The 280,245-nt window shown below is 42.1% G+C and overlaps 8 protein-coding genes and 2 long non-coding RNA genes across 35 annotated transcripts in view; 4 read left to right on the top strand and 6 right to left on the bottom strand.

Moving 5' to 3' along the window:
- The first annotated feature begins 13,843 nt into the window (after positions 1 to 13,843).
- On the top strand, positions 13,844 to 29,761 carry RSPH3 (radial spoke head 3). The gene is made up of 9 exons (XM_083606232.1): positions 13,844 to 14,032; positions 16,967 to 17,054; positions 18,078 to 18,222; positions 19,022 to 19,167; positions 20,890 to 21,093; positions 22,202 to 22,364; positions 23,219 to 23,305; positions 25,096 to 25,241; positions 29,577 to 29,761. Exons 1-8 carry the CDS (start codon positions 13,908 to 13,910, stop codon positions 25,215 to 25,217), a joined length of 1,080 nt encoding a protein of 359 aa, XP_083462358.1. The 5' UTR covers positions 13,844 to 13,907; the 3' UTR covers positions 25,218 to 25,241; positions 29,577 to 29,761.
- A 6,542-nt stretch (positions 29,762 to 36,303) lies between these two features.
- Positions 36,304 to 38,474, bottom strand: LOC310760371. The gene is made up of 3 exons (XR_014546933.1): positions 38,364 to 38,474; positions 36,563 to 36,612; positions 36,304 to 36,471 (listed from the first exon to the last, which is right to left on the bottom strand). It is a non-coding gene; the product is annotated as an uncharacterized lncRNA (long non-coding RNA).
- Positions 38,475 to 58,349: 19,875 nt separating this feature from the next.
- EZR (ezrin) lies at positions 58,350 to 94,834 on the top strand. 2 transcript variants are annotated; one of them, XM_083605818.1, is made up of 14 exons: positions 58,350 to 59,096; positions 60,940 to 61,036; positions 73,993 to 74,076; positions 78,707 to 78,802; positions 80,275 to 80,549; positions 80,699 to 80,782; positions 81,757 to 81,903; positions 85,210 to 85,306; positions 87,666 to 87,829; positions 88,795 to 88,925; positions 89,944 to 90,104; positions 91,478 to 91,570; positions 92,349 to 92,600; positions 93,394 to 94,834. In XM_083605818.1, the coding sequence occupies exons 2-14, from the start codon at positions 61,025 to 61,027 to the stop codon at positions 93,556 to 93,558; spliced, it is 1,761 nt and encodes a 586-aa protein (XP_083461944.1). In that variant the 5' UTR covers positions 58,350 to 59,096; positions 60,940 to 61,024; the 3' UTR covers positions 93,559 to 94,834. The 2 variants fall into 2 exon arrangements, with proteins under 2 accessions (XP_083461944.1, XP_083461945.1); XM_083605819.1 differs by lacking the exon at positions 58,350 to 59,096 and adding an exon at positions 59,332 to 59,488.
- A 370-nt stretch (positions 94,835 to 95,204) lies between these two features.
- On the bottom strand, positions 95,205 to 128,103 carry SYTL3 (synaptotagmin like 3). 9 transcript variants are annotated; one of them, XM_083605809.1, is made up of 18 exons: positions 127,513 to 128,103; positions 126,463 to 126,621; positions 124,661 to 124,890; positions 121,973 to 122,439; positions 120,990 to 121,199; positions 119,977 to 120,041; positions 117,332 to 117,386; positions 114,271 to 114,337; positions 113,071 to 113,143; positions 110,098 to 110,225; positions 109,461 to 109,598; positions 108,745 to 108,923; positions 106,219 to 106,321; positions 104,332 to 104,502; positions 103,613 to 103,739; positions 102,478 to 102,586; positions 100,176 to 100,381; positions 95,205 to 96,640 (listed from the first exon to the last, which is right to left on the bottom strand). In XM_083605809.1, the coding sequence occupies exons 4-18, from the start codon at positions 122,080 to 122,082 to the stop codon at positions 96,510 to 96,512; spliced, it is 1,872 nt and encodes a 623-aa protein (XP_083461935.1). In that variant the 5' UTR covers positions 122,083 to 122,439; positions 124,661 to 124,890; positions 126,463 to 126,621; positions 127,513 to 128,103; the 3' UTR covers positions 95,205 to 96,509. The 9 variants fall into 9 exon arrangements, with proteins under 9 accessions (XP_083461935.1, XP_083461936.1, XP_083461938.1 ...); XM_083605810.1 differs by having other exon boundaries at positions 121,973 to 122,434; XM_083605812.1 differs by having other exon boundaries at positions 124,661 to 124,747.
- A 329-nt stretch (positions 128,104 to 128,432) lies between these two features.
- DYNLT1 (dynein light chain Tctex-type 1) lies at positions 128,433 to 134,299 on the top strand. The gene is made up of 5 exons (XM_083605829.1): positions 128,433 to 128,638; positions 130,278 to 130,319; positions 132,759 to 132,882; positions 133,107 to 133,184; positions 133,905 to 134,299. The coding sequence occupies exons 1-5, from the start codon at positions 128,612 to 128,614 to the stop codon at positions 133,973 to 133,975; spliced, it is 342 nt and encodes a 113-aa protein (XP_083461955.1). The 5' UTR covers positions 128,433 to 128,611; the 3' UTR covers positions 133,976 to 134,299.
- Positions 134,300 to 136,503: 2,204 nt separating this feature from the next.
- TMEM181 (transmembrane protein 181) lies at positions 136,504 to 165,545 on the bottom strand. 5 transcript variants are annotated; one of them, XM_083605820.1, is made up of 18 exons: positions 164,964 to 165,545; positions 159,367 to 159,411; positions 157,786 to 157,889; positions 154,886 to 154,941; positions 153,614 to 153,704; positions 153,125 to 153,255; positions 152,267 to 152,374; positions 151,925 to 152,005; positions 151,390 to 151,489; positions 150,383 to 150,513; positions 149,748 to 149,839; positions 148,903 to 148,960; positions 147,023 to 147,125; positions 146,867 to 146,918; positions 145,502 to 145,584; positions 144,899 to 144,988; positions 144,439 to 144,505; positions 136,504 to 142,906 (listed from the first exon to the last, which is right to left on the bottom strand). In XM_083605820.1, exons 1-18 carry the CDS (start codon positions 165,107 to 165,109, stop codon positions 142,828 to 142,830), a joined length of 1,617 nt encoding a protein of 538 aa, XP_083461946.1. In that variant the 5' UTR covers positions 165,110 to 165,545; the 3' UTR covers positions 136,504 to 142,827. The 5 variants fall into 5 exon arrangements, 4 of the variants coding, with proteins under 4 accessions (XP_083461946.1, XP_083461948.1, XP_083461947.1 ...); XM_083605822.1 differs by lacking the exon at positions 164,964 to 165,545 and adding an exon at positions 162,982 to 163,107; XR_014546166.1 differs by lacking the exons at positions 159,367 to 159,411; positions 164,964 to 165,545 and adding an exon at positions 162,982 to 163,130 and having other exon boundaries at positions 136,504 to 143,325; positions 143,626 to 144,505.
- Positions 165,546 to 167,116: 1,571 nt separating this feature from the next.
- Positions 167,117 to 263,676, bottom strand: TULP4 (TUB like protein 4). Of its 5 annotated transcripts, XR_014546157.1 has the most exons (16): positions 263,430 to 263,676; positions 234,066 to 236,372; positions 197,167 to 197,295; positions 196,383 to 196,544; positions 190,315 to 190,495; positions 186,840 to 186,974; positions 185,870 to 186,036; positions 185,208 to 185,432; positions 183,735 to 183,969; positions 182,917 to 183,061; positions 180,795 to 180,939; positions 180,340 to 180,433; positions 179,383 to 179,526; positions 174,912 to 177,568; positions 170,614 to 172,770; positions 167,117 to 170,532 (listed from the first exon to the last, which is right to left on the bottom strand). XR_014546157.1 is itself a non-coding variant. In XM_083605791.1 (15 exons), the coding sequence occupies exons 2-15, from the start codon at positions 234,315 to 234,317 to the stop codon at positions 172,654 to 172,656; spliced, it is 4,788 nt and encodes a 1,595-aa protein (XP_083461917.1). In that variant the 5' UTR covers positions 234,318 to 236,372; positions 263,430 to 263,676; the 3' UTR covers positions 167,117 to 172,653. The 5 variants fall into 5 exon arrangements, 4 of the variants coding, with proteins under 4 accessions (XP_083461917.1, XP_083461919.1, XP_083461918.1 ...); XM_083605791.1 differs by having other exon boundaries at positions 167,117 to 172,770; XM_083605793.1 differs by lacking the exon at positions 263,430 to 263,676 and adding an exon at positions 263,134 to 263,309 and having other exon boundaries at positions 167,117 to 172,770.
- LOC310759047 lies at positions 201,154 to 218,394 on the bottom strand. Of its 2 annotated transcripts, none has more exons than XR_014546169.1 (4): positions 217,970 to 218,394; positions 204,680 to 204,771; positions 202,996 to 203,092; positions 201,154 to 201,796 (listed from the first exon to the last, which is right to left on the bottom strand). It is a non-coding gene; the product is annotated as an uncharacterized lncRNA (long non-coding RNA). The 2 variants fall into 2 exon arrangements; XR_014546170.1 differs by having other exon boundaries at positions 204,680 to 204,795; positions 217,996 to 218,394.
- Positions 263,677 to 273,160: 9,484 nt separating the features above from the next.
- Positions 273,161 to 276,532, bottom strand: GTF2H5 (general transcription factor IIH subunit 5). The gene is made up of 3 exons (XM_083605830.1): positions 276,410 to 276,532; positions 275,078 to 275,135; positions 273,161 to 273,811 (listed from the first exon to the last, which is right to left on the bottom strand). The coding sequence occupies exons 2-3, from the start codon at positions 275,110 to 275,112 to the stop codon at positions 273,631 to 273,633; spliced, it is 216 nt and encodes a 71-aa protein (XP_083461956.1). The 5' UTR covers positions 275,113 to 275,135; positions 276,410 to 276,532; the 3' UTR covers positions 273,161 to 273,630.
- Positions 276,515 to 280,245, top strand: part of SERAC1 (serine active site containing 1) — a 25,312-nt gene continuing 21,581 nt past the window's right edge. For 3 of the 8 annotated variants that reach the window (XR_014546164.1, XR_014546165.1, XM_083605803.1), the window contains exons 1-3: positions 276,583 to 276,785; positions 278,447 to 278,538; positions 280,123 to 280,159. Coding sequence is in view for 6 of the 8 variants with exons in the window: in XM_083605803.1 (XP_083461929.1) it covers positions 276,691 to 276,785; positions 278,447 to 278,538; positions 280,123 to 280,159 (224 nt within the window). In the remaining 2 variants the exon portion in view is untranslated. Of the gene's footprint in view, positions 276,786 to 278,446; positions 278,539 to 280,122; positions 280,160 to 280,245 lie in introns of all 8 variants that reach the window. The other 5 variants (XM_083605804.1, XM_083605805.1, XM_083605806.1 and 2 more) reach the window with 5 other exon arrangements.

The following is a 280,245-nucleotide window of genomic DNA, read 5'->3' as shown; positions in this document are numbered from 1 at the left end:
TAAAGTCATAAGGTGTTCTTGGACAAATAGCTGTCAGTGTTAAAATGCTGCAACGGTTATTAGTAACTTGCAAAATGCACATGGTGATGACAGGTGGAATACATATGGAAGCAAGGTCTGTACTGCAGAGTCTCTTGGGTTGGTGTAAAATTGCCTGACGCCGCTCCCTATGGTTTCTGTGTCAATAGAGCCTGCACTACTCATTGTCAGGTGTTAAATATGTCTCTGGAAGGTTAGTTACACCGTGTGTCTGACTGTGGGCTCCTTCAGACAAACTACTTATTGAGCCAGTTACAGATAGGTAGCCGTGTTGGTCTGCCATAGTCAAAACAAAACAAAATTTTTCTTCCAGTAGCACCTTAAAGACCAACTAAGTTAGTTCTTGGTATGAGCTTTCGTGTGCATGCATATGATACCAAGAATCATGCATATGATTCTCATACCAAGAACTAACTTAGTTGGTCTTTAAGGTGCTACTGGAAGAAAAAAAAATTTTTGTTTTTACTTATTGAGCATTCATCCTGCCCTGCTTGCACAGAGGTTATACTAAGCATTCTTTGTTTGCAGGACAGTTATATGACATCCTGATTGGCTTGTGGGGTGTTTATGTGTCTTCCCAGAATTCATTCATCCCACACTTTTCAGTGCATTTTCCCATCACTTTCCTAACAGCAAAAAGCAAATTTCTTCATCAAAGTGGATTTGTTGCACTAGGGTGACAGAGCACATTAATCCACTCTAATTAAATTAATGGCATGCGCTTGAATTCCTCCCACAAAACGGTAACATTCTGAAGGCAGTCTAGCTTTGCAGAAATGCAACGAAACCCTGAGCTATACGGATATGAGGCAATCTGCTGGCTCAGTGGGGTAACCCACAAGATTGCCTTCATTCACGATAAGAAGGGTGCCGGAGAAGGTGAGGAAATCGCTTCCGTTTCAAACTGCTTAATCCTCATGTGAAGCAAAGCATTATGGCAGGAAACTAAAAACCAAGCTCAGCCTCGGCTTTTTGTTTTCTATGAAATCTGTTGTCAACATCAGCATTTATCTTTCACAGTATATCAACAGGGGATCCAAAGTTCTTTATCTGTGTTTGTTAACACTTCACCGGACAAGGTCATTTCTTAAATTATTTTGATTACAAAGTCCCATCTTTCATACAAGCTTACAGTTACATGTTCCCAAGGATTTCTTTGTCACAGGAATGACTGCCCTCTAGGATGGTGACTCACAAGTAGGATTGCAACACTTTCCTCTATATTTCCTTGGGGTTTCAAGACACAGCTTTGGTTGCTATGGTGATGTGTTTCCTGATTCATATCTCCCGTTCAGCTTGGGTATGATCAGTTCTTGTTTTCTTGTAAGCACACACACATACAAGCACGCTACTGAGATACAGTTGTTACATCCACTTTCTGACTGGCAAGGTACTAGCTGAAAGGACCGGTTGTATGGATGAAGCACAACTCTAAAGCCTTGGAGAGAGCAAGTCAACAGGCAGAAACAGCTAAGAGGAAGAACAGCAGGTCCAAGAGGCTCCAAGGAGTGGCAGTGGGTCTGCGGCTGAAGCATGGGCCTCAAAGGATGCCCAACAGTGCCAACACCTTCTGCACACAGCCACCATTGGCTTCACATGGAAATTGCATGGACTCACCAAGTTATGAACCAAGGCCTCCACATTGTTATTGTTGTTTAGTCGTTTAGTCGTGTCTGACTCTTCGTGACCCCATGGACCAGAGCACGCCAGGCACTCCTATCTTCAACTGCCTCCCGCAGTTTGGTCAAACTCATGTTGGTAGCTTCAAGAACACTGTCCAACCATCTCGTCCTTTGTCATCCCCTTCTCCTTGTGCCCTCCATCTTTCCCAACATCAGGGTCTTTTCCAGGGAGTCTTCTCTTCTCATGAGGTGGCCAAAGTACTGGAGCCTCAGCTTCAGGATCTGTCCTTCCAGTGAGCACTCAGGGCTGATTTCCTTAAGAATGGATAGGTTTGATCTTCTTGCAGTCCATGGGACTCTCAAGAGTCTCCTCCAGCACCATAATTCAAAAGCATCGATTCTTTGGCGATCAGCCTTCCTTATGGTCAGCTCTCACTTCCATACATCACTACTGGGAAAACCATAGCTTTAACAGGCCTCCACATGGCATATGCCAATTCTGCAATTACAACTTGTGATCATGGGAATTACAGGGTACAGGTGCACAGTGTTTTATAAAGGCTTGAACACTTTCATGAGGTCCTCACCAAGGTGTGAGCCCACCAGCAGCCCTTATGGCAACCAACAAGTGTGCCCATTCTACACTTCATGTTCCTGCCAGCGGAGCTTTCCCCCTGCTGGAGTCTTCCTGCCAGTGTTCCAGAAGTTTCAGCCAGTGGAGGTGTCATCCTGCCAGTGCAGCTTCATTTCTGTCAGTAGGGACATGCACAAACCAGAAAATTCAGTTCAGTTTGGTGCTTCAGAAAACTACTTGCCTCGGTCAAAAGCACTGTAGAGACTGCCTGATTTGCAAAACAGCCCACATTCGTTCGAAACACTTTAGAGACTACCTGGTTTGGCTCAGGGTCCAAGTCTGCTTCAGGAACAAAAAGGCTTCATTTCCAATCGTTCACAACTGGAAAATTTAAAAATAGCTATTACATTTTCTCCTTGTTGACAGAAGTGGATGAAATTGCACTAGAGCGGATTCAGCCTGCCAAATTAAAGACAAATAGATTGGTGGGGTTTCTGCTGAGCACCTTAAAAAAAAATTCTTTTGGGCAGAATTGGAAGAAATCTGCAAACATGTTTGCTCCTTTTGAGGGGATGACTCCTACCAAATGTCAGAAAGAAGGTGCAGCTGTTTTCCTGCAAGGGCCTTTACTGTTTTGGAGCAGGTAAAAAAGGATTCAGTTAATCTTGCCTAATATTTAACAGACAATTGGTCTTGCAATAACGGATGTAAGAGAGGAGTTCCTACAAATCAATCTTGCCAAATTCCAAACAAATAGGCAGTGGCAGAACTTCATGCCCCAGCACCAGGGGGGTGGAGAGCAGGCGGGGGCATGGCTGGAGCGTGTCCTAGGGGTGTGGCACGCCGCCCACAGGGGCGTGGAATGAGTCCCAGGGGTGTGGCACACTGCCTGCGGGGGTGTGGCACCCAACGCGGGCGGGGGGCAGCCACGATGGCACCCCACTGGGATCACGCTGCCGGGGGCGGTGCGCTTCCCCAGCACCCCGCTTCCTCTGCCAGTGCAAATAAGTCCAGGGCTTTTTACAATAGACAGCTTTTAAATTTGAAATTTTGAGAGGGAGAATTAAAACAAATTTGTTTCCCTCCCCAAGCCAGCTGGATTAGAGAATCTGGTTAAATAATTCCCTCTGATTACAAGCGAGACCTGTCAGTCACATAGAATTCTGCCTTGTCCTTTTTCTTTGCACCCTGGTGTTTGTTCTACTTTTCCCCTCCCCACATCCATCCAAACATTTTCTTTATATGGTAAGCTTAGAAACACTGATTTCCCTTTCAGCAGACTTTTGCCTGTTGCTTTTTTGGACATCCAAGTCACCACAAGGAGTGGAGAGGGCCCTAATTTGGGGTACCTTGTACAGATCCCACTTCAGCTCAGACAAGACCAGAATTATTATTATTTATTAAATTTGTATACCGCCCTTCATCTAAAATCTTAGGCTGGTTCACAGCATAAAAATGCAAAATAAAAACACAAAATATGTAAGAAAAACAAGAACAAATATAAAGCAAACCAATAACCTCCCACTTCCTTCAAACTACAGTGGTACCTCGGGTTAAGTACTTAATTTGTTCTGGAGGTCCGTTCTTAACCTGAAACTGTTCTTAACCTGAAGCACCACTTTAGCTAATGGGGCCTCCTGCTGCTGCCGCCGCGCCGGAGCACGATTTCTGTTCTCATCCTGAAGCAAAGTTCTTAACCCGAGGTACTATTTCTGGGTTAGCGGAGTCTGTAACCTGAAGCATATGTAACCTGAAGCGTCTGTAACCCGAGGTACCACCATACCTCAGTTTGGCTCAGGAGCTGAAATTTGTCCAAACGCACTCACTGAACACACTTATCCAACAGCAGACTGAAGCCACTCAACCAGTGCATCTCCAGGGTGGATATGTGCCTTCACTAGTCTGCAGTGGTATTACTAGCCCTGCTCCTGTGCCTTTAACAGCCACATTTAGCAAGTAAATCTGTCCTGGCATAAAGATAAGAACTTAAGAAGAGTCTGCTAGGTCAGAGCAAAGGCCTATCTCCTCCTCCTCCTCCTCCTTCTTTGGCAATCATTCGTAGTTGAGTAAGATTGTATTCCATAAACACGGTTTTTACAGTGAGTCCATAAGTGACTGTGGAGGCCAATTCTGGATCCAGACGTCCTTCCACACTGGGGACATTGGTTTCTGGGCGGGAGCTGATCATGGTGAGGGTTTGCCTTCCTCTTAGCTCATTTCTCCTTTTCGTCCTGAGTTCGAGCATCTTCAAAACCCATGACACCTTTGGTAAAGGCTGTTCTCCAACTGGAGCGCTCACAGGCCAGTGTTTCCCAGTTGTCAGCGTTTATACTACTTGTTTTAGATTTGCCTTGAGAGAGTCTTTGAACCTCTTTTGTTGACCGGCATTACGCTTTCCATTTTAAAGTTCGGAATAGAGTAGTTGCTTTGGAAGACGATAAACAGGCATCCACACAACATGACCAGTCCAATGAAGCTGATGTTGAAGAATCGTTGCTTCGACACTGGTGATCTTTGCTTCTTCCAGTACACCGGCATCAGTTTGCCTGTCTTCCCAGGTGATGTATAATTTTTTTCGGAGACACCGTTGATGGAATCTTTCGAGGAGTTGGAGATGGCGTTTATAAGTGGTCCACGTTCCACAAGCATATCTAGTCCAGGGTCCTGTTCTCACAGTGGCCAACCAGATGCCTATGGGAACCCCACAAGCAGGCTCTGAGTGCAACAGCACTCTCCCCACTTGTCATCCCCAGAAAATAACATTCAGGGGCACGTTGCCTCTGACACTGGAGGCAGAACATGATTGCCATGAGGCAGGTTTGTCTGCCAGTGATTAGTACTGGAAACTGGAAGCTAGCCACCAATGAGACCAAGTAATCCAAGGAAAGTACCGTATTTTTCGCCCCATAGGGCGCACCTAGGTTTTTTTGGGGGGGGAATAAAGAATTTTTTTTTTATTTCCCCCCCAGGCACGGGGCTGGAGCGGGGGAAGCCCGAGCTTCTCCCGACCCCAGCCCCCAGAACAGGCTGCTATCCGCAAGCCTTGGGAGCCCGTGGGAGTTCCCGCCGGGCTCCCAAGGCTTGCGGAGAGCTGCCCAAAGCCCGGGGCGCGCTCTGCTGCGCTCCCCAGGTTTCGGGCTGCGGGCTGCTGTCCGCAAGCCTTGGGAGCCCGGCAGGAACTCCCACGGGCTCCCAAGGCTTGCGGATAGCTTCCTGAAGCCTGGAGAGCAAGAGGGGTCGGTGCGCATCGACCCCTCTCGCTCTCCAGGCTTCAGCGAAAGCCTGCATTCGCCCCATAGGACGCACACACATTTCCCCTTCATTTTTGGAGGGGGAAAAGTACGTCCTATAGTGCGAAAAATACGGTAACAGGGAAGGTTTCACCTGCTTAACTTCTACATGTCAAGCGACTACTCAGCAACAACGAAAGGAATCAACTTGTTTACAGTTGTTGGACAACTGGGTTTTTTTTCATGCACATGGCAGAGCTTTTCCAGTAAGCATGTGGTTCTTTTTCATCAAAGCAATTATCAGCCTGTGTGTGTCTTACACATAGTTCTTTCTATGACTCTAATTCAGAGTGATGTGTATGTTTTATAGTCGAGACATTATTTTACTGTGTATCAAATACTATGTTGATTACAGCAGTGTACATTTGTATTCATCTGCACAAGAGCTGTATGCCTGAGAACATCTCGCTGTTTGAGGCTGCAGCCAGAGGAAAATATGTTCAGTGACACACACACAAAAGGATCGCAGTGACATCTTGTGGTAAAACTCCCAGGAGTGACCATTGCAAATGCTATGATACCAGTGACATGCATCATTTGCCTCTTTCCTCATGTGCAACTGGCAACAGAAGAACAGCACTGGCATGTTCTCATTTTTCTTTCATTGTTGTGCCTGATGTAAGCATAAAAGTAGCTTTTAAAAATAGCTTTGAAGAGGAAATGTTAAAGACAACAGAAGGATAGGCAAATGCTTATAATATGCTTTCCCTGTATAATATCAGAATCCAAATTAACAGGCAATCCTACTCACAAGTATTTTTTTTTTTTTAAAATATTTTTATTTTTCCATATAAACACAATACAACAAACATAAACATACAAAAACAAAAACAAAACAAAAAACATGTATCATTTCATATCCTAATTTCATATCCTATCTTCCCCGACTTCCTCATGCTTCCCCTTTCTGTATTCCAAATTCTTATCGATTGTTCAGCAAATCTTCCCTTATTTTAATTTAAATTTAGACTATTCTTCCTTATTTTCCTTGTCTTAACCATTACTAATAGTAACCATTTACTTTCCAGTCCAACATCATTCTAACTTTCATTAACTTTATGATATTTCTTTAAATAGTCCTTGAATTTTTTCCATTCTTCTTGCGCTGCTTCTCTTCCCTGGTTTCGGATTCTGCTCGTCATTTCTGCCAAGCCCATATAGTCTATCACCTTCATCTGCCATTCTTCCAGTGTGGGTAGTTCTTGCGTCTTCCAGTACTTCGCAATGAGTATTCTAGCTGCTGTTGTAGCATACATAAAGAAAGTTATATCCGTCTTTAACTCCCCTTGGCCGACAATACCCAAGAGAAAGGCCTCTGGTTTCTTGGGGAAAGTATATTTAAATACCTTTTTAAGTTCATTATAGATCATTTCCCAGAATGCCTTAATCTTCGGGCAGGTCCACCAAAGATGAAAAAATGTACCTTCAGTTTCTTTACATTTCCAACATTTGTTGTCAGGCACATGGTAAATCTTTGCAAGCTTGACTGGGGTTATGTACCACCTATATATCATTTTCATAATGTTTTCTCTTAAGGCATTACATGCCGTAAATTTTATCCCGGTGGTCCACAACTTTTCCCAATCAGCAAACAAAATATTATGACCAATGTCCTGAGCCCATTTAATCATGACCGATTTAACCGTTTCATCTTGTGTATTCCATTTCAGCAGCAAATTGTACATTTTGGACAAATTCTTAGTACTGGGTTCTAACAGTTCTGTCTCCAATTTTGATTTTTCCACCTGGAAGCCAATTTTACTGTCCAGTTTAAACGCTTCATTAATTTGATGGTAGTGGAACCAATCTCTCACCTTCCCTTTTAATTTCTCAAAACTCTGCAATCTCAATTTGTCCCCTTCCTTTTCCAAAATTTCCCAGTATCTTGGCCACTTGGACTCCATATTTAACTTTTTAACTGCCTTAGCTTCCATTGGCGACAACCACCTTGGAGTTTTGTTTTCCAGCAAGTCTTTATATCTGTCCCAGACATTTAGTAGTGCTTTTCTGACAATATGATTTTTAAAACTTTTATGTGCTTTAACCTTGTCATACCACAAATATGCATGCCACCCAAAAATGTTATTAAAACCTTCCAAATCCAAAATGTCTGTGTTTTCAAGAAGTAGCCATTCTTTCAGCCAGCAGAAAGCTGCCGCTTCATAGTAAAGTTTAAAGTCTGGCAGGGCAAACCCCCCTCTTTCCTTTGAATCCGTTAGTATCTTAAATTTAATTCTGGGCTTTTTGCCCTGCCAGACAAATTTAGATATGTCTTTTTGCCACCTCTTGAAACAATCCATTTTATCAATTATTTGCAATGCTTGGGACAAAAACAACATTCTTGGTAATACATTCATCTTTATAGCTGCAATACGGCCTAACAAGGAAAGCTTCAAGTTGGACCAAATCTCCAAATCTTTTTTCACTTCTCTCCAAGTTTTTTCATAATTATCTTTAAACAAATTCACATTTTTAGCTGTCATATTTATACCCAAATATTTCACTTTTTTAACCACAGTCAACCCTGTCTCATTCTGGAACCTTTCCTTTTCTATCTGTGTCAAATTTTTCTCCAAAACCTTTGTCTTAGACTTATTCAATTTAAATCCTGCCATTTGACCAAACTCTTGAATTATTTCCAAAACTCTTTTCGTGCTAGCTTCTGGCTCTTGCAATGTAAGTACTAAGTCATCTGCAAATGCTCTCAGTTTATATTGTTTAGCTCCGACCTGAATCCCTTTAACCAACTGGTCCCTCCTAATCATATTAAGCAAAACCTCCAGGACCGATATAAAAAGTAATGGGGAGATAGGGCACCCCTGATGTGTCCCTTTTTCAATCTTGAACTCTTCTGTAACCACATTATTTACAATTAGTTTGGCTTTCTGTTCAGAGTATATTGCACCTATACCATTTTCAAACCCTTGGCCTACCCCCATCCCCCGGAGGTTCTTCAACATAAAACTCCAAGAAATGTTGTCAAAGGCTTTCTCGGCATCCACAAATATCAAAACAGCTTTAGTGTTTATGTTCACTTCCAGCTTTTCCAAAATGTCAATTATATTCCTTACATTGTTCGACAAGTGCCTTTTTGGGAGAAAGCCCGCTTGGTCCCCGTGAATCTCCTCCATCAAAACTCTCTTCAGTCTTTTTGCCAAAATATCAGCAAAGATTTTGTAATCCACATTCAATAACGAGATGGGTCGGTAGTTTTTGAGTTGGGTCTTTTCAGTCTCTGTCTTTGGTATAAGTGTAATGTAAGCCTCTCTCCACGTATCGGGTGCCCTTTTCCCCTCCATAATCTCATTGCAGACTTCCTTCAAAGGTTGTATCAACCCTTCCTTCAAAACTTTGTAGTATTTGGAAGTCAGTCCATCCGGTCCAGGGGATTTGCCCAGCGTCATGCCTTGAATGGCATCTTCTATTTCTTGTGCTGATATCTCCTGGTTCAATATTATCTTACTTTCATGCGAAACCTTTTTCAGCCCATTTTCCTCGAGGAACTGTTGTATGTCCATTTCTTTTTGCGGCCCTTGTGTGTAAAGTTGTCTAAAGTAGTTCTGAAAACAATTCCTAATTTCCGCTGGGTTGCTTATGTTTTTTCCTTCCACTTCTATATTTGTTACCGTGTTGAGTTTTTGTCTCTTCTTTATTTGCCAAGCCAATAACTTGCCACATTTATCAGCAGATTCAAAAGTCTTTTGTCTCATTTGTTTAATTCTCCACTCTAATTCTTGATTCATCAGTTCCATATATTGTGTTTGATGAAATTTGATTTCTCTTAGAATCTCTTGGGATTTTGGCTTCGATCTTAATTGTTTTTCCCCTTCTTTTATCTTTTCCAAAATTCTCTCCTTTTTCTCATTTTGCTTTCTCTTCTTTAAAGTATTTTGCTGAATCAAAAACCCTCTCATCACGGCTTTGCTTGCGTCCCATACTATTCTTTTTTCTACTTCAGACCTTAAGTTGATTTCAAAATAGTCTTTCAAGGTTTTTTGGGCCTTCTTACAGATCTCCTCGTCTCTAAATAAGGTGTCATTCATTCTCCATCTGAAGGAACCAGTTGTTGTTTGCCTCATCACCATCTTTACAGCATTATGGTCGGAGAAAGTTTTTGGGCAGATTTCTACTTTTTTTATATTCGGAGCCATACTGCTAGTCACCCAGATTTGGTCAATCCTTGTCCATGTCATTTTGGCTTCAGAAAAGAAGGTTCCCTCTCTTTCTAATGGGTGTTTTGTTCTCCAAATATCAATCAAGTCCATATTGTCAGTCATTTCAAAAAAAGTCTTTGGTAGTCTTCCATCTTTTGTTATTACCTGTCTTTGTGCCTTGTCCATATTTGTTGAAACCACTCCATTCATATCTCCCATCAAAATTAAGTTGTAATCCATATGGTCCATCAAAATTTCATGTAACTTCTTAAAAAATTCAGCTTTCCCTTCGTTTGGTGCATAGATTCCCACTATCAAATACTTCTCTCCTTGAGATTGAATTTCAATTGCCAAATATCTTCCTTGATCATCTTTAAAAATTTGTTTCGGTTGCAATTTTTCTTTTGCATAGATCACCACTCCTCTCTTTTTTACTCTGTCTGAAGATATAAATTCCTGTCCCAGTCTTTTATTTATTAATAATTTTCTGTGTGCTCTTGTCACGTGGGTCTCTTGTAGGCAAATCAAGTCCAATTGGTCTTTCTTTAAGGCATGAAATATATTTTTTCTCTTCCTGGGAATATTTAAGCCATTACAATTCCAGGTTAGAAGTTGCAGAGCCATGATGGGATTATTTACTCCTTCCTCCTACAGCTCCCTGTTTTTGTTCCTCGTCTGTCGGTGGTACCGTGTTCGTGTCCAGTGATGGATGCCCTTGTCCTGGAAATGTCTCTTTCTGTAGGTCTTCTTCGTGTTCTCCCAAGAACTTGTCTTTATCACTTACAGTCTTTATTCTTCTCTTCTTTCCCTTATATTTAAAAGACAAGCCTTGGGGAAATTCCCACCTGAATGGTATGTAGTTCTTCTTCAGCAGTGTCACCAGGTCTTTATAATGTCCTCTTGCGTCCAAGATACTCTTAGGGATGTCTTTAAAGATCTCAATAAAAAAGTCTTCAATTCGAAGGGCTGTTTGGTAGTGCAGGTTCAATATTTTATCTCGCTCCTCCTTTGATCTTAAGGTAATAAGACAATCTCTGGGTCGATTTCTCTTCTGTCTTATTCCCAATCTAAATGCACTTTCTATCTTAAAATCTTCTTTCTTCAGCTCCTGCTTCCAAAAATCAGAAAATTCTTTTGTCAAATCATCCACCAAGTTCTCTCCTTCCTTTCCCGGCACAAGTCTGATCCTCAGGTTCCTCTCCTTGCGTTGCATATCCTGCATAGAGAGTGCCAGTTCATATTCATCCAATTTCTTGTAAACTGGTGGAAATTTTTCCTCCGCAGCAGTTGCAATTTCCTTAGCTTCCTCGGCTATCTTTCGTGTTATAGATGAATCTTCCAATAATTTCCCAATTGCTTCTGCATTTGAGTTCACTTTATTCCCTAGGTCAGTTATACTTTTAGTATTTAGGTCAATTTTCCCAGAGATTTCTTCAATTTTTTTATTTGTTTCAGCAACTTGTACTTTAGTTTCAGCAACTTGCAATTTAGTCTCCGCACCTTGCTTTTTTAGTTCCTCCAAAGAGTCATTTATCTTCTCCAATACCTTGGCAAATGATTCTTCTGTAGACATTGCTTTCGCTTTTGGCTTTACAGCCACTATAGTTCCAGAGGCTCCTGTTACAGAAGCCCTTCTTTGCATGTAAGTGTCAATTTTGTATTGTCTGCCAGATCTCAAGGTTGTTTCTTGTAACTCCCCTTTCTCTTTACCATCTGCCATAACAAAGTCTTTTAGTCAAGGTCATTCCCAGACTTTGAAACTCACAAACAAAGTTCTCAAATTTTAAACTCCACTTGTTGCTGAAACAATTTGTAGGTCCTCTAGGGGGCGTAGAGTCAGTTCTATACTTCTCAAAGTAATCCCACACTCTTCAAAAAAGAAGGAATAAAAGTTTCCTAGTCCCTTTCAATTTTTCTTTCCTTTATTCAAGGGGATCCCAGTCAATAGTGTCCTGTAAATAACTTTGTAATACCACAGAAACAGTGTTTCAAATTGGAAATAACCAAAGTCAATTTGAGATATTTTTTAGCTTCTTATAGCAACAGTCCTTAGCCGGTTCCTTTTCTCCGGCAGTCCGATCCCAGGTTAAAGAGCAGCGATACTTAATCCAATTCTTTTAAATTGGCAGGGAAACACTTTTAAAATCTTCTTCCCCCCCCTCCTGCCTTCGGGGGGGGGAGTTCTTTGCTTTGGTGGTGGATTTCTTAAATCCCGCAAGTTTCCTCTCAAGCAGTTACAGCTAGAGTGCCTTTCGCTTTGATCTTGCTACAGAACGGAAAGCAGACTTCCTTTTTAGTGCTTGTCCGTCTCGGTGCCCAATTTCTTTACTTTTAGTGTCCAGTTATATTTTAGCGGTCAATCCTACTCACGGATAGTTGTTCTTTTAATCCAATTTCCCGGGAAGAAGTCAGCGCTCTCCGCTAATGGCGACGCGGCTTCGCTTCGCAGGCTGGGTGAAGACGACTCTCAGCACCGCTCCAAGACCCCTCCGCTCCTCCGGAGCCTTTAAAAAGGCTATTTCGCAGCGTCGGGGGGGCGCAAAGGTGCCCGCCGAGTCTCCAGTTCACAGGCAACGCGCCTGTGATTTTTAAGGGTCCCCGCTTCGCCGTAGCTGACAGGACCCGAACCCACGAAGCAGATCTCTCCCGGAGCTCCGGTTGAGATCCGCCATTAAGCGCCGGCGCTAACCGGAAGTCCAATCCTACTCACAAGTAGGACCCGCTTAGTTCAGTAGGTGTCAGGAGTGAGTAGGCAGTAACATCATGCAAGTTGGAGTTCACTCTTTATTAGCAAGAGCACAATCTACACAGACCTGGCAGAGTGTGGGGCCTAATGAGCATAGCAGCTCATACCCAGTAGGTCTTGCCCCATGGATCAGTTGCCAAGACTGAAAGTCCCTGCCTCCCCAGGATTTCCCCCAAGCAATTGGAGATTGTACCTCCATGCATGCAACCAACCTCTCCTCCTCCCTCTTCATGCCTCTTCTTGTTCCAAGATACAAGGGGGAACAGAAGCTGGTCACAGTAGAAGGGGGAGACACCCATGACTCTTCACCAGCCTGACTCATTATGGCCTCTTGGCCTCTCTCCTCCTGTAGCCTTATGAGGCTTTGCCCTCGGGTGGGAAAAATATTGCGCCCGGGAAAGGGAAGTAGGAGTCAACAGACACTCAAGGAATAGTTTCGGAGAAAAAGCTTTATTTCTACCATCCATGAACTGGTAGAAGGAGCAAGTGTGATAATTCACAAAACAAGCACGGGTTCACAGTCATTTGCACAGAGCATATATTCCCCTTCTAGTTCCCTCCCCTTTCTCCTCCCTCAGGAGTCCTGCCCCATGAGTTCCTCTGAGCATGAACAGAAAGCTCCTACAGGACTCTTGGCACCCTTCCCAGGAAAGGGGGAATGAGAGCGGTTCAGCATGTCCAAGAAGTTGCAACTAGAATGAGATAAAAGTCAGTTCTCAGGCCTGCTTTGAACAGAGCCTATTCATTAGCTTTTTGAAGCCTTCTTGTACTGATAAAAGTAACGGTTTGCCTATGCACATCATCTTGTGAGAAAAAGCAGAGGAAAGCTTTAGCTGTGGATTTTTAGAAGACAAAAGGAATTTTGGACAGTTTTGAGGCCTGGGGTGATTATTGAGGGGGGGTGACTTCGGGCCTAGGTGGGGTCACCTGTCCTCACCTTCCTTCACTCCCATCCTCCTGTTGCAGCTTCTGATGCTGATTCCGGACTGCTCTCTGCCACAGACTCTCCCAGCTCGCTAAGCCCTGTTACCTCTACAGCTTCTGACATCTCCTTTTCCCAATCTTCTCCTTCTTCCCCCTATGACTACTCATTGTTGTCCCACCACCAATCCCTGGACTCTGAGCCTTCTTCCCTTGCTGGTTCCTCCCACCATTCCTCTACAACCAACCAGTCCACGACAATAGGGCTTATTCTGAGATCAGTGGGTACAGAAGTGCAGCCTAAGATACATTTAAGAAAAAGGAGCGACAATTGGCTCTGATAAAATTTATCAGGAAAAGTCTAGGAGAAGTTCAGAATGTTGGAGTGCCAGCTAATCAGCAGAGTTGCCTAACCCGGATCAGTTTACCTTGGCAACCGTTGTTTAGGATGGAACTCCACATCGCCTAGCAACAGTGGGCAAGGAGGATTCTTCTATTATGCCACCAAGACTTTGAAAAGTCTATTAGAACTAAAGTGGATAAAAGTGGACAAATCTCAGAATGACCACAGGCTCAGTGATTTTCACCCCAAATGGTGCTCCAGCATCTAGTACTTACTCCTACAGCACCCGCCCCCGAGTTGTGCCCTCTAGAAAACGATTTCCAGATCCAACAGCCAGTGATCAGTGAGTAGCATTGCCTGACCATAGTAGTCCTACCCTCAATCCTCAGTCCCAGAGTAGAGACTATCTTGGCATGAGCAGGCCCTCACATCTCCAACTTTGGCTTTTCTACCCTATCATCTACTCTGCTTCTTCTCCCACATATGCCCACATGAGCAGTAAGTGTGTCCCACTATTGGAGTACCTACTCTAGGGTTGCTGTATTTCCTCATACAGTTACCTTAGAGCAGCTTTCTCTAACCTTGTGCCCTCCAGCCAGATGTTTTTAGACTCCAGTTCCCATCTGCCCCAGCCTTGATGGTCAATGGTCAAGGATGAAGGGACTTGTAGGTCGCTTCCTGTTGGGTGTTTACCATGGAAATGGTGCTGTTCACACATGCAAGTTTTCCGCAGCATCCACACAACATCATCAGCATCGCAATGCCAGTTCATATCCCCTGCCCTGTTTAATCTGAATTTTCCCTTTCCATGAAAAATCTGGTAAATGTCACCAATGACAGATTCAGAAAATCTAAAGAGCAGCAGGCTGGGGAACACAGCTTTAGAGTTTAAAGCGGGAAGAAAACAAACGAACAAATGGTATATCATCATTGTACTCAAGTTCTTAAAAGTAGAATTATCTATCGGTTGCCATGTGAATAATGTGGTTTTTTAAGTGGTGGTAAAATAGTAGAAAGTGATGTCTTGCACAGTGTATATAACAAATGTTCCCTCTCCATGAGAAGGCAAAACCTTGTATCTCTGAATTTTTCTGTAAGTAACAAGACTACTTATGAATCCATACATGCAGTTATAAACTTTGCTGTCCTGTTTTTCAAAGCTTCCATTTGTCACTCACTTAAGATCTTTCACTGAATTTTGGGCCATGTAATTCTTTTACTCTTAACCAGAACAACGCAGTACACCAGCCTCACAAAGGGGAAATGGATCCAATATGGCTCTTGTTGTGCTAATGCCCCACTTGCTAATTAATTTGTCACCTTACATAGCATTCAGCTTCATGGGGAGAATTCTCAGGCAATAACCTTTCGCTTTCATGGCTTATTCTAGAGAAATCCACCCACCAGAAGTAACATGTTGCACATTATACCATTAAAGCACCTTCAAAGGACATTGTTTCCACTAAAGAATTCTGGGCACTGTGCAGTTGTACCTTGGAAGTCCAAAAGCTTAGTTCCTGAACGTTTCGGCTCTGAACATCGCCAACCCGGTGACTGTTCCAGTTTGCGAACTATTTTTGGAAGCCGAACATCCAACGGGGCTCCTGCAGCTTCCGACTGGCTGCAGGAGTTCCCTGCAGCAAATCAGAAGCTGCGCTTTGGTTTTCAAACGTTTTGGAAGTCGAACGGACTTCCGGAATGGAAGGTGTGAAATTCCAAGGTGTGACTGTAGTTTGTTCAGGGTGGCTAGGAATTGTAACTCCGTAAGGGGTAAACTACAGCACCCAAAATTATTCGAGGAAAAGAAAGTGCCTGAAATGTACTTTAAAGATATTGTGTGTACACAGCCCTAGCTTAAGAGTGGAGTGGAGGTAGCCAGACAGCTATCCTTTGGGGAGGGATAATAGTTCAGTGGCAGAGCACACACCTTACATCCTAGGTTCAGTCTTTGGCATCTCCAAATGACCAGCTACCAAGGTTTGTGAAAGACTTCCACCCAAGATCTTAGAGAATACATCCACAGTGCATAATACTAGCCTGGGTGGGCAGATAATTCATCTAAGTAGCTTTGTATGTTTTTATGCATTTCTAGGTTGGTAAGTACAGCTTTCTCTATCTTTTGTTCTTCCTTTTTCTTTTGTCCTTCATTTTTGGGTCCTTCTCAGACAGGGACAGGAAACCATTTTCAGTCCCAACAGCCACATTCCCTTCTGGGCCACATACCAGTGGAGGGCAGAGGAATGAATATGAATTTTACCCTTGTACAGTAGGCTGGTTTCTACACACACCCCTCTCTATCCTCCATCCCAGCAACCAAGAACATACCCTCCAACATTTCTCCAATGAAAATGGGGATGTCCCATTCCATAACGATAATTTTACTATTTATACCCCACACCTTTTACTGGGTTGCCCCAGCCACTCTGAGCGACTTCCAACATTTATGAAAAACATAATAAAACATTAAACATTACAAAAACACACACACACACACACCTTCCCTATACAGGATTGCCTTCAGACAGCTTGGGGATTGGGTAAGTCCATACCCTCCAACATTCCTCCAATGAAAATAGGGACACCCTAAGGAAAAATAGGGACACCCTAAGGATGCGGGTGGCGCTGTGGGTTAAACCACAGAGCCTAGGACTTGCTGATCAGAAGGTCGGCAGTTTGAATCCCAGCAACGGGGTGAACTCCTGTTGTTCGGTCCCTGCTCCTGCCAACCTAGCAGTTCGAAAGCACATCAAAGTGCAAGTAGACAAATAGGTACCGCTCTGGCGGGAAGTTAAACGGCGTTTCCATGCGCTGCTCTGGTTCACCAGAAGCAGCTTAGTCATGCTGGCCACATGACCCGGAAGCTGTATTCTGGCTCCCTCGGCCAATAAAGCGAGATGAGTGCCGCAACCCCAGAGTCGTCCACGACTGGACCTAATGATCAGGGGTCCCTTTACCCTTTACCTTTAAGGAAAAATGGGACATTCCGGTATCAAATCAGAAACCGGGACGGCTTCTCTAAATCAGGGACATCCCTGGAGAATAGGGACACTTGGAGGGTCTGCAAGACACATTACCAGAGTTCCGGAACAAATTCCAGCCAGACAAAAAGCACTTGAGGAGGGTACAAAGCAGTGCCAATAAGGAATGTGGCCTGGGGAGAATCCCATCGGCTAGCTAAAGAGGCCTGGGGGTCACCATCTCTGTTCTAAGAAATATTGGATTATCAACATTTCAAACTCCACCGAACTTTTTCTTGTCTTAATTTAATGTATTTCAGTGAAGAATACCCAGTCGGCTATGGGAATCTCATGTATGACAGAAGAGTGGTTCGAGGCAACACATATGCTCTTCAGTCATTACCTTGGGTAGGTCCTTTTTGCACAAATCTTTATATTTTTCTTGAACATAAGAAAACAAGCAAATGGTGGTTGGAAATGCACACATATATCCAAGAGAACACTGTTGAGGCCGGTTCACACGTTAATGTTAATCAAATGATGACTTCAGCATCAAGCAACGACTTGCATGTGTGTATGGGCCATCACAGGTTTAGCAGAGGAATGCTGCAGATTAAGAGGACATGGTTGACAAATATTCTGGGGTAAGGCACATTTAAACATATGGAAAACTACTTTGGAACCTATAGTGGATTCTGAAAGTATCCAGGGATTCCACAATTATCTCTCCAGGGGAGGGAGAACTTAGTTGGGACTGGAAAGTAAATCAGAGAGAATAGTTTTACCAGGACTCTCCAATCTCAGTGCTTTGGGGAAGAGAAGTTTAAGTAAATTGCAGTGCCACCTAGAGCACTTACACTGCCACAGATTGAAGGTTATATTTAAGTCACATTGACCTTAATTCTATGCCTATTTTCTTGAGCCCCCCATTTTTGCAATGCTATTTTCAGGCACAGATGCAACACAGTTTGGACTGAAGTATGGTGGGGGACTTCCCACACTAGGGTCTCCCACACTTGTGGGAGGGAAATGCATTCCACCACATTACCCTTATTTAATTTTTAGTAGGTGTACATCTGATCAGAATGTATGTTCCACTGACTTCAATGGGATTTAAGCAGGCTAAGTTTTCTTTGGATTATTTCTTTGGATTATTCCTGGCCTAGGACTCTAAAGGAAAGAGTTTTGTTTACTAGCCAAAAGAGGAAAAAGAAACCTTAGGTTTTCTCATCTCTACCACCATTGCTATTTTTCTAGAAAAAAGGGTGCTGGAACACACCATGAATGTCTCCCTTGTTCTCTTATTATGGCAATGGCTCTCACCTGAGAGGTGCTGGAACTAAGTTCCATTGAGTTCTGGCTGAAATAAAGCCCTGTCTTCTGCCTAGGTTAGCTGCTATTTTAAGAGGAACTTTCCACTCCATTTCCCAGTGCCCTGCTGAAACTGATCCTGTTGAGATTCAGAAGCAACGAGAAGCCCACCAGAAAATGCTTGCCAGAAAGAGAGCAAAGGAAGAGAGCGAAGTCCATGCCCCTCAGGTTGAGATTCCCCAGCTCCGGGCCGATGTGCAGACAGGTAAAGCGCCAGAAATCCTTGTGCAGGGCTTTTGCTGACACAACTCATTGGTTGACTCTGACCCACACTATTTCAGTAAAGATTATTGATTGGTTGGTTTTATTTATATCCTGCCCTTCCTCCAAAAGTAGCCAATGGGAGCCGTGCTCAGGGCCACTAAGAGGGGGTTTGAACCCTGGTGGGGAAAAATTCAGACCTCTCCACCCCAACAAGGGCAGACCAGCTAAAAACATTTATGGTACATGGGATATAAAATAAATGTGTGGTCTCATTTTTACATTAATGATAAATATGATCATATCCCGTACCTGTTGAGGATATTAAGAGCCTAATGACTTATATCAATAATATAAGCACCCACACAATCATTGCTGAGCTTACCATACACTTTAAAAGTTAAATTTATACGTGTAACGCAACACAATGAGTATCACATAACAACTTTGTTATATTTGTACAGCGTTCACATACAAACGTGGCTGAGCATAATAAGTTGAGACTGCATTGTCCTAATAATGTCAAAGCGCAGAAGCCAATGTTCATATAAATATTGGGAATTGCTTGGTCCACAGCATAGGTTCACAAGCCATTATTCTGTGCATGAACTGACCATGAAACATATATTTTGGTAAGAATTACATAAAACATATGCAAGATAGTTGGGCCCTAGACCCAGTTCTGAACCTTGGTAATTTGTACCAGCTTCCCCCACCCTCATCCCTCTTGTCAGCCCTGCCAATTTTAAATTGCGGAAGCTAGGAGCCCCCTAACCATAGTCTTCATTGTGTCACTGTTTCAGAATTGTACCTGGAAGAGATTGCAGACCGCATTATCGAAGTTGATATGGAATGTCAAACAGATGCTTTCCTGCTGAGACCAGACAGCCCCTTGTTCGTACCATCAAAAACTGGGGCAGATGTCGCTACACAAATAGAAGAAGGAGAGGTATTCAGAGCTTAATTTACCTGATAAAACTACCTGAACAGTAAAACCCCTTCTCCTCTTAAATTAAAGCATTCAGAAAAGCTCTGCACTCACCACATTGTAAAATTCAATACTGGAAGAACAGAATAGCATGTGGATCAGTCGGCATGCAAGTTTTATCCTTTCCTGTTGACAAAATGCTTCCTAAGTAAATATGATTTAATTGGCCCTTTGGATCCAGTAGAGTTATCAAAAAGATACTATCTCTAGGTAATGGATCCCTGAACAGTTAAGTCCAGTCAAAGGAGACTATGGGGTATGATGCTCATGTCGCTTCAGGCTGAGGGAGCCGGCGTTTGTCCACAGACAGCTTTCTGGGTCATGTGCCCAGCATGAGCAAACCGCTTCTAGCACAACGGAACACTGTGACGGAAGTCAGAGTGCACGGAAACGCCATTTACTTTCCCACCACAATGGTCCTATTTATCTACTTGCACTGGTGTACTTTCAAACTGCTAGGTTGGCAGGAGCTGGGACACAGCAATGGAAGCTCACTCCGTCACACAGATTCAAACTGCTGACCTTCTGATCAGCAAGCCCAAGAGGCTCAGTGGTTTAGACCACAGGACCACCCGCTCCTGCTATCTCTGTTGTCCAGCAGGCAGTACAGCAATTATCAGAGGCCGAGTGGTGATTTTGTTATGCAACGGCAAACAGAGCAAGCGTAGTGCTAGGATTTACCTTTGTCTTGATTCTATGGCACAAAATCACCTAATGTGGAGGCCTGAAAGAAAATCACCGTTCTGCCTACCTCCTTGCCATAATTTTCTACAGGTAGATTTTCTGCATGCTTAAGTGCCCTTTCTCATATGCTAGCTGAGCGCAAAATTATGTCTAAAGGGGGGAAATAGAAGCAGGTCTATTTTGTCCCTGGCTTTGGTAAACGAACTGGCTACTCCTGAACAAGGTAAGCTATTTTGGCAAGAGATCTTCTCGAGTGTGTTGCTCCTGAATTACAAGCAGGTTCAGATGAAAAGCAACTAATTCTAATAGGATATCCGACCCTGCCAGATTTTGCCACAAAATCTGAAGCTAGAGAACAGGCAACAGCTGGCACAATGGGATGGATCCAGCCATGATCATGCTTAGAGTTGACCCATGGAAATCAGTAGAACTTAAATTATGATTAACTTAAGCTCCACTATTTCAATGGCTCTATGCTAAGATTGAATGTCCAGATCCAGCCCACTATCTCCCCCTGCTAGATTTGTTAGCAGCCTTGGATTTTGTTCTGGACAGAGTTTGTTTCAAGTTCCAAATAGTGTAAAAATAGTTATTACTTCAGCATTTGCTATTATTAGTGTTACTGTTTGTCCGTCATTTGCAAAAGATTAACATGCTCCTTGCAAGTGCCTTATCTAGGGTTGCCATATTTCAAAAAGTTTTTTAGGAAGACCCCAAAATTGTTGAGGTTTTTTTATTTGTTTGTTTTAGGAAAACCCAAAAGTTGTTGAACTTTTTTTTACAAAAGTGTGGTTTTTCAGTTGACTTGAAATTCCATCCAGACGTCAATTCCGCCTTTGAAATCCCATGGTAATGTCCAAGGAAATCCGGACATATGGCAACAATCTTGTCACCAATGAAAGGCTCATTTGTAATTTCAGCAATTGTTTCAGAAGTCAGTTATTTCTGTTCCCCCTTCATAAAACATATGTTGACTCAGTGCTGGCTTTTTATCCTCAGCTCTTTGACTTCGATATTGAAGTCAGACCAATTGTTGAAGTTTTAGTTGGGAAAACCGTGGAGCAAGCTTTGCTGGAAGTCACGGAGGAAGAAGAGCTGGCCAATCTTCAGGCACACCAGTTCGGATATCATGAACTGCGCAACGCAGAGCTGGCTGAAGTCCAGCGCCTTGAACAACAAGAGATACGGCGGAATGAGGAAAAGGTATAGCTGATGTGAACCCAAGTTTGCTTGTTCATTTGAAAAATTCCTAACCCGCTCTTCATTCTGTATAATCACACAGAGAGAGACATCATAATAAATGTAATGCAGTCGTACCCTGGAAGTCGAACGGAATCCGTTCCGGAAGTTTGTTTGACTTCCAAAACATTCAGAAACCAAAGCGCTGCTTCCGATTGGTTCTGATTTGGGACTGTATAGCTACATGCCACACTCATAGCATCTGAAGACTGGTTGGGTTTCACCAGTGGAATATGGCCAGAGCAGTGTTTTGGCAGAACTAAGGGGGCAAAAGAGAAAAGCACAATAGGAGAAGGAGGCAGTGCTGATGGTGCACCACACCTGGTCACCTGGGAGCAATTGTCACTCACCATAGGTAACCTGGCAACCACTTAGTTAGAAAGCTGCCTTGTTTCATCAAAGGCCAGGCCATAAACTTTGCCATCAGCAGACAGAAATAGGTGCTATCACACAAAGGCATGGTAAGATGTGGTGAACTAAAATACAAAACAGGTAAACAGAAATAGTTCCTTTGCTGGACTCTAGATCCCATCATCCCTGAGCATTGACCATGTTGGCTACAGCTGATGGGAGCTGTATGATGCCAATAGCATCTTCAGGACACAGGTTCTCTACCCCTGCTTCATAGATTTGCTCACTGGAAGAAAATAAGCTTTTGAAGGCCTGGGATGAAGTACATGCTGTATTGTTCTCTTCAGTTTCCATTTCTTGTATCATTTTTTTTCTTTTTATGAAAATGGTTTCTTCACACATTGCACAAATTAATAAAGATTAATAAAGATTTTAATATCTCATTAAAAGTAATTCATAGGATTTTTACAGTTTCTTTTGTCAGGATTCAGCAAGCTTTTCAGCACTTAATTGAAGGGTTTTGTTTGTTTTAGAGCACTGGCATATTTTATGCAGAGACTGGGTGGCCATCTGTCATGTATGATTTAGTTAAGATTCCTGCATTTCAAGGGGTTGGATTAGATGACCTTTGGGTTCCCTTCCAGCTCTACAATTCTATGGTTCCATAGAAAAATGTCTACATTGCTTGAAGTTATATGCACCCTTTCCTTATTATTTAAAGGCTCGCCGTAAAGCGCAGCAGGTCACCGCAAATACAAAGTCGTCAGAAGTCAAGCAGAAAATTTCATCTCGAGCCTTTTCTCTGCGATACTTGTCAAACCTCATTCCTTCAGTCTTTAATGATCTTCACAATAAGGGTTTCTTCTTCGACATCATAGAAAGAGGTATGTATCATTCTTTATTGCACATAAGCTTTTAAAATGGGAATTCTGCATCACAAAGTTCAGGGCTGATTAACCCCCAGCTGAAGGTTAACCAGGCCTCCCCAAGCAATTTTTTTCTGGTCCCCCAATTTTGGTGGCACTGGGGAAAAAGACACATATTTAAACCTCTCCACCCAGTCCACCACCTTAACAGGGACGCATCTCACACCTCCCTAGTCATCAGATCAACAACCCTTTTGATAACGCCCCACCCCATGATCCATGGATCTACATGGACTGTGTGCTTACGTGTGTCCTGTGCGTGTACAGCCTTGTGAAGGTAGCCACACCTACAACTGGCACATGGTTGGCGAAGGGTGAACGTGCCCCTCAGACCAAAAAACATGTTAGCCCCTGGTGGAAAGAATCAGCTAAAATGAACTAAACAAGGACACACACACACATATCTGCAGACAGCTGAGATATTTTGGAATATTAAAAAGAAGAGATGTATATTTCAGACCACTCAGCTTAGAACAGAAGAATCCCTGTCATCTTTGCTTGTTCCAAAATGAAGTCCTTCTGTGAAGCAATGCATAATTGAACTACCATAAAATGTAGTGATGCCCACCAATTCAGATGACTTTCAAACAGGGCACAAGTCAGGGTGGCTTTGTATTGCCTCCCCTCTCGGAGGCAGTATGCCTCTTGAATATCAGTTGCTAGGCAGCACAAGAGGGGAGATGTTACTGCACTCCTGCCCTGCCTTTCAACTTCCCAGAGGCATCCGGGTGGCTATTGTGTGGGCTGAAGGATGGCCTTGTGGGTCTTTGGACTGATCCAGGTGGACTCTTTTGCTCTCTTACATCATATAGATGTTGAGAAAGAATTCCTTCCATATTTGATGAGCGGCGTGGTAAAAAGAATGGCGTCGAATCAGCTAGGAAGAATAATGACTGACTGTAAGTTAGTAGAAATAAGGTAATACAGACTAGCTAACATTCTGCCATACTGATTACAGAATAGCACTGTGATCAGGGACTCAGCTACATTAGTAAAGAAACAGCAATTTGAATGCACTATAAACATGCAACACCAGATGGTGCCAGAGATCAGGAAATTTAAAAACTCAATTTTCCATAGAGATTATTTTCTTTTGTTAACAAGGTCTAATTTCTGACTTATTTTTCCTGTGTTTAGATCCTGTGTTTAGTGTGATCTCAGGTACCGTACTTATTAACAAACAAACAAACAAACAGAATTGACCATTACACGTATATTTCACCATGGCTGTTATAAACACACTTATTGTTAGAACTCAGCTTGCAAATTATCCATGAAGAGCTGATGTAGGTAAACTTAAGAGAAGTCCAAATGTGAGCCCAATTTTGTTTCTGGTACATAATAAGAAGGCTGATTCAAAAACTATTGAGAAAACCTAGAATGACAAGCCCAATAACAGGAATGTTTATTGAACTATTGTGAATAAGTAGTTCTGGGTTGCACCCCATTGAATTCCACTCAGTGACATTAATGGACCTTCATTAGCTGTCGTCTGTTAGCTACAGTGGGTCTACTTGTAGCTAATGTTCACGGCTGCCATATGTGCGGAAGGGAAACACAATAATTTTGGGGTCTTCCTTCAAAAAGCTCAACAACTTTTAGGGTGTCCTGGTCTTCTTACTTTTTTAAGTATGGGAACCCTCCAATGCTAGATGCAAACTTCTGTTTCTAACTGTATATTTCATAGAATCATGTGGAGTTAGTGGGGATCTTATAGAGTATATTGTCCAACTACTGCTCAGTTCATGAACCCAGAGCTAGAACATCCCTAATAGTTGGCTGCTACTGAAAGAGCACCACCAGGGAGAGGCCACCACCTTTATAAGTAATGGATTTTGTGGTTGAATTGCTCTTTCTGATATAAGTCAGCCAAAGTTAAATTTGGCTCAAATGATTTGAGCAGTCTCTCATGCTGAAACTAGTGGGAAAGTGTTTACTTCAAGTCATACCCTGCCCTTCCTTCCTTTCCTATGTATTTAAAATTTCATAAACGTGCCTAATGGGACTTTTGACTGTCTTAGGGCAGCAGACCCAGGCACCCCAAATTTCAGACATGATTTGCTGTGCTGGGGAATCATGCATGTGCCACTGGTTTTTTTAGGACATGCAAATCTAAAGACAATACAGTGCTTTTTTCTGGGGGGACGTAGGGGTATGCACATAGCTGTCAACGTTTCCCTTTTTTAAAGGGAAATTCTCTTATTCCGAATAGGATTCCTCACAAAAAAAGGGAAAAGTTGACAGCTATGGGTATGCATACCCCTAAAATCTTTGTGAATCTAGGTTTTGCCTCATTGAGGGGCAGTATTTAAATAGGAGTAGGAAAATTAGAGTACCCCTAAACATTTTTTTTAGGAAAAAAAGCACTGGGCATATGTATCTCTTGACTGTCATTGATCTTGCTAAGGAACTCCGAAAACAAGACAACACCCAAAGATGAAAAGCACTTTCCTGCACATGTAAACCTCTGTTTCTTTCATTTTCTAGCCTTTTCACATTTAGTTTCTGACCTATGTATGTTTTATGAACTATGTATTCTTTTCCTAATGATATCTAATATCCCCTGAGCCCTTGGGGACAACTATGCATCAAAATAAATCAGTACAATTGCCGTGCCGACTATAGCTTCAAATAAATTATCTAAATGGCTCATTGGATAAACTTCCATTCAAAGCAATTAAATTTTCAGGCTTAATTAATGACGTGGTTGGAAAGAGGTTGAAGGACTTTGCCGAAAATCAGCCAATTGGTCACCTACCACGACGTCAAAAATCGTGGAAAAATGCTCGTTTCCCTACTACTGGAAAGTAAAGTGGCTAAACTCCAAAGAAGCAGGTAATGGGAAAGAAATTAGGTATTGGTCCTATCAAAACGATATACAGCCTGATGATAATAATCTCAATGACTGCTGATGGCCCTGCAGGGACCAGGGCCGCACTGCCTAGGCAGCGAGGTCAGAAAATTGCCTCAGGTGGCAGATCCCTCCTCTTGTGCCTTCTCTGCGCCTGGCTGCCTGCTTTGCCAAAATCTGCCACTGCCTCCTCCATGCCTGCCTGCTACAGCTGTCTCCAAGGCAGGCGGAGGAGGAGGAGGCAGGCGGCAGCAGAGGAGGAAGACAGGTGGGCACGGAGGCAGCAGCAGTGGGGGGGGCAGCATTTTCTGTTTGGCCTGGAGTGGCGGAACATCCATGGCTGGCCCTGGCAGCGACAGTTTTTAATGGGATCGCAGCTGGGGAAGGAAAGCTAAACCTCCCCTACACATCTACTGTAGTGCCCATGAAAATGACTCTACCCTCCCCAAACACATGCCAGGTGTTTACAAATCCAGATGTCTTTGCTAGCTATGCAATTAATGTTTACTTGGGCCCTGGGATAATGAAGACACGGAGGGATCTGACTAGAATTAACTGCATTCCACTCACAATTATTTAAATGACAGAAGGTGCATTCAGGCATTATTGGAACTGAGGTGAAAGAAGTCGTGTGAATGTTGTGGGCAGCAGCCCTGTGCTCACATACCCGTTCATGGCTTTGCTAGATCCAGTTTCAACCTTCACTTGTTCTTCAGAAAAATATTCTGCACATGCTCAGTTAAAGGTGCTTAGGTGCCTCCTTGGGATTGCAAAACCTCATTACGCAGGGCTCCTCACCTTAGGCAAGCTTCTGAGGGCATTCAGCTACATATACTTAGAAGGTCCCTTCAATCCTTTGCACTGAAGATGCAAAGGTTGAAAACAGCGTCCATGTGGATGTTTGCAGGTGGGGGAGTGAGGTCTGTGTGCATGGCCCCCAAATGAATTATTGCAATACATCATCATCATCATCATCATCATCATCATTTATTTCTTATACCCGGCCCATCTAACTGGGTTTCCCCAGCCATTCTGAGCAGCTCCACTCTGGGCATCTTAATAACGCCATTTCTCATAACACCAGGATAAGGCTTCTGTTAAGAATGTGTGTGTGTTTTATTCCCATTCAAATGGATGAGATTTTTAAATGTTTTAGCACTGGCTGGATCAAACCTTTAACACATAACTTTAAAATAGATTTTAATCCCTGCACTGAAGTTCAGTAAGCTTTACCACTAGATGTCAGTAATGCCATTAGAAACCAAAAATTACACACCTCCTGATGAATGCCTTTGCTTTTACCCACAAACCCTCTGGCTTGCTGAAGGTGTATGCATTCCTTAATAGAGCAATCTGATGCATGCCTACTCAGATGTGTTGAATCCAGTGGGACTTGCTGCCAGGTAAGCGTGCATAGGATTGCCCACACTGGGGTAATAATCAGGAGTTTAAAGACAATTTGCGGTTGCTGTTGCATCTTTCACAATCACTCTGGCCAACTTTTATCAGTGAAAAACAAGGCCAGAGTTTGTGTTGGGGTGCAACTCAGATTGTTGTTATCAACACACAATGCCCCCCCCCAAAAAAAATCCTATATCTGAGCTAGGTTTCCTTGGGAATTCAAACAGCCAGGTCAGGAGCATATCTACATGTGTAATTCCAATTATCCTTTTGTAATAATCTCAAGAGTAGTATGTCTGTCTCGTGTTAGGGGTGGAGAACCTGTAGACCTCCAGCTGGTGCTGGATTGAAACTTCCAAATTGGCCATGTTCACTGCAGCTGATGGAAACTAGACTCCAACATCTGGAGGGCCATGCGTGAGCCACTCCTCTTTGAGCATGTACCAGTCATAGTGGTGAATCACATCATTTACATGTTGAAAGACTCTTGGGAACAAGAGAAATCTGCATTGTCTCCCAGTACGTTTCTGAGCACAATTCAAAGTGTTGGTGCTTGGCCACTTACAATGTTAGCTTGCCCCAAATTAGGCAGTTTTAGGGTGGCGCAACTGGTGTGGTTGCACTGGGCGCCACACTGCAGGAAGCACCGAAACAATGATGTAGAACGGAATGCAAGAGGCATGGAGGAGCTGAATTTTGGCATTGCACAAGGCGCCACTGAAATTTGAGAGCCCAAGGTCTGCCACTGCCAAAATGCAATGGCTCATTCGCTGCCTATCACCAAAAAATGTCTGAAGACATGGCAGAGAGAGAGGAGAGTGAATGAGGGAACAGTGTCAGAGGAAATGTGTGGAACTACAGTGGCAAGCAGCAGCACTGGACAGGGGAACCTGGTGGGCATTAGATGGGAGCCCATGGGTGACACCTACTGAAGTCCAAGTCAGACTGAACATTCCTTTCACACAGCTCTTCATAATAGTCTTCTTGCTTATGATGTGTCTGATCAGAATTTGCCACAACCAATATCTGCTGATGAGTAAGCCTTCTTAAGGAATGCACATTTGCAGGGGGATGCTGAGTCACATTAATGGATTATGCTAGGTGTGGTTATGTATCAGCCCTTAGACCTGGAAATCTTGGCCAGTTATAATAGGGAAGAACTGAGACCCTTCTTCTTTTCAAGAATCTCTAGATATTTCTGATATATAGGAGCCAGAGCAAGCTAGTTTTATTTTTAATTTATTCATTTAAACAATTTATATTAACGACAATAGTCCCTAAGCAGTTTACTGTACAAAGCTACAGTATAATGCTACAATGAATACATTCCTTTTAAAACAGATCTGGACCCAGGGATGGGGAATGTGTAGTCTGTAGATGGCAGCTGGACTATAACTTCCATCATCCCTGAACAAACAGCCTGGGGCTGATGGGAGTTGGAGTCCAACCATGTTCCCACTGAAATCAGACATGCACTTACCATTTTGGTATTTCATCACTGACTGAAAACACTTCTGTTTTGCCAAGCATTTTCAGAGAATTAATTTGATTCAGTGTCATTCATTTGTTTTCTGTTTCCTTATTTCATATTTTTATGATTATTTTATTTAACACCACGGTTTTTAAAAATGTGTTGGCAGTTTGGTAATACTTTTATAAACTGGCTAAAAAAATAAATCTGGAGGAACACTATCCCATATGTAACCTGATGTGGTTGGAGGACTGTTTTCTGTATTCCAGAGGGGGCGCTGTGTCTTTGTTTTGCCACAGTTACACTTCATCTATGGGCAGAGGTGTAAACCAGGGGGAGTTGGGAGGGGGGTTCTCGTTTCCAGGGGTTTTTTTCTGGCTGAGTCAGACACTGTGAGCTGAATGCATCAAACCAGGTGGAACGGCAGGATGTATTTACTCTGCCACCTCAGGTATACCTCAAAAGCATGTGTATGCTATGCCAACAGTTCAAGTGGAACCTTGCCACTTAAAAGAGGACCGCTGCATTCCGCTGTCGAAAAGCAGTGTAATCTTTAACCACACCTGAAAGCAGCCCCACCTTTTCAAAACTGAACGTCTCTTGTGCCAGCTCTGTAGAACAATCTGAAGTTGTTAATTAAGCCCATGTTATAAAGCCAAGTTTGAAAGTGAAGTACCGAGAGAATTAATTATTACATTTTCCAAAGGGCTAAGTGATGCTCCTTCAAGCCTCGCTGTCTAGGCAGCAAGTCTACATGTGTAGATTTCTTTGGCTCTCTAATTCTTTGGAGTAAATGAAGCAGTGACTTGTATGGAGCAGTCAGCCCCACTTTGCCAGGTGACCCTGTAACACAGTGGTGGAGCTTAGGCTTTGCCATGTCAAAAGATCCCAGGTTCAATCCCTGTCTGAAACCCTGGAAAGTTGCTGCCACCCTGTGTAGACAATACTAGGCTAGATGGGGACCTTCTGGATGCAAAGCAGATGCTCTGAATGATCAGCAAGTAGGTACGATGGTACTGTCTAATAACAAAGGTTTGGATTTGTATCGAGCAATTCTTTTTCATATATTTATATCACAGCAAAGTTAAGAAATTAGTGCGTCTGATTTCAGTGGGAAAGTTAAGCAGGTGTTTAACTTTCTCCTGCCGAAGTCAATGTTGAACTTTTAAATGTTTGGCTGGATCGTGTCATAAGTCTTGATGCAATGTACTTTTAAGATAATGGTGTGAACTGGAGACGATAAAACAAAAGAATGAATAAAATCAAGCACTTCTTAAAAAGTGATGTAGAGCCAAGTTCTCCAAACCCTTTCCAGGTTGTCAATGTCCTTGCTTACATATTCAAAATGGGCTCTCTCCAGTGTGAAGGTTGTAAAGCATTTTTAAATACTTAGATGATAAAAGAGACAATGCACAGTTTTAACATAAACTTTTCTGTGTTTTAACAGGGATCTTTAATATATTCAAGAAGATTGCACATCGTTGTCTGGGAACATCAACCAAATATTGAATTTGTCCTGCTGAAAATTATCCCCAGGGCAAATAATAAAATGAAAATTACTGTTTTGTTTTTTTCCTAATGTTGGCAAACTTGATAATTTTATTACAACAAAATTGTTTGTTCTAATCTTAACTGTATGTTTTGCCCTTATTTCTCTTATTAGTTATTGTTATTGTTGTAAACAACAGGATAGTAAGCTTTTAAGATGAGAAGAAAATTTCATAAATGTTGCATGTGTGTATTTTTCAGTACTTGGGGGGTGAGATCCAAGGTAGATCCAAGCAGGGATCTACTCACACAATGGGACTTCTGCTTCTGCTTCCTCTTGCAGTCCTACTTAAGCTCACCAAATCTGTGCTGGACTGTTGGCACAGATTTGGGGGAGATGTGGGGGGACGAGAAACCAGAAGTCACTCTGTCCAAGCAAATTTTCATTGCCCTAGCAGGCAGACATCGCCGGATGTTGCCCAGAGCTTTGAGTATGCTGTTTTTATTCATTTTAATATTGTTGCATTTTTAATTGTTTAAATGTTGTTTAATGCTCTAGAAGTGCTGTGGAGAAAACGTTTCTGAAGGGTGTAATATAAATCCTATCACTGATAAGTAGAAGCAGATTGTACTCGTTCTTTATATATGTGTGTTTCATTCAGGCGCGGCACATGCTGTTTCGCAGCTTGAGTTGAAACAGAAAGCGGCGCCTGGCCCTGCCACTGCAGCCCCACTGTCATACCTGCTGCCACTGGAGCCGCTTCCCCACCTGCCCTGCCACCTTTGCCGCTGGTGAAGCGGTGCCATCATTGGCTTCAATTTTGGGTTGGATCTCACCTGATTGGGCCGAAACAAGTGCTGTTACTGCACTGGTGGCAGGACAGATGGGGCCCCTGCAGGACTAATGCCTTGGTGGCTGCTTCTGCCCTAAGACAGCTTCCTCAGTCCGTCTAATGACTGAGCCGGCTCTGGTTTCATTGTGTAAAGAGAATTAAAATGCATTTTAAAAATAAATGAAACTTCTACAGTTAAAAACCGCTTCCTTATTTTGTAATATACTGCAACCCCACCTCCCCCCTTATATTTCGTTAAACTGTGGATTGTGAAGTTTAGGCCTGCAGAACATGCAAGGCAATTCTGCTTTTTCCCCGTTTCTGTCTTCAGAAAGTGAGAATCATCGAATCATACAATGGTAGAATTGGAAGGGACCCCAAGGGTTGTCTGTCCTGGCTCCGTGCAATACAGGAATCACAACTAAAGAATCCCTGATAGATGGCCCTCCAACCTCTGCTTTAAAACCTCCAAGGAAGGAGAGCCCAGCACCTTCAGAGGGAGTCCGTTCCACTCAGTGGGTTTTTTGGAAGAAAAATAGGTGGCGGTATGAGGAGAGGGTGGAGCAAGTGAATGTGGGGGCGGGCATGCGGCAGCAGCAAGATGGTGGCGGGAAGGGAGAGAGAGAGATGTGGCGGTATGCCATACAGACCGAAAAAAGCACTGGTTCCACTGTCAAACAGCTCTTACTATTAGAAAATTATTCCTAATGTTTATTTGCAATCTGCTTTCCTGTAATTTGAATCTGTTGGTCTGGTTCCTCCCTTCTGGAGCAGCAGAGAGAGGGGCTTCTTTTTTTGCATTTAGAGTGTACAATGGTACCTCAGGTTAAGTACTTAATTCGTTCTGGAGGTCCGTTCTTAACCTGAAACTGTTCTTAACCTGAAGCACCACTTTAGCTAATGGGGCCTCCTGCTGCCGCTGCGCCGCCGGAGCACGATTTCTGTTCTCATCCTGAAGCAAAGTTCTTAACCTGAGGTAATATTTCTGGGTTAGCGGAGTCTGTAACCTGAAGCGTATGTAACCTGAAGCGTATGTAACCCGAGGTACCACTGTAATTCATTGTCCAGGGGGCATAGAATCAAACTACATGTGAAGCATCAACATCCTTTGTAGTGGTGCAAAATATTTTTATTTTTTTTTTGTAATGTGGATCAGGACCACAGCACTCGGGGAGAGGTTAACCATTTCCTCCCTGCCAGATACCAGTCACACAGACACTCATTCCCTCCTATTAGCCCTGGCAAAGAAGCTCCCATTGGCATCACTGGGAACAATATTTCCTCCTTCTGTCTCTTTTTTCCATCCTCAGTTCACAATTCCAGGTCAGTTTATAGCATAAAACATACGGAACACTTTACAGCCACAGTGGCATTACAATATAAAAGTTTCATCATCAAATAAAAATTTAAAACACTCTCAATAATTCAGCCATCGTGGCTAATTCCCATCAATAGACAATGCATCCAGAGACCTCTGTAGTCGTGGCTTCTTACGTCATTCTCTTTTCAGACCTATGAACCGCAGCACACCTTAGAGAACAACAAATTACAAACTGGCTTTATACTGGTTTCAGTGTGTGGTCATTTTGTAATGGAGGTATTCGGTTTATTTTTATTTTTATTTATTGTTTATTACATTTGTATACCGCCCTATACCTGCAGGTCTCTGGGTGGTTCACAGGATAAAACTGCAATATAAAAACACAAAATACATAAGCAAAATAAAAACAACCCCCCCCCAAAAAAAAAACCCCACAACCCCCTTTAGGCCAGGAATGGGGGATCTGAGGCCCTCTTGATGCTTCTCTCTTCATCCTGACCATTGAGTATACTGGCTGGGATGGGTGGGAATTTGACTCCAACAACATCCAAGACGTGTTGAGCACAAGGAATGTGTGATGTGACAGAATCATGTCCAGCATTTCCACACTCCCTGCAAGCAGTAGTCAACGATGAGGATATGCTGCTATGTACAATGACATAATGTCACGTTTCTTTTATGAGATATTGCTAGAAACACATGAGGGGAGAGGCTGGTTGGCGGCACTCGTGTCCCGTCCCCCCCATGACATCTAGTTAGGCCGAAATTTTATTCCTTTCCCCCTAGCTTTATAATGTTTCTCAATGAGGCTTTAAACCAGCATGGAACCCATATTGTGTAACTGCACAGAAATCATGAAGATTGGCCAAAAACGACCAATTTACGGATATACAACCAACTACTCACCAGACCCTGAGAGGTAAAACTAATGCAAATGGTTTAATATTGTGTGTTTTTCTTCGGAAACTGTAGTCCATTTTTGTTTCTCAGAAGGTCACTTGTTTGATATTGGGACATTTCCACTGAGTTTATGTTTGCAAATCCAGTGTATTTCTATAATCATATCTATACTTTCCAGATTACTTAGGTAAAAACAAACATAATGTGACGATAGTTCTATGGTATAAACTTTCTTTGACGATAAAATCCCCACAATGTTTTCCCAATCTGGCTTATTACATAGCATATGTTCTATGATCAGCTAATGGTTCTAGCTGGCAAGAAATCCAGTATTAAACAAGCTTCCCCGTGCCCACCCCCCCACTTCCAATCTCCTGAATACAGTTTAGATGATAGCAATGGGGTGTATGGGGTATGAGGGGAGAAGTAGTACCTCTGGTGGGGGACACATTGGCATAGTTTGTCCACCTTTGGTCCCCACCCTGCACTCAGCCACACCCTGGGAAACGGATTTGACTGGCGGCTAAACCAGGTGAGGGTAACTGATGGGTCTCAAACCCTTGGTGGGTTAGGGACTTCTCCTACATGTGAAGACAGCGGATTGAGCAGATGATACTAATAGTGGGCCTTGCGGTCAAGAAAGCAGTTTCTGCATGTGCTGTAAAATGAGGGGCAGACGAGTCCTTGGGAATAATTCAGACGGAAATTCCCAGGTGTCAAAAAAGGTTATTTATTTATGTATGCCATGACTGCTGCCCATGTTTCGTTAGCCCCAAAATGGAAAATGAGCAAGGTCCCAACTAAAGAAGAATGACAACTTAAACTGATGGAATATGCGCAGCTTGAGGACCTAACATACAGAATAAGAGAACAAGAAGAACATACGTTTAAAGAAGATTGGAAAATGTTTATTGAATATATGGGGGGGAATTGTGTGCACTTGGAAACATTGGCAGCATTAAGATAAATTCAACAGTGTAAATAAGTTTTGATGGATGCAGTAATGGAATACTGAATGGTTTAGTTCATGTAAAATATGCAGGGATTTATGTTATGCGAAATGAACCACGGAAAGAGAAGAAGGGAAGTCACTGATATTTTAAGGTTGTTTAAATGAATATTCTAAATTGTAAATCAGAAAATTTAATAAAATGATATTTAAAAAACAGAAGAATAAAGTGAGGGGCAGATGAGACTTGTCAACCTGGGAAGGTAGCCTATCTAGGAGAAGGAAAACTCTGGTCCTAAACCTTCACTGCCTTGTGGAGAAAAACTGCCTTCACTGCCTTCAGGAGAAAAAAAGGCCAAGGAGAAACCCTAGACAAATCCAGAGCAGAGTCCCTAAGGCAGTTAAATAGTGGCTTGCACACCTCCTTCCAGCAACTCCTGCAGCTAAGCTGGTGTATTGCTCTGCCAGATGTATTGCTCTTCTTTCCTTTGGACCACGTCAGCAAGGCCAAGAGAGGGATCTTCTCATCTGGGCAGCCCAGGACCTCCATATACACTGCCCAGGCTTGCACCCCAGGGAGGTCGCTTCAGTGCTGCTAACACAGCAGTCTGACTTCACCCCAGAGGTGCACTCCATTGTCTCTTGAAACCAAAAGATGCCACCAACAAGGTAGCAAGGAGGAGGGAGAGGGGTTCTCGTTGGATCCCCTCCATTTGCCAGGTAGCACAATAAATATTACACATTACTTCATATTTGCTTTCTTATCTTTGTACCTCAAAGTGGCTTGCAACAATTTAACTCCAACACAAATCGCTTTTTAAAAAAACAGTAAAACCAAACACCAAAATCCAGAGCAAACCGTCACATCAGGGAAGTGCTTTTTTTCAGAGACAAACTACTGGCCCATCTAGTTCAGGGCAGTCTGCACTGACCAGCTGTAGCTCTTCAGAGTTTCAGATAGTGGAGGGCTGGTGTTCCCCAGTCCTATCTGGAGATTCAACTTGGGGCCTTCTGCACACAGAGCAGGTGCTTTACCACTGAACTATGGTCCTTCCTGTAAAGTAAGATTCCAGTTCTCTAGTTTCCAGTCCTACCTGGAGATGTCAGAGCTAGAAACTGGGCGGTTGTGCATTCAAAGCACATGCTCTGCCACTGACCTATTTCTGTATATTCGACCTTTGTCCTCTAGTGCTTATGCCTGAGAATTGCTAACTTGCCTACTATATTTTTGCAAGGGAGGAGGATGAGAAACAGAATAATTTGACTCTGCCTCCAGTGGACCCCTGGCTCTGTCTCCCATGAGCGGCCCTGACCACTGCTCCACCAGCTCCAGGGATTACTAGCCACCACTGCATGGGGGAGATGGTGGTGGTTGTATGAATGTTCAGGAAGAAGCTGCAAGGTAGAAAGTGGAGCAGAGAGAAGATTTTCATGGGAGACTGGGAATGTAGGAAAATTCCTGACATATCCTGGTTGTCGTGTGTAAAAATGGCGTCAGGTGGGAATTTTGCCGAACTGGCAAAATGTCAGGGAAAACCTGGATGTATGGCAAAACGATAGAAAAAGCAGCGGAAACAGTTCCAAAAGCTTAAAACCACTATTTTGAGGGGAGCTCAACAATTTGAGTTTGTTCCCAAAGAAATCTCAACAATTTTGATGGGTATCTTAAGGAAAGCTCGACAGTTTTGGTGTCTTCCTTTAAAAAGCTCGACAACTTTTTGAAATATGGCAACCCTAGGGAATGTCTCCCTTATTTATTATATCTTTAGTGGAAAAACTTTAGGTGGGGATTTAGGAAACCCCTAAATAGCCCAATAAGGCCTGAGCATGGTCAGTGGATATGGAATGGCTGGCTGGCCAGTTAATTTTTGCTGGGAGGGAAGAAAATGTGATGAAAAACAAATTGGATAGAGTAGCCAGAATCATGAAAAGGGAACAGTCTAACACTGTCATCCCAAACTCTCCCCCACCCTCAAATGCTTATTTGCAAAAACATTAGAGACAGGAGATTGTCTGCAGTGTCTCACCTTGTTTGCCCCTCTCAACAGTGAAGGAAGGACTTCTACCAGAAACTTGGCCTACAGTTAGAGTACCAAAGCATTAATCTTTTGAGCAGGATAAACATTTCAAGTAAGCAGTGGGGAGAGGGGAGAACGCTGTACACACAAGAGGGTGTGTTTCATAAGCATGAGAACAGTGAATCCTTGTGAAAATAAAACTGGCAGAATACTGCCAATATAATTGTTTTCCTGAAATAATCAAGAGCAGTGGCAGTTGTGTAAGGCAAATTCATTTTTGTGGACTGACCAACTAACGTGCACAACTTAGGTCCATAAATGATTTTTTTAAAATTATTGTTGTTGTTTTGAGCACACCTTAGTTTCAGTCTGCCTGTGTTATTATGTCTATTAACAGGCCTGGTACCTAAATACATTAGAATTCAATCTCTTCTTTCTAATTCTGCAAACAAATTTTTGCCACACAAGTGAAACAGAAGCTTTTGATCCCCATAAGGGGCAGCTGCATATTCCTGCATTGCAGGGGGTTGGACTAAATGACCCTGAGGTTCCCTTCCATCTCTATGATTCACTGTTGTCTCAGTAACACCGTGTAATGTTATGAACACAACTGCCACCAGCCTTTTTTTTTCCCAATAGAAGAATTTATCCCTTTCACATGGAAATCCAGCACACAATCCCATTTAATTATCCTTAAAAGTCGCTCAGAGTCACTGGGTAAAACAGATGAGTTGGCCAGAAATATAGGAATAAACAGGTGCTGCTTCAAATCCAAAGGGGAGCCTTCCTCGCCTGCTCTCCCCTAATGTAACTCCTGCTCTGCATCACCAAGACTGGGTATAAAAAACAAAATGGGAGTTACCACTTCACAGGGTGGGGACTGGTATGATAAAAACAAAATCCAAGCTCATATAAGTCCCATACCTATCTGGAGTCAATTTCTTCCTAATCCCATTAATTTCAGCTGGTGAAATCTTACAGTGCAAAGGGTTAAAGGGCAATGCTGTTGTTGCATGCCGCCAGAATCTTAAAAGCAATGAAAAATTCCAGGTGCTCACCCAGGGTCTGGTTTGCTTGGCTCTTTCAACAATTTGAATCCTTGTTTAGATTTTAATAATTGCTGGATTCAGGAATTGGAAGGTGGCTCAGGTATACATCCTACCCGCCCGCACTCCCCCCCCCAAAAAAAAGAAACCTCATAACAATGCTTTTTTGCTTTGTGGAGATGTTATATAGAGGCATAATTACTAGTTTTTGCACTTGCTGCTTAGCTGTGACATGTAAACCTAAGAGATATTCAAATGTTCAGGAAACTAGCCGCACCACCTCATTATGCACTGTGAAGATTACATATTTGAAGGTAGTCTAGTGTCAAAATCACCCTGCATGTGCAGGGTTGGGGAGGCAGATTATACTTATGATTCACATAAACACCATATATATTCAAAGCACCCTTATACCACTTTAACACCATGGCTTCCCCCAAAGGATCCTTGGAACTGTAATTTGTTAAATGTGCTGGGAACTGTAGCTTTTTGAGGGGTTTCCTATCAACTCTTGGCACCCTTAACAAATTAGAATTCCCAGGATTCACTGGGGAAACCATTACCATTCAGAGTGGTATGGTGAGTGTGACCATGGTCATTTAGAGCAGTCTGCACCAGAAAAGTGATCACACACCACCTCTAGCAGTAATTCCAGATCTGTGCAAACTGTACATTATCGTTTTGGCCTTCTCAATGCATGAGCATCTACAATTAGGAGAAAATACAACTCTATATCTCATTTCAGTGTGAAAGTGTCAGAGTTCACCATTTTATTTCAAAACATTTATACCCTGCTCAATTAAAAAACAGCAACCCTCAAAGCAGTTTCCGCATGTTGAGCATTTAAAATAAGATAGATTTAAGCTTGCTGGTGTCTCTGGTGAATTCTGTCACACACATCATGGATGTTAGCTTATATTTTGTATGTTCCATCATATTTTATAGATACTATTTCTGCAAGTTTGCCATGGCCTTTGGACCAGTGGCATAGCGTGGGGGGTGCAGGGGGGGCCAGCCGCACCGGGCGCAACATCTGGGGGTTAGGGTTAGGGGGCGCAAATCCACGGGTTAGAGGGTGCAAATTACTTGCCTTGCCCCAGGTGCTGACAACCCACGCTACGCCACTGCTTTGGACAGAACAATAAACTTATGAACAGAACTAAATTAAAGGGTGTTGACAACAGTGCATCAACGGTGTGACTAAGTATAATAAGGCAGCTTTGGGTGTCCCTAAATAAAGAACACACAGGCGGGGAAATGCACCAGGAAGGCAGGAATACAGAAACCCTACTGGTCCATTAGCTCAGCCTGGAAGGGGCTTTCCAGGGCTTCATAATCTCCAGGGTTTCTTCCCAGCTCAACCTGCAGATGCCAGGGACCCAACCTGGGACGTCCCGGGTGCCAAGCACCTCCGCTACAACCGTCACCTCGAACCCACGGAGGCGCACAAAGCAGTGCAACAGTGAACTGCCGTAATACCCGCCGATTGATCCATTTTTAACCAAGCTGTGGCGAAAGGTCCTCGTGCTTGTGACACCTACTAACAGCGAAAGGGGGGGGGGATCCTAACTTGTCAAAATCCAGAAGTGTACCCTGCGCCAAGCCACAAAGCGGTAACGATAATGGCCGAGGGCAGAAAACTTCGCGTTCTAGACGCCTGACTTTTAATATACGGATACAATGCAAAGAACGTGCAGGCGGCTTTCCAGGCCGAAGGACGAGAAGCCGCAGGTAAGGGAGAGGCACCTGCGTAGCCTCTTGGCACGTCTTCTCGGCCCGCTGCAACGCCCTGCTACTTATAGGGCGCTATTTTCACCTCCCGCGCTCATTGGCCGCCGGGCCTTTGTGACGCCACAATCGCACCCAGGGCAAAGTTCCACCGCCCTCCCTTTCCCCGGGAGAGCGAAACTAGGCTGGGCGGCTGGGCGGCGATCCAGCAGGAGGCGGAAGTTGCTGCCTCCGCTTCGCCGGCGCGCAGCTTCTCCGACTGAGCCTCCCAGCGAGACCGCCCGGCGCTTCCTGGCGGAGGAGCAGTTGCAGCTCTGCGGCCTCCGCCACGTGGCGTGGAAGTTATGCCATTAGGACTCGCGGGACCCGCGGGCAAGAGCAGGCACTTGCGATGGGGGCGGCTGACTAGTTTTTCGATAAGAATAATAATTGTTCTTGTTTAATGTTTCAACAGCCATCTGTAGGGCAAATTCAGCTAGCCTCATAGTTCTGGTGGTGGCAACAAATGCTGCCTCTATCCATGGGTGTAGCGAGGGGAGGCAGCTGCCTCCCTTAAATCAATCAAAATCGATACAAATTTGAGGTTCTGCCCTCCCCCATAACAAAAATCCTGGCTACACCCCTGCCTCCATGAAGCGTATAACCTCACAGTGAGAGGGGGAAATCTCAAAAGTGAGACTGCGAAATAGATATTTCATCCATCTTCGTGCCGAGAGAAAAAATATTTGTACTCTGGGCCCTGCTTTATAGATGGGTACTCGGAACAGCAATAATTACAGACAAAGGTGGCTATGTCTCTGTTGCCAGTTCCATTTGAATTCTACTGGAGAGCTCCACTTTTTCTGTAACCTCTTCTGATTCTTCCCCTGGCCCATCTTCCGTTTTTTCCTCCTTCGCCTTTGTCTCATTCATGATAATTATATGATGGACTCTATAGGCAGAAATCAGGTTTTTATTCTCTGTGTCACAATAAACACTGTACTGCTGTTTAAATACAAAGCGAGCAGTCACTGCCATAAATGTGCATGGAGGTGAATTCCTCTACATTATCCTACAATCAACTGCTGGCACACAGTGCCCTAGCTCAGATTTATAGCTCTTGCTTTGCATACAAAAGGTCCCAAATTCAGTCCGTGGCATCTCCCAAGTAGGGCTGTGAAAGGCCCCGGTGAAACCACTGCCTGTGTTGACAGTACTGGAGTAGATGGGCAGATTCAAACGTAGGCAGCTTCCCATGTTCCACACAGTCCTGTCTATATAGTTAAACCCTCCTTATGGCATAGGTTTGGGCTGATGAAACTTGTTTCTTTAAATATCACTCGTTGCATGCTTCTTGTTCATAATTCCTTTCTTGGGCTACACAGTCAAGCTGGAGGGAGCTGGTGGATTGGGTTACATGAGGCAGGTAGGGAAATGGTTCAATGGGTCTTGTTTATGGCACAGCTATAGTGATGAATTCTCATGTGCAGGCATTCTTCATGATAACCTCCAGAGCCACACCTCTGCAGCCATGCTTCTTCTAAGGCAAAAAAATTTTAAGGAAATTTTTGACTAATGCAGACATGGCTTCAGTACAAAGCCAGGTGTTTTTTTCACCCCACTTTAAATCACATCCAGATGATAATGGTGATTTATTGCATATTTTTTTAAAAAAGCTTTTATTAATGTATAGCAAAATAAAAATTTGAAAATTACAGACATTTAAAACAAGCACGCCACGCTGTATACCCCTTACTACCCCCTTATAACATGTCAGTAGTACAGGTTAATGAATATTAATATATTTCCACTTCTCTTCACATTTATTGCATTTATTAATCTCTTCCTACGTAATCTGTCAAAATGTGTACATATTGAATTGACAGGCTGGCCAGAAAACTGCCAGCTTGGCCTATGTGCCTAAGAGAGCTTTGATACGCAGAAGTCATTGGATGCAACCTTTATGGAACAGCATGAAACAAGTTAATCACTGTAGATCAAACTGCTGTTCATAAAACAGCTAGAATGGGGAGTAGCCAGTGTCATTTGACTTCAGTGCCCATCAGCCCTGACCATTTGGCCATTCTGGTTCAGGCTCATGGGAACTGTAGTCCAACATCTGAAGGGCACCATCTTATCTACTGCTGAGCTAAAGGATATGCAATACATGTACAGTAGTTGAATTTCAAATCCCATCAACCTCAGCCAACATGAGCCAAAGATCAAGGATGTGGGATGTTTTAGTCCAACAACATCTGGAGGGCCACAAGTTAACACACGCACCCTTAAAAAGTTGGCAGCTCTGCTGAAGGCAGCTTCTGACAAAGCACACATTTCATGAACCAAAAGTGTCTTTTAAAAATATATAATTAATGTACAGGAATAATTGCCAGAGAAGGCTTCCAGAATATGATCTAAAAGTTTAGACAGGAGTTGCTAGCCAACACTCCACTGAGCCTTTCTGTTTACCTTTCCTGCTATGAATCATAGCTAGTTCCTATAGTTGCCACAGCTGTGTACCTCAGATTGGGTGCGTCTTAAGGAGGCAGTGAGTAAACCGTCTGTTTCAGATTACCTCATAGCTTTCTGTTTCCTGGTGAGAAGGTACCTGCACACTGCCTTTTCCCCTGTCCTCCCCCTCACCATGTAATTGGGGTTTTGAATGCTTCTGAAACACTGCTGTGAAAGTCCAAGTGGCTGCTTATGTAAGGAGCTGCAGAGCATATAGAATTACCTGGCCCAACTTCCTTAAGTACAAGACATGCTGTAGCCACCGTGATAATTTTGCAGTTGCCAACTTCTTCACTGGCCTTGTTCCTGTGCCTTTTTCAGCAGCCTGTTATGGAAATTAAGCATGAAGTGTTTCACTTCACTGTAGGGGAAAACTTCAGCTGCTTAATCTCTGCATGCCAGGCTGTGGCACAGGAGCAGGACCAGTAAAATAAAAAAACAACACACACACCTTGAGAGAGAGAATAGGTTCATGGACAATTTCAACCTGGAAAAAGGTGCAGTGGGGAAGATTAAATATTCCCATCCTCAAGCAATGTCCCTAATCCAACTCAGGTCATAGCTATATTTGTGGGAGAGATACAATTGCAGATATTTCTTTGAAAGATCTCCAGCATGGATAATATGTCAAAGGACAGTCTCTTCAACCACCACCTTCTGAACAGGATGTCAAAAGTACTGAGTTTGCTATTGTTTCCACCCCAATTGACTTGCCATGATCTCAGATGAGTGTCTAGCATGCTAAATACTATATACTTGCTGCTGCCAATTCGTGACTGAGGTCATTGAGCATGGGTAAGACTACACTTCTACGCCATTATTGCTCTGTTTGTGTGTTAAGAATATCAGTTCCATATAGCTCTAGCAGTTTTCTGTCACCATCTCCTCAGTTATGCAATTGCTGCTCTGTGACCTGAACTTCCTTCGTCTCATATGGTTTGGTTAGTAGAGACAATCACCATGGCACATGTTTTGTGTGGCATAACTTACTTGACCTCAGAGTATCCTGGCAAGTCAAGAAATTCTACTGCCATTAAGATCTTTATCAGGTTTAGTGTCTGTAGGGCTTTCAGTCCCAATACTGGCATAGCTGATGTTCCTGCCACATAGAGACTGGAGGCTAGCATCCTTTTCTGTACCTACATTGGAATGCACACTTTCCTGTCATCCAATATGGGTGACTCCCATATCCTATTCTGTTGATACAGATGATACTAGTCTTGTGTCCCAGGTTGTTCTCTTGTATTGTCTCTCAAGGATGTTTACCTTTGCTGCAGTGCCAATATTTATTCATTTTTCTTGGGGACTTTTCATTCATTCAAAGTATTTATACCCTGCTCTTTAGCCAGAAAAGCTCCCAGGGCAACTTGCAAATCAATAGAAATAGCACAAGTCTCGTCTCTCAGGCTTGCAATCTAATAACACATGTCACAAAACGAAAAAGAGACTAGGGAGGGGAATACTTCCTCTGTTCCAAAATCCTTCTTCAATATTTTGGCTAGGAGTAGCATTGCATCTGAGGGTGTTTCCACACTGTCGCTGTTTTGGGGTGTGGCTCAATCACACGTTGGCATATTCAAATTTCAATGGCTTGGGAGGTATTGCGCAACAAATCCGCTTTCCCAAAATATCGGTCTCTTTGCGATAAGAAAAGTAAAGGAGAAAGATACTGTGTAGTGTGGGAGAACACTTGCTTTGGTGTAACATCATCTAACTTGCACACAAACAAATCAGAATGAACGCTCATGGAATAGCCAGCACCATCTAATCTCGCTGCAAACAAGTGAGGATGAATGCTCAATAAACAGGTCATCTGGAAGCATCCTGTGTCTTGGAACTGCCCTACCACTGTATGCATATTTGGATGGTGAATGTTTGGGTTTTGTTTTGCTTTGCTTTGCTTTCCTGCCAATTTGCATAGTGTCTTTTTGCAAAGTGGTTTTGTGTTCTGGCACTCCCTGCAGCTCTTCCCTAGGACTGGGCAGTCCTCTTGCTGTGCATGCAATGCTGCACATCTGCTACCAACATGCAGAATTTGTGTGTTTACTGATCACCTTTCATTCTGTGCAGCTTGTGGCTCATAGGCTGTTGCACCTTCGCCCACTTACGGTGGGCACATCCCTGTGGCCAAGTTAAGTAATAATAATAATAACAACAACAACAACAACAACAACAACAACAACAACAACAACAACTTATTATTTATACCCCACCCATCTGGCTGAGTTTCCCCAGCCACTACTTCGATAACGTCTGTTTTTATAGTTTGTAAGTTCCAGCTGTCATTATAACTTGACCTAGAATTGCTGCTCTGTTCTGTGGCGCTGTTTTGTTATTCTGATATTGATTATCTTGGTGCTTTTTATTATTATTATTATTTTCTGAAATAGTTTTTATTTGATTTTACAAGTGTAGAATTATAACACTACAAAATACATATCCATATTTAGAGATTTCTCCGAATCTCTGGACTTCCCACCTTCCCCTCCATGGGTCCAATTGTCAACCTGTTCAACTACATATTATTCCATAATCCATATTTTATGTCACTCCATTTTGTCCATAGTATCTGCTACATTACAAGTGTTATTGCAATCCTGCTAATGTTTTTATCTGCTTACAGTGGTCTCCAAGATTTTTCCCTTTCTTTATTAAAGTTTTGGTCTTCTTGGTTCCTGAGATTTCTGGTCAGTTTATTTTTATTATTTTATTTGCTCATTGCCTTTATCTTGATTGTGATATTTTTGTAAGAGGTTGTGATACTATTTAGTGACGGGCAGGCTAGAAGTACTAATAAGAAACAACAAATACATAAAATAGAAAGAATCCATTCTCCCCTAGTGGTTCCTCGTGTATTATTTTTTAGTTGGATCAAAATGCATCTCTGCATTTCAGGGATGAACTATGTGACCCTTACATTCCTGGTTAGTTTGTTCTCAAGATGTTATCACTTTTGGGAAGTCTCATTTGACGTCCTGTGAGAACATCTTCAGGGAAATTGGATCACACAGGCCTCTACTAGGTTAAGGGAGGAGGCCCACAAAACTGCATGTTGTAACTCCTGTTTCGGTAGTGCTACCCTTGCTTGCGCCAAGCCTAATTTTAGCCTGCATATAGGACTACACAACAAAGAGGATCTCTTTAGAGTAGGTGTATTCCTGGACTCTTACTCACAGTATCAAAAGTTAATTATCCGCAACTGGGATCTCTTGTTGAGGAACAAATGTTGGACTCCCATGGTGACAATGTGCCCGTTTCTACGTAACATTTGTCACTGCAGCAATCTGTTACATTCCTCCATTCTGCTGAGTGGAAGGCAACCGAAAAAGAATCAGGCTGACTGTTGACATCATTTTGCTCACTGTCACGTTTTTCTTCTGCCTGGCTGGAGGGGGCTTAGAGGAGACAAAAGTGTCCCCTTCTGGCCAGCCCTGCTTGGCTCTACTGCAGGATCTGCTGGATCCTAAACCAGCTATGCTGCCATTACTTGACAACAGTGGGCTCAATCTGGGTCTCTTTGCTGCACCAGCATAGGAGATACAGTGGTACCTCGGGTTAAGAACTTAATTTGTTCTGGAGGTCCGTTCTTAACCTGAAACTGTTCTTAACCTGAGGTACCACTTTAGCTAATGGGGCCTCCCGCTGCCACTGCACCACCTCCATACAATTTCTGTTCTCATCCTGAGGTAAAGTTCTTAACACGAGGTAATATTTCTGGGTTAGCAGAGTCTGTAACCTGAAGCGTCTGTATCCTGAAGTGTCTGTAACCTGAGGTACCACTGTAGTGCAGAAAAAAGGCATTTTTCCCTGCCCTTGCCCTTCCGCTGGCTGGCATGAGTGGCGCATTTATGGATGCAGCAGAAGCTACTCAATTCCATTAAGTGCTGCTGCTGATAGCCAGAGGGTTGGATTTGCTCTCTTTGTCTACACCTAGTTTCTTCTGAAACACTATGTTTTGATGTGCTTTCTTTCCCTCAAGCCAGCTTTGATCGGACTTCAGAACCGTAGGTGGCAACGAAGCATATGCCCGTGCTGCCCAGGGCGGGTGCGCTCCCAAGGGGGGGCATGGCGTGGAGGGTGCCCTCCCAGGTGCGGGAGAGCCGCTTGGGTGCCCAGAGTGACAAGCCGCCCAGGGGGGCGGAGTGAGCCGTCCATGGTGTACATTCAGCGCGCCACCCGCCCGCGACTCCCAAGCCTCCCCCAAGTTGTCAAAACGAAGGGGGGAATGCCGCCGGCAAAGCAGGGCAGCTCCCCCCTTACCCTGATGGCTCGGAGTAGGCTTGGGAGTCGCACCAAATGGCAGCCCCCTAAGTGAGGGCACCTGGGGTGACCGCCCCCACCGCCCGCCCTTCCTACGCCCCTGACCATGGGCATACTCAATGTGCAGTGAATCCTGGGTGTGCACATTTGAAATGCTAAATAAACACCTGTACACATGCAGCGCAAAGAGGATTTCCAGGGGCAGAGACAGGGTGGGCAGCTTTGGTGCACATCAGAACAAGATGATGTGTACAGCAGAGTGCAAATTCCATTTTAAATGGACCAAGGGAAAAATAGCTTTGCTGTGTTTTAAGGTAGTGATGTGTACACAGTCTTAGTTCACAGGCGGAACTCAACAGTTTCAAGATGCAATCTATTCTTTTAATAAAAGATCCTCATCTTGCAGACCTCTACATTATGTAACATCTCACCTGAATAAGAGTTCTGGAGAACTCAGAAGCTTGTGCTCTATTTGCAACACTTAGGTTGGTCCGAGTTAGGGTATTGCCCAACGGTGGATTTTTTAGTTTCTATCCAATACCACAGAAGTTTTTCTTAGCATTGCGGTAGTGCTTTCAATTGCATAACTTGATACGGCTCCTCTCAACAATTACACAGTACAAAGCACTCTCTGTATTATTACCATGGGGTGAAATGGTTTTCTAATTACTCATGCTGCCGAGTGTGAACGCTTGCTGTAGCTCTTAACCCTGGACTCAGGATGTTGTGGTTATTTCTTCTGCGGCAAGAACTAATGCCCTAGTCCAGACATGAGCTACATTTAAAACATCCGCCATTTGCTTTGTTTTAATTAGAAGGCTCTTGTGCTTGAAGAGTTATTTTTATAAGCAAATTAATTATATTTCACTACAGAAGATATGAAAGCAATTTTATCCTTGTTAATGGCTGCCTCCTTTATACAACATACACATGTCCCATACTTGCTTAACCCAAATTATCCCCCCACCTGAGCATATACTAATTAATTCCAAAGACATCTAGATTGGCATTATAAAGACTGGTCATGATTTTCAGATAAAGGTAAAGGTAAAGGTACCCCTGCCCGTACGGGCCAGTCGTGACCGACTCTAGGGTTGCGTGCTCATCTCGTTCAAGAGGCCGGGAGCCAGCGCCATCCAAAGACACTTTCGGGTCACGTGGCCAGCGTGACGAAGCTGCAACTGGCGAGCCAGCACCAGCGCCGCACATGGAAACGCTGTTTACCTTCCCGCTATAAAGCGGTACCTATTTATCTACTTGCACTTAGGGGTGCTTTCGAACTGCTAGGTGGGCAGGAGCTGGGACCGAAGGACGGGAGCTCACCCCGCCGCGGGGATTCGAACCGCCGACCTTACGATCAGCAAGTCCTAGGCACTGAGGTTTTACCCACAGCGCCACCCGCGTCCCATGATTTTCAGATAGGATAAGCCTTTCAGTGGTCGCTAGTTGTGGTCAATATATTGTTACAGATCTAGGGTAACAGAGTTTAGAGGTGCAAGGGCACCCATAATTGCTAGAGTTAGTGAATGTTAGAAATTAATAAATGGTAGAATTTAGATAATATTTGGAGTTCTGAAGAGGACCTCACCTGGAATAGAAGTTTTTAGGAATGACAAAGAGTGCTGGAAGCAATTCATTAATAAAAACCATAACCAGGGCAGAAGATTCTCTGCTGGTGGACAGAGTGGGGAGTTCGCATGGTTACCATGGACAGAGAAAGATTTTGGATTTTAGTTTCCATGACGCAGGAAAACTGGGGCAGCTGCCTGTGCCTACAGGGGGAAAGTCCCATTTTACACGAGGCTTGGCGTTTCTGGCAAGGGTATTTGGGAAGGAGAGGGGTGGAGCCAGAACCCCAAGAAGACACCACGTGGGGCAGAACCATCTTGGCAGGCTGGGACAGAGGCACAGAGATGGCGTGCAGGATGCCTTGGACTCTGATGCTGCACTGCTTTGAAGAACAAGCCCCTCTTGAGGTAGTAGTAGTAATTATATTATTATTATTATTATTATTATTATTATTATTATTATTATTATTATTTATTTGTACCGTGCCCACATCTGGCTGGGTTTCCCCAGCCATTCTGGGCGGCTTCCAACACAGATTAAAAATACATTAAAATGACATACATTAAAAAATTCCCTAAACTGGGCTGCCTTCAGATGTCTTCTAAGTGTCAGGTCGTTGTTTTTCTCTTTGACATCTGATGGGAGAGTGTTCCACAGGGTGGGTGCCACTACCGAGAAGGCCCTCTGCCTGGTTCCCTGTAGCTTTGCTTCTCGCAGTGAGGGAACTGCCAGAAGGCTCTCGGCGCTGGACCTCAGTGTCCAGGCAGAATGATGGGGGTCCAAATGCGTGTACAGTAAACCATATTTCTTAAATACACTAGTCTCTGCTGTGCCTTGATTTCCCAACACACCCCTGGGGGAGTGCTTGGAACCCCTGGGATCTCATGCTGTCGTTCAGCAGAAATGTGGGTAGCACGTAATAATATATTACCCCCAGGATCAGTATATCTCTGAATGCTAGTCTTTGGGGAGCACAGGTGTGGGGGAGTGCTGTTGCCCTTGTGTTCTGCTTTGGGGCTTCCCATAAGCATCTGACCGTCATGAGAACAGGCTCTCCTTAAAGCTAAGTTCTCACTGAGGTGCCAGACCTGTGTCCAGGCTGTGCCACTTCAGATTGACTCCCAGCTGGAGGGAGGCGCTTTGCAAAGTCCATGGGAAGCCTCCCTAACATCAGCAGCAGTGGGACATACATCCTGTGGGCAACCACCACTGACTTCTGCCCTGGACCCCCTTCCCTGGTGCTCCCTTCTGCAGGCCAGCAACTTTTAAACATTTTTTTAAACTTTTTTTTCATAGGTGGCAGCAGCCCAAACACAGCACCAGCAGCCTCTGCCCATGCTGAGGTTGTTTTTCTGTTATGTATTAAGCTTGGATCCCAGAACAATAGGCAAGTAGGATCCTAGAATGCAACAACTGATTGGCTTGCAGGAAAAGACCAATCAGGCTCCAGGAAGAAGTTAATCAGCCTATTAGGCTGGTAGGATTGTAGAATGCAACAACTGATTGGCCTGCAGGAAAAGACCAATCAGGCTCCAGGAGGCAAGCAGAATCAGCCAATCAGACGGGACTCGTTGTGTAAAAAATGTATATAAAAGCCTGAGGTTTGGGGGGCAATTCAATCACTGTTTTACAAGCTGCAATAAAGAGCATGAAATCACTACAGGACTCAGAGTATATTTCACCTTCCCTCTCTCTTTTTTTGCCAGTGCCATAGATGGCGGTGTCACAGCAAGGGAGAGGGGCCCACCATTTTGTTTTTCCTTGTGTAGTGTCAAAACAGCAAGCTGAGACCGCCAGTGCCTCTTCAGGTGCCATCACCTATAGCAACAGTGAAAACTTAAACAGATACCTGTGTGTGGAGGGTGCTGATTCTGATACTGCTTGCGCTACCTCCACTATACAGTGGTACCTCGGGTAACATACGTTTCAGGTTACATACGCTTCAGGTTTCAGACTCTGCTAACCCAGAAATAGTGCTTCAGGTTAAGAACTTTGCTTCAGGATAAGAACAGAAATCGTGTTCCGGCAGCGCGGAAGCAGCCGGAGGCCCCATTAGCTAAAGTGGTGCTTCAGGTTAAGAACAGTTTCAGGTTAAGAATGGACCTCTGGAACGAATTAAGTACTTAACCTGAGGTACCACTGTAGAAAGTTTATTTAAAAAATAAGCTACTAACTAGAAGATGGAAGAGTGCCAGAGAAAAAGTATCAAGGCATGTAGCTGACACACATGACTGAAAGCTCTGGCTATACCAAAAAAACATTAAATCCCTGCACATATAAAACTAGATTTTAGGAAGAAGCCAAGGGTAGAACCTTTATCCATGACATTCTAGTTTTTTTATGAGCAGGGATGTTTTGTCTACATAGAGGTTTATTCAGCCCTGTGAGTCTTTCACTTTCAATCCAATCCAGGCACAGCTTTGCCACTTCAGTAAGAAGTAGGCATATACCAACACTAAAAGACAGGAAAAGTTTCAAAATTATTATCTTTTCATATACATGAGCATTTACATGCTCCCTTTTCCCATAGCGCTCAGATAAGCTTGCAAGAAGACAGCCAGACCATCTAGCTTCAAATACGGAGCAATTTTATTTTAAAAATCCAGAACATATATGTGCCCGTTAAGCATACTTTAGTCCCACTGGTTTCGGTGAGAAACTTACGTATGGCTTAATCTTTCCTCAGTCAATAATGCCCAAATACTCAGTCAGGCCTGAGTATTTGTACTTCAAAAATTACTGCGTACCTTATAAACACAAAATAAAGGATGCTTCCTCTCCCCAAAGGTACTTTGAGTCTACAAAAATAATAATTATGTCATGAGGAACTCCTCTTAAATAATTGGCTACATGAAGTAGGTCTCCTGTTTAACTCAGAGGTTTGGCATTTTCTGCTTGTTAATGATGTGCTAAGTACTTATTGCATTTGTTTCCCACCCTTCTTCCAAAGAGATGAGGGCAGCATATCTAGTGTATTTCCCATTTCATCTTCACAACAACCCTGTGAGGTAGGTTAGGCTAAAAGTAGCAACTGGTCCAAGGTTACCCAATGAGCTTTGGGCAATTCAGGTTCTAAATCTTGCTGGAAGCTCCTCCCCCCATGTTGTTGTTGTTTTATTAAACTTATTACTCGTTTGTAACCCAAAAGGTCTCCAAGAGGCTTACAATAATATACATATACAAGCACACACACATACATAATACCATAAGGGAAGCACCTTCACCCCGGTATGGCTCCCCTTTATCACATACACAGCCCAACAGGACAATGACAATAATCCACCAACAGCATTCAAATCAATATGGCTAACCTGATCCAAAACACCCACCCACCTCACACACACACGAAAACAAAGATCACCACAGCCAATCACAAACAAACAATCACACCCTAGGCCAACCCCAACCTCTCTCACCACCAAAGGAACACAAGTGAACAACACAAGCACGCTGACACCAAACTCTACATACATTAAGCATAATAGAAACACCGCTACCCGACCCCACCCCCATCCATCTCCCCTCCCTCCACCCCCTTTCCTTTTTTTTTTCTCTTTTCTTCTCTCCCTAATGCCTCATCAAATGAAACAGATTTGTAAAAATGTTACATGGAAGAAAAAAAAAATACGAGGCATTACACTTACACTGTAAAACAAGAAAACCCTTAATAAAATATTTTTTAAAAAAAATACCATAAGGGAAGGAAAAGGGAAGAAAAATCATATAATACATTAATATCTTATATAGCATAAAACTTTTGAAAAGAAACATAAACAATACGCCCACTGTGTAAATAATAATAATAATAATAATAATAATAATTTACTCAAATATTCACACCCACTAACAAGCAAATAAATAACTATTTCACCCCTTTAACCTCCCCGGCTCACCCAAAAGCCTGATGTCAGGCCAGCTGTTGCAAATCAGCTGCAGATGAGCCCAGCATCTTCCTCCAAGGATTGGTCCAGCATCGCTCCTCCCTTCAGCCAGGAGTAGTAGCAAGGCAGAGCAGGAAGATGGTAGCAAAAGCTTTACCTACTTTACAGTTGGTCTCCTGGCTGAGGGCAGTGGGGGTTGGAGTTAAACAACATTTGGAGAGCCACATGTTCCTTATCTCTGCTGTAAAGCAAGAACGAAGTCATTTTTGCCTAAAGGAAACTCAGAAAGTTTTTTTTTGGGGGGGTGCTTTTAATCCTTTGTTGCTATTAGCTGAAGTAGCTGAAAAGTATTTTCCAGAGTTTTCCTTTTGTTTCTTGTAATTTTATGTAGCCAATATTCCATCGCCATGTTGAAATGTGAGCTGATCCAACTCATTCTATGGCTCTTAGCTCAGTTAGTAAAGCATGTGACTCTTCATCTCAGGGTTGTGGGTTTGAACCCCATGTTGGGCAAAAGATTCCAGCATTGCAAGGGCTTGGACTAGATGACCCTTGTGGACCCTTCCAACTCTACAATTCTATGATTCTCTGTTTGGTGAAGTCTTCTTTTCAAAAAACAGGTAGCCGCAGACAGGAAGCAAAACTGGAGCATGCTTGAGAAGCATTCGGAGGCAGAGCACAATGCCCTGATCAGCTAATCCACTTGAGAAGGCCTTAATCCATTAGCACACATGAGCTCCAGGAAGCAAAGGCAGAAGCACAGGACACACTTACTAAGGACTTAGGCGCTCTGCAAGGATCCTCAGGCCACTGGGAGAAGCAGTTATCTTTCAGTCCACATATAAACTCCGTGTTACCTGATCTCTTGTATCCCCTTAAAATGTTATTTATGCATGTAAATAAAAATATTACAAACTGATTTTTCACCTCTGCTATCAATTATGAAGACAAGCTCCTTCAGTCACATGTAGGGCTGACCTAACCACCCAAGACATCTTGCTGCCCGAGCCAAAGGTCAAGATGGTGCGTACCCTGTTCCACATACAGAAGCTGACAGGACAGGAAGCTTACTGCAGCAATGGGACAGTATCTTCTACCACGCCAGAGGGCAGCAGGCTAGCTTACGGGGTGCAGGGCAGGTTGCATAGCTCTGACCTCCAGTGGAAGGGGGCTAGAGAGCTCAGGAGCTACTGCTTCTCTCTCTCTCTCTCTCTCTCTCTCTCTCTCTCTCTCTCTCTCTCTCACACACACACACACACACACACACACACACACACACCAGCATCTACTGCCTCATTCTGCCTAACAATAGGGCCAGCCCTGGTCACATGAGTAATACCTTGGCCATCCTTTGCCCGGTGGTTTTGAAAAGAAAAGGTCTGGACATTGTTGCTAACCTGCACACACATTTCATATGTTGGGAAGAATACAGGTTCTAAGATGTCTGTTAACTGGACTGACTTGCAAAGATATTGCAAGCATTCTCATTCTCATGGGCTGTTTTGTTTTCCTACCAACAAGTCAGCCCTGTGAAAGAAATCATCTAAACTTATTAGTCTGACTCTCCAGTGCCAGTGTACCAGTAATAACTCTGCATACCATAGAAGCCAAACCTATTATTGTTGCTGTGTGCAATTGCATTTTTCCTGTGTCCTTCCACCCATAGTCAAATTTCCCACCCTCTCCTAGACAAGATAACCTCTGCTAATAACTATTTACAACCAATGCTCAAATCCTTTCTTTTCAGCTGTAAAGGTACTCATCATCCTCACCTCGTATATTATACTGGCAAGGCTTTGGGCCACACTGGGCACAATGGCAGCAGCCACATTTGCTCAATCATGTATTTTCCCTCTTGCGATATAAGGCAAATATTGTTGTGTGTGTGATTTCACAGGAAAGGAAAGCTAACCTTCAATCCCCGCCCCTCCCCACCATGCCTTTGCACACCCTGCCGCTCATATACTCTTCTCCCAACCCAAAACCCATCCAGTATCAGTCTGAGGGGAAAAGAAGAAATCACAGAGAAGTAAGGTCAAGGAGGATTTACTCTTCACTCGCAAACACTCATTTGGATGTTAAAATCAGACCCCTCAATCCCACTCTGCTTCATACATGAATGAGGCACTCACCGTCACATCAAATTTGGTCCTAAGCCAAAATAACTGCCAAAGAGGCTGCTTGTTTCCTTATTGTCTGTAATGAAAACAGCTGAGGACAATGGCAGAGACACACTTCAACATTTCCTCCCATACCTTGGCAAAACAACAAGACACTTGTCTTTAGCAACTACCTCTAAGGGTGAGAGACTTCTTTGTTTATTAATGGAGATGGGACTATCTTGGGTGGCTGCTGCTGAGCTACCTAGTGGCTGAGAGGATTGTATGGTGGTTAAAGAACTGGGCTTAGAGTCCCAGGTTTGAATTTCTGCTTAGTTCACGAGTTGGTCTTGAGCATATCACTCTCTCAGTCTAGTCTATTTTGCTATAAGTGAACTTCTCAGAGGAAGGGACAGAAGATGCAATTTTGACACAAGCTTTTGTGAACTACAACCTGCTTCGTCAGAGGTACATCACACATCTGATTCTAGTACACAAAAGCTTATGCCCCATTAATGTGTTCTCTCTCTTTTGTGCACTGTTTGTTAAGACCATAAAGTACGCTGTCCTGCCAGGCTTAGTTAGGTCACTCCCCACTCATCTTGGGAGAAAGGGTTATCAAGCCTTTGTTCTTCCATCTTCCACTATGCGAACCCTCCCAGGAAGGAGGTCTTGGCTTGTTGCTCTGAGCCTAGACTGCATGGCTTAAACAAGCCATCTTTGTGTTTCCATACAAATTATTTAGAAACATTCACCACTTGGGAATTTAAGTTTAACTGCCTGTGTTTTTCTCAATGCTGCATGGGAAAGCATATGAACCTGACCTTTGAAGAGTTTGTAAGTAAAACATCTTCACCTTACCAAATGTGTGGTCTCTTGCTATGCTAAAGGAAGTGGTGAATTTTGGAAGCAGCTTAGAAGGGGATATTTTAAAGGTCTTAACAACCTATGTTTCAATGCTTTGCTGCATATTTGGTGATTTTAAATATCTGCTGGGGTTCTCTCATTAAAGAGTTCTTGCCCCCAAACCTGAAGTTTAGGCATCCAGGAAATAATTATACTTAAATCTTTATCTTTAGCCAAACAAAAACCAGCAAACATCACATGGGACCTTTCCTGAACAGCAGTACAATAAGAAAACACAAACTACTTGTTATCTCACACACATTAATGCAACATCTCAATATTTCGGGATGTGGGAATGGTTGTTTAGAAAAGCACATATTTGTGTATGTGTGTGCATAGGAGCTTGCTGGCTCAGAGACAAAGACCACAATGCACTTTGCACTCTATGAATTATTTAGAATTCCTGAACGACTCAACTAAATGTTTCCTTATTTTGTGATGATAGCTGTGTTGATTGCCAATTTGGCACCAGCCAACAAAAGCTACTTTTCTTTGGGGTAGTACTTAAATGCATAATACATTTTGAAAAGCATTTGATTTATTTTACTCTCTATCCTGTTGCTTATATCCTGCCATCAGCTTCTTTGTCATTTATGATAACTTTCTTGTTTTGATAGGTGGATTTTCAAACCTTTCAAATGAACAAAAATACCTTATTATTTTTATTATTATACAAAAATACCTGAAGATGCAACACATTCTTGTTGTTGGCATCTCTCTGACTCAAGAGACAATGGAGTGTGCATCCAGGGGTGAAGCCAAACCGTTGCACTGCAGCACTGAAATGACCTCCTCGGGACGCAAGCTTGGGCAGTGTGTATGGAAGTCCTGAGATGCCCAGATGACAAGACCCCACTCCCAGCCTTGCTGATGTGGTCCAAAGGAAAGCAGAGCAATATGTCTGGCTTCGGCTTGGTTGCAGGAGATGGGACTGCTTAGACAGGGCAGCTGTCTGGTGACCAAATGCCCCATATGCTTCTGATGCATTAAAAGGGTGGTGTGGAACCTCCAGGCCTATTTACCTGCCCTTCAGGACTTCAGGACTTTCCCCAGGCTATGTCCCTGCTCTGCACCATCCTCAAGTGCTTTTGCCTGGCTGGAACATGTTATTGAGCTGTGATAGTGCTGGAGGTATGTGTGTAGAAATCACTGCTTTTTGCATCACTAGAATGCAGCCTATAGCACAAAGGTAGAAGTCACAGCCACTGCTCCAACCACATTTGCCTCTGGCCACTCCCACCACTGGGAAGCATCCCCCCCTCACCTCAGTCTAAGAACAGAATCCGAATGGTGGAAGTGCACCAGCGGCAGGAGGCCTCATTAGGGAAAGCACGCCTCAGTTTAAGAACGGTTTTGGTTTAAGAATGGACTTCCTGAACGGGTTAAGTTCGTAAGCCAAGGTACCACTGTACTTGATTCCTTCCCATGATCTCCTCCACCCACTTTCTTCCCCATTTGCCATCTTCTTAATTTCCTCTTGGGATGACAGAGGGAGTTCTCCCAGTAGAAAATAAACCCTGGCTATTGCTTCTGTTCTGAAAGTCACAATCTCAGAGGAACATTTCCCAGAATGTGAGATCTAGGTGTCAACAGTAGGTCTGCAAACATGAGTTAATGTATGGCTAGCTGGACGAGAGGATGCTATAAATTCTGGCCTGGACTGTAAGGAGTTTTCAAGAGAGTTGTAGATTTCCACATTTCCACCCCTGCCCCCTTTCCAAGGAACTCTGATTTGCATGAAAGGAATGCGGAACTGGATACAATGACAAAGAGCTGTCTTGGCTCTTATTTGTCCACTGCCTCTTTTGATAGTCTGACCCTTGGCCAGACATGAGGCAAAGTGAAGGAAAAGGGATTACTGTATATGAATGAATAGCCTGTTTCAAAGTAGCCAACAAGCAAAAGTAGTTAAATATTTTCAAAGGGTCATCTGTAATTTTGTTTCATGTGAATCACACAATGATTAAGTGCAGTAACAGTTTCAAAAGACAACAGCAAGAAGAAAACAGCATTTGTAACACAGCTCTATTTTCATGCCAAGAAACATTGCGAGAGTCCTAAGAAACACTGCGGAAGGCAGTACTTTCTCTGTGCTGTATTCATTTACTCTGCAATTGCTTGTCTTGCACTGGTTTAAAGGCCTGTTTAAGGTGTCTGTTTCTTTGGCAAAAGGTGTACTAGAAAAGCACAATTGTCCTACAATAGGTTATCAACATATCAAAGAAGACCTCAACAGGTGCAGTGTGCGAATTAGCAGGTTGATTACTGCATGGTCCCTTAATGTTCATGCACATATACTAAGGATAGACAATGGCTCCTTGGAAGGATGACCAGATTGGCAACTTCACACTTGAAAATTTTGCCAATATTCCTTCAAAATGCAAAAAATAAGGACAGGTCAGCAGAAAATAAGAACTGCCCCTGAATAACTAGCACAACTAGAGCCTGTATATATGAAAGATAATAATTGCTAAACTTTTTCATATTTTGTCTACCGTGTCTATGGTAGTGCAACTAGTGGCAGAATCACGACTTCGGGCAGAAATTGTAAACCTATGGTCTTCCAGTTCTTTTTAGACTACAATGCCCAACCTCCAGTGGTGCAGTGGTAAATTGTGAAATGCAGGCACCCACTCTCCCTACAGCCATGCCTCTTCTAAGACAGTAGAACAAAAATGAAATCTTGACCAATATAATTATTATGGTTTCAATATCAAGCCTACTTTTTCCTCCCCTCCCCCTGCCTGCCCAACCTCCTGCCTGGCTTAACACCCAGTCTGATGAAGAGTTCTGCTGAACTCAAAAGCTTACTGACCAGCTGAGTGCCTGAGGGCCCTGCCCTTGCCTCTCTCCACCTGGCCTAGGGTGGGGCCTGACAGGCTGGAGCAGCTCCTGGTGGAAGGCCACAAGGCCACTGCTGGACCTCTTGATTGGCCTCTACACCAAGTGCCACTCACTGCTCCAGAGGGACAGGCTTGTCTTGGACTTCCTCAGGTGGGAATGGGCCTCCTGATTATTGAAAGCAATGTGGGGTAGTTCCTCCTCAACAGTGCCTAGGCAGGCTACCTGGAGTCAACATCCACCTTACCACTGGCAGTAGGCCTGAGAGCCCCATCATCTCCACCATGGCCCGCTACTCAGGACCCCAGCCAGCACAGCATCTGGCTGAGCTGGCTTAACAATAGGTATTATGTGCATTTGTGTATTTGAATGAACTGAACAGAGTGAAAGGTTATGAGTCATGGGGCTGCAGAGATTGTGTGAATGAACTTAGTGCTTAGCTTCTATTTTAATTGCTATTTTGTTAATGTTTTAAATATTGTTCCAAGGATTCTAAATGCTGCATTGATTTGTTAATCACACGACTTGCCATAATTGTGAGGTTTAGCTTATTTTTTAGTTGCTGTTCTGTTAAGTTTTTATAGATTGCAACTGTTTTATTGATAATTTGTTAATTATTTTATATGATGTATGCTGTATTCACAATGTACTATTATGTTTTATTATGTTATGGTTATTTGTTGGTTGTAAGCCACTTTGAGATTCATTTGAATGAAAAGTGGCATAGAAATACAGTAAATCAAATAAAATCACCTTTTTGTAACTTGTCAGTTAGAATTTTTGAAACAGAAAATGACACTTTAACATTTAGCCATGCATACCAGTATCACCTCTCTCTTCTTCACTTATTTTGTGGGTTTCTCTCTTGGGGGAGGGGAGGAACCTGTCGCACTTCGCATGTTGCTAAACTACAAATTCCAATTTCTTCATTATTGGTTTTGTTGGCTGGGCTGGGCTGATGGGCTGATGGGACCTGGGAGCCCAACAACATATTGAGGGCCAAAGATTCCCTGCCTCTGCTTACATGGAAGTAGTTAACTGCATCCAGATTGATGGATCATAAGTTTTGCAGGTATGGGCGAGGAAGTTCAGTTTCTTGCTCAGCTAGGAAACTCAGTATGTGACCTTGAGTCATGTGCTCTTGCTTAGCCTAGCCTACCACAAACACTTCTTGTAAGAATAAATTAGGGAAACCCCATGTATGTACCTGGAGCCTCTTGGAGAAGGGAGGGGCATACTGGCTTGTTTGCTGTGAGCATGTTAAGGCACCCTTTAATCAAATTCCCAGGCTGATCAACATTAAAATGAAAAATGGCAAAAGTTTACATTACAAAACACACACAACTCTCCCCCTAAGAAGAAAGCATGTCTCAAAGCAGCATAAACGCCGCTAATAGAATAAAAATTTAAAACTAATTGCACAATCCTGTGCCTCTACTTAGAAGTTATTTGAGTTTATTACTTGCAGATAAGTATAAAAACCAATCAAAAACTGCAAAGAAATGTGCAAGATTTCAACTTCGGCAGAACCGGATGATGAGCAAATAAATAAGCAGTGAAGAAACAAAAACAAAAGCGTGGGAAAAGCAACTTAATTCGTCCGCCCCCCCCTTGTTTTGTTTGGGCTTCTTTTTTTCCCTGGTTGTGGTTTATTTTGGAGGAGCACTATATTTGCTCAGTGTCGAATTTGAGGAAGAGTTCTTGCACACTACTCCAAATATACAACCTTCTGCATTAATACCGCGCAGCTGGTTAGAGCATGGTGCTGATGCCAAGGTTGCAAGTTCGATCCCCATATGGGACAGCTGCATATTCCTGCTTTGCAGGGGGTTGGACTAGATGATCCTCAGGGTCCCTTCCAACTCTGCAACTCTGATTTACAGGAAATAGTGGCGTGGGGAAGAACTGAAACTTAAACCAGCACTTGTCCGCTGTCCCGGGACCTTTATACAGCACTATCAAAACTTCTGGGGCTCTGGTTTGTGCCTGTTTGTTCGTTGTCTCCAAGAACCCTGTTGCTAACGAGCATGATTGCTGGCCCCTTAAAGCCTCGTCAAGTGGCAAAGGAGTTCCGCAGACGCCTGTTTCGCAGCAAGAAAAAAGCGTGCAGATTAGGGCTGTAGGCTGGAAGATTAGGACGCCCTAGAAAACAAACCGCGCGAGAGGGGGGCTTGCAGCGCAGACGCCGCGGCCGAGCTCGCTCTTTATTCGACTTTTCCGTCTCCTCCGTTCTTCCTGCAGCCGTCGAGCCCCTCCCTGTGCAAATCACAGGGCTTCGCTAGGGCCCGCACCATCTGCAGGCGCGCTCGGTCTCCTGCGGCGGCGGCGCCTCCGCCTCTTCCTTCCGCAGGTTCGCAGCGCTCCGAGCCGTCGAGGCGGGAGGAAGGCGCAGCTCGAGCGCGCGCGCGGCTCCGGCTGGCTGGCGGAGGGGAGGCGGGGTGAAGGGCAGGCGAGGCGAGACCTGTGGCGCTTGCCCGCGCAGCGGCACGTCAGCCATATTGCAGCAGCAGCAGCCGGGGAGGGGCAGCAGCGACGCCCACACGCCCAGAGGACCAAGAGCGCAGCCGGAGAGGACGCCCAGTACCAGCCGCAGCAGCCGCCTTGCCTGGTCGGAGCCACACGGACCTGCCGCGGCGAGGTAAGGACCCCCGGACGAAACCCCGCCCCACCCTCGACGGTCCTCACAGGAGTTGGGGGGGGGGGGGACTGGGAAGGAAACTTGGCAGCGACCAAGTGGCGCGAAGTTGCTTTTGTGGCGCTGCAGCCGAGGCTTCGGCAACAGGTGGGGCGGCGGGGGATTAGCGCCCGGCTCTTCTTCCGAGAGAGGAGTTGGCGCACTTATTTAGCGCTTCTGGAAGCGGCGCGTTTGCATTCTGCCCAAAAAGCCTCGTTAAGTTTTTCTCCTCCTGCCGCTTTCCAGAGACTCTTTGCGCTTCTTGAAGCTGAACCGGAAAGTGCTGCTTTTCTGTTCCGCCTCGTTTGAGCCGCCCTGCCTTGCATAGCCCGGCCCGAGTCAGCCTCGTGGGAGAAGTAACCCCCCCCCCCCCCAGTTCAGCGCCTCTTACGCCCAAGGAAGTGGGAAAAGGATTTGCCGCTTAAATCCGCCCCCCTCCCTTGGGAATGCCCGCAACAGGATTATTACTCACATCCTCTTGAAACCGGCCTATTTCGACTCGGGTCTTGAATTATTTGGATCTGGGGGTATTAAAGGGGTGACCAAGGCAGCGATCCGAAGCTCGCTTTCCTGAGAGTCCGCCCCATTGAATCCCACGGGACTTACTTCTGAGTAGAGGTGGCTGGGATTGCGCTGTTAGGCAGCTTGTTCTTACTTGTCCCGGGGTTGGAGAAAGGGTGGGTCCCCTCCCTGAGCCAGGGATGAAATATTGGGGGGGGACAGGTAAGCGATCACAATAAGCAGTGCACGCAGACCATTTGAATGGCAAACTTCGGGGGGGGGCTCCCTCGAATATCTCATTGGCGTTGGCTTCTATGCCATGCACGCAGGTGGGGGTGGGGGGTGGGAGCGAGTTCTGCTTCCCGTAAACGGGAGTGAATACGAAACTCCGTTGGCGGCAACTCATTCTGGAGTGATTAATGCAAGTACAAAAAGCAGGGCTACTGATAATACGCGGGCCGGTTCTTCCTCAGCGTTTCGTTTGACGAGGGGAGGAAGCTGAAGCAGTTCCTGTCTGTGGGTGAAAGACTGCAGGTTACATCAGACCTACATTTTGAGCTACCGGGAAACTCCTCTTGCCCTGCCCCGTTTCGAGGCAAAATGAAGCCTTGACTCTGCAAGGTTGTTCCCCGCCAGCTTCAGCCCTTTATTGAATGTGGGACTCGGTAGAATCGTTGCCTGCAACTTGCTTGCTTCAGAGCAGTCTTAATGCGGGAAGGGAGGGGGGCGGGGAGGTCCCTGATCTTTATTTAAAAGGGCTGTATAGCTAGTGAATTACTGCTACGAGGTCTTTAAAGCAGAGAGACTTTGAACGCAGATCGTTTCCCTTTAAGGCTTAAAGTTTTAAGTCAAGGGGTTTAGTTGATTCCGTGTTGCTTGGATACTTGTTCTGTAAGAGACCACTGTTTGGAAAAACTTGAAATATGATTAACCCTCCACACACGCACACACATGCATGTCCTTGAACATTTTTGAAATTGTGGTTGTTCCTATGGGTGTGGCTGAGCAAATGACCTTCTCTCCTTGCAATCAGACTCCTCTTTCGCTGGGTGAGGTTGCTGGCTTTATGTTTTTTTCTATAGGGGTTGGCGTAACTAAGTAATTATTGGTCATGAGTGAATCATCCTTGCTTACTTAACCTGCTTAAAGCTGCAATCCTATGCACATTTATATGGGAGTGTGTCCAACTGAGCACACTGAAGAGTTACACCTGAGTAGGCTTAAGTAGAACTTCTCTATTGAACTTCTCTCCCCACACCTTACACCGTAGTTTAACTTTAGTGTGTTATTTGGATTCTTTGCACAGATCTTGTAGAAGAAAGGAGGAATACCCTTAGGCTGCTGCATGAATATTTGCTTTTGGACCAACAGGAACACTTCAAGAACCGAAAATGCCAAAACCAGTAAGTGCTTCTACAGAACCTTACACTGTTCATTCATTAGTGCTCCGTTTAATTGTTTTTCTTAGGACAAGAATTGTAGAAGTTATAGAATTGTAGAGTTGGAAGGGAACCTGAGGATCATCTAGTCCAACCCCCTGCAATGCAGGACTATGCAGTTGCACATATGGGCATTGAATCTGCAACCTTGGCATCTTAAACTATACTTTGAAAATTTATAGCACAGCTGTCCCTAAATCGGGGGAGGGGGGGAAGGAAGGGGTGCTAAGCTGTGACCTTCCAGATATCTCCCATGACCCCTGACTGGCTGAAGCTGTTGGGAGTTGAAATACAGTAACATTTGTCCAAATTCAAATAACATTTTCTTTCTGTAAAAAAAGCGGCATAAATTATCCTGATACATTCTAATGAAATTATTATAAAAGTAAAAAATTCTTATCTCTATTATAAAAAAACCCAATTACCTGATTGAGGCTACATGGGATTTGCCTCTGAGTAGCCATGTATAGGATTGCGTTGTAAAAAAAGAACAAACAGCAGGAACTTGTTTTTTTCATATCCCACAGAAGGTAGGAGTTGTGTTTACATAAGCACATTGGTCCATACTGATGCTTTTATGAGTCTGCCATGTTTTATATGTTTGTTCTCTAACTTTTATACTCTCTGGCTTGAAAGTTAATTGAATCTAAATTTAAGTTTGTTATACTTCCCACCCCCACTGTGTAATCACATTCAGCAGAATCCTAAACATGTTTACACAGAAGTAAGCACTGTTCAATAGGGCTTACTTCATAATTGCACTTAGGTTTGCATTTCAGTAACAAAACTTCAAACAACTAATACTATCTGTATTGGGGCTTAACATCTCCTCTAGCTGTGGCCCCTTTTTGACCTTGCACTGTGTGATCACACTGAGAGTGACTTTTCCTGAATTACTTTTCACACCAAGTCACAGGTTGCATGGAGACAAAGAATTTGCTTCTCCTGCAGAATTCGTATCTAAGGAGCAGTTTAATAATGAACTTGGATTTCAGAGGAATGGCAGAGTTCATTAGCTTGATAAAGGGTGTTTTCTTCAAGAAAGAAACTAAAGTGTTAATTCAGCCTGCATAAACGGGTTATAAAATGACTCAGGTACTTTACCTAGAGATTAACTGTACACATTGGATGTTCATAAGTTCAGCTAAAACTCCATGGGTGCCATGTGAGTTCTTTGCCATGGCTGTGGGGAGCTGGTTTGTGTGGCGGGGGTGTCTTGCAAATTGCCACACTCAAGCTTAAGTTCTGGCTAGCTACCTAAAGACTTGGTAGTGCTGTAGAACTCTTGCACTGTGTGCCAAATCTGCAAAAATTCTTGACACTCTCTTTTCCTTTGACCTCATAACTGTTGTGGCAAGAGGTTATGAAAAGAGCAGGGTCGTTTTTTCATTCTGAGGGCCTTTTTCTTTCATGGACAGTTTTCCAAGGAGCTGCATGCCATTGGTGGGCATGGCAAGAGCAGCCCATGTGTCTCTTGTACTATAAGCTACATTCCAACTACACAAAAGTCAGAGGTTTCCATGCACACATCTCTTTATCCAGGCAGGCAAGAGGCATTCTCACAGTTCAAGGATACATTCCAGCCATGTGAAAGCACTCAAGGAGGGTGCAGAGCAGGCATAGTGATGGATTGGCCTGGGGAAAGTCCTGGGGGGTCAGATAGAGTGGCCTGGAGTGCTGCATTTGACCCCGAGGCCTGAAATTCCCCACTCATGGCTTATTAGTGCTTCAGCCATTTTTTTCAGCTTCTCACAGGGGGGAGGTTGTAGCTGAAGAGCTGCAAGAATAAGAAGCTGTTTGTGCTACTGTTTAGCAAAGGGGCTTTTCTCTGCCCTGGAGATCAATCCTGTGCACACTTAGGTTAGGTGTAAGTTCCGTTAAACTTGCTGGGACTTAATTATAAGTAATGTGTAGGATTGAGCTGCTATAGCAGAGATATGTTGGTCTAAGATGATTTGATTTTGCAGAAAACATTGTGAAACACTTCCCTTCTTCAAGGAAGCTTTTGCCATTGCTGCTGCTAGTCTAAAATCAAGGACATTTGTCACTACATATGTGTGAGCAAACAAACAGAATCAGTTCCCTCAAGAAATTAGGACCAGCTCCCAAGTCACTGAAGTTTGACAGGGCTTAGTGAAAAAATTGTTTTTGTAATTTTTCAAATATTATTATTTAAAATGTTTTTAAACAACTCAACATCCTTACAGATCCCAAGGCAGCATACAAAGGGCATGGCTGACTAGCCATACCAAAATAAAATGCAGTAATACAAAAACCACAATCAAATGAAACAATACATGTCCCAGTCCTTTGTTGCTGCCAAAATGCTGAGGAGATCCATTTTCTTGATTTGAACTCTTTGATAAAGAGCCAGCAATATATAAATCACTGTCATCTTTTAGACCATTAGGAGGGTGGGTTAAAATGGCAGGATGAGTTTTTAGTGAGAACCTACTTCTACTGTAGATGGGTAGTTTTTTTTCCCCCAGCTGCTGCATTGCTCCACAGGTGTGGCAAGTTGGAGTGATGTGGATTGAAATGGTTAAAACTTTGACTTGAGAAAAGGGAGATAAATATGTTTGCCAATTGCTGATAACTCCCGTTTCCACCCTTAGAAACTGAAAGGTTTACTTCATTATGTGTGTGACAGCTAGCTCTCTGTTCAAGGCAAGCTAGTCTTTTTGTCCACATTTCTATTAAAAAGTTGTGACTAGAGATGGAAGAGAAATTAGCTCTGAATTTTTACGTGAATACTTCAGAAGGGTAGCTTTCTTACCTTTGAAACAATCCTCAATAACTGTTCCCAGTTTAGAGATGAAGGAACTAAAACTTGAGTGTGAGCTGCCCATGGCTATCCAGTTAACTCAGAGTTTTGAATTGGTGTGTTCTCATCATGATTCTGAGGAGCAGCTAACCTGTTGCCCTCCAAGGGTTGTTTTACTCCAGCCAGCATGCTCAGTGGTCAGGCATGATGGAAGTTGTACTCCAACAACATGGAGGGCCATAGGCTAATCAGGCCTGCCATACAGGTTTGTGGAGAAGGTGTGAGGTCACTGCCAGAAACATGTAATAGAAATAGGTCATTGACTAAAACTTGTAATGGGAACAGAATGTTTATAAGTTTGCCATAAGCACAAAATACCTTTCTTGGATTAATATTGGATTCATTATTCCTACTGATACTTTCCAAGACCTTAACTTCAAGGGTATCCATGCCACCTACTTTTCCTTCTTCCTCTCTCCATACTTTTCCATTCTCCCACTCCACCCTACACCCGGATGTTATTGTAGTGATGATGGAAGTCCACTTCCTATGTAATCTGAGGCTTTCTACCATTTTCAGTCCAGCTGGATAGAGCAGCTAGGTGAATTAGAAACTCAAGTTCTTTGAGAATGCCATACCTTGACATGACCTCCTGGGCTCTGGTTAGTTACACAGAAACATTTCTGTAGGTTGAGGAAAAGTTCCTTCATCTAATCATCTAAAGCTGCTTACAACTGTGTTCTTAATTGTGCCTGAGCTTGGCCTGTCAGCTGACAAGTGGAGCAACAGCTAGTAGAGGTGAACTTGTTCTTCCTTCTCTTGCAGTCAACAAATGTCTTGAGAGCTAAAATTCTGACCTGGTCTGCAAGGTAAATGGGGAAAGCCAGCTATCACTTTTCCAGTAATTTCTGAGCTATGTGGTGCTGCTGGGGATTTACAGGCATGGATCTGTGATGGTTCCTACCAGTGCAGTGTGTGCACAGCTTTCTACATAATCAGCAGTTAAGTAGCTCTTTGACTGATACAGTTATTAGGAAAGGAGAAAAATCACCATGGGGGATTACCTAGCTTAAAGTTATTGCTGATCCACCCGTTTCAAAAGAGCAAAGTTTAGTTTCGGAATTCTCCCCTCTCTTTGCTCCAGCTCTACCCTCTGCAATTGCTAATACCACTGAAGAGAGATGCATGCAAGTGGTACCTCGGGTTAAGTACTTAATTCATTCCGGAGGTCCGTTCTTAACCTGAAACTGTTCTTAACCTGAAGCACCACTTTAGCTAATGGGGCCTCCTGCTGCCGCTGCGCCACTGGAGCATGATTTCTGTTCTCATCCTGAAGCAAAGTTCTTAACCCGAGGTAATATTTCTGGGTTAGTGGAGTCTGTAGCCTGAAGCGTGTGTAACCTGAAGCGTATGTAACCCGAGGTACCACTGTATTTGTTTACAATAAATAAGGCTGCCTTTGCAGAACTGAAGCGGCCCAGAATTCTTTACAGACATTTGGGCGTTCAAAGATTCCATCCCTTGGAGAATGGGACTGTCTCTATAACATGGGTTGGGAACCTTTGGTCCTCCAGATGTTGCTGTAAAACTCCCATAATTCCTGGCTATTGCTTATGCTAGTCTGAGCTGGAGCTGGCAGGTGTTGTAGGTCCAGCAACATTTGGCAGACTACAGGCTCCCCAAGTTTGCCGCAGAGAAGCAGAAGCTGTGGGTGAAACCCACCTTTATCCCAGCTTCAGTTCTATGAAGTTCACTGCCGTTTTCAGTTTAAAGATGAGGAAACATAGGCAAGTCACTCTGCCAGCCTGAGGCTGTGACCCTAAACACTAGGAATTAAGCCCAGTAGAACATGGGGGCTTATTTCCATGCAGTGTTATGGGCTGAAAATCTCTCATAAGTTCATTAGTAACAATGGATAGATGCCAACTGTAAATAATACCATATTAGGCAAGCTTGGACATTTCAACTTTTTTTTTTTTTTTAGCTTAAGTTGTTAGGAGCTGGAGTCAGGTGTAGGTCAGCAACAAAAAAACCACTGTGTCAGTGAAGTTAACTCCTTATTCAAAGAAACCAAAACAGGCACAGGCCTAGTGATCCCAGCCATGGGCGTAGCCAGGATTTATTGGGGGGGGGACCTCAGTTACTTAAGTATTTTTATTGATTTATCTTGGCTATGCCCATGATCCCAGCAACTCTTACCAGTAGGTCTTTCCCCAATGAGGCAGTTGTGAGAAGTGAAGTCTGCCCCCCCCCTCCCACAGGTGCTTAAGTCCCCTCCTCTGAGTTACAATCTCAGCAAATACAAGTAGATACTCTGGGATAAATTAGACTGAACTGATATGAATAACTTTTTTTAAAAAAAGTTAGCAAATAAAAATTAGTACTGCAATAGGGAACAAAAAGTTAAAGCCCACATCAAACATGAGGATATATTTTCCCATGATAATCAGCTTCTGTAAACCACTGTGGTGTTTTTTTTAATGGAAAACAGTTTAGACATAAATACTCTCACCAAGGTTCCAATCTGCACTGGGCCCGTCACACCTCCTGTATAAAAAAATATTCCCACAACTGTCCCATTTCATGAATGGCTTCATATCTGGTATGGTGCCTAGACATTCTTGTGTAAGACCGTCATTTAAGACCTGTCTGAAAATACCAAGTGCTAAAATAAAATTGTACACTGATTCACAGGGCAGAGCTTGTTGAAAGGCAGCTTAAACTTTAATTCAAGGCAAATGCATTGCAGTAAAGAAAATATTAAGGTACAAATACTAATTTGAGACGGGCTCTAGAGATTTTTATATTTGCCTATGTATGAGGATATCTTTACACAGGCTGGGCAGAGCCTAATGAATTAGTTTCTACTTGCATGTACAATATGTCCTGCTTTTCCAGCAATAGTAAAAAGTGTGTACATGGAACACATGGATAAAATTATATATATTTGGCCCTGTTCCTTAAGAGGGTTGACTATACTGTTATGTTCGTGAGAGCAGGAGGTACTGTTGAATTGGGCATATGGTGGAACTGTTTTTCTCTGCGTATTAGCCAGAAGGATGTAATTACTAGCCTATTTCCAGTGCCTGCCATCAAGTGATTGCTGCTTACTTTTCATTCACCACATAAAGTCTATATGCTTTCTTTGTATTTTAGAATGCTTCCTAAATAAAGCTTAAGCATCCATTCTTAGCATAATCATCTCCTTTTATTAATGAACTACCAATCTGCATACAGCTGTTGCAACAAAGAAATCTGATTAGGGAGGAGTTTGGTACAGTCGGCTGCTGCTTTTCTCTTTGTTTGGCCTCGTACAAAGAGTTTGTTTAGTCTCTTATAGTATGTGTGGCGCAAAGGCACATGAATCATTTGTCACCCAAAACTGGACAGTACTATCCTAATCTGTGTAGATATAAACATTTACGATTTTACAAAATAATGCAGCTAGCTTCATCGGAATTTTCTTCTACATTGAAAATCAGTTCACATTAATTTAACAAGCTCTATGGGCTTGGGGGAATATTAATATTTTGCATAAGTAAAAAGTCATGGCTTTAGTCCCAAATCTTGGATGTTAACCACAGACAAAAAGTATCTCTTAGAAAATCCCATGATGGTTTCATATATTTGATCATGATACATACCACCAGGTGCTACATTCCCTGGTGACATAAAGTATGTAAGCAAAGATTTCTCCCAAAGATGATGAAGCATCATAAGTTAGAATGACAGTTCTTCAGTCCAGGTGAAAGGCAGTTAAAAGGAGGTTTATAATTTTTTTTAAAAAACACCCACTAACGGTGCCTCAGTCTTATATGAACTTTAGTTTATTGGCTCTCATCCAGTCCACTACTGAGGCAAGACAACTGTCCAGCACATCCACTGCCACTCCTGCAGATATAAAGGAGAAGCAGAGTTGTGTGTCATCAGCATATTGCTGACAACATACTCCAAAACTCCAGATGACCCCACTAAGTAGTTTTATATAGATGTTAAATAGCATGGGGAATAAAATTGAACTCTGAGGAACCCCACATTGAAGGCTCCATGGGGCCGAAGAGCACTCTCCAAGCATCACCCTCCCGAAGCAGATTATTCTCTTTTTAGACGCCAAAAAGCATTTGATAATGTGGAGAAGCAGCGTTTTAATTGTTTCTTGAACCTTTTAAAATTAGCTATTTTAGATGTTGGAATCTGTTTTCAGTAAGGGTCTTTTCAACAATCAGGTTTTTTTCTGGCTTCTGTTATACAGAAGGGCATGTCAAAGTTACTCCTCCTCATGTTATTATTTGTGCTTTCATTAGAGCCTTTGCCAATTGATACTAGGAAGAACAAGGTGACATTTGCAATATAATGTTATCCCTAGTGTGTCTGTGTTACCCGATCCTAAAGCTGATGGGGTTGAGGGGCAAATAAGTTCCAAAATATAAATTACAGTAAGGTTGTGGAAAATTCTGGCTCATTGACTGGAAAAAGAGTAAGCGAATTAGTTTATTGCTTAGAAGAATAGCAGCTATTTATTGTGTAAAATACTTTTTCTTATTTATGAATATTGCCATTCAGGTTAATCTTTCTATCCTGGAAATGTATCTGATTTTTTTTTTAATTTAGATAGGCAAATATGTCTCAACAGCTACTCTAGGAGGTTCTTTATCAAGTTAATAGAGGAGCCTAGGAGTTCTTTATATTTAAATATACCATCAAGCAGTTGAACTTGCTTCAGTGTATGACTGGTTTCATCCATTTGAAAAGCAGAACATGGTTTATTTATTTTTTTAATGACTCAACTTGTTTGCTTTGGTTTCAAAAATGGTTACGGCCCATGATGTGTTAAACCTGGATTCTATTATTGCCTTATTTACATTAGCATTAACTTAGATCATGTTGAAGACTATCATTATTTACTTTTGTGCTATTAAAAAAACCAAGTCACAGAAGTTCTCCAAAATCTTTGAAAACATTACAACATGGAAGCACATATTTAACTTTCCTGTACCAGGAGTAATGTAGAACTTGTCTGAGGTTGGGGGCATTCAACAGAACTCCAGATACCCAGTAAAGGAGTGTGTGTTGGCTATAGGTGGCAGTGGTGAGATATCGGGCCGGAATCTCTTTATCTTAGCAGTTCTTCTCAAGCCATTCTTAGAAACCCTGAGTGCTTCTTCCAGTCAACACAGTTAAAAGAAGCAGTGAAAAACAATGAAATAACATTGGGTAATATCCTTCCTACATCCCTCTCCAAAGCACTGTCATTGGAAGTAAAAAGGATAAGCATTCCTTGGTTGGAAGCTACAATTTTTGTCACCAAAGTGCGTGCACGCACACACTTTCTTCCTGCCTACCATTTCCTTTTATGGAGAACTGGGGAAGAGTATCTATTTTTAATGATTTTCTGTGTCCCTCCGAAGCAGACTTTCCAAATGTGGTGCCTTCCAGACATTTGGCCTGCAACAGCCATCAGTCCCAAGCAGCATAGTCCATGGTCAGGGATGATGAGAGTTGTAATTAAAACTATTTGGAGAGCACCACATTGTAGAAGTGTCCCTTGAAACTTCAGGAGTGGCCTGGTTCACTTCAGACTGCTCTGGACGAGGTCTGAATCTCTGGATGTTGGTTTTGTCCAAACTGAATGCATAACCCTAGTTATTCCTGTTCCGGTAAATAACTACTGCAAGAGGAAGATTGAGGCTAGAGCATGAAAAAGCTGATCGTATGGTTGCATAGTAATTATTGTATTGCTAATAGGAGCTAATAAAGGTGACTGTTGCATTGTGGACAAGCAATGTCTGTAAGAGAGTTTTCTCCATTTGCAGAAGCCATTGTGAAGTGTTGTGTTGAGAACTGGTGACATGTGTTCTGTCTTGTAGCCATTATGCCCAGGAATAACGCTGTGGTATTTATGATGAGGCTTGTAACCTTTCTCCTGGGGTTCCCAGTTATCTTGCTATTCCATTTTCAAGGGATATATGGAGGAGGTAGTCACTGGTCTTCAGTTACAACTTTTCCCATCCTGCCTTGTTCTTTGTACTGGTCTAAAGGGTCTTTGTAGATAGGCCCTGTAAAGTTTAACCTTGGGATTTTTAGTTCCATTGAGAATGCTGAAAGTTATATTTATTTATCTACCACACTAGTGGCCACAAAGGGTTCCTTCTGTTAACCTCCAACACAGGTATGTGGAAATTTTGGCCCTCCAGATGTTGGTGAACTACAACTGCCATCAATTCTAGACAGCATGGCCAATGGACAGAGATGATAGGAGTTCAGCAAAATCTGGAGGGCCAACTGTTCTCTATGCTTACTCTATGTATAGGAATCTGCTTTTGAAAACTGAGCAACCCTATCTATGGCAAAAAAACCCACACGTGTTATGTCTATCAAGGTACTGCATCATGCTTGCTTAAGACAGCTGAGTAGGTGATACTGTTTTGGAGTGCAGTAAACGAAACAATAAAGACAAGCATAAGTATTCACCAATTCTGTTTCTTGCTTCTCCACTAGCTCCATTATTCCTTCTCCTAATAGCCAACTGTTCTTTAACCTGCTCTCAGAAGATGGTCCACATAATGTTCCTGAACTTGATGGACCTGGTGAAAGGCAACCTTTGGTGATTCTGAGATGCTTTTATATTATTATATTGTATATGCCTTTTTATTTATTAAATTTGTATACTACCCTTCATCTGAAGATAACAAGGTTGTTCACAATATAAAAATACAAAATGAGAACACAAAATACACAATAAAACATAAAATCCCCCTCCCACAAATGCATTTAAAAAGCCATAGGATGTTAATCAGCCAAATGCCTGGTTGAAGAGAACCATTTTTGCCTGGAGTCTAAAGCTATGTAATGAAAGGACCAGGCCAGCCTTCTTGGGGGAGAGCATTCCACAAGTGGGGAGCTACCACAGAAAAAGACCTGTTCTTGACTTGCCACTCTCTAGACCAGTGTTTCCCAACTGGGGGCCATGACCCTCTGCCCCCCCCCCAATATTCCAAGGGGGGCACAGGTGAAAATTACGTAAATGGGGGGAGCCACAGCATGAGGCTAGGGGGCCACAGGGGGAAGTGAGAAGAAAAGTTTTTTTAAAAATATATAAATCCTGATTGGCGGGCTACCTGCTTAGCAGGGCAGGAGGCAGCCCACCAGGGGGCGGCCTAGAGCTTCTTTTTGCCACATGCATTTTCTTGGAGCAGCCAGTTTGTTTCCAGCGGGAAAGGGCAACCGACTCTCATTTTGACCACTGCTTGTAGCTGCCGCCAGTGCTGGACCAGGTGGCCGCCTGGGCCTGACTCCACAGGGCGGGTGCAATCCACCCCAGCGCCTAGCAGATCAGGGTCTTTGGATGTTGCCGAGGGGCGCAGGGCCCGTCGGGAGCATCAGCCTGGCTCTGCATGGCGTGGGGCGAAATCCACCCCAGCGCCTAGCCGAGCAGGGATGTCTGGTGCTGCTGACTTGCATCTAGTAAATAACTAAGTGTCTGCTCGGAAGAAAGCTGCACTGAGTTCAGTGGGCCTTACTCCCAGGTAAAGGTGTGTGGGGCTATAGTGTTTTATATAGGCAGCCCGGGCTCCTCCGGATGGCAAGATCTTTTTGCATCCGGTCAGTGAGGACAGCTTGTTTTTAAAATTCTCCCATATATGCAGAACTCCTTGTGCGCCTTTTGCAGACCCTTCACGTGTCCCTGTTTTCCAGGGACCAATCCTGGATTTACAGAAGTTGTCCCAGTTTCTGATTTGATCCCAGATGTCTCTATTTTCACCAGAGAAATGTTGGAGAGTATGGAATTATCTGACCCCCACACAAGCCATCTGAAGGCTGCCCTGAATAGGGAAGTTTTTGTAATGTTAAATGTTGTATTATGCTTTTATATATCTTGGAAGACGCCCAGAGTGGCTGGGGCAACCCAGTCAGATGGGCAGGGTATAAATAGTAAAATTATTATTATGGAATAGGACGTCCTTATTTTCATCAAGAGAAATGTTGGAGGGCATGCCTTTGGACTGTTATCTGTAGGTTTCCCCCTCTGTGTCAAATCACTGGGGTCAAATAAGTGTTGTTTACTTTTTATAATACATGGAAGATGGATCTCCTTCGGGAGGTTCTGGACTCTCCTTCCTTGGAGGTTTCTAAGCAGAGGTTGGGTGGTCATCTGTCGTGGATGCTTTAGCTGAGTTTCCTACCTTGCAGGGGGTTGCACTAGAAATAAGACCCTTGGAGTCTCTTCCAGCTCTATGATTTTATGTTTTTCTGCTTCAACAATATTTCGTTATGTTCCTATCATTTTATGTAATTGTATTTTGTATAAATTATAAAAGTTATAACTAAAACGTGTTCTGTTTACAAACAAAACAGTAGTTGCTAACTACATTATTAATGTAGCATCTAGTTTGACCGTTTTAAAACACATTTTTGATGGTCTGTATGTGTAGTGGGTTAATCTGTGCATTTATAACTAATTTCTGAGGTTGGAAACATTACTGTTGTATGTATGATTTCAGGTTTAGCAGATAAAGGCTTTTTTATTAGATAAAATTATGGAATAAAAAGTTCAGCTAAGGAGGATGTCTAGGACTCTTAAGGAAATGCATAGGTCTTTTGAACTTTCCTTAGTGGTTTAGTTCAAATTTGCTTTATGTGGGTATTGGTTTTCTCCAGGAAGTGAAAACAATATATGGGAGTTGCAGCTTTTGTGCTCTGTAAGGAGTATGATTATGTGCATTCCTTAAGGAGAGGCTAGAAATAAATCTTATCAGACCTGATTATGTGGGGGTTGGAAGGAGGTTTTTTAATTGAAACGCCTTTAAGATTTATATTGAGAAATGGTTTGCTAAAGCCTTTGGAATTTGTTAAATCCAGTCACTATACATTTCATGGATATCCTGGGATACACACAGAGAGAGACCATATTGCTTAAAAATAGCCTTTGTTAAATTGTGGGAAAGTGGGTGTGTGCTTGGAATGAGGATTAGAAAAACCCAAACATTCTTTAACACTTCTCCATTCTTGGTTTATCACACTAAAGATTAGATATTGAGAATGCATAATTTGCATGTATTCCTATAATACATTCTTTTTAATTTAGAATGCTCAGAATAAGAGTTCTGACCACAACTTTCTGATGCTTGAGAGTAATGAAAAACCAGTATGATTTATTTCCTAGTGTTAATCTACAGAGATATAGAACAGGACAAATGCTTGATTAACCCATTGTGCCATATTGTCTAGCATCCACTAACAGCAGATTAGAACATTTATAGAGAGCAAGCTTATGAATGGATGTTGGCCACCATCTCTAAATGGAGTATTCATGTTCAGATATACTATATCTCTAAGATCCAAATACTAGGTACAAACAAGGGGTGGCCTTTACCTTTATACCCTCTTTGTGAGTTCTGTGTTGAAACATTAGGTTGGCCACTATGGAAAACAGAATTCTTGACTAAGTGGGCTTTGACCTGATACAATAGTGATCATATTAACTTCTGACCCACTGGGGTCTTCTTATCTTGGATTGCAGAAACATAGGTTTCTCATGAACAACATTAGCTATACAGAAATGTCAGTTGTCATCATGCTATGTCCACAAACCGCTCTCTGCTCATTTTCTGCTTCGGCCATGCTCTTTTAAAAGAGGCAACATAACCGTATAGGGAGAATAATTAGCATGCTTTTACCTCTTTAAAAACCCAGAATAACTCCAACTCTTAATATAACAGGGAGACCTGTGTTGTAATTTAAAAGCCTTCCCTTAATGTGGTCAATTCCTTGCCCTAATTCTAAAGGGATGTTAATTAAGATGTCAGGCTTCATACTAATAGTAGCCCTGGCTTAGCATAACACTATGCACTGGAAGAATGAAGACTAAAATGTCACTTTACTTAAACTAAAAAGCTCAATCAAAGCCAGGAGCTGCAAAGCAAGTAGAACACTCAGGATAATGTCTGGCAAATTACCTTGATGGACCAGCATCTTGAAATGTTTGTAGCACTTATGCGTTTAAACACTATGGTGATTTTATTTTTAAAAATTGTTTACTAGCACATAGCATCTTGTATACACTTCAAATCCTGAACCACAGTTCTAAAATCTGTTATACAAATTATAGTGCACACTGGCTCTGTTTTCATATCCATTACTTTAATTTCTCTTCTAGGTCAATGTACGAGTTACCACTATGGATGCAGAGCTGGAGTTTGCCATCCAGCCTAACACAACAGGCAAACAGCTGTTTGACCAGGTCAGTATATAGTGTGTAAGTTTTCATCAAAGTTTTCTGCAGGGAGGCTGGATCACCTGAGACTTTCTCCTTTGCTCAAGGAACCATTCACTGGGTGGCATGTTGCAGATCTGCCTCTGTACAAATCAGCAATAGAAAGCTGGTGTTCCTTTAAAAATCTTAAGTTTGCATGTGCCTGAAATCCTTAAGGAGAGGTAAAGGGATTTCCCACCTACTCTTCTGGACATAAAGAAAAGGGGGAAAACCCCAGCACTCTGGGTCTGTCAAGTAAAGTTGTTAGATCAAAATTTAATCCGTAAAGGAATATAGCAAAAAGTACTATGTGTTCTGTGACCTTGCTGCGATTTAGAAAAAAAGGAAATTTGTAGTCTTCATTGAAGCTATATAGCTCAGGTGTGAGGAGAAAGCCATTCACTTCTAAAATGGGTAGGAAAAATTGTGTCAATATTGTTTATTTGCTACACACACACACACAAAACTTTGTAATGTAACAGTACTCAGTTAATAAATGTTTTTAGATTAATTGGCTGCTAATAAATTATTTCTAGGGTTCAAGTACAGGTTCTGTTATATTGAATCAACATGAGTAATTGTAGAAGTGTGTATTAATCATACTTAAACTGCTCAGCACCTGTCACTGCTGTGGGATTACCAAATGGGGAGAAGAAAATACCCTGTATTAAAGGGGATGTGGTAATGACTTAATGGAGCATATCCCAAAGAATATTGGAAAGGCTTTAATATAGTCAATCTGTATACTTTGGAAATGGGCTTCCATTTTGTCATTTCTACTTAGTAAAGGTCACCACAGAATCTGCAACAGGAAAGCTATGCTATTTTGCCTTACTAGTTCCTTAAGGTTTGAGATACGCTGTGTCTTTAAGGGATTTGTCTGTTATTGGTGGCTGTTGTAAGAAAAATGAAAGACAATTGGGAATGATCAATAGAGTGTAAACATTCATAGATATGATAGATAGCCCATTCACCTTATTACAGTGATTGAATACAGGTGTGGGTAATATTCCACCTGCATCCAGTTTGCCATTTATATTGATATCCTCAGGCAGAGAGGCAATGACTGCAAGGCATTTGACCTATGCACATGTGGACCTTTGGGTTAGAGACTATAATGAACTGTGTAGTACAGCAGAGGGTCTGTATATTTCTATTATTGTGAAGTCAGAGAAAATTGTACAGCGCTACAAAGAATAAAATCCAGTTTTCCTCTTAATATATCTTGCAAATTCCTATTTTATTTTTTACAACCAAGGAGGGAAAGCATTATTGCACCATCCATAGCTGTATATTAACTACAGTAAAGTTTTAACTATTTTTTGAAGTTGTGAATAGGGAGAGAAAGGGAGTTTTGTTAATAAATAACAAATATAAGAGGTTAGCAGTCACTTTCCTGCCAGCGATTTAACTCTTTCACAAGGTTTATGTAAGAATATAGGATTTGAGAATTTAGCAAGTTTTTCTTATGTAGAAAGGAAAGGCAGCATGTTGTGGGGTGTCAGTTCTGTGCATTTTATGAGAGAAATAACGTTGGAGGCTGTCAGTGCCACCATTTCTCTCTGTCTAGGCTGGGAAGCTGACCAGGTAGTGCCAGCAGCCTGCTTAATGCTGAGAAGTGCAAGGCAGGATTGTTTACAGGAATGGCAGATCGATAGTGGAATATAACCCTCCTGGGTCAGAGGAAGGTTCATCAGTTCCCACATTCTGTCTCCCAGGGATGTAGAGCATGTGCCACATTGAGCGTCCTCACCTCAGGACCTGACATTTGGATGTAAATTGCTTCCATACAACTGATATTCCTTTTAACAGCTAGTTTATTTAAAAGTAAACTATCAGGAATTGCCTTATCTAGTGTGGTAATTAATTCCATGTTAGGTTTTGAATGGGAGAAAAAGACTTTGTCCGACCTGAACCCACTGCGAATCAGTGCCTTTGGATTTCTGTGTTTGTGTGTGTGTATGAGAGAGAGAGAGAGATTTTCTACCTCATGCTTCCCCACCCACATAGTTGTCTCTTTTCTAAACAAACAAACAAAGCCCCAATGTTTTAATAAGGGGAATGTCCTAAGGAATGTCCTTGCCAGTGACGGAACTGCAGCTCTGTACCCACACAACCCTGACCCTGCATTTAAAAATAAGGTATTCTAGAACAGATGCCTGTGGAGGCCTGACAAGACTTCTCTCTGTAGAAATGATGCAACATCTCCTCTCATTTGCCAATATGTACAACCAGAACATAAGTCGCTTTCCCTCCATAAAAGGGTCTCTTTCTTGGCTTTTTCCTTCCACACCATCACTGTGCCTTACGTAGGTATTTTCAGGATTTGGGTAGTATCAGTCTGTTTCTGCTGTTAGTAACATCAGTAAGCCTGGAAACCTTGCCCGCCCCCCTAAAGATGTTGGAAGCAGCAGAGTGAGGATGAAGATATATGACCAGGCCTCAATTCCCAAACAAAGTGTAATAAATGGAAAAAAGATTAAGTACCACTGCCCTAAAGGGGGCAGATCTCTGAGTAAGTTGTCCTGCAAGTGTTTGCCCCTTTGATCTATATTGATAACGAAGTTTATGCTGTCGGTTCATCCAGTGTGTTTAAAGCAATTATAGTGTTCATTAAATAATTTATCAGATCTGGAAAGAGCCAGACAACCCATGGTCCAGAAAGTCTCGCTAATTATGCCCAAACTGTACTGGAGAATAGATTTAAACACAGCCCTGCAGAACATAAATTAACTTAGATTGGTACATTACTGAGGCTAAATACTGCAGTTTCCCTTGGTTGCAAAACTAGTTCTGAATGCATGAGACTCTCCTAGAATATATAATTCCAAATGTTCATTTTATCTCTGGCACTGTTTTAGAGTGTGTGTTTTCTCCTACATTCAGTGCTTTTTACTGGCTTTGAAGATTGTATTGATATGGATTCACATTGCCACCCTTTATTTCCTTGCCAGAAATATTTTGAGCAAATTCCATTTTTTGCTTCCTTTAAAATATGTTTTGAGTATCAGAGTTGTGAAGCAACAAATCTGCACTATACTTTGCAAATTCGAGTGGCAAAATATCTGTGCATTCCTCTCCCACTATGTATTCTGTACTCTTAATCTCAAGATTTTCCATAGCACGTAGTAAAGATTTGAAACTTTTCCTGGTGAAATATGGAATGCTGAGAGAATTATGTGATAGAATTGTAATTAAACAGTGGTGCAAAATTTTCGTGTTACTTCACCTAATTCTTGGGCATATTTTTGGGAGTGAGGCATTTTATTTTGTTTCGACACTTGGTTTAAAATAGTATTTTCATTTCAACTATTTCAGTAAGCAAACTGAAGTTACATGAGGCTGGAAATTTTACTTAATTCCAAAATGTCAAAACAATTCATTCTCTCTGATGTATTTCCAGACAGTAAAAGCATAGTCTTGAGAGTTGGTCTTGTCTTTAAATAGGGCATCTTACTTTTATCTTTTTGTAAGCCCTTCCTTGATTTCTATTTTGTCTCCCATTACTTGTCATTGATTTAATCTATTAGATTATCTGTCACTAATAATGTAATGCAGTTGAAGGAGACAATCCCGACAGAGTGTTAATTAAAGGCAAATGGCATATATATGTCAATTGGCTATCAGGGCAACTAGTAGATCACTGTAAGAGGAAATCACTGCAGAAGGAATGCCATTTTAACACATGGCTAGCTTTATGCTAATTTTAATCACTGTTACTATTTTATTATTGAAAATCACCCTGAAAATATATATTTATAAAAATATGTGTGTGGTATAGAAAATTATTAATGGGGAAGTCTTTGACACCTTAAAGCATCTTCCACCCCACAAAGCAGATGCTGCTAATTCATTCATTTTTGAAAATTTGTAGTATTGTACAGTAGTTTTCTTTTTTAAAAAAATCTTATGTGATTGCTTTTGACAGGAGAGCAATTACAGTTTTGCATGAGCTAATAGTTGTTACACTTGGCCGCTCATCTTGTTTAAATTCCAATATCAGAATTAATTACAGGAAGCTTTTACAGCTTTCAAGCAGCTTTGCAGTTTTTATTAAGGGAGGATCACATTTCAGAGATACAGCTCCTCCTAGCTGAGCCTTCTTTCTCTATCTGGGTCTCTTTGAACCCTGAGACTCTTCTTAAGAGAGGCATCTAGTTATGCTATTACTGATGAGTCTGCACCAAGCAGCTCTTAAATTTTGGAGCGCTTAAAAAAAAGAATGGGCTGTAAATACCTATCGGTTTCATTGTCTGTTTTGCACACTGATTAATCTGACCTCTGATAATATGAGGCAGCAGGCAACTGATCAGCATGTCCTTTGTTCAGTCTTTTTCAAACCAGCATTTTTACACGGAAAAAACCTTACCAAGCATTTGCCACGTTCTTCTCTCAGCCTTTTGTTTCTTCCCTGTATTGAATGGGATCAAATTCCGTGGGATCAAGTAGTCCCGGCAAAGCTGGCTTTTAGAGGGTCTTGAAATTTGCATCTTTTTCAGAGGGTGGAGTTGGCAGTCCACATATTCAGGCTTATGTGCTATGGCAAGAGTCTTAGAAAACATAGGTGTTTGACCTTTTTATTTTAACTCTTCTGGCCTCCCTTCTTCTCATCTTTTAGGTGGTCAAGACGATAGGCTTACGCGAAGTCTGGTACTTTGGTCTTCAGTATGTGGATAACAAAGGATTCCCAACCTGGCTGAAGCTTGACAAAAAGGTAAATGAAATTAACTTGAAATATAAAATACAGTCACAGCTGTGCACTAGCCGCCTTAGCTGCATCTCTGCATTACTTTATTATACATGAAGGGCACATAGATAATATTGAGAGTGTGAACTTGGTCAATATTAGTCTGCAATGGGACTTACAGTACAATGAGACATTCGGTTGGACCTGGCAGACACTAGGGAGCCATCTACATCAGGAGTTCAATCCAGAAATCCCAGCAATTGCTGTGGTGACTTCCAGAGGTTAAAATACTTAGTATGGGAAACTCCATTTAAGAAAAAAGAGATGCAGTGTTAAAACTATTCAGTCCTCTGGTGACTAACGGCCTGGCAAACAAGAGTTCTTGCTTAATTTCTGAATACTGACTGTTTGTACATAGTCTAGTCTCAGCTTGTCTGTTGCCTACTCCAAATAGCTGGCTATTGTGTTTATTTCAATTAGCGGAACTTCTCGGTATACATTGCTTAATCTCTGCAGTACTAGTTGCCAAATTGCCTAGAATAAATTGTTCTCGCAGATTAGTGAATTACTATGTGGAGACTAGTATAGACCTATTCCTTGTTCTAAAGCCTTCAGGATTTTTAAATAAAACAAGCCATGTGTGTGCCTGTGTTGTCATAGCTTTCTCTTTTCCAGCTTACGGTTGCTATTATGGCTGATGCTTTGGTGAAAAACATGAGAGCATTGTACTGCAGTTCTGTTCTGTCTGAGATAATTTATTCCTCTTGCCATCCTATCAAACATTCAGCATGAGCTGTACATAATATTGATATACCTTAGGAATGCTGATGCACTAGTAATTTGGTCTGGCATTGTATAATGAGCAAAGTGGCTGAAAGCATGTACTCATTACTTCATCACACATCTAAGCATCTATTTATTTAATAAATTATGCTCCATTTTTTCACCATGCATCTCAAAGCTGCTTAAGAAAAGGCAAAACATACATCGTTGCATCCAGATAGTTACTATGAGGCTGCCCTTTGACTTAAATAAATGAAGAGCCCCGATCAAAAGTAGCACCAAAGAATGGACTACAAAGTAGGATGTGAAGAGCAAAATCGCCTCTTGGCAAGTGGGAAGCCTTATGGTCACAATGCTAAGGACAGTGTCAACTGTGAGTAGAATGACACCTGCTTGTGCAACTGGACTCCACCACCACCGTCACCCCATGCCATCCTCAGTTATACTCCAAAGGGATAGGGGAAACCACAGAACAAATTTAGGAGGGGTGTGGAGTAAGGGGAGGAGTCCTGTTGTGCAGGCAGAAGTTTTTCATCTTACATAAGGAGCTATTTAGAGTTTCTATGCAACTCTAAGGCTGACAACCAAAAGACTTAACTTTGAATAACGTGTTCAGAAATGTTAATAGTCAACAATAATCTGCTAACATTCAATTGTGTTTTGACATGCTGCTCATGTTTTGCTGCTGCTCCCTCCTTGCCCCCTCTCCATTTCAGGTCTCTGCTCAAGAGGTCAGGAAAGAGAACCCTCTGCAGTTCAAATTCCGTGCCAAGTTCTACCCTGAAGATGTATCTGAGGAGCTGATCCAGGACATCACACAGAAGCTGTTCTTCCTGCAGGTGAAAGAAGGAATCCTTAGTGATGAAATCTATTGCCCACCTGAAACTGCAGTCCTCCTTGGGTCTTATGCTGTGCAAGCCAAATATGGAGACTACAATAAAGAACTGCACAAGCCAGGATACCTCAGTTCTGAACGCCTCATTCCCCAAAGGTGAGAACGTCTCATGGGAAACTTAGGGACAGGGCTTCTCTGGGGAATTTATGTGCATTCTTTAAAACTAGACGTACACAAGTTTAAACTAGAGCTTACAACTTTCTCATCTCTTGGGTTTTCTTTTTGTTTGTTCTTTGTATATTTAGAGTAATGGACCAACATAAACTCTCTAGAGAACAGTGGGAAGAACGGATCCAGGTCTGGCATGCCGAACATGGTGGAATGCTCAAGTGAGTTATGGCACTGAAGGGGGTCTGTCTGTTTTCTTGAGCCCACATTTTCATTCCCATTCCTCACCAGCTCTTAGATGAAAGGTAACCCTGTAGCAAAGAACTTGCAACAGGTTCTTTACATATATCTTGCTCTGGCCCATCATCTTCTCTGCATTCCTGATACATAATTGTCCGTTGATGTATGTAGAAATTCCCGTGCTGGGCACAATGTGTGGGTGAAGCACAACATGATAGACTGGAATTTTTGAAATGCTCTTGAAAGTACACAGGTGGGGCCACATTCAATGAGTGTGTAAGCAAACACGTGTAGTGTTCAACGAGTGTAGTGTCTATGTACCTGTGCATACAATAGAGATGAGTTGTACAAATCAACAATTGCACACTCCTTCACCCAAACACCTGCACCTGTGTACAGGTAGTTTGTATCTGTTCAGTGCAACTTCTGAACAAGCTTATAGGCAAAAGCTTTAGAGGATTAGCAAAGCTGGAAATTTATTTATGGGAGTTTTTCTATTGTACCATATCATAAAATATCAGGGCTGTGTACAAAAAATAAAAAGCCATTAAAAGCAGTAGAAAAAATAATTGTGGTGAGTGGCTAGTTAAAAAGCTGTGAAGGCCTGTTGGCATAAAAATGTCTTCAAGGGATGCCTGGAAATCCAAAGGGAAGGATGGCAGCCCATCATGGCTGGAAGAGTGTTCCACAGCATGGCATCAGCAATACTAAATGTCCAGCTTCTAGTTAAGGCCAGTTGGGCCTCTGCTGTAACCCGGGTACAACTAACAGGTCTCATGCTGGACAAGAAATAAGTAATATTGTAATCGTTTTGTAGTAAGGTGGTGTTTCTGTTGGTCTCCTCCTGTTACCCCAATGAGTGCATTTATTTTCCCACTGGCACAAAGGTTTTGCATCAGTCTTAAAAGAGAAACATCATCTAACATTTCCTACGTATGATTTCCTTGTCAACCAGAGAGAATGCCATGCTGGAATACCTGAAGATTGCCCAGGATCTGGAGATGTATGGAATCAACTACTTTGAAATCAAGAATAAGAAAGGGACTGATCTCTGGCTGGGAGTAGATGCACTTGGGCTGAACATTTATGAGAAGGATGACAAGTAAGCGGATGTTTTATTATTCCTTTGAGGTTGAAGAGCAGGCATTAGTGCCAGATAATTCTCTCGTTATCTGTGCTTTGTATTTTTATGGCAGCCTTATCAAAGCAAGTCACCTTGGTGTGCTGAATGCGGTTGTGCTGGGAAACACATGGCCCCAAAGTAACTTGACTTTACTATCTCCAAACTGCGACCTGTTTTCTCCTTAACTCCTATACTAGCCCTTTAGAAGGGCAGGCAGGGGTCAAACGGAAGAATCGATTATATGGTGTAAAGGTAGGCCATATACCAGATCCTAATGATAGGGCTGGCAGAAACTTGGATCCAACTTCATGAAAACATTGTGCACAAGCAGAATTAATTGGGAGGAATTCAACATTGCACTTTGGCAATCATTCTGTCAGGGCAAGCATTTTGGCTTGTCAGATGGAATGATTCCCCCTTCACCTTCTCCTGTGGTGTGTTTCACAGGTTCTCCTGAACCCCCAGAGCCAATTTTGAGGGGTGGGGAGAAGGGGGAAAGCCCCATTGTGCAAATTAAGTTATTGCATTCGTTAGTTGAATCCTGCCCATTATCTCTTAACTGATAGCTGGTAGGTGTCTACCAACATCTGAAGCAGACAGGACTCTAGGGTCATTCAGAGCCAATATACAATATATTCAAGTTGGAGAGAGCACTTTAACTCACTTTTGTTAGTGGCTGGCTCCAGCCGTGAGCCATTTGTGCGCACCTGTCCTTAGATGGCTAGGTTGGGGTCAAACTGGAAGCAAATTAGGTTGTGTCCTCTGCCATACACAGATTTGTAGCTGATCCTCTTTCATTAGGTAGCTGTGAGATCTCTAGTTTTGGAAGAAGGGTGGGGAAACAGCAGACTGGTAATCAGGGAGCAAGAGATAAGAAACTTAATGGGGACAAAATGTAAAAGAAAACTAGTCCCATTCACGTGCAGCAGAGTTAAAGGATATGAGCTTGGAAGAATCTGAAATAAAGAACATACCTTTTTGCCAGTACTAACTTTGCTTTGTCCTTTCTGTTCAAGGTAAACCATAAGCCCATATAACTAGAGATGTTCAAGCAGTTTATGGAAATAGGATAGAATAGGTCTTCATGTTGATTTTAAATGAAAAAGTCTTGGGATGGTAGAGTAGGAGAGAGATTTTTCTGAAATGCTAAGGTGCCCCATCACCCAGAAAACAAGGAGTGTCACTCTAGGTATTGCATGAGTGAAACTACTTCTAGTTTTAGTGTAGCCATAGTCATTCAAACAGGTTTTGCAAGCTATCGACGCTTCAGAAAGGAAACTTTGCCTCTGAAGGAAAATCAGGGGAGGGGCAAACATGCATAGCAAAGTAAGCGCTGGAACACCTGAAAATTAATTCATAACCTTCATGATATGAAGAGGTTGGATCCCACCCTCTGTGTTTCTGCAGTTAGATGTCTCAGTTTGCTTAAATGAATTAGAGCTGGGTTGCACATGAAGGGCTGTAGGTAGAAATGGCCAGGTAGGAAAAAAGAGAAGGGGCCCCTGCACATTTTATTAGTTGTTTAGAGCAACCTTCTCCAACCTGGTGCACTTAAGATATTTTGGACTACAACATTTGGAAGGCAACAAGTTGGGGGAAGTCTGGTGCAGAAAAGGAATTTCAGCAGGTTTAGCTTGCATAGCTTGTCATGCCTGTTGGAATTTCCTCTTCTACACAACTGTGTCAGAACCCAGTCTTCTTTCTTTTTTTTCTTTCCTTTTTTTGCATCTGGCCACCTTAGCTGCAGGGCAGAATAGGGCAGAACCACACCTGTGGTTAATAGAGCTTAACATATAAATATTAGTGCCACTGCTTTTCATAATGAAAACAAAATTATAGTTCTTCTGCACGTAATCATTGTGTTGGTGTTTTAAAGTGGCAGACAGAAGGGATACATTAAATTTTAGTGTTACGGTTATAATTTTATAGATTGTCCTTCTAGAGATGGGATTGAACAGAGGGAGCATTTTGACACCTTTCGTCATAAGAGATGTGCAATATACATATACAAGTAAATGGGTATCAACATATTAAGTGGATTTTAATAGTTTGCTTTGCTTTAAAGCGGAAATTGTGATAGTTTGCCATTAACTGGAAGTGAATTTTTGACATGAATAAAACCTGTATAGAAATGAATTGATGGGCCAAGGTGCAACTAAGCTTCCATAAGATAGTTTCTTTGGTTCTTTTCAATCTGCTTGTATCAGAAGGACAGGAAATTTAGGATGGTTGAACACACAGCAACCCCAGAAAAAGTAATGCATTAAAGCACCAGTGAGTAAGCACTAAAAAAAGAGGATGCAGATTTACATAAAGTTTGCTATGCAAATTTGTATAAATATACTTTCAGAAATAATTGCTTCTCACCCTAATGGGGAACAAGACTTTGGCCATGTGACCTGCGTGTTCTGCAGGTGTGAACTCTCCAAGGGCAAATTCAAAGCGACTGTTGCTGCTCACCCTTCATATGGTTATTTATATTTTCACCAGATTTGGACTGGACAGCCTTTCAAACAGAGGACTGTCCTCCCTAAAGTAGGACACATGGCTGCCCAACTGTCCCAAAAGGCAAAACTCAAAAGTCACAAAAACCAGGCAAAAGTCAACCACCCCAAAATACCCAAACAATAGCACATCTCAAGAAACAGGCAAATCTCCACCCGCGAAGGGGGGGGGAAGAAACACATATACGCCACTCAGAAAAGCAGCACACAAGTGTGCATGCACACAACAAAACAAAAGGCATTCTGCACACAATCCCCCAAGCAAGCACCAGTAGGATCCCTTTTCTTAATAATAATAAAAAAAGGTGTAGCAAGAAAGACCCTCGCTGACCAGCCCCTCCATTCATTTGTTGAGAGGAAGTCTTTGGTCTTAACCTGAGCCCCAGAGGCATTCCGAGGAAAGGAGACGAAGAGGGAAAGAGACTGAAGGTCTGAACTTCTGTTTTCTAGCCAGCCCAGCACTGCCCAAGTTAAAAGAAGAAAAAGAAAAAAGGGAGGGGCAAGGGACCTCCAGCTGAGGGTGACATAATATCTGTGGGGCCCCAGATCTAAGAAAAAACAATACCTAGGGTTAGAACTACAGGCCTCAGCCCTGAGATGAAAGTGAAAAATGGTTTGCTTTTATGTAATTGCTTGTCTACATAGGACCAAACCCGACGGTAACGATGCTGTAGAGATCTGACCCTTTTTATATTTAAGCATTGTCACATTCAAGACAATTTATGTATAAAATCAATGTATCTTCTTGAAAAACAAAACCATAATAATTTTGTGCTTACAGATTAACTCCCAAGATTGGCTTCCCTTGGAGTGAGATCAGAAACATCTCTTTCAATGACAAGAAGTTTGTCATAAAACCAATTGACAAGAAAGCCCCAGTAAGTATAGCCGATGACGAGTATTCCTGCCAAATCGAGAATGTTAACTTCCATCTTTACTCTGATACTTTTTATGCTAATAGCTCAGTTGTGGATTGTATGTGTCAGCAATCCCCCAGTACTTCAGCTCATAGGTATTAAATTCCTTATTAAAGGATCAAGAAAAGAAATGGTGGCATAAAAAGTAACATTGACCTAATAGAAAATTATTGCCGTTCAGTTGTGTCCCCTCCCCCTTTTAGTATTTTCTCCAAAATGTTCTTTGTGACCTTAATCTGTAGTATGTACTTCAGAGACCACAGGAGCAATGACTCATTAACTCTTCCCAGCAACAACTCAGATTACTGTTTCCTGTATCTGATGGAAGGATTTCCTCCTGAGGCTTCTAAATATCTCACCCCATAGACCACTTGCTGCAAATAATTTGTATTTGCTAATTGCCTCCCCCCCTTAAATACCCCTCCAATGTATTGGTGAGAGGGCTTGGTGAGTGAAGTTGCCTCCCCTCCAGACTCTCGCTGCTTCGCTACACTGAAAGCCTTTATTTCCATGAGATAAATCTGATTGGCGACAATGAATTCATGAAACACTCCTTTATTCTTGTGTGCATAAGCTTTCCATGCCAGATAGTTGTTCATTATGTTGTAATTTATATACAAAAAAATTGTGAATCTTGGGCATAGCCGGTCTTGTACAAACTGGGATGCACTTTTAAAATGAGATTTTTCATGAGGCTATTCCAGAAATTTGTTATAGCCCAGGGAAGGGCATTGTGTCTATACTTAAAAATTTTGAACACACAAAATGCCTCGCAGTCTTTGACTGTGATACGCAGTGAGCACTATCAGGGTTCTTCTGCAGGCAGTTGTAGAGGGAGAAAAGCCTTTGTGTGTGCAGGGCACTGGATCACAACCCACATGGATCTTGGGAAAGTGGGTCCAGAAATTCAAGGGTTCTCATTCCTTTTACTTAAAAAGAACTGCTATTAAAAGTCAATTTCATACACAGTAATCTGCATAAAAGGATACTCTCTCAAATGAAATGCACCCGTCTTTATAGCCATTATAAAAGCTCAATGAATGTCTTTTCTCATGAGCATAGTAGTCTGTGAAAACCTTGGTAACAAAAGAACTCTCAACCCCTATTTATCCTATTAGGAGTGGGAATTGAGAAGCTGTATAGGCATCCAGTTCAGAGAAACACTGAAGACATGGTGACCTCTGTGCTTTTAAAAGAAACATACACTGCTTTGGATGATTAAGGCATGTCTTCTGTTAAGTTAATAGACGCTTGGAATTATTAGGGAACTAAGAGCCATTGAGGTGTAGGAACTGGACTGAGGAAGTTGGACTGCAAATACTTAGCTCAGCTCTAAACAAACATGACTTGCCCCAAGTCACTATCTGCCTCAGCCTAAATTGCCTCACAAGGCTGTTAGGCTAAAGGGGGGTTTTAATTCTCATTACTGTGAGGTCCTGACATAAAAGTATGATAAATAGCAAGAAAATGTAACTTTGCAGTTCAGCAGAACTGGCAAGATGCAGGTTTGTGCCAAGTTTACTTTGGTGAAACAGCAGTGAAGTAACTTGTTTCAATAAAAACTCAGTGTTGGCAAAAAATACCGTAAATGTGATAAAAGTTATCTCCAAAGTATTGGACACCATTTTGTTTAAACATTTTTCATAGCTTTGAAGTACACAGTCAGGGGAAAAGGCAAAGTAGTAGTAGTAGTAGTAGTAGTAAATAACAACAACAACAACAACAACAACAACAACAACAACAACAACAACAACAACAACAACAACACTGTTTTAAAGCTGACTGCTTTGAGAAGTGGAATATTTGTTTCCTCTGCCACATGAATGGTTTGGTCCAGTTATTTGACAAAATGCTCTCATTTCAGTCTACATCCCATGCTGAGTATATTAATTGGTGCAGTATATCACTTCAGATTAATAGGAAGATTAAAGTATACATCTCATTGACACACTTAAAAACAAACAAACCAGAGTCCTAGACACTTTTATTGTACTGTTTTTCTTAACTTCAAATTCCATTTCCATAGTAGTATCAAAATCTCTAGTCTGCATTTGCTTCCCTTAAGTTCTCTTTTCTCTTCTCTCAATATTTGGGCCTTGGCTCATCATTCTAAAGCGACACATGTGTAAGTTTCAGGAAAAGAACAAGGTCCCATACAATTAAAACACATAAGCTGTTGTAATAGGTTGCTGCTTGTGTTTTCCATAACAAAGAACTAAGGACTGTGTGAGTGGGGAAGATGAGAATGCTTGTGGGAAGCCCAAGTAGATGGTGGTGTTGTTGTTTTTGACTTACTTTCCCCCCTTCCTCCTTCTGCCAGGACTTTGTGTTTTATGCTCCTCGTCTAAGAATCAACAAGAGGATCCTGCAGCTGTGCATGGGAAATCATGAGCTGTACATGCGCCGTAGGAAACCTGACACCATTGAGGTCCAACAGATGAAAGCCCAGGCCCGTGAAGAGAAGCACCAGAAGCAGCTAGAAAGGTACTCGTGGTGGTGGTGGACAGTGGTGGGAAGGGTGTGGTTCACTTGAATGGAGAAAGTGGCTGGGCCTAATGTGTTGTCTTCAATAAAACTTAGCAGAGGTAGAGATTGGTGGTGAGGGTAAAATGCCACCACTGCAAGGGTAGAAATCTAGAGAACTCAGTTTTTCTTGCTAAATGTAGGCATCCACACTTAGCTGAGAAGAGGTGACATAAAGCAATAGGTGACTATTTAAAGAAATTGTTGTATTGCTTTATTTTGCAAACTGCCTTAGGTGCCTTTCCAAAAAGGCCATATATAAATGCAATAAATGGCTATTAAAATAAATAATATTGGATCACAATAGAACTCTGACGTCCAGCATTTTGTATCCCATATCAAGATGCTCCAGAGATCCATCTTAATCAATCTTAACCACTATAATGCAGTAATATGGCAACTAAGCAGAACCAAACCAGGGAACTCATACTCTTGGAATCTCTATTCTTCCTCCTTTATGAAGGCTTCTTTGGATAAACAACACTCATTATCAGTTTAGCAATTAACCCTGTAGCATATTCTATGTTGCACTGGGGCTGCCTACCACGCTCCCCCCAATAAACTCAAAGATGCATGGAGTCATCCCTATAATGTGATGCATACCCAGAATGGAGCTAACAGAAGTCATATCAGCAGTGGGTACATCCTGGTGAGCAGCTAAATTCTCTGATTCTGTCTGGCACAGCTCCATACTTTGTAATTTCTTCCTAGTTTCTTAATTTGAGAGCTTGTGACACCTGATTGTTGCTACCTCCCTGGATGTAGCCACAGGAGTGTTTGAATGCCATATTTTCATCAAGCTTCGGTCTTTGTAGAAAATCACAGAAGAGAAAAGCTTTTCACCTCAGCACAGGATGGTGGTGAAGGAGTAAACAGACTTGTAACCTCCAGAGTTTTAAGCAAACTTATTTTTCTATCCATTACAGACAACAGCTAGAAAATGAAAAGAAGAAGAGAGAGACAATTGAGAAGGAGAAAGAGCAGATGCTAAGGGAGAAGGAAGAACTGATGATGAGACTGCAGGAGTACGAACTGAAGACACAGAAAGCAGAAAAAGGTACAATTTGCCTTCATTAAGCAGGCAACCGGAATCCATGGTTCCACCACTTCCTCACATTCTCAGCCCTGCTTAGACAACCAACATAGCAGTGTGTTGGCGCACTATAATATCCTAACAGTGCTGTCGCATGACATTTCATTGGGTTTCATGATAGAAATATACAAACCAGGATAACATCTACTTCACCAGAGCACAGGAACCACTCTTAATGGATGGAGGTTTTATAGGAGCTTCCTTTTAGTCTTTGAATCATTTATTACTTGTGCATATTGCTCCATAAATGCAGCTGGCATTACTGCTATCTACTGTTAGATGGCTGAGCTAAGCAATTTCATAAAAACAACTTCTAAAATCTCCCTCAACTATTAATCAAACTATTTAAAAAATACGGTAGGCGCCTTGTAATCTTGTTTTACGATTATATAGATTATTCAAGATTAGATGTCTGCCATAATAACCCCAGGAAAATGTTATTGAAAACCCAATCTGATGTCCAATATTTGGCATATGTGGCTGTAAAGTTCCTAAAATGTCTGCACCCAGTAGTGGCAGTTCAATTGACAGGAAGCTTTTCTCTTTGCCTAAAGGGAAAGTGTTAAACTGCCTGCATTGGCAGATGTTTTCTCAGCAGACCAGCCGTGAGATCTGATGCAGTGCACTGTAGTTTCCTTTACACCCTGATCTGGCTGAGCCAGTATCTCTGAACAAGACTATGAAATTTAAATGCGTAACATGCCACTGCCCTCCCTTTATCCTGTATCAATCCAATGCTTTAGAATCCATACTTTTCCTGCATCCCTGTAAGCAGCATAATGCAAAGCTATACCTATTAAGCTTCAAAGAAGAATGTTTTACATATTGATAAGACCTTGGAATTGTCTTGGCTTTCAGAAAGCAAGCTCCTCTTTGCATTTGCAGGTAGAAGACACCGAATTTGCTAAGTATCTTTATAAGGCTGGAGTTTACATAAACACAACTTTTTATTGTGTGGCTTTCCCCCCCTCCCCCATTCCAGAGCTCTCAGACCAAATCCAAAAAGCCAGGGAGCTTGAAGATGAAAGGAGAAGGGCTCAGGAGGAAGCTGAGCGTCTAGAGAACGAGCGCTTAGCTGCTCTGCAAGCCAAGGAAGAACTGGAGAGGCAAGCAGCCGACCAGATGAAGAGTCAGGAGCAGCTGGTACGCATCCAAGGCACTTGGGAGATAAACTCTGACAATTATATAAATAGTAGCAAACGAGTTTGGCTGAATGCTACATTTGGGGGGCAAGATAAAGTTATTGACCAAAGCAAAGCAAATCCTACAATATAGGACAAATTAATACATGGCTGAGAGTCTGTATTTCTGAGCAGTGAGTCTTGAGAATGAAAGGGGGAAATCAAGATACTGTACAGTATGGACATTTGTTTTTCATGGAATTCATGTCCTTCCTTGCCACTCAAAGCAAATTGCAGCATGTATACAGTAGAGTAATAGAGGGAAGCATTATAACCAGAAGACATTCAAGCAATGTTTAAGAGACAGGACAAAGTGATCTCACAAAACAAATTCCATAATCTGGGCATTACCGTGGTGAAATCTCCCTCCTTGTTACCTCTAGCTACACATCAGCTGGTAGTGAGATATGCAGCAGGCCCTAATAGTAAGTTAACTCCTGCTGGAGCATCGGGCCAAAGGGCACCTGATCCAGCATCCTGTTCTCAGCGGCCGGTCAGATGCATATGGGAAGCCAGCAAGCAAAATCTGAGTGCAGTAGCAGTCGTCCTCCACTGTGATTGATTCCCAGTTACTGATATGCACAGGCATATTGATCATAGCCATTGTTGCTGTTTTTATTTTCTTACTATTTAAGGCATTTATATGCTGCTCAATCATTAGCATTTCTAGGGGTTTGCATAAAAATAAACCATACAGGGAAAAATAAGAATTCATAAAACCAAATAGAAACCTGAAAGGCAACCTTAAAATGTCTGCAGGAATAAGAAAATCTTTGTCATATGCCTGACAAAGGGTGCTTGTCTAATCTCAGGTGAAAGGGCCCATAACATTAAACACAACTTCTAGTAGTTGAGTTGTGCATCTAAGCTATTGTGGTGGCACCTAAGACAACCCCAAAGATCTCGGTGATATTAGGGATCAGGCAGGCATTAGGAAATCATGATCCCAGATTGTTAGCTAGTAGACATTCATAGCATTATCTTCTTAAATACATCCAAGTTGGTGGCCCTCTACTTAAGGTTGTCCCTCTCCGGCCAACTAAAGGGCACTGGCAAAATCATACTGGAGATAAATACCCTTTTGGTATTCTAGCTCTAAACCACTTGAGGCTTTAGGGACATAGCCAGAATCTCAAATTGAACAGGAGTGGAATAACATGCCTCCCTAGAGCTGGTTCCAGCTAACACTATTGCAGTGGCATTTTGTACCTGATTTTTCATCAGTAGAACAGCGTCATCCAAAATGGGTTGCTTCCCTGTCTCTAGATCTTACTGACCAATAGTACTTCCATCTTCTCCGGATCATGTTAAAATGCTTTTCTCTCTGTCAAACAGGCTACAGAGCTTGCTGAATACACAGCCAGGATTGCACTGCTGGAAGAGGCAAGGAAACGCAAAGAGAACGAAGTAGAAGAGTGGCAGCACAGGGTAAGTGCTAAGTTTCTTTAGAGCTACGTATCAGTCTCTTTGGCCTCCAAGGGTCTAGCAGTTTTAGTCCTGCCTTGGAACTTTCAGTGCCATTAATCTGAGAGTATGGGCTACACAGTTCTGTCGAACAGTAGTTTTTGCTACTCTTCCAGCCGTAGAAGCGTATGATGGGATTGTGTGGGATAGGACCATATTATTTGTATAATGCTTCTGAGGTGCTTGTCTCAAAGTGGTTTGTATAAAAATGTTCACACAATAAGTATTTGTAAAACTGCTTTATTTATAAAATAGTTTGCAAATAGCCTTTTACAATCCATCTCAAACCAGTGTGTACAAGTTAATATGAAAAAATAGTAAAATCACAGTAATTTAATACAACAAATGGCCCCCAGGACACTCTTCATCCTGAGATTAAACCCCTGAAATGTTTTGAGTGCTGAAATATGACCCTTATGGGTGCTTTCTGGAGCTCCAAGAAAAGGTAGTTCCCTAGGAAGGGGGAACCATAGAGGGGGCCTTCCCCGTGGCGGCCATTGGCAGGATTACAATGCAGCTAAGAGAACCTCCAACGGCTGAGCACAATGTTCAGACAGGGCAGCAGGGAGAGAGGCGCTCTCTCTCTGTGATGGGGCATTCCACTGAGTTACCTCACTGCAGCCTTTTGCACCACTTGTGGCTTCCAGACCAACCTCAGGCAAAGCCCCACAGAAGAAGAGTGCTCCTTGTTCTGTACCCACCGGAATCCTAGTAAGAAGTATTTTGTCTAAATTTTCAATAGGCTATAGAAGCCCAAGAAGATCTTGTAAAAACAAAAGAAGAGCTGCACTTGGTGATGACTGCTCCACCTCCTCCACCCCCACCTGTGTATGAGCCGGTGAACTACCATGTCCACGACAACCTTCAGGACGAAGGAACCGAGTCCTCTGGCTACAGCGCAGAATTCTCCAGTGAAGGGATCTTGGATGATCGTAACGAAGAGAAGAGAATCACTGAAGCCCAAAAGAATGAGCGTGTGCAAAAGCAGCTGAAGGTAAGATACACCTAGATCAGTTTCACATGACTGAGATGACTGCCGCTCTTCATGGTTGATGATTTTGTGCGAAATGGGGCTTCGGTCCCAGTGTTTCCATCTAAAACCATACAGTAGCCACTTCATGAAACTGATTGTGTGGATCAGTGGCCACCCAGTTTGTGCTCAGCAGTATCCATGTTGCCCAAACTATCATATGCAGCTGTCCTGCGCCATGTTCAGTCCCTGGCATCTCCATGCAGGACTGGGAGAGACTTCTGCCTTGAATGCTGGAGAGCTGCTGCCAGCCAGTGTAGACAAACTGAGCTAGATGGACTGAGTGGACTCACTCAGTAGAAGGCAGCTTCCTTTGTTGGTTGTTCCAAAGAGTTGAGAGATGTTTATATCTGCTTCTTTCACTGCCCTTGTACTGAGTGCTGAACCTGTTAAATGCAGATGCTAATAAATGTACCAGGAAGCTCATATGGAACTGAGGATTCTTCTATTTCATTTAATAATTGTGGGTCGTTATTGTAGGCCTCAATTGCCTATCTAAGGAAGCCTGGCATGGCTAGGATTGGAAGAAATCCAGAATCTTCTAAATTGCCCGCAGGCTCTTATTTTTCTACACTCCTTTTGTTGTACCACTTCTAGTTGTCCTATTACAAGAAACACCGTGGCAAAGATTTTCATATCCTGGCTTCCAAGCAACAGAAGGACTGAGGAATGATGTTCTGTTATGGTCTTGTGTGCTACCTCATACTCCCCTAAGTATTTGTATGTCTGTGTAACTCATGTGTTTTAAATATTGCAGACACTGACTGATGAACTAGCCCAGGCCAGAGATGAGAACAAGAAGACACAAAACGACCTCATTCACACAGAGAATATGCGGCAAGGACGAGACAAGTACAAGACACTGAGGCAGATCCGACAAGGCAACACCAAGCAAAGAATTGACGAGTTTGAAGCTATGTAAATGCATAAGGCAAGACTCTGGGAAAGGCAGGTTTTCAATGCTGACCTTTCTTTCTGAAGGGTCACTGAACAGTCATACCAAAAAAATAAATAATCCCCAAACCCTCACACCTGTCAGATGCTACCTGATTTTAGCTTAATACAACATCAGTTTTAAGCATACAAGGATAGCCACCACAAGGTTTTCAGTCAAGACTTGGTGAAATTTGGTCCTATGCTAGTGCCAAAAGGCTTGTCAGAATTGTTTCTTTTCCGTGTTACTATTGTGCTGCTTGTTACACTGCTTGTCTGCACCCATTTCTATAGTGTGGTAGGTATGTCCAGATTGGGGAATCAGCCTACTAGTTTGCTGCACCAGGTTGTTTCTTAAGCAGCACAGACAATTCAGGGTTGTAAAGATCTTCATGGCGTCCATCTCTCCCCCCCCCCCCCCTTACACTGTTGACATTTCTACAGTGGTGGCAAGTAGTAAGTCTGAGGAAGCTTATTAATTGCACTGTTGTATTGGAGAAGTTCCCACAGTGATCATTCAGAAGCTATGCATTACAGGCACACTTGGATGCTCTTCTTACATAACAGATAGGCAGGGATATTGTTGGCCTTCAATGTTATTGAAGTGTGGTACTCCAGCTTAACCAATCAGCTGTAGTGTAGTATTTATATATACCTATGTTAAAGATGCAAGTGACAGATATAATTCTAGTTTGAAAAGGGAGGATAAAAGTTTTTTGCTTTGTATATTTTGTTACTACTTTCAGACTTAATATGAAAAGAATAATGTAAAAAAATAGACAATAATTTCTAGTCTCTGAAGCCAAGGCAGTGTAGGAAACTATTTTGATCTAGAAAACATTTGTAAAGATGATTTTTTTTTTTACTTTAAAGCAAATTGTGATAACATGGCTGTGATTCAGTATATACAATTTCACTGTACCTATTTTTTTTTCTAACAAATTTTCTAATTTTTTTAAAAATGATATAGTTTCAGACTCCAACCATGAAGGGACTTTGTCAGCTTATTTTCTCTATTAAAGAGAATTTCTATGGATTTCTTCTAGCACTGTGTCCATGTTAACTTCCACCCGTGAAACAATCCCACCTCAGGCTTTGGAAATCTGCTAGAATGTCAAGTGAACAATACATTGTTAGCTCTGTTCAACATGTAACTCCCTATGCTGCTTTGTACTCAAAGACGTTTTAACCGTTGTCTCCTGATAACAGTGTTGTGGGATTTGTTTGTGTAATTCACCAACAAATAAAAAAAAATCTGCAAGGCAGCATGTGTTTGAAGTTCTGTGTGATTTCCTGCCCCCCCATACTTTCTATTCCTGCCATCAAAGATATTTGAAAAATTAATGGATGGTATTGGTAAATAAAACAGCTCATCTAGTCACTCTATAGAAGGAAGTTGAGATCCAATGTAGTGTAAGTGAATGCCCATGTGTGCAATGGGTCGTCTTCCACATATCCCCATAATAAGCTCCAGAGGCTCAGACTCTGTGGACCAGATGGGGCTCATGCAGAGAACTGGAGGTGGGAGAAGAGAAATCAGAAGCTCCATTGTAGATGCTTGTTGTGCAAGCAGACTTGCTTCACTGGATGGCACTTGGAACAGATGAAACAAAGGAAGAACAGAAATCATTGTAGTGATTGTATTATTAATTTATTTTATGACTGTGACATATCCTGTTTCCCTCACCCTCCATTTTATCACAATAAATTAAGTCCCTTGCATATCTGGTTAAAAGACCCTTAGATTTCCTTAGACACTAGGGAGCAGATGCCTGTTAGGGTAGATAATACTAAATTAATTGGCTCAACAGTACTGGGCAGCTATACAGTGGTAACTTGGTTTATGAACTTAATCCGTTCCTAAACTGAGGCGTGCTTTCTCTAATGAGACCTCCTGCCACTGGTGCATTTCCACCGTTCGACTTCCGTTCTTGGACCGAGGTAAAGTTCACAAACCAGGACACTACCGGTTTTGCGGAGTTCGTAAACGGAATAGTTTGTAAACAGGGCTATTCTTAAACCAAGGTACCACTGTCTGTGGAACTAAGCAAAACACCCTTTGTGGCATTTTCCAGTTAAAGAAGAAATAAGTGGTTTACAAAAACAACCCTCCAAAAAGGATACATGTGTGTGCTTGTTTCCCCTAGCCCAACTAATTACATGCATAGATAAAATGCCATACATTGGGGTTTTCTTTTACTTCTCTAGATTACAGATACCAATAAATCAAAGATTTATCTCAAACTTTCATTGGAGGAGTTCTGTTCTTTGACGCTGACAAGCAGAAAGAATAGGTTGCCCAGATGCTGACATATATTGGCTGCAGCTATAGGCGTCATCTCAAGTAATTGGTGCACAGTGCTGCTGAATTTACAGGCATAGCCAGATTGATTTAGGAGAACAAAGTTGAGACTGTCAAAGTAGAATAGAAATATGGAGAAAGAAAAAGGTTTGGGCTGATTATGAGAGAGAGAGAAGCAGGCAGCAGTGAAAATGAACAAGGGTGTTAAAGCAAACGTTCTTGCATTGCTTAGTCCTAGCCTTTGGAGTTTGCAAAAAGAGAGGCAACCATGAAATAGTTCATCAACAGCAGCATTAAATTCCCAGTCTAACCTTGCTATTGCTTGAATTGTGCCAGGAAATCATGCCTGCTGCTCTGGCTAAGATACGCAACTAGTTTCCCAGAGAAATAGGTGAACTCTAAATTTGCAGTTAACACTTCTGGTGTTTGTGGATCTGAGGTTCTTTCACACATGCACAGCCTGACTTGCTGTGAAGCTCCTGACATACACAGAGATCAGTAAAGCTGTTCCCTTCTTGTTCTTTTCATTCATTGTTTACATTTCTTGGGGTTAAAATAACTGGCATACCATACTTGTCTGAGCAGGCAATGACCAGTGCTACACATAGCTTTCCATATGTTGTTAAGGCAAGAGACATTCAGAATTTAAAGGCGGGAGCATTAGGATACAGTGAAAGTGCTAAGTCTGTCCATGTGTCTGGACTGCTGAGCATCTTTTCCCACTGAAGACATGCTTGGGAGGTTGCATCCACTGTACCGGTTGATGTTTCTGGAAACATAAGAAAGGGAAAGTGACTCATCTTGACTTTGTCCATTTAATAGCTCTCATTTTGTTAAGAAAACCTAACACCTCATGTCCTGATAGAATGCAGTACATGAATTACAATCAAGAATTAGGCAAAGGCTCCTCACATCTTGAGTTTCAATAGATACCATTATGTTTGCAAAACAGAGCATATCTGGGGTGTGAGAGTCAGACTAGCAGTTTCTTTGTTTATCTTACATGCAAACTTTGGAAACAGAGCAAAAAGTTCAGTCTACTCTTCCAACCCCCTTTGCAGAGATGTCACATCTATTTATATGTGACAAATAAAACTTTGTGCTTTAAACATGTTTACATTCTACAAAGCCCTTTCCTGAAACCATGTCCTTTGAAGACAGTACATTCAGAACCAGCTCTCTGAAATTTGTTCCTACAAAGTTTTGAGTACTGAGATTCAGGCTGCTTCATGCATTTATCTGGTCAATGGGTCTCTTTTGCATGGTGCAAGTACACAGTGGAAACACACACTCAAAGCAAGGGTCCTCAATCTTTTAAAATTCCAGGACCAAAATAATGGGAATCCCTGGCACCACAAAATATCATTTTGCCGGAGAAAAAACTGGTGATACTCAGTGAAGAAAAATATTCATGCACACTCCAAATAAGCAGAAGAAACGGGCAAACAAAAAGCAAGTTAAACAATAAAAAGCAGCCAAAATACCAGGGACCTCTCTCTCGCCCCCCCCCTTCCAATTAAACAACATGCAATCTGGGGTGTGGAAAGGAAGAGCGCAGGGCAGCTGGAGGCCTGCACTTCTCTTTCCAGCAAGATTTAAAAGCTGGAAAGGAGCTCCAAAAATGTTTTCAAAAGAAATGGCAGGGGGTCTGGGGATGCCATGATGCCCACGGGCACCATGTTGGGGGCTCCAGAATTAGAGTACAATTGGCCAGCTGTGTGGATCATTGTTGAGTATAATCTATTGAAAGATTCCTCTTGCACTATCTATTGTTATGAGTTGGTGGGTGCTAGACCACTATAATCTCCAGATCAACCAAACATTAGAAATTAATCAATGCTTGAAGTGTTAAGACAGACCTGTGTGTATTAAATTGTGTGCTGGAAAATGCTATCCCCTGGAATTAACAAGTGATGAGAACTAATTAAGATAGGCTAAATTTCCCATTTTTGAATTATGGTCGTGGAGGAGACTCTTGAGAGTCCCATGGGCTGCAAGAAGATCAAACCTATCCATTCTTAAGGAAATCAGCCCTGAGTGCTCACTAGGACAGATCATGAAGCTGAGGCTCCAATACTTTGGCCACCTCATGAGAAGAGAACACTCCCTGGAAAAGACCCTGATGTTGGGAAAGATGGAGGGCACAAGGAGAAGGGGACGACAGAGGACGAGATGGTTGGACAGTGTTCTCAAAGCTACTAACATGAGTTTGACCAAACTGCGGGAGGCAGTGGAAGACAGGTGTGCCTGGCATTCTCTGGTCCACGGGGTCACGAAGAGTCGGACACGACTAAACGACTAAACAACAACAACAAATTTCCCTTGTCCAGAAAATCATCTTAGGCTGGGGGTGGGGGTATGAGTCATTCCAAAAGCCAATGGATCAAATGAACTTTGTGTAAGATGGCAAATAGATCAACAGATAAAGAGGGCTTGCAGTAGCAAGAGTTAAGAGTGATGTCTCTGGGAAGTTATGTGTGCAGAAATTGAAGAAAAGCTGCAGGCAGGCAGAGAGCCATGGCTGATGTCTGACTCCTAAGATGCACCTATGGAGGAAGCAAGAGCCTCTTGAAGTATAATGCTGGGAACCCCTCCATCATAGGGTCAGGTTGTATATATGTGGAATTAAACCATATAACATAAAGGCACCATGTGCCTCATTCCCGAAACATGAACCTTCGGTAAGCATGCCTGGAACCCCTGGAATCTCGCACTGCTTGGCAATTGGGCTGGCATGTAACAATACCTTTATAACAAATGCAGTAGTTCTCACTCATTTACAAGAGATGTATACATTTTTAAATAAACTATCAGATTCTATGCAGTTTACGAAATGATCTTTTGCAGTTGAACTGGGTTTTGGAGTAGTTTGCTGGTCCTGCTATATTTTTTGTGTGTCTGTCCAGCTTTTAATTAGATGGGTCTTTGACACTGAGAAAAATAATGGCTTGCCACAGGGAAAGCTTAGCAGGATACAACGCCTGCTGCGAGCAATTCCAATTAGTGTTGCTAATGACGTGTCAGCATTGCTTTGTCCCTTTGATTGTTTGCCAAAGAGAAGGCTTTTATGACAAACTGAGGAGAGCCAAAACAAGGAAAAACAGAGAATTAATTCAGCAAGCAGCAACTAGGTCAGTGGTTCTCAACATGTGAAGTGCTTCCATAGTGAACTATGGGGGATGTTGGCGTTCCCCTGTGACATCCTCCTAGTATACTGTATGTTCTAACTGGGCCAGGAGGCAAAGTTCCAATGCTTGTGTTGATTGGCTGTGCCAGGGACCAATAGGGTGGCTATCAGTGTGTTCTCCAAAGCTTCCTTTTAAGGTAGTATGGTGGACTTACATGCCCTATTTCCTGTTTAAAAATTCATCACACAAAATGGTCCTGCTGCAGGGAGAAAATATCATATAATAAACCAGAGCATTCACATTAGTGTGTGGACTCCTGAAGCCCATCAGATGCAATTTTTAACTTCACCACTTTTTGAGGGAGTTATTATTTAAGTGAGGCTTCCAAAGGACTGAGCATCTGCATGAATGCTCCAGCTCATATGGTATCTCCTCAATGCAGCTATGGCAATGGGACTACTCTGTGTAGATATTTAAATGAAATGGGGCTGTGGATCTCTGGTCCCACTTCCCTTTCATGTATGTATGGGCAGGGTAGTTCACAAACTGAGCTATGAATCAAGTCACCCCTGGTTTGAATGTCATAAATTCACTAAGACCAAACTCAGACCCCCCACTCCTCAAAATGAAGATAAAACTGCCCTCTCTTTACATGGGTGCTGTACAAATTACAGGAAGATAATGTATGTGATATGCTCTGAACAGACTTGAAGCTCTGCATAAACACAATACTTAAGTTGAATTACTTAATTCAACACACGTGTTGAGCTGGGGTGAGGAACCTGGGGTCTTCCAGATGTTGCAGGACTCTTGAACTCTCAATAGCATACTCCAGCAACTTCTAGAGGGCTACAGGTTCCTCAGCCCAACCCACGACAGTCATTTCAAGCCTTTGAAAAATTATCTAACGTGAGTTGTGCTGTTTTCCTAAAGCGTTTCATAGCCATCATTTTAGTAAACCTTACAAGAGTTGTGCACTGTGTAGACTGATGATATTATACCATTACATTATAGATGGGGGAGAACCCAGTGAAGTCATAGCCAAGGCGAGATTTGATCTATGGAACTCCTAGGTCTTCTGTCTCCACCTCCTTTACATTATCCCTAATGCAACACTGTGCTATGTGGGGTGATTGCGATATCTCTCAGCACGAAAGTCTCATTTTTTCCACTTACGTTTTCCGAGTCTTGCACCGCCCAAGAACTGATCACGTAAACCAAACGATGCTTGATCCCAGACAGTTAAGTCCAGACAAGATTGCTGCAGCTGAGATGCGGTAACCCCATTAAAGACAAACAAGTGGTTCCATTGTGGCTGGGCTTGTTTCTTCAGCACAGGAGTCCTTTGTTTTAAGTCACGTTGCCCCAGGATGCAAAGGCAGCTTCCCAAAGAGAAAGTTAGAAACCATTCAGTGAGATTTATGACAGGGAAAAGGTGAGGGCACAATCCAGCTAAAGTTATGCATTTTCAGTCTCCTTGATTTCAGTGAGGAAGTTGAGCATGCCCCATTTGAAAGCAACAGGGACTTTAAAGTGCTCAACTTTGACTGAACTCTGCCCCTACTTTGCAGAACAAACCAGTATCTCATGGCACCTTGAAGTCTGACATTTATCGAGGCTTGAGATACAATTAATGCAGGCATCAAATGAAGCAGGCGCTAGCCTACAAAGGTTCATACTACAATTCATGAATTGTTAAGGTACCAAAATACAATGCCATTTTTTTCTTGCCACTGACTAACTAACGTAGCTACTCTTCTTGAATTACTTCAGGAACGTTTTATAAAATACCTTATGCTCCTTCAATTCTGTTGGTCTTTCTGTTTTTACCATAGGAGGCTTTGAATAAAGCAGGGGTAAGGAACCTTCAGTGCATGGGCATAATTAAACCTGGCACAGATTGCAATTTGGCCAGAGAGGCAGTTTTGCAGCTTTTCACCAAACCTTGCCTACCTGCCCTGCACATGACGTCATAAATGACATTGGGTGGGCAGATAAGGGCATGGCCACAAAAGAAGAACCATGAGCTTAACGTGAGCTCTTGACTGCTCCTTTGCATGTTGGGTTTACTGACAACATCAGTCAACTGATCAGTTGATCCCAGCCCATCAGGCTGTACTAACTGTACTAACTACCAGTACAGGGAGCCCCTTTGAACTTTGACAGGTGGGCAGGGCCTTTTGTAAGTTAATGCTGGTCCACAGGGAGGGGCCAGATGAAGCATCTGGTCCCTGGCTGGATCCAGTTTCCCCCTCCCGAACTAAGGTCTTGTCCCTCATCCATACACACACACACACACACACACACACAGAGAGAGAGAGAGAGAGAGAGAGAGAGAGAGAGAGAGAGAGAGAGAGAGATTTGTCTTCTTGACTTTGGCAGTTATGAGGCTGTACCATTTTGGGGCTGCTAATCACTACAATTCTTACTGGCCAGTATTACTGCTTCTAACCATTTCCCCAGGGGTAGCACACAAGGGACCTGCATGGACAGGTACCATTCCTGTGCCACAGTACAGTGCACATCATCCCCCATCTCTTGGCAAAAGCTCTTTGCCTTTCATGACAAGTAGCTTCAGGGGGATTTTGCAGTGAAAAGCAGCAGGCAAGAAAAGAGTTAAGTACCTCCTCATTCTACTGCATCATTAGCTATGCCCAATTGTTTTTCTTTCCTTTTTTCAAAGAAAGTGTCAGGATTCTGTTATACATGTTTAAATTGGCCAAACTAAGTCTGGGAGGAAGGGAATACCAAGGCTGTGAACAGTCTCCTCTTTATATTCTCCCATACAGACAAGGCCGGCGTGTCTTAGAAATGCATGTCTGCCAGCCTTTTGGCCAAAATCAGGACCTGACATGCATGGGACTAGAAAGGAATCCAGCCTCTGGAAGAATGAAGCTGCATCCTCCTGGCAACTCTCTTTGCAGGAAGAAGGCAGCTACATTTTGCATCACTTACAGTTACTAGCCAACTGAAGATTTCAACCTTGATCACACCTTTATCTTCAAGGCCTTTTTGGTGAGAAGGCGATGCTGCCAATTGATATAACATTCTTATCTTGTACATATTTTTACTTCCTCCATCTCAGTCATCTGTCAACTACAAGCTAACCACCATGGTCACTATATCTTTTTGCATTTTAAACCCAACTCACAGAATTGGACCAATCTTGGGCTCACTCTGTGATGCCCAGAAATATTCTGCCATGCAGATGATAATGTCTACAATCCAGCTATAGTTAAACAGCTTTAACGCCATCATTTTGACAGGAGATATTTAAGCCCATACTTAACTATTCCCACTGAAATGAGAAGAATTGCAAAGGGTGTACCAGTGGTTTGTTGAGCATAAGATTAAGCTGCACACACTTAACAGTTACCTGATTTTACATATAAGGTTTTCTCTTAAACTAACTTTCAAAAAGTTTAATGCATGATAAATAATAAAACAATTACATTTTAAACACCATTGCAAACCATACCCTTTAACAAATGTGTTCAATAGGCCATCAGGTCTTAGCATAGGCAAGTTGTGGGCTCCAAGAACTAGAAGTTGAAGCTGGTACTCAGGATGTGCTCTTTCTTCCATCCCTGAAAGAGGGCAGAAACCAGCAGAGAGTCATCACAGTGTTTAGGGTAAAATGTCTAGGTGCTATCAGCTGCCATTACTGTGAGCAAGGAGATTATGAAAAGAAGACCAAAATGCTACAATGTCTTACAGACTAACACAGCTCTCCAAACCCCCAATCTGCCATGCTAGAGGGAGGTTTGGAGTGGAAGTGTCCTTTCATATAGCCCCACCACTGGCAAGAGAGTTTTGTTGATGAGGAACACTCCAATGTGCCCTCCCAAATGGCAGACAGTGGAGATTCCAGAAACAGAGTGCTGCAGGAGTGTGGAGAGAAAGGGACGGGCTGGGCAGGCACAGGATGTGCTGGATCTTGAGCGGGCCCTGCTGCTGTCAGGAACAGTCCTGATCTGGGTCTCTTTGCTGTACCAGCCAGGAGCTGGCATAGTATTTTTCCTGACCCCACCCACCTTCCAGTGCCAGCAGTGAAACAGTGATGGCTAGGCTACTCCATTGAGACCTACTACTGCTAGTCAAGGGTTTGGATTGCTCCCTAAATAGTTTAGTGCGGGGACAGCAAATAAAAAAAAGTGGGTGCCTGCACCCACACACAGCACTCAGAATCACCCACTTTAGGCAGTTGCCTTATTCTGTCTGATAGTAGGGCAAGTCCTGTGCCAGAGATGAATTAAGACTAATGACTTCCATCATAATCCATAGAATCATCAACACTGCTAGAAGCCACATCACAAATGGTGAATGCTATGCAAGAGCTATTTGGCAGTCTAAATCCCTAGTGTGATAAAAACCTAAGACCCAGGGACAGAGGGCTGAGTATATGTGTTGTTGCTGTGCCCCATGACAGTCATTTTGTGTTTTGTCACACACTCCACAGCAGCCATTTTGTGACCGGTGCCTACAAACTTTCCTTAAAATTCCAAATATGTCCACTGGCCCAAAAAGGTTGGCGATCCCTAAACAAGTGAATGTCACTTTTGAGGACTTTACATAAACTGACACAGAGTTTTAATAGCAAAGTTAATACATACGGTGCTTTGTATTTTCTTTCCCATGCTCACCATATTGGAACTTGTTACGTAGGGAAGGTGAAACCAGCTTTGCACGCACCAGAAGTTCTCCACTGTACTGGAGTACATTATCTCCAGGCTTTTCGGGCTATACAGAAGTTGAGAGAAGAATACACACAAACATAGTTGACAGCTTGTGATTGCCCTGTGCCTTTCCTCTCTTCTCATAATTAATTCATATAATCACTTGTGATATTATTCTCAAATGATAAAACAGGTCAAGTCTGAAAGTCTACCTGCAATAATCACAGTTATTAGACACTAACAGGAATAACTGATCTCATATTTCAGTGACCCCATACTATAAAACTAAATAAGCAGCTAAACTTTCATCTAGGGCAAGACCACGGATCCATAATTTTCTTTTTGTTAAAAATATAGTGACAGGTTAGCAGGTGACTCGAGGTGACTCAGCTATCAGGATGAATGTCTAAAGACTTAATCAATTTCTTTGATGACACTATCCATCTCATTATAGTGGACAAAGTAAGTTTGCATCAGAATGTTGGGATTTAAAAGCATACACTGTATATTCATATACAAACATACTTCTCTCTCTCTCTCTCTCTCTCTCTCTCTCTCTCTCTCTCTCTCTCTTTGTGTGTGTGTGTGTGTGTGTGTGTGTGTGTGTGTGTGTGTTTGCTGGAAAATATGTAGCTCTAATACAAAGCTGGAGTCACCTTTGCTTTGAGTTGATACCAGTTGAATGACTGAGTTGAACTGTCTTCAAAATCCCAAGATTCAAATGGGATCACCACTTCTCCAAGGAATACTCGATGTCTAAAAGTTCCAGCATGCCATACAGATATTTGCAGTTGTCGAGTTTCCAGCTGCGAGTATTCAATCTTGTACTGTAAGCATCAAAAGTACCACAGTGCAATGCATAAGACTAACATATTTTTATGAAGTTGCAGCATTAAAATCTGCCAGATTAATGAAGGAATTCCCTCTGCTGTATAGCTATTAAAGATAAATGAGTGCTGTGCTCCAGTAAGATCAACCCATTGTGGTCTACTCACCTGGTGAGTCAGTTAATGTTTTAAAAGAAATCTGCCCATGTACTTAATCAGCATCAAAGCATGCAAATATATTCTGAAAGTTCAGAAATCAAGTACAATTCCCTCCCTCTATGATATAAGGATGAGTATCCTGAAACACTGCACTGATGCATCACAGCAACAGCTAGTGGTACTGACTTTTCATAATGCCTTTTAATGTAACAGTTGGATATTTTTTTTAAGTTAGCAAGTTCAAACAGCAATGTTTGAGACATTCATTGTGAAAAGAGGAAGCTGGCACAATAGATTTTAATTCCTTTCAACTTCATAAATATTCCATCCAAATCATGATTCACTTCCTTTAACCTTTGAAAGAAGAGACATTTGCTCAGGCTCTTAAAAGCAAATAGTTGTCCTTTGAACAATACACAACCTTATTTTGGTTAGGATTTTTTCAAGTGCAGTCTATATAGCTTTGGCCACACCATAATTCAGAAGACAGGCAGCTATTTTAATAGAGCTATTTAAAGGCCAGGCTGATTCTGATATATTGGAAATATATCAGTATACTGATGATACCCAAGCTCAATCAATCCAAGTTATGCAGTGAATCTGTGCAAGTGCTGTGGTGGTATCTGGAGGTACTAATGGGCTGGATGAAGGCCAATAAACTGAAGGTGAATCCAAACAAGATGGAGGCACTTTTGGTGGGAAATCGGGGAATAAACCTGTCAGGATGTGGTTAAACTCCTTCTGGAGAAGCAGGTCCATAACTTGGGGGTACTTCTTGATCCAGCTTTGTCACTTGAGACCCAAGTGGCTTCCATGGCTAGTAGTGCCTATTGCCGACTCTGGCCAATTCACCAACAGCGCCCCTTCCTGGGTCAAGATAGCTTAGCCACACAGTGGCCCATGTTCTAGTGACTGCTAGGTTAGACTTCTGCAATGTGTTCTACATGGTGCAATCTCTGAAGATGGTCCAGAAGCTGCAGCTAGTGCAGAATGCTGCCACTAGGCTACTCTGTGGTATGAACAGCCAAAAACATATTACACCTGTCCTTCAGAGGTTGTGCTGGTTGCCTATTCACTACTGGGTTCAATTCAAGTTACTAACGATAGCATATATTGACTTAGGTCCCAAACACTTAAAGGATAGCCTCCTCCTATATACGCCTATTTGGCCAGATATAGGGAAGGCCCTTCTCATGGCCCCATTGATGGGCACAGCCCCATGTATAGAGCTATAGGATAGGATCTTCTCCATGGCAATGCCTCAGTAATGGAACTTCTTTTGGAGATATGATTCACAATCTCTTCACAAAGGCATTCAGGTGAGGGCTGTGGGCCAAATGTTTATTTTAACCTACTGCTGAACTGTTTAAATGCTTTAACTGGGTGACTGCTATCAATTTTATATGTGGTTTCATCTTTTAGTTAAGCACCATTGATATCTCCTTCGCAGGAAGCTCTGCTTCTAGATCCACTAAAAGCAGGAGTTTAGCTGTGCACAAGAGCGAGGGTGAGAGTGGGGAACGTAGAAATCTGGATTATAAATGTTGCTTAGGGTACCTTTAATGTTTCTTGGAAGGTTGGATCCAATGTGTTCTTTTTCACAGAGGTCTTCCGTTTACTCTGAGAAGATTTATCAGGCAGCAAGCGAGTCTTGATGTACCTTGCAATCAGAGATGGAAACAGCAGTTAAGAGCCGAAGAAAGAGAGGGAGAGGAAATGAAACCACGTGCTTCCTACTACTTAATCTCTGTAGCATTTACTGATATATGTTTTCCTTGGAGCATTCTAGGCCTTTCTACATTATCAGCTTATTGTTAGCTGCACACATCAATATATATTCCCTCAAGCTAGCTGTTCCATAAATATTACATTTTCTGAGCCTTCAAAATGTAGTCTTTTGCACCTGAGGAAGAATAGAAGATTACCCCCAGCTACCACTGAGGGAATTCTTGTGCATCCATGATGATTTGTGCCTATGATGCTATTGGAGCAGTTATATGCAAACCCCCTTTTAATACTGCTTATGCTGCCAAATGTTTTGGGGCAGACATACTGCTTCATTTCCAGTCTTGTACACCCCATAGTTTCCTGCTGAAATCCTGTAACTTTTCGTACCACAAAATAACCCAAAGTGGTTGTTATTTTGTCCTGCTTTCATTGAGTTACAGTGTAAGAGGGCTCCTCTAAATGGCAATAATGCACACCCAGGATCACATTCAGTCAGTACAGTAGGAGACTCTTAATCTCAGGGTTGTGGGTTCAACCCCAACATTGGGCAAAAGATTCCTGCATTGCAAGGGGTTGAACTAGATGACCCTTGTGGTCCCTTCCAACTCTACAATTATGTGATTCTAACTAATAAAGCAGAATGAAGTGTGGAAAGTCCAGTATAAAGTCACCACTAATGCACATCTTTTTGCATCAGTGCCATGTTGCAGAATATATTCACACACCAGAAGCCACTGATCTGGAGGAGCTCTGATTTTCTTTTTTTTAAGTGTGCAGGTGCAGAATTCCCCGCTATTACTCAACTCAGCACTATCATACAAACCTTTTATTAAGCCTGCCCCCTCCCCTACAGATTTGTTTTTTTAAAAAAAAGATTTTCCCCTCAGCAATGCAAAGTCAATTTCTGAATCTGTTGTTATTTTATTTAACTTCCTTTTGTTCCTCTTTCTCCTATTCATGGCCATCCACACTTGCATTATGATCATCTTGATGGCCTGTAGGTTTGTATGAAGACCAAGTCCATTTGGAAGGGCTCGTTTGATCACCTGGCAATGGAACAGATTCAGCACCAAACCCTGGGAAAGTGTTAGGGCAGTTTTGAAATTCCAGAATGCTTTCCCCATTCTGCTCAAAGGATGACTTAACATGAAGCTCAAGTGCTACTCATTACACACATGCTTCTTAAAAAGCAAAACATCTTGCTTTAATCCTAGCTTTAGCATAGTCAAAGAGTTGAAAGGGCTCTTGAGGTTCAACATGACTACAACCTTGCAATTAAAGTCAGAATCTTAAGCACTTATTCCAGAGTAAACTCCATGGAACTCAGTGGAACTTATGCCCAAGTAAAAATGTCTGTGGCTGGGCTTTCAAGCTCTCTGGGCTTAAACAATCCTCAAAAAGATACGTACTTCCAGGAAAGTCCAGGCTAGACTCTACTTGATAAAAATCCATTTCCCTGGAAGTAATTTCTACAGTTTCACTTCTTAAAATCATTACAACAGCCTGTAGCCCCCTGATGGTCAGTAAGAGTTTGCAGTGAAATAAACTTCTGCAACTACATCCAAGCATACCTAGAAGTGACTAAAATATCTGCATTGATCTGTAACCTCTCTGGTTTCTGAACAGCATGGGAAATAGTTGTTTTCCCCTTCTGCTTGATGTATGTATGTATGTATGTATGTTAACTATGAGGGACGTGGGTGGCGCTGTGGCCTAAACCACAGAGCCTAGGGCTTGCTGATCAGAAGGTTGGCAGTTCGAATCACCATGACGGGGTGAGCTCCTGTTGCTCAGTCCCAGCTCCTGCCCACCTAGCAATTCGAAAGCACATCAAAGTGCAAGTAGATAAATAGGTACCGCTCCGGCGGGAAGGTAAACGGCGTTTCCATACGCTGCTCTGGTTCGCCAGAAGCAGCTTAGTCATGCTAGCCACATGACCCGGAAGCTGTATGCTGGCTCCCTCGGCCAATAAAGTGAGATGGGGTCCCTTTTATGTAAACTATATAAATAATCTACCTATTTTCTTTTAATTGACAGAGGGCCATAACACAGCAACAAAAGTCTATACCAAACAATTTCCCCAGTCTGGTTCCATTGTCCAATGCAATTTTTAAGTGTGAACATCCAACATAAATATTCTTGGTTGAAGCATGACCCACTTTGCCTCTTGTCCTTCATACAGGCTTTAGTTGTCATCCCACCTCATCTTTTTGGTAGCCATTTATATGAAAACTGAAAACCACTCCAAAGAAGGAGGGAGGGATGTTTGCAGGAGTCAAAGCTTCAAGCCCCAATTTTACTTGTATCAGAATTTCATGCCACAGGCTTTGGAAAGATAAGCCTAGACAAACTTACGGATTGCATTTTTTCTTTTTCTCCTCTCCATAAGCCAAGTTCTTGCAGGCTCTGATATATACCTCTAAAATGCCAGATTTGAAGAGATATCTGATGGCAACTTCTATCTCACCGCTGACATCAGCTTGCTCAAAGTTGCCAGCCTCAGTGCAAGTGCTGTTAATGCTGAATAAACTACCCTGTAATGAATAAAATGAATACAATGAAAAAAGACATAATTGCTTGCTCTATAGGGTTAACAGTGGTGCATGATAATGTAAGAGCCTTGAAATATTACAACCATCTTCATTTCTTTAATAACCACAACTATTATTATTGTTATTGTTATTATATTTGGACTCCACCCATCTGCCATGTTTATCATAAGATTCCTCGTGTTTCTGGAATTCCCCAAAGATAAGCAATATGTTGTCCAATATAGAACATCACTGCATTTCTCTGTGAATTTTCCACTGTTAGATTACAAGCAGTGAATTGCTAAGCTTCTACAATCTAACACAGTGACAAAAAAACTGAGTTAAGGAAGAAATGTGTGTGTGTGTGTGTGTGTGTGTGTAAGTAATATCTATAACTTTCTTAAATTATTTTTCTATAATTTCCCCCCTTAACTGAGTTTTCTGGTCACAGAGTTTTTGGTTAAGAGATACTTTTCCCTTAAGCTGTTTGCATATTTCCTTCCGTAGTGAACATAGGATGAAAACAGGATCACTACTTACACTTAGTTTTCCTGAAGAAAATAGGTCACTTATGGCACTGGATGGAATTAACTCTTCACTGGATTTCCTTTTGGCAGCAACTCCATTGACACCTTGATCTCCACTTACGAGCTGTTGAAGACTTGGGGCATCATTTACCTGTAGAGAGATGTACTAATGGGTTTCTATTACTTTCCTCAATTAACTGTTCTCTGAAAATAGCTGCCCACTCCAGCAAATTGCAGCAGGTACAAGACATGCACTCATGCAGTGTATTCTCCCATTTCAAAGGATTTCCCCATGCACTTCAATGGAGGAACACAGATTTGCAAGGATATTCGTTTACAACCATGGTTACCCCTCCATTAAAGTTCATAGGGCAACTTGCAGTTCACATGGACACTTCTTCTGATTTACATTCACTAGCCTTGGGGGGGATCATTGGGAAGGGAAATAAAACAAGTAATTCCTAATTATAAATCATCACAATCAAGAAAGGAGAAACTATGTGTATTTTATTCCATTCAAAGAATCTTCTGTGTTTTCCGGGAGCAGAATTAGCAGAGTTTACTTTCAAGTGCAGAAAGCTAAGCCCCGTGTGTATATTTGCTTGTAAACAGGCCTTTAAAATATACTGAATGTATATCCAACTGAATACCCTGGATGAAATATCAATGGCAGTGTCAGACAGGCTTCTCCTCTCCTTCTTTGGATCCATTGCTTGCCCATAATCTGTTGTTAGCAACCCTTTCTCGGCTGTCATATCATTCTGGGACTTTGATATTTCTAGAATTAATAAAAGGAGAATTAAAAAAATAAAAAACCCATCAAACATACTCAGTTTGTTTATGAAGTTCATCTATGGTCTTGTACACTACTTTGTACTATGCAAAAGATAATATTAGATTCATAACTGAAAGCATGGCTGATATTTATGATACAATGAACACACAAAATTGAGGTGTGAAGGAAGGGTCAGGTTTTCAAGACCTGATATAAACCTACTAATAAAGAAATCAAAGTATTGCAATCAACTGGGAATGTACAATACCCATATTTCCCCTAGGATTAGTCCCATATAGGTGAATAACATTATTTCATTGTATGTAATACTGTCCTTGTCACAAAGAATATCAGAGACTACATGTCATTTTGATACTGGAAGACAGGGCCTTGAGCGCTTTTAAGTCCACAAAAGAAAGGAAATTCTGAGTCATGTCTGACTTATGAAACCATTCCATCATTACCCTTTATAACAATCAATATTTGTTTACTCATTGCTTGCAGTAAATGGCCCATGAGACACACAAACAGTTAAATCAAACCTGATCGTCTCCTGTAGGAAATGAAACATGTCTGTTTAGTTATTATTCACTGTCTGTGTCCATAAGGTGAGGGGCAGCTGCTGTTGGAGCAGCATATAAAAGCTTCTGCTTAGAGCCTCTCCACAAAAACACAAGGTCAGCTATTGTTTGATGCTCTGTTGACATTTCCAACATGGGTGATACTGGAAAAGAGCTTAAATATACTGAAGTATAAAATGCAGAATTGATTACAGACTGTTGAACCAATGAGTGGGAGAGCTGAAAGTGTATAATTTACAGGACAGCATTGGAATTTACATTTGAAGAAACTGGCTGCAACACATCACATTAGGTCACCTCAGCTTTGAACACAACACAGCTAGAAGTTAGTCCCATTTCAGTGGAACACGGTCCTTTCAAGAAAGGGGTTCTCTGTTACTGACAACTTTGATGCACAACAAGTCTGGAGTACTGAAAACAGGAATAATGCTAACTGTCATTACACTGCAGTAGTACCTACTGTAAGTTTTCAAGTTACGCATAGGGTAGTTATACATATGGGTCACATTCAGTGTTTTTCTAAAAAAAAATGCTTAGGGGTACTCTCATTTTCCTACTCATATTGAAATACTGCCCCTCAATGAGGCCAAACCTAGATTCACAAAATATTTAGGGGTATGAGTACCCCTGTGTCCCCCCAGAAAAAAGCACTGGTCACATTGCATAGAGGTTTTCAACCTGTGTTCCACAGAGCCTGGGGTTCCCCAGAAGTTTATCTTAGATTACTTGACCAATAAATAAAAAATAAACCCCAAAACCCCACACTAAGAAAAACAGCTTGTCCTCCATTATCAATTTTTCATTATCATGTAAGAGATGCAGCGACAGAAAGGGTTGGCCGAGTTCTAGCTGGTCCTCTTGGTTTATGCAAAGCGTGTGTGTGTTGTACAGTACCTGCACACCTATTCCTGGGTATGCACAAGGCCATTTATTTATTTTTTCTGAAAATGAAGTGGGACAAAGCTTTCCAGGTACAAAAGGCAATGTAAGGTAAAGGTAAACTGTTAAGTCCAGTCAAATTTGACTAAGGGGTGTGGCACTCATCTCCGCTTTCAGGCCAAGGGAGCCAGTGTTTGTCTGCAGACAGCTTTTCCAGGTCATGTGGCCAGCATGACTAAACTGCTTCCAGCACAATGGGACACCGTGACAGAAGCCAGAGTGCACGGAAACACTGTTTACCTTCCCACCACAGCGGTACCTATTTATCTACTCGCGCTGGTATCCTTTCAAACTGCTAAAACTAAACCAAAACTAAGCCAAAACCGTGGTGGCCTTGGAATGCAATCTAGCAATAACTAGGCACAACTAAGGCCCAGTTCTCACATCGTGATTAAATGCTCCTCCTGTGTGTGTGTGTGTGTGTACATATACATACATACATACATAGAAAAATGTCATTTCAGGACCAAAAGAACTCTGCAGGATTAAATCACAGGCCCATCTACTGTAGTATCCTGCTGGCCAAATGCCTCTTGTAAGTTCACATGCAGGGTTTAAGAACAACAGAAACTGGTATTCCAAGTTATAGATCCTCTGAATCTGGAAATTCCATGCAGCCATCATGTTGATAGCCAGGAAGAAATCTAGGAAAGAACCCATTTCCCCAGTATTTAGCTTTCTGCATACATTTGGGGTGGGGTGGGGAGGAGGTTCGATTATGGAGAGGAATTCAATCATGTCGGCCTCCAACTTGCAACATTATGTCATACAGTTAAGGTACAGACTTACCACTTCACTAGCTCTACTAGTGAAGTTGAAATCAACTGAGTATTTGGGTCAGATGTGCAATCTATTCTTGAGGACTGAACTCAAGTAAATCACTTTTGCCAGCTTGCAGCAGAAGCTGGCTATATACAGTAGCAATTGACTGGCTGTCACCAAACAATGTTCCCTGGAATAGTTTTCAACTTTTGAAAACCTCATTGTTATTTTCACTAAAATTAAGGTGCTGAATGAATACTTCAGAGCATAAATAAACAAGCTGCACCTTAAGCAATTAAAAAATAGCCAGCATGTTCCAAACACAATGTGGGAGGATCACAATGTAAGTAGTACTGGAATCAGAAGCAAGTGTGCCTGTTATTTTCAAAAGTTTGACATGGGGAGCTGCTTCCCTTTGTGGACCCTGGAGAAAAAACCACCAACTCCTCTACTTAGAAGAGGTTGAATTCTCCCCTCTTCTTTCCATTAAATGGCCTGACCCGCCCTCTCAAGCTGAAATATTTTGCTGCTTGCTTTAGAATAGCAAAGTCCTTAAGAACACTTACTTTTTATATGTGATGTAAATGTCAGAAACAGATTTTCCATAGACCTGTGGAAACTTTTACTCTGGTCAAGTTCCTGCAATACAGGGTGAAAATAAAAAGATAAAAGTGATAAAAGAAGTAGTTGTGTTTTCAAGGCTTCTCAAGTCACATGCTCTTAGAAGCCTACCAAAAAAATAAAAGTGCATTTGTGCAAATAGAGCTATCATATCCGTAGCTAAGCAATTAAGGGAAATGTTTTGGCATGACTTGAGCTGTCTGTGTTTGCAAAAAGGACACACAGGTCAGTTCAACCCTTTTCTATCTACCACACAGCACAAAATATGCTATAATGATGTTACAAATAAAAGCAAGTAGCTTATCAAATGGAACATATTTAGGTGAAGAGCTGCAGCTCTGTGGTAGATCATCTGCTTTGCATGCAGAAGGTCCAAGATTCAATATGGGAAACCCTGCAGAGAGATTATTTGACACTGATTGAACTTCTACTCTGATTGCTGGGGCAGTAATTTATTGATATATTTACTTATTTGTACATATAGCCTGCCCCTCACTGAATGGTCCCATGGCAAATTACATAAGATACCACATTTTTAAAAAATATACAGCTTTCGTTAAAATCAGTAAGTTAAAGGACCACAAAAATTGACAAAATCTTCTGAATGGCAAAAACAACAATACAGCAGGAGGGGAAAAACAATGCACCCACCCAAATGCCCGGGTAAAGAAGTATATCTTTACCAGTTGCCGAAAGGTATGCAATCTGGTGCAAGACACATCCTGGCGGCTTATAAAGAAACAAAAGTAATCTGTATTGCAATCCTATATGTGCCCATTAAAAAACAAGTCCCACTGAATTCAATGGAGTTTACATCCAAATGAGACAATATAGGATTGCAGCCTTAACAGCCATTCAGTCAGTCTTCTGCTCCTTGCCACTGGTGTACAATAGGACCGAGTCAACCTCCTTCAATCATCACTATTTCAAAAACATTCATATTTATCTAGAAAACTAACAAACGAGTTCAGTGGCGCTTATTGCTAGGTAAGTGCGTTTAGGACTGCACTCTGAAAAACATAAAATGAACTCAATGGCACAAGTCTGTCAGGAAAACAAAAATTAAAAGAAAATGTGCTAAAAGGGAATAATTGTGCTAAAAGATGTGGTGCCACATTGAATTGAAAGATAGAAGTATACATTACCACTGTATTATCTTCACTTGTGGATTCAGCAAATGGAGGGGGAGTTGGAGGCACCACTGATATGTTACTGAGAATTTAAGGAGAACAGAATTTTACCATAAAGATGTAAGTTCATTTCTGACATACTGTATTCGCTATATCTCCTATACTCCATTTTAAAACCCATCAACCATCATTTCAAAGAGATCAATCACCAAAAAAAATCAATAAAAATATAATAGCGAAAAATAATCACAAAAATCAATCAAAGCAGAACAGCACTAGACATTAGAGACCAACAATGTTATATTTAATGTAAAGGGTAAATAAGTTTATTTTTGGGAAAGGGAACAGAGATGGCTGCAAAATTAATCAATTGTTTACGTGTATAAAACAGAAAGCAGATTATGTTAGAAGTAATTGGATGCTTTAAAGGTTGCTATAGTAGGTAACAGTAGTATTTCTTTAACAATGTTTAAACAATACTTATTGGCATTTAAATTTATACTTATATGGTTTATGGTTTGTATTTAATAATGCTGGAATATATTTATTAATAAATTAGGTGGAATATGAAAGGACAGTAACTCGAATTTGTAAGCACACTATCTTATCATTCCCTTTATCGTGTTGATCATTTAATATAATAATAAAAACCATGGTAATAAATAATTGTAGAGATTAAATATGAAAGGAAAATAACCAGGGGAAAGGCAGACATTCCTAGAAAATGAATTTCATATCAGAGGTGACAAAACTTGTCATACTACAAATCCCTCTCAGCTTAACCTCCGAAACAGATGAGATCCGTTAGATAATCTGCTGTGTCTATTGACTGTGAAATGAAGTATACTATCACAGTATTGGACACAGGTTCTGTATATTTTGACAGTGTAAATAATTCTGTAGACTAAGTCATGGGAAAATACCCCAAAACTGAGCAAAGCAAATTTTATTAGCAAGTTGTGGGAACAACTAACATTCTGAGGTTAACAACATTGAAAAATAAGGAAAAATACCCTCTCTTGATTATTTTGTATTACATTGAATAATAAAAAAGGTTTTGCTTTATATCATATCATGAAATCTTTTTAAAATAGTGGGAAAGGGAATCTACCAAATATTTATTCAGGAGAACTAAGGCAGATCCTGTGATATTTACCATCAACTAAGGGCCGAAGTTACATGCAGAGTTAAGCATTTTGCTGAGAAGTGACTTTTCAGCCTTAATGCTTAACTTAAACATTCAATAAGCATTCCCCCTACAACATATTTGCTGCTTGTCTGTCACATTCCTGACAGTCTTGGTATTTACTTTTAACCTTTATTCTTTCAGCAGAGCAAGGCATTGAGCAAGATTTTACTGAAAATTAACAAACCACTTAATCTGTCTCAGGGTTAAGGGCCACCATACTAATGTGTGAGGTCACAGCTAGCGGTCTGGCAGCACAGGTGGGGGTGGGAATCCCTGCTCCACCACACTGTGATCACCCCTAGAAGCCATACCACAGTGCCACATAGTGGTATCTGGCTGTACTGCAATATTGAGGGAGGCAGAGCTTTGGATGGGCATGGCTGTAATTTTATCACAAGCCTACTAGGATCAAAGGAAAGCTGGCATAATTCCATGCTGGTCTTCCCCAGGATTTAGGGAGAGAGATCAGAGTTGTTGAGTTGGGGTTTTTTTGGTCAATCGCTGGAGATCACGTGATCAACAAGGATCGACCAGGGACAACCCGTGATTGACTGGTAGATCGCGATCAACCGGTTGGACAGGCCTGCTAATTAGATACAGGATTGACTACACCACTGTAGCTAAAGTGAGCCCATATAACAGGCTTGCCTGTCCCACTGAACAAAACTCTCACTCTGAGACCCCCTTAAAAAAAATCATAGAAAGCGATGAGAATGTAACCAGGACATTTTGCTGTCCCAAACCACTGATGTGTGATCCAATAGATGCCTCCCATAATCTTTGCAGTGTTGCACACAAGTTTTGAATTGTCAGTGACTGCTCATGATCTGGGCCTTCCGTCACATATCTTCTGAGATGCTGCAAGAGATCCTTTGCTACCTATCAAAAAACTGACTGCTGCTTCACTAGCATCTCAATAAATATCACAGCCTCCATGACAGTACTTGGCTTGCTTGTACGGTGGGACTTTGATGAACATACACCCAAATGGAGCACAAGCTGACTGGTCTGAAGGGTGCAACTACATGCTAAGAAAAATATGGGGGCTACCACCAAAAATGGCAGCCCTGCACTAAGGGATTCCTCCATAACATCTAGTGCAACTTGCCTTATATGACCTAACAGAATCAAGTGATTCTGCCGCATAATCGCCTACTGAGAGTGGCAGGGAAACATACCAAGTAATGACAATAAGACATGGGATAAGTTGTACAAGACATTACAGGCAGCAAGTAGATAACTTGACATGGCAATAAAATAAAATAAAATAAAATAAAATAAAATAAAATAAAATAAAATAAAATAAAATAAAATAAAATAAAATAAAATAAAATAAAATAATAAAATAAAATAAAATAAAATAAAATAAAATAAAATAATTCCTTCCAGTAGCACCTTAGAGCCCAACTGAGTAACTAACTTGACATGGGAATGTCATTTTTGGTGACAGTCTTGCTTTTATTATATTATTACTTTTATACCCTACTTTACTTCCAAGAAGACATTCATGGTCCTTCCACTCCCCATTTTATCTTCACAACAACCCTGTGAGGTAGGCTAGGTTGAGAGACTGTGACTGCCCTAAGGTCACACAGCGAGATTCATGGCTGAATGGGGATTTGAACCTTCGTTTACCAGGTCCTAATCCAATACACTAACCACTACAATACTCAGCCCCTACTAGGTTTTGTACTATGCTAACTTGTTTTAAAAGCATAGCAAAAGCACCAAAATTAGTTTTAGATTTCTGCTTGTTCTATTGCAAGCTTTTAAAATTAAACCTTGGCATCTGCAGGTAGCTTCAGGGGGCAGATTATTTTGTACTGCACAATACACTCCTTGTACTGCATCCACCTCTCTAGGACAAGCTCACCTTCTTGTCCTTACCTTAGTAGTGCTTGATAAGAGTCCAAGAGCTTTGCCCCAGCAGTTTCATATCTACCTGTGAAGCAAGAGGGGAAAAAACCCCATCAAGGTCATTTGCTAGCAATAATATTCTATTCACAAACCAGTTCTTCGTCACAATTTTCTATCATTTATTGTTGTCAATATACTTCAATTTCGCCAACCCTTAAAAGTGCTCAAGAGATTCTGTGACCATCTAGAAAAATGTAGTTTTACATTTAGTTATTGGTATTGATTCAAGCAATGTACAATAATGGATGGTAGAAACTTAAATTACAGCTGAAAAGTTCAGTAATACAAGCAGCACAACAATAGTTTTAAAATTTAATTGATTCATTGAATTTACATTCCACCCTTCCTCCCAAAGGAGCCCAGGGTGGCAAACACACCTGCAATTTTAAAAAAGGATTCTAAAACAGGGAAATAATTCTAAAATAGTTGCAATTAAAATTATTATTTCATTCAATGATCTCTGGGTTGCCAAAAACAGTATTCTTCACCTGCAAAATGCCTGAGTAAACAAGAATGTCTTCAAATTCCTCCTGAAAGCTAACACTGACAGAAAAAGATGCACCTCACTAGGGAGGGTATGCCACAAACAGGGAAGCACCTCTGAAAACGCCCTGTCATTATACAATTTCATTTGTGTGCAGGAACGTAACTCCCACATAAGGGGGGGAGGGACACGTAGGCCTGTTGAAATAAACTGGCTTAGGTTTGTTGATTTTAATCGATCTATTCAGAGTATGACTTCACCCAACCTGTATAACTAATTACCAAAATAATCTTTCTGCTTATAAAATGGTGGACAATCAACTAAGAGCAAGCAATCCTTCTGTCATCAATCACATGTAACAAATGATGAATTGCACAGAGCAATATATATATATTAATGCCCTGTGCGCATATATATATATTATATAATACATTATATTTATTAATCTCAATAATCTCAATATGCATTAATCTCAATATGCTTTTACAGCTACTTACAAAGATAATAATTCTGCAATAGATCAATTATTAACACTGTATAAAGTAAGTCTCTGGCACAATCAACAAAATTGTTGATAAAAAATATTTTCTCACAATGACTGCCTGATATTTCAGGCCATGTTATGCCAGCAAATAGGGAAGTGGTTGCATATTTTACAAGAACCCTGTTGCAAGCATGCCGCTGCTCTTAATTCACTATCTTATGTCTAAAGGCCACTTCCTGCCCTTCCTCATGTGCCAGCATAGGTTGGAGGCCATTAAATAAATGAAATGAGAAACAAGCAGACTGTGCACGTGTTCTTATGGGTTGTACCCAATGCTGATCTGTTCCACTTGTGCAAATGAACTTCCCACTCTTCTCCTCTGTAGCCCCCACTAACTCAAAATCTGTTCCATATAATTGAGAGACCCTCCAAAGCAGATTGAGGGGCTGCATGCTTTGTGTGCAGAAGATCCCACATCCAATTCAGTCAACAACAACATCTAACTGACAGTACTAGTTTCTAAAGTTTCCCGTTGAAATATTGTGCCACTTATGTCATAAGTTTGTGTTGTCTTTGAAGGAATTACCATGGACTGATTGGTCACAGAGGCAATTAACAGAGAACAACAGCTATAATTTTGGTTCATCACTGTTAATTTATTCCTGCTCCAAGAGAGTCACAAATTGGGAACATTTATTCCCTTGGCTGTAATCCTGCACCCAAACAAGCCAGTTTGAATTCCACTGACTTCTATTGATTTATGCAACCCAAGCATGTGCAGGGCTGAAGATTTTAACTGGATCAGCTTCAGCATGCTTTCAAATTATAGTTACCAGCCAAGCACTCAGACTGTCTTTCACCAATAGAAATAAATTCCAGTAGAATGATATCACATTTTCTTTTCTATACATTTCTGTCTCATTTTCTAGTCTAGGGCAAAGAAAGCAACATCTCTCTGTGCAAAACTATTGGTGAGGCCATTTAACAGTTTCATTTGAATTCTACAAAATGTTGACATATGGGCAGATGAACTTTCTGTTGTAAATCCATTACAAATCATTTTTAAAATGGCACTAATAATATATATAATAATTAACCACTTCAGGACTCATTAATACAACAAAAAGCCAAGGAGTAGTAGTATCTGAACCTGTAATTTAACACAGCATCAGTATCAGTTCAAAAGAAACAGTTATTCTTATTAAGAGTTTACAGCCAAGGTAGAGTGCATTGTACTTAGTTAAAATTATTTTTTATATTAAATTTGTATAATGCCCTTCATCCATAGCGCTTAAGGCAGTTCACAACACAAAAATACGAGATGAAAAACACAAACAAAATACATAATAAATAACCCCTTCACTCCCACAACACATCTAAAAGGGTATCAGATGCTAATCAGCCTAAGGCCTGGTTGAAGAGGAACATTAATGCCTGGCACCTAAAGGCCCCTAAATACTTCTACATTGTAGCCAAAGGTAACTGTTATGTGCTCATATATATATTTACTTACTTATTTACTTACTATTACTTATTTCAGATTATACACATCTTGCTAAGAGAACAAAATGTGAAATAAAAATAACAGACCATCAATTTATCTTGCATTTAATAGTCTAGCTTCCTGCTACTTTTTAAAAGCATTACCTTCAGCTGGAAATTTCTTTGATCGCTGCTCAAAGAACCACTCGCCTGCTTTCACTTTAAGTTCCCTGCAAAACAAATACTTGAACCTTTTACTGAAGGATTTTCAAAATCACCTGTAGGCTCATCACAAAAACTCCATCATTACAGCATTGGAACCTCAACTGTTACATAACCCAAAAGGACATTCCAGATTATGCACAAGAATAGAAAACCCATAGAATTTGGTACTGGGCATAGAAGTCAACTTTCTGAGAATCTTAGCTTTTATTTTCATTTCATTTTTTAATTATGTGAAAAAGACCTATGTGGTTCCAGGCTTCAAATATACACTACATTACAGGAAAGCAAGTCCCATCCTACTGAAGGTGCATGCAAAGGAGTCCCATGGCTCTGACTACCAAGTGTTGTGTGTTAATTCCACAACAATATTGCCAGTGTGCCCTCTGTGTGAACCTCCTTAGACACTGCCTTGTCACACAGAGGGAGGAGATGAGCCCAAAATTTGATGCCCCCCTAACTAGCCCTTCCACTACCTTCCCAAACCTGGATAAGTGAGGTGCTGGGGCTGGGCTTTGGGAAGGATATAAGGCTCTGGCAGAGTTCTAGAGCCCTCCAACCTCCTTCCCAAAGCTGGGGAAGCGCTAACTAAGCTTTGGGAAGGTGGAGAGACCCTGAAAGAGCCCTCAGGTCTCCTTCCCAAAGCCTAGCACTTTGCTTACCCAGCTTTGGGAAGGTGGTGGGAGGGCTGCTGTGGGGTGTGTGTGTGTGTGTGTGTGAAATGTTGCCAAGGGCCTCCAAAAAAGCCCTTGAGGGCTGCATGTGGTCCTCTGGCTGTGTATTGGACCACACTGTCCTACTCCCCACCAAAGTATATGCTGCCTCTGCCTCCTTCTTCCTTGATAGCAGAGGGCTGCTGTGAAACTCCTACAGACCCTATCCTCATGACATATGCAACTAAGGCATAAACACCCACAACATAAATATTACTGAGCAATTTCTCTAGAATTTCTCACTCATGAGCGTAGCAGACGGTGCATTTCCACAGGTAGCGATTCAAAGTGATGCGACATCTGGAGCATACTTGGTGACTGCACCCATTGCACACTGCACCTCTGTTGATTAGCACTCCAAGAGGTTTCTGACAGCGGGCACAAGACTTATATTCCAGGTTTGTGGTTTTTGTCCCTTTCCATCGAAGTTCCTGCAGCTGCAGCTTCAGTTTCCTGTTCTCAGCCAGAAAAAATAAATAAATATGCACACGTTTTATCAGGTGGGAGTGATAAAAATGAACTATTATTCACACTGCAGTCTCTAAGTAGCTGCATGAATGCACTTTCATTAATAATACGCTGTAATTTGAATAGCCAATGTAAACCAAAAACAAGAGGTTAACCTGTAATTTCACCTTCCACCACATTTAAACAATATAATACCATGCTGAAATAACTGGCTGACCTATGGAGATGAGTGAGTGAGACTTCCTTCTGTGTTGCTTTCCTAGATAACCACCTTAATTTTAAAGAGGGGGTTGGAGGAATTTACTAGTGAACCTTCCTACCATACTGAAACATCATAATTGCTTTACAAATCTTGCTAAGAGCCCTTGGCAGGAACTTGGAAAAAAACTAGCAGGTCGACTCTATGTGCTTGCTGTGAAAGATACATCTGGATTAGACTGGAATATATGCTCACATTTTAATGTCAGCATCACATGAATGCTGTGGGGGAGGGGAGCTGCCTGCATGAGGAACATGAACAATAATCACCCATCTGAAAACACCCTTAGTGCATGGAGTAGGGAATATACAAAACTATTCTAAGAATAGTCATGACAAAGCCATTCAATAAATTTCTTCCTGCAAAGTATTTACTGTAATCTAGAATTTAATCACTAGAATGGTCTAACAAAGAAGCTGAGAAAAGGACTTTAGCAAAGAATAGATGAAAAGAAGGAAATAAAACAGGGAGATGCAATGGCACGCTGTATTCCGCATACCTTATTCGTTCTTCGTCCACCTTCCTCAACATCTGATCACGGTTCAGGACATCTAAAACAACTTGTCGTTCCAATCCCTTTAGTACGCTGAGGTCAAGTTCCTGAGTCATTTTCTCTTTTGATTCTTAGAAGGTTTTTATGTTTGTCTGTTTGTTTTGTTTTTTAAAGAATTTTAATCTTCTTCAGCACCCCCACCAAGGAACGTTGGAGCTTAAAGCTAGGGGCAGGGTTCAGCAACCAAAAGATCTATGAGTCCCTTTAACTGCTTGCATACATCTTTCATCAGAGATGCGTTTGAATTGTGTCATAAGGTGGAAGGGAGAGGAAAAGAACCCTTTTCCATATATGCCATAATTTTCAGTCTCATCACCTGCTGAAGGCACTTTCTTTGCTGGATGAAGGCAGTTTATCGTCTTGTATAAATAAAATGACTTCAGGCTCCCAATTTGCTGCTGGTAGTTTCTAAACTGATAAAAACGAGAGAGGTTTGGCTTAGATCCACCATTCTGCAAAGAAAATTGGGGTATGATTCAAGCTGATAGGCAGCAGCAGGTATAAGGGGGAGAAACTCCACCTCCATTGCTTTAAATTCACAAATTTCCTATTGGGAAATTAGGATTGCATTTCTTAGGAATGCAGAAAAAAGAACAACCTACTTCTCCTTTCTTATTCTGCAGTAGATCACTATCTCCTACTTTTCCTGAAAAACAAAAGCTACATCCTGTCAGCATATCGTTTCATAGTATGCTTGGGCCACAGCTGAGCTATGAAATATGATTCATCATCTTTCAAACAGCCTCATTACAATAAGCACCATTGCCCATCAGCATGTTACTTACCCTGGTGTAAAAAGGCCTGTATAAAAGCCATTTTGCTTATGTGGATTGTGCAAAAGATAATGAAAAATGAGAATAACAATAATCCAAATAATAAAAGGTGTCATGAAATTCAGTTGATTGCCTCCTAGTCAACCACAAAGATAAATGTGCCTTAATTGAAATACGATGCCCTCTGACTGCTAGCTGTTGAACCTTTTATCCCATGGAAGTAAAACTAGTATGGTGTGAAGGCGAGATGTTCTAAAGTAAGTCTTTACTATCCATCAATTATTTATAGGCTTTAATAGCTAATGGGCCTGCCATCTGAATCATGTCTAGTTTGTGTCTGTTGAGGCAGATAAAAAGGTCTTGCAAAAAACAGTGTAGTTTATCACTAGGGCAACACACATCCCTCACAAATCTAGAAGATGTTTCAGGCATTATGCACCAATACCAGCTTATGGTTTCACTTTGTGCAGACACAAAATGAACAGGAAAACTCATATGGACATATAGATGACACAATCAAAAACCAGAAGGACTTTAAACAAGAGCCTAAGGCAGTTGTGAACGGATTTTGGAGAGACTGTGCCCCACTCTCACTTGCCCCAAATGAGTGAAAAATAGATTGCAACTGACTGAAATGCCACTCACCTGATGTTCTGCTATTGTTTAAGGACTTTGTAGGGAGTCCTTCCTTACAAAGTCAGAGGAGGCACAAGAATTTAGGGGTAGGATGTGGGAGGGATCAGGTGCATTGAGTCTGACAAAAGCAGATTATGGTCTTGCCTCCATGCAAGTTAATTTAAACTAGATAGTTCAGAGCCTTGATTGATGTTGGCACTGAGGGCCAAACAAGGCAGATCACTTACTTTCTGCAGTTGGGAGGGGGATATTAGTTTACTCCCAATGCCAAAAAAGCATATTAAAACATGTTGCAAAATTAAGCAAATATTCTAGCATTTGCTGCACCATCAAAAACAATTGGGTTCAGGACCACATGCTTAACCATGACAACGTATTGCAATTAGTGTGTAAGCAAGCAAAACATTCACACACAACATAAGATGAAAAGTTGGTGAAGGACTAACTCTGATGGAATTGTGTCTCTGTCTAATTACACCTAAATGTAAAGTCACTGGAATTATAGTTGTAGTATGATTTTATATAATAAATAAGCTGTTGAAAGGATCAATAAAAAGTTCAGAATGCATTACACACATTGATCCTATGCACAGCTTATTATAAGACGACATACTACAAATCCAAAAACTTAACATTTAGAAAGCAGGGCCTTCATGAAAGATCCCAGTGTCATATATCCTTCTCTGAGATGTTTATTGGGCTTAACACAGAAAAATTGCCTATCTTGGACACACCAAAAGATACAATGTTGAACAATAGGCTACTTACTATAGACACATACACATGAACGGGGTTACTCAAAGTATAAGGTTTGGGGTGTGCAGTGTTAAGAGAGCTAAATATACAGTACAGAGGAAGGAATAAAAGTTGCACAATACATTAGTCCATGCTATGCTACCACGAGGAAATAAATCTCCATCTTTTAATGGCAGAAATTCAGAGGCATCTTTTACATATTTACATAGCTTTGAGAAACAGATACACAGCAATAATAGAACTTATTTATTTGCATTCACCAGTTTTTGAATGTTAAAGCAATAGAAATGTCTAAAATAATTTGAGATAGGGTGTTTTCCAATTCAATAACCCCTAAAGATCAATGTGTCCTATCTGCTAGGGGAATGAAACACAGCAAATAATCACAAATAAGAGAGGAATGCAAGGCACTTGCCTTGCAAACATTTTAACATTTTTTTATGCCTACCTTTAGCAAACACTGACTTACCTTTTACTTTCATAGAAGAAATGCAGGGTGCTAGTTTTACTGAAGAAAAAATGATATCTTCTTTCTCTCCGTTTCCTTCTTCCTGGACTGAAGTTTGACACAGAATACTTCAGTGCACATCATCATATGATCCTACAGCCCTCTGCACTGGAAGTAACTGCCACCAATGCAGTCTGCTATCAAAGAGAGTCTTTAAATAATGCCTTAGTGGTCTGGGAGGAAACAGTTCACTGCGAGAAAAGACAATTTTTTTCTTAAAGTGTACATGAAACCCCTAAGCTAACAGGAAGAGTAGTGGCCATTATGATACTTTCAGGTGGTTTCTCTCTGTGTCACTCGCTTATGTTAGATGTGTGCAACACTGCAAACCTCAACTTCCGCAAGATTCAGAGCGAGCATTTACTAGAAATGACAGATCCCCCCCGACCGCTTAGCTATCTCAGGGGGCTGTGGACTGCATGATAATTAATACATATCACTGGTATTGTTAATATGAATAATACAAATACAGTAGCAGTAATACCAGCATAAATAGTACGCACATTTTAAAATCCCCAATGCTTTTAAGCTATCAAAGGGAAGGCTTTATTCACCTATTTTTCAAGTACCGTATTTTTCGCTCTGTAACACGCACCCGACCATAACACACACATAGTTTTTAGAGGAGGAAAATCCATAGGCATGCCACCCGTAGGCATTCCCTCCATAACACGCACAGACATTTCCCTTTACTTTCTAGGAGGAAAAAAGTGAGTGTTATGGTGCAGGAAATACGGTAATATTACGTACAAATCAATCCAAACCCAAATCTAGAAATATCTGAATTGGAGGTTCCATTTCATCTTATTACATATGCTTCAGAAGTTTAATAGCCAAATATTCATGTGTGTAGAAACCTTTTCCATTTTTAAAGAGAATATTCATATTCCAGGCCAAGCTCGGCTTTTTTTGTTATCTGTTTTGGATGTGTTTCTTTGTGTTTGATTGTAGAAACATCTGTAATAACCATAGCCAAACATTCTGTTTTCCACAGCAACCAACAAGAAGCATACTGCCTCTGAATCTGGAAGTCGTAATGACCAATAGCCATTGACTCATTGATTTATCTTGCCCACAGGCAAGGTTAGCTTCCCACACCACCTTCTCGTTCCTCACATTTTGCCTCTGATATTGCCGTCAGTCTTACCTAGGCTACTGAAGTGCTTGAATGTTGGAAGGATGTGGAAGGAGGGGAATGTTTCAGACATCTCCAAGTCTGTTCCCCTCCTCCTCAAGCACTTTGCTGGTACGGGTGGTAAAGATCAGGAAGTTAAGTACTAGTCAAAGTCTGTATTTGGGGAACCTAGTTTTAACCTGGGAGAGAGACATGCAAATGCCCTTCCACTAAGAGAGCCTTTGCCAACCTGGTATCTTCCAGATGTTTTGATCTACAACTTCCATCAGTCCCAGCCAGCATGAAGAAAAGCTAGCTTAAATAAAGTATGGCAGCTTGCACTACCATAAAAACTGATGCACCAAGACAGAGTTCCACAGAGAGTGGCACAGACAGACCATTTTGTTGACAATTGGCTTCCCTTTGTCAGAAGGAGGAAGACCACCTGAGCTTCAACAGAGCCTTTTGGAAACTTCTTCCCCCATGTTTACATCAGGAAAACCCATAGTAACGAGTATAATTTGCTTACTGTATCCTGAATTTGAATTATTTGGAAAACATGCACATATGCACTATGATTGTTTATGTGTATGCTTTTAATAAAACAATTAACAGCAATATCTATATCTATCTATATATAAAAGATTACCTGAGAAGGGAGCTTCCAGTGTCCTAACAGTGAGTATGCATCTCTCCACAGCCATTGACTAAATCCTGCATTGTAGAATTTGGGCTAGGTAGGCACTAAGTTCTGGAAGATGTTGGCAATACAGTGTTGCCTAAGAGCAGAAACTGCCCTCACCAACTGCTGTGGGTTGGAAAGGGAAGAAATTAAAAGGGCTGAAAGAAGGTAAGAGTGAAGAAAAAAGCAAGCTTAATGTCATCTGTGAAAAGCAGTTGAGGGTGCCCTGTTATAAAACCTGCAAATTATTCAGGCAGAGTAAATGCATAAATGCAGAGTATGCATAAATGCACAAATTTAATTAATAATAATAGGAGTGTAAATGGGAGGGATTAAGAACTGTCATCTATCCTGTGATTCTTGAGAAGTATTGCAATTCTTTTGAAGCATTTGAGGAGACTTCTGTTGAAGCATTTGAGAAGCAAAGCCAAGATAGTAATCTACCCTCTCTGAGGGGGTGAGCTACGCATCCTGGCAAATGAAATGCTTCAAACTCTTTTGCCAAGATAGCATGATAGGGAGGAAAAAAACCAATTTTATGTATAACTTTTAGTTATTTGTTAATCGATAAGCATAAATGTGATTTAATATATATATATTGGAGAAATAGTTTTGAAGGGTTGAAAGCTTTGTTTTTAAGATTCTGAATTGGGAATTTGCAGCTCCCAAAATATTGTTGAACTGTAACTCTCAATTCATAGGCTGTATTGCCTGGGGTGATCATGAGAGTTGGCATCCAACACCATGCAGGTTCTCCACAGTGCCGCATTATTGCACAAGGCCCCATTTTACATGATGACACTTCCCTCTGTTAAAAAAAAAAAAATGCCTCTTCTAACATGGTGTCTCCTGAAATCCAGTTTTTGTTTTTTGCTGTGGTGGCCAGTCAGGTGGTGCACTATTCTGCCAGATAAAAAGCCTTCAGTACTAAGCAGTGAAAGAGTTGACAAGGGCCTTACATTTACAAATGGATGTTGCTAGTGTTGTTTTTCTAGAAAAAGGGGTGCTGGAACTCACCGTGAACGCCTCCCTTGTTCTCTTATAAAGGCAATGGTGCCCACCTGAGAGGTGCCGGAACTGAGTCCGGTGAGTTATGGTTGAAAAAAAGCCCTGGATGTTGCAGGAGAACAGAGGCATGGGAGCTGCTACATCTCAGTGGTACGTGTTGGTTACTGTTGGCCAGGAAGCAATGACTCCCCTCCATGGTACTGACCTTGAAGTCTCCAGGGGACACCCCTGGATAAGGGCTTTGGGACCTCCCCCTCAGTTCACTGCTCAGCAGCAGTCTCTTTATTCCCCATTATACCATTTCACTGGCTGCTTCCATTTCTGTTAAGGATTTCTATTTAATTTTTTTTTTAAATTTATCTATAAATTAACTTTGGTCAGACCTCCCTTCTGCACCCTTCATTTTAAGGTTACTGACAAAGGCATCCAGAGGAAGAAGGCATCCAGAGGAGGGTGACCGTCGGAGATGAGGAACCCTGAGCCAAAGACTGCACTCCAGAGGGTCAGACTAGATGTCCCTTTGGGTTCCTCACTCTACAATTCCGAGACTGGAGGAGCTGGATATATTGGGCCTGCAGAAAAGGCTATTAAGAGGCGACGTATCATCTTCAAGCACCTGCAGGCCCAGCCAGCATGGAAGATGGGGAGTTCTGGAGGAGGGGGAGCCACCCCTGTATTCTAAAGAAAGTAAAATAAGCGACGAATGTGTGCTAATCCTCCCTCCCCTACGGTCGCTAAAGCGCAGGCTCCTCAGCTCAGCGCGAACCACACGCAAAAAACCCCCAGAAACGGCGATGGGGGTGCATTTTCCACACCTCTTATTAAACAACGGAAACCGCGCGCGCTCGCCCTTGATTGCGCAAGCGCGCGAGAGACGGGGGCGGGGGGAATAAAGAGAGAGCGTAGCTCAGCAACGCTTCCGGTACATTTGCCAGCGTCGGGTGATTGGTTGGGAAAGCACAGGAGCGCACTGCGCAGCTGCGCAGCTCGAGCGAGACAGAAAAGAAAGAAAGAAAGAAAGAAAGTGCTGCTGTCTGCGACCGGCGAAGAGTCGGTTGCGCATGCGCCGCGTGGGAGACGATAGGCTGGATTGCTGAAGAAGAAGAAGATGGACGAGCTTCAGTCTGCAGAGGAGGTAACGGTTCCTAAGGACAGCGGCGTCCCTCCTCCTCCTCCTCCTCCTCCTCCTCCTCTTGGCGGGCGGGCGGCCGTGGAGGGAAGGGACGGCGTGCCCCTTTCTTCCGTAGCTGCGGGAACCTCCGTGGGCGATGGCGGGGTCCGCCCCTTTGCCCATTGTCGGCCACGTTCCCGTTGCTGGAAGGTCGCCTGGCCCTCCTCTCTTGCCAGCCCCGGCGCTCTCGCCGCTTCCAGCCCTTGGGCTGAGAGGAGAGATGCCGCCGCCAGGCTGCTTTACAAGCCCCGGGGCAACTTTTCCTGCCGACGGTGCTGCATCTCTCCGCTGCCCCCGTGGTAGGTATGGCTTGTGCCAGAAAGCGCATCTCTTCGTGGCACGCATTTGGGAGGTGCGCGTGCAGCACGCCGAATAAATAAATCTCTTGCCATCTGGTCTAATGGCCCAGGTTCTTGTCCTAAGAGAAACTTCGCAAAATCGAAGAGGGAAGGGAATTTGCCCCTCTTAAAGGAGAGGAGAAGGAAACTGGCAGGTTTCATCTGGGGTGTGGCGGGGTCTCCTTTTGGCATTCAGAGGTTACTGTTCCATCAAATCCATGGTTATGTGGCTATAGAAAAGAGATCCTCAGACATTATTTCAGTGTTCAAATGAATGTCCTTACCCTAATCGTGATCAGGTAGTAAACGTGGCCCATGGTCAAAGGTGAGATGGAGCTTCATGTACTCCTGTCTGCAGATGAGATCGGTGTCTCAGCTAGTCATAAACAAGTATTTCATATAATTTATATACCAGGATTGAAAAACAAAAAACCACCGACACCTCAAAACCTTTATTATCATATATAGTAATGTTTATTATATATGATAATAAAAATATAAAAGAAAAAAGGGGGGAAAGATAAGAGTTGCCTTGATGCATGAGTGCCAGAAAGGCCTCCACATAGTTATGAATAGATTGTAAAAGGGGAGTAAAGGGACCCCTGACCATTAGGTCCAGTCGTGGCCGACTCTGGGGTTGCGGCGCTCATCTAGCTTTACTGGCTGAGGGAGCCTGCGTATAGCTTCCAGGACTAAGCCGCTTCTGCTGAAACCAGAGCAGCACACGGAAATGCCGTTTACCTTCCCGCCGGAGCAGTACCTATTTATCTACTTGCACTTTGACGTGCTTTTGAACTGCTAGGTGGGCAGGAGCAGGGACCTGCTCACCCTGTCGCGGGGATTCGAACCGCCAACCTTCTGATTGGCAAGCCCAAGAGGCTCTGCGGTTTAGCGCCACCCGTGTCCCTAAAAGGGGAGTAGTTGTGGCCTTTTATGTGTTCCCTGGCCACTATATGTGCCTGCCACCTCTATTCTATAAGTGTTTGAAGGGGAGGTTAAACATATGATTTTTTGTGACTGCTTAAGAAGTTCATTTGCTGCAGTTATAAGCATTAAGGAATTACTTGGCACACTTTGCGATGGCAGGATTCTATGTCTGGTGAAGTAGAAACAAGGCGTTAGATGCTTAGGGAAATAAATCAAATCTGATTAATGTTTGAAGCCTTAGTCTGTTTGTTAAAACTACCTTTGTGTCAGTACTGCAAATTGCTTACTTGGTTTAAATGTTATCTCTGGCTTCTTTTTCTCTTCTTTCCCCCTGCAAGACTGCGTTTATTGTGGATGAAGTAAGCAACATTATAAAAGAGGTAGGATGTGTTTATGCTACATCTTCCATTAATATATTCTCATTGCACAGCATCTGCTATATTTCCACTGCACCCCGTAACTCCCTTTAAAAAGATAAATATATCACTGCTGCATTGTGGAAAATACACATTGTACTGAATTGTAAGGCTGCAATCACTCACACTTACCTAGGAATAGGTCTCATTGAACTCAGTGGTACTTCTGAGTAGACATGCCTAAGTTTGTGTTATAACCCCACATTTAAAGTGGCAAAATGAGCTATGTAAACAGCCTCTTAACACACATTGCAATGTGAATTATTTAAATTTTGCTCCGAAATATGTGTCTCTCTGTGTGCTCATAATTTTGTTATTGGTGTATACATTTTGTGCAATTACATACAGATACATATTATTTCATTTGAAACATTTCTAGGGGATTGTGACTCACTGGCTCTGTTTTGTGAACAATTCACCTCTCCAGCTAGTGATATAGTGTCTTAAAAGTATGAAAGCGGCAAAGCAGGGCAGTTTCCACAAGTGAAAGGGGTGGGAGGGAGGACCAGAATCTGCAGAATCTCTTGAATACATAGAAAACATTCCTGCATATGCAGATTGTCTCTCCGAGGGGAAAAACCCATTCCCTCAACTTTACTTTATAGTCCCTCATGCTATGTTGAATTCCACTCGAGGTGATTCCTGATCTGCAGGGATGATTTTTCTGGGAGTATCAAGAGCTGCAGTGGGAAGAGGAGTAGAGGCTCGTTGGCCTTATGTCATACTTTTAATCCCAGCCAGCCTATATAGAAGTAACAATCCTATTTTGATATCCTCATAGAATTGCATTCGTAAAGGTTTTTACCTCACTTTTTAAATGATTAAGCATATCAAATTTAAGACTTTGTCTTGTAATATGAACTGACTTCTGGCCTAATCTGCAAGCTAGTTAAATCCACTTGAATCACAGTGGTGACATCAGTATTTAATGCATGTCCCTTGGCTTAAATGTAGTGGACTGTTCTATTTCATTAGACTCCAACTTCAGGAATAATCTTTTGGTGACTTGCAGCTATAGAATTAATATAGTTAGTAGATTTAGAGCAAATTTACTCTAGTTATGTGTTACCTGGGTACCAGTGTCTTGTTTGCTAATCCTCTGTTGTGGCAACCTTCCTGGCGATTAGTGAAGGCTTAGGAGCACAAGCTAAATATGTTGTACATGCCATTCTTTGTTAAGTAAATATATGATTGGTAACTTATCAAGTATGTACAACTCATCTGTGTAAAAAACCTGCATGCCTCCCTTGCATGTTTTGTGGTGGTGCTGGTGCTGGTGCAGGTGTTTATTACTCACTTTTCACCCTAAAGCCCCAAGGCAGGTTACAGCATTAAAAACATTAAAAACAATTTAAAATAATAGGGCTATTAGATGCTAGTACACTCTGCTACAGTAATGTTTGCAAATATAGAATCTGCAGGAAAAAGCATGAAAGGACCACAATTTAGTGACATCCATTGAACAGCCACTCCCTTGTTCTCAGTCTTGGCACTAATGCTTTACAGAGTGTGAAATCTATGCCTACAACCGCAGGATAAGACTGAGTAAGCCAGACACCCATTTATTACAGAGGGTATTGATTTGGGCTGTTCAGCCTCTTGTTGCAAGATCTCATTGTCACTCCCTCTGTAGCTTCAGAAGTGGAAGATGTCTTTCTTCCTCTATGCGTTTCTGGTGATACATTAAATGTTGTTTATAAAGTTCCTAATATTTTTTAGGTACTGGGGAAAGACCGAAAAGCAACACAGTCCTTGCCTCCATGCTTACAATCTGTCAAACACAACTCAAAAGAGATGAACAGTAACAGGTGCCTGTGCTCACCTGAACACCATCACTGGTGGCACTGCAGCTCACCATGAGGCACCCCTCATGTAGCAGGTTGGCACACTGCTTGGATCCTAGGTTGCCTCAATCCCACCCCTGCAGCACTCCCAGAACACGAACAGTTCAGTTACTGCCCACAGAGCTTTTTACGTGCATGGCCTTCACAGTGGACATGATCTCCCACTGGCAGAGAGGTGTGTCTGCTCCACTGTCATTAGGACTGCGGTAGCCTCAGAATAAATATGAGGTGCCATATTGTTGGTTACCTGCCCAAATCATTCTTGCAAAGGTGTGGGGAGGTCTTTGTGTGTTTGAAACTCTTGAGATTGATCCACCACCTCACAGATGGCAGCTCAAGCTAGCATTTCAGTGATCATTGCTTCTCAGTATGGCTGTTAGTTGGTTCTGGGTTTTCCTTCCTGTTTGATGGTGTGATCTGTGTTTGATGGTGTGATCTGTGTTGCTTGGAAAAAACATTGACATATTTATTCTAGCTTTTGAAATCAATGCATGCTTTTTAAAAAAATTAAAAATTCCTTAGCAGCCTGGTGGTAATTTGAACCTCTCTTTGTTTGCAGGCCATAGAAGGAACAATAGGTGGCAATGCATATCTGCACAGCAAAGTGAATCAGTGGACTACAAGTGTTGTAGAGCAAATTCTGAGTCATCTCACAAAGCTGGGGAAACCTTTCAAATATGTTGGTAAGTGAATGGGTTTCTGTGCTCATTGTATTATTGTTTTGACAAATGGTTTTGAGTAAAACCGAAAATTAAACTCTAAAATGGAAATTGCAGGTGAGGGGGCAATTTAAGATAAGAGATGTTTACATAGCCATTTAAGGCTAAAAACAGATGTGGATGTAACCGTGTAGCTTATGCCATGGAAACATTCCATTTTCTAACAATACTATATCTTCAATTTACAGTGACATGTGTGATTATGCAAAAGAATGGTGCTGGACTTCATACTGCAAGCTCTTGCTTCTGGGACAACTCTGCTGATGGTAACAAGAATGTTTTAATTCTTTGTCTTAGTTTCTCCATTGAAATGTTTCACAAGATATTTGTGTGACTCCGGAAGAGAAAAATCCACACACACCTATTCTGTGGTAATAAACTTATAATACTAGAAGTTACAAGTGACCATGGGGCAGGTTGTTCTTGTTAGAAGTGCCTTATTCCCTTATTTCCCTAGGGTAGCTAATAGAGCATCTCTGCTTTAAAATTGAAGGATTGTAGAGTTGGAAGGGGCCCCGAAGAGTTATCTCTTCCAACCTCCTGCAATGCAGGAATCTCGGCTAAAGCATCCATGACAGATGACTATTCAACCTCTGCTTTAAAACCTCCAAGGATTGAGAGTCCACCATCTTCCAAGAGAGCCCATTACACTGTCGAACAGCTCTGTCAGAAAGTTCTTCCTGATACTTAGTTGGAAGAATTATCATCACCAGTGAAACAACATATATGCTTCCTGTGGAAGAATAAAGTGTGACTGAATATCGGTGTAATGTGGTTCAATAATTTTAGGTTCCACTGCTCCAAATTATGGGATGTTGCCTATGTGGTACGGAGTTGGCTGAGGCTTAAACTTAGCAAGTGTGGCTTAAGATGCAATAGATCTGTTCTATGTGTTCTTTAAATTGAAAGCTATGAATTTTATGATCTGATGTAGTTCTTCTGTATATAGTATGGCCACCCTGATTGACTGACTTCTCTTTTTGTAGGAACCTGCACTGTGAGATGGGAGAACAAGACTATGTACTGTATCGTCAGTGCCTTTGGACTCGCAATATGATTGCCTTGGAATTCTTCAGCCTTTGTGTCATCTCTTCCATTTCATATATCCACTAAAACTGTGAATTCAATGAACAACTTTGTTTTTAAAGAACTTCTGTCTTCTTCTAGTGAGAAAATGGGGAAGCAATTTCTATGCTGTTACATAAACACATCACCTCTTATCCATATCAAATCACTCCCTGTCTTAACACTTTAAGGACTCTTTTCTCAAGGTGCTAAAACCTGAAACATGCTGCACTTCTTCAGCTTTATTGCAACTGGTTTGAATAAGACTAATTTCACACAATGCTTTTGTTTGTTATTAAATTATTGAAGTTCTGAACTTGTGTATGTGCATTCATAAAAGCTGTACATTCCACAAGCAAGTGTGAGGCTAACCTCACATGCCTTGGCCCTAATGGATCATTGTGAAATAATGGGGGTGCAGTTATTCCTTAAGCACTTGCTCAGCTGCTTAGTCCTTTTGGGGGCTTCTGTGGTACCCTAAAACTCCCAATAGAGCCACCAATGCTCCAGTTATTTACACTAGACAACTGTAGGTATTTTAAACATTCCCATATAAAGTAACTCCAGTTTTAATGGCAGCCAAAACTTTTAGGTGCATGGAGGGGCTAACAGCTAATTGCTCCAAGGTGCATAGTTCTCTTTAAAGTAAAATTGAGTTTTATTCTTTTTAAAAATCAATTTAGATGGTTCTTTGCTCCCTGACCAAACATATAAGTAGGAGCGGCCCCAAGTTAATTGATTGTAGAGAAAGTACTCCTCATTTTACCCCATTCTCAAAATGGGAGACCAGCACACCTCACAGAACAGAGGCAAGAAGCAGCAGAATGTTGATCCATGCTTGCCATAGTACAGGGCACATCCTTTGAATGTAAAAGATCCAAGGCTCCATCTCAGGGATCTCAAAGTAGGATAAAGACCCTGTGTCTTAGTACACAGAAGCTGTCACTTAAGGAGTGAACTGACATTTGAGAGCCTAATCATCTCTTATTGAGATGGTAGACTTGTACCAACCAATTGGGCTAAATGTTATTTAAAATAGCCACATAATAAGTATTCCACACACCCCAAAGAATTGCCAGAATGCAATATTTTTCATCAAAGTGTTTTTCAGAACACTCCAGAATGAGTGAGCTGTTTTACTGTAAAGTGAATTTGACTGTATGGCTGCACTCTGCTTAAGTGTCTGTATAATTAAGAGGTCAAAAACATGAACTGCAGTTTCCAAGTAGTGGGATTGTTGCTAGCGTTTGTGAATGGACCATAGCACAGTAGGAGAGGTACATGCTTTTCATGTAGCTTCAATCTCTGGCATCACTCATTCAGTGCTTCTTGGGTTGGCAGGGCTGGGAAAGTCCTCTGGCTGAGACTAGATGGAGGAGAACAATTGTGTGATACAGTATAAAGAAACATAATTTGTTCAGTTGGGACCCCTGGGAAAACTGAGTAGGACAGACTAATGTTAAATAGCATGTTACTAAAATAATTGTTTAGTATTTATGGCCTTATTGTGCTCCAGTGTTTCTGAAACCACAGGGCATTTAAAAGCCTAAGAACAAAACATACTGCTACTCCATTAAAATAGCAAGCTTATCTGAAAAATTCAAGCACACAGGTGTTTGCAGGTGGATGAGAGAATTCTCCCCACCCCCACTCCAGGGCCAACATAGGCCCTGCAAATCCATATCGGCAAACTAACGTGTTTCTTTGTTTATAAACTCGTGCTCATTGGCAGTGCTCTCACTGCGGCAGTTTCTGGGGGAAAGGCAGTGGTGAGACTGGACCCCGACAATTGCAGCATCTATCATCCAGTTGCAAAGCTGGTGGCAGTTCAACAGCATGCACTTCAAGAAAGATTGTTTGCCAATTATCTTCGCCGGGAAAGAGAAAGGGGGCGTGCACCCCCATTTATTGTCCCTGAGCACTTGGCAGAGTTTGGTGCGCATGCAAGTGAGGTTCCAGTACTGGGCCTGCTCATACCTCAGTTCCATCAAGTAGCATCAAGGAGCTTCTGCTTGTCCCCCTGGAATTTTGGCTGGTTGTCCACCATGCTTCCTGAAGATATTTAGAGTTAGACGTCATTATTTTGAGCTGTGTCATCATTTGATGTCACTTTTTTTTCCAAATATAGACAACCAATTTTGTTTTCCTCAGATGCATTTATAATAATAATAATAATAATAATAATAATAATAATAATAATAATAATTTATTATTTATACCCCGCCCATCTGGCTGGGCCTCCCCAGCCACTCTGGGCGGCTTCCATAAAAACCAAAAATACAATAAAATATCACACGTTAAAAACTTCCCTATTTCCATCAAATCTATTTCAAATCTATTTCCATCAAATTCAGGTCAATGAAAAGTCAGTGAAATTGAGAGTTTTTTCATCCTGAAGCCAGAGCAGTTTTAGCTTATCTATTACATGCCACCAAATGAATTTCCATATGCACACATGGAAATAAACGTGCCACCATTGATTGTGTATGGGGAGGAACAATACTGAGATAGGCACAAAGGTTCTATATAAAACTTTATTGTGAATGCATTGGATTGGAACGTAATTTTACTATGCACAGTCTCCAAAACATCTCTGCGCCCAGTATTTTACTGAAAGTAAACTGACTCTTAAATTCCTGCTCAGGGAAAGTTATCACCAATGTTACTAGTGCCTCATAATAACAAATAGCATCTACCCTGAAGCATGAAGATGACACATTGAGGTACCCCATGCATACCCTTCCAAAAGCAAAATTATAGTTACAACTTTTCATTAACGTAAACATATATTATGAAAAGGTTCTAGCCATGTTTTGGTAGAAAATATTTTCTAGAGGTTTATTTCATTTTACATCTATTTACAAATGTTGAGTTCAGTTGTACAGTAGCATAAGGCGCTTTTCATATCAATTACTGGCACAATTGGAACATATGGCTAAAAATGCAACAGATGTGACTACATCATTTAAATGCAGTAATGGCCTTGGGCACCATTTAGAAGTAACTCTCATTGTAAGTAAGGCTTTGTACCTCATGTGGGAGTAAGTCTGATCGAACCAACTTGGACTTGCTTCTGAGTAAGCACGCACAGGATCAGGCTGCAAATTTCTTGCTAAACAAACTTCTTTCAATGTACCTTTATATAAACACAGATTTCTTGTTCTTAGGCATGATTCTACTGGGTTTACACTTATGGCTGAGCCAAGATTACTCAGAAAAAAATTGTTTTCCGTGACCCTTTTGTCAGTGCTTTTTTTGGTGTAATCTGTAGAAATCTTTGCTTGTTTAAACTTGCCGCCCCTCAACCTCAGCGATATTATAACACAGCCACATCTGATTGGCTACAAGACAGTATAGCATCTTCCTCCTTCACTATCTCTGGCTGGTAGATGATCACTTATGTGACTAAGCCAGGAAGAAAGAAGTGGTGGGTGGGTGGAAAGATGCTAAAGCAGCAGCAGGGAATCCCACCACCAAAATCACTAGTTTCTATTTAAAAATTTGAGAACACTACAGGCTACTTTCCCTGAAGGCGGAAACTGAAGGGTGCAGCAGACAAAACACAAGATTATAGCTTGTCTGAACGTTGAACACAGTCCTAGTTACATTACCGCCTCTTAGCTTTACTGGCACATCGAAATTTTAACCATAAAAGCCAGTGTGTACAAACTGCATATTTACCTAAACAGCGCTGCAACTGACAATCACAACTGCTAAGGCAAAAGTGATCCATGTTAAACAAGGGCAAAGACAAAGTAGGCGAAAACTACAAGCACTTTTGGGGAGGCTACACCATATGTGGGGCACGGAGGGCAATGCTCATATTTTCTTTAGAGATGTTTTTCACCAACAGTGGGCATCAGCAAGCCTTTTTACACACACTACAGAAGCCATTTCAAAAGCAGCAACTTCTGCCAACAAAAAAGATGGGACGCATTTTTTTTAAAAAAGAAAACCCACAATGAAACAAAATATGCTTTGTAGTGGGCGATGTTCTCCCACTGTAGAAGAATTACTGCTGCAGTTGTCCACTGGGAATTATTTTATTTGATGAGGGAATCTAGCTCATACTCACTCAAAAGCCCAGCTGAAGCAAAATTGCTTGGCAACTGATCCTTGTGGAAGCCAACTAAACACCATATCCAAAGGCACTTTCATTAACAGCTCCCTCATCCAGCGGCAGGGCAGTGATTCCCAAATGTTTTCCCCCATGGACCACTTGAAAATTGCTGAGGTTTTTGGCAGACCTCTAAATGGTTTTTCTGCTTGTAGCAATTGTAACGTGCAGTACTACATTGCTGGATGCTTTTAAACTGCATTTTTACAGACCCACTGCAGACTACCTGAATGAAGCTTGTGGTCCATGGAACAGAGCCTATGAAGCCCTGCTAAAAGGAAAACAACAGCTTTCCCAGCGACTCTCCTATTCATAGGGAACCCCTTAGCAAAAAATAAAAATACAACATACCGTGCTCAATTATCATATCTGTGCAAAAGAATTCCAATTAATAAACCTGAAAATAGTCTCTACTACTACCTTGTGTTTTCCCCAGTTTGCAATATGACAACTTTAAGTGTTCTAGGTGTTTAACACTGAGCATTTTAAACAAGTTGCGATGTGACAAAAGAACAAATGGCACTAAAAATTGTAATGGGAAACACAGCTGAATGCTTGTTCCTGGGACTCGTCAGATGAGTGAGATTAGTGGAGACAAATGCAATAGTAGCCTTCAATTCCTAAAGTTCAATGAACTTCAGGGACATTTAATTAAGAAATTAACTCAGGAATTCATTTATTTTCTCCAGAATTAAGGAAAAAGGTAACTTGGGAACTTAAGTAAAATTGAGTGATCATTCTGTAAGGGCAAGCATTCAGACTTTGTAATGACCGCCCCCCCCTCTTGTCCCCCTGAATACTGTTCTGCAAGCAGAAGTCCTCACACAGGGCTGACAGGACTCATTAATTGAATATCACCCTAGGTATTTAAAATGTAGAAGAGAAACCAACAATAATTTAAAAGAATATATACATCAAAAGACAAGTAGTACAATTTTTTCACATGATTACTAGGGGTCAATATCAAGCAATATAAAATATTAGGAAAAATACACATCTAGTTTCCCAAGTTTTACAAAGTATTTTAGGCAAAGTCATACTCAGATCCACTGAAATCAATGAACAAGTTACTGAAATCCATTGATTCAAATGGGTCTATTCTGAGTATGACTAACATTGGATATTATCCATAGAATATACTCCATGCCTTGGTTTTAATTTGCTGTTAAGAACAACAACATTTTACTAAATACATATTAGCACTCTAACTTGCTGATTGCCACAGAACAAAACATCTGAAATGGTTTATCAGAAACCTAGCAAAAGCAAACTATTACATTTAGATGATTATACTAATATTATGTCTTGTACTTTTGATATGCAAAGTGCATGACACTCTTTCATAGCTTTAATTTCAGTGTAGATATTTACTTGCAAAAACAGCCAAACAAATCCTTCACAGTGCCGTAAATTCACATGTCACACTAAGCCAAACCGTGGTTTAGGACCAGCAAGCTCCCAGAATGGGGATCACAGCTGCTTTGCTTGTCACGGCTCATTTTGCTGCTGAGCTAAGCCATGGTTTGCCTTATCGTGTTGTTCAACCCAGAGGTCATGGTTCAGAATATGCAGTAAGGCAAACCATGGCTTAGTTCAGCAGCAGCAGCAAAATGATGGGGGTAGCAAAGCAAATGGGATCTCCTCAGGAGGCTGTATGTATGCACTAAGCCATGGTTTGGCTCAGTATGATGTGCAAACTGGGTCAGTTTATTCGTAGCCTTGAGGTATCAATCACCATATACTTGTCTATGGCCAGGATTCAAAGCGCTGTTTTTTTGTTTTTTTGCAAGTACTAACCCTTTCCCAGAGTAACTCCTTGCACATACTGAAGAGCCAATACTGAGAAAGTCCCCCCCTCTCACACACACATCAACTCTCTCATATACCCACAGAGGAAAGTCCTTTCCACTAATGCACAAGGTTCTTATTATCCCAGCCTATTTTCCTAGAAAACAGTAACAGCAGAATGAACAGGTAACTACAGGTAACTCGCATCTGACGCTTATTTAACAGGCACACTCTCAGCATTATGCACGTTGCCCAAAAGTGGTGCAAAAATGGCAGGCACAGGGGGAAAATAAGAAAATGGTATGCAAGGGGGAAAGAGGGGGCATGACAGCAAGGAGAAAGAGCCAGCAGCCTTCGTAAGAGTGTTTAGGCATAGAGGGTGATCAGAGGTGGCCAGAGAGACTTGTGGAGGGGTTTGGAGAGACAACTAAAGGGTGTGGAGAAACTTCAGACTGCAGAGTTAACTGAGGGCCAAACAGGTATTGACTGCTGAATTGCTAAAGGAACTGGTCAGCTCAAGTTCAGTATGCGAGGATGATGATGGAGAGCATGGGTCAGCAAGTTGGAGCCTACAGAAATTTTCTCAACTTTTCTACGCTTATGATCTGATCCCTCCATGGAATACATCCTCAAGATCATCTGTGGGAATACAGACATTCTGAGACCATGCAAGGAAATGTTTGACGAGCCCAAGAGACAACAGCAGCACCTATCAATCACCGTGTTCCTTACAAAGAAACTAGCAACAGCAGATGTGCCCAGGCAACCCACCTCTGGATCTGAACCACAGCCAAGCACTTCTTCTGGCTACCAGTCAACTCCCCGGGGTCTTCGTATCATCTGCAGCAGCATCCAGCAAGGGAAAGGATGCAGAAGACGAAGAACCGCATTCGTCCCTCACCAGTTAAGTACAGTGATTTTAAAAATGGTTGCTGAATGGCTTGCTAGGGGTCTTTTGGGGCTTTACACAATTTTGCTTATAACCGCGATGGCCAGGAACGCGACCCCTGCATAAGATGCAAGTTACCTGTAGACTGTTTCTGCAGCTTGAATTATGTTACAACAAGGTTTGCCAAGCAAGAGATGCAAATAGCAATTCAAGTGTGACCAGCAGAAATGCACTGAACTTTTACATTCAACTCAAAAAGGGTCTTCAGTCCTTGCATATTGGTCATTTTTGTTTTGGTCAGTGATATAACAAAGTGTTTCTGCAAAAGGAACCTACTGGAGTTATTTATAGGCAGGAACATGGGCTTGAAAAAGCACATGAAAATACTGACAGCTTCTGTGAGGTAGGAGGGCTATCCACGATTTTCCCGTCATACTATTTTAATAAATCCATTCAGAACCAAAACTACCAGGGTGGGAGAATAAAGAGGCATTTCTCAATAAACTGTGATTGGAAGCACCATTCTGCTAAACTGTATCAACTTCAGTAGTGCACATTTCCAGCAAGGGTAAGAATGGAACACACGAAAGCTGCCATTTTAGGTGTGTCTGAAGATGAGCTAAGAGAAATGCCTATCGTAAAACATAACACAAAATGGCTCAGATCATACCTTTCATTGAACCAACTACAGTCCAGTACACACATCACAACCACAACACAGAGGCTTCACCACACCATTGCTGCAATGTGTATAGTGGCTTGGTCCCATTGTATGCATGCAATGAGGATGATTCATTCCATGTTAGCCATTGTCTTCCGCATATGTGGCAGGCATCGTACAAAGGCTGTTTCAAGTGGCCTCCACATGGTCATAACATACCGTCACGTTCCAACAATTATTACAGAACTCTGAAATCTGAAGACTTCTCTGTAATTTGAAGGCTCCAATTTACCTTGCCGGTTTATACAGTTGGTTCAACAAAATGGATCAACCACCATTTTGGATCGTGCTCAGTTAAATGAAGAGAATTTCCTACCCAAATATCTCCAAGAGCCCACCTAGGTTCACATCCAACACATAATGTGTGTTTCTATACTACTGGTTATGAAATACCAAACTATTTAAAACACCCTTATTCGGGGGGAGTGGAAAAACATTTACAGAATTTAAGGGAATGTGTGTTGAAATTATATATTGTTCCCTCTTAATTAACAGCAGCAAGCGGCATTCAGTCATCATTTACACAGGCAGAAGACGCTCAGGTGCACCGAATGTGACTGTTGTTTTAAGATAAAGCAGCCTTAGAACACCTTCTTTCTCAAATTACTTTGCTCTTCCAATACAATTATATAGAATTATGTCGGTCTCAGAAGAAGCTGAACTGGTGTGCTTAATCGCAATCACAAAATCAGATAACTGAAAAAACTCCTTCATTTAATTCAAGTCACGTACAGTGCTGAATCACAATTGCAATTCCTACCCACCACCTTTCAACCCCTGAAATGGGAAAACAGAAATTGAGGTTTCTCAAGGTGTTGGAAGTGCCAAGCAGATTCTAATCAGAGTAAGTTTGGGATTGAATGACGTTGGGAGCTGGGGCATTTCCTCTCTCCCCTTCTCTGCAAACACGGTTTGCAAATGTCAAAATAAAATTATTTGGGAGTAAAAAATAAGCATCTCAATACTATATTCCAAGTAAATAGTAACTATGAGGAAATCAAAGTATTAGCTGTGACAGTGCACAACAAGCTCCCCAAACAATCTGGTCTGGAGGCATCCCATCACAACTGTTTTCTAAAAAGAGGGTAGGGTACACTTTGAGTTTACAAAATAACTCTTCCCTAAAAATTATATTCTCCGCCCTCTCCCACTTCAGTTTTTGGTTTGTAAACAGAAAGGGAGAAACAGGAAATCCTTCCACAGAAGTCTATGATCAGTTAACAGTAGACTCAGGAAAAAGATTTTCAGGGGGGTGGGGGTGGGGAAGAGTGTCAAAATTGCTTTTGTTCTCATAGAGCAGGTCACTTCTCTGAAAACTTCTCTGAAAACTTAATCACTGTCCGATTCTTCCTTGAATTTGGCTCTGATGGCTTGGCCGTTCTGAAGTGGCATTTCTTCATAATCACTCCTGTCCCCCCCAAAAAAAGAGATAATCAAGAACATCTTAAGACATAAATAGCATAAAACAACACTTATTCTGGGCAAGTAGACGAAATTAGTATGATCTCAAAAGATTTGTTATTCTTTCAAACATGAACCCTCTTCAGATAGGAATGAAAGCAGTATTCTTTAGCTTCCTTCCATTCTATCTAAAGAGTATGGCTTCAAAATCTGACCATACTGGAAAGTTGGTATATGGAGCTTGCTTTAATTTTAGTGTTCAAAGCAATTCACTTATTTTCAAGGCATCCTCAATGTAACACTGATGGCTCAGTTGGAAGTATACACTTGTCTTGCTTGCTGCTGAATTCGAGACAGGACCAAAAGATGAGGAAACAAGCAGGGACACAGAAAAGAAAAGCAAAACTCCATGGGGAAACAATCCCCCTGTAATTATTTAAGCAGCTGAACATCCCCACAGTAAGGGTTGTTGCACAGCTGCTTACACATAGAACAGGCTCAAAAAGAATAAGGAAGCAAATTGATACTCTTTCTGCCCCACACAAAGATTATTCATATGTTGGAAAGGGTTGGGGTAGAATTTGCAGCTGCACTTTCCAATAAAAACTGTCATTACCCTCAAAATTACATTATTTTTGTAAACTGGTGCTTAAAAACTTTATACTTCTGAATTAAATGGCTAACAAGTTAGATAAATAATAGTAGGCACAATGTCTGTCTTAGCACTTGCTTTCCCTGCCACACGTACATTTCACTCACGTGGCTTATCTCACAAATTCAGACCTCGCTCCCTAGAACGGAGCCCTCTCACCTTATAACCAATTCTGTGGCTATAAAACTCTGTGGTCACAGAGGCTATAGAGAGATGTTAGGTCATATGTGAGCAAGTGAGCACCCTGGGACCAGAGCAGAAGAAGAGCCTGCTGGACCAGGTCAATGACCCATCAGGATGCCAATGAAAGCATCCTATTCTCACAGGGAACAACCAGATGCCTGTGGGAAACCAGCAAGCAGGATTCAAGCACAAGAACACTCTCTCCTCGCATGGTTTCCAGCAACTGGTATTCAGAAGCATTACTGCCTCCAACTGTGGAGGCAGAGTATAGCCATTGATAGCCCTCTCCTCCATGAATTTGTCTCATCCTCTTTTCAAGTCATGCAGGTTGGTGGCCATCTCTGCCTCCTGTGGGAGTGAATTCAAATCACTGCTCAGCCAATGAAGCTCACTAGAGATCTACTGGCCTTTCACTCTCTCTCAGGCCAACCTACCTTGGTAAATTGCCATGAGGATAAATGGGGCAAGGGACCACATATGCCACTTAAGTTCCATGAGGGAACTAATGGAAGCTTTTTAAAAATGTTTGACCTCATACTATTCCTACCACAAGTACTAGATTCTTCATCATTTGCTTCCAATATACAGCTATCACCAGTGACAGGGCAGTCCTTTTTAAAAGGAAACCTCCACGGCTTATATTTTGTAGAATATGAGAAAAAATATTAAATTAATACTACTACTGTAAGCCTTACGTTACTTACCCATAGATCACATCATCATCTGAGTCGTTCAGCATAGAGAAGGCAGGATTATCTTTCAGCTGAGACTCTGAAAGGTTTTGCAAAGGAAAAGTTCACTTAACAAGGTATCTCTCCATTATAGGACCTTTTCAGTTCAGCTTATTTGAACTTTCAGAAAGCTTTCGATAGTCAAGATGAGTCTTTCAAGAGAGACCATAAGCCTAGCATTTTGGGGAGGAGGGGAATACGTCTTCTTATGGAGCACCATGGAGGGAAGCAAGACTCTGCCAGCATGGCGAGTGGTGACAGGTGATGGGAGCTTGAAGACAACTTGTGGAAAGCCACAAGTTTCTTATGCCTGCTCTAGGGCTTAAATCCAAATAGAGATAATACCTGAATATGACATGCAACCTTTTTGCAATAGAATAGAATATGGCGGAAAAAGAGGGGGAAATCAAAAGCCGAACTGAGGCCAACTTACCATACAGGGCATTTTTTGATGGTGAATATACGAAGGCTAATGTGTATAAATAGAAGTTCAATAAGCCGTAGAACGATAAGAATTCTGCAGGTGGTAACGGTCAAGGATATCAAGCAAAACAATTCAAGATGCACACCTCGCAGCACACAAATGTCATTCTCCACATATATGTAGGCAGCTAACCTGGACATGGTCAAAACCCTAGCAAAACATCTAGGAAAAAGTTATCTCCAGATTTAAAAGTCAAATCTGCTTTACAGCTGCCTCATCTATAGGTAGTGTCACAGACGAAAGCAGTGGTAATGTTCAAAACTGCCCCAACATACAAAAAGCTAAAAGCCAGTCTGTCTACTAAGATCACATAGAGAGGCTCTCCTTCACATGCCACCAACATCTGAGCTATGTATGCTTGGGATGCAGGAGAGGGGCTTTTCTGTGGATGTGCCATTGCTTTGCAACACCCTGCGCAGCCGTGCTTGCTTTGCCTACGCTTTGATGGCCTTCATTATATAAGGAACTACAGTACGCTAATCCCTCAAACAGCCTGACATAGACAACTTGACTGCAACATCTCAGTACCACGATGTCACAATAAAAGGATATAATTATGATAATGGGTCGACAGTTCAGCCACAAAGTTGTCTTGCAGAACCTGGGCTCCAAAACGCAGATAAAGTATAACGATGCTGCAGTTAAGGGAGAAGAAACCAAAAAGCCACTCAACATATTGTAATTACTTTCTAACCAGAGTTAAATGAAACATTAAATTAGTGCTGGGGCAAATGTTAAAAGGTAAAGGTAAAGGTAAAAAACCCCTGACAGTTAAGTCCAGTCACGAACAACTCTGGGGCTGCAGCACTCATCTCGCTTTATTGGCTGAGGGAGCCGAAGTTTGTCCGCAGACAGTTTTTCTGGGTCATGTGACCAGCATGACTAAGCAGCTTCTGCTGAAACCAGAGCAGCACACGGAAACGCCATTTACCTTCCCAACGGAACAGTACCTATTTAACTACTTGCACTTTTGGGCGTGCTTTCAAACTGCTAGATTGGCAGGAGCTGGGACTGAACAACAGGAGCTCACCCCGTCACAGAGATTCGAACCACCAACCTTCCGATCGACAAACCCTAGGCTCAGTGGTTTAGACCACAGCGTCACCCACGTCCCTTAGGGCAAATGTTAGCCTTCCTAATTAAATCTACTGTCAATGCACAGGAACATCCAGATTCTCAAAAGATGAGTGCATGGGAGGGGATGCATTTGTGGGAAGGATGTGGTAATTGTGCCAATGGAAGTTATTATTTCATATATTTATATACCACAATACCAAAACAGTCTAAGTGGTTTGTAAAAACCAAAAAAAATATTACATGTATATATGCCAAGCATAATGTATCGGCATCTAATATAGTCAAACCTCGGTTGTCGAACGTAATCCGTTCTGGAAGCCCATTAGGTTTCTGAAATGTTCGACAACAGGGGCATGGCTTCTGGCTGGTTGCAGGAGCTTCCTGCACTCAAGCGGAAGCTGCGTTGGACATTTGGCTTCCGAAATACAGTGGTACCTCAGGTTACAGATGCTTCAGGTTAGATTCCGCTAACCCAGAAATAGTACCTCGGGTTAAGAACTTTGCTTCAGGATGAGAACAGAAATTGCATGGCTGCACTGCGGTGGCAGCGGTAGACCCCATTAGCTAAAGTGCTACCTCAGGTTAAGAACAGTTTCAGGTTAAGAACAGACTTCCAGAACGAATTAAGTTCTTAACCCGAGGTACCACTGTACATTTGAAAACCAGAGCATTTACTTCTGGGTTTTTGTCGTTCGGGAGCCGAAATGTTCCAAAATGGAGGCGTTTGGGATCCGAGGTTTGACTGTATGTGCTTTATCAGAAATGTGTAAGATGCTAATCTGCACCTCAGCAGAATGATTTCTGTATCTAGCACCTTTCAGAAAAGAATTAATATCTTACCTAATGACGAGAACTACAAACGTCAACGCGGTCAAGAATTTTAGCCTGAGATCTGCGGAAAGGAGAAGAAAAATGGTTATCTGAAAGTGAACACAAATATCTCGCTGGAAGAACATTGCCATGCAGCAACCATGACTGGCACAGAACAGAGCTTACCGACATAGGGCATGTTACGGAGTTCTGAGCATGCCCTGATTATCAGGAACAAAAGGTACAAAATGTACACAGCTGCCACCACAAGGAAGAAGATTTTCATACCCTGTTACAAAAATATATACAAAAGTTTTAAAAATATTATTTTGATGATGATTATGACAACATTTCTTTCCTATGCTTCATGATGAGGTCCACAGACAGCTTACAAGAATGTAAAAATACAATATCAAAGACAGATAAAACAAATTACAGCCATGAGAATGGGATGGGCCCTAAAATATATGTCTCCAGTGTCAAAGGTGCATATCCAGCCTTTCACTCAGGCAAAAGTGCCTTTAGATGAAAGCCTTTACTTTTGAATAACCATGGCTAAACTTAATACCAGTCACTATATGCTTCTTGGATAAGAACAGTTTTACATAATTTCCAAAATGCTGGTCAGGCTAAACATAGGGATGTTGTGCTATCAATCCTGTTTCTCTATGTGTTTTCCCTGATTTGCACACCTGGTGCACAGGTGGTCACATGCTTTTAAAAGAAGCTGAGAACAGTGACTTTATAAGTCACTTCATTTTTCCTGTTCTGTTTCATTTTCTCTTAATACAATTATCTCCCAATATTTATTGTGTTGTATTAAGACATCCTCACATGATCTTAGAAACAGCAACTGGACTTCTAGGAATCTAAATGAAAGATATAACTGATATAACAAGGAGTTATAGTTTACAAAAGTGGGCAACCAAAGTCTTTCAACAAAATCAGAATAATAGAATTGTAGAAGGGAAGTTGGAAGGGAGTCCAACCCCTGCAATGCAGGAATATCAACTAAAGCATCCCTGGAAGACGCTATCCACCTCTACTTAAAGACCTCTAAGGAAGGAGAGTCCATCATGTTCAGAAGGAGTCTGTTCCAGCGCGAAGCAGCTCTTACAGTCAAAAAATTATTCCTGATGTTTAGTCAGAATCTCCTTTTTTGTAACTTGAATCCATTGGTTCAGGTCCTATACTCTGGAGTGGGAGAGAACAAGCTTGCTCCATCTTTCATGTGACAGCCCTTTAGAAACTTGATTTTGTTACATGTGAGATTCTCCTAATTACAAGAGTCTGTGTGAGATGGTTTTTTGCAAAGCTGGTAGGCTTTTGTTGTGATCAGGGGAATCTTACACGTAACAATTTCAAGCTTCTAACTCTGAATTTAAGTGGGTTCTCACCATTCTTTTTCTGAAGGTTCTTCCAGGGATATCAGAAGTCCCTAGAAACTAAATGTAAGAAAACCTACAACCAATATTTAAGTGACAGCCTGTTACCTATCTGTCAGGGAACTGCCATCGGAGCCCGAGGGAGAGGGAGGGCTCCAGAGGGGTTCCGGAGAGCGTCCCGGGAGGGAGAGAAGCAGCCCATCTTCTGGGGAAGGAATTCAGCGTAGCACCAGTGGAGAAGGGGGGCAGATGGGGGAATCGGTGAGGTGGCTCCATGACTCCTCGCCGGAGACCAGCGGGGAGAGCACGGGTCCTCCGCTGCCCACACCCTCCCTGCACAGAAGGCTTCCGCGCAGGGAGAGTAGGCGGCGACTAGGCGTCAAAGAGCTTCTTTGCTGGAAGAAGTTCAAGAAACGCCCACTGACGGATTCTGCCAGCGACTGAGACAGCCACGGGTGAGTGGCTGTCCGGACAGAAAGGGTTCACCCAGGTAACCTAGCCAGGAGTGGCGTCGATTTACGCACGAGCAACCCCTAGAACCATTACACTATCGTTTTGCAGTTGTGTCAGCATAGGACATCAGCTGGACAGATGGATCAAAATAGCTCAGTGTTTTTCAAAAGCTGATAATCCACACAACATTTCTCATATAATCAGAAAGGATTGTTCACACTAATTTACCTGAAAGTTGTTTGTGTCAATCCCATACTGGTATGTTGGGTCATGTAGTTCATTGACACTAAAAAATAATAATAAGACCATTTAATGTAAGAATTTGTATGCATCATAAAACTAAAAATAAATCCATAGAAACTAACATGTTTAAAAAATTGGCCATTTCTTCCCCCTCAGCTTAATAAGATACAGATTTGGACTCTCTCTACTACAGTTTCCAAGAAAAAGCCAGAAAAAATTGATTCCAATTTGAGTTTGTAATTATATTTTCTATTTATGCAGAACTGAGAAAGCTGGAACAAACACATTCAAATACACATACACATAGCACTAGGAAAATGTTTTTAAATCCTATGACTACTCAGAGCTGAATAACGTTTGCCACTTCTTGAGTATCCAATGCAGTGCTTACCCATGGAAGAAAATAATTCCTCGGCGGAATAGGGGAGGGAGAGAATTTTCAGTGATTCCTCCTTACCATGAAGGTTCCTGGACTCCCTCAATCTGTTCCAGAGGGTACCTCAACTACAAGGAAAGTGGGCTCTCTCTATGTAGTAGGAAGACTTCATATTCTGATCATATGCTAACAGACTGAATAATCTATGCAGCTAAGGAAGACTTTAGTCAGATCTCAGGATACAAAGCTATCTCCCAATATTTACTGCAGTTTCAACATGTGCTTTACATTCTCCAAATGGTGGACTTAGTCTTTGCTTTTACTAGAGGAAAAGCAAAAGATAGGAACTATTAAAAAAAAATCCTGCTCTCTTGTTCAAGGCTATTTAGTGATCAGAGAATTTAGTGATCAGAGAAGGGAAAAGAGGAAAGATGAAAAGAAAGAAGTTACTCACGTCTGCCATATTCCTAATGTAACAGAAGCCAGCCACAAAAGACCAACAATAAGGAGTTTAGGAAAATAGAATGTTATGCACCTCCTTTCGCCCTAACAAAGAAAAGGATAAATTAAGAATATTAAACTTGGTTTTCAGACATCAGTTAATTTACAATATTGTGAAATATTGTTGTACTTTTTTTGGAGGGACAGCAGCAACAAATAGTTTAATTTTGAGAAACTCACACAGAGTTTCTGGGTGGAATCCAAACTGGGGATGCATGCAAGAGGGGAAAAATAATTCATAAAGTTCATAGGGTATTTGTAGGCTCTCTCTAATCTACTTGGCTGGGAAAGGAGGGGAGAGGCTGAACTACAGCTTTCTGAGTTCAGCAGAGGAAGGGAAGGATTAAAAATGCTACAAATAAAGTAAGTTTAACTTGTTCTTTGACAAGTGAGACCATTTATTAACGTTATTTATTCCTTTGGTTTAAGATTTTTTCAAAACTGTTTATTTGGAATAGGTTTTAATGGGTGACTTAATGAGTGTTTATCCAGCAAAAAGCAGTAAAGCGCACACACATATGCACAGAGCAAGAGATAAGTGTGAAAGGCAGAATGCAGATAGCATTGAAATATGTGTCTCCTCCTGACCTGCACTCTGATCCCATGGTAGACACAGAGCCAAAACAGCAGCAATGCACATAAGAACAGCGACTGGAAGAGGTCATCTAGCATTCCAGGAAACCAACTGTTGATTAGGAATGAGAGGGGGAAAAATGGATCTGCAACAAAAGAAAAAGTGTCACAAGACAACCACGGAAAATGTTGTTCCACTCTGCACTTGGGCACTCTCTTGCAGCCTAATTGTGTGTCAGAGCTGCGACTCAACAGAGCCTTCTCAGTGGCTGTACCCAGACTATGCAAATCCTCTCCTAAGGAGTCCTGTCTAGCTCCCTCTCATATGGACTCTAGCCAGCAGGGAAAGAGTTTTGGCTTTTTCAAACAGGCCTTTAATTTGCCAAACCGATATTGCTTTCCTGAAACTCTATGATGGTAGATGGCGAAAGCCAGCTGCTGTTTTTTTAATCTGCTCCTGTTGTTCAGCCACTTGTTTTATACATTCTAAACCATGGTATTGTATTGTATTTTTGTAATAATTTCCCGACCCCCCCCTTTGCTGGCTGCTTTGGACACCTGACTGTGGAAAGGGCAGATAAATAGCTATTTTTAAAAGCTAGAATCAGTGAGAACTGAAATTCTCCCATGCTGGCTCTGGGTGCAATCCAACTGGTACACTTGTACTCACACAAAAGGCTTTTTTAACCAGCAGGTGCCTCTGCTAACAGAAGAGGGGGGTGATTTTTGCCAGCCCCCTGCAGTATCCAGTGCCCCCAAAATTCACTGCTGGAAGTTTTTTGGGGGGGACCACCTGAGGGAATTGGCAAAAATTGCAGAGGGGTGAAACATCCTTCTTTGAGCACAAGGGCATCGCATGGATCCTGCTCTTCCCCAAACTTATTTCAAAAGAAAGGGGCTTGTATTTATTTATTTTTCCTTTACTCCCCAATCTCACTTATGGGAAGAGGGCGGGGGGGAATCTGCCTTATAAAGCATGGCCCCAGGAGCCGATCACAGCATGATGTAATACATATAAATACCATTATAGAGCAACAGCAGGGGGAGGAGGATCGACATCCACTTCTGCTCGATTCCCCAATCTCGCATAGAGAACTTGCGCAGGGAGTGTGCAAAGAGACACTGCAAAGGAACATAAAAAATAATAATCAGCGAAGATTATGCAGTACCCGTTTGTCTTCAGATAAAAAAGGAAGAATGGCGGCAGAATGTAAGCTGCGGCACATGGGCTACATTAGGCAGCAAGTTCTGCAAGGATTTCTTGCACTTCAGAGAATAGGTTGGCTGATGCAGCCCCAGGAGAACAACAGTGCCCCCAAAACCCAGCGAACAGGAACCACCTCAAACCATGTTGGGGAGGCATCACATACCAGAAGACCTCAGTGTCTTATATTTCTCCTTGTATTCACTTCACTTTTCTTATCCTGTAGCACTCCCTCTTGTGTATCCCACCTATGTCTCTGGCCATTATCCTTCCAACCCACTAGCAATAAACTCTCCCTTCCAGAGCAACTTCCGTATCTCATACAAAAATAAAACTGAACAATCGACACTCACTGTGACGATGAAAGTAAGGACCACAAAGACAAATCGGAACCAGATTTCCACTTGAGAGAAGGCTGAGTTATAGGTTTTCCACTGAAAGAAAGAAATTAGAATATTAACAAAAAAGCTAAAGGAATGTAGATGGCATCAGTCATAATAGTTTATATTCAGTATTTTATTACTCATTTATTTATCGGTGTGATGTTCTGGATTTAGCACTGGTACCAGTATATCTTGTGGGTCTAGCCACTGAAACTTCAAGGGGAAATAATGTGCCCTTTAATATTACAGTCAACGCAAAGATTTACAGTTAAAACTACACTTTCATTCTATGTTTGCCTTTACTTCACTTACTGTGAAATTGTAATGCTTGATTGGAGGAAGGTTTTCAAAGGCGACAGTGATCTCATAGCGAGTGTAGTTCAGATAACCAAGATGGACCACAATAAATTCAGCACATTGCTAGGAGCACACATTGGAAGAGGGGAAATTGGGAGGGAAAGGGAAAGAAATTCAACAGTGAGAACACCATACGCACACCAAGTACAATCAGGTTTTTTTTCTTTCTGGGCTTTTGAGACATTTAGGGTTGGGCCAACCACTGCAATAAATGAGTTAGCATATCAGAATTGATTTAATGGTGAAATTCAGTTAGAGTATCCCTGCCTTTTTGCATGACATTCCCTTAGACTTCTCTGCTGTTTGTAACAGCACAGTTGCCCTAAGCTCATAAGGCAAAGGAAGAATAAAGACTCATCTGGGACCTCTAGTTGCATTCAATGGAAGTGCTGCTTCGTGACCACTGGATTTCAAGGAAAACTAACAGAGCAAATACAGAAACTGTTGATTAACAGCTGTAACCTTGATTTGATTTGTGGATTCCAGAAAGAGGATCTGGAGGTTCATACTTCTAAAACATGCTCTCTGCAATTCCTCACTTTGTTGTTAACAAGAAACTAAATCAAAAAATTCATCCACCTAATATAATATAGTCAATCCTGTCTGGCAACAATTTTCCAGGACCTCCAACAGAATTATTGCCCGTGACTGCTTCTCGAAATGCAACGTTTTGAATGTGGGGTCAAATACATTAGCTGCTATTTTGTTTATGGATTTCACCAACAAAGATACTTCCTCACCTTGCCGCACCTCTCTATCATGCTTTAAACCACAGAAATAGCTCATCTGTAAGAAATGGTACATTGCCATTACCTGTGCACAGTTCAGTGTCCTTGTTCGGTTGTGAAGTTCCTTGTTAAAATACCTGACGCTTGCATTCTCTATTACACCACTTATTGTAACCAGCATATTGAAGTTTTTTTTCAAGCCATTCCATTTGTTATCTGAAAAAACAAAAGTCCATTCAGATGCTACAATTTATAGGCTAGAGTAAACATATATATATATATATATATATATATATATATATATATATGAGATAACAGATGCAGTAACAACAAAAAATGAATGGATTCTATAACGGAATCAAGAGTACATTCCAACCCTCAATAACAACTGCTCACTGAAGCTAGTACATTGTGGTAACAAATTGCGTTGTTTAACTACGCACTGTGTGAAGCACTGCTTCCTTTTATCTGTCCTGGTGACCTTACATTGTGCAGGCAGGCAATATACACACATTTCCATATATGGTTGATATATACATAATTAATATAATCATATAAGCTAAGTAACACTTACCAAAACGTTGGTCCAACTCCACTACACATGTCAGCCATAACTGCTGATTATAAGTAGATAACGGCGGTGAACTTAAATTAAATGGCCTTATCTAAAACAAAATGGAAGCAAGAGTTAAACCACAGTCATTCATTTTACAATATTAGCTTCTCCAAGTTTTGTGAGCAAGTTTTGTCTGTGAGGTTGTTATACTATGAGATTCCACTGGGCTCCATTTTACCCTCCATGCTATTTCATAACTATAAGAAACTCCGAGAGGGGTTATTGGGAGATGTGGACTGAGATGTGGTACAATCAGTATGTGGATTACACCCAGCTTTCTCTCTCCTTTTCTTCAAATCCAGACGAGGCAGTGAGTGTTCTAAATCAGTGCATGAGCAGAGTAAAGGACTGGATGCAGGCCAATCTATTCTACCAGGGGTTCTCCAGAAGACTGGCAGAAATCTTGCAAGCACTGCTACATCAGAACTTTAACTGAATATTTTTGGGATTGAATCTGGGACCTTCTGCATGCATAGAATGTGTTCTGCCACTGAGTCATGGCCCTTCCTCATCAACATGCAGCACAGCTAAAATGCTTGTTGCAGGAAACGTGCAGATACTGTCTTCTTGTTCATCGTGTTTTCTAGAAGAGCAAAGCAAAGTGAAGGGATTCTTATAAGGCACAGCAAAAAAAACTAGGACACGATGAAAAAGTGCTATCAATCAGTTCTTAGGCAAATGAATGCCTCTCTTTTCTGTATGTCACGACTGTGGCAGGAGCTCGGAGGAGCATCCATACCCTCTGTTGATATCATTGAGATTAGACTGTACAGTATGGCTACCTGCAGATGACCTTTGAACCCCACGCCCTACACAAGGTCTGCAGTCTAGGTTCTGCTTCGCTCCACAGGGTCCTGAAAATGCCCCATGTAACATGACCAGCTCAAGAGCTGATGGAATAAGTCCTAAGGCAAACTCCCACAGACCTAGGAAGGATTATGTGGAATACACCAAATACTTGACGCTACGTGTGAAATTCAATGTTGTGTTCTTCCTATTGTTCCAGCTAACCAGGTGAAACGACTCTCCCTCTCCTCCAACTGCACACAGTTCTGGGGGTTCTCCCAACCTCCCTCTCGGAGCCCATTTCATGGGGCTCAGGTGGGAGTATGAGAGGAAAGCCCCATTGCACAAGCATAAGTCCTGACAGGGCTTGTTAGGTGAATCCCACCCTGAAATATTTGTGTGTCAGAACAAGCATGCACAATCTATAAACAGTATAAGACTTACCTTGGAGCCATTGTTCAACTGAGATTTCACTTGAAAGGGTTCAATGACATTGGGACCTATACAATAGAGAGACATGAGCTCAATATGCGAATACCTGTTGTAGCCTAAATTTTTTAAGATGACCTTTATTAGCTGAAAATGTCAGGAATGGCAGACAGATAGAGAATGTTAAATTACACAGAAGCTCCTGTTTTACACATGCATCAAAATTAAGGGATGATTTCTTATCCACATTGCCAAAAGAATTCAATTGGACTCAGAGTCAAATTCCACATTCACATTACCACACACTACAGACTTCAAAGGATCTTTAGACGTACAGTTCACCAAAGAACAAAACTGGACTATAGACTACATAGCCACAGACTGTTCTAACTTAGAGCACATTTTGGTGGAGGGTTGAATGGTCCTCCCACTTTTAAAACACACTCTATGCACACAGGAAGCGATATGCCAGTGAAAAGGGTACCAGCCTAGTTCCCCCCAGTATAGCAGCTTTTTATGAGTAGGTTGTTTCCTCTGGTGGGAGAAGAACAGGTCTATCAATATCTATTAGCCATGATAGCTAAATGGCATCTTGGTATCAGGGCTGGGGGACGTGCATTCCTCCAAATGCTATTAGACACCAACTCCCATCAAGCCCAGCCAGCCTGGACAATGGTCAGGGCTGATGGGAGTTTTAGTCCAACATCTAGACAGCCACAGATTCCCCAGTCCTGCTGTGAATTCAGGTCACATGCAGAATTCCAGATGCCAGGCACAAGAGACAGGAGATTTGATTTGCCTGCAAGAGAAGGTTTGCAACCAGATTTTCTTTTTGTAAACCACTGCAGCACAATGGAAGAGAGCAGCCTTGAGAAGGTTTCTATGATATCACAGTCCAGCAGCAGGAAGAGGGATTGCCCACTGCAGTATCTAGCAATGCCTCAGAAACAACTGGACTGAAATAATATTTGAACAATGGGAGCAGGTGGCATCTCTCAAGGCCCACCCTTCCTTCATGTTCATCACCACCCAAGGGTCTACAAATGCCAGTTTGCCACTGGCCAGAGGATCTTTCAACCTGCTGAGGGTAGTATCACAGAAAGCGTACACCCTTCTCTGGTCTGGAAAATATGCAGACGCCCTCCCCAATGAAGAGATTTCTCAGTGCTTTCCAGGTGTCGCTGTGACTCAGTGCAAGAGGGAAAGCCCCTCAGCTCACTTTCTAGCTCAGAGGGCAGGGGACCAAAGGAACTCCCACCACCACACAGTGACTTTGGATCTTGAACATGGCGTGATCTCAGATGAGACCTTGCCCCATACGTCTGAAGGGCAGGCTGGGATGTGTCAGCCACAATATGCGGACTTGTCTTTGCCTTGCAGAAAATCCTGCTCTTCCATACCGTACCCACAGCTATGCTTTTGAGCACTTATTCTGCTACAGTCAGGATTCTCATCTTGTTTTAAGAAACAGAAGTCTCAAAAAAGCATTTTTCTTTTTTAAAAAAACAGCTGGAGCATCTTTTATTGCTACGGAACGCTTTAAAAGTAAACTATGTATATCAGTAAATTGAGTTAAAATAAACCAGTCTGCCAACATAACGGAGTATGGATAAAGAAGCTACAGCATCAACAGTTTCACCACAATATCAAAGGTCAGGTCCACCGTTCCAGTATGGGACAAAGTACCATATGGTGCTTGAGAGCAATTCTACATTATGGAATGTAGCTCAGATTATTATGTATCAAAACTATTGACTACACAGTTTCAGCAGAGAATAGAAATTTACTGAAAGCGGCACTCCAATCCCAAGTGTACCAAGGAAATTCCATTACAAGACACTTCTAAGTATGCGTGTTTAGAATCGCATGCAAGAAGCTTACGGGTTACTGTCTTCAAATAAATGTATTCAATTCAGAGTTTGTATTCTTTTCAACAAGTGTTTTCAGCGTAGACTAGTCTCTGTACTAAATATGTAAATAACTTTTGAATACCCCAGCCAATAGAGAATAATCAGCGGTGGTCAACCTATTGTGGACTGGATCGCACTCCCTAGTGAATCTTATTTGGAGGGCAGGATAATATCTATTCAATAATAATGAGAAATTAGAACTGGAAGTGAAAGCTTCTGAACTTCTTTCCTCTATGTCTGTGCTGAATGGAGACAGGGGAGCAAAGGAGCCTGAGGCTCACTGTGGCTCAGTCGCATCATGACGTGCCAGGAGTGGCTCACCTTTAGGGGGCTTATGGCTGCACTCTGATGGCCTAAGGGTGCATGCCTAAGTTTCATGGCCAAAGTGTAAAAGGGGCTATGGTGAGAACTGCAATTCTTAAGCTTGCCTTCGGACGATTTTTTATTATTCATTATTAAATTATTAAACCTATAAAAATATAGTTTTTTTAAAAGACACGTTTTGGGGAAATTGGGTGTGTGGGTGTGACAAAAATCTTTTCATATAACAGAATCTTAAAAGGGGTTCTCTGTGAACAGTCGGGGGGGAGGGAATAACTTTTAAAAACGGATGAAGTTGGGGAAGACTAAGGGGCAAATAAGCCTTTTGCATTATGGGAGCAGTCCAATATAATTTCAGGACGCAGATTCTGGACTATGTATGGCGAGAATGGAGACACAGGCTAATTTGTAACCTTGCAGTGGTCATGGATAGGACAACATAAAAGGCAAAAATGGCTCCATGGCTGGGGCTAGTGGGTAGGATCTCTGCTCCTTGTCAGTTCTGGGTGGTGCCAGCTTCTTTTAAACACTTGATAAATTTCAATCCCCACCACCAACTACTCATTAAAAACCTAAGGAAGGGGCACAAATTCAAGCTGTATGTCTTGACAGCAAAACAATGGGAAAGAATAGGAGGCAAGTAAATAGAGAAAACAATCTTTAACCAAAAAGGCAGAATCTTACCTGCAATACCTATTAAAACAGTTAAACCAAAACAAATGAAGAATACAACGAAGACCAAGACAAAGTGGCGTTTGGACAGCGTATATAATCGCATCGGGGCCAACCTGCAAACAAGGAGAGAAAGAACAAGTTAGCAAGTTTCCCACACCAAGTATCCAGTTAAAAACACTCTATGTTTTGTTTGATAAAATGTGCCATCAGAAAGTGGAAGGCTTTTTCGAAGGCCGTAGCCCTATACACAATTACCTGGGAGCAAGTATCATTAAGCTGAATTAACAGGAACCAGGACCGGCTTTAAAGTGATGCTTAGATTAGCAGCATGTTATCATTCTGACCACATAACCCACACACTGGTGTGCCCCATAACAGAACCTTACATATAGCTAAGCAGGTGGTACAAGCAGGCACATTTGTATCTGTGGAATATTGGTTATATCTTCTCAAAGTTGTCATAATTCTGAAATGTATGTGCAACCTTTTTTTCTAACTTATATGCTACAGATATGCAGTAGTTGCGATATTAGCTGCTTAATACAACTTGGTAACAAGAGGGATGAATCAACATTTTCCACATGCACAGTCATGAACTGACATTAAGATTGTGCTTGAATCAATAGGAAGGCAACGCCAAGATACATTATGGAGCAGACTTTCAAACAATAAACAGTTTGCAATCTATAAATTAACCCATCTACAACAGGGCGAAAAACAGGTTGGACACTCTTAGCATTCAGCCTATTGGGAACTCAAAACAGGACTAACATGTTATTTTGAAACACTTTCCTGAAGTTATGCTTTCCTTGTTGAATGAATGCTTCCACTTCTGCGTTATAGGTATTCAAGGAAATCGAAAAGCATGTGAAAATACATAAGAAATTAGGACATTTTTTTGGTAATAAATAGCAATTCACAAAAAGAGGGGGGGAAACATCATCTGTTTTCCTTTGGACACCCACCCAACTGTTTTTCTTCCAATTGGGTTCCTAGAAATGGGGGTGGGGATGATTGGGGTGATCACAGAAAGAAACCAGCAAGTGAAGTATATACACCCCGTTTCCCCTGCAAGTTATCCCCATACACCCTGCTTACGACGGATTAACTTTATTCCACCTCATAAGTAACGTAAACAAGATCCAGCCTGATTTTGCACTAACCGTCCGTATCTTTTTTCACTTAAGGACAGCAGGACAAGAGCGAGGGAAGGGAACGCAAAGTGTGCACAAGTCTGCGGCTTGCCTCTTTTTCATACCTTGCAGGCACAAAATGGTTTATACCGACAAAGCCGAGGTTCAGAGAGCGCAAAATGCCACTCAGTCCACAAGCTGCCTTTGGTTAGCTTCCTCCCATGCAATGCAGGCTGCAATGTACAAAAGCAGAGCACAGATACACTGCAAGAAGGGCTTACAGAACTGCTGCTCCAGATCAGCCATGCAGGCCAGCCAAGCTGCAGTGAAAGACAGAGGGGAAAACCAACACCCTCAAAAGGCCACGTTCCAATCTGATCCAAAAGGGGGGGAAATCGTTCCTAAGGATGTTAGACTGAACACAACATATCCACAGGTTTAACCGTCCTTGATTTACCTCTGATGCAACAGTCCTAAAGAGAGAGGCGTCTTAACCCCATCACTCAGCAGCATCAGAGAAGCAGGAGAGAAAGAAAACAGAGGATTTAAAGAAGGGAAAAGAACTATCTAGCATTCAGTTGGAGCACATGTAACCAGAAGTCGCATAGTACACCCGTACCTCTCCCAGGATCAATTTAGTTTGGGCAATAAAGAAACAGGAATATTTGCGACTTAAAACTGTAGCTGGAAGTTCTAAGACCATGTCCTAGACAGTGATGTGGGGCTGGGCGGGGGATTAATTTCAAATCAAGGTAATTTGCATCGGAACACCTTTTGATGCCCTAGAGCAGTGATGGCCAAACGTGGCCCTCCAGCTGTTTTTGGACTACAACTCCCATCATCCTTAGCTAACAGTGGTCAGGGATGATGGGAATTGTAGTCCCAAAACAGCCAGAGGGCCGAGTTTGGCCATCACTGCCCTAGAGAGTAATCCAATTCATAATGCTTATTTTACCTGTATTTAGCAAACAAAGCTAAACATTTGAAAACACCAAGGTTGCCTAATATTGCATTTGCAGTTGACGTCTATTCATTGCTACTACTGAAATTATCAAATGGAACCTTTTTTCATAGAAAAACAAAGAACTGTAAAAATTTGTCCCTTAAAAAAAAAAGTCCGCCCCACATCACTGGACCTAGCAGCCAGTTTCCCCACTGGCAAACAAGTATTCAGTTAGAGTCCACCCCCCTCATTTTGCCACACCTCCCATAATTAATTCTTAATTAAGTGCAATGAGGTTTTCTTCTGAGTCACATGCTTATGGTCAGGCTGTACGCTGCATGAAAAGTGTGCAGAATGACATCTTAATGTGACAAGGCAATTCACATTATTTGTTTTACTGTGTTTATTTCCTGCAGTACCACCAAGCTTTCTCCAAAAGTATAACAAAGAAACACAAAGAGATTTTCCTGTTGATCATGCTTATTATTGGATATCTGAATCTTCTCCAACATACTTGAAGATGTGCAGAGGTGGAGATGTAACTAAAGCAAGCATATCGCAAGTGAAGCAAATCAACTGCATATACCCTGAAACGTAGTGACTAAGAAGTTGAGCTGTGTACCAGAAAGTGTGGATCTAATCTTACCTCTGGTTGCTACAAGAACTATTACTATTAATAGCAAAAATTAAAGAAATTCATATAGTGCTTTCAAGTGTTCAAAGCACTTCACGTGCTTTATCTAGTTAAAATCCTTATAACAACCCTGCAGGGTAATTCAGTATTATTTTCTCCCATATTGCAGGCAGCGGCCGGAGGCTAAGAGGGAGTGGCTTATGACCAAGGTGAGCTATGAACCTGGAATTTCCTGGTTTGTAGCTCAGACTCTATTACCCACTATGCAATATTTTAAGTAAAGCTCTTTCAACACATTAAAACACTATATAAATGCTAAAATATTACTCAATTCCTGAAGAACATGTCAAGTACCATGAGTTTTCAGTCCAGCGTGTTGTCTAAAACTTATCTACTTTATTCATGGGACTGGTTTTCAAGCAGCCATTGTGAAAAACTGCTGGGGACAGAAGGTACGTAATACCACCTCTTACAGCCATGGTCATTTTGAGACACTGGTTAACTTGCTTGCTATGGCAGAGATTCAGTATGCAATAGAGAAGCAACCCAACATTTAAGTTGACTTTTCTACAGAGGAATCAGCCTTCAGATCCTCAGCAGGAAACACAAAAAGGAGAGTCAGTTTCCTTGAAAGGAGAGCAAGGAAATGATCTAGGGGCCTTGAATCATAGCTTGTGTGTTTGTTTTAAGAACTTTACAGCCAAAACCAGTTTCGTGAACTTTTGTCCACACATTTTATAAAGTTGCTTCTGATAATTAGGCAGAGAAATCATTCCGTTCTCTCTAAAGGTCACAAGCAGAAAATAGGTATCATTTATTAAATTTATTAAACTGGTATGAAGGTTGAGGAGAAGCAAAAATCAGAAGCACCCTGAACTCAGCTTATTAAACAGATCTTTCCTAATACATTTGCAAACATTGTAAATACCACAGCAGTCCTACTAAGAATTAGTTTCAAACTATCTCATAGACAGTTCATACATTTAAAGAAACAAGTACAAAGGAACAGCACTTCTCTTTAACGTGTGTGAATTGGAGCTTGAGGAAAGCTTTCATCTACAGGAAGATCTAGAGGGTCTCAGCTACTTTTTAAACTCCTGGATCTCAACACTGATAAAAGTCCACTTTAAATGTAATAGCAGAAGTTATAGAATCATAGAAGTGCAGAGTTGGAAGGGACTCGTAAGGGTCATCTAGTCCAACCACCTGCAATGCAGGAATCTCAACTAGATTATACATGGCAGATGGCCATCCAACCTCTGCTTAAAAATCTCCAATGAAGTAGAGTCCACCACCTCTTGTGGGAGTTTGTTCCAGAACAGCTTTTACTGTTCTTCCCTGTGTTTAGACCAACTCTCCTTTCTTGTAACTTGAAGTCACTGGTTCAGGTACTGCCCTCTGGAGCAGGAGAAAACAAGCTTGCTTCATCCTCCATGTGACAGCCCTTTACATATTTGAAGATATGCATCGTATCTCAGTCCCCTCTTTTCTAGGGTAAACAAACCCAATTCTATCAACTGTTCCTCATAAGGCTTGGTTTCCAGACCCTTTAGCATCTTGGTCACCCTCCTTTGCACACATTCCAGCTTGTCAATATCCTTAAATTGTAGCACCCTGAGCTGGACTCCATGTGTGGTACTTGAAAATGTCTTATCCTGCTTCACTGTAACATTTGAGCTCGCTTTTGTATGTCATTATAACTCGAGCCAACAACTGTCCAGACTCCAGCCTTTACACTGGCATGGCTTTGGGGTCGATGTGAGGCAACTCTCTTCCACTGAGCATTTCTGTCAAAAATAAGTTAACACTACCCAGCTCACCAAATGCACAAAAGGCCTTAATGAATGGTACAAATATGACACAAATGCTCAGCCATCTCTCCCTGCCTCTCACAATCACTAAGGGATAAAGGAGCTAGAGGAAAGAAGGATCCATTCCTCAAATGATTTGTTTCTAAAATGAACGGTGCTGCAGCTGAAAGTCTGTGTCATATTCAAATGACACCTGTCACCTGCTGACCCAAGGCTCTGACACTAATTATAAAGGCAAAGGGGGTGGCGGCGACCATTCCACAATAACCAAGCTGTCTGTGTATGTTCAGGGGAACTGCTGCCTTCCCAGCTTGCTCCGATTTAGCTAAAATAGGGAGGTAGCGAGCGAGCTGTTCCCATTCTGCTCCGCTTGTGAGCGTCTGGGACACAGTTATTAGCAGGTCGCTGGGTTAGACAGAGTTCCTCGTATAGCCTAAGCCCCCCCAAGTCTCGCCAGCCCCACAAGGCAGGGAAAGAGGAGCGTTTTCCTCCTCCAAATCTGAGCCTAAAGCACTACACGCTCCAGCTTATTACGCCGGGTGGGGCGGGGCAACACTCGCTCAGCAACCCGTGTGGTCCGGCCAGAGAAATAGGCTCAGGTCAGCCAGGGTTCCCTCCGCGGCCTGCGCAACTACCGCTCACCCCCCACCCCTCAGCGCAGGTCCCGCTACCCCCAAAACTCACAGATCCATATCCATGCTGCGCATGCGCGCCGCGCCGCCTCCACTCCGGCAGCGGGTCTCTTCCAAGCTAAGCGGCAGCTGCCCGCCCGCCGAGCTCCGTGGCAGCGCCACCTGCGCACATCACTTCCGCGTGCGTCACCCAACGTGCCAGCTCCGCCTCTCGGGCGCTGTAGGGGGCGGGGCCGTGACCGGAGGGGCGGGGCCGCAACACCTCGGAAAACACCCTCTGAGCGCCTGTCAGTATAGTGTGCCCGTAGGCACCGAGGGTGTGCGCCTGCGCGTTGCTCCTTCTGCGAACGGCTGTCAGTTTGAAAGCCGCCAGGGGCGAAACTACCTCAGGGCAGTTAGTTCCATGGCAGTGCGCCTCGCAAGGAGACATGGGAATTGTAGTTTTCAAGTCTCTCAATCACAAATACGCACACAGAGCTATCTCCCATGGAAAGAGAGGCATATATTTAGTTCTCAGCAACGCCACTCAAATCTTACCTTCTATTTCCCCACACATACACATACTTAAAAAAAATTAGTTCGTTTTAATAATCAACCCTCCAATAGCCTTTATCTGTCCTAACGGTACAAAAGGCGTGCCACTCACCAGTGATTCAGATAAAAGCAGGCTTTTCCTGGCTCATAAGATTGGACCTGGTAATTACTTAATTTCTAATTTTATAATACTTCTTAAGGTTTGCATCTCCGTTTTTATTATACAGCAGACCCGTAATTTACAATACAATCCCTATTAAGCACAGTGAAACTTAGCTTCTGAGTAAATATGTACAGAGATGTGGCTTTCATCAAGGGATAAGAACTAAGACTGTAGGTAAAGGATGCAATTCTCATTTTGTTGAAGTCAACAGCAAACCTCTCACTGGATTTAGCGGAGCTGGATTTCATCCAGTATTACAAGGAGGGCTGTTGTTTTTTAATTGTATTTCTTTATGGCTAGAGTTGCTGGCACCTGAACCACATGGAAAAATAAAATTCCGCAAAGACTTTAGTTAGTAATGCATGTAGTATGCATAGGTAACGGTAAAGGGACCCCTGACCATAGGAACCATCTATTTCATGGAGTTCCACACAGAGGACATTCCGTGGCTTGTGGCTCAGGGGGACACCTTGCTCCTGTGATTTTGTCGAACTCTGAAAATTTTGGAAAGGTAGTTTTCTTCTTCATATGAAAGGGAAATCAGCTATTAGGTGGGAGAAAACCTGAATATGGGCAGGAAAAGGTTTGGGGAAGAATGAGCAAAGAACCCACAGCTCTTAGATCCTGAGGACTCATGGGAGAGAAGGTGGAGCCCTGATTATTTACATTACAACCCCATGTATCTACAAGAGGATCATGGGCTCTTTCGGCGGTGATGGGGTGGGGGAAATCCCTCTCAGCTTTTCCAGGCAGGGTGGTGATGGAATATGATCAGAGTCGAGAAGAATCCCAGACCCAGATTCCACATTTAGAAAATGCCATCAGGAAGGTTACTTAAGCAACTCTTTCCCTTTCCCCCTTTTCCTTACACCAGCAACTCGTTCCCTTTCAGGGACTCTCTGAAGTGACTCATCAAAACCTAATCGCAAAAGAACCAAAAAGGGTAGCTCCGATGGAAGAAGGTAACTCTCCTTTCCCCAGCAGCCATATTGAAACGCTGGACCATCTCCATCCTTGGTACAGTACTGAGAAAGCGGCGGCGCGGGAGGGAAAAGGCTGTCGCAGCCGGCCAGGAGGAGGAGGAGGGGTGGGTGGGAAGGCTTCACTCTGCAAATCACGTCCCCCAAAGTGCGTGCAAATAAGGATTCCCCTTGGGATTGCTCATAAATGAATAGCTGCTTCTGAATCCTACCTGCTGTATTTAAAACAGCATTTTTAGCAGGGGTTGGCCAGACCGCTGATGCATTGCAAACAGCTATTTCCCTAGAAAATAAAGAGGCCTCTCTTTCCCTCTCCATCCCTCCGCGCGCTGCTCCCTTCGCCCCCGCTGCTCTTACCTGTAGTAGCGATCATCTTTGTAAGGGGTCAGGTCCTCTTTGATCTCCTTATAGGTCTCTCTGATCCTTTTGCAAATGTGCTTGAGCTCGCCGCAGAGCGGGTTCTCAAAGGCGGGGTAATCCGCCTCCATCCCGCACCCGGACATCGCGCCAGCCCCTCCTCACCCAGCCAGCGGCCGCGGAGACAGCAGCAACCCCCGGGGGCCCCGCTCTAAGCCCGCCGCCGCCTCCCGGGCTCGGCCATGGAGACCCCGGTGGCGCCTGGGCCTCGGTCTGGAGCTCCTCGGCGCTGAGCCGGGCTGCCGAGGGGGAGAGAGCTGCAATGGCCGAGAGGCCGCCGCTTGAAGCGACCCTCCGCTTTCCTCTCTTCCTTTCTCGGCAGAGCGCCGCCACTGGGCGCCGATGGGAGTTTTGTGGGCGGCGGCGGCGGCTCCAGGTCTGCTTTGGCTGCTGAAGCCCCATACATTTTCTAAGGGGACGCGGAGGGCTTCTGTTATTAAATGCGCGCAAAGAGCAGGCAAAGCGAGGCTGGCCGTTAATGTATGGTGGTGGTGGTTGTTTTTAACGAGATAAAATCCCCATGGTCCACGGACCAGGTGGAGCTGGAAAAGAATCAGCACCGAGGACAGCGCCACTGGGGACTCGTGGCAAAATGGCCCCTGGGAAACTGGTCCCGTGATGTTTTTCAGGCACGTTTACACATGGCACGGTTTGAGGTGGGGCAGAGGCCCTCATTTGGCAACTCGGTATTCCTCGCAACCAGAGCGGTTTCTCCATCATCTGGTATTTTGCCCGATATGTTTGGTTCCTGCCCAAGGAAGCGCCAGTGCTACTGGTATATCACCTTTCAGCAGCCTTCAGACTGCAGGCAGTTCAGAACATGAGGCTTGGTTCTGCTTTGAGGAACACATTAGGGCGGCATAGAAACAATAGCTACAGCTGCCTGTCAATTTTAAAGCATCAGTTTCCAAGCAAAGACCAAGCAAGTGAGAAATGGGCAGTTCTTGAAACTGGTGTGTGTGTGTGGGGGAGAACATAAGAGACCCACTGAATCAAACTAAAGGCCCACCTAGTATTTCTGTCTTCAAACTGGTCAACCAGATGCCCACAGGAAGCCCAAAAGCAGGGCCTGAGTGGTTCCCAGCTACTGGTACAAAGGCATATTTCCTTCAATAGTGGAATTAGAATAAAGCTTCATCCTCCATGAATTTGTCCTGTCAAACTATAAAATTCTGGCTCCACCTACATTTCAAGTCTGACCCAAGTGGCAGAATCCTACCACTCCAAATAGTTGGCTTGCATTGAGAGCAAAACCAGAACCTGTGGCCTATCACTCAAGCTGCTGCTTATGTGCCCGCAATTGAAAGCACAGAATTCTATAAATTGAATTCCTAACCCTTAGCAGCGCAGCCAATAAAACCTGTTCCCCATTGGGGTTGGAATTCCACCCTCGTTTGAAGCCCTGCAGTACCAAGTGCTGTGTCAGTCTTGCTGTTTGACAGAGTCTGGAGAACTGAGACTTTGCTGCTGCTGGCACCTCGATCCAATCTTCTAGGATTTTTATAAACTCTAAGGCATCAGCCTTACATAGTCATGTTTCTGGAGTGTGTGTGTGTGTGTCAGAGTTTTAAAAGGGCTCCTTTCCAATGGCATCCAAAGTAGGGCTTCACTACAGTGATTCAGAGGCAAGAGCATATGGACTGTACCTGGTTCCACTTGAGAAATGTGTTGCATCTGCATCCAGAAAGGTTGCCCACTAAAAGCGGGTAACAATCTTGTACCCCGGTACTTTATTTATTTACAGAAAAGGAAAATATGAAGGCTTTCTTCGAGGGAACACTGCTGTTCCTTGTTTATCTACTTTTAAGTATGAAAAGAAACACAAATCCCATTGGGATATCTTCATCAACTATCCAGAGGAAACTGGCTGTTATCCAAAATTTGGTTATAGCCGAACATTATTACAAGGTTTCTGGACTAGCATCAAGCTGTAGGAAGACAGCAAGTGTGCATCAGAAAGAACAAGAGGCATCCAGATATGCAAATAAGAATAAAACTATCTGTTAAGAATATTGAGGCTATACATTGCATACTAAAACACACAAACATTCAAGATTCTCAGTGTGAGACAAAACACCAAAGTAAACTCACAGTTTCTCTAGTTTGCCAAAACTTTAATAAGCAACACCTGGACAACTCTTACAATTCCAAACCATCAAGGAAAATAGGGCAACTGACCCCATCTCAATCATGTAGACAGTCAAAATTTTGGACAAACCACATTTTTGAAAGGAAACAATTTAATGCTTTCTAGGTACCTTCTTCACAATCTATTACACAGGGCACATAACAGGAGAGGCAGGTCAGGGCAAGGTTCAGAATTACAATGAAAACCCAGGTCTGAATGGCATATTTAGAAAAGAAAAACAAAACAAAGGCCATTAAAAATACTGCAGGTGGTCAGATAAGTGTACCATTTTCTCTGCAGAACTGAGATCATCATGCAGGCTTTGCATGGTTAGGAAATCCATGCACCTGACTATATATTTTTAGTAAAACTTGGAAGAAAATAAAAATAAAACAAAAGCAATCCTCAAATAACATTTTTAAAGGCAAGTAATAAATTCAGAAACAATTACCAAAGTTACAGTACCCAAATAATGCATTTATAAACAAATGCAAAATTAAAAAATATCACCCTTTTTCAGTAAAGATTACAGTGCCTTTTCAACCCTATGTATCCCCATGCAATTCCACAATAATACAAAAAATTGTATCTACAACAAATAACAAGAGCTTAAAACCCTCCCCTGCTAAATAACAGGAGAGGATAAAAACACAGACTGAGAGGGGGTAGGGAAAATTAGAACAGAAGACCAAATGGAGACAAAAGAAAAGAGAATCGGACCTGGAATGACAAGAACAATGGTTATGACATGAGCTCATTGAGCACTATTTTAACAAAACACTGGAAATACAAGCATCTTCTAATATTTTTATCCATTTCTTCTTAACACACTATTTCAATGCCTCTTTCAGTTAGCCATTTATAAAGACAGAGTAAACATTCAACAAGTGAAGACCTTCCTAACTCTCCAGAACACCTCGATCAGATTACAATCTTTTGGGTTGTACGCATTGGTTTAAACAGAAATCAAATTTATTAAAAGGTTTGCATCAGATTTCTCTCTCTCCATCCCAATACTTTTGGTGTGAAACAACAATTGCTGCATAACATGGAATGCAATCTTAAAACGTATCCATTTTAGCCAATTCTTCCAATAATATTCTGAAAAGTGTTACTTTTTAAAAGTTCCTCGTAAACTATTAACATTCCAAATGACATATTTAGCATGTCCCATCACTCTTGTAGAGAGGAAGGGACAATGGACAAGAGGATTTGACCAGCTCCTGACTGCTATGGCTGTCTTGCCCTGATAGAAGTTACATGACAAGGCAGGGAAGAAAATTCCAGTTGTACCCAAAAGTGCTGGAAGGACTGGAAAAGGATATATTCCAGCACACTCAACTCTATAAGCCACTGCCACATGTGCTCAGTCTGTCCAATATAAGGACCAGCTCTAACATAACTTTCTCCTACTCTTATCTTTTCAGTTGCTTTTGAGAGCCACTTCACACATTTCATTTAGGTGCACATCCAAAAATGTAACCTGCAAATGAAAAACACAGGTATTATACAGGTGAACTTGACAGGGAGTTATGACTCCCTGCCAAGTATACCTTTGTCGGGCAAACTTAGGTCTCATACAGTGTATGAAATGCCCTTGAGAAAGCAGGGGAGGAAATGGCCAAAGATGCAAAACATTGCAATGTCAAATGCAAAGCTCCTCAAAGCTGGTACATGAACTCTATGTCAGATTATATTGCCATCACAAAGACTCCATCTGGTCTTCAGGCAAACAAACACACACCACTTCTATACAAAGTTCTTAAAAGATACTAGAAGGGGAAAGTATGAGGGACATGGGCCTTAAAAATATTTTCCCTGCACAATATGCTATACTGTTCGCTGCAGGAAACCAGGATTTATATATTTAATTTATATCCCACTCTTTACACTCCACCTTTCTTCCATGTACATTCAAGACAGTATATATAGGGTTGCCCATCCAAGCACTGATCAACCCAGATCTGCTTAGCTGCAACCAAGTTGCTTCATCATGTGACTTCAAGAGTACACCCTGAGTCTCAAGAGCCAGTTCTACTATTTAATGAGCTCAGATTCTGCTGCAGCACCAGCATGGCCTAATAATGTATGGACTGCAGTCTCCAAAAGGCACTGGGTTCTGTTTTGGTAGACCACTGGATCCAATTCAGTTTTGCAGAGATGTAAGGGAACCAACCTTGCTCACATGAGCTGGAGCCTAAGGCTGCAGAGTTTAACACAAAAAGCAAATATGGCCCTTTTTATTCCATCTTTTTGTCTTCTTACTAGGTTAGTTGGTCTTGCCTTTCATTTCACAAACACAACAAAAACAAGCCACAGCACCAATATTTTAATTTTTCTATACATCTTCCAAGACTTCCCTTCAAATGAAATGTTAGTTAGGCCTGGGTTCTGTATTCCCAAGGTTTCCTTGTAAATAATATAATTCAAGTTTATGAAGACCAAAAAAACGTAAAACGTAAAAGATAATGTCTTTTAAGACAATATATTGGGGGAATTCTCAGACATGTATTATAAGCATCAGTTACAGCCGGGAGAGGATCACAGAGCTTGTTTCATTCCAGTAACAGTCTGGAGACATTTCACCACACAGTGACCTGTGTAAACCTTCCTACTGATTCAAATTGATCTTACACAGCTGGGATCTAATCTTAATTATCTTTGTTTGTACTCCACTTTGCAAGGATACTTTTGTTAAAATACAATCAACCCTAAGGCTTTAATGCTTCTATATTTGCTTCTCTTTATATTTGCTTTATTTTCTCTATAGGGTTCCAGATATTACATTGACACAATTAACATGTTTAGGGCCAACTCCAAATTTGAAAAGGCACTGGGCAGCGTCCTCTAGTGGCACCAGTCTGCTATCAGTAGGTCCTAGTGGACTTGCCTGACAGTGGTAGCAGTGCTTTGGTCACTTAGATCTAGCTACCTTTTAATTTCCCACAATGCTCAAGAACAATTAGGTTGGGGGGCATTGTGGGAAATGAGAAGGGTGGCTAAATCCAGGTGCCTGGCAGTGCTCAGAGAATCAGACCAGAATTTCTTTTAAAGAAAAGCCCGGAGCAAGTATCATCAGTGTGTCATGTCAGCACACAGGTGCCATGGCAGCTGTGTAAGGATGTCAGGTGCTGATGCCAGCTGCAAACATGTTGATTTTTCTCTCCTGGTTTTATTTTGAAATGTTTTAGATGAAATGTTCTAAGTGTGTTTCTAGGATATGTAGCACTGCTGAATGCCGTTCTCCTAAATGCCGTATCACTTTTTATATAGACCTGAACTTAAAAGCTCCATTTCACATTCTAAATCAAGAGACATTTCTCCCACTTATGGAATAATGCTGACCAGAATTCTCTGAAGAGTTACATATTCCTAATTAGCCTTTCCACTATCCTGGTGACTCTCAAGCTAGTCTTTAGCTGTGACTGCAGTAGTAGTGGCTGAGTTGTGGAGTGGAGCAGCCCTCTGAACACTGGCATCACTGTAACTTACCTGGATGTGACTGGAGGCAGCCAGCAGTGAGGTTAGGGCTTTGTAGACAAACCTGTAGAGCCAAATGGTCATTCTCACAGGAACATCCACACAGCCCTTACCCCGCAGTCCAGGTAAGCTGCAGCAATGTCAGCAACAGGAGGGCAGCTCCACAGCTCTATCCCACCTGAACAGCCGCTACTGGACGGCAAGTGTAGCCAAAGAAAATGTCAAAGAAAATATCAACGTACTGGGAAGACTGCATTAAGGGTTAACCTACTGCATGCTATTGATTAGGAAGCAATGGAGGGGGCACTTGGCCATTCATTTGTCTATAGGCTCTGTGCCAGAAGGGGTTGCCGATTCCATCCAAGTGTTTTATTACCTCTTGTTATCCCGTGCAAGTGAAATAAGAGAATGCACTCCACCGATTGTGTGTGTATGCACATTTTCCTCTCAGTTTTTTCTTGATTGCAGCCTGTTTCATACAGAAGAATCAATGGAATCAATCGAGCAAATGCACACAAAAGATCTTGGTGGCCACCTTTGAGAAACCATGCTCTGTATCATTATGGGTGTGGAGAATTAAAGTCAAATAAGCCTGTGAGCAAAGGAAGGGTGGATATTTTTCTAAGGTTGCAATCAAAAATTCCAACGCTGAATGACTTAGGCTGCTAGTTTCCATGGGGAAGGTGTCATGGTCAAGAAGTGCAGCAAAAAAAAAAGATTAAAGGTGCCAAGATAGATGAGGGAACTGACATAAACATGTCACTTGCCCAATGCATTTATGCAGAAAGCTACCTCTGGGACGCAGAGTCCCTGACACAGAATTTTATTTTGTTAAAATTCTCCAGCAGGGAAACACGTCTTCCTGCTAGGTTATTCCAACAAAATAATATTCTCGTGACCCCAAGGAATGTTTCTACTGAAATGCATCAGGCAACTGACAGTTTTATTAAAGATTCCTCATATATTCTGGGACCGTATTGGGGTTTGTCACTTTTTCATCTTCCTTCCTTCCTCTTTCTTTCGTTCTGTGTGAACCCAGGGGATTTGTCATAATGTTTCCCACTTTAGGCCTTGCTGAGTGATAGCATTGATATCAATCCAAACTAATGATTTACCAAGAAAAAAACCTTGCTTACAGCTCATGGCTTGTTTGGAGTTAGGACAAACCACAAGCCCAGGTTCACATGCAATATTAAGCCAAACCATGGCTTTGCTCGGGGTATCACAGGAGCAGCAGGAACAGGGGAGGAGTGAAGTGGCCACAACTTTTGCTCTCTGTAGCTGCACACTTGCTCATCCAAGCTATGTCATCATCTGTCTTAGCATTATGTGCTGATCAGGCCATCTTTTGCAAGCAATCCAACAGGTAACAGCTCTGTTTTTCTTTTGAATAACATTTTGGAAACTAGGTAAGGTTTCTGAAAAACCTCCATGGTGCCTACAGTGCTCAGTTATCAGAGAAGAAACATGTGTCTTCAAGTATATTGTAGCATTTTTGTTGTTCTTTTTTTTCTTTTTTGCTGTAACTATTGATGAAAATAGTACAAAGTGGTCCAGGGGGGAAGAAAGTTGCATTCCCTGCGTTAAAAAGAACAGCATGGTATAAGGCAGTCTATAAAAGAATGAAAGAAAACGAAGGGCAGTCTTTTAAAATCCTTCTATCAGCTTACATCAGCTTTTTTTTTTTTTTGCAGCAAACACAGAAGAACCGCCACAACAAGCCAAAAGCCACATTTCCCAACATAACACTGAATAACTCTCCTCCTTGGCTTGCCCTGAAGAAACCAGCACATATGTTGATTCAAATAAAATAAATCCCAAACCACAGAGTCCCCACCCCATCCCCGATAATGTTTAAAGTTGATGCCCTCCTTTGGGCACTCGCTCTTTTCTTCCAGTTGTACTTTCTTCTTTACTTGCAGAATCCTTTGCACGTCTCTGCCAGGCCTTCATGGGTTGGCCCTTATGAGAAAGATTTATCAGGGTTTCTCTACCTCCCCCTCTCTGGTCTTTTTCTCTTTTTCATTTGAGGCGCTGAGTCACATTAGCCAGAGCCACTGCAAAGGCCTGCACCGCTGAAAATGGATATTGAAAGTCCAAAATGTAAGCATTGCCATCGATCCTCCCAAACTGCATGACCTGGAGGAGAAAGTGGTGGGGAAAGAAATAAAGAAGAGGAAAAGTTGGTAAAGATAAACAAGAAATTGAGCAGCAGTTAAATATGAAAATTGGCCCATTAAAGCAAGGAGGGGGTAATTTCACAACTTCTTGCCTCATATGAGAGCTGCATTTCAATTGGCAAGTGGCTCTGCCCAGAGGAACTCAGTTCTGGCACCTCTCAGGTGGGCGCCATTGCCATTCTAAGAGAATGAGGGAAGTGCTCATGGTGAGTTCTGGCGCCTCTTTTCTAGAAATATAGCACTGGCTTCGCCTATTTTCACAGGGGAAGTTCAGAGCCCACAATGATTAATGAGGTTGAATATTCTGAGGAGATCATATCAGCACAGCAGGAATTTCCCATGATTTTCATCAGACTGAAGCCGTTATGTTCTGGTGGATCTTGGTTGTTCTTGGACAACGTCGATGCAACACGACTGCAATCCCAAAATAACCTATAGATATCACAATCGAATCTACAGTGACTTGTCTGCTCAGCCTCCTGGTGGATCAGGGAGACTGCAAAATTACACAATGAAGCAGAGCTAGCTAAAGTGCCATTCCAATCTTGGATCCCAGAAAATAAAAGCTGCCTAAGGTTTGTACAATGTTTTGCACCTCCTTTCATACATCTTTGCTGTAGAATGCACCAGTTTTTCTACACTGCAACAGCAGCAGGGCTGGGGAACTGATGATTCTTGAACGTTCTTGGACTCCAATTCCCATGAGCCCCAGTCAGCATTGTGAATGGTCAGGGACAAGGAGAGTAGTAGTCCAACAACATTTGGAAGGCCACAAATTCACTATACCTGCTCTAAGAGACTGAAAATAATGGCCAGGGTTTAAAGTTCATATATTCCCCCATCACTTTCACCTTACACATACATTACTGTTGCCTGTTTTTCAGACTCTCATGACCTTTGACACTGGGTTGGTTGGTTGGTTGTTGTATTAGTCCTGTAATCATGATAGAGTGTCAAAAGGCTGTTCTCACATTGTATTATTTTCATGTGAAATGTGCATCTGTGGTATGACATCAGCTGAAGATGACATCATATTTCTATGTTCCTTATAGTTGCATGGGTTCATATGTTTCTATTCACTGTGACATTTAAAATATCCCATAATCTGTTATAGCTGCTCTGAGGCACAGAAGCCACAATTATAAGCAGCTACCATCAAATTTCTTCTTGGTGGAATAGAATAGCTTTGGGTTTATACAGTCAAGATTTTTATGCTGCAGAGAAGTTGCCTGTACCTCAAAGGCAACCTCGGTATGGACTGTATTCAATATTTGTGAAATTGTGACAGAGACAAATGGTCTACAGATGTTACACAAACGTATGTCCAATGCCTTGGGCAGATATTGGCCACCCAAGGGATAAGGCATCAGGATCCTGTTTGCACCAGGCCTTTCACATGCCACTATTTCGGGCAAATTAATCTGCAAGAAGGTGTGTCTATTTGAAAGAAGTCACATCATACTGCATTTGCAGGGCCAGCATTCCTGTAGAAAGCAAACTGAGGCAACTGTTTCTGGTGGTGGCAGTAGGAGGTGGCAGATTACTGCCCCCAGGTCCTCACTCGCTTGTTTCACCAGTCCATCCACCCAGCTGTCACCACTACCCAACCACCCAGTTGCTTTGAGCTTTCCAGACACTTGCCTCATCCTCATGCCTTACACTGAAGGGGGTCCATCCGTAGAGCAAAGTATTCTGAGTGAGGTGAACTGGAAGAGTGCCTGCCCCAACACTGCTTTGCCACAACAGCTGGACTTTAAAAAATAGTTAGAAGTTACTAGTGATTTGAAACCTTTAACTAGCCACCGAGACAAAGTGGTAGTGGTGCAGGCACTTTCCAAGGCCACCTCGCCCAGAATGCCTAACTCTAAGGAAGGACCCCTTTCCCCAGAGCAAGGCAGAAGATAGGGGTGGGAGGAGATGGGGAGTTCTGCCACCATGTTAGCAGCAGCAAAACTTACAAAGCTGGAAGGGGCGGGGAGGAGTTGGCAGTGGCAGCACTCGCTTCAGAGGCACAAAGTCTTGGGCCAGCCCTGTTCCTCTGGCACACATGTCAAGGCCTAACACAAGAAGCAGCCTGGAATTTCCGACTCATTATCTTACCTGTCTCCCTTCCAGCTCAATCTGGAAGTTTTTTGCAGATTCTTGGGTCACTCTTCCTCCAAAGTCCAGCTGATAGACTTGTGTTGCCTCATTCCACAAGGGCTGCTTGTTAGCCATCACGTACACAAAGCCCTGGCTTCCTAGTCGCCCATCCTCCTTTTCGTTGGCTTTCCGGCACTTAAACTCATCCAGTTCACTGGCTGTTCTCAAGTTCCTTTTTGTTTTCCATCCCTTTTTACTGCCCTGGCTCTGGTTCATTAGCTCATCCCCGCTAATAAACAGTTCAGGCTCACTTTCTGAGCTGTCCTGAAATTCGTTCATCTTGTTCAGTTTTTTGGACTTCAACTGGTCCTTTTGACTTTTGACCTTCTTCTTCTCCCTGCCCAGCCTAGGGCTGGATATCAGCGAGTTGAAGTCGGTCAGAGTCGTCCTTGCCTCCTTCTTGACCTTTCCCTCCGTAATAGCCTGCATATTCCCTTCATCCGCTCGGCTATCCAGGCGCTTCCGATTCTTCTTCCCAAACTTGTCTGTCCGCTGAGGCACGGGGCTCTCGGTCAAGGACAGAACTTCTTGGAAGTTGTCTGCTGTCTCTGCCATTGCATCCGTGCCCGCGTGGCCTTGAGGCTCCACTGGTGGTGGTGGTGGTGGAGGAGGAGACATGACAGGCTTCTCCACCACCAGCAGCGCCTTGGGGGGCAGAGTGCCTTGGGTGCTCTGCGCAGCAGGTGGGCATGTGCTGTAGGAATTCCACGGGTGCAAGGCCATTGGTGGCAGCTGTAAACTCGAGCAAGTGCTATTTCCAGGGTACAGGGGGGGCAAAGGGCAGTAAGCAAGGTTGGAGGGGTAACCTGGCTGAAGCACAACCGTTGGCTCCTGTTGTGCAATCTGGGGTGGGGCCAAAGCTTCTTTGGGAGAACAGGGGACCTGCATTCCCTGAAGAAGAGGAGGGGGAGGAGGGGGAGGAACACCGTAGTTCCCCAAGTATGGGGCTCCAACCCCGTAGCTCATCTGGAAAGTGGCAGTGGGACTGGTTGGAGATTTGGGGGAAACAAACGGTGCTCGGGATATATCAAGGTGCTGAGTTTGGCCAATGACTAGGGGGGCAGGTTTGGCAGGGTGAGGCAAAGTACTCGGAGCTGTCCTTTCTTGAGGGACCCATATCTCCTCACCCACCATTGGTTCCCACTGATAGGGGGGTGGTCTTTTGACACCAATGCCTGGCTCGGCCATGGCCACAGGCATGTGGCGCACCGGTTTCTCCATGGGGCAGTGCTGAGAAAGAGCTTCATCCTCCATGAAGGCAGAGTTCACATAATCTGTCCGTTCACGAGAGCTGTCCAGTGGGCTAAGCAAATTGTAAGAGGACTGGGAGGCCAGGGGCGAAGTACTGACGGAGTGTGCGATGACCGAGCTGTGCTGAGAGCTGCTCCCGGTCGTCATGTCCGGTCTCATGCTGTTCATGCCGGACGTGCTGCTGTTACCACTGATGCCACTCATATTCCCACTTCCGCTATTAGAGTTGCCGCTGCCACCGCCGCCACCACCGTTGTTGCCACTGCCGCTGCTGCACTGGCTGCAGGTGTAGAGTGCCGTTGGCACCCTCTGCTGGTACTGGGCTGCCACAACGTTGCTCTTCAGTTTCGGGGGCAGCTGCAGAGTGGCTCTCTGGCTGTCGACCAGCTGGGCCATTTTCAGCGCTGCCTCTCTGCTGTTCCGCCGCAGAGTGGCATGAATTATGCTGTTGTCCAATCTCTGGGCCATGCCGCGACCTTGAGACAGCTGGGCTGCGATCTCCGGGTAAGGTGGCGGATCCCCGGTTGGAATGGAGTAACGCGGCACCGTGAGCCTGTTTAGGGTGGCGCTGGTACAGGGCTGCTGAATCTTCTTCTCTGAGGAAGTGATCCTTAAAGTGGCGGAGCTGCCAGGCCCTGGCAGAGTGTAAGTGTTCTGGGCGCACAGCATCCGCGTTCGAGGCCGGCAAACTTCCTCCACATTCCCGCTGCTGTCGAAGGTAGTGATTCTTTCATAGCCGAGAGGGGTTTGATAATGCCCTGTGGAATAAAGGGGGAAATCTCCCTTTTTCAAGCAGAGATCTATGGGAGGTTGGGGAGGTACCGGAGGAGGAGGAGGAGGAGCTGTGGTGGGAGCTGCTGGTATGGTTCCAGGGTACGGAGGGGGAGGATTCATTTTGTTCATCTGAATTTCCTGGGCAGTGGTGAAGACGGATGCTTCTCCTTCAGCTGCCTGTGGCACTGGACGCAACATCTTGGCCTTCTGGAGGTGTTCGTGGTCTCTGTCCCCATCTCTGTGGTCCACAATTGCCATCTGGATTGCACCCTGGGGTGGCAGGGGGAGCTGAGGGGGTGCCTGGATGATGCGCCCCATTTCAACTCCTCCAAAGATCACTTGGCCTGGGTTGGAATACCTGCTTGGGATTGGGTAGTGGACTGCGTTGTCAGTCACGTGGTCCGCCGCTGCCACAGCTGTCGTCTGATTGGCGAGGACGTCCAGCTGCACATTCTGATTGGCCAGCAAAGACTGAACCAGCCCTATGCTCTGTGTTGGTGACATTGCTTGTGCTGAGCTGTGAATAGGAGCAATCGGGATGTTTACGGTGCAAGGTGGGTTGTTCTCGGGAACTCCAGATGTTCCAGTCACTGGGACAAAAAGATATGAGTATCAGAATACAGCATCACAGCCTTCATCCAAAAAGAGATATAACAGTACCTCAGGTGAAGAACTTAATTCATTCTGGAGGTCCGTTCTTAACCTGAAACTGTTCTTAACCTGAGATACCACTTTAGCTAATGGAGCCTCCTGCTGCCACCGCACCGCAATTTCTGTTCTCATCCTGAAGCAAAGTTCTTAACCCGAGGTACTATTTCTGGGTTAGCAGAGTCTGTAACCTGAAGCGTTTGTAACCTGAAGCGTCTGTAACCCAAGGTACTACTGTATACTAAATTAATTCTGCCATCTAGAGCATTAATTTCCGTTTTAAAGGTATTGGAATCATTTGTTAAATACTGATTATTTAACTTTTGTACTTGTGCTGTCATATTAGGTCAGTAATATTATCTCCCACCTCACTACAGTAAGGGTATTAAGAGCCAGATCTGAGAACATGCAGTCCCTCCACAAAGCCCCTCACCTCCTTGGGGTAAGTCTCTCTTTCTCCATGGTCCTCAGTTCAATAACCTGGTTTAAGGGAAATCCTGGCTAGACTTAATAGCGGTAAGCATTGGAGCCAACAAACTGCTTCGTCATAGCAAAGGAGTGGGAATTTGCCCCAGAAAGGGTTTGGCTTCCAATTTGTTGACCACAGTTAGCAGGAAGCCAGCACTGTATCTGCATCAGACCTTTATCTCAGAAGGAACAGGAACAATCTAGTATTCTGCCACTCTGTTAAACCAGACTCTGATGCAAGTGGGTGGAATGTATAATAAGCTATAGTCCATGTCATGAAAAGCAAGCAGTTATGAAGGCATGAATGACAGTAACCAAATGTGAATCTGAGGAGAGAATACAACCTGTTCACCTGTTGACATTTGTGAATGCTTCTGGCTACCACTGGAGCCTCAATTCCCAGGCACCATGATGGATTCCTGCCACTCTAAGGTTGTGCAGTTAAGTCACCATTGGAGATTGAACCTTTTCAATTATGAGTGCCTCTATATCACTCCAGGTCTTTTGATTGTCTGCTTGTGTCAATCCCCTTGCAGATTTCTAAAATGTGGTTAATACTGAAGCCTCATAATTTAATTCCCAGTTTAACAGATGCTTCTTCTCAGGGGATTAATGGACTCTCTCTGGATCAAATTCATAACTGACCCATTTAAAATGGATTAATTAAAAGGACATCCACCGGACATCTAAACTAATGGTGGTGGTTGCTGCTGCTGCCATTTACAGATTAATTATGAATTGTCCATAGGCCCTTTTGAGCTCTCAGCTATGTCATCAGAAACTTGTTGGAGCCAAGAAACACCCCTCCACCCCAGCAGCCTGCACTGTTCCTGTGCTTGCCTCATCACCCTTTTCAACTTCACATTCCTTTCAGGAGTCAGAGAAGAAGGTTCCATTAAGGCTTTAAATGCACCATGTATGTACACCTGTGTCTGAGGCCTTCCAGCTCCCCTGATCTTGAATGCACTGTTCACAACACAGGGCAAGGGCAGTATGGTATGGAATGCCCACACAGGCTGCGAAGGGCACAGGGAGCCCTCCAGGCTCTACCAGGCTCCCAATGACAACACCGGAAGTACACAGGTCTTTCAAGCCCTATTTTGCAGTTCCCAGCCTCACCACAGACTCCAAAATGGAAGTCAAAGAGCAAGCTCCAATTTGGCCTCTCCACCACAACAAGCATATCTTGCAAAACATGTGGACTCATGTGCCTTGGGCTTTTAATTACAAGGAGAGTCAATCTTCTTACAGAGTTTCATAAAATTTTAGACAATCAGTTCAATCTCACCTGGCAAATCATCTTCATCTTCACTAAAAACATTGGGGTTGAAGACAGGAAGGTTTATATAGTCCATGGAAATCTTCCGCACTTCTGGAAGGTATATCGTCATTTGCCTAGGCTGGAGATGCAGCAAGCTGGTTTTATAGATAACTACAAAAAGGATGCAAGGAAAGGGAAGAAAGAAAAGATCTGTGACGCAGAAAATACAAAGGGAGGGTCCAGCATTACTAAAGGAATCAGCCAATTAGAGGGACTTCAACCATGATAAAACTCCTACATGGAAAGCATGTCTATTTAAGAAAGAGGATGCAATATTTGGATGACTGCATGCGACAAGCACACAAAACTACATTTTGTTGTATGTACATGCACCGGGAAGATAACAGGCAAACAAGGCTTCCCAGTGATGCCACACAAAGACAAAAATATACACGTATCCGGAAGTACTTTCTATTTATGTATTTTTTCATAACTGAAGAAGTCTCTAAGCAAAAGGTCTAGTATGATTTCATTCAATTACTGAAATTAAGCAAGTTTGGGCTTGGTCAGTGTCTGGACTACTGGGAAACCATGTGGATGAGGAATACAAACATGACCACTCCTCCAAAAGCTAGTGGGGAAAATCAAAAGAGCTACAGATGTGATTTATTTACCAAGCAAACAGATACAAAGTATATCCTTAACATGGCAATGAAATAGGCTCTGGAGCAGAAGGAATTTCTCCCTACATGGAATGTTTTTCTGGTATACTCCCACAATTAGGGACAGTATCCTTTTAAGCACCACTGCTATGGAGTTTTGACCCAGTAGAAGATGCCACAGAAATAGTCCAAACTGTTTCATGGCTTACAACTCCATGACTGAATTAGATGCAAAATTTTAACTACTGTTAAAGAATATTTGCACACTTTTTCTGGTCAGGAAGGGTCTGAAATGAAGACAGTTCTTAAAGAGTTAATTTACCTGCACCAAGATTGGTTGGTAGGAAAGCAGCCAAACCCACAATTTTGAATTTGGTTCCCCAGATATTTGACGTGACCTGAGCAAGGTAGTTGTGCTGCAATAAAAAGGTATGACAGAACGACGACAAGCATTTATATAGTATTCACGTACATTATCTTAGTTATCCTTACAATAGTCCTGTTAGGTCAATCAGTATGATTATTTCTATCTTCACATTGACAAGGGCAATTCCACCAATGAAAAAGAGTGAAGGACATAAGAAGGGCATGCTGGATCAGGCCATAGGCCCATTTAGTCCAACATCATGTTCTCACAGTGGCCAATCAGATGCCTATGGGAAGTCCACAAACAGGACACGGGGCCAACAGGGCTCTCCCATTGTTGTACCTTAGCAACTGGTATTCAGAGACATGGTGCCTCTGTTTCTGGTAGATAATGAGATAGCCATGCAGTACCTGAGTGATATCATCCAAAGGAAACTCTCTACGAGTTAGGCTTGGTGAACCTATGGAAGGCTTCCTTATCGGTAGCCTGGGAGATCTTGATATCTCCTGAGCAGCTCGTGACAACTTTGGAGATTTGCGAGCTTCTATATTAATTCTGCATACAAAACAAAAATGACAATAATGAGGCAGGCACAAATAGGTACTCTCTGTCTCTCTATACAAAAAGAGAACACGGAATACAAATTTAGGTGGGTGGTGGGGGAAATGCTAACAAGGTTTACCATTCGAAAGTAGCTTCAAGAGCAAAGACAGAGTTAATATGAAAAGAGTTCACAGTGCATCCTTCAGTCTGACATTGCAAATGGGATGACAGACAGCCACACCAATGAACAGGACACCCGGGCTTAGCCATCAGACTTGTATAGGTTTCTTCCCCCCCCCCCCCCCCCCGGAAAAAAGCTGCAAGGATGTTCATGTCCCTTATTAATTAAAACGGTAACTTTAAATGCAAAAGGGACCTGAGGATTGGAGGGAGGTTTCTTGGTGATGTTACATGGAGCCTGTCAATTGGCATAGCTGCTTTCTGTCTCATACTTGCAAACTTTTGCAGGATCAAAGGCGAGGGGCATTGGGACTGAATGCAGAAAGAGCATTTCAGACCGGCCCATTACTATAAAAGATGTCACATCTGTCTTCAACCTAACATACTAGATAATCCAAGTACACTTTGACCAGCATCTCTAGTTCTGGCTAAACGGTAAACAGAAAGATAACATATGAAGTCTCATGGAATTTTTGTACTAGAAAAGTGGTTCTATTTTAATAATTGGTAAGGAAAGCATTTTTCCCCCTTGCTGGCCTGTCTCCAGGTTCAGGAGCTAAGGATCATAATAGGCTTATGCCTATGCATCAAACCAGAGCATTGGGCTTAATACCCTGCTAAAGAGCATCACAGGGACAACAGCTGTTTTGAAAGAACTAGGGCATTATTTCTCCGACACAATGCACATGGCTGGTGCTGTGAGCTTTGGAGAAGCATCACTCACCTTTTAGAAACATCCCTGTTTAGGGAAGTTTTTAATGTTTAATGTTGTATTGTGTTTTTAATATTCGGTTGGGAGCTGCCCAGAGTGGCTGGGGAAACCCAGCTAGATGGGAGGGGTATTATTATTGTTGTTGTTGTTGTTGTTGTGCTGGAATGGGAAAAGGGATATCTAGCCCAGCCCCACAAAGATCAAAATACACAACTCAGACCACAGTGTCCCATAAGCAGAGAGCAGAATAGTGCTTAGAGAACATGTTTCTCAGGGAAGGGAGCTAAGCACTCTTCTAGCACCAGTAGCAAATCTGGAACTTTGCTCTCAAAAGTCTGAGCAGAGAGCGAGAGAGAGAGATTGTTGTAGATTTCTTTATGTTGATATATATCTAGGATATATAGTAGAATACAATGGTTGTCCGGGGGTGGAACTTCAGCACCCTGGGTTGTTATCATTCACTGGTCATTGCCCACACTATATACCTAGAATTTATTCCCAAACACTGATTTTCTCAGTGATTGCCAATTATTCCAAATTTTTGAAAAGCAAATCTTGGAACCAGGACACAGTATGTAAACTAAGTCAACAAATTAAAATCCAAGCAGGTGGTCTTATCCTAATCACAGGATTTGATTTATCATTTTTTTGCACCATGCACGTGTGCACATGTTCTCTCTCTCTCTCTCTCTCTCTCTCTCTCTCTCTCTCACACACACACACACACACACACACACACAATATATATACAACTCTGCTTAAAACACTCACTAGTAGCAAGCAAATAACCTAACAAGTACCCTGCACTGTTAAGTGCTGTTAAACACTTGAAACTGTCAGGGATACGACACCAGAACTATAGGGGGATTATGTCTGTATTATGCTTGTAGCTAATCACAGAGGAGAACTCTATGGGCCTTAATAATGTTTCACAGCAAAAAGAACCCTAACATTTCTGAAGCAACCCATTTCTGATCCCTGTATGAAAAGGTTCCCCTTTGTTCTAAGTGTATAGGGTGCCCTCTCAGCATAAAAAAGGAATTCAAAGACCCAGGAGAAAAAGGAAGGTGGCGTTTTGAAAATACCAAAATGATTACCTGGGAAGTTTGGGTGATTTGCTAGCTCGAGTGATTTTGGGAGACTTTTTTGCAGCCCAGTCATCGCTCAGTTCAATATCGCTGGAATCAGAGCAGTTGCAGCTGTCAATCACGGTGGAAATCAAACTGTTTCCATAGATTTCATCTGTCAACACAGGCCCCATTAAAAAAAAAATGTTTCAGAAACCAAATCCCAATTACAACTGTCAATCATTTCTAGGATATCCTACAAGCAATAGCTGAGATACAATCGCAGCAAGGAGCACGGCATATTCTTTGAAACCCATGCAGAATCAGCAATAGCCTAAAATCAAGTGGATGGTGCTCAATTATGCTAGTTGACAGGCATCTCTCTGACACTGAAATGTCTACAGCTAATTAGAGAATCTTTCCTCTCCTGTCAGGACACTGAATATTATAATGTACTGCAACTTGGAAGATGACTTGAACTATGCCTGTTACTGAGTCTCTTTCAGAATGGCTGATGAGAGCAGGGAAATAGTACTGCCATGGGTTCTTGTGTGGATGCACGATTTTGGGGCATTAACAGGATACACACCTCCACAACCCAATCCACTAATTTGTTCCACAAGCGGGAGCTCCAGTGAGTACATGACGCTCAACCTACAAGAATGACACATTTCAACAAAGAGCGTATTTGTGGGCTTTTTTTTTCCATGTGAAGATCAGTTACATACAATAAAATCAACGAGGTTTGCACGAGAAATTCACGTGCAGTACACTTGCAACACTTGAGGGTCTCTGCACAGGACCGGAATCTAGAAATCGGCACTGAAAAGTTGCCTAATGCCTTGTACCTGCTTTTCCGTCAGTCTTTGGATCCATGATGACAAACTCAGGCCGCAGTTTGCTAATTCGGCGCCCTTTCAAGATAGGCACCAGACCCCCTAAGTATTCCAAATACAGTGTATAGCAAGGCCCTCCAACCTCCGGGTCATCTTCTGTCCGCTTCATTGTGCAGTGAAGCCTTTCGTTGCCAGATGTTGGGTAGCTAACAAAATCTCTCATGTTGTTGGGGTCTGGGATAGGAGGCTGAGTATAGGAGGAAAAATTGTGAGTCATACAAAGAGTTTTCCCTCATGTTGCTTTTTCATGCTCCTGATTATTATTATTATTATTATTATTATTATTATTATTAATGACTGCAGTGGTAAATTCTGCCTTTAAATTAATAAAACAATAAAAGAAATCAGGACCACAAAAAGCTAGCTACATTTTAAATGAGAAGTGACCACTTCTAGAATGATGCACCAGAACTGCAGAGAGACCAAGAAGCATCCACTTCAGTAATACAGTGGTACCTCTGGTTGCGAACGGGATCCATTCCGGAGGCCCATTCGCAACATGAAAAGAGCGCAACCTGAAGCGCCGTATCTGCGCACGTGCGCGGCATGATTTGGCACTTGTGCGCATGCGGCGAAACCCAGAAGTAACCCTTTCTGGTACTTCCAGGTCGCCGTGGGACGTAACCTGAAAGAACGTAACCTGAAGCAAACGTAACATGAGGTATGACTGTATGTGCTTGCTTCTTTTACAGAAGTACTGTATAAAGATTGTCAACAACTCAGGGACCGGGATCAGATTTCTCAAGAAGTTCTCATAAGAGCCAGACAAAAGGTATTGCGATCTAGCTGGTAGCTTTTACGCCTTGTCCTGGGAAACCTTTAAATAAAGGCCCATTCACCAGGCTCTGTTCATGCACAAAGTTTACACCTACCCCAAAGCAGTCCCATCCACCTCCCATTGCATGGCTAATATAATGTGTGAACCTTCTAATCATGGATACACTTGGACACAACTGAAGCAGATGTGGAAAATGTCATTACAGCCACAAACTGCAGCTGGCAGCAGTTGTGATTGACTGGTTTTATTAATAAGCTCTCGGTACACGAACATGCCTGAGGGCAGTCTGGACTGCTTAATCTGTACAAGAAAACTACATTTGTGAAACAGCCCTTAGTCAGGTTGCCCTGCACTGCTCTTCAAACGGCCATCATAACCCTCTCAAAATGACAGTGATAAAACCCTACAAGCTGTTCTGCACGGTTATGCAACTCTAGGTGTATTTACTCAGAAGTCCCAAGGCATTCAAGGGGACAGAGTCCCAAATAAGTGTTTGAGATGGCAGCCTCAGAGTGCAATCTGAATGTTTATTACCAATCAAACATTCCCTGCTTGTGCGCTTTATGCCTCAGCTGCTGTCAGCTGTTTAGCTCCATCTACCTTTGTCCACTGACCCTGATACACTTAACACCCAGCCATTTGTTTACCTTGATCGTTGGTGTAAAGGCAGTGGTGAGGTATGAGCAGAGCCTGGGAGGCAGAGTCAATTTACTGATATCTTTGTCATCCCGCAAGGAGCTAGCGATGGTTTGCTGGCACAGAAGCTGTAGGCTGGACACTCTGTGCTCCACTCGGACAACGTAGAGGGCAGGACCAGAAGCCATGAGCAGGCGGGAGTCCCTGTGACCCCAGCAGATTGAGATTATGGGACGCTGCATGAAAAGTAACAATTCAGATGTTTTCCTCTCATTGAAGCATATTTTAAGACCCATTTTATTTTGGAAAACCCTAATGTCTCAGGGCTTTTCTGTATGTTCAAGTAGTAGCATTCTCTGGGGACTGTACAACTTACAATTTCACTAAGATACGGTATCAGTTTATTACAGTGACCAGAAGACATTTTGTTTTAAAATACAGATTTCTCCAGTATTTTTCATCCTTCATTGAATATTATTGTAACTAATAGCATGGAATCAAAACTTATTTGTTGTGTGTGGGGAGACCTACATATAAAATTATCTAAATTATAGTGACATTCATCCACTGGGCAAACCTCCCTTGATATAATATCCCCCGCTAGCGGTTGTTTTTGTGAGCTGTTATTCTCCCACGCTCCTGTTTCAATATCTCACTTCAGAGTAATCTTTACCTGCACAGGAGTCTCCAGGGTATAGATATGTTCTCCGTGAACATTGTAGAACTTGACCAGTGCACTTTTCAGAAAGGAAGCACCGCTGAGTTCAGCCAGCTGGCTTAGCTTTTCCATGCCTGCAACAGCCAGCAAGTCTCCCTGCGTGCACCACTGAGCCACTACATCTGAAATCACAAAGAGGAGGGGGAGGTTCACTTTACTACACTTAGCAAATAGGCCCAATCCCACACACTTACACTCAGTAAGCAGGCCAGTGGAGGCAGCGGGGGCCTCCACTGCTCCCCTGGCTAACCAAAACCACAGGTTACTGCCACTAACTGGGAGGGTTAATCCCTCCACTTCCCTTTCCCTGCTAGGTTCTACAAGAGGCAGCCCTGAGACTGAGGAGGAGGAAGCTGACAGGCCGTGCCACCTCCTGGTCTGGTTGTAAGCAAGGAGGCAGGCAGGTGGGGTCTGGCTAAAGGCAGGCTGAGGTTGGTGGAGCAAGCCTTCATTCACTCTACCGACTGAAGCTACTGCTTCAACTGAATTAAACCTGAAGTTCCACCTTTAAGCCTCTGGAAACATTGCCTCAAACTAAAATAACTTTGGAACCCGCCAGCCTTCCAGCTTTGGTTTCCTAAGTGTTTCACAAAACCCTTGAAGGAACAGAACAGAGGAGAGCAAAACAAAATTGGTCATTGCCTCAAGCTGGAGGTTATTTTGAAAAGCACATGGTTCTCATTTGCTGCTGTCGAGCGCCAGAGAATGTAAGACAGGCTACCAGTTTATTTCAGAAGGAATCCCCTTCTTGTTGAGGTGTGCTCTTTTCACCAGCAGGCGTCACTCTTGTTAGAGGAAATCGCTGCAGATGGATGTTGCATTTCAAGAGACAGATGCTGAAATATTCATGTCAAAGCAATCAAGATCTAAAGCAGAAAATGAAGCGGTGGGAGCAGGGCAGGAAGACAAGTCTCCCTTTGCGTACCTTTCAACCCTGAGCGGATGATGGTAGGAGACAAGTCGTCATAGTTGTTCATTAAGCTAATGTCTCCTGATGTGAAGCTGACAGTGAGCAGCGGTTTGGTGTTCTGCACCAGAACTGGATATGCAGCTGGACCATCTGCAGGGTGGGGGGAAAAAACTTTTAGGAAGAAGTTTGAACCAAGGTTCCTAGCTCATCACCTGTTGACTGTGCAAAGAGCTGTGACACTCAGGAGATGTTTTCCTACCCTGTCAAGTACTGTTAAGGAATAAACCCCACCCTCACGCCACAGCACTGTGGTATGGTCTCTGCAGTGTTATGCAGAGTGTTATGACACAGTTCTTCTATTATGTCCTCAGTGATCCTGCACAGTAGGAATATTTACATGTCCCTGGAGCTGTATGAGGAAAAGAATGGAGTCAGAAGCAACCATCCTGGCCCATAACGGGCGCAAACACGGAGGCAGTGCCAACCAAACCAGACAAAGACAAAGAGTCTTTTCAGTTTGCACCTCTCTGTGATACCTAGCAATGTTCAAGCTCTAAGCCAGGGGTAGCCAACTGGCAGTTGTGGGCCAGACTTGGCCCTTGAAGTAGCGCTACTATCACCTTATGAAAGTCTAGTCAAGGTGGGATTCAAAAAAGCAATTTGTTCACAGCTTTCTGTTGAAAGAAAAATAAGCAATGATTCACCATGTTCATTTCATAAAAAGTTTCTTAAACTGCTATCTCATCCACATTCTCAAAAGCCAAGGGACTATTACCAATCTGACTCAAGATTTTTTTTCAAGAAACACGTCCCCTCCTCAGCCCTCCAGACTGAAGACCTCGTGGTACTGGACCAAGCATACTTCAGCTCTGTTAAGCCCTTACTGCTACATGACATAGACTTTAATATAGAAGCTGGCCCTCCATAAGGACTGGATCCCAAAATGGGAGTCTGGAGCATCAGAATGGGCTTATCTACATGCCCTGAGTTGGCTAAACACTATTCCGTGCCATTATAAAAGAGAGTCTGGTTTTGACAAGATCATTCTTCAGTGTTTAACTTCCTTTGTATATAATATTAAATTGCCTACAGCACCATCTGCAGCATTCACTATTTCATTCTCTGTTTTATGTAACTAGCTTTGACAGAAGGTGCTGCTGTCCCAAGAGAAAGGCGCTCTCCAGGCACCAGTTAAGCATATTCTCACTAATCATACATTAGGCTACGTTCAGTTGTGAACGGAACCAAATGTTGTTATCCATGTGCTTATGTGTTAAAATGAGGTAATTGAACTGCAGGGAAATTGTGCTGTGGACGGTGACTTAAAAGCCAGCACCATATAATTGGTATAGTTTTAGCAGTAGGTAAAATCCAATTAAGCCCCTCCTAGTCATGTATGTGAGTCAAAGGCATGTCTCCTTTGAAAGGTTTATGAAGAACAAGTGATACTTCACAAGGACACGTCATATCAGAATAATCATTGGAAGCTACCAAGCTCACCCACTCCCGATTGACTCAGCATCAACTACACACTAGCCTACTGCACTCATCTAAAGGGATGCACCAGAAGTTACAATGTTCCTGCCTAGAACAGTAAACCAATCTTATAACAAACCTAATATCACCACTCTCATTAATCACACTCTGACAAAAGAAAACTGTAGCACTGTCCTCTAATAAATATGTTGTGCATATTTGATTTACCCTCATGTATGCATTTGCCATTGCAGGGAAGTGTCCTAAACAGGCAAAAGGGTTTGTCAACAATAAGCCAGTCGCCCCCCATGCTAAGCACACTGTGGGGCGTTTTTGTTCCTATTGTCCTAGAAGAGCGAGTGAGGAATGGAAGGGTCCCTGGCCCTTGCACCCAGATGCATGCTGCCCAACCAATAAAAGGCAGGAACTCCAGATGCATGGAGAAAGACTTACTTCAGGTGCAACACAATTCAGAATAATCATTCTTCAGGGGCCCATTTTGTACTCAGTCCCCAACCTATACACCCTGTGTTGAAGCAGGAAAGGTCTGAAGGAGGCTTTGGCTTGTGTTCACTTAAAGGTTGAGTAAAGCCCTCCTTGCAGTTGGGGAACCCTGATATTTCCCCTCAACCTTCTCTCTCTTTGCAATGATTACACTCAGTATGAAACCACAGTTTGAGTCTTGAAGGTATGTCATGAAAGTCACATTCATGCAGTACTGTTGTTAACCTTCCTCAAAAAAATTGTTGTTAACCTTCCTCAAAAAAATTGAAGGAAGTTTTCTTCTTTTCAAAAAAATTGGAAGTTTTCTTCTTTTCAAAAAAATTGAAGGAAGTTTTGAGGAAGTTGTTAACCTTCCTCAAAAAAATCGAAGGAAGTTTTCTCCCTGAAACCAACATTGTCAAAACTGTTTCTTTCTTACAGTTGCACCTGAAGTGGACCCAGAATTGCAAAGGTTTGAATCTGTGATGCTAATTCACAGTCAACTTTGTTTCATGCAAGCTTTTAAACTACTTTGTTTTGGTTGTGCATTTTTTTCTGTTGTAGAAAGTGTAGAAGTAGTTCGTTTTATCTTGCTTCTTGCTGTTATTAAAAGTCACGCATCAATATGGAGTTTATTCTTTTAACTAGGGGCAGCAGGTCATTCACTGGAGAAGAAAAACTTGTTCTCAGATCCTCCTTTTGATTAAGTAATATGCAAAAGCACAATAACTTAATCTCTATTTGATTTGAATATCTTTGCACCATATCTGGTTCTCTTGCATTAAGGAGTAAAGGAGGCTTCTTACATTCATCTTATTTTTTAAAATATATAACATAGCAAGAAGAAAACAAGTAATTTAAGGATGTCAAGGGGAAGCTACATTCTTCAGGACCACTATATTCTACAAAGTATGGGTAACTGCAGATTAACCATAAAGGATATCATGGCCATTTATTATCCTGTGCAAAACTTGATGCCTTGTTAATAGCAATTGCATGATGCTAATGGCATTAAAAGCACTGTCAATACAAACATGCTGCATATGTTAGGTTTACCAATGCAGTCTGAAACTTCACTGGATTTGAAGTTTTCCATGAAATTGTTTTAATTACTTGTTTATATACGGAATTGTTTTCATTGTTTTTATATATGGAATTGTACTTAAAGGTTTTCAGTGTTGATGTTATTATTGTTAATCGCTCTGAGATGTTTTGAAGGAAGCAATTAATAAATTGAATTAAATGAATAAATGAATGAATAAATCATTTTCACTATAGTCCTTGGCTGCATCATTTCAATCTGCAGCTGCAGGCTTACACAACCAAATGCTCAGAATAACAATAAATCCCTCTTCATAGAAAAGCAGACAACAAGGACAAGAGTTCTAGCCTACCCTTCGATGTGGAGTTTTTTAATGTGGAAAGAACATTTTTCTATGGAAGGGCATTCAAGCATGTCACACAACTTTACCATTTCAGTGAAAAGCAGGCCACAGACATTCAATGAACAAAAAAATGGAGGCAAAATGACCTTGAGGTGGGGAGTAGTCATCTGAATCAGTGTCACTCTCACTACTATCTTCCACCAAAAAGCTCGGGTAATTCCAGGACATGCTCAGGATGCCATCAGATTCATGAAGGAGAACATGTGCCAGCATTCGGCCATGGCAATCCATGACAATAACCTGACCATCAGCAGTGCCAAAGAGGACCTGGCAAAATAAGAAAGCATCGTAGTTAACAAGAATGCAAATGCGATTAAAAATAAAAACAGGCTGAAGAAGACAGTTCTCTATTATCATATTTCAAGTAATCTGAAATGCTAAACTGCCCACATCCACAGTGAATACAAGACAAAGCAAACAGCTATTAAAAATATATATCCTTATCAGCCAGGAATAAGTGGAGTTTCTGATTCCAAAAATCCATAATCCCCATTAAATTCTCTTTTAGGATTATGGGCAATACTGGGTACCATGTCATAACTACTACTCTTCCATAAACAACATTTTCCAAAGCCATTATGACTGAAGCCCTCATCTTCTTCATCCCTGCCATTTTTCCTGCTCTTTCCCACAAACTTGCTTCTTTCTCCATTTCACTGATTCCCATCAGGCACTTTTCTCCTTTCCAATTCTACATCCCCATCTGTCCTGTGGTCATCCTATAGCTAACCCCACCCCACCCCCACCCTATACTAGTTTGAAAAACTAGTTATAAAATATTGACTTTTGGTTTCCAGATTACAGAAAAAACCTTCCTTAAATATATCAGCATAAACCCAACTGGTTTTATAGAAAATAGGTCCTTGAAATCAAATATTTAAAGAACATGAGACATCATCAAAACGATTAAGAAGAAAGAACACCAACAGTATTGTCCTTGATGCAGACAAAGCGTACGATATGTTAGAGTGGGCTTATCTAATAGAATATTTAAACAGATTTGGCTTTGAAAAGAATTTAGATATTATTGCTTCTTGTTGGCATCATTGTTCATTATCTCAGTTTAATTTTAGCAGATGTAATTAGGCAACATGAACAAATCAAAGTATTTGTTAATGTAGAGCATAAAACCAGCCTATCTGCAAATAACATAGCAGTTTTTTGTGAAATTTGTTAATTTATTAGCATACAAAAATATGGATAAATTATCAGATTTAGTATAAATTATAGTCATATTGAAATCCTGCATTTCTTTTTTAAGAAAAGTGAATAGTTGGTTGGGGAAGATTAACTGGAAGAAGGAGGAAATTCAGTATTTAGTGATAAATATTCATATACAATATAGCAACAACTTTATACCTCGAATAAATTCAATGTAGGAATATGTTTAAAATTTCTAAAACTTGAAAATGTCCCCACACTGGGGAGCATAAATGATGGAAAAATGATACAACACTGCTACAATTATTTTAACTGTCATCCAGGAGCAATTTACAGATGGTTGTGAAGTACAAGCATGATGGGATGCTGGACCAATGAGTAGTCAACCATCGAAGACCAATGTGGATGCCTATCCCTGGAGCAAAATTGGCAAAAAAACAATGTGACTCAATCAGGTGGAACTGGAGCATTATAGCACAGGTGGAAAAGCAATGTGTTACAAGCCTGACAGCAACAAATAAAGGAAAGTTTCCACCTAAATACAGAATGGAGGAGGCAAGCCTTTTGTGTTGTTTAAAATAGCAGTTAGCAAACAGCCAAGGTACATCATCTAAGATAAGGCTGACCGTAACCTACAGATATCTTCCCCTTGGGCATGTTTTGTTCCCTGATGTATTGAACAAGCTCTGGCTTGCACATTTTGGCAGGTTATAGAAGACATACAACATAATCCAGGAAAGGGCAAATGCATTAAGAGCATCATGCCTGGAAAACTAAACTCTGCCCTACAATCTTAGTCACGCTTACTTCCATTTCAGTTCCAGTCCACTAATGTTAAAGGGCCCTCTTTCACATGAACATTTTTAGGATTCGTTTATGCAGTACGGTTGATTGGGAATCTGAATATATTCAAGAGGCTTGCTCATTCTGTTTAAGGAAATGAAGAGCACTGACTAATCTCCCATTACATTATGTTCAATCATTACTGCAGCAAAAAACTAAATCCAACCACTGCTGAGAAATCATGGAGGATTCTTTTAAAAAGGTGTCAGTGTGGAAAACTGCTAACTAGCAAGATCCAAGAATTATCAGTATAGAATTGCTGATATGGTTAGTGTGACAGTGATGTTTTCTATTTTAGGAGCTTGCTAGTTTTGCCTGGTTTGTTTTAATTATATGTTTTAAATGAGCTTGGAAGGTTATTTGGATCTTGCCATGTTATGTTGACTGAAGCTTTAAGGAAGCTTATGGATCAAAAGATGGGATTGCGCAATCCTATGCAAACTTAGATGGACGTAAGTCCCACTGAACACAGTACAACTAACTCCAGAGTAAGAACACGTAGGATTGCACTGTAAGTCAATCAACTTTTAAGAAAACAAGAAATAAATGAAGTTCTTAGGTTGCAGCCATTCTGACAGGAACATTTCAAGATCTATATCTTTGTCTCTGCTTAGTCATTCAACACTACAAGGCCATTGACAAAAGAATGCTGTCCTTGGTCAGTGATCCAAATGGCAGCTATATTGTGTAAGCTGCCTACCTCTTCAGTGTTTTGCCTGTTAAAAGATGAGGCCTTGGCTGATTGGAGGTTTTTAATAATTTGCAGACAGCTGTGCCTTCTAGATCAGCTGTGCCTATCTTCCCCGCCTGCCTTCCCCCAGCCAGAGGCATAATTGTTAGGGATGGTGGAGAAAATCCACAGATGAAGAATACTTGCTCACAATCAAACTCCACTTGGAAAAAGGCACTCCTTGGAAAGGAGACAGTACGTGAAAACCACATCTGTTTTGTCAGAGGTACAATGGCAAAAGGATTAAAGGGAATCTCTGTTTGCTTCCGTTCACCCATTTGGCCATTTATTAGTATAGTCAGACCAGAAAATGACTCTGCAGTCTTCACAACCGTCTCATATTCAGTCCTTTCACTATCCAAGGTACAGAAACTATGAACTGATTAAAGCCCAAAGCACACCTTCAAATCAAAGCAGCAGGTCCAGGCTTAGGTCCCAGGGGGATGTACCTCAAATCAAGAGTGTGAGTTCTCCAGCTTTGGAGTCCCTGAACATTCAATATTGGAAAGGGATTTTTGTTCTTGTAGACTACTACCAGGTATGACTTGAGAGCAGCTGGGGCAGGAGATGAGCTGCATAAGCTTTTTCAAGGCAATTTAAAAAGCAGAAAAATACCAGCCAGATTGTCATATTGAAAATGCTCTTTCCAGGTTTAAATGGTTGCAGATCCTTTATGCACCAAAAGTCTGACAGCTTTTCATCAGTACTATAATCTCAAATTCTTGGGAGAATGTGAGAGACACTCTGAACCTACTGGTTGGATTGTATGTTTAAAAAAAGGCTTTCCTCTTCTCTAGGAGAGTGTCTATTAATCCTGATTAGTAAGTGACTTAATTACTTTGTTTGACTGTTATATGTAAATCCACTATCACCCCCATGGTATTTATACAGGACACAGAATGTGCTATACTGATCTGACAAGAACCACTGAACTCCCCAGTTACTGGTTCCCTATTTAAAAGAAAGTTTTATGCTTTACTTCAAAGCAATCCCAGAAAAACATCTTTGGCTGATGACAAGAGTAAGCACTGCCAAGGCAGCAGTGATTTTCTTGACTCAGAGTCCAATCCTATGCATGTCCCACTGAGTTCAATGGACTGCAATCTTTTTACACAGGATTATTAACCATTTCACAGAAACTCATAAAACAGGTGACTGAGCAAGAAGCTAAGCAGTGTTGTCTGTTTCCATAATTTATAACTATATAAAAGCAGGCAGGTCTCACTAAAATGTAAGCCTTCTATATATAGAAAGAAAGCCACGTTTTCAGTCCAAAAAGAGCAGCAATGGAATATAAAACATTCATAAAGCTCTTAGCATGAGCAACCAGAGGTCATTAATTTTAAATGCCAAGACTAACAAGAAAACCTGAAGTAATTCTAAAAATAGCCCAAAATATTATATGCTGGAATGTTTTGTTTATACAACAAGAGAATCAAGATGATATGAGCTTGAGTATTCTTCCCTTGTTATATTTGAACTCCCTGAATTGAACTGTTATTGGTTATACTGCTCTATTTTACACTGGCAATTTAGTCATTGACTCCATTCCATGCAACATTAAATGTACTGCCTAATTAATTAAAAGCTTTCTGCTTGCTATTTTGTGTGGTCCTAAGAATCAGAAATGTAATAAACATAGGGGATCGAAGAATGCTTTTGGAGTTACAGCTTGCAAAACATGGTGTTCGTATTTCTTGGCATTTTCAGAGAACAACATTGAAAATAGGTCTAAGCCGCCGTATGGCTCCTGGGGGGATAATGGCTTCCAGGTAGCAAGCTGTTCTTCTAATGTTGCTGCTTGATAGCTGAACCCTGGCCTAGATATTTTAAGGCCTCTGGCCGAAGAAGGCTCATGCTGAGGACGTATCTCGGAAAATCAGAAGGCATTTCCACCTTCCCCATATCGATTAACAAAGAGCATGATGGAATCTTATAATGTTAACCATGTGGTGTTAGGAACTGTGGATTTGGCATCCCAAGAGAATTTTGTGTGAAAAGTCTAGGTGAGCAGTTTCTGCGCAAGGTTTGATTAGGCCCTTGCTATGGCCACATGCTGCCTTTGTATATCAAATCTCACCTCATCCCACTCTCTAACAGAATATAGCATATTCTGACTAAAATAATAATTTTAAAAATCGCCTGCCTTCAGCTGCGGCTTCATCTGACCAAGCAGCAGCTGCACTGCCTTCATTTCTGTGGCTCAGTCTTGCGATCAACCTCCAAGACACATGCGGTGTGGCGGCGTCAGTAGAACAAGTAAACACGGCCTTACTAAAAAAGTATTTTGCTTTGTGACAGGATTTCAAATGCTATCAGCTTTTCCCTGATTTTTTATTTTAGGCAGCAGAAGCTGCGGTGAGCTCTCCATAAGCAAAACAGAAGTGAAAATGAGAGAGAGCAGAGAAGCAAGCCTATGTTTCAGTCAGGAAAGTTGATACTAAAAACTGAACAGCAACTGCAGGTTAGCAATTAAAACAATACAACTGGGAGCCAGAAGATCTGTGTTCTGAACCCAGCCTTTTCATTTAATTGTGGTCACTGAAGTCAATGAGAACTTTCTTATCAGCTCCAATGAGATTTGCATTGGTTCGTCCCAGGGAGATTTTTTAAGCAAAGCAAGCAATTTCTCTTTCTCTTTTCCCTCAACATCAAAATGAGCAGCTGAGAAGGTGCACCTTAGCAAGAGTGGCATGAAGATAATTAATTCCCTCTTCAAAGTGATACGAGACCCACAGAGAGAGCTAAATGTTAAGTGTTAGTATAATATTTCATTAACACTTCATTATGGAATTATGCATTTGGTTTAGATTGACTGGTTTCTAAAATAGAACACCCTGAACTGGGTTTGAGATTAGGAGTCCACAAATCTATTTGCTAGCTCACCTGTGGTGAACATGTCTTTTAAGGCATGGTCTGGTAGGCACAAAGCAAGAGATGAGCGGAGGCTCATTTCTGACCCCAAGGTGAGCTTCCCTCCCTGAATCTGTGCTGAGAATGTGTTAACTCTTTCCCTGTCTGCCTATTCTATCCTCAGACACTTTCTTTCCCCCAGTAGAGGAAGGTAGGATGCTGCAGCAATTACCAAGCTCAGGACTGGATTGGGCTGGCTGCATTTAAAAACAATGCTACTGCTCATCAAATATGTCTACTACTGAAGGTGCTCTCAAGCAGTTTTCAAGCATTTCAATACTTGATATACATATGACTGGAGGGGGGTATATGTAGCCATGTGATGTGAATTACCACTGAACACTTGTGTAGCTTGACATCAGCTACAAGAGTGTGTCAGTCACACAGCTAAATTAATCAACCATCTTCTTGTCCTGTGTGCAGCAGGAAGGTGCTTACCGATTAATGCATGGTCAACCCTGACATACACACAGAGTGTGGCAGTTTTTGTTTTCAAAGCAATCTTACCTGTAGATCATCAGGAGTCCATATGCCACAGGTGATCTGACTCTCCAGGTTAATCTCTGAAGACCAATGTCTCTGTCCACTGACTGATCCAACTAGCACAAACCCATCTCTATAGGAGATCAGTGCTTGTGTTCCATCATGGCTCCATGTAAAGTCACTCACCTTAAAACACACACAGACAAGAAGAGGCTAGAACATTATTCCGACAATGCAGCCCATATGTAAAAGAAACAGCGCCCTATAGAAGCAAATGAGACTAGAATCAATTGGTACCAATATGTTTAGCAGGTTCCGGTTAAGTGGCTCGTGAACCCCCACTTTTTTTATTTTAAGAGAAGTTAACACAAGTTTGGCCAACAAGCAGGGAACATTAATGCCAAAGTGTCTGCTGCATCCACCACCTTGCATTTCAGATTTTCAAACCATGCTATAAAAAAGTTTTTTTAAAAATAAAATAAAGTGCAATCCAGACAAGGGTGGTATCCAGCTATAAACAGTTCTGCTGGTGCAACTGGGCTCATGTTGTACACAGGAGAGGGGGAGCACCCCACCACAACCCCTACCTTGTGTAACGTCTAGTCTGCAGAAGAGTTCTGAATAATTCAAAAATGTGCTCTCTATCTTGTGACATTTTTGATGGTTGGTCTTGCCCAACTATGGATTTTAGAGTTCAATTAAAATCCTGCTCTAACAATTGCTCTTTCCACAATTTACTCTTTCTACAGGGAGTGAGAACTTTAGTGGTCTTTTTTTAAAAGGAAAAAAGGAGGGAGGGGATACTAACCTGTGCCCCACGGTCATTCACAAGTTCCACAGACCATCTGCCTTCATACTGAATCCAAACAAATATTCCACCGTCTGCATCACAAGTTGCAAGCTTCTGGAATGGTTCGTTCCATCTTACCAGTACCACCTAAGAAGATTCCAGAAAACAGAACTTTTTCCCAAGAGTCTATACAAGATTCCAACATGCAGTTCACCTGAAATTTCATTATCTGATATAGCAAAAATATATTGCCATGCTTAAATTATAAATTAAGGCTACAAAAATTAGAAATGTTCAGCCAATGAGGCTTCTCTTTAAGAACAGCAGGATGTGTTTCATTGCTGCCATAAAAGCAACGGAGAATCTTCATGGGCACACTTTACTGAAACCAAGGACTTTTAAGTCCAGCTCTCTCCAATGTTTTCAAATGGAAACAAATCAAGTTAAAGGGTTGTCAGCTTTCTCTAGGTTGTAAAACACAGCTGTGGTCTCTGAGATCTGCACACACTCATTGACCTGGCTGAACAACACACACATGAAACCTCTCTCTGACAGAGTGCAGACATTGGTGGGAGTGAAAGGTTCTTGTGCAACAAGTTTGTGGAGATCTGGAGAGATGGCAGTTTCTTGAAAGGATTAATGTGCTTGAAGTCATGGGCCTTTCCAGAGATCAAGGCTGTTTGATGTAAAAGCTTGAACAGGGCCCAACAACACGGTACCTCCTCTTCTCCCTCATAAAATCTAGCAGTCCAAGATGGTGTCATTCCACTTTCACGTTCCTCTCCTCCACTTCACTAGTGGGTACTCACAGGGGCAGGGAAACTTTCAGTGCAATGACATGATGTCACTAGTTTGGGATTACCAGGTGAAAGGAGAAAGAAAATGAAAGTAGCAGCCACACAACTCTTGTGATGTCTAGTATCAGCCATGGCCCTACTGCATAGCTGATAGCTACCAGCCATCAGATGGACCTTGCTTCTAGCTGCAGAGGAATCTGTTTGGCTTATCGTAGCTAATAACCACTGACAGATCTATGCAATCGATTAATATTTTATTATATAAAAATAGCCACACTAGTGTCAGTTACCATACATACCAGAAGCACATTTCAAAAGTCAATTATGGAGTATAGGAATAATTTATTTTTGTTGGCCCTGAAACTACCCCCAATCAACCTTGTTGGGTTGCTCTAAATCTTTAGTAGTGTGTGAAGAAGTGCTAGAGAAGGGGACAGCCAAAAATGTCTACCAGTTGACCTGGTTATAGTCAGCCACTTCATAAACTAGTGACTGATATAGGAGAACCCAACCATACAATAATGGTGAGGAACATAATCTGCCCTGTCTTTAAGATGCTATAAGACTCTTAAATTATGTTATGTTGTTTTAAATTCATATGCGCTGAAGGCTTAAGATAGTATCTGCTGAGTATTTACAATGCACTCATGAATCAACGCATCGTTTCCAGAAAGCATGACAATGCTCCCAACAAAGTATCATGACAGCTATTTGGATTGTTATGGATTTAGATTGTTGGGTGAACGTTTCACCTTGTTTTATGCACCAGGATCTTTGTTGTAACCCAGGGATGACTAAGAAGGCATGTCCTGATACAGTGTCAGTTTCACTCTGCAGCTTTAAGTGAATTCTGCCTGCTAGCTAACAAGGGCATCCCACCATATAGCTAGCAATGTTACACAATTTTGTCAGGAATGGAGAGGTGCACTGTCTCATGTGCTGCCTCTGTTTACAGGAGAAGCAAGGAAACGATTGCAATATTGTTGCTATGAACTGTTCTGCAGTTGGGCGGAAAAGATGCCAGAACAACTCCATCCCACATATGCATAATAAGCTCAAATTATGCATTTCCATGTATAACAGCTCTTCTCTCTCCCCACCCCCCAACTCCACACCATGCCTTTCATTGTTTCCTACAGGAAGGCAAATACTGCCATCACCCCAAAGTAACTGCCTCCTCGATCCCTGGGGTGAAATGAAGCCACACCATGACAGCACATACCCATGACATCTACAACAGTATCAAGGAGGAGGTGAAGAAAACATCTTGTTTACTACCTAGAAAAGCACAGCATGAACTTGATTTCTCTCTCTCTCAAATAAAATTCAATGCCTGCACAATTCCTACTTGCTAACTATGGTTGTGGGTGGCTGGGCATTTTGAAAAATAGAGCCTTTTAATACCTGATAAAAGAGAAAGTAATGGGACATTTGACAGATACAATAAAGAAAACTGCAGGGAGGAAATAATGCAGAGATTATAAGATACTCACTCAACTCATGTTACAATCCTTATCTGATACCAAAAGAAGCCAACAGATTCAACCCAAGGATGTCATAACATAGCTGCGCCATAAAGGCCGATTCTTGTAATATTTGCTTATTTTTCAGGCAGCATGTAATTGCCACCTGCTGAAAAGCGTCAGAATCTAGACTCTAAAATGCCAAGTCTTGCCAGTTCTAAACTGGATTGTTACAGATACCTGATGCCTTTTGCCTGCGTCCTTTCTTGGTACTGAAGTATGAAATCAGTGGTAGACCTTAGGATCTCAAGGATTTCAGGGACGACCTGTCCATTGCCAAAATTCAGTGCGCCTCTTCCCCAGCCTCTCACCTTCCATTCTACACCATATTCATGGTGCTCTGCAACGTAATTCCAACTCTGATGGAATCGAGCGACATGACAGCAGAGGAAATCTAGTAGAATGATCTATCTGTAGTGTCTAAAGGCTGGACTGTATCAAAGAAGGGCAAGTCTGATTCACACATAGATCTAGTGTGAATGTTCCATGTGCAGTGGAGCCCAGCAGTGGAGCCTCCCTCCCCTCACTTTGGGCACAACACTTTATGTAAACAAGGGCCTGTGTGCATAAATTTGCGAGCAAGCATGTAGTTAACCCACTGCTTTAAAAAATAAAACAAACAGGTATCAGGATATTGCATGGGCAGAGCATACTTCCTTACGAAAGCGCCCATGTAGGCTCCAGTTCATACAAGATATTCCACATGCAACGTACAGGCTGAAGCCCTTTAACTTCTACGTCAGCCACTTTTTCTCTAAAGTTGTAAGAGCCTCTTACAAGCCCTTTCAACAAAGCAGGTTCCTCAGCATACAGCACACTAGCAAAGCCATTACTGATTATTGGATCACCCATCCATCATTAAGCATCACTGCAGGACCACAAAACTGAGAGGAGGGTAAGCCCCAGCCCAGAAGGAAAGTGGAATAATTCAATAATAGCATTATTATTATTATTATTATTATTATTATTATTATTATTATTTCATTATCACTTTTGTGGTGAAGGGGTGGAAGTGGTAGATGCATTACTGAAAAAGACATGTGCTTAGGCTGAGTCAACGTCAATCTGTGTCAGCCAAATAACTACAGGACAACAGATGGCTAAAATGGGTGTTTTTCAGAACGCCCCCACAAAATTAGCATAAAGTACTGTCCCATAGTGGTGGAGAATTGAGCAGCATCCAAAAATCAACATAGATTTTCTACAAAACACTCTTCATACAGACATAAATTCTGTTCACTTGCCATCATCTGCTCTACTCAGTTCCAACTGAACGGTCCAATGGATGGGATTATTGACTCCCCCTCTCCAAATTCTAAAGAGAGATTTAATTGAGATGTACAACGACACATGTCCAATGCTATTGCCTATTGCAGCCTCTTTCTCTTTTCTTAATTCAAGTCCGGGAGGTCTTTGCCGAGATTGCTTGTTTATTTCATCCTTCTCATAATAGCTACTCTTTCTTTAGATATTTGTATTAGTTGCAGACACTTTCTGAAGCAGATTCCAGTTTAAATGTTCTTAATAATTCTCCATCTTTGACTATATGGACTAATTTACATGGCCCATCTTAAACATGGATTATTTATTTATTTATTTATTTATGCTAAAATAAGCTTCTAAGTGGCTTATATGCATATAAACAAATGACATCAACATTAAAGCATTAAATTCCTGAACTTATATACACAATAAAACAAGTGTTGAAAACATTAAAATATAAACATCATCTCTATATCTACATCTATGTATCTATTGTGTAGCATTTAAAGCAGGGTCAATAGTTTTGTGTGGTGGACTGGCTGTCTGATCAGTTGGCCATGAGCCCAGTTCACTGGCAAGCTTCTTCTAAACAGTGTGGAAAAAAGTCCACACTGAGCTCATCATGTGGTCCTGATGAACAGCTCAGGGCTGATACACCTGGCTTGCTTCAAACTGGGTTGACCTTTTCTATATCACCTGTTATGAGCCATCACAAAGCAGCCAGCCAAATGCATACCCTTAACCCCCCCCCCAAAGCACCAGAACTTTTGTGAGCTGCTTTGCTCAGAAATCCCAGAACAAACCTGCTTGTGCGATGAACCTCTGCATGTGACCAATCTGACTCCAGCCAAGCAAATGTCAATTCAGTTTTAAAATAAATCTCTATAAAGCTGTTCTACTGTTCTACACAATACACAGAATGTCACTGTAGAATTGTGGACTTTAAATCACTTCAGATTTTAGGTGGGAGGGTGGTATCTTTAAATGCCCCCATGTGTAAATCCCTCTGTGTGCATGACAGAAAGATGACTTCTCTGAATTCTTCTCCTTAATCTTCTGGTTTAACTACATGGAAGAAGTTCAAATGGCAATGTTTAAAAATATGACAACCTCATTCTCATGCACAATCTCTGCAATCCAGAATTCCGCCATCCCAATCTTCTACTTCATTCTGCAAGTGTAGTTCTGCTATACTTCAGTGTCAGGAGAATCATCCTTCCAAACAACAAAACCAAAAGGGATCAATATCTATATACACACACACACATTCAAACTTTGTAAACTTTCGCCGTCAAGCTTACTCAAAAAATAAGCTTCCAAATAAATTATCTGGACTTGCTTCTCACTTTTATTTTACAGTGGTACCTCGGGTACCACTTAATTCGTTCCGGAGGTCCGTTCTTAACCTGAAACTGTTCTTAACCTGAAGCACCACTTTAGCTAATGGGGCCTCCCGCTGCCGCCGCGCCGCCGGAGCACAATTTCTGTTCTCATCCTGAAGCAAAGTTCTTAACCCAAGGTACTATTTCTGTGTTAGCAGAGTCTGTAACCTGAAATGTATGTAACCCGAGGTACCACTGTATATGTTCTGTTTTCAGAGGCAGCATCTAAAGACATCATGGAGGAAATGCTGCAGGTATGTGCTCCCAATGGTGAAGAACAAACTGCCTTCAGATTGTCTTACAGAATCTAATCATGACATGCGATGGGAAAAGGTGACTTGCAAATGGCTCGATGAAATGAGCAAAACCGTATGTTCCAAAATAATTCTGAAAGGAAAGGGCAGTGGGGAAGGAGCCTGAGAATGCGAGCCAGTAGGAATGGATGGAAAATATCTTCCTAATTTCCCTCCTGCCATTTTCCATTGGTTAGTGAAGACCTTTGTTTTACTGGCAGGCTTTTGCTGCACCATCTTAGGTAAAGGGTCTGTGTTGAGGACTGGTTTTTATCTGTCACACTTGTCTTCCTTGCATTTTATTGCTATGACTTGTTGTGATTTTCATCCATATCATCTGCCCATATCAGTATCACAGCCAGATGGGTGGGGTACTATTATTATTATTAGTAGTAGTAGTAGTAGCATTATTAGTAGTATTGGTATTTAAAAGCATTACTGCCTCTGTTCATGGAGACAGAGCATAGCCCTCATAGCCATTTTATTTCTAGCAAAGTCAGTCTCTTATGCTGCAAATGCAGAGGGCATACGAGAGCATCATTTAAATGCCGAGTCATTCTAAACTGTCACAAACACTCACATGCCTTACTTCTTCACCTTTTCCTATTGGCTAAACAAGTTTGAATGCTCAATCAAGGCTTGTCAATTCTCCTGGACTTCATTGACTGGGAATCATTTATCAGCTTCTGCACAAAAGCAAATCGCATGCATGAAAGACAACACAGAATATATTATCCTTCAGGAAACAGCATTCGTCTGTTAGAGGAATGGTGGGGGGATATCCTTTAATGACCTTAAACCACTGGAAGCAAAGGAACAGAAACTGTCACTGACAAGTTCCACTCAGAGTGACAGCAGTGCAGTTGCTTGCAAACCCCGAAGGCCACACTGGACAATGGCCTCCAGTTGAACTCACATTTCAGACACTTCCTCTTATGTTTATAGTTTTACTTTGGGAAGATGAATTATTCTGCCAATTACTGTCATCTTTGGTTTCTTCCTCTAAAAGAGCAGATAATAAATTATGCACATATTATCGCAACATGGGAGATAAGGAGTTTTAAAGCTAAATGCTGCAATTAAAACATGCTTTAAGAGCTATTCGATTAGAAATATTTCTTGGATTGTGTGCTTTTTCCCTTTCTCCTCCCCCTATGGAAAAAAATTCAATAAAAATGAGATTTCTTTATTCACCTCAAGGAGCGATCTACTGTGGAAGTTGAACAGAAATGAAGCTTTAGTGACCTATTTATGATGAGAGGATATGATGTTGAATATTACAGAAACAATTCTATTTCAGCTGGTCAGTGGGATTAATTTCAACCTAATAAATAATCAAAGGTGTTCAGGTTGTGTGACTTCTTCTGTGAAACCTTTTTTTATTTACCCAGGCCTTTTAGATGCCTTGATTTTATTTCTGTCCTATCCTGGCTTTTCTGACTGCTGTGCTTTTTTGACTTCATATTTATTGTTTAAGGGTTTTGGCATTATTATTTAGAAAAATTCTGATTTTGCATATTTTCCATAGGTCTTTTATTGGTTGTTTGTTTGAGCCGTTTTGGGCACAAATCTTCATGGAAAAGCCTGGTATCAATTTTGCCAAGCCAACAACAAAGAAAGAACTGGATAATTGTGGCTGACTTGTAGCAGAATGTGGACACAAAAGATAGCCACTATCCTGTTGTATATTCTACAAGCATTGAGTTATGTTCAGTTCTGGGTTTTCCTTCAACATCTAGACCAGATTAGGGGCTGTGGGAGCAGAAAGAGGAAAGGGAGAGGATGTTCTGTCTTAATTGGATGGCTTCATCGAATATAATCCTCACATACCCCATTGTCAGGGTTGTTAAGTGGGTAACATGTCAGGATTGCCTATGGGGAACCCAGTCCAAACGAAGGTTACTGGATGGCTTTGAGTATGTGATGAAAGTGAGAAGTAAGGCACTGTCTACCTCACAGGGTTGTCATGAAGGCAAAATGGGGGGGGGGAATGAAATTAGAGACATGGTCATGTGGTTTAGGCAGTTTCTCTTGTAGGATTTAGCTTTGTGCTCATAACCTGTCATCTTTTGCAGCCTTCCCTCTTGGAAGCAGGGGAAAAAACCTATTCCAACTGCAGAGTAGAAATGTGAAAGACATTTCTTTTTTCACAGTTATGAAGAGCAAATCAGCTTACTGCTTTGCAAAGATAAAACGTGTATGTCAGTTCATCATGTGTTTACTTTCCTCTTGTAGCAGAAAAAAGAAAAAGGCGAGTTATAAAAGTATGAAACCTGTACATTTCAGTAGAATCCTGAAGGGGATTCTTTGGAGCGAGATATGTACATATTTCCTGCCTCAGAACAATGGCTTGCCTCCTGAGCATCTGGAAAGTGACAGAGGAAAAAACCTGCTGAAAGAATGAATTATATTTAGACAAGTGAGACCATACCTTTCCTCTCATTATCCTCCCAGTACTGTTTTCCTCCCTCCTGTCATGTTAAAAAAAAAAAAAGCCTTCCCCCAGGCAACTGGCTGCTCCCTTTCAGGCATTCAGTAACTCAGACCAAGCTGGAAAGATGCGGCAGGGAAGAAGAAGCAAGCTTCTGTGAGATTGTCTGAGAGAAAGAATTACTACCGTATATACTCGAATATAAGCCGACTTTTTCAGCACATTTTTTATGCTGAAAAAGCCCCACTCGGCTTATACTCGAGGTGGGTGGCGGCAGCGGAGGGACGAGCAGCCTGAAAGGAGCCCTTTTGGGCTGCTTGTTCTTCCTCCACCGCTGCCACCACCACCAGGTTTGGTGTGTGGTGAACCGGCTTATACTTGAGTCAATAAGTTTTCCCAGTTTTTTGTGCTAAAATTAGGTGCCTTGGCTTATATTCAGGTTGGCATATACTCAAGTATATACGGTATCTTGATAAAAGGAAATACTTGAACTGTTTAAAAGCCTATAGAATTGTTGCCACTTTCAATAGGGCAGTAGCCGAAGTTTAGAGCTGGAAACCCAAATTTACAATTTTGATGTAATTCTTTTGCAACAAAGAGTCTTGTGGGACTGCCCTTAGGCCTGGTTCAGAGGCTGGGGCAAAACACTGCAGCTAGAATGTTGACAGGAAGAGATACTGCTTAGAGATTATTGTGATTAGGTGGCAGATACATTGACAAATACTGCTGCTGCCACTGCTGCTAGCTAACAAATTGATTACGGCTTACGTTTTCATGGACCAGAATCTGATCCAGCTTCACAATCCATAGTTTAAAAGTTGCTTTAAAAAAAAAACAGAAAAACAACAACCCTGACCCCTTTGTTTTCAACCAGCCTTGGGTTTATACACACATAGTGCTAAACCTTGGTTTTTTGAAATTGAAAGTAAATACTAACCACGTCCTTCTGCTGGCCAGACAAAACAAGGAAGGGGGGCAGCAAGCCCAAGGCTTCACTCAGCTCATTATAGCGAACCTAGTGTTAAACTATGGCTCAGCATTACATGCAAGCCAGCTGCACATCATTCCATTCCTGTGCACTTTTAATTCAGCCCATCAGTTATTCCATAACAAATATTCCACAGAGCCTCATAAACCACCACGGAATATTTGGAAAGTGGTCTTCACTCAGTCCTCTGCATTGAATATTTTGTTTCTGTACTCAGATGTTGAATGATCCCACAAGAGGCACTGATGGCCACCAACCTGGATGGCTTTAAAAGAGAATTAAGACAAATTAATGGAGGATGAGATTTTCAGTGGCTACCAGCCACAATGACTATACTCTGGCTCCACAGTCGGAGGCAGTATGTTTCCATAGGTATCATCCAAAAAACATTTTGAGTCAAATCACACTTGCTTATAAGTTCTCTTCCTCTCATTCACACACTACATATACCTTAAATATATTACTAATATCATCAGAAGATTTATGAATTTAAGCACCCAACAGAAACTAAAAAAAAAAAATCACTTATGTATGTAGGCTACTATAAAAATATTTAATAGTAGAAAAACCTTTTTATTTACAAAAACAATCCTTATAATCAGAAATAATCAATTTCTATCTCCCTTATTTCCAATTCTTGCTTAATATATCGCATGACTAAGTTCAATTTATTTAAAGACTCACTGGAGGTAGAGCATAACACTGATGTTAATTTTATCAGTCCTAACTGCTTCCATCATTTCCAAATTAATTCCTGTTTGATTGATGCTTGTTCTTTCTTCCAAGTCTTAGCATATAATACTCTTGCTAGGGTGAGTACATTCAACACCTGGGTTTGAAATTTCTCAAGAGCTACCACACATTGCGATTAATTTAAAAGGCATAATGAGAGGAAAGTAATTAGACTAACCTGGAAGATTTCTTTGATCATATTTATAGCCACTGACCAGAAGCTTTTCGCCTTCTGGCATTTCCACCAGACATGGAGAAAATCTGCCTACACTTCTTGAACCAGCATTTACCTTCTCTGGTCTTTTCAGCCATCTTTAACATTACAGCACATACCATGGGGTCAATCAAGTTTCCTGTCACATCCCTCCACCCCACATGTTCTCCTCCTGCACGTGAAGAACATAGGGAAGTGCATTACACTGGTCAACAACAAATTTTGTTGTCTGCGTTTTTTCAGCTGATTTAGGATGAATCTGATGCGCTGAATCCAAAAATCACATTGGTTTTGCTCAATCAGGTCAAGTTTTTGAGGTATGACCACATGCTGTTTTTTTACGTTTTTGTTCACATGTACGCTTGTGTGGAGCATTTTAGAAGAAGTTGGTGGGGGTAAAATGCCATGTCGAATAATTGTTTTGATTGGAAATGATTATTTTAATGACAAGAAGTATTCAGGTCCGATAGTTCTGGGTGATTACGTCGAAAAGGGATCAGTTTGAAGTCATAAAACCTCGAAATCTTCCTTAAATTGGTGCGGCAAAGCATAAAGTTGGGGGATCAAAACTAAGTTAATGGGGCAGCCGCCCCACGAAGTGTAAAGCTTGGGCGCCACACATGATGTGCAAGGCATGCACCGAGACTCTACGTGGGTGGACCAATGGCAAGAGGAGTCTGAACTTTGGAATTCCCATGGTTTGGAGGGAGCCGACAAACCATGTCACTGACTGCTACTTCTGCACTGTTGATGTGACTGGGATCAACAGAAAGAACCGGAGCAGCCTCAAGTATACTGATCTTCAATCAGCACGTCGTCCTGTAGCTCATTGTGATGAAATTCCAGTGCCTATCTTCGGAGAACTTCCTGACATTAGTGACGAAGATGCCTCCAGTGTTGAAGGACATGAAGAAGAAGAAGTGGTTCTTGAAGATGATGCTCCACATCCATTTTCCCAAAAGGAGTTGAATGATCTAGTTTGCGACCTCAGCTTGTCAAAGGACTCTGCCGAACTGTTGGCATCCAGATTGAAGGAAAAAAACCTCCTCTCTGACAGTGCTCGCATCAGCTTCTTCCGCAACAGGCATCAAGAGTACCTCCGTTTTTTCTCGGAAGAGAAGGTCTTGGTGTACTTCTGCTCAAGCTTGGAGTGCCACAGTACGAACCCAAAGATTGGAGACTGTTCATTGACAGCAGCAAGTGATCACTGAAATGTGTTCTGCTACACAACGGCAACCAGTTTGCCTCTATACCCCTGGCTCACTTGAGTACACTGAAGGAGAACTATGAAGCGGTGAAGTATGTGCTGGAGAAAATTGGTTATGATCAGCATAAGTGGTTTATTTGTGTTGACCTGAAGATGGTGAACTTTTTGTTGGGACAACAGTCTGGCTTCACCAAGTACCCATGTTTTCTGTGCATGAGGGATAGTAGGGACCGTGCTCAGCATTACACGAAGAACGACTGGCCTGTGCGGGAGGAATTGGTGCCTTGCAGAAAAAGGAACGTCATCAACAACCCTCTGGTGGACAGAGACAGAATACTCTTCCCACCGCTGCACATCAAGCTCGGCTTAATCAAGTAGTTCACCAAGGCTCTGGACAAGGATGGTGATGCTTCACTTACTTGTGCCAGGCTTTTACAGGATTGACCATGGAGAAGTTGAAAGCTGGCATCTTTGACGGTCCTCAGATCCGTCAGCTCATCAGAGATCCAGAGTTTGGAAACTCAATGAACAAAGTGGAACTGGAAGCGTGGAAGGCATTTGTTCTGGTAGTGAAGAACTTTCTTGGCAACAATAAGGCCAGAAACTACGCAGAACTTGTCAACAACATGCTGACTGCTTTCAGAAACCTGGGCTGCAACATGAGCATCAAGATGCACTACCTATTTTCACATATGGACCGGTTTCCTGAGAACCTGGGTTCAATGAGTGACGAGCAGGGGGAGAGATTCCATCAGGACATGAAAGAGATGGAGACCAGGTATCAGGGTCGCTGGGACGCAGTCATGATGGCTGACTACTGTTGGACTCTAAAGAGAGACCTCCCTGCCGCTGAGCATTCCTGGAGTTCCAAGAAACGGAAGTTCAAGCCCTGAAGTTTGAAAAATGGTGAAGCAACATGTAATTTACATGTACAGTGGTACCTCGCAAGACGAAATTAATTTGTTCTGCGAGTTTTTTCGTCTTGCGAATTTTTCGTCTTGCGAAGCACGGATTCTCTGGGTATTAACGGTTTTAAGAAAAAGGAAACAAACTCGCAAGACGTTTTCGTCTTGCGAAGCAAGCCCATAGGGAAATTTGTCTTGCGAAGCAACTCAAAAAACGAAAAACTCTTTCGTCTTGCGAGTTTTTCGTCTTACGAGGCATTCGTCTTGCGAGGTACCACTGTACTTACCTTTATCAATGCCCACCATTCAGTTTACAGTAAACCTGACCTGATGGAGAGAAACGGATGCCATTTCCTGATTCAGCACTGCAAAAATACCCTAAATCAGTTGTAGAAATCTAGACAACATTCAAAAAGTAAAAAATTGTTGCCCAGTGTTATAAGAACATAGGGATGTGCAAATTAAACCACACAGCATACAATGACCAGCAATCGGGTCTCAACATTTTGTAATAATTTGCATTTATTAATGTTACGATATGGAGGAAAGATTAGAATCTGTCAAGTGATTTTAAATACAATAATGGTCTTAAAAGAAATAAAAAAACTCCTTCCAGTAGCACCTTAGAGACCAACTAAGTTTGTTATTGGTATGAGCTTTTGTGTGCATGTATCTGAAGAAGTGTGCATGCACACAAAAGCTCATACCAATAACAAACTTAGTTGGTCTCTAAGGTGCTACTGGAAGGAATTTTTTTATTTTGTTTCGACTACGGCAAACCAACACAGCTACCTACCTGTAACTAGGTCTTAAAAGAAAAACTAGACAACTGGTTTGTCCTTTGAAAGGACAATAAAGATCACACACACACACACACACACACAAATAAAAATGCATCCTATCATTAAAGCAACAGCTTAACTGTATTAGTCAGCAATCTAGTCGAGCCAAGCTATTTTTTTCTTCTGAACTATACTATTTTCAAAAATAAAATATACACAAGCTTTCATCACAACCATTTGTGACACTCTCAAACTCTTCACAATGCTGGTTCTGGAGGAAAGTTGCTCCTCTTTGTAGGCAGAGAGAGTTACATCACAATCTTTCCACATGTGCTGGACTTGTTCTATAAAAGTCAGAGGCCTGTGGGCTTTTTCATGTCAGGATGTAGATCAGCAAAAAGACTAGCTGTTCCCTCCACCAGGATTTCATCTGTGAGTTTCCCTTAGTTGTGCTCATGCCCTACAGCAGCTTCTGGAGACAGCTTCTCCAGATTATGATGTACCATTAAATGGTGCAAGTTAATGAAAGAGTCACTGTCTCTACCCACTCCCAAAAAATCAGAATCATAACCTCAGCACTTGATACGCATGGTCAGTTTTTCTACACCAATGTGCTAAAGCTATCTGTATATAGAATAGAATCATAGAAGGGACCACAAGGCTCTAATCCAACCCTCTGCTTTACCAACGGAGCTTTTCATCTTCCCTATTCATGGAGAGAGAAAGAGGTGGGTAGGACTTTCTTCTATCCTGCATCCAACTGCTCAGCCTACCTCTCTCCAGAGCGAGTGCCTGAATGGATTGCACCAGAAATTCTGGCCCCATAATTCCTTTTGTCTCTTCTGCAGACTGGGATGCATAAGTTCAAAGTTACGTAACTGCAAATGTCAGCATAGTTCCTATGTCACTTGAATGAACTGGAGAGAGCAAAATCAGCAAACCCAAGTCCTACCCCAAACATCATGCACATGTAACATGAAATGACCTATGAAAGTGCATCCAGAGCCTTTGAAGAATGAGTTTTCTGCCCTAGAGGTTCTCAAGGTGGCAACAAGAGTTACGCTAGACTATTTCTACTTACCGACCATACCCAAAATAGCCCTGGTCACAGGGTTATCTTTTCCCACCCCACAGATATTTTTTAGAAAAAAAGGAAGAGCAATGCCTGGGGTAAGCTGGCATTTATTTTGAAGGCCAGCTGAGGCACCATAGAGAGTCATATGGAAACAGAAAGTTCCTGGCAGAAGATGTAGCCCGGAGAAAATGAAAGGGCTGGGGAAACTGCCACTGGTTTCACTGGCTCTGACCCACTTTTAACTCTATGCAATTAGACAACTAATGGTGCACTGGCCACATCTTGCCAATTCAGTGTGGGCTGGATGAGCATCATGAAAATGAGCATTGAGATGCACGTTTTCATCTGCATCAGCTATGCAAGTGGAAGGCTGCTCTCTCCCCTGCTGGATAGATGAAATCTATGGTGCTTACAATCATGTCTTCCTTAAAGTCATGGCCCAAATAGCATCCTTTCCCTTTGAAAACCCTGGAAGGATCATCAAATGCCATTTTTCAGCTGGCACTGGTTTTCTGCCAGTCTGCTGATCAGATTTGTATATTCATGGGGCCAGCACAGTCGGTACAGTGTGCATCATCCATAATGTTGGTTCCCTACATTAAATTGCATAAAATTATAGCCTTTGTGCCTATGCTTTTTCCCCAGCTATCCAACTGTTTTCATGCTCTGGATTCTCTGAGTTGAACTGATTTCTGACATGTTCTGTGAACAAGCTGGCTGCGTGTGGATGCTATTTGACATAGTTATATTAAAGGATACTGTTTTGCTTTTAATCTGATTAATGTGCCTTGACAGTTGCCCCATGCAATGCAGCAGCATTTTTTAGAAAGAGCACAATCATGATTCTTGATGCTGTGAAGCCTCCTGCTGCAATAGCAAATGAAATGAGCTCAGGTGCTCTGTCAACAGAGGAAACCAAATGCCATTGTTTTTTAGTAAAAAGTCACGCAAGTTGTTAGCAATTTTGCTACCACTTCTCACAGAAAACAAGGCAGGCATTTTATGTTTTTTTAAAAGAGCACATTGCCAAACCATGTATGAACCTATGCGGCAGCTATGTCATTATTTGTAAACAACTGACACCCCAAGTTTATTTTAAAGGCAGAATAACCCTGAATGAAACTAGATGTCTGAGGGAAATGGCAATCCTTATCACAGACATCCGTAGGTCAACTGTCCCCTTCAGAGGGGATACCAGTGGAGAAGCCTGGTTCAGCTACTGGTGAATCTACAGGTGGCAAGCAGAGCTGTTGCATAACTGAATCAGAGGAAGAGTAAATTTATTTTACTCAATTTGGGCACCATATTAGACTATGAAGATAACCCAGCCTTCAACAACCTGAAAGCTCCCATCACAGCCATGCTGGGTAGTTGTAGTGCAAAACATTTGGAGGCCATATTGTTAGGCACTTTTCTTCCAACCACAGCAAAATGCATCTAGACACCCTCTCTTATTATTTATTAAGATGATGAGCAGGGGTCGACAACCTAAGGCCCATGGGCCACAGGTGGCTCATGGGGGTTGATTAACTAGCCCCCGAGCTGCCCCCGAACCGAGCTGCCATCTCGGCAAGTCCCCACGCGCTGTGCTAAACCAGCGCAGCACAGCGCGGGGACTCACTTCTGCGGTGCTGGAAATCACGTCTGCACAGATGCCAGAAATTGCAGGCCACAGAGGGATCTCCGCTGGAGTGAACTGGCCCAGGCGAGGAAAACCTTGCCGACCCCTGATGATGAGAATAGAGGGGAGAAACAGAGGAAGCATTACACACGTTTCCACTGGTTTTCTTCTGCCTTTCTTCCACTGCTGTTAGATAACTTGGGAGAGAGCCAGGTTCCCAGACAGATCTTCTGTCAAATATCAAGTCTGGCTCAAGAAGAAACACAGAAGTCAACACTGGTTGTGTAGCAATGGTGGGAGTGTTGAACTAGGACAAGGAGGGCACAGGTTCGATTCCTCACTTAGCTATGGAACTCAACAGGTAAAATTGTGACAGTCACAATCACACAGCCTAATCTACCTCACAAGCTTGTTTTGAGTATATTAATGGTGGGCACGGGTGAACCATTACACAACTTTCAACTCCTTGGATACAAATGTAACAAACAAACAACCCCCCCATTTAAAGCAGAGGAACCAAGCTTCTGATTTAAGCGTGGATTCTCCACCCATACCGTACCATAAAACTTTAAGAACAGAAGTGCAGGACCTTAGGTTCATCAGGTAAGAAACACCATATTTCTCCTGGTGTGGATGTTATTGCAGGTGGCTTACTCATTTAAGTATTTGCATATGCATGCACCATAGCACTGTGGAGGGGTCTCCTTCTCTTCTGTACTTTGCACAAGTAACCTAACCAAAATAATGTCTGTACTGGCTCACTGGATCCGCCCCCCCCCCCAGCAACATCATGAACCTTTAAGATTGTATCTAGTACTGCCAGTCCACTTGTGCAGTAGAATTTTCCCCATATCTCCACTCCCCATGCCTTTCAGGCCCCATAAAATCTGCTCCAGAAAGTCGAGAGACACTCTGGAACATACTTTGAGGGTGCATGAAGGAGAGGAGAGAAAGGGGAAACCCTATTGCTCAAGCAAAACCCTGTGCATCTCACATTAAGCACAGCCAAGTGGGTTTTTATTTTAACTGTTCAAAGTCTCTGCACACCACATTTCCAAGCAGAGCTCTTAATTCCTGTGATTCCTTTTTTTAAATTGTAAGCAGAAAGACAGCTATGTCCCCAACATGATATTCTGCCTTCCTGCAATGGATAGGTAGAAGCGTCATGCTATCTATTATAGAAAGGCAGAATATCATGAAGCTTATGATGGATCTAGGAGAGCTTGAACATAGTGCTAAGAGAAAATTGGTGTTTTAAATCATCCAGAGATATCTGAACAGTATTGAACCTGTAATGTATTATCTTGGGTTCCCACATCTAGAAGCACACTTTAAGTTAATTTTTCATTTACAGTTTTTTGAGAGGACATCATCAATAATTCTTAAACTACGGAATGTATACTTCAGTGATTCTGTGAGGCACTTATTTTATATCATAACAAGAGTAACTCAAGTGTCAGATTATATTATATTACTATATAAACATTTGTTTACCTACCAACACCTAAACATTTTAATTTTGAATACTTTGGTCACAGATCAACATTAGCTACACAGTTAAAAAAAATGCATCTTGCTTGACTCCTTGAATACAAGAAATTGACATATCATTAGATAAATCCACAGAATCAAATGCCTAGTTTTCACTGAAGGTAAGGATGCCTGGGCACTATATTCTAGACCAGGGGTGGAGAACCACATACCAAATGTGGCCCTTCAGGAGAGTTGACCCTCAGGTGACATCCCACACTTGCTCTGCTTCACACCCAAACATCTTTGCCTGGCTGGAATGTGTCCCTGAACTCTGATAATTCCTCTTTATTGCCTGGATGGAGTAAAGAGAAGAGGGTGTGCAGCACTAGACCACTGTAGAATAGCAATTTTTATATTTGTTGCTATATCCACTTTGGCATTTGGCCCCATCCACCAATGGCATGTGGCCCTTGGAAGTTGCCCACAAAGTAATGTGGCCCTCAGGCTGAAAAAGGTTTCCTAGTCCCGCTTTAGATTGCAGTTTAGGGTGCATATAATTGAACGCTCCTCCAGATGAAAAAGTCCCTTTTGAGGAACCGGTGGCCCTTCATATTTTGTTGGACTCCAGCTCCCATGAACCCCAGTCAGAACTGCCAATGGTCATGAGGTGATGGCAGCTGTGGTCCAACAACATCTGAGGGGCTCCAGATCCTCCATCTTTGCTCTACAGAAAAATGTGGATTTGAGGGACGAGAGCCTTCTCCCTCACATGCTACCTTTCTATGTGGAAGGAATTTTGTTCAGGGGACAGGGGAAGCTAGAGCAGCTTTCAGTCCTATACGCTCCAAGCTGCATCCTGAAGTGATATACCCAAGACCCAGATTTACCACATCAAGAATGCTTGTGGGGCTGGGCTGGCCCTGTTTGTCTTTTCCCTTCAGGTTCAGAGGACTCCTCCTCACCTCCAGCACCTGACAAAGAGGAATCTGATTCCTGGCCCCTAACGGTTTCCATCTTAGGCAACAAAACGCCTTGGGCTGGCCCTGCTGAATACTCAGTAAATAATGTAATATTAACACTGTAGGAAAGGGAGATGTGGGTTGGCTGCCAGCAGCAGTGTCCAACTGCTCTGTTGCTGCTTCTGACATGAACAAAATGTGGTTTATCAACCTTGCTCTACTTAGTTATGGCTAACTCCAGAGAGGAATGTATATTCTTGAGACCATTCAAGTTATTTTTGGCTTCCATTGTCAAACAGCTTTTCCTTTCAGCGCAGCACAATTTACTTAGGCTTATTCAAGACCTGGATATGCTGATGCGGCAAAATAAAATAAAAAAGAATAAAGGCAGCGATTATTTTTATACAAACATGTCTCAATAGGTGATGACCGCTCAAGTGTGGAGAAACATCAGTGCTGGGTCAATTTTCAGGAGGGCAGTCTGCAAATGCACAATGGCTGGTCTTGTGTGCAAAAACCACAAGCAGCGGTGAAAGCAGATACCTGATCATTTTAAATAAATCAAGGTAATGCAAAAAAACAAAAAGGACATTCAACCATAGCAGAAATTATAAGAGCAGCAATATGGCTTGCTGAGTATTCCTGGTGGTGGTTGTTTTAAAGCTGTCACTCAACTGTCAAGTGGGGGAATGCAGTTCTTTCATTACAAAAATGACATTAATGAGCTGTGTGTGCGATTCCCATGTTTTTACCACTTTTCCCATTAAACTATTTTCTGTGCTGGTGAACGGCTTGTGAAATTGTCTCTCCTCTGAAATAAGTAACGTGCACAACTGCAATGTGCTTTTGGCATTCTACAAAAAGTGGGAAGCATTTTCAGGTCATTGCCCAGTCCTTTGTAGATTTCTCTAGTTATTGCAGATGTTGCTATAGTCTTTCTTTAAAGTTAATATTACTGAACTTGTTTCATTTTTCCTGTGAGCTGCCTTGGGATTTTTAATGAAGGGTGGTACAATGGTGTTTTAATTAAATAAATATATAATACTTAGTGAGGGTCACCCTTACTTGTTTCCTTCCTTCTCCTCCTCTGCCTGCCACTTCAACAGAATTAAGAGGAAGTGGCAGCAAATGTTAATACCCCTCTGATGAACTCCTATACTCTGATGTAGCTCAATAAACCCTCCTAGAACTTCTGGAAATCTCAGAAGAATGGCGAGTAAGCATATCCATAAACTATGAGCAAGCATATCCTGTCCTTTGTCTTTGAATAAGCATCCAGGACATATAGCTGGTTTTCACAATGGTTCAACAGGACTGAACTGGTTAAGACCTTTAGTAATGTAAGTTCAGAGTCCTTAGGGAGGTGGAACTAGCCTCACAGTAATTTCCTGATTGGCCAAAAAGGCCCCTGACATCACAGATGGAGCAAATTTCATGGTAGGGTCAAACAACAATTCATCTTGGGAAGGAAGTTGGCTTCTACTGGTCTCTTATTCCTATCCGTATGTGAGACTTTACTCTCTACTTTTGACTTCATGGAAATGTCCAAAGATGCTGACTCTCAGAAGTTCTCTTCTACAAGGAACTCTGCATATCTTCTGAATCCCAAGAGCCTGCTCAAGCAGATAGGATGGAACTAGAGCTAGACTGGCTTTATTAATATATTTGAATGCGGCCTTACCTTTTCTTCCTTTCCACATTTTTCCTAATACAATTAATCCAATTTGGACATGTGGCTTTGTTATGTTTTAAATAGCAAGCAGCTATTTACAAACTGTTCCTAGAATGCGATGGTAGCTCTGTCAATGTTATTTATTTATTTATTTTTACACTGCGGAATAAAACTAGCCTTTTCCATGTGTCTGTGATTCTCTTCGATAATAATCTAGTTAATCCCATATTTGGTTATGATTATATTACCAGACAGAGCATTCCACACTGCAAGAAAATGCAGAATAAAATAAATATAAAGCAATTATAGTTAGAAATTAAGCTTCAGGATAAAATCTAAGTCATGTGACCCTTTAGCAGCCCTTTGATCTATGAGACCAAAATTTGAGTTGCAAAATGTACATTCAATAGCTTCCATTTGTTCTCATTCCCTAAGAATGAAGATGTGCCACAATACAGTATTATAACAAAGTTCTCACATCTGCTGATGTAACCACTGTCTTTCATATCAAGTATTTCTAGCTTAGTATATATTTAATGACAGGCTTTATTTATACTTGGAATTTTTAAGGTTTTAACTTCTTTTTTGTTACCAACATCTGACGTTTATTGACAATTTTAAGGTATGTTTTGCATTCTATGTAAACTGCTTAGTGGTTCTGACAATTAAGCACTATTAAAAAGATGATGACGACAACAACAACAACAACAACAACAACAACAACAACAACAACAACGTATTCTGCATGAGCCCCACTGGAATGAATGGAGAGCTGAGCAAGAAAAAAATATTTTGAAACGCTATGGCCACATCAACAGACATACAATATCTGGCATTTTTAAAACCTCGGTGAAGAAAAAGATTGACGGTCCATTTCTCAAATAAAATCATTAGTCTCAAAGATTTCTGAAGGAACGTCCAAGTCTCATAGCTTTCATTTCCATTCTGTAAATTAATTCCTAACTGTAATTTCTTCCAGTTATTTTTGGCAGAACCTCCTAAGATGGAATGTTTTGTTTCTTTCTTCTAGCCCAACCCTGTCTAAGAGGATAATCTTGAAAGCTTGCAGCTGTAGTTGATTAAAGCAATTAAATCTTTTTTTAAAAAAAGCAAAAGGTATCCCCAATTAATTGTGCAAGCCGTTTTTTTTTTAGAAAAAATATTATTTAAATGCAAGCTCTTATGAAAGGTGCAGGTGGCAAGCACAACCTGAGAAGAGACGTTTCCCGGTAGAGTAGTACCTCGGGTTAAGAACTTAATTCGTTCTGGAGGTCTCTTCTTAACCTGAAACTGTCCTTAACCTGAGGTACCACTTTAGCTAATGGGGTCTCCCGTTGCCGCTGCCACGCGATTTCTGTTCTCATCCTGAAGCAAAGTTCTTAACCTGAGGTACTATTCCTGGTTAGTGGAGTCTGTAACCTGAAGCGTCTGTAACCTGAGGTACCACTGTACTTTCATTTATACAGCATACATAAGGGAATGTCTCTTCCAAAATGGCACTTACTGCATGCAACGCAAGGGTGGGCTAACCTGTTTTAGGCCCAAGGACCACAATCATTCTTGGCTAACTCTCTGGGGGCTGCATGTCAGCTATGAATGTGGCCAACACAGAGACATATTCTCACATGCACCCACACCGTGTACACAGGCACACAGCCTCCCCCACCTCAACTGACTTTTGCATCCCTCCCTATTCTTCAGGTGACTGAGCCAATGAGCAGAGAGGAGGCGATCTGCATCCCCATTGCAGCGCTGAGCGAGGCAGCTGAGGTTTAAACTGCCAGTATGGGGATGGAAACCACTCCATCCCAGCTTGACTCTAAAAACAAAGGCATTATGCCTCTTTGTTCAAAAAACTAACCAACAAGCTGAAACTGACACGGGGACAAATAGAAGAGGCTGCCTTCACCCTGGTATGGTTACCCTTTACCACATACACAGCCCAACAAGACAACAGTAATAGCAATAATAATAATAATAATAATAATAATAATAATAATTTATTATTTGTACCCCGCCCATCTGGCTGGGTTTCCCCAGCCACTCTGGGCAGCTTCCACAAAGACCAAAAATACACTAAGATGTAAGAACTTGCCAACAGCATTCAAATCAATCTGGCTAACCTGATCCAAAAACACGAAAACACCCCACTCACACACAAAAACATAGTTCACCACAGCCAACCAAAGACAACCAACCACACCCCAGGCCGCCCCCAACATCTCTCACAACCAAAGGAATGCAAGCGAATAGTAAAGAGAACTCACACAAGTGACGCTGACACAAAACACCACACATACACTAAGTAGGATAGAAGCATTGCCACCCGACCCCATCCCACTCACCATTCCCCCCTTCCCCCTTTTTCTTCCTAATGTAACACTAATGTTTCACAACAAATGAAACTGATTTGTAGAAAATGCAACTTGAAAAAAAGAGACAATGCATGTACTTTTTAAACTAAGAATTTTTTAATAAAATAGATTTTAAAAAACCGACTGTTTCATTCATATGCAAACTTATGCCATATTATTGATTGATCTATTAAAATAACTCAGGCTAATGAAGAATGCTTGCTTCAGCTATGCGACAGCCCTATTAAAAAAACCTCATGTGGCCTAATATGAGGTTAATGAGATGACTATCATGCTTGTGTGCAGCCGCCTTTATTCCAGGCATACCTTCCCCATAGACAGGACACTAGGTAAGGCAGAACCTCAAGCTGATCACCTACCCGATCTTAAATGCATCAACAAATTCAAAATGCCAGCTGAAATGAAAAGAATTGCTTGAGGGGGTTCTTCTTGTTGCCGCTGCTTGCTTAAAAAACAACAAAACTAATATTGAATGCAAGTACCGTTTCTATTCTCCATCTCTAAAATTAGGTAAACCACCATATGGTTGCTTCTTTGCAAAGCTATAATTTCCCCACCCCCCTCAAATGTTGACTGAGATTCTGGCAGTTCTTCTTTAAACATTAGGCCTAAAATATAAACAAACAACTCCAGCAATCATTCATTCGAAAGATCCTTTTTTATTATTTTTTCTCAAAACACAGCTCTCCATAATGAAAAGGAATAAACATGAACCAAGATTGCTGTAGTGCAACCTATAATCCTCTTGATGGAGGAATGGGGGGGGGGGGTGTCGGGGGGGGAGCGCCGCTGCCCCTGAAGAAGCAATGCTTGATTTCTGGCAGCTTTTTTGGAATTGGGCTGGCGCATAAGCAGCCATCGAGGGAGATCGCTGCGCTTCCTTGCCACCCCCACAACTCCAAACAATATACAAGGGAACAAATGTACGGCACAGCTACTCAACTAGGAAGTCTACGGGGATGTTCTTCCCCAAGCAACTGCGCACATGGTGAAAGGGAAGAGACAGAATCCTTTACATCTAGACAAGGGATCATTTGTAGAACGATTCTATCACATTTCTTAATAAAAACAATGGCTGGCATTCACTCTTGGGGGAGTGAGTAAGCACTCTGAGACACAGCCCCTGACACTGGGATGCCCAGCCTCCACTGAAAGGGATTTGGGTGTGGGTGTGTGGGTGGGTGTGTGGGTGGGTGTGTATGTTATAGAGCATACAGAGATGCATTGTGTGCTCCCAAGAGTATCTGCAACTTGCCCTCCCAGTGGGAATTTTCCTAGTTTTAAGTACCAGTAAATGGGTTAATTCAGCCCTTGGCTTACAGACAAATACAACAGTATCACTGAACCACTGAGCTGGAGGGGACCCTGAGGGTCATCTAGCCCAACCCGCTGCACTACAGGAACCGTTTGCCCAATGTGGGACTTGAACCAACGAAGCTGAGATTCAGAGTCTCATGGTCTGCCACCTGAGCTATGTATCCCTACCTGTAAGGTCAAACAAAAAGTGACGTGGAAGGTTCATAACTGGATCTTCCAACTTATTTCTGTTGACACTTAAAAGCAGATATGAGAGGGGATATAGACTGAGATTTTCCCCACTGGGATTTACTTTTCCCCGCTGTGCTCTTTCTCCAGTTTGCCTCCCTAAAATAGCTGTTAATTTGTGGGGTCTCGTCTCTATTCTTTCCACGCTTTTTAGTGGATGAAACTGGATCAGCTATGTGATTAAGTCACAAAGATTCTCAAAACTAAAATCCATTGTCAAATGAAAATTCTGGCAAATCAAGGAACACAACCAATTCCTACTGAGAGCTAGCTACATTATTTGGTTTTTTTATCACAAAATCAGCACATGGAGGTATCTTTCCCATACAGCAGTGAAAGATACCAGATAACCCTCTGGGATGATCATTAAATCAGTAAGAAAAAAGCAAGTCATGGCAATACTGCCACGTTTGCTTCCACCAAGATATTTCTCTCTCTCTCTCTCCTTTGCTCAAAGGTGATCACCATACTTCATTCCTTGTTCCTAATGATACCAGTGGGTGTGCTTTTGATGTTTTCTCCTAGTCAGAATGATATATGGCATTATTCACCCCACTAGTTGGCTTTCTAGCCTTGCAAACAAATATAAACATTAGGGGAAGAGAAGCAGCCACCTGTAAAATTGGTGAGAAAAACAAATACATGTCCTCCAACGCAGACCCAGACTGGCAATCTTGCAGCCCTTGGAATGCTAGAGGGGCTCGTGTACTCAAGGGTTGGGGTATGTGTCAATATCCGTGGGGGGAAACATTGCATCAAATGGATCGTGCCCGTGCACAGTCCTTGGGTTTATTTCTTGCATTTACAAAGTGCTACTTTGGTTTCACTGGCTGGTATTCTGGGAAACAGCAGGAAGATGGAAGGTTCTTTCTTACCCATCAGTCCCTTAGCATGGAAATAATAATATTTGGTGTGTAGTATGCTAAAAAGCTTTTACACAAGGGGAAGACAGAAGGCCATGATCCTTTTGCTGCAGATTCTAGAGGAGTCTGGTGCTGAAATCCGAAACACAAGAGCAACCTCAGTGTTGATTTTATACTCCACAGAATCTGCTACAGGATATGCTTCCCAATATCCCAGTTAAATAAAAGTACTTGTATTTAATTTGACAGTGGTTCTTAAGCACAGCTGCTTCTGGAAGAAGCCCCAAAGGTCCCCATGGGATTTTTTTCCAGAGTAAACTCTGTAGGATTGCACCCTTGGCGGATGTGAATCTAAACAATTTGACTTAAACTGGCCAGCGTGAAAGGGCGACAAAAGCCAACTTCTCTCTCTTTCTTTCACCACCTTTATTCTGGGGGGGGGGGGGAGAGACCCCAACCTAAAACAAAAGCCTATTATAAGATTTAGAACTACCAAAGAATAGGGAGGGGTAAGACTCAAACTTTACAGTATCATATCTGAAAGATGCACCTTCAGGTAGAACAAGGAAAGGGGAAAAAGGGGAACAAGGAAAGGGAAAAAAGACAAGCAATAACAATCATGGGCAACATAGACACATTTTGGGAGAATGTATTTATTTTCATGAAGCCTGCTTTCTAATGCTTTGGAAGGGTTAGAATTTTCTGTGCTTAAATCAAGAGTAGTGGGTTGAAGTAGAAACATTAAAGGAGCAAACTTCAAGCCACACACACTGGGGCTGCAAGAAGTGACAATTTTCCTGTTTCTTCTTACACTAGTGGTCAACAACAGCTTTTATCTGAATGCCTCAGCTGGATCAGAAGCATTCATCACATTTTTGTTGTTGTGGACCAACTGCAGATGCTATGTATTCCTAGTATACAATCTGAACTGGGACTGGTCTGCTATAAATGCCAACGCCAGTTCTTAGTCCCAATTCATTGTTGTCCCCAAAGCAATGAATAGAAACTGTTCTGTACACACGCAGGCATCTATGCTTCGTCTCCATTGCTTAGGCCATGTACGTATAGTAGTCGGCAGTCTTTTCTCCCTTTACCACATATAAGCATAGGGCAGGATAGCAACCTTCTTTGAGCAAAGACTTTCACTGGTGGCCTCTAGGGCTAGGTGATCTATTGGTACATTGCCCAAAAACAGTTTGAAGTCCATATTGTGATATTGGTTTCATAGTTCTTGACCTGGCAATATATCGTGAATGGTGTGTGTGTTATGAAAAATCACAATGTGGGAAAAACCGTGAAGCCAGCCAATGCCTCTACATAGCTCCATCCTTATTTCAGACACTGTGATATATCAGTATATTGCGATGTTTAACTGGTGATATATCACGAAGCTGAAAACAAGCTCCATCCTTATTTCAGATATCGTGATATGTCAAGTATATCACAATGTTCAGCTGGTGATATATTGCAATGTTGAAAACCAGATCTTGCTCAGCCCTATCTAGTGACCTCTGGGAATATGATTTGTTTGTATGATTCTTCTAACTCCATTTTTTATTTATATAGTAAAGACTTTCTCTGACTGAAATGCTTCAGACTGCAAGTGAGGAAGGGATTGCATGTGTGCTGCCTCAGGAGAAAAAAAAGAAGTTTCTTGCCCATAGGAAAAGAGCATAATGAGGAAGAAGGTTGGGATGAACCCATCTCTTGTTTCCTATATGTAGTAGGTGCTTTAATGCGACAGCAAAAAAGCAATCCTCCTTTACTTGCAACTTGAAAGAACTCAGTCCAAGGAAGGGGAAATTGCCATTTGATTCTGCTGAATGTATAAACTGGCCTTGGCCTAGTTCACTGTGATCTTTGCTAGAAAAATGGCTCCACTACTAGTCTAGACAGTCTGGAACTACCTTGCATCCTTTTGGCTGCTTTTCCCAACCACCCCCTTGCTTCTGTCTGCCAAGCTTTGGACTGACTCCTGCATTCTTGTCTTGACAACTGGATCTTGCACGCCTGCTGTAAATACTATGTACAAAAACTCCAACTGCCATCCTATGTGCTCTCCCAAGCCACCCTTTGCGTGGCGTGAAGAGTGAGTCCTCTACATTGCCAAACACTGTGGCTACCCCAGCTGTTTCTCTAGCACTTGGTGCAGATGTAAGCTCAGATTGGTGCTGCTTTTCTAGTAATATAGCAATGCTGTATTATTATTAATGCAATGCTACAGAAGCTGCCCACGTATATGTGCTCTGTCTCCTGGCTTGACAGGACTAGGTCTTTTATTAATGCCAGAAGAAACTAAGGGTTCCAGCATGGTGTTGTGGTTAGAGTGCTGAACTAGGACCTGAAAGAACAGGGTTCAAAACCCCGCTCAGCCATGAAGCACACTATGTGACCTTGGGCCTGTCACTGTCTCCCAGCCTAACATACCTCACAGGGTGATTGTCAAGATAAAATTAGGAAGGAGGAGAACCATGCAGGCTGCCTTGAATTCCCTGGAAAAAAAGCTATAAATATAACAATAAATAAATAAATAATGAATATAAAGTTGACAATAGCTTAAAATAAATGTTTTTGCAGTGAGCACTGATGAGAAATGGAATGTATCCTAAATAAATGAATTTTCTCCAAGCAGAAAAGTATATGTTGATTATCAGAGGACGAAGGAAGTTTAGCAAACTCACATTATTTAAGAAATGGGTGATGCACTGGAGTGAAGCAATGCTACACAGAAAGATGTTCTGCTTGTTTTGTTTATTTTTGCAAGATGTCTGCCTATCATTGTCCTGGAAACGATACAATAATCTGAAAGCAAAACAGGATGTAAATATCTCTGGCAACTGACTAGAAGCATTACTTCAAAAAAGATTAAACCATTACAAGATTACAGCACTGTCCTTCATAGGACTATACATATTTGCTTTTAGAAAGTTGTGTTTCATCATTGGCACAACACACCTCACTTTATCAGTGACGCAAACCTACATTCACACTGCCTCCTTTCCATAGCTGTACTTCTCAAGTGTCTGCATTTAAGAGCCCTCTCTGAAAAATGTGAATACCTAACACAGCACACAGAGAGCAGGTCATACCAAAACTCAGCCACAGGTAGGATTGTGAGTAAACCACAATTATGTGTAAGCTGAAGAGAGACCAAGGACTGTTGCATGGTGGTCATCTTCCTACCAACTTCATGTTTCATTTAGAATGAACATGAAAATAAGCTTCTAGCCCTTCTAGTTGGTGAGCAGTGTTTGAAATCAGCCTGGCGCCAGACACGTTTTGCTATGGGCTGGCAGGTCCAACTGCGACTACATGGAGATTTCTGGGTGCCAGCTTGGCAGCCACAGTTTAAAAACCTCTTCCTTAGTCCATCGTTAATATCGTTTCCATTTCTACTGTGTGGGTTTCTCCTTCCTGCACTGGGACAAGTGAATTGTTGTAAGAGCAAGCTACAGTCAAGCAATGTAGCTGAGATCATAGAATCATAGAATTGTAGCGTTGGAAGGGACCCTGAGGGTGATTTAGTCGAACCCCCCAGTGAATAGACATTCCATTGTGCTGACTGCAACCTAGATTCAAGATGCCATTTGGCGCTCAGCTTATATACCTGAATTTCTAACACTGTAGAGATCTCAGAAGAGAGGAAGGCAGTACCTGCCTGTCCTTGCATCAGATATCACTGCTTTCTACCTCCCTCTAGATCACTGTTCTACTAAGTATAATATCTAGTGCTGAGCATCAGCACCACAGTGGTGACTTCTGCAGAAACGGCTATCTCCCCAAGATCACTGCAGCCTTGATCAACAGCAGTCCATTTGCAGACTAGCCACAGGAACTTTGAGATGGCTGTGGGATGTCCTTACTCAATATCCTAAGAACAGAGTGCAAGCTCCATAGAAAAGGAAATGTTTTGAATACAGAAGTTCTCAGGTTCAATCCCTGTCACCTTCAGTTAAAAGGGGATTTTCATTGTTGAGCGTGCTCCCTCTTACGTGAATGTAGGGTTACTCTCAAGATTAACACTGGTCTAGGTGAGAGCTAGGAAAGAAGTCTGGTTGGTGAGAGACATACCACCACCACCTGCCATGGTGGGACAGACCTTCTTTGGGGCAATTCTGGAGGTCTGTTTTGTTGATAAATTGCTACTGGACTGCATTGGGTTGCAATGTTTTGCTTTTAATAACTGGCATAGTATTCCTCTTTTTAACAGCTGCTACATATTACTTTAAAAACACCTGGGTGTTGGTGTTATATAGCTCCTGATGTTCTTATTCTTCCCCTTTATGAGAAGCACATGCATTTTAACAAGCTTAGGGAGGGCAACGTGGGCCTCCCAATCATCAGCATTCTCGGTAGGGGCGATAAGGTTGTTGTGGAACACAGATGGGCCCATTAAGGGAAATGGGGATATTTTATTTTATTTAAACTTCAAGGCTACCCTTCATCTGGAAAGATTCCTGGGTGGTTTACAAGGAATTAATAAAGCATAATTAAAACCATGAAACAAAGCAACCGTTTAAAATAATGCAATACAAAATGGGCAAATAACAGCAGCAAACATAATACACCCATACACCCAGGGCTTCCACAATCTAAACGATTCCACAAAGGGCCAGGATGAACAGGTATGTTCTGACTCAGTGTTGGAAGCACCAACTGCACCTCCAGTGGAAGAGAATTCCACATTTGGGACACCACTGCAGAGAAAGATCTTCCTAAAGGGTGTATCCCTCTTCTCTTATGATGTTTGGATTGACAGAGCTCCATGCTGCATTTTATTCTGCCTTGGAAACAATGTATGAACAATTCTGGCTTATGCATGGACAGTCCAAAACACTGTGGATGGTTTGTAACACTGTTGAGATGCTCAGTCCCCACTGTCCTCAGGCAATTGTTCATCTACTTAACCAAATCAACCTTTGTATTTAATTTACCTTGTGCTGCACTACACACTGACCTCATTCTTTCTATTTTTGACTTCATCCTTGTTGTCTCCTGAGTTAGCCTTCGGTTTCTCATTCCCCCTGGTTGCAGTACACAACAGCTGTTGTTGATTTCTGCTGCAAATGCTCCAAAGATATGTTTTGCAAAACAGACGGTAGCATTACGTATGGTCTGTTAGCATTTTTAAACTGTGCCTACAATGGATACTGTTGTCCCCTTCATGCAGTAGAACCACCAGTAGTTTTTCATTCACTTTATTCCGAAAAAAAAGGTGGCTAAGCTACCACATCAGTACCTCCAGATAAGCAAGTCCACTTGGAACCATTCTAACCATTGGAACCATTTAGTGAAGGACCAGCCAGCTGAGATCAGTGATGTGCAAGCAAGATTTCAGGTTCCATCCTTGACATATGATGAAAAATCTCACAAAGATGTAGTCCAAAATATCTGGAAGGCACCAGGTTGGCAAAGGCTATGCTATACACATGTTTTCTGCAAATTATGATGTGTAAGCACACACCACAAATCAGAGGGAAACAAGAGATAGTTAGAAACACTGAAATGCAGAGGATTTAATGTGGATGCTTTGTAAAAAGTGAGAGAACAAAAGGCTGAAATTCCACCGGGGGGGGGGGGGGGACAGGATTGAAACATGTTCTGTGACAACCAGAGCCTTTGAGGCTGGGGGAGAAGTGGCTGGCTCCATGCTCTCTTTCTTCTACATTGCATTTCCTAATGGTACTGTGAACGATGGGTATCTCTCTTTGGTCCCTCCAAGCTTCCAAAAGAGACACAGCCATCTTTTTTGCCTCAGTACTTCCCGGTTCTCTAGGTCTCAAGGCTCATCAGTCCCATGTCCCTTCTAAGGGTCATTGTGCACATGCCCCAACCAAGTACACCACTGATGCAGGAAAAGGACAGTGGGGAACGCAGAAAGAAATTTAAAATGAACATATTCCCGAATGAAGACAGAGTAAGCACACATTCATGCACCATTAGGTTATTGAAGCCGGCCCAATCTCAGTAAAAAGCTAGCCATAATGGTCAAAGAAACTCTACGGAAAAAAATAGTTATGTCTTGATATAAAACATGATAAAAGCAATAATAAGATCTTCCCTGGTTATAAAACCAATTTAAAGTAAAAGGCCTGTGACAAATGGAGCCTATGTACATGCAGGCATTTATGATTTAAAGCACAACTGGCCAAAGACTTTGTACTAGTGAAACCTACACCAATTTTATAATTATCTTCAGTGGGACATGAATGCAATGCACTAGGCATAAATCACATTTTACCGGTAATTGCATAGCCACCTCATCTTTTCTGCACGTTCTGTTGATACATTAACTCCCTGCTGCCAACTTCTTGCTGTTCATATATCAAAGCCTTCCCCTTGTCCTTGTCCCCACCCCTGTACTCCATTTAGTTCATGTAGCAATCTACTTCCCTGCTTTCTGTGCCTGTGGACAGCTAGCATCCCCAGGTGGTCTCCCATCAAGACAAAGGTCGGGATGGAGCCTGCTTAGTTTCTAAGATCAGATCCATAAATGTATCTCTGAAATTGCCAATTTCTTAGGAGTTATTGGCCAATGCAGCTCCTGTTTGTAGTCAGCACAAATTATGACAGCCCTGTACATGAGTAGAATTTACGTCTGACTCCTTAGCAATGGTATCTCGTAAGGAATCAAAATTTGCAGAGGGGGCCTTATTGGTTAACCCTCTTCTTTGCAGCACACAGACATACATTTTCCCTCCTTTCCATATCCAACCGTTAAATCAGGGGTGGGAACACTCTGCAGCTGGAGGGTTACATTCCCTTGTGGGGAATCTTCCAAAGGTCATATGCTAGCGGTGGGTGGGGTGAGAGGTGAAAAGGAGGCAAGACAACATATGTGAATTTGACATGTACACTGTGCTATGTTCCAGTCACACAAAAGTGTGTTTCTGAAAGCACACATGCACACACCTCCATCCAGGCAAGCTAGACATTATCATAGTTCAAGGACACATTCCAGCCAGGGGGTGGTGAGGGGTGTGGACTAGGAAGGACGTGGGGCTTGTGGAGCGCTCCAGGGGTCGGAGAGAGAAGCTACCATCTAGTGGACCTACACAGAAATATTGATTGCCCTCAAGTCATAGGAAAGGTATCACAGATTTCAACAGCATCCCAGTTTCTGATTTCTTCTAACTGGTAGGTGCTCTTCTACCATTTTCAGATTATTGTTCTGAAGACCCCCCTCAGCCTACAATCCAAGAACTTTTTGGATTGCCAAAATAGTAGCATCCAAATAACGTTTTTCCATATATTCTAGGTCTTGTATTTAAGAAGCCTTGGAGGGTTCTAGTTATGCACTCTTTAGAAACCTGTCAGAATTAGGCTGTATAAACCAACAGAATACTATTTAAAAAGTCAAAACAACTGAATGAAGACCGCACCTGCCTGTTGGCAAGATGGCCTAAGATACCAATAGCATGAAACACTTATTGCTTATGCGTATTTCTGTCCTATGGGCTCTCTCTCTCTCTCTCTCTCTCTCTCTCACACACACACACACACACATTCTGGTTTCCTATAAATCTGATCAAATCTTGCGCAAACATTTTGATACATTGTATATATTCTTTTAGATGCAGTGATTATTTATTAATTCAGTTTAATAATGTTTTTGAAATCACTTGTATCTGACCTTTCAGGCCTTTCTCTAAAGCGGCTCACAAGAAGACGGAAAGAAAACATGACAACATCCAGTCAAACCTAGTCCAGAACAAAATTAGCCAAAACGCAAGAATAGAGATCAAACATTCAAACCAGATTAAAAGCCAAGCAAAATACAACAAAGTCTCAGCAACTCACTTAAAAGCTTAAAAGGGAGCCAATCTAATCTCTCATGGAAGGGAGTTCCACAAATGAAAAGTTTCTCCTAACATTTCGTTGAAACTTGCTTCAGTGCAATTTCCACCTGTTTCCTGTGCTCTGGAGCAACATATTCTGCAGAACAGCCCTTCCGACATCCAAACGCCCCTGTCACATCCCCCTTTAATCTTCTCCACACCAACCACACCCAACTCTTTCAACTGTTCCTCAAAGGACTTAATTTTCACACTCCTAGCCATCTTGGACACCTTCCTCCGGACATGCAGGAATGACATGATCAATGTAATGTCTGTACATTACAATGTCTTACAATGTGGAACTCAGAACACCATACTTCAGATGCAGTACAGAACAGAGTGAAACTATTACTTTTCATAATCTGCTCCCATTAATGCAGCTTAATACTGCATTAGCTTTTTATCGCTCACATTGTGTCACTAGCCCATGTTCAGTTTATGATCAGCTAAGTCACCTAGATGCCTTTCATGTGTACTGCTGTCATGCCTTGCAGCATCCTATATCCTATATCCTATATCCCCAATCCTATATTGAAGATTTTGATTCCTGGTTCCAAAAGGCAGGATTTAACATTTACCTCTATGCAGCATTTGCTATAGCATTTCCTCTGTGTAAGGAAAAAGAAAGCACAAAATAGCACAGGCATGTGGGTTTAGAAGCATAGCTTTAGACTACGGTCTAGTTCTCATTAAGCTAGTAAACCTATGTCTGACTTACACCTCTTAATTGCAAGTATGCCTCAATATTTCTACTTGCAAGAGAGAAAGGCCCAAAGAGGTAACAAGGCAAAGAAAAATTAGTAAGAAAAATTGGAAGGAGATAAGCTATTAGTGTGAAACAAGCCCTTGTTGATGCATGCTTTCTGTGTGCTTATACTTTGGTGTATCTTCTACATAAGGCATTTTTGGTGGATGTTGAGTTTTGGTTCCCTTCATTCACTAGGAGAAAAATAGTTGTCAGTTCTAAGGTGGTAAAACAGGAAGACTCAAGACAAACCTGTTCATCGTACTGTTCTCATGAAACAATTACACTCTGAGAGATTAACCAAGAGCTTATTTGTTATTAGTACAAGGACAAGGGCCTATATAATTTGCTCCCTGTCCTAGAACAAAACAGCTATTGTACCGACTGGCAATTATTCGGAGGACTGTGATCAATTACACTGCAAACTGTTTCTGGTGTTTAATTGGGTTCTTAACCATTTAAACTATTAGATTTCATCTTTAGGCAAGTCACTTTAATCAAGGTGGAATTGTTTTCTAGCTATTACGGCTCAGAAATGCAGCCTTCATCCTCAGTACTTCTCCCCTGGGATAACTAGTAGATTGTATAATTCAGGTTTTGTAAAATGTTCCAAGATATGGTCAGATTTGTTCTTGTGTTGAAGGATCTCTCACAAAAGCAAGCAGGTAGGTAGTTTGGCCTTCTTAGTACTCTCCGACCCTTCACAGAAATTAATGTCAGCCTGTGTAGATTCACTCCCAGAAATCAGTTTTAACAGTTGAGCAGAAGTTAAAAGCAAATTAGTTTTCCATTTTGCTGAACATGCTAACAATTTTTGTTTAATTCACAAAAACATGAAGTCACTTGCACGTAGAAAGGAGTCACTGGGAAGACATATGCAGAACCTCACACTCCATTTTAGTAGGACAGATTTATTCTCAGGCAGGCATACAGAACTCTACGAAACACTGTTAAATAATCAGAAACAACATATTTTTTATTAAAAAAAAAAGTGTGAGCAAAACCAATCCTTCAAAAATCTTCACATGAACACCAATTGTAGGACCTCTTCTCCAAGCTACAAGTAATTCCAAGCCAAGTAATTTGCTCTCTGGTGGTCACTCTCAGCATTCTTCTCCAGCGTAGCCCCTAACACTACTTTCTTATACATCCCAAATCCAAACAATAACCTTTTCATTCTGCCTCCCCACTCAATCTCTCCCAAACAACCATGATTCCAACTCACTTGTACTCTCTGGCTTGTATCCAACCAAGTTTTACTCAGAGTTGGGCGGTTTGGCTGGTGCCTTCATCATACACTTTTAAGCACCAGGCGTTCCTCTTCAACCATGCCTTTGGCTAATTAACATCCGCTACCCTTTTAAACGTGTTGTGGGATGGGAGAGTATCGGTTTGTTTTTGCTCTTATTTTTATTATGCATTTTATGGTTTTATAGTGTACTTTTATGTTGTGAACAGCCCTGAGATCTACAGGATGAAAGGTGGTATACAATTAATTGATTATGGACCAAAAATAGTCATGTTCATTAATTTCAATGGTCCTATGATGAGTAGGGCTAGCATTGGATACAACCCCCTGTCTTATTCTCTAGATTCCCCATGGCTTTTTCATTCCAAGCAATGCTCAATTCTACTTTTAGAATTGTACTAGAATCCCTGTGTATTCATCTCAGCCCTAAACAGAAGAGCAGACTAAAGCCACAACTTGTTAGAATCTCAGCAATGAGGGGGATGGGACTGGGGACTGCTCTTTAATTAGTTGAAATTGCCTGCCACTGTTTGGCCAATTCCTCTAATACACATATTGAAAATGCAATTATATTATTTGGTTTTATGATTACGTTGTACGCCACTCTCGGTATTTTTAGAAGTACAGGCGGCTTTCTCCAACCTCGTATCTCCCAGATGTTTTTGGCTACACTTTCCATCATTGCCATCATCTGCCATGCTGTCTGAGGCTGATGGGAGTTGTAGTGCAAAACCTCTGGAGGTCCCCAGGTTGGGGAAGGCTGAACTAGGAGAAGCACTTCTGCTGATGCAAGGCACAGCCCCTGATTTCCACCAGTTCCTCCTACCTAACAGCCCCCTATAAGCTTCTCCTGAGCTTTGGGTGGCCTTCTGTAACAGCGTGGGACAGAGAAATCAACTGGATGTCATTTTTATGACATCATTCTGTACTGAATTCATTACAACCCTTTGCACATACAAGACATTCCTCTATACATCATTATTTCCACTTTGTAAATGGAAATTGGAAGCTGAGGGATAATGGACTTGGATAATGGACTTGATAAAGCCACCCAATGGCCTGGTTTGCACATAACACTAAGATATAGTTAACATTAATCAAGCTTTATAAACCAACAACAATTTACGAACATGGTTTATCTGTGGTTAAGAAACTATGGTTTAGCTGCTGGGCTGGGTTCTGGCAATCAAATTAAAGTACGGTATAAGTGCTATGCGCAAACCAGGTGTGTTCATGGATGAGCTGTGATTTGATGCCTGGTCTCTTACGTTAAACTCCCATGGTAAATTTCTATATATCAATCAAGATTGCCCCTGATCAAAATCTAAAACAGTACTTTTATCGCCATTTTGGACCTTGCTTTAAATCAAGCTCATAAAAGCTTTTAAACCAAGTTAGGGTTAGCATAAGTCTGCTTTAGAATGAAGCATTCTCTCACAAAATACAACAAAAGACTATGCTTCATTCCACACATTTTTATATTGGTACGTGTGTGCCATTTTTAAAGAGATTTTTGGATTGCCCGTAAGAATAAGCCATTTTCCAGTTTCAGGCTCTAACCATTATTTAAATTTAATTACCTTGCAGTAGTGGTTTTGTTTTGTTTTTTAAGAAAAAGCACCGCCACAGCTGCACTGTGGAGGCTGTCATATTCAATTGCTTATGGCTCTATGAGTCATTTAAGAGGTCTCTGTTCCAGGCATTCTATGTAATCTGTTATCAGAGGGTCTTCCCTAGAATTGGAGAGGAGCATGATTGAGGCAGGTTTCTACAAGTGGCTTTTATTGGAATGCTTTCCATTATAATTCTACTATACTATAAAGTATTCAGCAGCATTTAATTTCCACCTGCATTTTACAAACAGATTCAAAGGGACACTATGCCCACATTTTCCTGCAATTATAGCCATTATGATTTTTTACAGCATAAGAACAGAAAAATATAACTAATACAAGCAGGCAGTAATAAATTAAATACAAAAACAAAACCAATAGGATCAAAAAGCAAACAAAACAGTTGCAGAATCAGTCCTCATATCTTGGAACATGAGTTTCACTGCACAAAGGCTTCATTCTCAAAAGACCTGGTACAACAATAGTACTTTTGTTTGCCTCCAGAAAATAAAATAAAAACAAGGAAGTGCTTATGCCCTGGGGGATGAGCAGTACTAGAGTAGCACATTAGCAGATTTTAAAAGTTCACACACCAGAATGGTGCTGACAGCAGAAACCCTATATTCCGATGTAGATGTTCCCAATATGCCATCTCCAATCAACTTCTATGGAAGTTTGCAACACAAAAACATCCTGTCTCTGGCATGCCCACTGTATCCCCAGTTCCTTACATATACACATTGGATTTCATACCTGTACACAGCCTACATTTTATGATGTATACTTTGGTCCCTATATATTCTTATGCAAACATGTTGTCCAATGTGCAGGTGTCAGGAGAGCTCAGGAGGATAGCAGTGGGAGGGCACAGGCCTCACCGTGCACCATTCCTGATCAAACTTTGGCATGCATCTTACATTTCCTTTTTTATTTGGAACCTGTTTGGTCTTGCTCTAAAGGTAAGCCCAGGCATAGCAAATTTAGTGCCCTGCAGGTGTTGTTTGACTCCAGCTCCCTTTGTCCCTGACCACTGGCCATGTTATCCGGGGCTGAAGGGAGTTGGGGTCCAACAATATCTGGAGAAGGTAGAGACCATGTGGGCTACATCTGCTTTCTCTTCTAAGACAACCAATGCATACATTACAGCAAGGCATTACCAATGATAAAAATTACGGCAAGGCATTACCGATAATAAACTTTAATCCATCACAGTTATTTACTGAAGCAGGCGGGGCGATGGCAAGCAGCAATTCCATTTATTTTCCTAAGGCTTTTCTGTAATCTACCTATTTGGCACAAATGCCCTTTTATCAAAACAAACCACTGTGTTCACCTTTCTAAACTGAAACTTAAGAGCTTGGCATTTACTCACCTCACTGTTGTGGCCCCTTAAATTGAAGTTGATGCGTTGCGGAGTGTTCCGGTCTCTTCTACAATGGCTGGAGGTGAACGTAACACCCACAACTCCTCTGCCATTGCCCGTCGCCAGCCAGCCTTCCTCATAATATCGCCTGCGGCAGACAGGCTTTTCCTTCTCACTTTTAGGAACCCTGCCTTTCCAAGAGAGGCAGAGGATGTTGGAATCACTACAGAGAACAGGCCCATGTTCCACTGCGGCATACATGCTTTGCTATATATTTCCCTTTTGGCATAAGAAAGTACTATGTCTAGTGCAGAAAATGTAAATCTGACGCTTCTGTTTTATTGATAAGTTCAAGAGTTTCGACAGATCAGAATACGAAGTGGGGAGGAGAGAGAAGGTCAGTTTTTATAAATATCCACCAAATGCATAGTGAAAAATTTCTCTATAAAAGATGACGACAGTCGGCTAAGAAAACGTAATGCTTAAAAAAACCAAAACAAAACCAGGTTCATTTTGATTTGGAGTCATTGGAGTGAGGGTACACTTATCCTTTGGAGAAACAGCTACTGCAGAAGAGGCGTTCAAGGAAACGGCAAGCCGTCTTTTTGCTCAATTGGATATAATCATCGTACAGCCTGAGATTTCCAGTATAGCATGATGCGATTCCAGAGACAAAGGTTTGCAGATGTGTGGGTTTCAAGTAACTTAAGGCTTTAAAAATATTTCCTTCAGTTGGATTTTCACACGTTCATAAATATCGGACATTCATCTTTCCTCAAAGCCACCCTCTGGCAGATCTTCCCCGTCAGATGAAATTTCCGCTGCTAAAGCTGAAATAGATTGCATAAAGGGGTGGGGGGAAAGGCACACAGACCGTGCGAGACCGAACACCAGAGTTCTGGGCAGTTACCAATGTGCCAAGTCAGGTGGGAAAGCCCTTTCTGAACTCAACTGCTCACTGTTCAACCCAGCAGTCTCTGCAATCCAAAGGCTGCCCCATTTCCTTTGCGGCTTCCCCACCACCTCCAATGGAGTCCCTGTTTATCACACTGCCTTGCCTGCTTCCTCACAACTCACAGCCACATGCAGGCATGAAAAGAAAAGCCCCTTTGCACTTAGCTGTCGTTGTGTTCTTGTTGTTCCTTAAACACTCTGAACCTTTTAAGCTTCTCAAACAAAGACATTCACCTCATGTAAACTCCAATCGTTTGGGCTGTTTTTATTTTATTTTATGCCTTTGTCTTTTCCCTTTTTTCCACTAGGAGAGAATTGTAGGACTCGCTTTTCATCCTCTTGTTAAAAGAAGTGCCAGAGCTGATAGCACATCAAGTACCGGTAAGCGATTATTTGCAGATCCTGATGGATTCAAGAAGGCCAATTAGAAATAGTCTGGGGAGCCGCACAGAAAATCCAACTTCCCTTTCCTTCTACGGTTTCCCATCATGCCTCCTCTGCACATCCAATAGGTTCCTTCCTTATTGATATTTCTCCAGAGTGCAGATTCATAATTTTAACACATTTGCAGCTGTAGAATGCGTTTAAAAAGTGTTCCAAATGCTTTGAGTAATATTTATTATCAAATATTTGTACCATGATACAAGGAACCCAAATAAGAACTGCATTAACAGTAATCAGGAGAAGAAAAAGCAGCAAACTGAGCTGCAAAACTCAGTACAGGATGATAAAGTCTGTGAAGCTCAATCCCTAGATCTGTCCCACTACTCCTAAACTTGCCTGCTTCCACTCATCAGCACACGATTACTTGTCACAACTTAACAGGCAGACATATGAAAACCCCACTGCATCGATCAGAGTCCAGTGCAGAAAAGCACCAGAGATTTGCGCATTATTCCGCTTTCAGGGATGCCAACATCAACCTCCCCTCCACTCAGACTGTTTTATTTATTTCATAGAGGTATTTGTGTAATTTGCTCTGTGCAGAGGGTGTTTTTCTTATGCTGCTTCTTGGAAGGGTTTTTTCCCCACTTGCCACAGACCGTATGGCAAACTGACCACTAGTAGCAGATGGCATTCCATGGGATTTTGGTCTTTGTGCTGTCAGGTCGCTCCATCTGGTGCTTGAATTAATTTTCATCCATGGCAAAAACTCTCCAAAGTATGCAACTGCCAGTCTGTGGGTTTGCAGAAATGTGTTTGTATATATGTGTGTGTGTATGTGTATGCATACATACAGTATGTACAGGCACTCCCTCAACTTGGCAATTTGGGCTGCATCTGGTGCCGCAGTTTGGCTATGGCAGTCTAGCAAGCCATCTGTCACTTATTTGAGTTGGGACTCCTTGGGTGCTTCCAATTCTGTAAAATAAAAAATAAAGAATTATATATACACACATGTACCGAAATAGCAGGACTGTACAACTGTGCACATTGAAACTGAGGGTGCCAAATGAGATGGCAGTTCTTGTTCAGTATCATGTACTGACAGTATACTCTCGTTTTACAACTTTGGTGTGAAAAATATTTCAAAACATTTTTTAAAAAATTAAATCACATAACATGCAGGACCTGAAAGTGACACAATAGGTTTTAAATAAAAGTAGGAAAGGTGGGTGGGTAGGGTAGCAGAGTGGGGAACATACATTATAGCGACCACAGATTCCAAAATGATGAATGAAACTTATCAGCAAGTCTGTAAACTGAGAGACAGTGTAGAGTGTTGGACTAAATCCTGGAAGACCAGAGTTCAAGTCCCTGGACTCAGCCATGAAGCACACTGAGATGGTCACTGCCTCTTAGCCTAATGTACTTCACAGGGTTGTGAGAATATCATCAGGAGATGACACGGAGAACCATCTACTCCACCTTGAACTCCATGGATGAAAGGAGGGATATAAACGCAATAAAACAAAACAAAATAAAACAAAGAGGAATAAACGGGTTGTCAAGCCTCCACAAATGAGTCTTTTGGTTAGCACAAAGCAAAACAGGAAGAGGAGATAATTATTTCTTCAGCTATTATTCCTCGGATAAGAAGCTTCAATTCTTGGGATTCCTTCGACAAAATATTTCTCAGCAACTGCTACTTAACACAAGACTCAGCGTTAGCTCCAAAAGATTAAAAGGTCCTTTTCTGTTTGACTTTAAACATTTGATTCTCAGAAATATGAATAAACTGCTCTTCAGTCACACCATTACTTACTCACGCTGTCCAGGGTTGTTGTTGTTTTTTTTTTTTAATTATTATTATTACTACCACTACTACTACAGTAAATGAATTTGCTCAAATATGCCTGGTATTAAAAAAGAGGGCACTATAATCCCCTATCTAATACTCAGTATGTTCAAAGGAGCTTTAGTGACTTACCAAGTACAAAAATGGGAGAGAAATAGAGAGCAGAGAAAGAGCAACATAATAATGTTCTGCATTTGGAGATGGAAAAATTCATCCCTGGGTGTATCAGTGTTATCAATTTTTAATATGTTAAACTGAGAATATATACCAATCACATCCCGTCTCATTCTATTTAAATCTGTGGTTCTCCAAATATGGAACTGGGATTTCCTAAGAAGAAGAGAAGCAGTTGCTATGTAAGGCCCAAGCTGCTCCCTGATGCAATCTATACTGTCTTAATTGGAACCAGAATAACAGTGTCATGTCAATGTTGTGGACAAAATAAGTTGACTGACAGTGCAATAATCTAATAGTGCTAGCTCATGTTCTTTGCTCCCTTGTGCACCGTCTCCTCTAGCATCCTGATGTTAGCATCCTGATTTTCTAGCAGATACCTATCATATCACAGAACTGTGAAGTTGGAAGGACCCAAAGGGTCTAGTCCAATCCCCTGCAGCATCAGGTATGCTATTTTCAGTCCAGAGATATAAATACATCAATAATCTTTCTACTAGTCAACTACTAGCTAATCAGCCCTTATTTTACTTTGCCTTAATTGCTTTTGATCATGGCTAGTTACACTGTGCAGCATCCAGCTCATCCCATGTACTTATTCACTGATATTTTATATTTTCCGAGTTTGCTGGACTACTGATCTCATTTACAAACACAGTAGCTGCCACTGCTGACTTTTTCTGAAAATAATTATCTGATTTCTATCGTTGTTGTTGTTATTAAATTTACAAACACAACAGAAATACTAAAACCAATGATAATAAACATTGTTGTGGTAAATGCAGGATTCTCCCAAACTTGAATACCACACAGTTTTTAAAATGTTAAAAACAATGTTTTAAAATGTTAAAAACAAAGAACAGGTCTTTGCTACATGGTTGAAACATAAATATTTCCCAATTTTAAACATAGGGAGCTAACTGATGTATACCTAATTCAGCCACTTATCCATCTAGCTCAGTATTGTCAACACCGGCACTCCAGAATTTCAAGCTGTGGCCTCTCCCACTCCCAGCCCTAACTGGGGATGCTGGATGGAATCAGTACTACCCTACAGATTGTTCAAAACAGACCATTTTAATCTCATAGATTGTGCTTTACAAACTTCTAGGTAAAACAGCCCTCCTCTCTCCCTCCATCTTTTTCTTCTTAGCTTCTAACCGAAAAGAACAATTATTCTCTGCCAATCTTGGCAGAGCAGAGAAGCTTCTTTACAGCCAATAAACATTAATCCCCCCCCCTTTGAGTGGTGTTTTTTATCCAATAGAAATTAAGTATTCTCAATCCCTTCTGCTGTTCCATCTCCTCTTTATCCTCATTAAGTGGTCCACCAACCCTCAGAATTTTTCAAGGGACCCAATAGTGGGGGGGGGGGGAGAGTTTGGAAACTACTTATCTAGCTCAATCAATAATTCAAATTTACTAGAAAAGCAGACAACATTTATTTTGAATTAGAATATATACTGCATGCATACTAAAACTGTACACAACATTTTTTGTAAATTAAAAAATAAAATAGAAATAATTTTAAAAGCAAAATTAATGCTTACTCTTTTTCATTCAAATGCTAAGAGCCAAGATGCTCCTGGAGGTAGAATTCTGGAGTAGAGATCTAGTTTCAAATACATGCCAGGTCATGAATTCTCCAAGTGGACTTGAACAAGCCACCAGTTGTCAGGATTCCACTTGTAAAATATGAGTAACAGTGACCTAACTTAAAAGTTTGTTGTGACAAAGTCGCAAGTGGGGATTTAAAGTTCTCCCACCATCAAGCAACACATGATGAACTGGACACTCCACTGATATTGCTAGACTTGCCTACTCAAACGCATCACCCACTGAGTTCACTGGGGCTTACTCACAGGTAAGGAGGTATGGGATTGCAGCAGAAATGTTTTGTAACACTCACAGAATCGTCATACAAGATACACTGGATTCTTTGGAGTTTGTGCATGCATGCTTGCCAGTGTAGTCACAGGAGAACTGAACATCAAGACTGCCGCTTTTGATGAAGCCAGTAGCAGCTCTTAAAAGTTCCCTGTTGCTTTGTTCTCTGCCTAGAAAGGTGGCTAGGTATAGGTGTCCTAGTTTGATACTTAATGCTCTAGATTATTTTTTAGAGTGCGCAGATGACCAATGATAAAGCTCAGAACCCCTCCTCCCCAATGCAAAAGTGAGCACTTGTGACTTTTTGCAAAAGTGCTCTGAAACAGGTTTCTTCCCATTTCATTCCTCCTGCCAAGTGAAAAGCTGGCAAAAGGACTTACAGGCCTAGTTTCTGGTACTACACAAGACCCCACGGTGCTTACAAATGATCAACAGCTGGCTGGCACTGTGCAGAGGAACCCCACACAGTCACTTTCTCTCATCGACTATCAATCTCATGACTGCTATCTGCTAGAGAGTCACAGCTTTGGCCTTATCTATGGGAGAAAAGAAAAATGTTAAAAACTGGATACAGTATATATTCTGTCATTTATTTTTGTATTTATTATATTTAGTGGTTTCCAATTAATACCTTTTACCAGCCAAAGCCAACCAAACTGTTAGAGGAGAAGACCTAGCATGTTCCTGATTTATCCCCTTGTACTCACTACAGAACACACATTTCTAAGCTGCCAGTAGTGTGTGCAAGGGAATACTTCAGGTGAAATCCACATACCTTTGAAATCGAAAGCAGAAGCTCATAATGCATCTGGAATCTGCTCTGAAATTGTTCACAGCAGGCAAAAATACCTGGGATTCAATAGATTTAGGTAAATATATTTAGACCGTAAATTTTAACATATTTATTAGAAAGACAGTTCCGTTTAAATAAATGGGACCTTCCCCCAAATGTAAGGCTTGTATGTTAGAAATTTCCACTGGACAGCACCCAATAGGCATCCTTCAGCACAACTCTTGCAATACATGATGTCCAACAGCTAATACCATACTCAAAGGTATTCTTCCACTTAGTTTTGCTTGTATGTTCATTAGTGAATTCTTAATGTTAATTAGTGAATTCTTTTTTATTTTATTATTTAATAAATTTCTATACCACCCCTCATCTGAAGATCACAGGAAAAGTTTAGAATATAAAAATGCAACAAAAGCAATACCCTCCCACAGTTTAAAAGGCCACAGAGTGTTTAATTAGCCAAGGGTCTTGGAGAAGAGGACTGTTTTTGCTTAGTGCCTAAAGATATCTGGTGCTTAAAGAGTGGCTGGGAAAACCCAGCCAAATGGGTAGGGTATAAATAAAGTTGTTGTTGTTGTTAAGCAAAGTGCATCAGGCAAGCCTCCCTGGGAAGAGGGGAGCCACTGCAGAAAAGGCCTGTTCTCATATTGCCACCCTCTGGACCTCTCATGCAGTGGGTACATGAAGAAGGGCCTCAGAGGATGATTGCAGAGTCCGCAAAACATTACTTCCATCCCTTCTCCAGACCCACCTTCACTTTCCTCCTTTCACCTCCCCTTTTTCACCAGGGCCAGCTCTTAAGCAACTGTTTGTCCATTTTGGTCTCCAGGGTAAAAGAGAACCCCCTTTTTCTGGATGTCTGTGCAGGCAAATAAAGGTTTCTGTATACTTTTAGGCTCATTAAGAGGCTTCTCCTCAGCAACAGCCTATGGGTGGCAATGTATATTACTGTGAAGGCAGATGTGAAGAAACTAGATTTTAAATAATGACATGTGGCCATGTCAGCTGCAGGTAATCAGTTCCTAATTTTAGAATACCAACCCTGTTGACATCCACTTTGCTGATTAAAACCTTCTAATCAGCCCCCCTGGCCTATATGACCTGATAGGAGATGGCTGATTTTGCTTATTAACATTCCAGGAGCCTTCTCCTGTTTCTCCAAGCCCACATTTCATATAAATGCAAGTACTGAGGACTTCTGGAGGCTTCAAAATAAACAAAGATGCTCTGATAACATGAAGAATATTACATCTGATACAATCATCCTTATGAGGATTTTCTGTGACTACATGGCGGTATCTCACCCACACATTAAAAAAAATAAAAAATGAGGTGATAGCTTGGTTGTACAAGAAGAAAGCTGCTATGCCCCTCCCTGCACATGGCCTTCAAATAAATAATAAATAAAAAGTACCAAATATTTGGTAACAATGTCATCACAAACAATATCCTGTTGGTACCACAGTCCATCGAGCAAACATGATACTAATTTATGAACTAGGTCAGGAATATCATGTCCCCCTCCCCTGTTCCCCATACAAGATATACATTGCACACTCAGAAAATAGAATATCTCCATGACAAAGGTGCTCCTCTCAGGGAAACTGGCCATACCATGTACAACATGAGGGGAAATGTGCATTTATTGCATTAAAAGAAAGTAAAGAAAAAGATCCTTAAATATTATTTGCACAGCGCTTTACACAGAGAAGACGTTAAAAACCCGTCCTTCAACAGGGAAGGATATTCAATTTATAACACTTTAGGGCCAGTAAAAAGAAGATACTTTCCAATTATAGTACATGAAACCAGCAGTATTTCCTACACAGAAGAATCTGAAAGCAAAAGCGTAAGCAAAATATTCAATTTTCTGGTTACACAGAACAAGGCAGAATTTCCTCAGCAGAAATAGTCTTATACTGTAAGATCTCTTTTTACAAAATGAATAATGCTTTTGCCTACATTGCACAGAAATAATGCATGGAAGTGAATATACTACCTAGCTTTTGGACTTGGCAGATCTGGACTTGGCAAGCATGCATAGCTACAATCACACTGCACACAGAAAAGCCCCACTAGTGCGGCATTTAAAACCAGTAAAGTATTATGGATGATACAACTCCACAACCAAGCACTGTACACTGAGTGCTCTCTCCACAAGACTGTCCACTTCTGAGAATGCTTTTTGTTGTAAACTGTCCCGTGACTCTTGGATGAAGGGCAGTATATAAATTAAATAAAATAAAAATAAATAGTACTATTCCAGAGTCTTTCCCAATGCCTCCTACTTCTAATCAAGAGGCTCTGAGAAAATCTGAGGTTCCCAAAGACAAGTGGGAGGAGAGGAGAGGGAAGAATCTATGCATTATCTCCCACTCAATCAGTTGTGGAAGTCTACAAAAGCAAAGGCATTTATGTGCTTTTCCTTTGACTAGTCTTCCTCAAAGACTAGAGGAAAGGAAGCAAAATTTGTGATCCTACTTTTAAAAGTTGCTTTCTCTTCTCTCTCTCTCTCCCGCCCCCCCGCCCGCCAAAGCAACTGGAGCTTCCAAGTACAGTGGTACCTCTGGTTATGAACTTAATTTGTTCCAGAGGTCCATTCTTAACCTGAAACCGTTCTTAACCTGAGGTACCACTTTAGCTAATGGGGTCTCCCCCTGCTGCCGTGCGATTTCTGTTCTCATCCTGAGGTAAAGTTCTTAACCCGAGGTACTACTTTCGGGTTAGCGGAGTCTGTAACCTGAAGTGTTTGTAACCCGAGGTGTTTGTAACCCAAGGTACCACTGTAAATGCTGCTTGCTTCCAGGGAACATGCACCATCGCAATTTACTTTGAATGTATCAGTTTAGGGCCCCCTTGGCTATCTAAATTTGTTTTTGGATGGGTAAATCTTTGTATGATCTAATTTAGTATGGAATACATAGAGTTCAAACTGCAGGTTTGTTTTAGTATAATACTGTAACATATTGTTGAGGAGTGCTCTTTTTATGAGGAACTTGGGATTTGATCAGCTTGAATAAGAAGCTGATAATGCTACATACAGCTTGGTTTGGTTGCTTTAACTGGGTTTCATCCATTAGAGGAAACAAATTGAAAAACCAATTTCACCTCAACACATCTTGTACAGAGACACAAAATATGCCCAATTGTTTAACCAGTATTCCATGTTGTTCCAAGCTGCCTGATTTATTTGGGCAATTTCCTTCTGAATTAATAACATGTGTTATTTATATCAATTTATGACACATGCAAAGAGATGTGAAGCGCATAATGGATTAAAAAAGAAAAGGGGGAAACTACCAGCAAGGTTTAATACCATCTTGTACATCAAGCTCTTGAGCTGTGAAATCGTGATTAAGATTTAAGGCAAAGTACTTTCTGAGGCCTCAAAGTGACAAACAACAAAGAACTGAGAGCCATGGCCATATCACAGCTGCATTTCAAGTCTTGGTTAATAGTCATGTAGCCAGTTGGTGAACATTATGCTCTGCATTTCACACAGCTGATGTTGATTGGGCAGATGCTAGGTGGATAAATTTTACTATACCTGTGTATGTTAATGGGGTATTTGAGCAGGCTTCATTGTACCTGCTACTTACTATACAAATGATTTTTTCATGATTCTGTCCATCAGAATGAGGAGCAGGTCAGATTTTTTTGTCTAAGAAAAGGAAACTGAACAAGGCCAATATTTCAGACCTGAGTTGTGTAATCAGGACAGCTGTAGCCCAGATGCCTTTGTAGCCTGTGAAAGCTCAGAGATCTTGCCATCATCATATCTTTACAGGGCAGTGACCAAATCAATTGTTGTTGTTTAGTCGTTTAGTCGTGTCCGACTCTTTGTGACCCCATGGACCAGAGCACGCCAGGCCACGCCAGGTGTGGATCAATTAATTAAATCAATTAACAAAGACAAAAACTACCTATTCGAATAGGACCATCAGAGTTATTTGAATGACTATCACAAGTTATTTCCTTTCCTTTCCTTAATATATGACGAAGATAGGGCACCTTCAGTTTATAAGCCATGTGGACTCTGCTCTTCAGTGTTCCCCAGCTGGCCAGGATATATAAAAAAAAAGTAGGCAGGACCACACCATGTATGTGAGAAACCTAGAGCAGCCTTATTATATACAATGGCTATCGGGACCGGAATCCGTTCAGATGCAATGCCAGCACTGGAGATATGTAGCTATATCAGGGTAGAGGATAAAGGCGTTGCTATTAATTCTAGGATAAACAATGACTTTTGCAATGGTCAAATAAAGGTTAAAGGCTTCTCCATCTTCATTGCTAAAGATAAAGGCCTAGTTGCTTGATATTCTTGACTTTACTTTTCCTCTTTAGAAATTTAAGCACCTGGTAAACCACAACAGACGGTTAATAAGCTGTGCAGCCTTTTGCAACATCTCCAACCTTCAAAACCTTGTTGCAGAAGTGACAGGGGAGAATGCACAAGCAGAGGTGCTTCCAAGCAACAGCTGATGTTTTTTAACACTACGGTAGCACTAATCCAGGCTTCCTCAACCTCGGCCCTCCAGATGTTTTTGGCCCAGAAGTCCCATGAGCCCTAGCTAGCAGGACCAGTGGTCAAGGATGATGGGAATTGTAGTCCCAAAACATCTGGAGGGCCGAGGTTGAGGAAGCCTGCACTAATCCCAGTCCTGTTCAGTGCTAATTGTGCATTACTTAGTCCCCATGTAAATGTAATCTGTCCATAATTAAAAGAAAGAGTGGGAGTCTGATCTGGACTAAAACTACAGCAGAGTTACAGCCTGGACTGTTTGTCTTGCCTTGGTAATGGACTGGATGAGGGACAGTAAACTGAAGCTCAATCCAGATAAGACTGAGGCACTGTTAGTGGATCATTCCCTAGGCTGGATGGGTGAAAGATTGCCTGCTCTTGAGGGGGTCACATGTCCTCTTAAGGAGCAAGTACGTAGCTTGGGGGTGCTTCTGGATCAACTACTGTTACTTGAAGCCCAGGTTACCTCAGTGGCGGGAGTGCCTTCTGCCAGCTTCAACTGGTGGCCCAACTACACCCCTATTTGGACAGGGATAGCCTAACTTCTGTGGCTTGTGCTCTGGTAACATCTAGGTTGAATTACTGTAATGCGTTATACATGGGGCTGCCTCTGAAGACAGTTCAGAAACTTCAGCTGGTGCAAATCCTGGCACAACTGCACTGGCTGCCAATTAGTTTCTGGGCCCAATTCAAAGTGCTGGTGTTGCACTTAACAGAGCTCATAACTTCAATACCTTAAGGATTGCCACTCCCCATACAAACCAACCTGGACTCTGCACTTGTCATCTGAGGCTCTTCTCTATGTGTCCGCTCCGAGAGGTTCAGAGGGTGGCAACAAGAGGATGGGCCTCTTCTGTGGTGGCTCCCCAATTGTGGAATGCTCTCAGCAGAGATGCTCATCTGGCACCATCATTACATGTCAGATGCCAGGCAAAAACACTGTTGTTTACCTATGGCTATTAAATAATCTATGTCCTATGTAAGTGTGGGGGAGAGGACGGTTATGATTATTATTTTACTGTTAGGCTGTCTGTCAGCATGCATTTTGCTATGTTTTTACCATTGATGTTTTGTAATGTGTTTCTAATGTTGTACACTGCCCTGAGAGCTTTTGATAAAGGGTGATACATAAATTGAATAAATGATGGTGGTGATGATGATGGATTATTCACTGGATGTCCTTGAGTTCTAAGCATTACAAAACGGGGGGGGGGATTTTTCTCTGCCCACATTCTGTTTGCTAATACTTCCATGGGAAAAATATACCATGCATATTTTTATACACCTCTATCATATCCCATTTCAGTTGCCTTCTCAAAGAAATAGTAGTGTGCTCCCATCTGAAAGCTTTGTTCTGCAGTTGTGTCCAAAGCGCTAACATTTCCTAAAAACTGGAGAAACAACTGCACTGCAAGACACCAACAGGAAAAAGATATGAATGCAACCGTGGTGGGGAAAGATGTCAAATGATTTCTCAGGAATTGTTCCATGGGTGAATAGTAGGCGAGTGGTGAAGAATTTCCATGCTTTCTAAGCCTCATGTGAAGGGGAAACATACACACCTGTTGATGTTGAGGACTTTGCATCTAAGCTATTGCATTACTGCCGTGCAGCTGGCGCTCTTGTCACCCGCTAAATGCAATAACGTTATCACTTCTTATCTCTTCACTAATACTTCCATGGGAAAAAGCAATTCAGTCTAGAGAAAAGAGCATGGCCAAATTGCCTTAAAAGCCTTGGGCATGGCTTCATATTGATTATTGCCAGCAGAACTTCAAAAAGCTTTACCAAGTTAATACATTCACATAATTCCTTTGCAATGGACAAGCTGTTTCAAAGCTGATGAATCACATTAATGGCACGGTAACAATACGCAGCAATTCAAGAGACTGTTGAAGACAGGAAAGTTCCCTAATCATACTTAATGCACAGCATTAATATCCCAGGATCATATTCCAGGGGATTGTTACTCATATAAAATGAAAAGGAGCCTTGTTTCTCAGCCATAGCCATAAAAAGTGGCTGCTGAAACCCCACATGGCATTTCAGCCCCGACTACTTCACAGCTGGCAGCCTACAACTGGCACCATCATTGCTAATCAGACTTTTTGCTAACCAATAATGTACAGCAGCAGCAGCCTTGCCAAAGAATATTGTATCCCTGATCACCAGTGCAAAGCAGGGGACAGGAAAGGCATGCAGACATACGCAGAGAATCATCCGTTTATCTGATGCAGACCCCATCACAAGGCTGGGCAAGGGACCTTGAATTAGGAATCTCTTTCAGTTTAGAGAATACTTTTATTCTGCCATCTGAAGCAAGAGAGATTGGGGGAAAGAGAGAGAACATAGGAATGGCAGAAGGAAGATATTCAACAATCAGTGACAAAATATCCCCAACCCTGGAGAAAGGAGAAGCACCCCATATTGCCCAGGCAGTATTCCAGCCACTCACAGCATGTTCAGAATCTGGTAATTCAAGGCAGAATGTGACAGTGAGAATTTCTTATTTATTTGTAGAAACAAATGAACAGCCATGACCCAAGTTCCCTACAAGGAACTAATTTGTTTGGGGGCAAGGGAACTATGGATCCTAGGTATTTTGCTTCAAAACTATGTAATGAGGCATAATGCCAAGGCCCCAAATTAGCACCCGGCACTTCCAGTCCCTTCACTTCCAGAACGTATACAGGAGGAAACTAGCAGTCAACTCACTAAAATGGGAAAGTAACAGCTGGATTTACTTAATAAGCTGAGGCAGGGAGAGGGGGGAGAAAGGGAAACAACTCTGGTAAAATACAATTTAAGGCAAGTATTTAACCTTAATCCAAAAAGGAGGGATGAATCTCAATAAAATTCAGACTCCCAGACGGTGAAGCTGCTGCTGGATAAATGCTACCAGGTTAGGTGGTTTCATTTTTCTCCTGCTCTCTTAGGCTCTGGATGATTCTTTTTGCTAATTCTCTCTGTCGCCTCATCCGCCCTCTTTTCCTCTTTCAAATGTTCAAGCCTCCTTCTCTGAGTCTCTTCAACTCCCATTTCTTAGAATCTCCTCACCATCTCCTAAACCACCTGCTACACAAAGTACCTTTTAAAGGGCAACCTACCGCAAGAGAATGGGCCTTCCACAATAGACCATTACACAATTGTAGCCTCTGCTTTTGTACAACACATACACAGAAAAACACAATTTCTTGCTGCAGACCCTAAGAGCAAAGTACCCTTTTTTCATAGCTTTCCTAGAAATAAGGAGCGGGGGGAGCAAACAACACAGAACTAAAGAAAATAAGGAAAATCAATTGAAACCTTCAATATGCTGCTTCATAACATCTGGAACAAGATAGTTGGTGCACAGCATAGGCCTTGACATGCCCAAGAAAGGATTATTCACCAGCCATTTAGAATTGGGTAATTAGGGATGTATATTAATTACTGAGGGATTTCCTGGAAGCTGCTATATATTGCCAGGAGTCTTGAATCTTGGGGAAGCTATGGGTGAAAGAGCTCTGGGTCAGAACCTAAGGCAATGGTTACAGAATTTTCCCAGGTGCCTATCTAGATGAAGCAATGTGGGCAGATGTAAGCTATAAGCTTGAGAGATAGGAGGTTACTCTAAGTACCTAATGCCACTTGGGAGAAAGCTTTTCCACCTTTTTTTTCAACACTTGGATGAATGTTCCTTTCACGGGGTAACGTATACCAGATAGTACAGCTGGTATTAAAACAGTTTTCTCTCCCCCCCACCCCCCAAGATACATTAGGAAAGCAGTCCCTAAATACATCTGTTTGCTTGAATCATCCTAAAAGGCAAATTTTATTACTCAAGAGTGACAGATATACCATTTCTGTTTACTCCATGTATGTGCATGTATCCACTCTTTCCAATGAATGATCAATTTTGCTTCATTCTAACTACAAAGCGTGTCAGACGATGTATTTATCAATAGCCAGAAAACAGGGTTTGGGGCATAATTCTCTCACAATTGCTCAAGCGATGTATACAATTGCTGAAGCAATTACTTCCTTCACTGTATGTTCTACTTTCAGTTCCCAATATTAAGCTTTGATTTTCATTCCTATTAGATTTATGACACCAGCTCTATGGATTCTGGTGTTCTAAGCATACCTAGGACAGGTTCTTCATATTAACACTTTTCAAACCTATTGTCAACAAAGGTCAGAAGCAAAAGGACATGCAGCTATAGTTCTGCCCAATCCGACTAGCTCAGCTGCAAATGGAATGTAAAAGGAATGTGTAGGCATCCAACCTGGGCTTTGTGGCCCAATATGCTGTCACTGTGGAGCATGGAGGAACAAGTGCCCTCTTTAAGTAAGCAATCAATCATTTTATTTGAATGCCACCTGTCCAAAATTAAAACCATGCTCAAGGCAGCTTACAACTTATAAAAACTTACACAGCTACAAACATACCAAAAGTAGTCCTAAACAATAAACAAAACATCAGAAAGCAGGCAACAAAATTTAATATTGACCTCAGATATTTTGGGTTAGTTGTATTTATTAGGTTTTATATATTTTGGGAACCTTGCAAGCCCCTTTGATTTATTTATAATGAAGAGCAAGGCAACATTTTTAAAGTCTACCAGTTGTGAGTACTGATCTAGAAGTGCTACTTGTTCGGGATTAAATAATACAGAGTACAAGGGTATGCAGCAGATGAGATAAAGGAAACAGTGTGCAGTATCAGGAGCTCAGCCACTAAATGGTTTTACCATCCCATCGCTATTCAATGGCCTGCAAGAGGGAGCAGAACAGAACTTGTATGCAGAACAGACACCACACTTTGGGAGCTATTATTTTGATTGCAATATGAAAGAGTCCAAGCTTTAGATGCCCTTGACATATAATTGAAATCCTAGCCCAAACAAACAGGCATGGTGAGCAGCAGCCGCCTTGTTCTAAGTGAAACCACTTGACGCAAGTACATTTTTCACACATCACTTTCCTTGACGAAGCCCTCGCTTAACTTCCAAGCGAAAGCAAATTGTATCCCTGTGCTCATGCTTTGTTCAGGTTCGGGAAGAGCGACTCACCTGGTCGGCTGTTTTGACTAATATGCACCTACTGGCAATCAAACAGGGAGGTTTATGTAAATTGAAAGAGTTGGTTGTTATAAGAACATAAGAAAAGCCTGCTGGATCTGGTCAATGGCTCATCTAGCCCAGCACCCTGTTCTCACAGTGGCCAACCAGATGCATGTGGGAAACCAGCAAGCAGGATTTGAGCACATGAACACTCTCCCCTCCTGTGGTTTCCACCAACTGGCATTCAGAAGCATTGCTGGAGGCAGAGCACAGCCATCAAGGCTTAGAGCCATGGATAGCCCTCTCCATCATGAATTTGTCTAATCCCCTTTTAAATCCATCTAGTCAATGACTAATAAATGTGGGCATGTGGGCTGGTAAAATGATGTTTATGGACTAACATGCAAGCCTGCTTTCTTTTGCATCTTTGTCCGAGAACGTTGGCTTTAGACTATGTCTTTCAGTCCAACAAATTTCAGTGCTTCCCATCAAAAGAAGAGCAATTCATGTACTAAGCATCTTTTAATAAGCTGACCCACAGCTTGAGTGCTCCTACAGAACAACAGTGGCCTGATACACCTCTAGAGAGGTGATGTACTATGTACTCACTGATTCTGAGAATCTAATGAAATACCAAAAGGGATAGAATGCATTTGTTATTGCTCCGCAGAGAAATACATTTGAATGCAGTTGTACTAGGTTTTTTTAAAAGTAATGTTAACTACAGAGAGAAAAAGCTTGGCACAATGGATATCCTTTAAAAAGGGGGGGAGAGAGACTTTAGGTTTGTGGGTTCTATCTTCTTTCTTTCTTTCTTTCTTTTAGCATACCACCCTTTATCTGTAGATCTCAGGGCAGTTCACAACCTATTTTATTAAAACTAAAAGTCCACCAGCCTGAGCCAGGTGAACAAAACATTGGCTGGGAAAGGCAACACACTCATAGAATGAAGGAACAAGACTGAGCTCACAGTCCTGGTTTCCCCCTCCCAAAATCTCATCTCAGCAGCCTAATTTAGAAGAGAGGGAAGCCTTTTGCTATTGTCAAGAATCAGAACCCTTCAAATTGCTTCCAATCACCCAGAGATCTACCAGAAGCACTTCTGCTCACACCCACCATAAACGACACCAATACTACAATTATTCCCTCCCAAGTCTTCTAGAAACAATAGCTAAAGGAGCTGTCAGAAAAGGTATGGCCATACACTAAGTGGAAGAATAGAAGCATCCCCACCCCATTCACCCCCTCTTTTCTTCCCAAACTTATACTGCATGCAACACTAATGTCTCACAACAAATGAAACTGATCTGTAGAAAAAGCAATCTTTAATAAAAAATATTTTTTTAAAAAAAAGAAAAGTTATGGTGACCTCCCTTCTATAAGAGGGGTTCTGAGTGGGACTGGCCTGCAGCAGCAGGGGTCAGGAGCAGAGACTGCACAGTAAGAGCTCTCAAAACAAACTTGCTGGACCCCAAATAAAGCCAAGACCCAGTACCTTGGTTTTCAAATAGCTTAGTTCTCGAACGTTTTGGCTCCCGGACGCCACAAACCCAGAAGTGACTGTTCCGGTTTGCGAACTATTTTTGGAAGCCAAATGTCCAACGGGGCTTCCGTTGCTTCCGATTGGCTGCAGGAGCTTCCTGCAACCAATTAGAAGCTGTGCTTCGGTTTTCGAACGTTTTGGAAGTCAAACGGACTTCCAGAACGGATTCCATTCGACTTCCAAGTTACAACTGTATAGGCAATATATTTTATTTGTATGTATTTATTGTTACATTGCGACCCCACCTTTCCTCCAAGAATCTCAAGATGGCATACATGGTTCTCCATCCTCTCCACTGTTATCCTCACAACAACCCTGGGAGTTAGGCTGGACTGAGAGACTGGGACAACGTCACCCAGTGAGTTTAATGGCTGAGTGAGAATCTGAATGCTGGTCTCCCAGGTCTGAATCCAGTTCTCTAACCACTACAGCTCTCTCACTGCACCTCTCAAGGGGAGATGTGTTTTAAAAAACCAAAAAACAACAACCAAAAAACCCATGGCTGGCTGCCCATCTGTTCACCCAGTAGGAATTAGAAAATATAAAAAGTGAAATGTGTATTTGCAGCCTTCCTAACGTGTAAGACAGGGCTCAGGTGTGAGCATGAACAGCACTCAGGATCAACGTTTCCCTTTCTTTACCCGTGCAGTTTGTGTGGGTGAACCCCGGAGAGCCCCAAGCCGTTTATTCCCCTGAGACCTTGCTCCATCACTACCAGAAGCAGAGAGCTTAGTCTAAATCAGAGTTATATTCTCTACCAATCGCCAAGAAGTCTCCTTGCGAGGAGAGCTAGACTCATCGGCTCCTGGGAAAAGGGCTCATGTCAAGCAATTGCTCAACCTAGAAAACGTACGGCAAATGTCAAAACACATCATCCTTCGCCTTTCCACCCCCACAAAACAAAAGAATAATCATTCATCTGAACACACATACCAGAAAAACCCACACGCAACTCATTACAGGGTCACCAGCAATTCAGGACTCTCACAGTGGGACACCCACTTCGTGTGTGTGTGTGTGTGTGTCACTATATTAAGCTCAAAATTCAATGATAAACTGGTGCTAATGAGATATTTTAACAGAAGGGCCAGGGAGTGGATTCCAGTGAAATATGGTTCAATTTTAATAAAGACTCTTAAAATAGCTTTGCAGTTTTGAAGCTGGCGGCTCGTCCTCCTACACAACGCATTATCCAAAGGGGTTGCCCATTATTAACTCCAGCAGACTGGAGTACTAACTCTTAAATGCATGTCCTTCTTGTCAACACTGCAGCAGGAGCTGGGTTATTTGGGGGTAAGATTAGCTACTCCCAGGCAGTTTTCTGGACCCCTGAATTTGTTGCTTCCTCGCCTATTTCTCTTACTGCTCCTCAGCAAAGTTTTTTCCTTTCTCTAGCTAGTTCTCCCAGTAGCTATGCTCATCTCTCCTTTAAAGGAGAAGCAATGGCCACGGAGAGAGGGTGACAGCATAGCCATCAACGATTAGCTTTTCCTGTTCTTCCATACTTCATCTCATGCTACTTTGTTCCATTTTGGACCATAATTCGGCGGCATAGCATCTGCCTTGTACACAGAAGACGATCCCACATAGGGCTGGGAATGTCCCCAGACAACTCCTGCCAGTCAGTGTAAACCAGGGGTAGCCAATGGGATGCCCTCCAGACACTGTTGGACTACAATTCCCATCAGCCCCAGCCAGCATAACCAATGGTGATGGATGATGGGAGTTTTAGTCCAACATCTGAAGGGCACCAGGCTGGCTGTCCTTGGTGTAGGCAATGCCAAGTTAGACAGACCAATGGGTCTGACTCCGTATAAGGCAGCTTCTTATGTTCCTACATAGCTCAGTTGGTGAGAGCATGGTGCTGATAACACCAAGGTTGCAGGTTCAATTCCCATGTGGGACAGCTGCATATTCCTGCATTGCAGGGGGTTGGACTAGATGATCCTCAGGATCCCTTCCAACTCTACAATTCTATCATTCTACATTGCTTCATGCAGCTTTTTCTGTTATTTCAGTATTGGACTGATGCAGAAAGGTGGAAGCCCATCACCACAACTAGTGGCCCAGCGAGAAATACATGCGGAAATAGGTAAGGAAAACCCAACTGTTTTCCAGTGACTCGCTTGCTGCCAGTCCTCCTATTTCCTCTCTCTCTCTCTCATATCAAATAACTGAATGACTACTGCAAACTTTAATTGGTTTAATCAGTGGATTAATCAGCTAAAGCTTTAAGATCAATTTTAATCAGTGAGGGCAACCTTTAATTGCTAGGGCTGAGAGTTAAAGACACACTTTTTGAGGCTATTTTGATTCTGGTGTGTTACTGTAACATAGGAAATGAAACAAATATTAAAAGACAAGTCTTTCCTTCAAATTGCGATCAGTAGATTTTGTTTATTAAACAGTAAGTTGTTTCACAGTTCCTTTAGTATCCCAAAAAGAGATATTTGATATGTTCTAGAGGTGTAGCTCCATCAATTTGTTGCAGCAAAGACTAACACACTGCTTGTGGACCGAAGTGTACTTTGTGAGATGCACAAACTGTGAGATCCTTGGCTGGCGTATTTTATACAAAACACAGGAGCCAGTATGGTATAGTGCAGGAGTGAGGAGCCTCTGGCCTGTGGGCCAATGCTGGCCCACCAGGAGGTCCAAGTTGGCCTGAAAAGCCTTTCCCCTCCCCCCAACCATGATCTCCTGCGGGGCAGAGTTCAGTCCAGCTGGGTGCTGCTTCGCCCCTGTGTTCCTTGCAGGGAACATGCTGCTGAAGTAGAGTCCACTCCCCACAAGCACAAATCATCATGATGCCAGATGACTGGCAGGTGGGTAGCCCCACCCACCCGTCAAAGTTGACCTGTGGGGGTGGAGGGAGATAAACATAGGGCCCACAGGGCCAAAAAGGTTCCCATTGCAGTATAGCGGCTGGACCCATACTGCAGAGAGTCTGGTTCAAACTCCTACTCAGCAACAGAGGGCACTGGGTGACCTTGGGCCTATCACTGCCTCTCATACTAACCTACCACACAATTTTGTTGTGAGGGGAAAGGAAGAGCAACGTAGGCTGCCTTGACTTCTTGTAAGGAAAATGTTAGTAAGGCGTAAAGACAGAGGCATCAGGCAGGGAGAACATTTCATGAAGCAAGATTATAGGGCCCAACCCAACAGATAAGTGAAACGCGTGATCTTTTTGAGAGGGCAGCTGCTTGCCCCATCAGCCTCCCCCGCCCCAACTGCCAATGTACAAGTGGCCACATACCAGGCTGGGCTACAAATTCATCCCACATGAGAAAAGGTCCTACAAGCATACAGCTGTGCATACAGAGAGCACCTCCACATGGGGGGGGAGTGTCCTCTGGATTACTCAGAATCCGCCCCCCATGTGGAATTCTACATGCATCATGCATTCATTGGTACATGTGTGCATATATCCATGTATGCTGAATGTGCACATGGCCAGAAGGAGCATAGCTCTGGGGTACATAACTGGTAGGAGGCAAAGCCAGTCCAAGCCTCCCTATGGAGACCTCACGCTTTCTTCAGATGCATGTGGGGATATATTTGAACCCCGTCCCTGAAACAGAAGATCAAATCAGAGTAAGCAGCCTAGTCCTAATTGGTAATGAATGGGCAATGCAACACAAATAGTGTACACTGACACCTAAAAAGGTGTTCGAAGTGAGTTAGTCTAATGGGTAATGGCTAAGTATGATCATTTGCAGATTTTACAATAATTCCAGTTTCATGCTAGAGAATCTCTTTGAAACTTTCTTTTTTAGGTATGGCAGCTTTCAAGTCTGCTAGAGAATGCCCAAGGGGATTGGAACATTTCCCCACTATTATCAAAGTGTTGGCATCTTTAATGACTGGTTTGTTTAACTTATTCTCTTTGCACTGAGGCAGTCTGGCTTGTCCCCTTGAAACAGCAAACGGGCAAACTGATGAGCAAGACTGATTATTTATTGATTGATTGTATTTATTAAAACACCTCTTAAAATTATTTCTCTGTTATGTGAGGGTACCACAGAGGCAGGAAAAGTCAAGGTCTCAAAATGCTATTGTTTTATTATTTTTTAAGCCTGAGAGATCAACATTGGCCTTGCACCAAAAGGAAAATATGGGTGCCAGGCAAGCTTCCCTAAAGAGGTAATTTTATGGAACAGGTTGGGAAACATCTGGCTATCCAGATGTTGCTGAGCTACAACTCCCATCATACCTGGCCATTCTTACTGCAGCTGATTAGAGTTGTAGTTCAGCAAAGTCTGGAGGGCAAACTGTTCCGCACGCCTGCCATATATTACCAGTTTAGAAAATGTGGTATGGCTTATGTTGTTGGCTCCTGTGCTTATGCCATAATACATTTGTTAGCCTTTAAGATAGTACCAAACTATTTTGTCTTTGAGATACTGAGTTTTGCATAAAATACATATTTAATACATCAAATTAATGACTGGCCTGTTTAAAAAAGATAATATTCATCAAATAAAAGCTATTTGATCAAAAGCTCTCAGTTTAATATGACTAAGTCTATGGGTGCCATATATGTTACGTGCCACGGCATTCTCATCTTACTTTTAAATGAAGTTTGTGGCTCTTGGGGCTATCAATAAAAGCTGAAGAGACAATCTGAAATGTAACAAGATCAGACACCCGTTCTTAGGATGCTGAATTGCCATAACACAAAGGACAGCTTGCTCAAATGTAGCTACAAAACAGTGCGCTAGGAGAAGTAAACCCAATCTGCACGTGCAGCTTTCCTAACTTAGGATTGCTATCTGTGACATTATCAAATACTGCAATTCCCAGTACTGACTCTCCCCACCCCTTCAATCCTCTGTGAACACAGCCCTTAAATCAGTCGCAGAAGAACAAGCTCTCTGTCCTGTTCACAAGCGGGATTAGGTGAGGAACCAATATTGTGGAATGCCCTCTCAGTGGAGACCTGCTGGGCTCCCTCTCTGCCTGTCTTTCAGTGGTTAGGAAGTGCTTTATAAACATTCAACCTAATTCTTAATGCATGATCTTCTATTCAAAGAGTTTTAAACCTGCTATAAGCTAGAGATTTGAGTTTTTAATAACTGCTCTCTTCTGAATGTTTTCCACTGTTGTCATTTTTACTGCTTACAGCGGATTTAGTGTTTTAATTTTGTTTATTCTTGCCTTAATGTATTTTTATCCTTTTTACCGTAAGCCACTTTAATTGTTCCTACAGAAAAGCAGGATGTAAATAATAAGCAAAAACGAAAATAAACTAAACTGAAAGGCTTTGTGCGGTGCTTTTATTCCACACTGGACTAAAGGTCTTATTGGAACAGCACTGAAATTTTGAAACTTCTCGGGTTGGTGCCATACCACAGGTCAGAACTGTGGCCTGGCATGGCAGTCACTGTATCTCAGTTTTGTTGGCACAGCAAGCTATTTGGATCGGGCCATTAGAAACCAAAAATGGAAATGAAAAGACCATTTTCAGGGCATTATCTACTCATCGGCAAGTCTACTCAGAAGAAGCAAGTCACACTGCGTTCACTGAGCTTATTTCCAGGTTGAACTGGAGCCCATAGGTGGTATTCAAGTAAGTAGTTCTGTCAGCGCAAGGATTTATATTTGTGCCACAGAACCTCCCCTGGGGAGAGTCCTGAGGGCCAGAGAGAGAGACCTGGGGGCCATATTTGGTCCACAGCCTTAGGTTTCCCACCTCAGTCTGCACTGACTGGCCACAGCCTTTAGGGTTACAGACAAGGGTCTTTCCCAGTCCTGCCGCGAGGTGCCAGGGGTTGAACCTCAGACCTTCTGTGCATGAAGATGCTCTACTACTGAGCTGCAGCTCTTCCCCACCAGGGCAGTGTGATCAAACCACTTAGTCCCAAAGCTGCAAAAGCAAGGACCTTTACACTGCCAATCAATGTATATGGTACTGAATGAGAAAGGCAGTGGTTTGACTCAGTATAACATAGGTTTGTATGTAAGAGATAAATTAAAGTACTGGTGAGGCACACAACGCTGCCCTCTTACAGGACTTTACATCCTTTAAACCAGTCTCCCCTGCTCTTGCGTCCTCTTGTTTTGGACTACAGTTCTCATTAGTCAACATGGCCAATGCCTAGTGATGACTGATGCCAAGGTTCAATGTATCTGGAGAGTACCAGGTTGAGGAAGGATGGTGTAAGTTAAGCAAACTCTATCTAAATTACAGAGCTCTCTCCACATCCCATAAATATTCTCCATTTCATTTTTAAAGCTGCTCAACATATAAGGCTATGTAGAATCACATATAAGAAAGTTAATAGTAACTATTACTCACTCTTCTAGGTGTTTGACAGTTGCCTTCCACAAAAGTTGATTCGTACATACCAATTATTTTCTGAATCACTCAATTGAAAATTGCTCTACGCAGCATTTATGAAGTGAAGATTGCCCATCATAACGGTGACAGAGAATAAGTTAAGTTGTAATTTTTTTACTTTTTTTACTGGACCCATGAATTCTGATATTTTGCAAGATTTCAACCCTTTTCCTGAATAGCAAAACAGATTCATGGCAAAAAAGGGGGGCAGATTTATTACCTAGCCAACTGGTTAGGCTGCCCTGTGAGCAGATTATGGTGTTGGCCACATGAAGTTCACTTCAATTTGCATCGCTGTGAGCTTGCTCAACATTTGCAATAAGTCACTAGTTTAATATGGCAAGCCCAGAAGGATGTGCTGCCACTGGGGCAATTTAATAGCTTCCAAGGAACTACTTGCTAACACATACTGGCCCTTCATTTGGCAAATCAGAGGTTGCTATGCCTTGCTTGAAGAAAACAAACAGGAATCGGCTCTCGATGAGCTCTTCACAAACAATGCAAGGGGCCACAGCATGGTGGTAGGACACCTGCTTTGCATGAAGAAGGTCTCAGGTTCAATCCCAAGCTTCTCAGATACGGCTGGGAGAGACCCATGTCTGAAGCAGCAGCTGCTAATCAATGCAGTGCATACATTACAGTCATACCTTGGAAGTCAAACAGAATCCGTTCTGGAAGTTCGTTCGACTTCCGAAACATTCGGAAAACAAGGCACGACTTCCAATTGGTTTCCGATTGCGCAGGCACGCTGGAAACAATAGCGGAAGCTGCGCCAGACATTTGGCTTCCAAAAAAAGTTCGGAAACCGGAACACTCACTTCCAGTTTTCAATACACTGGATACAATCATAGCATGCCATGGACTTAAACCAAGAACACTGTGTTGTGAGGCTGGGACACAGCCTACAGAACTACTAAGGATTGTGTGTGTTTAGGCCTCAGATACCTCTTCTCGTGTGGGAGAATAGAAGTGTGCAACATCAGCTTCTGCAGTTGGTGGACAGGATGATACCTCTGCATTGGCCAGGTCTGCTTCTACATACCAGAAGCCTTGCTTTCTGCCTTTGCCTATTCAAAGGGTAGTATGTCCTGCTTGCCACACTTCAAGTTCCACTTTCTCCAACTCCACCCACTAATCTCATGGAAAATATGCCCTCTGGGTCTAGATTGCAATATTGCCACCCACAACCCACCTTGTCCCAACAGCACATTAATTGTCTTCTACCTAATCCTTTACAGCAGAGAAGTTCTCTGTCCCATTCTGTTGTGGCTACACGGTCACCCTCTTACAATTTACTTAGGACATTATACCTAGGGCGCAATGCAGTAAATATTCCCACAATTCCCTCTTTCTCTATCTTTCTAGATTGGGGTTTTCCAAAGTTGGGTCTCCAGTTGTTGTTGGACTACAACTCCCATCATCCCCTAGCAGGACCAGTGGTCAGGAATGATGGGAACTGTAGTCCAAAAACAGCTGGAGACCCAACTTTGGGAAACCCCGATCTACATCAATAATAATGCAGTCATTATTATTACTACTATAATACTAATATATTTAAATAGCACATTTTCTAGCTCAGTGAACAACAGCCCTGTATCATGCACCAGTATTATTATAACACAGACAGCACACTGAGCCTGAAATGTAGCTTAGTTGTCTACTATGTTCATAGCAGAGGTGAGATGTGAACTGGGACTGTCCTAGCCCACAGCTGATTCTTAATCAATATGCTATTCTAGTTCTCAGCTGGAGTGTATGCAAAACTATGATGAATAAACCTAATCTTATTTTTAAAATTATTTTTATTTAAAGAAAAGATCAATATAGACTTCCGGGTTGGCGCCTCCGGCAATGGCGGAGCTCCTCCGATCGGGAGGAACTTGCTCCGTGAAAAGCAGGGTCTGACCGCCACGGTGAAGGCAGAGACCCATTGAAATCACAAGCGGGAGAAGCTTGTGAACCTGGGATTCAGCTGGCACCTTTTGCGCCTCCCCTACTCGCGGGGAAACCCGGTTTCGGGGATCAGGAGCGACGTGGGGTGAGTGGCGCGGTGCTTAGAATTGACTGCTTCTTTCACGGAGGGAAGCCGTACTGCTGTTGCCGGAGAGCGCTGACTTTTTCCTGTGGACAATTGGATTTTAAACAACTACCCGTGAGTAGAACGGAAAATTGGATTTTTAAATACCTTAATTAGGCACCGAAACGGGGAAGGTCTTAAACAGGAAGTCCGCCTTCCCCTTTTGTAAATAGATTGAAGCAAAGACGTTATAAGCTAAAGTCTTTGAAACTTTTGGCAAAGGATTAAATTTTCATCTGTTAAAACTACAAAAACCCCCTTGGAAGCAGGAGAAGAGGGGGGAAATTTTGAACTTAGTGAGCCTGCAGGAGAGAGTGAAAAACCAAATTACCACTGCTCCGAACCTGCAAAGGGCTGCCAGAAAGAGTGAAGTTTTGGGAGAGTTCATTGACTGTGAACAAAACATTTTTGACAGCTAGTTAAATGAGAGAAAGATACTGTTTCCATTGTCCTCTTCTGCGTTTAAAAAGGAGGAAAAGTAACTGGAAATTGAAACTATTTTTATGGCTTGAATTGTGTCTGAAAGGATTGATACAAGTGGAGACTGTTTCCCTCTAGAGGGAGTTTTTGAAACTGTCACAGGAGTGCAACTGGGGAATCACCAGCTGCAAGATAAGTAATTGTGAAAACCAGAGATTGACCTTGGACCACTCAAAATGTTGACAGGAGAAGCCATTGTGACGGTATTATGCAAGATAAGCTACTCACTGGAACAGCTTCATAAGAAGACGGATGACATGTCTTTTAAAATTGACAACTTGGATCAAAAAGTGACTAATTGGAGTCAAAAAGTGAGCACCAACACAGAAATAATTCAGGACTTGGTACAAGAATCTACTTTGGCAGGACAAATTGTGGAGGAGAAAGAGAAAGCTGTGGTTGTTGAGCCTAAAGTAATACAAGCGGGATCCTCAGTCTTACAGAAGCAAATTGAAGATTATAAGTTGAGGCCTTCTATGATTGAATCTAGAAAAAGCCAGATTTTGAGGATTGGATCCCGGCTTGGACGGAAGAAGGAAAGTTGGAAAGATCCCTCTATGCAGGGATTAACTGACTTTTGGGACATGGACTTGGGTCTGGAGGAGATTGGAGTTATGGGGGCCTTGGGATTTCGAGGAATTTTGAAACATGTCATGAAACATCTTATAGACCTCAGCTTCAACCATGGAAATTGGGCTGACCTGCCTGGAAGGAATAAAAGCATCGTTAGGTTGGAGTCTTCCCGAGATCTGCTCTTTGGCATTAAAGAATATGAAGAAGACCTGCAGAAGGGACCTGGAAAAGAGTTAAGAGCCTCGGACATAAGATCTCCAGGTTGATGGACTATATGGTATTGACGGAAAGGACTGGCAGAATCCGAAACCAGGGAGAGGAGATGGTGGAAGAAGATTAGAGAATTTAAAGTTTATATATAGAAATACTGTAAAATTAATGAATGATAGAAAAATGGTGGAAAGAAATTTTATGGCCTTAGCAGAAATGTTATAAGGAGTTACGCATATATACCGGTAAGTATTTTAGTTTTAATGATAAAAAATATGTCAAGATATTTATAATATGACAGAAAATAGAGAAAGATGGAAAGGATTTGCTGAAACAATTAATAGAAGTGAAATACAAAAAGGGAGGTGAGAGGAAGTCGAGGAAACAAGGGAATGAAAGATAGAGTATGGAAAAGGTGTGATGTATGTTTTTAAATGGTTATTGTTTTGTTTTGTTTAGGGTTAAGGTGGGTTAGGGTTATGTTTAGTTTAGTTTAATGTGTTAAGGTTGTGTTTTGTACTGTTTATATATTGTATTGTATTGTTTTTGTTTTCTTGCTTTGTTTTTTCTCTTTTCTCTTTTCTTTTTTTTTCCTTTTTTGTAAACTTTAAAAGCAATAAATATTATTTTTTTTAAAAAAAAAAGATCAATATAAATAAAATATTAGTAAAACTAGAAAAACTCTAGGAACCTCATCAGAAGAATCGTGAACATGAAATAATTTTCAGAGCTTGAAACCATACTATGCTAAATGATAGGGCTACTTTTCTTATTTTGATACCATCCATTTAAATCTGATTAAGTGGGAGGGATGGGGGAGAATGAGGAGCTTTTAGTTCAGCATCTTCCGCTTCACAAACATGTCTTGCAAAGGCTGGCATTTAAAACTAATTTTGCCAGTGTCTGGTTCCTGATGTTGCAAACCCCATCAGAATACAAACACCAAAGCCTCTCATTTGAGAGCACAGCATGTGGCTTAAGAAAGGGATGCCTTGGGCAGACAAATTTCAGCATGATAAAATGGACCTGCCAGTGAAACATGCTGCATAACATACAGTTGTATGGCCAACAGTTCTCATCAGATGACCCTTTACATTCTATTGCCTACCTAGTCAAAACTATTTCTGCACTTTGCAAGAATAACTAAACACAGATATATGTACCAGCTATGGTGAGGGGTAACCTGGCAAGTCCATCACCAACTCTCCTTTTTATTTGAAATAAACAAGCATTAGAAAGAAAATGGCAGGGCTGGAGATATTGCCTATTAACCTAGAGCTGAGAAAGTTATCACACTGTCTAATTAGTTGTAGTAGCAGAGAAAGCTCACAGAATCTCCTTCCCAGGACCTTATTGATTACTTGTTCCCTATCTCCTAAGTTTTTAGGTAAAAGGTTTAGTGATCCCATCTTCAAATTGTGCAGAAATTAGCATCATTTGTAAGAAGTGAAACACGGTAGCAAAAACATCCAGATCTAAACAAGACTTAATCATAAGTCCACCACTAACTTAACCATAAGTCCAGCACTACAGGTAAATGACATCAGTATTTTTCAGACAAAAACTAATGCTGTTTCTCCTCCTTTCTTCTGTCCTTAAAGCTGGCAGCTACTGCCAGGTCCATCTCTAGCAATGCTGTATATTCCATCCAGCAAGCTATATTACACAGGAAGGTTCAGAAAATCAAAATTCCTTCAATGGCGTGACATATAGGAAGGAAGCACAGGGAAGGGGTTTGAGAAGAGGAATGAGGGGTGGTTTTGCTGCAAACCTACACCACAAGCAAAACAAGGGGCTCCATTCCAGTCACTGCCTCCTTTCCTACATAGCCTCCTGGATGGCTGGCTAGTTGGCAGGCAAGACTGTAGACAAAAACAGCGCACCCTGAAGGGGGGGCAAAATCAGGTGGTCCATCAGAACAAAAGAACCACAAACCAGAAGCCACCTGGCTCCTTGCATGACACAACAACACACAGCCACCTTCCCACTCACCCACCCACCCACCCGCCACAGCCACCACCCCGACCCCAATCGCCTCCACCCCCACACCTCTGGGCAGCCTGTATTTTTGCTGCTTTCAGAGGTCCCACGCTCTTCTCGCCCACCCTCTCCTTTAAAAAAATAAATAATGATGAATATAATAGAGGAAATGAAAATAAAGCCACACGAAATCTCTTGCCGAGCGAGAAGCAGCCCTGCTCCATCGCGAGAGGAAAAACAAACAAATAAAATACCTCAACATTCACAAGCAGCCGGAGCATCTGATCTGACATGGAGGGGAGATGGGCAGGATTTTATAGGCACCAACATCAGCCCTGGCGAGGTTCTCCCGCCCATACACAGAGATCCTGCATCCTCCTCCCGCGGGGAAGGGAGAATCATACCGCCAGGAGGGAATGCAATTGAAGGAGGGGGGGAGAGAGAAGAAGAAAGAAAAGAGAGAGATCCAGCGTCCACATAGCAGCTAATAGGGTGGGTGGATGCAGTTAAAATAAAATGGGACACACACACACACAGGCCAATTCCTTACCTCCGTCCAGGGCGCAGCAGACTAAACAGGCAGCGCCGGCGGCAGCCACTAGAGCTCGTCCTGTGTGGCTTCCGCCCCGCCAGCCCCGTCTGCCTGCCGTTGCTCCTCCCCAACCAGCCCGGAGTCCAGAGTCTGTCTGTGTCTCTGTCTCTCGGTCCTCCTGCTGCTGCTGCTGCTGCTGGGCCTGACTCCCCTTTCACGTGACGCAGCCACATGACCCAACATGTTACTTGCTTCTCTCTCGTTCTCTCGCCGCCCCCTCCCCACCCGCAACTCCGCCTCGGCCCCCTCCTCCTCCTCCTCCTCCTCCTCTTCTCCGTGTCGGGGTCTCTCGCTCGGTGTCACGCGAGGAGGGCCAAAGGCGAGCCGCGCCTCTGAGCACGTGCAGAGCGCTTTTGCCCCTCCGCGCGGCGGGGCGTCGCAGCCGAGCCTGTCCACCCCGCTATACGGGAGCGGAGGCAGTCGCTCCGGGTCAAAGGATGCGGCTTTCAGGCCTCGGCCTGGTGCTGCCTCAATGCGATTCCTTTATTTTCATCGCGAAAGGAAGATTCCGTTATTGTTTTATCATTTGCCACTGCGTTTTTTGAACGTTTGTAATATCATTAATAACTGCATTGCTTAATAATATTCCCGTGATTTAAGACATCATGCTGGGGTGTTGTGCAACTTCCCCAAGGGATGTGTTTTCTTTGTGGTATATTTAAGTACAGATTCTTAGGTGGTTTATAGGCCGTTGGTTTTTTCTGGAGCAACAACTGCAAATTCTGTCTTATTGCTGCCTACAGCGCTAACCTTGATCCAGCATCAATAGCTTTATAACTGTCATATATAATGGGCCTCCCAGGATGGAAAAGGGTGTGTCCTCGCTTTCCTAGTTCCTAATTGCAGCCATTCTGCCTAATCCTCTATAATTCAGAAAAGATGTGTTTGTATTTAGAATGATTGTTCAGAGGCGGTTTTAGGGTAGCGCTACCAGTTCAGTTGCACTGGGTGCTGGCACTGCAAGGGTCGCTGCAACAATAATGTAGAACGGGCGGACCAAATTTTAGCATTGCACAGGGCACCACAGACCCCCAAGTCTGCCACTGGATTTATAAATCATTTAATCAATGTAGTATACATAATAAATTTTTTAAAATAATAAAATAAAAACTTAAAAGAGGTGTACAAATAACAATAAAACAAATAAAAACAGTAAACCACCTAAAACCAATGTTGTTATTACTAGCACCCTCATAACTTGCATTGCTCTGGAATTCTAATAAAACAAAAAATCAGTGCAGTTTTGAAAGTTTGGGTCTGCCTTCTTGATTCAAAATGGCAGGCAGTTGCATCCTCACAGATGAAAATCCACTCCTTGATCTCAATAACCATGCAAATTTAGGTTACAACATCTTATGAGGTGTCCAAACACAGAGCGAACACACAACTCTGCAAAATGATGATGATTTAAATTTCTTACTTGCACTTCACCATAAGGTCCCAAGGCAGCTTACCATGGTTTGTCAATGCAATAATAAAAACAATTTAAAACAAAGTACAGCCAGAATAGGGTGGGTCCTTAATAATATACCGTATCTCTAAAGGCCAGGGTGAAGAGGTGCATCTTCAGCATTCGATGCATAATAAATTCAGACACACCTCTGTGGAAATAGATTATATGTTTAGGTAGGCTTGCTGAAATAATAAAAAATGGAATTTACTAGAATGCATATAGCTTCTGTTCCAGCTAATTTAACTTTGAAGGAGAATTTCACTTTAAAATGACAAGTAAGAAATAACATGATGGGGACATTTTAATAATCGCTCAAATGTTGTCGACATGGGAAATAGACAAACTATTATCCTTTGAAGTTATGAGGCAGAAAGTCGCAAGTGCCCTGTTGATGAATAAACTATTAATTCAAATAAGATTCAGATACAGGTTTAAAACTGGTATGAGCTGTGGATAAAACAATAGAGTAGGAATACGTGCAGAGGTTCACAGACAAAGGTGTGATGGAAACCCACCTCACCCCCTGAAAATAAGGAATGGTATTTTTATTTGTATAAACTTGTTATAGTTTGTATTATATTGAAAGTCTGGACTGCATTACTGATGTCTCTGTGCCCCCCTCCCCCGCCCCGTCTCTGCTTCGATATTTTAATACCTGTTTTCTGTGATTATTTTGTTGTATGCTTGATTTAGCATTTTAATAAAATAAAATAAACTGGTATGAGCACTGGAGTTAGAGAGGGTGTCTCTGGAGTGGAATGGATTTCTGAGCAATAGTTACACTGAAATTTAAATCAAAAGAAGAGCCGAGCTAGATCAGGCCAAAGACTCATCTAGTCCAGTATTCTGTTCTCTTCATGGCAAACAAGATGCCTATAGGGAGCCCACGAGCAGGGCCTGAGTGCAGCAGCATCACTCTCATAATAATAATTAATTTTTTATGCCACCTTTGCACACACAAAAATCATGCACAAAGCAACTTAACAAAAAGAGCAGCAGTACGCCTCAAAAACGACAATCACAAAAAACAATTTTATACTAATAAAATAGCACTATAATAGCATATAAAACATCATACAAAGAACATTTCAATGCTACCAGTATAATAGCATAACAGCAGAAACAACAAGAGAGCTTGAGTTTCACCTTCGTTCCTTGAAACCCCTCCCATGGAGAAATCCAAACCGACCCTCCCATGATGCTGCTCGCAGCCACTTTCCTACAGTGGCATATTACAAGGCTTCTGAAAGCAGGGGTTTGGGATACCTGGAAAGACCCTTCCCATGGTGTTGCTCGCAATCATTCCTTGTTAGTATTTCCCAGCAACTGGCATTCAGAAGCATACAGCCTCTGACAGTGGAGGTAGAATATAGCCAACATGACTAGTAGTCACTGATAGTTTTATGCTCCTTAATCTACTGTAAAAGTCTTAGTCATTGTTCTAGGTACTTGTTTTTGCTTTTTCAGGATATTGCTTGACATGTTGCAAAATCCTGTAAAATTGGTTTCAGCAAAGTCATGGTGAGATCTTTGCAGCAATAAGCAATGACAGCCTGGAGGAGATGTTGCATGTTGTAAATTGTCTTCTGTTAAAAAACACACACACTTAGCTCTCCTAACACGTAGCATACAGAATCCAGCACTGCAAATTTGTTGGATTGAATGACAATAAGCATAATTGAGTTTTGCCTTGATTGTACTATAATTCTTGCATAAACACCATCCCAGATAAAATCTGTTAGAGGGCAAAACTAGATTTCTCTTGGTTGGGGAATGAGTGTGGCATATTCACCATGGATCCTGTTTCCTTCTGTCCTACCTGCCTAGCAGTATCACACTAGTTTTTTTTATATTTTATGCTCTTGGATTTTTCAGAGTCTTGATAGAAAACCTCACTAGCATACAGAGGTATCATGTTACCACATCTGTTGACTGCTGAATCCCAATATCACAGTTTCTAATAACAGGAGAGTAATTTCCCAGACAAAAACAATAACGTCAATACTATTCACAAATCCAGAAGAAAGTTGCAAATTTCAGAACAAATCATGTCTGTGGCACAGAATGTCTACCATGTTTTTTAATGGGAGTGATTTGTGAGTGCCCTCCTGTGAAAGCAACAAGTATTATCAGAAGCAGCTCTGAGTTGGTGTCAATCTAACACTCAGTTGTTAACTGATCTGTTAAATGAAAGGAAGTGGGCTGTCCCTCAGTGAACATTTTTAAAGAGAGGCTGCAGCTCTGTAGTTCCTTCACTGAGCAAAACTTTGACCAGAAAGCCTAAAAGGTCCCCTCCAACTCTGTGGTTTTATATAAGATATAATAACTTTGGATGGTATCAAATGCTACTCCTACTCAGAATTAGACCCATTGAAATTAATAGACATGACTTAACTTAGGGTTATTCATTTCAGTGGGAGGAGTTCAATACTGTATAGCGCTATGGCAATTGTTCTGTCAGCGCAAAAACAATTCAGGTTGCCAGACAGACGATCCCCATCTCCTCTTCCATGCTTTTCTCAGGGTTCTCTTCACACTATCCCAAGCCAATTGCATAGAAGTGGGGGAAATCCCATTGCTCTTGCAGAAGTCCTTGCATAGGTTTCCACAAGAATGACGCACTAGTTGAAACCTGCACACGGAATCTACTGAATACAACTCCATCTCTCCACAGTCTACTTGACACAAGAAATAGGAGCCCTATTCACTTGTTCCTCCTGTGTGTAGGAACCAGGGCTTTTTCAGCCGGAACTCACGGGAACTCAGTTGGGTGCCATTGCCATTATAAGAGAACAAGGGTGAGTTCATGGAGAGTTCCGGCACCTCTTTTTCTAGAAAAATAGCACTTGTAAGAACCATACAAAAGAGGTGAGCAGGATCTCATTTGTCTAGCCCAGCTGCTCCCAATATTACCATGGCCAACTGTCTGTGCTGAAAGAAAAGGAGATGCGCAAACACTTGTACACACATAGATTCTCCACGTTTGGAAATCTCAATCGTGCAGTTCTTGAACTTGTGGAAAGCCTGAACATACATCTAGCAGTACAGATATAGGATCACCTTTCAAACATTGTGCAAACAACTTTAGTTGTTAAAGACATTACTCTAGTCCATGCACACCTTTGATCTATCACGCTTGTTAAAGCCCAAGCTTAAAAATGGGACACATGCAAACACTAGCCATGACAAATGATGTCAGCCACAAGTGGAAGTGTTTTGAGTCCTGAGAAATCTGGAAAGGCTACTCTTCAGCTTTTTACTCACTTCTTGTAATACCTGATTATCCGGATTAATGATTGCTGAGCTGAACATCCTGCCTCACCGAATTAGTTTCCTCTCATTTGTGTTATAAGCATAAAAATCAGTATAATACAGAACACGCACAATAGCAGTCTGTTCTTTCTTTTAAGATATATCTCACAGACCCATGATATCTAGAGTGAATTGGGATAGCCCTTTGCAGTTGCTCAGTTCAAGTTGTTACATCTGGATAATTATGCTGTAAACTGCCCTGTGATCTTTGGATGAAGGGCAGTATATAAACTTAATGAATAATAAAATAAAATAATAATTGTCTGAAATCAGCAAATTAAAATTTTGTATTACACCATTTAGCTCCACAATGGAGCTTCCAAATTAGCTAACTTTAATAAAGAAAAAACACAAACAGAAAAAAGTGAAAAAGTAGAGAGCAACCACCAACAGCAAATACTGAAACCAACAAGCATCTAAATAAGAAATATTTTTATTGACACTGGAATGTGCCAATTACACATTATAAATCAAGAGGGAATAGCTAGAATTCTCATAGGGAGCATTTCATAGTCCACATCTGATGTCATATTATGTCCAGTGTGGAGTAGATGGGCTGGATTTGAGGACTTTTGGTGCTAAATTGATGTTAAATATATATGCATTTGGGGGGACAAAAATCCAGGCCTTTTCACCAAAATTTGAACAATGATACATACAGACCACCCCAAACACTGAAGATACCCCCAGTGGTGACACCCCATTTGTGGAATGGCCTCCCTCTTGGGATATGACTGCTGCCATCTCTTCTTTGGTTTTGTTCCCAGCAAAGTGAAGATATATTTATTTGCTCAGGCATTTGTGAAGTATTACTATCCAGACTGTGTTAAGATATAATTATTTCTGTGGTAGCTCTCGGTATTGATATGTTAACTGCTCTTGTTTTATGGTATTATTAAGGTTTTTAAATGTTTTATTGTACCCTAACCATAGATCATTTATGATTAAGGGTGGGCTAGAAATAATAAAAGAAACAAATACTTTTATTCTCATCACCTGATGACGTACTTGGGTGGAAATGCTATGCCACTTACCTGGGAACAAACCCCGTTGAACTAAATGCTAATTAACTTCAGAGTAAATTTGCACAGGATTGCTCTGTTAGTGTTGCCTACTTTTATTACTGCCTTTTTTATATCATACTTTTCAGAGACATTGTTTCTTCCTTTACATCTGTATCAGCCTAGCAATATTGGCTTTGATCTAAATATGAGCCATTGGGCCTTAATACAATATTGAACGCGGGACGCGGGTGGCGCTGTGGGTAAAACCTCAGTGCCTAGGACTTGCCGATCGTATGGTCGGCGGTTCGAATCCCCGCGGCGGGATGAGCTCCTGTCTTTCGGTCCCAGCTCCTGCCTACCTAGCAGTTCGAAAGCACCCCTAAGTGCAAGAAGATAAATAGGTACCGCTTTATAGCGGGAAGGTAAATGGCGTTTCCGTGTGCTGCGCTGGTGCTGGCTCGCTAGAGCAGCTTCGTCACGCTGGCCACGTGACCCGGAAGTGTCTTCGGACGGCACTGGCCCCCGGCCTCTTAAGTGAGATGAGCGCACAACCCTACAGTTGGACACGACTGGCCCGTACGGGCAGGGGTACATTTACCTTTTACCTTTACAATATTGAAATAGCAATAGCAATGTTATAGTGCCACAAATATTGGCCTACCTTCAGTGCCTCTCACTGTTAATATTAATATAAATAACACCCAAGCCTCCCAGAAAATGGCAGTAGTCACTAAGTGAAAAACTTCAAATGTTTTATTTCTACCAAGTCTCATGCTATATGGAGTTTTCACTAAAGTGGTTTTCATCTCGAAGTGAGGCATCGTGATGCAAGCTTGCTGCAATGGAGACAATACTCAGACAATAAACAATTAAAAAACGTGTTTGTGAGCCTAGGGAACAAGAGAATCTGTTGAATATCAATACCTAAAAATAAAAAGTGGCCTTCTGTAAACCAGTAGAACTGTACCACCAGAAACCCAAATGGAATTTACTGTTTCTGACTTATTTTTTTGCCAGCAGGGGGAGACTTGCCTCCCTCGTAAGATGAGGGAGTTCCAGCTGCTCACCTCAATTTCCTTTGCTCAAGGTCCTCAGGAAAATTGGTTCCCTCCATCATGGGCTGAGTTCTAGCTACTTGACCTATTCCCATGCCTCAGAGGTCTGGTGATCAAAGGGAAACACCAGGGAAGACCAAGGAGGGCAGGTAATGTTGCTTGGATAATCATGGCACCATATGAGGACACCATGTTACTTATACAAAAAGCAAAAAAAAGAAGCTATCTTTGCCTATAAGACAAATTCCAAAGGCCTATCAAAAGGTCACAAAATAGTGTGCAAGCCTTTTGGTTCTCCAGCTTTTGTTATGTTGTCATTATGTATATTTTTCATGTTGAAAGCCGCCTTGAGCATGGCTTGAACTATGGAAAGGCAGCATACAAATAGAATTATGTATGTATGCATGTATGTGCTGTTTTATCAAGTTACCGGTAAATGGTAAACAAAGCATGGTGGTGAAGCCATCTGTCTGCATGTGGGAGGATGAGAAGACGTAGCAGACATTCAAACAAGGCTCTATTGGGTGTTGTGCAGGTTTCAGGTTATACCAGTCTATCGGAAATTTAAAAACAGAATGGTCAATTCCCCACGTCTGGAAATACAAAAATAGCTGTTATCCTGCAATGTCTATTTATGTTTCTGATGCTACACTTGAGTGTGATTGTATTGTGGAAGTCCTTTGCAAGCTGCTTTGAGAGCCTCTCAGGGTCTCAGCAGGATGTAACTTCTCTGAATAAACACATTTCTTCCCATCCTCCTTTTATATAATAGATTAAAATAAAGCATCCTTCCACTATGATATCACTCATAATCAATACACGTATATTGATTAGAGTAATTCCTGACTTTAAAGGCACTTATTTTGTTTTATTAAGTCTCACCCTGCCTACAAAGGGCTCAGAGCAGCTTATATATAATTCCCAACAGGCTCTCACCTGGACAGCTTCCAAGGATACAGATTCATCAGAAATGCATCACTGCATGTGCCAACAGACCATTCTCTGAGCTGACAATGGAACATGCTCCTTTGGATACGATTAGTGTAGGAAGCATAATAAAAGAAATATGTGTCTCGGGTGACTTTCTACGTTCTTGTGTTGACTCTTTGTTCACTGCTCTTTAAAAAAAAGAGAGAGAGAGATGGGTCATGCAGATGACTTCTTTGCCAAAGGTAAACAATTTCAGTGGAAAACCTGCTCTTGCCCCATTTCTGTTTGCATGCACCTCTGGAAGAGGTGCACAAGTGTCTTCAGAGCATAGCATTACAGAAGCCAGCTGAATGGGAGGGGCTGGAAAGAGATCTAGAACAGTGATGGCCAGCTGCTTCATTCTAATTTGTGGGATGCTTTTTTGACCAAGGGGCTCAGAGTATGAGTATCACATATGCACTTTATAAAACCAACGTATATAAAGCAGGGAGGTGAGAGAGAGAGCACAAAAGGAAACTAACAGGGGAGGGGAGAAGGAAAACAGCATGAAAGCAGAGCCAAGTAGTGGGATCATGGATGCTGCTTCCTTGCATGTAGTCCTGAAAGCTGGACAAATAATCTCATAGGCCAGCTGCTGCCTTCAAGCTGCTTGTGGGTCATTCTTGCCCTAGACTATTCCCTTGCACTGTGTCAGGATTCTCTTTCAATGCACACGAGAAGCCAAAATTATTAAACTGGGAAAACAAGATTAATAAAACCCCATTTTAATTGCTTAAGCATGTTACCAGTGCTTGAAAAAGTGACAACTCCTTCCTTTTTCCTGCATAAGTAATGAACTAACTGAAAGAAACCATGCATCTGTTTAAAATAAAATACATCTCAGATTTCTCACTCTCCTTTTATAAAGAAAGCAACAGACTAGAGGGCAAGGGAAGCAGCTATGCCATTCTTTCAATTTGTTTTGGATTTTTTAAAAAAACAAATTGTTGTAAAACCTGGTAAGCTCCCTTTACTGGTATATTTTCTCATTGATAAGGCTTTTAGACCAGCAGGTGTGTTTGATTTAAATCAGAATCTTAATAGATTATTGGTGCTGTATCAAGCATCTGAGAAGAAATGGCTTGCACTTTCCCTTAAAATTCACATTTTGATTTCTCCCATCCATGCACAGCAACAAGCTGAAGCTTAGAATACAATTTTTTTTTGTGAATGGAAGAGAGGAAAGCTTCTTGACACAATAAGGGATTGATATGGCCCACTAGGTAGAGCATTGACCTTGGACCCACATACAAAGGTCATGCTACCCAGAGAATGACTGCATAGCCTTAAGCATCTTCATCTTCCATCTGTACAACAGGAACAACACAGGGCTTTTTACCCTTAAATATTACGAGTCCAAAGGCATTAAACGTGATTTGTGCGTTATAATTGGTAACTGTGCTGCATCACCATAATAGCCACTTAGCAAGTGACATGATTTTAAATTAACGGGAAAACATCTGCATCGGTAGAAGCAGGTGCAAGTAATGCATACTAACCTTCTCAGTGCCCAAAAGTATAATTCCTTCCTGTTTTTTAGATTTCATAATTAGCTATAAAATCTTTATTGCACTCTATTTTTATACAATATTGTAAAAGCTTGAATAAAAGTTTCAAACTTCATTTCAGTAGGGTTCATAATGAGCCCTATAAATCAAAAGAAGAAAATTCCTGAAATGCTAAAAAATAAAAGCCTGACCAAACCAAGCACAAGAACACTTTCCAACAGTGCAATCTCTACTCAGAAGTAAATCCTACTGAATTCAACTGGGCTTACTCCCAGGTAAGTGTGCCTAAGACTGCAATCCTATACACAAACCCGATGAAACTTAGTGAAATGTAGTTCTCTAAAAATGTATAAGACAGAGCTATAAACCTGTTGAAAATTATTCAATGTTATGCAGGATTCATATTATTGTTTATTTTTCAAGGTCCATCACATGAAATTTGGTAGTCTCCTTTGGTCCTGTAAAAAGTCGCACAATCCATTAAAAACGGAAGGCATATGTGCTTTAAGGTTATCTTCCCTCTAAAAGGAAAGTTACAAAGAATAAACAATATGAATATTGATTTCCCCCACCCTCAATAAAGCATAGCCTAAAGTTCAAACAAGTAAACTCTAAAATCACTTGCAGTGGCAGACACTTTACTGGCTATCAAAACACTATACTTCATAGTCTGTAACTACCACAGCAAGAAAATCAAAGAGAATTTTTGAACATACAATCTAATTAAATAGTTTATTTGCTATAGTGACTTTTGCTATTGAATCCCCACCAAATCTATTACCAGGAATATCTACACATAAAGTTTCAGTTCCACATTTATTGATTGTAGTTAGACACAGACAATTCCAGTCCCATTTTCTATTTTTGTGTAATGGGAAAAGAGTTTTGGTCCATTAACTCTCCCACTTTCTCCTGCAGGAAGTAAACCATCTCAGCTAACACAAAGACATGTGTTTCATCCAAGTCTTGTATGATGAACTTCTTCCCCAGGGCATTTGATTCATCCAAGTACAGCAGAAACTGCTTCATGGCTGGGTCACTGTGGAGGCACAAATAAAATGGTCACATCACATGATACTTTAACTGAATTAAATTTACACTCTTTTGGAATAACTGAACTATAAGGTAGCTCAGGAGTACGTTTGCAGGACTGGTTTGTTACTTACCTCTGTAGTCATGGAAACTGGATGGTCTTCAGAAGCATTACTGAAATCCCCAGAGTGCTCTAAAGTTATTACATAGCTGGTGAGCTTCAGAAAAAGAAATTGGGAGTGCTGCAGTTAAGACCCCCTTTGAAAGCTAGGAGTCTGAGCAGCTCTTTGAGCTTAACCTATCAAAATACAACTAAAATTCAGTCAAGCTGTTTATAATGTAAAAATCTGGCCTTCAAATAGGCTGAGCTGGACAGGGAACACAATCATAGAGCTATGGTAGTTGTATTATCATATGGCTATGGTAGTAGGAATGATAGCTGTATTACAAGCAACAATACTTTTCAACTAGAGGGGAAAGGAAATGTGGTATAACACACAAAAATTAAAGCATAACGTATTGCAGGGTTGTTCAACAATTTGAAGTAAGATATTTATTTTGTATCTCAAGAGTCTTGGATTTAGGAAAGGCTATGCCACTTTTTCGAGTCTCGTACTTTTATTCATACTCCATGCCAATGATTTCATTCAGGAATTATAATAACCACTTTCATTCATTATTGTTTATGAAATTTGTCCATCGCTTTAGCTTAGCCAGGGCAACCCAAAGCAACTTTCAACCAAACAAACCCTCCTGCCAATAAATACATTAAAATCAAGAGGAAAATGAAATACACTTAAAACATTCTGCTCACTTAAAAAGGCCAGATAGTTAAAAAACAAAGGCCAGGTTATAAAGGAAAGTTTTTGCCTGGCTCATAAAGATATATAATGAAGGTGCTTGGTGAACCTCCCTGATGAGAGCATTCCACAAACAAGGAGCCACCACAGAAAAGGCCTGTTCTCATGTTGCCACACTTTGGACCTCTCACAGAAGAGGCACCCAAAGAAGGGCCTAAGATGACAATCACATGGTCCAGGTTGATTCATAGGGGGAGAGGTGGTCCTTGAAGTATTGCTGTCCCAAGCCATTTAAGGCTTTATAGGTCAAAGCCAGCACTTTGAATTGGGCCCAGAAACTGATTGACAGTTAGTGCAGTTGGGCCAGGATTAAATGGTCTTGCCCCAGTGAACAACCTGGCTGCTGGATTCTGCACCAGCTGAAGTTTCTGAACCATCTTCAGAGGCAGCCCCACATATAATGTGCTACTTACCATTCTATAAGTATTCCTTTCAAAACATTCACCATCTTCACAAAAGGTATTCAGACTCCTAAAGAAACCGATAAATAAAAAAGGAGTAAAAATATATGTGTGACACAGTTTATAGGAGAATAAATTTTACTGAAGTTTTAAGGCTTCAGTCCCGCAACCCCAGAGTTGGCCACGACTGGACCTAATGGTCAGGGGTCCCTTTACCTTTAGATATGGAGGAATTCAGGAAAAGAAGCCTCATTGAAACCAGTTAGGTATTTTGCATGCACAGAATTGCATTCTCAATCACCTTACAACAAGTAAAAAAAAGTTGCTAACATTACGCATTACTGGCTGTTAAGAGAAGTTGCTGAATTACAACTTATTACTAAACTGAAAACTAGGGAGAGACCTGGTCTGAATAGAGATATTAGATTCTTGTCTCATTACATATGCTAAAGCTATTTTTGGTCATCTGCATACTATCCCTTGCTTTTTCCTGTAGGACTAATTGCAGTCGTTAACAGTTGTCAACAGGTTTACTATACCCATTGAGTCAATCACCCATTTCCTACTACCCTTCTGAGAAAAACCCCACCCCACCCTCCCACTATATACTGTTACGTGTGGCAAACCTGGAAGTATTTTACCGGGTTTCACTGCACGCGCATGTGGAAACCTCGGGATCCGACAGGACCTCCGGAATGGATCCCGTCCACAACCAAAGGTACCATGGGATAAGGGTCTAGTGACTTCTGTTTCAGTGTATCTGAAGAAGTGTGCATGCACAGAAAAGCTTAGTTGGTCTCTAAGGTGCTACTGGACAATTTTAAAATTTATTTATTTATTTCATTACGCGTTAACAAAATTCTGAATGCATACCAGTATTTAAGCACGTACTAGCACTCAACATAGAATCACAGAATTGTAGAGTTCGGAAGGCCCATCAGGGTCATCTAGTCTAACCCCATGCCGTGGAATCTGTGGCCCAACGTGGGGCTCCCAACCCACAACCCTGAGATTTAGAGTCTCATACTCTATGTAAGTAAAAAGTAATATTTTCAAGAAAGAAAGGGGGGGGAGCTATCATTCATTGAGCTAGAGGCTGTCAGGTTTAGAATCAGGTGGCGCGGACAAAGCTGCCTTAACCCATTCGCACATTTCAGCGTTGGCCACCAGGCATCACATCAACCTTTCTCTACACACAACACAACAAGAGGCTACGCGAGGCAGGAAGAGGGAAACTGAGGGGCGCGAGGACAGCTACTCTGGCCGAGGGAAAGCGCTGGCCCTGGCGGCGAACACGACAAACAAGGGGAATTGCGGGGGGGGGGGAGAGAAACACCCTCTTACGTTTCACACAACCGGCAGCATCCCCTCGGAGGCGGAAAAATAAACCAAGGTCTCGCCTCTCCAGCAAACCGGAAGAGGCGTGCGCAGTTGAAGCCGCCGAGCTCCCGCCCACCACCCCACCCCCCCGCGCGCGCGCGTCTTGGCTCGCCGTGGGATTGGCTGGAATCTGCCGGCGGCGGCTGCCGCGCGCGTGCGTGGGGGGGGGGCTGTGGGCGGACGCGGCGCCCACCCCAGAGAGCGTAGGCGGCGCCGAGAGCGTCTCTGTTCGTTGAGAGCTGGGAATGGGCAGATGGGCAGGTAGGCGGGGGCGCGAGGAGGCTGGAGCTCATGGGCGGCCGCGGGGATGCGGTGCTGAAGCCGGCGCTCCGGAAGGCAGGTGAGGCTGCGGGGGGCGGACTTAGCGCTGTGGGAGGTCACACGCGGCTTTAGCACAGCTTTCCCCCGGTCTCAGGCCCGCCTGCCTGCCGCCGCCGCTGCTGCTTCGGGCGGTGGCGAATGCTTTTCGTCGTGTTGGCGGGGCGTCTAAGCCCTCAGCCCTGTGCGCCCTCCTTTGGAAGTAAAGCTCCCCTCGCCCTCTTTTGCCCTTAGGGGTTTCATTCCGACGGAAACGTGCCTGCATGCATGGATGGAAGGGCTCTTTGGAGAGACGCTTCCCTTCCATTCCGAATTAAAACCTTTCTCCTCCCTTAATGTCGTCACTCATAAATTCGAAGTTAGTCATCGCCCCCACAGCCGCCAGGCTTGGATGTGTTGCTCCGGAACCTTCGCTGCGGAGCAAGTTAACGCGGTTATAACATAAGCCACTTTACTGAAGCGTCGCGTTTAGGCGGTTTAGGCCATTTTTGTAAGGGGTGCTTTAATTGGCTTAGATAGACACACGATCAGTTTCAAGTGGGCTCTTTAGCTGTATGCCGTCCTTGCAACAGTCGCGGGTGGTGCATTCCGGATTGCATCGTTCTCACTGAGTCACTCGTGCAAACGCACAGGCAGGCCCATCCCCACCCACATGTGCCTCCTTAAATACTAAGATTTGCAGTGAAGGCTTTTTTATGAGTTGAGGGTTGGGTGGGAGGAAGGAGGCTGCATGCAAGAGCATTCCAACTACTGGATCCAAGCAAGTGTTAGAATATAAAGCAGACTAGTTTCCTGCATTGAGGTGATAGTCTGGGTGATGGGCTGTTAAGAGAACAAAGGAAAAGGGGTTCTGTGGGAGAGACCAAATACAGTGGTACCTCTAGTTACGAGATTAATTCGTTCCCGGAGGTCCGTCCTTAACCTGAAACTGTTCTTAACTAGAGGCGTGCTTTCGCTAATGGGGCCTCTTGCTGTCGCTGTGCCGCTGGCACACAATTTCCATTCTTATCCTAGGGCAAAGTTCTCAACTCGAGGTAACTCTTCCAGGTTAGCGGAGTTTGTAACCTGAAGCGTTTGTAACCTGAGGCGTTTGTAACTCGAGGTACCACTGTAGTAGAGGCTCTCCCTCAACTTAGAGATGAGGAGGACGAAAACCAGCATTTGAATTAGAGTTTTGGGGCTGTGATTTGAACTAGAGGGAAAGCAGCAAGCTGCAGAGAGAGTCAGAGCACCATGTTTGATTCCTGCTTGAATCCAAGGCTGCCGCTATGGGAGAAACAAGACCTTTTTGGGGTGCTAATGCTGTGAACCCCTCCATGATATGCTCAGGTTGTGTATATGTGTAAATAAACCATATGCACTATCATAAAGACACCACAGTCTCTCCAAAAGGAAACCCTGACCAAGTGCCTGGAACCCCTGGAATCTCGCACTGCTCGGAGATTGGGCTGGTGTGCAACAGTGCGTAGAAAAGATAGGGTTTTCTCAGTTATTGCACCAAACCTGTGGAATGCCATCTCAAGGGACACTAAACAGGCACTTTTGCTGCTAGCCTTCTATTGTGCAGTTAGAAAGCATTTTTTGTAGATTGACATTCTTTATCACCATTTCTTTTTTTTAAAATGTATTTTTATCAAAGATTTTCTTGGTTTACAACTTTATCACCATTTCATACTTTTACAGAATGTCACTGGCTGCTTATTGTGGGATTTGTTGTCGAAAGATAGGAACTCTTGGTTCAGCCCAGAAGACTGACCAATCATGGAAAGACATCCGTAAGTGCAATTCTATGATTACTAGGTTAATGGAAAGACATTAATCATTATTTTTACTGATGAGTTGTTTCCAGATTGGCTGATCATCATTTTACGGGAAGGTCTTGTTTAAAACAAATAGATGATACATTATCTACAGTCAGCTCTGTTTCAGTTGGGGTTTTCCAAAGAAAGAGGCTAGCCTTTATGTTACAGTATTTTGGGGCACTTGTGAAGAACTTTTTAATTTTCCATTCATTTTAATCTGAAGATATTTTAGTACCTCTAGCTCTGTTGTATTAGGGTTTCGCTGCTTCTGGTTTTATTTATTTTAACTTACACTGTAGTTTTTCTGCTTTGACTTTTCATTTATAAGTTTTAGTTCCTGTTAAATAACTTAGAAATATCAATGAGTACAAGTAATATTTCATTGTCATTTCTACTTGCCATTGGATATTTTCCATTGCGTATGCTACAGTGGTAGAGGATGGGAATCTTGCCTTTGATCAGGCCATGTTTGTTGGTTCTACATCTGATAATTCGACTAGATGACCATCGTGATCCCTTCCGACTCTACAATTCTGAGATTCTCTTATCATAGTCTTCTTCATGTTCTGCCTCCTACCAGCAGATTTGTGACTTCTTTATAGGTCAACTTCAATCAGCTGATGAATCCTAATTCATAATTTGTGACTTGCTGAATTTAAAAGTATTTTTAAAATACAGAGCAGCTTAAATATTCTATTCTAATGCAGAAACCTAATGCTAGTGATGGATAAGCTTGCATGTCTCTGAGATACTGCTGAACCACAGCCATCTGGGGAAAGGTGAACAATGCTGATTAGAGTCATCAGTAAAAGTTAAGCACCTTAATACAACTTAATCCTCCAAGTACCGACTGATGCTGTTTAAGTGAAAGTAGCTTCTGGTGGTGCATCCCTTTAATCGTGATTAGTAATTTTAAACTTATCAGAATGATGGTAGAAGGAGCATGTCTGTATAAAAAGCAATGAAGTTGCTTCTGTTAATGGAAACAAAAATGACTTTACCATCCAGATCCTATGCATGTTTATGTAGAAGTAAGTCTCATTGAGTTCTTTGAGCTTTATTGCCAAGCAAAGGTGCCAAAGATTGTAGGATTTGTACAAACCTCATTGTGACTTCCCCTTCAGATAAATGCGTACGATTGCTTTTTGTTTTATTTATTAAACATGAAGAAGCAAAATATGGTTACATACAGAATCATAACAGGACACAATCTAAGGCAAATTGTAAAACATAATCATGAGAGCTGCAGCTTTAACACTGTTCTTATATCTACATTAGGTTGGAGCCAGAGAAAGTTAGTTGCTCTTGGTTCGTAACTTTTCACATTGACTTGGGGCCTAAGACTGTAGCCTAAATTAGCCGTACTTAACTCCACTTACCTGGGAGTTACCCCAAGTGAATTCAGTAGGACTTATTTCTGAGTAGACCTGGTTAGGATTGCACTGTAAGGTTGGATCCATCTGATTACTGTTTATGATGTGATGAATAATTCAATATTTTAAAACGTGCTTTTTTGCATATACAGTGACACACTTTTATTTTTATTTTATTTTTAAGGGAAAATTGCAAAATTAACTGGCTCACTTATTCTAGGGTAAGTTTGAATATGCAAACATCCAAACAGTTAACACTGAATTAAAAAGGAATGTAGATATATGTGTGTGTGTATCTGTATCTCCA

Source organism: Podarcis filfolensis, assembly GCF_964270895.1.
Source record: "Podarcis filfolensis genome assembly, chromosome: 3".
Taxonomy (NCBI): Eukaryota; Metazoa; Chordata; class Lepidosauria; order Squamata; family Lacertidae; genus Podarcis; species Podarcis filfolensis.
Note: the sequence above shows the minus strand (reverse complement) of the source record. Positions and strands in the feature narration are given on the sequence as shown.

Excerpts from the sequence above, each read along its gene's own strand:
- RSPH3 (XM_083606232.1), top strand. The coding sequence starts at position 13,908 with ATGACCACAGGCTCAGTGATTTTCACCCCAAATGGTGCTCCAGCATCT. Across the intron at positions 18,223-19,021 it reads CCGGGCCGATGTGCAGACAG|AATTGTACCTGGAAGAGATT; the intron begins GTAAAGCGCCAG and ends TCACTGTTTCAG. Across the intron at positions 21,094-22,201 it reads TACGGCGGAATGAGGAAAAG|GCTCGCCGTAAAGCGCAGCA; the intron begins GTATAGCTGATG and ends TATTATTTAAAG.
- EZR (XM_083605818.1), top strand. Across the intron at positions 74,077-78,706 it reads GCAAACAGCTGTTTGACCAG|GTGGTCAAGACGATAGGCTT; the intron begins GTCAGTATATAG and ends CTCATCTTTTAG. Across the intron at positions 80,550-80,698 it reads GAACGCCTCATTCCCCAAAG|AGTAATGGACCAACATAAAC; the intron begins GTGAGAACGTCT and ends TTGTATATTTAG.
- SYTL3 (XM_083605809.1), bottom strand. The coding sequence starts at position 122,082 with ATGACTCAGGAACTTGACCTCAGCGTACTAAAGGGATTGGAACGACAA. Across the intron at positions 117,387-119,976 it reads AAAGAAATTTCCAGCTGAAG|GTAGATATGAAACTGCTGGG; the intron begins GTAATGCTTTTA and ends CTTGCTTCACAG. Across the intron at positions 113,144-114,270 it reads CAAGTGAAGATAATACAGTG|GAACTTGACCAGAGTAAAAG; the intron begins GTAATGTATACT and ends CCTGTATTGCAG.
- DYNLT1 (XM_083605829.1), top strand. The coding sequence starts at position 128,612 with ATGGACGAGCTTCAGTCTGCAGAGGAG. Across the intron at positions 128,639-130,277 it reads AGCTTCAGTCTGCAGAGGAG|ACTGCGTTTATTGTGGATGA; the intron begins GTAACGGTTCCT and ends TCCCCCTGCAAG. Across the intron at positions 130,320-132,758 it reads TAAGCAACATTATAAAAGAG|GCCATAGAAGGAACAATAGG; the intron begins GTAGGATGTGTT and ends CTTTGTTTGCAG.
- TMEM181 (XM_083605820.1), bottom strand. The coding sequence starts at position 165,109 with ATGTCCGGGTGCGGGATGGAGGCGGATTACCCCGCCTTTGAGAACCCG. Across the intron at positions 148,961-149,747 it reads ACATTAGGAATATGGCAGAC|TGTCAATGAACTACATGACC; the intron begins GTGAGTAACTTC and ends ATTATTTTTTAG. Across the intron at positions 144,506-144,898 it reads ATCAAAAAATGCCCTGTATG|AGTCTCAGCTGAAAGATAAT; the intron begins GTAAGTTGGCCT and ends AAAACCTTTCAG.
- TULP4 (XM_083605791.1), bottom strand. The coding sequence starts at position 234,317 with ATGTATGCCGCAGTGGAACATGGGCCTGTTCTCTGTAGTGATTCCAAC. Across the intron at positions 186,037-186,839 it reads CATCCGCTCAGGGTTGAAAG|ATGTAGTGGCTCAGTGGTGC; the intron begins GTACGCAAAGGG and ends TTGTGATTTCAG. Across the intron at positions 177,569-179,382 it reads AGATGAAGATGATTTGCCAG|TGACTGGAACATCTGGAGTT; the intron begins GTGAGATTGAAC and ends TTTTTGTCCCAG.
- GTF2H5 (XM_083605830.1), bottom strand. The coding sequence starts at position 275,112 with ATGGTGAATGTTTTGAAAGGAATACTTATAGAATG. Across the intron at positions 273,812-275,077 it reads AAAGGAATACTTATAGAATG|TGACCCAGCCATGAAGCAGT; the intron begins GTAAGTAGCACA and ends GTGCCTCCACAG.